The sequence below is a fragment of the Neovison vison genome, chromosome 5, assembly GCF_020171115.1.
Source record: "Neovison vison isolate M4711 chromosome 5, ASM_NN_V1, whole genome shotgun sequence".
Classification (NCBI taxonomy): domain Eukaryota; kingdom Metazoa; phylum Chordata; class Mammalia; order Carnivora; family Mustelidae; genus Neogale; species Neogale vison.
In genome coordinates, this window is record NC_058095.1 from 25,762,577 (window position 1) to 26,044,208 (window position 281,632).

General features: G+C 47.6%; 6 protein-coding genes, 1 long non-coding RNA gene and 1 pseudogene across 14 annotated transcripts; 6 read left to right on the forward strand and 2 right to left on the reverse strand.

Moving 5' to 3' along the window:
• The first annotated feature begins 316 nt into the window (after positions 1 to 316).
• Positions 317 to 45,337, forward strand: SLC43A2 (solute carrier family 43 member 2). 2 transcript variants are annotated; one of them, XM_044248180.1, is made up of 15 exons: positions 719 to 866; positions 1,251 to 1,460; positions 10,047 to 10,260; positions 11,417 to 11,472; positions 12,366 to 12,442; positions 28,873 to 28,965; positions 30,431 to 30,564; positions 30,650 to 30,852; positions 31,337 to 31,483; positions 33,508 to 33,519; positions 34,105 to 34,243; positions 35,598 to 35,727; positions 37,845 to 37,918; positions 39,240 to 39,363; positions 39,904 to 45,337. In XM_044248180.1, exons 2-15 carry the CDS (start codon positions 1,301 to 1,303, stop codon positions 40,063 to 40,065), a joined length of 1,725 nt encoding a protein of 574 aa, XP_044104115.1. In that variant the 5' UTR covers positions 719 to 866; positions 1,251 to 1,300; the 3' UTR covers positions 40,066 to 45,337. The 2 variants fall into 2 exon arrangements, with proteins under 2 accessions (XP_044104116.1, XP_044104115.1); XM_044248181.1 differs by lacking the exons at positions 719 to 866; positions 33,508 to 33,519 and adding an exon at positions 317 to 394.
• Positions 45,338 to 50,775: 5,438 nt separating this feature from the next.
• LOC122907655 lies at positions 50,776 to 51,788 on the reverse strand. The gene is made up of 3 exons (XR_006384736.1): positions 51,524 to 51,788; positions 51,275 to 51,370; positions 50,776 to 51,177 (listed from the first exon to the last, which is right to left on the reverse strand). It is a non-coding gene; the product is annotated as an uncharacterized LOC122907655 (long non-coding RNA).
• A 280-nt stretch (positions 51,789 to 52,068) lies between these two features.
• PITPNA (phosphatidylinositol transfer protein alpha) lies at positions 52,069 to 91,268 on the forward strand. Its single transcript, XM_044248182.1, has 12 exons — positions 52,069 to 52,163; positions 56,076 to 56,106; positions 61,404 to 61,549; positions 64,221 to 64,312; positions 69,279 to 69,286; positions 70,353 to 70,427; positions 72,314 to 72,397; positions 75,462 to 75,539; positions 75,676 to 75,786; positions 76,587 to 76,709; positions 87,539 to 87,607; positions 88,636 to 91,268. Exons 1-11 carry the CDS (start codon positions 52,144 to 52,146, stop codon positions 87,581 to 87,583), a joined length of 813 nt encoding a protein of 270 aa, XP_044104117.1. The 5' UTR covers positions 52,069 to 52,143; the 3' UTR covers positions 87,584 to 87,607; positions 88,636 to 91,268.
• A 1,029-nt stretch (positions 91,269 to 92,297) lies between these two features.
• On the forward strand, positions 92,298 to 111,384 carry INPP5K (inositol polyphosphate-5-phosphatase K). Of its 3 annotated transcripts, XM_044248183.1 has the most exons (12): positions 92,298 to 92,611; positions 94,637 to 94,744; positions 95,074 to 95,182; positions 98,939 to 99,055; positions 99,376 to 99,551; positions 100,121 to 100,232; positions 100,882 to 100,991; positions 108,094 to 108,280; positions 109,140 to 109,277; positions 109,546 to 109,629; positions 109,801 to 109,905; positions 110,093 to 111,384. In XM_044248183.1, exons 1-12 carry the CDS (start codon positions 92,559 to 92,561, stop codon positions 110,150 to 110,152), a joined length of 1,359 nt encoding a protein of 452 aa, XP_044104118.1. In that variant the 5' UTR covers positions 92,298 to 92,558; the 3' UTR covers positions 110,153 to 111,384. The 3 variants fall into 3 exon arrangements, with proteins under 3 accessions (XP_044104118.1, XP_044104119.1, XP_044104120.1); XM_044248184.1 differs by lacking the exon at positions 98,939 to 99,055; XM_044248185.1 differs by lacking the exon at positions 92,298 to 92,611 and having other exon boundaries at positions 94,661 to 94,744; positions 95,081 to 95,182.
• A 2,048-nt stretch (positions 111,385 to 113,432) lies between these two features.
• On the forward strand, positions 113,433 to 136,107 carry MYO1C (myosin IC). Of its 4 annotated transcripts, none has more exons than XM_044248186.1 (32): positions 113,433 to 113,655; positions 120,716 to 120,871; positions 121,006 to 121,121; positions 121,706 to 121,904; positions 121,981 to 122,061; positions 123,515 to 123,694; positions 123,782 to 123,880; positions 124,057 to 124,170; positions 124,259 to 124,330; positions 124,605 to 124,724; positions 124,816 to 124,898; positions 125,068 to 125,173; positions 125,291 to 125,371; positions 125,658 to 125,749; positions 127,288 to 127,382; positions 127,463 to 127,509; positions 127,626 to 127,706; positions 130,130 to 130,235; positions 130,340 to 130,457; positions 131,212 to 131,325; positions 131,404 to 131,480; positions 131,808 to 131,876; positions 131,978 to 132,062; positions 132,162 to 132,321; positions 132,616 to 132,699; positions 133,417 to 133,510; positions 133,608 to 133,663; positions 133,798 to 133,933; positions 134,018 to 134,088; positions 134,180 to 134,277; positions 134,352 to 134,451; positions 134,896 to 136,107. In XM_044248186.1, the coding sequence occupies exons 1-32, from the start codon at positions 113,581 to 113,583 to the stop codon at positions 134,920 to 134,922; spliced, it is 3,192 nt and encodes a 1,063-aa protein (XP_044104121.1). In that variant the 5' UTR covers positions 113,433 to 113,580; the 3' UTR covers positions 134,923 to 136,107. The 4 variants fall into 4 exon arrangements, with proteins under 4 accessions (XP_044104121.1, XP_044104125.1, XP_044104122.1 ...); XM_044248190.1 differs by lacking the exon at positions 113,433 to 113,655 and adding an exon at positions 114,576 to 114,646; XM_044248187.1 differs by lacking the exon at positions 113,433 to 113,655 and adding an exon at positions 119,283 to 119,370.
• Positions 136,108 to 141,845: 5,738 nt separating this feature from the next.
• CRK (CRK proto-oncogene, adaptor protein) lies at positions 141,846 to 185,597 on the forward strand. 2 transcript variants are annotated; one of them, XM_044248192.1, is made up of 3 exons: positions 141,846 to 142,165; positions 165,385 to 165,750; positions 182,019 to 182,111. In XM_044248192.1, exons 1-3 carry the CDS (start codon positions 141,925 to 141,927, stop codon positions 182,024 to 182,026), a joined length of 615 nt encoding a protein of 204 aa, XP_044104127.1. In that variant the 5' UTR covers positions 141,846 to 141,924; the 3' UTR covers positions 182,027 to 182,111. The 2 variants fall into 2 exon arrangements, with proteins under 2 accessions (XP_044104127.1, XP_044104126.1); XM_044248191.1 differs by having other exon boundaries at positions 141,847 to 142,165; positions 165,385 to 165,920; positions 182,019 to 185,597.
• Positions 185,598 to 199,978: 14,381 nt separating this feature from the next.
• On the reverse strand, positions 199,979 to 200,094 carry LOC122907973 (annotated as a pseudogene).
• A 20,197-nt stretch (positions 200,095 to 220,291) lies between these two features.
• YWHAE (tyrosine 3-monooxygenase/tryptophan 5-monooxygenase activation protein epsilon) lies at positions 220,292 to 277,951 on the forward strand. Its single transcript, XM_044248193.1, has 6 exons — positions 220,292 to 220,476; positions 265,490 to 265,689; positions 268,061 to 268,167; positions 269,198 to 269,404; positions 271,710 to 271,846; positions 276,995 to 277,951. Exons 1-6 carry the CDS (start codon positions 220,413 to 220,415, stop codon positions 277,045 to 277,047), a joined length of 768 nt encoding a protein of 255 aa, XP_044104128.1. The 5' UTR covers positions 220,292 to 220,412; the 3' UTR covers positions 277,048 to 277,951.
• Positions 277,952 to 281,632: the final 3,681 nt, after the last annotated feature.

Genomic DNA, 281,632 nt, shown 5'->3' on the forward strand with positions numbered 1-281,632 from the left:
GGCACGCAGTCCGGGGGTTACTGGATCATCGACCCGGGGAGCCTGACCCAGGTAGGGCTTCAGAGTGAGGTTCTGAGAGTCGCTGGGGCAATCAATACCCCTGGGGAGTCCCAGCCCGGCTGTGACTCCAGTTAAAAGCAGCAGAGGAAAGGCACGACCCGCGGCTGCCCCCGTCCCCCCCAGCTCTCTTGTTTGTCTCGGAGTCCGGCCGGAACCGGCTTCTGCTCGCCGCGGGGCGGGTAGGTGGCTGCTGATTGGTCAATGCTTGTTTCCAGCCCCGACTCAGCCAATCAGCGCGCGGCAGTGTTTTCATCTTGGGTTGGAATAAAAGCGCTGGAATAAAAGGAGACAGAAAAGGCGCCGGCCGGGCCCGATACACGCTGCTGGGAACCTGGTGAGCTGGATCTTGGGGATCTAGGTCCTGGGCATAGGTGCTAGGAGGACAGAAGGCGCTCGAAGGGGGGGGCGGTAGGGAGACAACATGTGACCGATGAGGAGCCGCCAGGGAAGAGATGACGAAAAGAGGAGGCAGCTAGGAGATGGAGAGATGGTGGTCCGCTTCCATGGGAACAGCCTTAATGCCGAGGAAACAGCCCTGGTTGGGGGTCGCGCAAGTGGCTCGCGCCGCCGGTTTGAACCGGCTTCGCCTTTCCCATGCGGGGTTCGCGTGGCCGCAGCGCCTAGCGACCTAGACAGCGGCCAATGGCGCCGCAGTTTCTAGCCGTCAGGCCAATGAGCGGGTCGGGGGCGGGCCGTTCCGGACGCTGTTCGCTGATCTTGTGGTTGAAGGAACGAGCTCTGAGGAAGGGTCTCCAGTGCGGGCGGGAGGGCTCCTGTCAGGGTCCCAGGGAGTGTCAGCCCCCCAGGTATGACCCTGCCCAGGTATCCGGACGTAAGGTGCCTCTCCTACAGGTCCCCAAGCTGTGTCAGACCTGCAGAGAGCCCGATTAATTCCACGCCCCTGAGCATGTCTTAGTCCCTCCTTGTTTCCCTGCCTCAGGTTACCTCGGAACCCGCCGAGGGAGGTCTCCCCGCCGGGCCGGGACCGCTGTCCCGGAGCTGAGGGCGGACGCACGAGCCAGCCGCGGACAGGCTGGCCCAGGACCCAGGCCGGGCTGGGGCTTCCTTCGCCGCGCGCCCCTACCGCCTGGGCCGCGGAGCGGTGACAAGCCCCGCGCGCTGCGGCAGCGGCCGGGGTTGGCCGCACAGGGTGGGCAGCGCCGGCCGCTGACGCCGAGGTCTGTGTGCAGGTGGCCGCCGAGCCGGAGCCGAAGCCGGAGCCGGGCCTCCGCGCCGCGCCATGGCGCCCACCCTGGCCACAGCCCATCGGCGCCGCTGGTGGATGGCCTGCACAGCAGTGCTGGAAAACCTCCTCTTCTCGGCAGTCCTCCTGGGCTGGGGCTCGCTGCTCATCATGCTCAAGTCGGAGGGCTTTTACTCGTACCTGTGTACTGAGCCAGGTGAGACGGGCGGCTCGGGCTGGGGGTGGTTCCCGGAGTGGGAGCTTTGGGAGAGGGCGAGACGGTAGTGAAAGATCTGCCAGCAGTACCCTCTCGGTGCGCAACACCTCCCGGTTTAGCAGAAGCCCCGTTTGATCCTCGCTCAGCCCTCTCTGCTGGATACGTGTTATTGGCTGTTTTGTGGATGAAGAAATCGAGGCCCAGGCCCATCTTCTGGCTTGCCCAAGGACTGCGGTAGAGCCAGAAGCCCCCTAAGTCCAGGGTGTTTTTCTTCCTGCCTTAAGGAACATTGCTGGACTCCTCTCCTTCCAGTGCATATAGCACATCACTTGCCTGCACTAAATATGTTGCTGCCTGACTGTGAGAAAGAGGAACTCCTGACTCAGTGGCCGGGGTGCAGAAAGAGAGAGGAAGTGGCTTGGCCTCCACCCCACTGAAGCTTCATCTGGAATCTAGATGTTTTAGTCAGGCCGTTATGGAGTCTCTTAAGGGCCTGTCAGCTACAATTTCTTGTCTATTTTTTGCTGCTTTGTGATTTTCCAAAGGACGTTTCCTCCCACAGGCTGTGAGAACATCCCAGTGGCCTTCTATCTGCCTGCCATTGAGGAGGGAGGCAAAGGGGGTATTTAGGGAAATAACACTTGTTCTGTTGTCTCTCTTTGCCACACCATTGGTTTTGCTGAATGCAGGTTGAGGATACTTGTCTATAAGAAATCTAACCCCCACTCCTACCTTCACACCCCCCTGACCCCATCCAAGGCTCCTAATTGTTGTAGATTAGTAGATTCAGCTGAACAGTGAGACCCAAGTGCCTCCCCACCTCTACCCTTCTACCCCTTTCCTAGGTAACCTTATAAGAAATGTTTCCCTCTGCCCTCTGCTATCCCCAGCAGTGGCTACCTAATAGCTGAACTCCATAATGTCTCTTGCATTGCCTTCGTCAGCCAGCTCCTGCACAAGTCCCCTTAGAGGGAGACAGCTAGAGTTTGACCCTCTGAATCACAGCACTGGCATGCCTTTTCTTGTTAGCGTTCTAAATTGGGGGGAAGAGAAAGCTTTGGACCAGTTCATGCTACCTATAACCCCATGTAGAGTCCTTGTTTCCCTTTCTTGGTAGTCCCAGGAGATTTCTGAGTGTTTCAGTTTCTTTTTTTTTTTTTAAGATTTTATTTATTTATTTGACAGAGAGAGATCATAAGTAGGTAGAGAGGCAGGCAGAGAGAGAGAGAGGAGGAAGCAGGCACCCTGCTGAGCAGAGAGCCCGATGCGGGACTCAATCCCTGGACGCGAGATCATGACCTGAGCCGAAGGCAGCGGCTTAACCCACTGAGCCACCCAGGTGCCCCTGAGTGTTTCAGTTTCTAGGGAAGCTTTGCTGGGCAGGTTAGGGGCAGGAGAAACGAAGGGGATGCAGAGGTCACCTGGGGGAGGGTAGAGAGTGTATAATTTATAACCTTTAGCCTTTAGCTACTCAGAAATATTTCCTAATAGCCTAAGGGTTCTTGGCAGACCTTTCCACACATCAGCAAGAAATCTAGGGAGATGGGAGGGTCACTCAGACCTTGTTCCTTGAACAAGCTTTCTGCTTGACCCAAGAGATGTTAGCAGATTAATGACTCTGGAAGGAGCAGGTTGAAGTGTTTGGCTCCTCCTCTCCCTCCCTCTCTCCTCTGTTTTAGATCATGACCCTTCCTGCCTCCCTCTTTGATGGATTCTTTCAGGCTGCATCGAGGGTCTTAAAAACAGAGAGAAACCTCATTTCCAGGTGAAGCTTTTAGCGTCTCATCCAGACTGAGGGACTGTTGTGGTTGATTTTTGGCGGGGGGGAATGTGGGAGGGAAAGGTTCCTACTGTAGAAGGCCAGATTCTAGGTTTCTTTTCTGAGCTTGTCCACTGACTTAATGTATTTTATGGTACTGGCAGCACTGGGGCTGGTCACTTCATTCCTGCCTCGACCTTGGCTTCTTCCTCCATTTAAAGTGGGAGGAGTTGCAGAGACTGCCAACACAATGCTGAGTTGGTGTTGAAGCCAGTGAGAGCCTCGACCCCGTCCCTCCTATAAACCAAAGTGAAGGTGAAGGGTCAGGGTGGCAGTTGAACATCAACTTCTTATCCTGTGCCTTTGCCCCTGCCTTTGATTTTGTTTTTTGTTTTTTTTCTGACTACCTGGAAAGCCTGCTGATCCAGCATCCTGGACCGGCAGCCCCGCTGATTCCACACAGCTTATCTCTCTGGCCTCCCTGCTCCTCGATTCTTGGAGTCCCAAGTAGCCTGTCGCCTTTTGGAGCCAGGAGTCTCCTCCAGGCCTTGCCTCCCTGGGAGTGCCTGGAGCATATAGGGTCAAGGTTTCTGCTTAGGCCTAATATGTTTAAACTTGGTGGATGGCTGACTTACCGAGAAGCAGTGGGGCCATTTATGGAGTTTATTGTGTTAGACTTGTGAAAAGCTGACTGGTCTGCCGCTGCTTGAGATGCCAATTTGTCAGCTTTTTGTCGCTTATAGGACCTTGGCTTTTGGGTTTTTCTCTCAAGAAAATTTGCCTAAACCTGTTGAAACGTTCTCAGAACTCATTCTCGGGACGCCAGCCCAAATCTGGCCCCGGACACATGGTGCTGGGTTGCAGTGTGGTGAGCTGGGAGGAGTGAGCCTGTTTCTCTGCTGCCTCTCAGCTCTTTTTGCCTTTTTCACCATATGAGATTGTTAAGGACCTGTGCCCAGCATTTGGGCTTTGCCTCCCCAGCCTCCCTGGTGTGGCTGGGCTGCTCTCTGGCTTCCTAGCCCAGGAAGTCCAGGGATTTCCCAGACCCGTGTCCTTTTGGCCTCAGGGTGACCGCCATACCTCCCCACTCTTGACCTCTTTCTTCATTTTCTCTGTCATCTGATGGCCCGCTGGACAGGGTCAGGTCAGGGGGCTGTTAATCTCCTCTTCATCTAACCCACATGTCCAGTAAGCATTGAGGTGTTGTGCTGGGGGGTGTAGAGCAGTCCTGGCCCTCAGGGAGTCCGTAGTCCACCAGCATCAAACCCACAGACCATATGCTTCCAAGTGGAGGTCCAGACTGCAGTGAGAGCAGGGGCCCAGGAAGGAGCACGGCAGTGGGGATCCAGTTCGACTTGGGTGGGAGGGCCTCTCTGAGGTTTAGGGGGAAGCGGGGAGGGCAATGAGGGGTGAGTCGGGAGAGGAGGGGGGCAAGAAGAGGTGGGAGGTGGCTAGGGCCCACATGGCCTAGGAGGCCACGTGGGGAAGTTGGATTATTTTATTCTCAAGGCAGGAAGAAGTGACGGGGCAGAGGAGGGCGACGATCAGATTCACCTGTTAGACTCTTAGGAATTGTTGCAGTATTGCCACAAACTGGGCATGGGGCGTGGGTGGGAGTTGCAGTCTCTGCCCAAGGAAGTCACGGTCTAGCTCATTTGTGGACACCAAGGCAGACCCGAGTTCTGTTCCCTTCATCACTGCAGTCTCGCTGCCCGTGGTGGCAGCGGAGCTGTACCCCTCATGAAACAAAGCAGGAAGCTGGTCCCCTGGGCCCTGAGAGGGCAGAGGGGCTGCCGTCCACCAGGGAAGCAGAGATGGGCCTGGGGCCCCACAGGTGGGCCAAGGTGGGAGAGGTTGGCAGGAGACCTTCCCTGCTGCTTGGAGGCTCTCTTTTAATGGTCTCCTCCTCGCGCAAAGGCTGCTGGCATTTTTTTTTTTTTTTTAAAGATTTTATTTATTTATTTGACAGACAGGGATCACAGGTAGGCAGAGAGGCAGGCAGAGAGAGGAGGAAGCAGGCTCCCTGCTGAGCAGAGAGCTTGATGCAGGGCTCGATCCCAGAACCCTGGGATCACGACCAGAGCCAGTCTGAGGCAACCCACTGAGCCACCCAGGAGCCCCTAGGCTGCTGGCTTTTAATAGCTTTTGAAAGTCCACCCTTTGACTTGTATTGCTATGAATGTGACTGTTTCCACTACCCCCCCGCTCCCCCTACTCCCTTTTCCACCCCCACTTTATTTGGGATTTAAAAAAACAAACATTCTGTAGCAATGGATGAGAAGGTCTGAATGCTGGTATCCATGGCCTCACAGTGTGTCAGAGAAAGGAGCTGGAGCCCTCAGCCTTTCCTCCCAACCCTGCCTTTCTTCGTCCCATTTCATGACCCACTTTCCCTCTCCCACATCCGTGGGCCCCACCTGTCTTCATGGTGTTGCCTTAAGATTCTGTCCAGCTTGGGCTGACTCTCAGGGAGGATCTTGGGGTCAGTCCCATTCATACTGGGTGTCCTTAAGGGCTACCTGGGGCTGTCTGTGCTGTCTCTGTCCCTTCAGCATATTCTCTTGGAAAGCCTTGGACCCAGGTAGTACAGCATCAGCACAGCCTAAAGGCTAAAACCAGAAACTCTGAGGGCCAGCAGCCTGGACTCAGATCCAGCTTCTTCATAAGGTGCTGTCTATGAGACGTCAGACAAGCACCATGGCTGCTCCAAAGCCTCCGGTGTCCTGTTGTGGAAGGTGGGCGGGGAGTGAAAGCACTAAGCGACATGGAACGAAGGCCACAGAATAAGTGGCCAGCACACACAGCCACAAGTAGAGGCTAGGCTCCGGCCTACCCAGGATGGCCCTCTGACTGTCTGTGTCCTGCCTTGTGTTTGCTCTGCGTCTGAGGCTGACCTCTCATCTACATCCCCCTGTTGGACTGAGATACTGCTTCCTGTTGCCGGATAGACTAAGGATTTAGGAAAGAGACAGGAGATCCTGGGGCAGGGACCATCATCAGGGAGGTCCAGGGGCCTGCATCCCGGGTGTGGGGGCAGGCAGTAAGCAGTCAGAAAAGGGGCCTGCTCAGGAATTCGAGGAGCCTCCAGCCCAGTGCCCCCTTGTTCCTTTAAGCATCATGCAGCCGTTCGTTCCCTTTGTTTCTCTGGGGTGGGGGGAACCCCCTCCTTGACCCAGGGATGCCAGGGGAGCCCAAGTGGGGTCATAGCACCCCCCTTTTGTCCCCTGCTTTCAGTGTACGGATTGTGTGTTAGTCTGCTGCAAGGAGGGCTGAACAGTGCAGGCATTGTTCTCTCTTCCCGGCCCCTCAGCAGCCTCACAGTGATTCGGCACACTCTGGCCACACCAATTCCTTGCCTGTCCTCTTAGTTCACCTTCCCCGGCCGGACTGGGCCAGGCCACTCTGGCCGCTCAATTGAGAGGCATCTGTTTGATAAACAGGTGCAGGTTAGGTGCGGGAACAGGCTAGGCTGGGAGCGGAGGGACACCCTGGGGCTTGACACTTCTTTGGTGCTTATCTGTTTGTGTCTCTTCTGGCCCACAGTGGCCCAGGTGGGAGCAGAGGGAGCGGAACAGCCTGGGTGTGGCTGTGTTTGGGCATCTGTCTGATCTCTGATTATTCATGTGGGCTGTTTACTGCCAACAAAGCGGGGCTCACCAAAGACTTAGTCTCCTCTGGGAGCAAGGGACTCTCTTGCATTGCTTCATGGGCAGACAAGAGAGGCCACTGGACTCCCTATCCTGGGCTTATCTGTTGCTGGACATCACTGCCTAGAGGCAGGAGTGCAAGGGTCAGGCAGCCCAGTTGGCAGGGATTTTTTTTTAAAGAGAGAGAGAGCTGGAGATGCCTGGGTGGCTCAGTCCGCTGAATGTCCGCCTTCATTTGGCTCAGGGTCCTGGGATCGAGTCCTGCTTAGGGCTTCTTGCTCATGGAGGGGTTGCTGGGAGTGGGGAACCTGTTTCTCCCTCTGTCTGCTGCTCCCCCTGCTTGTGCTCACCCTATCTGACAAATAAAATTTAAAAAAAAAAAAAAAAAAAAGAGTTAAAGCTGGTGGTCCAAAATGTGTAAGTCTCTTTTCCTGTGTGTAGTGGCTCCAGGATGAAAGATGGGGGGCAGGGGTGCCTGGGTGGCTCAGTAGGTTGAGCATTTGCCTTCGGCTCAGGTCATGATCCCAAGGCTTTGGGGTGGAGCCCTGCATTGGACTCCCTGCTCAGTGGGGAGCCTGCTTCTGCCTCTGCTGCTCCCCCTGCTTTTGCGCTCTCTCTTTCTGTCTGTCAAATAAATAAATAAAGTCTTTAGGGGGAAAAAAAAGATGGGGACAGATACCCTTCCCTCCACTCCTGCCTCTCTCCTTAGGAGTGCCCCTGTCTAGTTCTTTCTAAATTCAAGATGTTTCCACCACCATCCCCACTTACAGCAAAGCAGGGAGACTGCCTTGAGTACATTGCCTTGGGATTTATCTTCTCTCTTGTGGCAAGTACAGTCTTGGGTTTATGGGTCCAGCTCTGGGAAAACCGGGGGCAGGCACCCTGGGGCCTCTACTCAGAGACAGTGCTTCCTGGCTCCGTTGGCTACCTGTCTAGCTCCAGCTGTCTCTGCTTGCAGCCGCGGACCCAGAGTCCTCCAAGCCCTGAGTTCTCCTGTGTTCTTTAGTGTGGTCCCAGACCCCGAGCGGCCACAGTCAGGGTTCGCAAGCCAGTGATCCCAGACCCCGAGGCGCCTTCTCCACCCGTTGTTCCCTCTGTGACGGCTGTATGCTGCTTTGCTCGTATCTGCACACCAACTGGGAAATGGCTGTTGCGGTGTGGAGACCCTGTCCTCCCACTTCACATGCAGTTCCTGTTGCTGCTGGCTGCGAGCGGTCCACTGAAACCAGCGCCGGCCTCGGAGGGAGCGCCGCCTTTGCAGAAGCTATGCCTCCGCGGACGTGCGGCTCCGGCCCCGGCTAGGGCAATGCATGCGGGGCTTCTGACCTGGATGCTCATGGACTCCGACGATCCTGCTGGTCATGTGTTTGTGCTGTCAGCGTAGTGGGGCCTCTCTGAGGAGACGGAGGGGCAGGGTTTGGCGGTGGGGAGAGAATCTGGCTTGTTAGGTTTCATTTCTGTGGTTTCAGAAGGTTGACCTTGTGCTTTTCATCTCCTTAAATCCCCTCTGTCTTCTCCTTGGTTTCATACTTCCTATTTCCTTTCTTTTGTCTGTATCCTCTTGGCCGCAGTGATCCGACTGCAGATCCGACTGCAGTACTCCCATCGTTTTCATTCATTTGGTAAACACCTGCTGCACCCCAGGACCTGGGTGAAGTGCTGGAGACGTGGGCAGCCAGCCCAATGGGAGATGAGACACAAAGTCATGGTACACACACACCGTTGTGGGAGCCCGCGCCCAGTGCCTTTGTCCAGCTCCTCTGCTGGCCAGTTACACCATCCCAGGCCTCCCATAATAGTGATAATAATAGCAGCTCATAGCTGTTGTTTATCGAGCACTTTCTATGTCCGTGTAAGCTCTAGAGTGTTGTTCGGAGTTCCTCATGTATCTCCCCACCCCTCCCCCCAACTCTAAGAGGTAGATACAACTACCGTATTGTACCATTTTGCAAATAAAGAAACAGGTAGAATGATATTAAGTCATTTTTCCAAGGTTATCCAAGTAGGAAGTAGAGGTACCAAAACTGAAACCCAGAGCCCAGATTCTGGCTCCTCCCCCTCAATCGATGTGCCCCCAGCAGGGGCTGTAGGTGAGAGGCTGGCATACATAGCATGATTCATCCTAAGTGCATCCTTCTCCATGACCTTGGGGCAGCCCTGGGAGGCCTGGGCAGGCCTTTGCCGACCTCAGCTTTACGGCCCTGGCGCCAGAGGGCCGCAATCGGGAAGGGGGCAGTTATCAGTAGAGAGGTGTTTCCTCGCCTCTCCCAGTGTGACCTCGCATCTAATCAGAGGCTGCTCCTCTCTGGAAGGATTAGTCAGCATCTTTAACTAGCTGGGCCCCTGAGAGGAGAGGCTTCCCCTGCCGCCTTCAGGCCTGTGCTCCACCCTCCCGCCTGCAGCTGCCGCAGCACTTCTTCCTCCCTATGGGGCTGGGTGGACTTTGGAGGGGTGATTAGGGCCGAGACTGCAGGTAGCACAGGTGTGGCCTCAGGGGACAGCAAAACATGACCCCAGCAGGGAAAGTATGAAAGGTGGACCTTAACAAGTGAAAGCTAATGACTTAGGACTATTAATTTAAAAAAAAAAAAAAAAAAAAAACTTCTCCAAGGGGTTCTGCTCTTCCCCTTGGTTGACCGAGGAGAACCAGGGCATTGCAGTGACCCCAGCAGCTTGTCCCGCTCAGGTGGTCTAGGGTGGAGCCCTGGTAGACTGGCCGAAGCCTGTTTCCACGGACAGAGCTGCTGAGATTTCCAGCCGGCCTGTGGCCCCACAGCCTAGGCAGGGTCCTAAGTCCTAGTCTTCTCTGATGTAGGTTACTCTCAAATGGGAATCTCAAGCTGGGGCTCATGTGTGCCTCAAGGGACACGGGAACCCCCTGAAACTGTGGGCAAGCCTTTGTGTGCATTTTCGGAGGAGGAAGAGCATAGATTCCTTTATTGGAGTCTCCAGAAGGTTTGCGACCTCTACAAAAGATAAGAGCCTCTGTGTTACTGCTCCAAGGGGCTGGGGCCAGATGCACAGTCAGTCAAGCCTGCCTGGGATAGCCAGAGCCAGCCCGGGGTAGCCAGAGCCAGACCTAACATTTCCAGTGGGGTCTGAATGTGCAGCTGCCCCTCTGATCTTTGGGAATCCCTGCCTCAACCCTGTGATCAAGTTTCCCTCCCTCTACACATACAGATATTGTCACCAACGGCACAGTGGGGAGCACAGCAGAGCCGGAGCAGGAATCCGAGGATATCAGCTGGATGAATGGCTGGCTTAGCTGCCAGGCCCAGGATGAGATGCTCAACTTGGCGTTCACCGTAGGCTCCTTCCTGCTCAGTGCCATCACCCTGCCTCTAGGCATCGTCATGGACAAATATGGCCCAAGGAAGCTCAGGCTGCTGGGCAGGTCAGTGCAGGGGCTGGGGTTGGGCAGGTGGGGCTCCTGGGCTGAGATCCCCACTGTGGAGAATCCTGGTCCCTGCTGTCAGCTGCACTGTCAGCTCCCTAAATGCCCACCCAGAGTGGGGTTTCTCTCCATTCTGCCACCAAATCAGTAGGTCCTGTGGTCCTTGCTGTGTGCTAGTATTGCTTAAGAAAGGCTTGGGGCCCTGGGGCCTGCTTGGGAAGGCTCGTGGTTGCTTGTCATTAAGAACGCTGGTTTGCACTTCCTGAGGTGCATGCCCTTGGCCTATAAAGCTCCAGTCTGCCAGACTCAGGGTTAGTCCGCCAAGCAGTGGGTCCTCTCAGCCCGCAGCCCTCCCATAACCAGTGCCGCTGGAAATGATCATCTGCAGGGCTGTAGTTTGCAGTGGGTGAGCTCTGTGACCCCGAAGGGAACGGGTGGAGGATCAGTCTCATTCATTCTTTGGAGCATAAGAGGCCTTGGTCCCCAGGTTGGAGCTAAGCAGACAGGATTCAGAAGCTGCCGCTCAGCTCCCTCATGCTTAGTGGGGTACTGCCACTCCTCTGCAGAGTGGGCGTAGGAACCTGGGGAATGGGTCGTGCCCACTCACTTCCAAACCCTGGCCTCCAGTCTGAGGATGGGAGGGGATAGTGTAGTGTGGTGTTCATCAGATCTGCCTTTGGACCCTGAATTCTAGCTTAGACAGCTGCTGGCTATGAGACTTTGTGAGAATGTGTGGCTTTTTCTTTCTTTCTTTCTTTTTTAAAGATTTTATTTATTTATTTATTTATTTGTCAGAGAGAGAGAGAGAGAGAACACAAGCAGGCAGAGCGGCAGGCAGAGGCAGAGAGAGAATCAGGCTCCCTGCTGAGCAAGGAGCCTGATGTGGGACTTGATCCCAGGATCCTGGGATCATGACCTGAGCCGAAGGCAGTGGCTCAACCAACCGAGCCACCCAGGCATCCCTGGTTTTTTCTTTCTTTGTTTTATTTTCTTCATCAGTAAAATGGAGCCGACTGTACTCCTTAGAACTGTTAAATTAAACGAGAGAATGTATGTGAATTCTCTGGAAGCATCTGACCCATAGTAAGTACTTCCTAAGAACACCATTAATAACAACAGTAATAATAAATAATGTACTGTTTCTCCTTGTTTTTAGTGCCTGCTTTGCTGTCTCCTGCTTGCTGATTGCCTATGGAGCAAGTAACCCGAACTGTGAGTATGCTTTTCCTCTACCCTTTGGGCAGGGACTGGGGAGAGAGTGCCCAGAGGTGCTCTCAGACCCGCTTGCTCTAGCCATGCCAGGCCTGGGGCTCACTGCTCAAGTCAGAGGGGATGCCTGTTAGCCTTCACCCTGTCACTTGTCTTAAGTGGGGGACTGAGTAAGACAGTGGTCACTCCAGACAGACGTCTGAGAGAAGCTCCTGGGGTGTGCAATACTCCCATCCCATCACCACGCTAGGCCAGGCCCCGATGCCCTCCCTGATGCCAACCTGAGTTCTAGAACCAGGCCAGCTGAGGGATGTGTGCATAACTTGGGAGCTGAGTCCCCTGAGGCAGCCCAGGCCAGCACTATAAGGATGGATTAGAAGTTGGGGCACCTGGCTGGCTCAGTTGAAAGAGCATGCAACCCTTGATCTCAGGTCATGAGTTCGAGCCCCACGTTGGGCGTAGTGCTTACTTAAAAAGAAAAAAATGATGGCTTCGAATCCAGCTGGTCCCCAGCCCTGTTCAGGTAGAGCCATTGCTTCAAGGACTTTCAGAACAAACACCAAAATAGCACTTGAGGTTTGCCAAAATCTTGGCTAATTTTTGAGCACCTGTATTTTTGTTTTTGGAGAAAGCAGCTTCTTTAGGCGTGTGGCTTGCTGCTAAGGTTAGTGGAGAAGGGGGATGGGGCTACACCTTCCACAGGAACCCAGGCTCTGTAAAATAGGCAACAGGAGGGTGGCGAGGAAGAGGCTGTTCCAGCTCCCCAGGTGTCCATCACTAACCCCAGATGGCTTGTCATCCATTCCGCTTGCTCCCTGCAAGGCAGTGGGCCAGGCCCTCGCCTTCCGGAAGCTCAGCTGTGGTTCCCCGATGATGAGCTTTCCATTTCCTTACAGCCCTCTCTGTGCTCATCTTCGTTTCCCTGGCTCTGAATGGCTTTGGTGGGATGTGCATGACTTTCACTTCATTAACAGTAAGTATTGATTTTTTAAAGATATCTCGTTCAGTCCTTGCTCTGTGAATTTGAGACAGCTTTTGTTGGCTTCAGTTTCCTTACGTTGCATCTGCCTATTATGCCTGGACATCCCAAGCAGGAGAGGACTGCTGGGGATGAAGTGGCCTGGCAGCAAAGCCAGTCATGGCCTCCTACGCTGGGGACGTTCTCTAGGTAGGCCTGAAGGCAGCAGAACTCAGCTCTTGGAGCAGGCCCATCCCTTGCCTGCTGACCTTGGCTTACATACTGAGGAAGCCAGCTCACTAACCACGTGCTCAGAGAAGACAGGAGTAGAGAGAAAAAAGCTGCCACCCACTTTCTTTTCTCTCATTTCCCATGGCGGCTCTGGTTAACAGTGCCACCTAAAAACAACCCTCCCTTGAAATCTCCCCACCCTGAACCATTGCCTTTGTCCAGAATGGAATGAAAAATTCAGGGGTGTACATGGCTGCCACTTGTCGTGGTTTACTGAATGCCAGGGTACAGAGAGCTGCCACCCTGGGGAGAGAGGTGTTTTCTTGGGATGCTTGAGTGCCCCCCGTCTTTTTCTTTTTCTTTTTTTTAAAGATTTTACTTATTTGACAGAGAGAGACAGCAAGAGAGGGAACACAAGGGGCAACTGGGTGGCTCAGTGGGTTAATGCCTCTGCCTTCAGCCCAGTTCATGGTCTCAGGGTCCTGGGATCGAGCCCCGCGTTGGGCTTTCTGCTCTGCGGGGAGCCTGCTTCCTCCCTCTCTCCCTCCCTGCCTCTGCCTACTTGTGGTCTCTGTATGTCAAATAAATAAATAAAATCTTTAAAAAAGAGAGAGAGAGAGAGAGGGAACACAAGGAAGTGGAGTGGGAGAGGGAGAAGCAGGCTTCCCGTAGAGCAAGGAGCCAGATGTGGGACTCGATCCCAGACCTGAGATGAAGGCAGCCGCTTAACAACTGAGCCACCCAGGCACCCCAGTGTGCCACCTTATCTGTAGCAGCAGCATACCACAGAACGTGCTTCTTTGTGAGGTGGGAGAGGTTGTTAGAAGAAAGTCAGTCAAAGAAGGCCAAACATGTCTTCCCTAGGAGGAAGAAGGGAGCTCTCTACAGGCTGGCCCTTCCGAGCTGGCCAGTGGGAAATAAGTGAGAATACTATGCTCTTCAGAGAGATTTCTGTCCGACAGGAAAGTCTGGCTTGCCTCAGGTTCTCTGTGACAAACATTTTTATGACATGGTATCTGCCATTCCGATTTGCAGGGGCCTCTGGTTTCTGATGACCCCTTCCACTAAGGGTCAGGAGTCCTGCTGTTGAGGGGCGTTTGTTTGGCTTTGAGGGAGCCCTGGGGATGCCGGTCTTCTTGGAAGGAGCTCAGAGAGGTGCTGGCATCTGTGTGACCCCTTGCCTGCAGCCTGTAAGCCTGAGCCTGAGGCCAGGCCCAGGCAGGCCCAGTGCCTCTTCTTTTGCCCCTTCGTGTGCTTTGCCTGGTTAACTTTGTCCCGGTGGGAAGGGATGACTGTCTGGTGGGAGCCCACGGAAATGGAAAGTTCAGAGAACTCTGTGTTAGGTGTGAAAGGCACAGGGGGGCTGTGTATGTGGTATACTTTGTACGTAGGTGACACGCAGGTGTGGGAGACACAGGGCTGTGAGTGACAAGTGCATCTCTGGGAACTCTGGCGGCCTTGCCCTCTATGATATGAGGGAGATTGACTTTGTACTCTTTTGTGTGTTACTTCTATTTTCTTAACCAGGTAGATTTCTTTTTTAAATGGATGTATCCCCCTCCTTCTCAAATTCCTGGGGGAAAACAGATGTCGAAACAGTAAGAAATATTTCCGAACTATCCAAAGTACACAAATCCCACTAAGTTGGGTAAATTGTGAAACAAAAGTCATGGTTCTGTTTGTTCTTTGACAGCATGAAAATGACCAGCTCTTTCATCAAGATGAAAATTAAAAACCTGGCACCATTCCTATTATTTTGGTCATGCTGTGCCTATGTTATGGCAGAATTTAGGGATAAAATTAGGGATAAAAAAGAGACGGGCCTTGAATGTCAGGAGTTTATGCTCTGAGATGAAGAAAGATGTTTTACTGTAATAAAGTAGAAGACAAGTGGGTTAAAACCACCACACTATGAATCACCTTTAAGAAAGCCTTTGGCATGGGGCACCTGGGTGGCTCAGTGGGTTAAGCCGCTGCCTTCCGGCTCAGGTCATGATCCCAGGGTCCTGGGATTGAGTCCCACATCGGGCTCTCTGCTCAGCGGGGAGCCTGCTTCCCTCTCTCTCTCTCTCTGCCTGCCTCTCTGGCTACTTGTGATCTCTCTCTGTAAAATAAATAAATAAAATCTTTAAAAAAAAAAAAAGAAAGAAAGAAAGCCTTTGGCAGGGGGCATCTGGGTGGCTCAGTCTGTTGAGTGTCTGGCTCTTGATTTTGGCTCAGGTCATGATCTCAGGGTCCTGGGATCGAACTCTATGTCAGTCTCCACACTCAGCCTAGAATCCGTTTGTCCCCCTTCCCCCTTCCCCTCCCCCTCTTGCTTATGACTCTTGATCTCCTGTTTGTGCGTTCAAGCCCCACGTTGGGTATGGAGACTACTAATAAAAGAAAAAAAGAAAAAAAAGAACGAGCTTATAATTTTCAAGGAACATTTAGAGGAGGCTAGTAGGCCTATAACAATTAGATTTCTGGATTCCTTTTTTATGATCATAGACAAAAATGTTTTTATTTTCAGAAGTCAGTATTTTAGGAATAGAAAGTATAGGCTGTAAAATTCTATAAGCACACCTTCAGCAATTTAGAATGTAAATCTGCATATACCAATGTTGTTCTTTTTTTAAAAAACAGGCTGTTATCAGTTTGCCTTTTTCATTTAGTTCTTTTCACATGTTTTTCTGCCAGTACCTAGAAATCTACCTTATTATTTTAAACTCTAGAGCTCCGCCTCATTATGAAACAGTTCTGTGTTATTCTATAATATAGATATACCATAATTTACTCAACCAGTTTCCTGCTCATGAACATTTGAGTTGGTTTCTAGTCTTCCCAATTTATGGTGTTACTGGAGGGAACACCCCTGTACATACCTTCCCGTAAAATAAATTCCTGGAAGTGGGATTGCTGGCCTTCCCCACAGGTTCCATCCTAATACTATTGTATCAGCATGGATAAGAGGGGCCCTTTCTCCACACCCTTTCCCCAGACCTTGTTATTAGCCTTTTAAATATTAGCCAGTCTGATCTGGTGAAAATGGTATAACCGTGATTTTTAAAAATTTTTCTATGTTTGTGAGACAGAGCATCTTTCCACCTCTTTTTTTGTGGTCATTTATATTCTGTGAATTGTTTCTTTGTGTGATTTGTCTGTTTTTTTTTTTTTAAGTGTTTTGTAAGAAATCTTTGATCTATAAAAACAAATTTGCTATCTTTCTGGGTGAGCAAGGGATCTTACCCTAAGGTTTTTAGGCCTCTGGGTGATCATGAATAAGCTTAAGGTAGGCTGTACTTCCCTTGAGATTGTATGCAAGCAAACTGTGTACGTGCTGGTGCATTTTTTTTGTGGCTCTGTTGCTTTCATCAGCCTCTCATAGGTCTGTGTGAAGGTCAAAAGCACTGCGTAGGAACACTTGCATTAGCTCCTCACTGTCCCACCGGGAGTCAAAGGTACACAAGATACACAGTGAGATCATCTGATTGTTAACCTGAAGGGTTTGGTTAGCAGAGATCTGCTTAAGGGAGCCTGGTGGCTTGTCTCCTAAGGCTTGTCTCCATTCTTGGGTCTAGAGCAGGGGTGAGCAAACTGCTGCCCCCAGGCCAAATCCAGACCACTGGTAGGTGTGGGGTGACCCAGCTGGGTGGAAGGACTGGCGGTGGAAGAATTCACCCAAGGCAGGGGCGCCTGGGTGGCTCAGTGGGTTAAAGAATTCACCCAAGGCAGAAGAACAAAGGAGATAGAAGTTTATTGAACACACCGCAGGGGAGCAGCAGGCAGGACAGCAGGACAGGGAGGCAGAGACTGTCTGCCAGGAGGCAGTGCTGGGGGCTGTGGTTCAGGTGGGGAGTGAGAGGTATGGGAATGTGTGGAATTTTCCTTTTTTGGTACCCTGTGCCCAGTTTTAAGTCGCCCTTTGGTCAGCTAGGGCTTGCGGCTGTTTCTGAGGTGGGTCTGCAGATGGGTCTGTTTGCGCTTGGCCCCGGGGGTCCCTGTGGGCCCTTCTACCCCACTCGGCTTCCAGTACTCACGCATGCTGCTTAAAAGCTGCCAACTGTGGTTGGTGGGGGGAGGATTATAAACAAAGTTTTGGTTTTTTGTGTGTTTTTCAAAGATTTTATCCATTTATTTGAAAGAGAGAGAGCACACACACACGTGGGAACAGGAACAGGGTTGGGGGGCAGAGGGAGAGGGAGAAGCAGGCTCCCTGCTGAGCCGGGAGCCCTAGGGCTCGATCCTAGGACCCTGAGATCCTGATCTGAGCCGAAGGCAGATGCTTAACCCACTGAGCCACCCAGGCGCCCCTGTGAACAAAGTTTCATTGGAACACAGCTATGCCTACTATTTACTATTGTCTGTGGCTGCCTTTGTGCTGCAGGGCAGAGTGAGGTAGTTCTGCAGAGACTATCTGGCCTGCAAAAACCTAAAATATATGTTATCTGATGCTTCACACCCTTTGGTCTAGAGGCGCCAAGAAGCTGCTCAATTCCTGTCCCCTGTCAGGAAAGCAGGGGCTGACACCCACTCCCTCAACCCACCTCCTGCTGACCACCCCCCTTCTGTGTACATGGGCCTGCTCCCTCAGCACTTTTTTTTTTTTTTTTTAAAGATTTTATTTATTTATTTGACAGAGAGAGATCACAAGCAGGCTGAGAGGCAGGCAGAGAGAGAGGAGGAAGCAGGCTCCCTGCTGAGCAGAGAGCCCAACGTGGGCCTCGATCCCAGGACCCCGAGATCACGACCCGAGCCGAAGGCAGCGGCCCAACCCACTGAGCCACCCAGGCGCCCCCCTCAGCACTTTTTAAGTCATGTTCCCCCTCCACTGCTGTCCCGGCCTGGGGGATCTCAGTGGGTGTTCTCCTGTCTAACAGGGTCTCAGAGGAGGGCTCTCATGGCTCTCCTTTCCAGAATAGACCCCAAAAGGGGAATGAGAAGCAGGTCAGCGAGGACAGAGCTGGAGCTCTTGGGCAGTGTTTTAGGGCTGGCCAAGACTTCTGCTGAGCAGAGCCCGATCTCGTTCTGATTCAGCCCAGGCCTTTATTTTTTTTTATTTTTTTTTAAAGATTTTATTTATTTATTTGACAGAGAGCGATCACAAGTAGGCAGAGAGGCAGGCAGAGAGAGAGAGAGAGAGGAAGAGGAAGCAGGCTCCCTGCTGAGCAGAGAGCCCGATGCGGGACTCGATCCCAGGACCCTGAGATCATGACCTGAGCCGAAGGCAGCGGCTTAACCCACTGAGCCACCCAGGCGCCCCAGCCCAGGCCTTTAAAAAGCAGAACTGTCAGGATTGGCTCCCAAAGACGCCAGGCCAGCCGCACAATGGCACTTTGTGTTTGTGTCTCCCACCCATGTTCTAATTTGGGGGACAAAGGAGTCTTCAGGGTCACCTTTAGGAGCTCCCTAAATCATATCTCCTACAACTTCTTTGGGGTGTTGGATAATCACTATGTGATAACCTGGGAATCTGGGGGAATGTGTTGCCATGGAAACCTTAATTTGGGGACTTTCTGAGTTCTAAGGAGGTTTGTGTTGCATGAGCTGTGGTATAAATAAAGTGACCAGGGGCTGTGAGCTATCACCCCATTGGTGGAGGGGGGCCCCTGGGTTGGCAGAATGCCTTTTCCCCCCACAGACTGGGGCGAGATAGCCAGTGGAGCCTGAGAGGTCTGTACTCGTGAGTGATCCTTGCCCCTAGAGGGGAGGCTCAGAGGGGCAAGACTGGCTTCCATGCCAGATGGGCTGCATGCCAGTCGGGGGCCTTTCCCAGGTGCCCACAGCAGAGGGTCTGAGCTGGGCCTTGAGACAGCCTCGGAGGAGGGTGATACTCCATGGGAACAGAGCACTCCCTGGGGCAGAGAGCCTCAGCTTCCCCGCTGGACATCTGGACAGCACACTTTGGTCTGTTTGCCCAATGTCTAACGTTTGTACAACCCTTTAACTCGCTTCATTGGCTGGAGTGCAAACACCGGCCGGCGGCTGAGGCGGTGTCTTTGGGCCGCCACCCTGCAATCCACAGCCTGGGGTTGCTTGGAGATGGGAGCAGATGCAGCCAACATTGTGGACGCATCTTTTCCACTTCATTATTCGCCACCCCCCCATCCCAGCCCCTGTCCATGTGGGTGGGACAGGGAGTTCTGAGCTGGAAACCTCCTGGAGAAGCGGTTACAAAATGTTGTCAGGGTCCTCAATGAAAAATTTCTCTGTGGACTTTTCCTATTTGACTCACTCAAATCTGACTTTCAATCTGAGGAAGAAATGATCCCGTGGGATTTGGGACCAGAGTTTGATGAAAACAAAATAAACAGCCTTCTTCAAATACTGAGAAGAGATGAAGAAAAGGCATCAGGGTACAGCAAGGAAGCACATGCGCCCTGGTGGGGGGTGGGGTGGGGGGTGGGAGTTTGGTATTTCTGCTTGGCCGACCCATTTCCACAATCAGGAGACAATCCCCACAGCACCCCAGCCAGCCCTCTGGGAGCCTGTGTGAGAGGCGAACACAATTCCCCATGCCTGGAATCATTTCTGCCTTTTGGTTTCTATCCTGTGCCTTAAGAACCCAAAATAGCCAGCTGATCACCATTGACCTGGGAAAAATTCACCCATCAGAAGGTGTTTTCCCTTGTGAGTTTGCTTCACCATGTGACACGTCCAGCGTCTGGGGGTGAGCAGAAAGTGTAGTGGAGGCATCAGCAGGGCTGGACCCTGCTGGGAAGGCGAACGCGGTAGTTTCGGGAGTGGAGTCCCTCCTCCCCACCCCTTGCAGCAGTGGAGCGGAAAGGTGACCACAAGGACCTTTTCCTGGCAATGTGCACTTGGAGCTGCCCGGTTGTTTGGGGTTGGGAAATAGCCCAGCTCTGCTGAGTCTGCTTGTCCAGACTGGTACGTGGATCCCAGCCTATACAGGTTGTACAGAGCTCTGGGTGTGTCCACCAGCCACCTCTGGACAAGGCTCACCTCTGGAAGGGGCCTTGTGGCTGTTCCCTGAGACCCGGGGCCTGTCCCCAGCTGATGGGCTTGGGAGACCGTGGATTTGCAAAGTCAGTGTGAGGGGAAACACGGTGGCCCTTCTGTCCCTGCCTGCCAGCCAAGGCCTGTCGTGGGGGCCCCTGAGTAGAGAGGCATCTTAGAGAGGGTCCTCCAAGGAGGCCAACCTGTCGTCACCATCCTGGAGCCCAGGCCTCTGGGTCTTCTTGTCCAGGAACCCTGTTCCGTGGCCAGGACTCAGGGCCGGGGTTGGGGGGGCAGGCGGGTGCTGCCTGCAGCTGCTGTTTTCCCCTCTGGGAAGGTCACACAGCCAGAGCCTGTTTACAGGGCGGCTGAGGGGCTGAGAATGAGTCACCACTGTATCCCCGAGCAAGCAAGGCGGGCTTGGAGAGGCCGGGTTCTGCCCTGCAAGCCTGTTCCAGCCCCGGCCCTTGCAGAAGCAGCTGAAGTGGCTACGGGAAGCACCCAGAGCCTGGGGAGGGGGCCTGTGTTCCCCACCTGTGAGTGCAGTCGTGAAGCCAGAATCAGGAAGCTGCCTGTCCTGAGTGTTTTCCCCTGTCATCTGTCACTGTAGCAATGGGTCTGGCTTCCTACTTGGCAGCACAGCTGGTTCTTCCCCTCCACCCAGCCCTCTAGGTCCACAGTAGGGCACTCTGCTCCGTGCTCAGCCATCACTCCCATCACCAGGGCTTCAGAGTAGCTGCTCTGTGCAGAGCAGGTTTTTTGGAGGCAGGAGGACGGGGAGGGTGGGAGGGAGGAGGAGACAGATGTGAGGATGAAAGAGAAGAAAGTCCACAGCAAATGCAAGTCCATTTGAAGGTGCAGCCCGGGACCATTGGCAGGTCCCAAAGGAGCATCAGAAGGGATGTGGAAAACCTCTAGTGGGAGAGCAGACTGAAAGCTTAATCAGGAACAAATAGAAGGTGAGAGGTGAGGGTAATTGCCTTGGAGACCAAACTGAGGTTTCCAAGAGGAGAGTAGCCCAGTACTGCCCAATGCAGAAACCTGACCCGCTTTGAATCCCAGATTTGATCCTGACTGGTCTGGGGGAGTCCCTTGACGCTTTTAATCCTTGAGTTTTATACCCAATAAGGGTAAGAAATTACACCTACCTTATACGGTTGTTTTGAGTGTTTTAAAGATAATTCCTGTAGTAGGCACTAAAAATTTATTATGACAGTGCTATTATTATTATTATATGTTATACTAATATAATTATGCTGTTATTATATATTATTATTTAATAATAAGGAAAATTCTCTAATCAAGCTGCTCCTAGGCACAGCAAATAAGGGAAATCTCCTGGCAGGCATGGCAGCTTTTGGAGGAAGGGAAGGAAGCAGCTTAAAGGATAAAACGCAATTAGTATTAACATTTAAAAAATAATTAATGTCCTTAGGGAGATCCTCTCCTTCTGCGATTGCTACCACACACTGACTATAGCTGGGATGTTTGTACTTTGGATTTCACTGGCCAAAGTCACCCTTGATGTTCTTTTCAGAGATTTCATCTGAAATGCTAGGTAGACCCTAAAAGCTGACACACACTTTGACTTCCTATTTAAATACTTGTATTGGTCAAAAACAGAAAACAGGGCGCCTGGGTGGCTCAGTGGGTTAAGCTGCTGCCTTCGGCTCAGGTCATGATCTCAGGGTCCTGGGATCGAGTCCCGCATCGGGCTCTCTGCTCAGCAGGGAGCCTGCTTCCCTCTCTCTGCCTGTCTTTCCGTCTACTTGTGATTTCTCTCTGTCAAATAAATAAATAAAATCTTTAAAAAAAAATAAAAAATTTAAAAACAAACAAACAAACAAACAAAAATAACAGAAAACAAACCCACCAAGAACTAAGAGGAAGTTAAAGGACAAACTAGGAAAACATACCTGCAGTTCATGGATGAACTATGACTCTTTAATATATGAAAAGCCTGTATAAAATCCTTATGGAAAAACTTAATATCCTCACAGGAAAAAGGACAAATGAGGAATATAAATGACTGGTATTTTTTAAAGATATTTATTTATTTATTTATCAGAGAGAGAGGAGAAGCAGGGGGAGCAGCAGGTAGAGGGAGAAGCAGGCTCCCTGCTGAGCGGAGTCCCATGCAGGGCTTGATCCCAAGACCCTGATGAGATCATGACCTGAGCCGATGGCAGCCACTTAACCGACTGAGCCACCCAGGCTTCCCTCAATGACTGATTTTAAAAATTGTAGAAAGTGTTCAAAGTCATTAGTAATCAATAAATATAAATTTTTTAAATTTATTTTTTTAAATCATGGAATAACGGGCGCCTGGGTGGCTCAGTGGGTTGGAGCCTCTGCCTTCGGCTCAGGTCATGATCTCAGGGTCCTGGGATCAGGCCCCACATCGGGCTCTCTGCGCAGCGGGGAGCCTGCTTCCCTTCCTCTCTCTGCCTGCAACTCTGTCTACTTGTGATCTCTGTCTGTCAAATAAATAAATAAAATTCTTTAAAAAAAATCATGGAATAAGTTCTATATATGTGGTATTAGAGAGAATAGTATAATGATTTCTGTGTACCCATCTTACAACTTGAACAGTTATCAGCTCATAACCAGCCTTGCTTTGTTACTGTTTCCACCCACCACCCAGACTGTTTTGAAGCAAATATCAATCATTGATTCACTTCATTTATATACACAAAGAAGTGAATTTTAAAAGAAGGGTGTTGGGTGCTTGGGTGGCTCAGTCAGTTAAGCATCTCCCTTAGGCTTGGGTCATTATCCTAGAGTCCTGGGATCAAGTCCTGCTTGGGCTCCCAGCTCAGTGGGGAGTCTGCTTCTCCCTCTCCCTCTGTCCTGTGCTCATGATTGATCTGTATCTCATACACTCTCTCCCTCTCAAATGAATAAAATGTTAAAATAAATAAATAAATAAAGATAAATAAAACAAGGATGTTGGTAAAGTGGCAAATATTAAAAATAATGATAACACACAGTGCTGGAGTGGATACCATGAAATAGACACTCTACTATGTTGCTGGTGGGAATTACCATTTGGTATAAGTTTTCTGGAAGGCAGTTTGGCATGGAATATCACAGAAACTTAAAAGTGTGTATTCCCTTTTGCCTAATGATTCTACTTTTGGGAATTTACCTTAAGGGAATAATAGCTATGTACACATATGTTTATCATTAAGAATGTTAATTAAAAAGGACCTCAGTTCCAACATCAGAGAAATGGTTGCATAAATTACAGACCATCCAGATAAGGAAATACCAGACCGTCATTACAAGTTATGTTGAAGGTGAATACTAAGAAAACATTTTCAGGGGTACCTGGCTGGCTCAGTTAGTGGAGCATGAGACTCTTGACCTTGGGGTCATGAGTTTGAGCCCCATGCTGGGTGTAGAGATTACTTAAAAATAAAAGATAATAAAAACGGGCACCTGGGTGGCTCAGTCAGTTGAACAGCTGACTCTTGATTTTGGCTCAGGTCATGATCTCAGGGTTGTGGATTGAGCCCTACGTGGGGCTCTACAGTCAGCACAGTCTGCTTGTCCCTCTCCCTCTGCTCCTTCCCTTGCTAGCATGTACATGCTGTCTCTCAAATAAATAAAGTCTTTTAAAAATTTATTTGTATTTAATTTTTTAAAAAGATTTTATTTATTTGACAGAGAGAGAGAGATAGTGGGAGAGAGCATAAGCAGGGGGAGCAGCAAGCAGAGGGAGAGGGAGAAGCAGGCTCCTTGCTGAGCAGGGAGCCTAATGTGGGACTTGAGCCCAGGACTGAGCCACTCAGGCACCCCTAAATAAAGAAAATCTTTAAAAAATAAAAATAAGGGGGCACCTGGGTGGCTCAGTGGGTTAAAGCCTCTGCCTTCAGCTTAGGTCATAATGCCGGGGTCCTGGGATCGAGCCCTGCATCGGGCTGTCTTTTCAGTGGGGAGCCTGCCTCCTCCTCTCTCTCTGTCTTCCTCTCTGCCTATATGTGGTCTCTGTCTGTCAAATAAATAAATAAAATCTTTAAAAAAAAATAAAAATAAGGGTGGCTGGGTGGCTCAGTTGGTTAAGTGACTACCTTCAGCTCAGGTAATGATTCTGCAGTCTGCTTCTCCCTCTGACCCTCCCCCTTCTTGTGCTCTCTCTCATTCTCTCTCTCAAATACATAAATAAAATATTTTTTAAAAATAAAATTAAAAATAATAAAAAAATTAAAAATCTTAAATAATTTTTTAAAATATTTTATTTATGTATTTGAGAGAGAGAGAGAGTGAGTAAAAGAGAGCATGAGAGGGTAGAAGGTCATAGGGAGAAGCAGACCTCCCTGCAGAGCTGGGAGCCCCATGTGGGACTATATCCCAGAACTCCAGGATCATGTCCTGAGCTGAAGGCAGTCACTTAACCAACTGAGCCACCCAGGTGCCCTTAAATAATTTTTTAAAGAAAGAAAAAAGAAAACATATCAAGTAAAAGGAAAAAAATTTGTAAAACAATATGTAGCATATGATCCCAGTTTTATTTAAAAGTTATAGGTATTTGTAGGAAACTGATTAAAGGTAAATATATCAAAATAGTAACATTGACTATATCAGGGTGATTTTTATGTTATTCTTTCTTTTTTTTTTTTTTTTTAAAGATTTATTTATTTATTTATTTGACAGACAGAGATTACAAGTAGGCAGAGAGGCAGGCAGAGAGAGGAGGAAGCAGGCTCCCTGCTGAGCAGAGAGCCTGATGTGGGGCTCGATCCCAGGGCCCTGGGATCATGACCTGAGCCGAAGGCAGCGGCTTAACCCACTGAGCCACCCAAGCACCCCTATGTTATTCTTTCTTTATGTATACTTTGTTTCAGATGTTTTACAATGAACATAACTCACTTAAAAAAAAAAAAGATTGTATTTATTTGTGAGAGAGAGAGAGTACGCACACAAGCACGGGGAGTGGGAAGCAGAGAAGCAGACTCCCCAGTGAACAGGGAGCCCAATGCAGGATTTGATCCCAGAACCCTGAGATCGTGAACTGAGCCAAAGGCAGCTGCTTAACTGATTGAGCCACCCAGGCATGCCCATAAATTGCTTTTCTACTCAGGAAAAACAGTCCTAATTTAAATACAAGATGTAGGTGTCGGCTCGAAGGCTGTGTAGTAGTATGGTTTGACCTGAGGCTCTACGACCCCTAGGAATCCCCCTGTTGACCAAAATAACATATTGGGGAGAATTTTCTTGGTGTTGCTAAGACACTTCTTGGTGTTATAGGGAGGGAGAGGCCAAGCAGCAAGAGGGCAGCTGAAAGGTTCCGGTCCTTGTCTAGGTATGAAGGCAAGGACCTCATCAGTGGGCCAATGGGAAATCAGTGTCCTTTCCCAGCTTCCTGTTCTTCCCTGTCCTGGATCTCAGGCACCCCTAAATAAAGAAACAACCCATGGTGTTTGCTAGCCCCAAGTCCATTGTTCTCTTGGCCTCTGTCCTAGGTTAGGGTTAAGGCAATTGTGAGCTTAAGAAGGTAGAAGGAAAAGGGCTAGCTAGCTAGCAAGCTGTCTGCCTTTTTAGAGTATTCCCAGACCTGTGAAATGTTGGAGACATTCTTTTTTTTTTTTTTTTAAAGATTTTATTTATTTATTTGACAGAGAGAAATTACAAGTAGATGGAGAGGCAGGCAGAGAGAGAGAGAGAGGGAAGCAGGCTCCCTGCTTAGCAGAGAGCCCGATGCGGGACTCGATCCCAGGACCCTGAGATCATGACCTGAGCCGAAGGCAGCGGCTTAACCCACTGAGCCACCCAGGCGCCCCTGTTGGAGACATTCTTTGTGCCCAAAGGTGCCTGCAGCACCAAGAGCGTTTTTCTGGCTTGACTTTGTACCAAGTAGCCTTTCCTATACCAGGCACTTGGCCTCTATCTGCTCTTCTGGTTGGGTTCCAAGCCCGTTTGACCCCTTTCTGCCTTCATTTCCTGTGACTGGAGTGGTATCCCCAATGGAAATGGTTCCCTCCTTCCATATAAGCAAAACAAATCTTTGGATTCTCCCTGAGGTGGAATGCCTCCCAGAAGTGACTCCCCTACAAGGCTGCCTTACTGGATCAACCAGCACAGGGCAGCCCAAATATATGAACTCAGGAACCAAGGCAGTCCTCTGAACCACAGCGTACCTGGGAAGTGGATGTGCAGAGTGAGACTGGCACCTTTCTGTTTTACCTCAGGGTTCCCCGGGCACAGAGGAACATGTCACATTTCCTCCGTTTCCTGCTGGAGGGAATTTCTCTATGCTCTTTCTCCCCCTTAGACCCTGTCTGAGAAGGCTGAGTGGACAGAGGGTCCACTCTACGTGAGGGCTGGAAGAAGAGCTCTTTGTGTGCTAGGAATTTGGGGGAAGCCTGGATGGTCACCCTGGCCCCATGCCATAAAATGGTTTATTGGCCATATACTATAAATTTATTCATGTTCCTATTTAATCCCAGGATGCCAAAACATCTTAACATATCTTACTCATGTATTTTTTAACAGCAAATTGAGACAAATTGACGTACCATACAATTCACCTGAAATATACAGTTCTGTGGTTTTTAGTATATTCAGAGTTGTGCAGTCATCACCATAATCAGTTACATCACCCAAATAGAATCTCTGTACCCATTAGCATTTCCTCCCTATTTACTCTCAGCTTCCTCTACAGCCCTGGGCAACCACTCATCTATTCTCTATCTTTATGGAGTTGCCCATTTCAGACGTTTCATATAAATGGCATCACACAATATGTGGTCTTTTGCGACTTCTTTCACCTATCCTAATGTTTTCAAGGTTCATCCGTGTTGCAGCATGTGTCAGTGCTTTGTTTCTGTTTGTGCCTGAATACCATTCCATTGTGGAGATAGACCACATTTTGTTTCTCCATTCACTCACAGATGGGCATTGGGGTTGTTTGCCCTTTTTTTTTTTTAAAGATTTTATTTTATTTATTTGACAGAGAGAGATCACAAGTAGGCAGAGAGACAGGCAGAGAGAGAGAGGGAAGCAGGCTCCCTGCTGAGCAGAGAGCCCGATGCGGGACTCGATCCCAGGACCCTGAGATCATGACCTGAGCCGAAGGCAGCGGCTTAACCCACTGAGCCACCCAGGCGCCCTGCCCTTTTTTGATATTGTGAAGAATGCTGCCATAAACATTCATGGACAAGTTTTTGTGAGTCCATACGTTTTTCATTTCTCTTGGGTACAAACCTAGGAGTGAAATATCTAAGTCATATGATTAACTCTTGTGTTTAACTGTTTGAGGAACAGCCAGACTCTCATCCAAAGTGGCCAGGTACCATCTTAAAATCCCATCAGCAGCAGATGGGGTTTCTGATTCCTGTGCAATCTCATTAGTGTGTGTTAGTATCTGATTTTTTTATTATAGCCACCCTAGTGGGAATGAAGCGGTATCTCATTGTGGTTTCTTTTTTTTTTTTTTTTAAAGATTTTATTTATTTATTTGACAGAGAGAGATCACAAGCAGGCAGAGAGGCAGGCAGAGAGAGAGGAGGAAGCAGGCTCCCTGCTGAGCAGAGAGCCCGATGCAGGACTCGATCCCAGGACCCTGAGATCATGACCAGAGCCGAAGGCAGCTGCTTAACCCACTGAGCCACCCAGGCGCCCCTCATTGTGGTTTTGATTTGCATTTCCGTATGATTAATGATACCGAGTATATTTTGGCCATTTGTATATCTTCTTTGGAAAAATGTCTGTTGACATATTTTGCCCATTTAAAAAAAATAGCTTACCTTATTATTGAGTTGCAGGAGTTCTTTATCTATAGACATAGCATCTAGACACACATCCCATATCAGATGTATGATTTGCAGAAATTTCCTCTTTTTTGTGTATTGTCTTTTCATTTGGTTGGTGGTATCCCTTGAAGCACAAAAGCGTTTCATTTTGGTGATGTCCCTTACTCATTTCTTTTTTTTTTTTCCCCCTTTAGATTTTATTTATTTGTTTGCAGAGAGAGAGAGACACAGCGAGAGAGGGAACACAAGCAGGGGGAGTGGGAGAGGGAGAAGCAGGCTTCTTGCCAAGCAGGGAGCCCGATGCAGGGCTCGATCCCAGCACCTTGGGATCACGAACCTGAGCCAAAGGCAAAGACCTGACGACTGAGTCAACCAGGCGCCCTGTGTCCCTTCCTCGTTTTTTACTGTGGGCCAAACAGGCAGAAATGGCAAGTTTCTGTTCCCTGTCAAGGGGCAGGAATAGTCAAGTTCAGACTGCCTCCATTCAGCAATAGTGGATGCCCTTGCGCAGGCAGCAGTGCTCCATGAGTAAGAAAACCAGTATGATTCTGGGGAAATGGGAGAGCCTAGATGAAGTCCATATGAACAGCAGGTTGGCACTGCTACACAGAGAGGGATCCCCAATGGTCAGGACACCGAGGGCCTGAGATGGGAGAGACGCCCAACATGGCGGTGCAGTCTCTCTGGAGGCCAGAGAGACAGCTATGAACTGGGTGTTGGGGAGGATATACTTTGCCCAATGTCTGAATCCGTGATACATTGTCGAGTGTACCATGCCTCGGTTGGTGTGGAGTCATGGGGTGGGAGGGGCAGGCTGGGTGTTAGCTTTGAAGTTGTATCAGGCCGTTAGTGAGCTGATGTGAGGTGTGATGGGGACCTCGCTGGGAAGACAGAGTCTTTCCTTGCCATCGGTCTTCTCAGGTGCCCATCACCTGGAGAGGGAGAGCCTTCCTTGCACTTAGAAATTCAGAAGCAGGAATCCCAGGCTAGCCCCATTGTCAGCCCTGAGGGAACTGTAGATTTCTGATGGGCACCTTCCAGAAGCCTGCTGTCTCAGAACCGAAAGCAGCTTTTGCTGACATCTGGTCCTTCTGGGACGCTGATACTTTTATTTATACAGTGACACTCTCATCCCCAAATAGATTCTTATTTTTAACAGGCTTGCTCCCTTTGAGGGATGCCTGAGGCTCCCAGCTTTGCTCGCTGCTAGCTCAGTGTAAACCCTGCAAAGACAGGAAGGTCTCTGGTTTGTGCCTGAAGAGAGGAGGGACAGTCACCAGCCAGGAAGTCTAACAGCTCTGTCTTTATATCCGGAGTCGGAGCTCAGCATTCATCTGGCCTCCCTTATCAAGCTCAGTTCCAAAGGAAAAGCTTCCAATGAGGCGTAATTACTGCCCCTCAGTGACCCAGGGAGGAGAGCAGATAAGAAATGGAGGCTGAAGAGACCCTGATTCCCTCCCCCACTGCCCCCTACCAGTCTACTGCCCATTCTTTAAGCGGGACCCCTTCCTTCTTGTCTTTCAGCTACCCAACATGTTTGGCGACCTTCGGTCCACGTTTATTGCCTTGATGATTGGATCCTATGCCTCATCCGCAGTCACCTTCCCTGGAATCAAGGTGAGGATGTGGCCAGCCTCCCCCTCTGGCCCTGGTGTCTGAGCTGAGGCCCGTCCTGAGGCTCCTTCAACCTTCTCTGAAGAGGGCAGTAACTGTGGGAGCTGGGGTTGCCCCTCCCGCACCACACACATACCTGGGAGGATGCACCTGGGCACTTCGGGGGTGAGGAAGGAAACCACCAGGCTGTGGGGAGGGAAGATTCAAGCATATGGTGCAGGGCGTTACCGCAGGCCGCCTTTGCATTTCTGCCGTCTCTGGGCTGCGGTAGAGAAAAGGCTGAGTTAGTCTGTCTCCAGTCAGCCACACACCCCAAACCTCCACCCAGCCCCTCTGTTGTTACTGGGCTATTACTCCCCATTGGCCGGAGCAGGGCTCTTGGCTAAGTTGGTTCAGCTGTTTCCCTCCCAGGCAGAATTCTGAGCCCATGGAAGTCACAGCAGGGTCAGGAGGAAGCAAACACCTCACAGTCCATCAGTTCCCAGTTTCCACCCCAAATACTGTTGCTCTTGTCGGGCTTCAGGAGCGGTTTCTCCCACCTCTGGCTTCAACACAAAGCAAATCCCCTTTCCTGCAGTGCAGGGCAGGGAGGCCATAGATGAGGAGAAGGAGTCACGATGTGGGTTGGCCACCAAGGAATCCAAGCACTTGAAGGGGGTGGGGCCGGCCATCCTGTAGCCTTCTAGGGATTCTCACACTTCTGGAGTGTGGAGAAGCCTCCAAGTTCCGCCTCCACCTCTTCTTGCTGTCTTACTGCCTCTGCCCTGCCCTGCTCCCCTACTCCTCTCGCCAGGAGTGGGGGCTGGGCAGCAGTCTGCCAGGACACTGCGGACCGTCCTTTGGAAATAAATGGTGGCAGTGGCCACAACAGCTAACAGCTACCACGCTCAACCTCAGTAGGCTTTCCAACTGCCAGGCCCTGTCCCTCTGAGCGTCCCACCTGCCAGCCCCCACCACAGCACCAGGAGGGCACATGCCAGTGTTCCGCTCCCTTCACAGAGGAGCAAAGGGAGACATCATCTGTTCATTCCTGAAATATTTTTTGGCATCTGCCATGGACACTCTTCAAGGCCCGTCAGTGGACGAGGCTAGCAGGTTCCTGTTTTCAGGGAGCAGACTAATAAGGGACAAGGAAAGGAATCAAGAAGTCCATAATCTCAGCCAGGGCTGTTCCCTGGCAACTAGTGATGTGACAGTGACGGGGGAAGTCAGGGAAGGCCTTCCCTAGGATGTGGCATTTGGCCTGAGTTGGAGAGACAGAGGGTTAATAAAGTGCCAGGGCAAGCTGGGATTATGGAATGCAGGGTATCTGATGACTGGCCCCCCAGGCTGGCAGGGCTGTGCCTTCTCACGCAGCTCAGTGCGGAGAGAGGAGGGCTGCAAAATGCCCCCCGCCCTCCCGCCTGCCTTAGCTTCCCTCTGCTAACTCTGCCCCATGGCCCTATGCCCACCCCATTGTGCCTGTCAGGTCATCTATGACTTCGGTGTCTCCTTCATCATCATCCTTGTGGTCTGGGCAAGCTGCTCTGGATTGGTTTTCCTCAACTGCTTCTTTAACTGGCCCCTGGAGCCCTTCCCAGGGCCGGAGGACATGGACTATTCGTAAGTGGACACAGTGTCTGCCCCTTACCTCTTCCCTGGCCGGGGTCCCGGGGGGCACCTGTGGACACTGTTCTGTGGCCTCCAGGGTGAAGATCAAGTTCAGCTGGCTGGGCTTTGACCACAAAATCACAGGGAAGCAGTTCTATAAGCAGGTGACCACGGTGGGGCGCCGTCTCAGCGTGGGCAGCTCCATGAGGAACAGCAAGGAGCAGGCAGCACTGCAGGAGGGCCATAAGCTGTGCCTGTCCACCATCGACCTGGAGGTCAAGTGCAAGCCAGACGCTGCAGGTACCCACCTCACCACCCTCACCTTCAAGTCCTGCCTAGGATGTCACCGGGGCGGGGGGCGGGGTGGGTCCGCGCCCATACCCGCACCTCAGCGCTGGGGAGGAGGCAGCCAGCCGGACCAGGAAGCCCCAGTCCCCTTCACTGGGGCCAGCAGCCACCGAGGGCTCTGTGGGTGCTGTACCAGGCAATTGCCACTGCGTCCCCAGAGGGCAGGTGGCTCCCTGCACCTGGGTTTACAGATGAGCACACTGAGGCCCCGAATGGGTGAGGAACTCATCCAGCTCAGCTCCCACACCCGGGTGGCCCAAGTCCAGGGCCCACGCATTGCACTTCACGCAGGCCCATCCCTGCATCCAGCACGAGGCGATCTGGGAGGCCAACCAGGCCTCCCCATACAGCCCTCTGAGCCCCTGGACCGTGGGTGGGCTGTGGCCCCAGGGCTGCAGGCTGCGGCTCCCCTGAGCACCGCCACTCTCCCCCACAGCAGCGCCCTCCTTCATGCACAGCGTGTTCAGCCCCATCCTGCTGCTCAGCCTCCTCACCATGTGCATCACACAGCTGCGGCTCATCTTCTACATGGGCGCCATGAACAACATCCTCAAGTTCCTGGTCAGCGGTGACCAGGACGTAGGTAGGCGGCCCCGGTCCCCAGTGCACGGTCCCCCAAGAGGGCACCTGGCGAGCGGTGGGGACCCTCTCTCGCCAGAGGGGAGGCCCACCTCCTGTGAGGTGCTAGGCCGGGCTGGACCGGAAACAGCGGGCTGAGAAGGCTTTTCCACGGCCAGCCCTACTGCTTCTCTCCCGTTGCCATTAGAATGTCCTGGTTTGGGCAGGGAGTAGGGAGGGAGACGGAAATAACACATGTGCGCATGTTTTCCATTTCCTCAGGGGCACCAGTGACTTGCGTGTTCACCAATGGAAACAGTGTGCGGGATGGGGGGTACTTCAGCTGACGGGCAGGCTGACCCAAAGCCCAGCACCTCCCCGCCTGGGGAACCCGGAGGCCAGGCTTTCGGAGAGGCCATGTGCCCAGGGTCAGCCCCCCCCACCCCGCCCCCAGACCTGCCCCCTGAACTGGGAGGGCAGGGCTGGGCCGGAGGCTTCCAGGTGTGGGTGATACCGTCTAGGCTTGTTAAATTTGGTAAACAGAGATGATACTGCATGGCCACTTTTCTAAAACAGTACACAAGGTCTCCAGCTGATTAGAGGTTTGGATTCCACAAAGAGAATCAGTACTTCCTCAGGGCCTGAGCTGAGTCAGCTTTAGTCATCCCCAAGCGGGACAAACAGTCAGTAAATCCCTTTTTATTGGCAGCCCTGTTGGTGTGCAACTGTTTGTTGGTTTAATTGTTTTCCCCTAGGGGAAGTTACACTAGGCATTGCAAGGAGTCAAATACAGTTTTTAAAGGGGGCAAGAAATCGAGCTTTAACAAAAGGGAAGGATGATGAAGGGACCCAGACAGCATCGGTTCCACTGTGGAAAGGGGCGTCCCGCGACCAAGCAAAGTGGAGAAGCACGGGCTGTCACGTGCCTTTGGAAAATGTCATAATGAGCTCTGACACAGTAAAGGCCCTAAGACAGCCCCAGAGGAAAGAGTGAGCTCTTTAGTTTTGTCTGATGATGTGTCCCCAAATTTCTACCACAGAATATTTTTACTGTGTAACACTCATTAAACTCTGTGGGCCGTGCTTTGGGGAAAGTTGATGGATCATGTCTACACAGCCTCTGTTACAAAGTCAGGCCCAGAGACACGAAGCCCCTGGAGTGTGCAGGGAAGGGCCTGCCCCGGCTTGGGGAAGGCAGATCTCCCTGCCACTGAGTCTCGGCCTTTTACTCCAGCTCTCTAAGAAACCTTTGCTGCCGAAGAGGGATTTTTTTCCAACTGTTTCCCACATTCAGAAAGTCAGTTAAAAAAAAAAAAAAAGTCAATTTCAAGAAGTAGAGAAGGTTGGGCCAGGAAATTCAATCTGTAGCTGATAGGGCGTTGGTTTTCCCCGTTCTGCTTCTGTGAGCTTCTGCCCCCGACTCCCCCCAGCCGGCTGTTCCCTGGAGGGACTGCCTTAGGACCAGGGAGCTGGTGGAATGCAGGGTCTCTGAGGGAGGCCTGTGGTGTCAGACATTGGTGGGGTCAGGGCGGATGCATTGCCCCTCCCTAGCCCTCCCTTCCCTCTCTGAGAGCCCAGCCAGTAGGAGGGAACTGACAGAGCAGGGTTCCTGAGGGGCCGGGTTTGCTGAGCCTTTGGCTCGCACACCACTTCCCCATCCTGCTGCTCCATGGGTACCAGGGGCCTGATTCACCAGCCTGCCTGTGACCAGGCCCGGGCTGCACGTGACTGAGGCCTCAGCAGACAGGAAGCCCCCAGCTGATGCCTGTGCTGGGGCTTACCCACCTCCATTCCCAGAAGCCTGGCTCAAGCTCGGCTTCCCTCCCCACACCGCTCCCCACCCCCACCCCTCCCCCACCCTGCTCCCCCCTTCACCGCCCTGCCCCAGGCGCTCTGAGAGTCAGATCTTGGTGGGAAGTGGCCTGTGTGCTAGGCCCAGAGCTAGCCTGCTTCCACCCTCACCCCTAACATTTCCCTATAACAACCTTTGAGATTTCTGCTCCTAACCTCTCTCCTTTCTGCTTTTTTACTTTTGCTTTCTTGATGCAGTGATGGCCACTGGTAAGCAGCGGGATTGTCAGAGAACACTGCAACATCTCCTCCAGAGACAGTCTTTGTTTTACCAAAAAACATCCCTCTTGGCCAGGACTGTGGGTGGGGGAAGGGGCAGTCAACTCAACTTCTGTTTGCCTGAAAAAAAAATCCCCGTCATAATTTGAAGGCTCTTTGAAGATTGGAGCCCTTACATCAGAGCTCCAGTGAGCGAGCCTTCCCGGTATATTTCTAGAGGCAGAAAACTAACAGCTAGTGACACATGAAGCCTCAGTCCCAAGCATTGGTAATTTTGTGGTTCCCAAGTCATAGACGCTTCTTGGAGCTTCTCGGGGAAGTCATTGTGACACACTGGATTTCATTAGCCATTTCTTGGAAATAAGCAGATGTGGAGAAGGGAATGGGGTGCCGGCCTCTTGCTCCAGCTTTGATTTCAGAGTTTCAAGTGTCTAGGCTCTCCTCAAGGCCCACAGTGACCCAGGGGGTGGTCTGTGGAAGACCCCAGGAGGATCTGTGACGTCTCAGACTCTGCTTGGTCCCTGCTCTGGGCTTCGTGGGGTCCCCCCCATTGACACAGCCCATTTTCCTCCCCAGTTGGCCTCTACACGTCCATCTTCGGTGTCCTCCAGCTGCTCTGCTTGCTGACGGCCCCGGTCATTGGCTACATCATGGACTGGAGGCTGAAGGAGTGTGAGGATGCCTCAGAGGAGCCTGAGGAGAAAGACACCAACCAGTGCGTAAACAGGGTCTGGGCGCCAGCTCCTGCCCCCCACCCCCCCCAGTCTGCTGTGAGGCAGGGACAGGGTTGGGCGGCTTAGCTTTTGAAGTAAGTAGGAGAGGCCAGAGTGGGCCGTGCTCAGAGCTTCTCGTCAGGGCTTTAAGGCAGTCTCACTCTTGGGGCTCAGCCCGCATTTAAGTGTATCACTTCGTTATGAAGATTCTTTGGTCCTCAAAAGTTAGGAGGTCCCTGGGCTGGATGAAAGAAGGGGAGGAAGCGGAGGAAGGTCTGTGTGCAGACATTGGGTGTCCGGCCATTCTGCTCTCTCCGATGAGCGGCACGAAGGCCAAGCGATGCCAACGCGGTCGAGGTCGGCTCCCTCCGTGGGAGGGGTACGTTGCTCTACCCGCAGTGCGTGTTCCTGGATCTGTGCATCATTGTCAGGGTTCAGCAAGGTACTGGAGCCCCGCTTTTGTAAGGGTTGGGCTCCAAGATCAGAGAATGAGTTAAGTGCCGTCTTCCATGACTCCACCTTAACATAATAAGCAGCTGTTGATTGCTGTAGGCCCTGGGCCAAACGCTTAACACAGCATCTCAGTTAAGCCTCACAACACCTCTATGAGGTGTGTGTTAAGGTTATACCCATTTTACAAATGTGGGAACTGAAGTGAGGAGTTTGCTGGGGGTCACACAGTGAGGAAGCGGTGGGCCTGGGACGCTCCGTAGGTCTCCAGCACTAGGCATTCATCCTTGGATGTTGAACAGTTGTCCGTGGGGTATCTGTGTGGGCGGTGGGCCTGGAAACGGTAATGGTGAATTCACAAGGAAATAATTACAGAGAATGCTCTCTTATCTAGGTCAGGTCCTAGAGCCAAGAGACTGTTTGTGCCCATTCCGGTTCCATCTGCTGCATATTTGTTTCTCCTTCACCCCCTCCTGCCCCCAAAGGGGAAATCCACTCCCTCCCTTATTTGACTTATTATCTGGCTTATCATGAGCTTCCTGCAGGATTTGGGTGAAGTTGGAGCCAGTTCATGTGGATGAAATGAGGCTTTGCCACATCCTGACTTGGGCACACTCTGCTCTTTGCCTCGCCATCATTCATGCTCGGCCTTCCCTGAGGCAGTGTGGTGTGTTGGTAGCTACGTTCTCGTAGTTGACCTCTCCACGGAGGTTCACACTCAGTCAAGAGTGTGCAATGGGAGTGTTCCGAGTGCCGGTCTAACCCTGGCAGTCCTTCAGACATGCTTGAATTAGTCTCGGAGTCTTGCGTTGTGCACAGACCGTGGCTCCTGAAGCCTGACTTCCTAGGAGAGCCCACCCTCCCCCAGGGATCCCTCAGCTCCAGCATGTGCTCTTGTCTCCACAGAGGCGAGACAAAGAAGAAACGAGACCGGCAGATCCAAAAAGTCACCAATGCCATGCGGGCCTTCGCCTTCACAAACCTGCTGCTTGTGGGCTTTGGGGTGACCTGTCTCATTCCCAACCTGCCTCTACAGGTGGGTGTGGGCAAAGGAGAGGGCAGGTGGGGTATTGGACGGTGAGACTTAAAGGTACATGATGAGTCATGGAAGCCATCCACAAAGACAGTGGTGACTTTCATTCATTTAATTCAACCAAGCAATCAACCAGCCCACTGTTAGTTACCAAGGGTTTCTTACCTGCCGGGCTCTGTGCTTGATGCTGGGGGTGAGCTCTAAGTGAAACCGGGATTGCCTTTCACTGAAAACTCTTTTCTATGAGGGCATATCATGCTTCATGGCCTTTTGGGATCTTGCATACCATGAACACCACCATCATACTATTCCCTGGAACTACATGGGGCATTCGTATGGCTGCTTGGTTTTGCATGTGTCCAAAGAGGTCTGGCCAATCTGTGGCCTTGGTGGGGCCATCTGCTTCTCTGGTATAAGAGTGTCTGCAGGGTGTTGGTGTTGTAGAGAGTGGGAAAGACAGTGATGATCACTTGGCATCCGGGTTCAAAAGCTTAATTCCTTTCTGTAAGATTTCTGGTGCTTTTGAAACCGGGCTTTTGGCAGAGATTGGGAGCAAAGTAGATATTTGTCACCTGCCCAGCTCTACCCTTGGATTCGTGAAAGTGTTCTAGAGCCAATCCCCAAGTTTATGAACTTCGAAGGGTCATAAGTGACGGTGTTGCTGCCACATGGGTTAACCCAGTTTAGATAGTATCTTGGGCCAGGTCCAGAAGGAAAGTGAGAGTCTTTTCTTTTTGACAAGGGGCCATGTGCCCTTGTCAAAGGTGCATTGAACACCCAGGTGTCCACCACCCGTGGGTGTTCTGTGATACAAGTCCGTATCCATGCCGACACTGTGCAGACCACAGTAAACCATCGGAGGTTTGGGAGAGTGTCCTTGCGTCCCTGGTGCCCTCCCAGCTTCCTGGTAGAGAGCTGCCCTCTCTGCTGGCCGGTCAGGGGGCCATGCCCAGTAGAGTTAGTCACCTGCTTTTTGTTTTACTTAGTTCTCGTTGAAAGAGAAGTTCTGAAGAGGCAATCAGACATTTGAAGTGGGAAGGGGGAGCCTTCGCAAGCGTGCGCATGCACAGTCAGGCACAGCCCTCTTTCAACACTGTAGAGAGCGGTGCCCCCTCCACCTCCCACATTTGGGGAACAGGTCCTGGCTGCTAAGCAGGATGGCAGGACTATGTGCAAAGGACAAACAAAGGGTCCTGGTGGCAAAATGGCCAGCTCGCATGATTCTTGGGAATCCTCTACAAGTGCTTCTCAGACCTTTGCTCAACCTGCCAGTGGTGGCCTTTTGGAGAAGCTGAGCTTTCCTCAGGAGGGGAGAAGGAAAACTAGCTGCCTATGGGCCCTGGGTTACCAGGCACAGAGATCTCTGGGCACAGGCCTCAGGTCAGCAAAGCAGGAGATCAAGTCACGATTAATGACCTCCTATGTAGTGCTGTGCCTATAACATATAGAACAACTGGGTGCCTGGGTGGCTCAGTGGGTTAAGCCGCTGCCTTCGGCTCAGGTCATGATCTCAGGGTCCTGGGATCGAGTCCTGCATCGGGCTCTCTGCTCAGCAGGGAGCCTGCTTCCCTCTCTCTCTGCCTCCCTCTCCATCTACTTGTGATTTCTCTCTGTCAAAATAAATAAATAAAATCTTAAAAAAAAAAAACAAACCATATAGAACAACTGATTCTCGGTGGAGGCGGGAGGGGCCTTTACTCAGTGTTTGCCAATTTCCATGGTGTAAATGCTTCCATCATGGCTGATTTCAGCCAGCATGAAGTCACTGATCATGGAGGAATGGGACAGAGATTATAGGGACATGCCATCATGCAGTACTCCCGTCAATACTGTAGGAGAAGTAAAAAGCTCCCGAGCACAGATAATAGTAAAATGTAGTGAAGTAATCAAGGAACGATGAGTTTTGAATATCTGTTAAGAATGTAACTTAATTGTAATTTTAAGTTTACAAATTTAATTTTTAGTCATGACTGTCTTTAATAGCTGGCTCACAAAATTCCTGAAAATTCAGGAATGGGCCCTAGAGATCTGGTGTGAGCCCACACTGGGTTGCCAGTGCTCCTGCTGCTCAGGACCCCAGGAACTCTGAGGACCCTCACACTCTGCTCTCCCTCCCGCAGATCCTCTCCTTTATCCTACACACGATTGTGCGAGGATTCATCCACTCTGCTGTTGGGGGCCTGTATGCTGCCGTGTAAGTGCCGGGTGGTATGGGTGGCCTGGCGCCGAGGGTAGGGGAATGGCCTAGGGGGAGGTTCATGGTGGGATGGAGGTCCTGAAGGGGCCAGGCTGCCATCTTGTATCAGGGATGGGCACCAGATTTTTGTTGGCTGTGTCAAGGGACCGTCACACCTGGTGGGAGGTGGGTCAGCGGGCAGAGACAGCTGGGTGCCCACAAGCCTTGGCATCTAGCACGAAGTCAGTTCCTCAAGCCAGGGTCAGTGCTCATTATTGCCTCCGGGCTGCCACTCGGCCGCATCCTGGGACTGCCCCTGGCTGCTCACAGGAAGGGCAGGTGTGGGCTCTGGCTGCCCAGAGCTGAGCATTGATGTTCCAATGACGCCCAGCAGGGGCAGTGACTCGGGTAACTGAGCCCACAGTGTGTTAGACTGCTCTCACCCTGAGTCTGAAAGGGCCTGGTTCTGCCCACAGCCTTCTCAGTCCTGGGCTAAAATGAAACCTGCCTCCTTTTCCAAGAGGCCACATGTGCAGAGGGAACCACCACAGCCATCCTTCCCCCTTCGGCTGGGGTTTGTCTCAAAAGTGGAACTCGGGGTAGCGCCTGGCTGGCTCAGTCGGTGGAGCATGCAACTCTTGACCTCAGGGTTGAGTTCGAGCCCCACATTGGGTGCGGAGATTATTTAAAAGTAAAATCTTAAAAGAAAAAAAAATGGAACCCAAGCACCATGTGTCTCTGCTTGAAGACCCGTTGGTTCCTCGCTGGGAATCCCTTTCCTCCTCTGGGGCTGCAAAGCCTGATGTCTGCTGAGATTTTGTCAGAATTCGGCATCCCACGGGGGTCATTCCAGGTCTGCACCCAGTGCCAGGAGGAAGTTGCCACTGCCCAGGCAGAATGTGCAAGTCCACCAAGAGTGTGATGCCGAGTTTCCGTGATTACACAACTCTCCTCTAGATGAGGGCGTAGCCGAGCCAGGGCCAGCCTCCGATCTGCTCCCTCGGCCCAGTTTCCAAGCTGCAGACTCCTTCTGGCACCACTCGTCCCCCTCAGCTTGTCCAGCCCCACTGTGGACCTGGGGCATACATGGGTTGGTGGGATCCTCCAGAATCTGGGCCCTCACTGGTCTGAAAGAGAAATTGACAGTCGCAGATCTGCTTAGCAGAAACAAATCGCAAGCAGGCACCCCAGCGTTCTCTCAGGTGGCTCCCGCCTCTGCTCTGGCACCTGACATGCTGCCTGGAGGCCCCAGGACACCTGGGGCCAGTCTGGGACTGAGGGGCATTTGGAAAGCCTGAGAGTGGCACCTGTGGTGACAGGTCCTCTGTTGTCCCGGCAGGTACCCCTCCACCCAGTTCGGCAGCCTCACAGGACTGCAGTCGCTGGTCAGTGCACTCTTCGCCCTCCTGCAGCAGCCCCTGTTTCTGGCCATGATGGGTCCCCTCCAAGGAGACCCTCTCTGGGTAAGAAGGGTCTGGGGCAGTGGGGTGTGGCATCAGCCCCACTCTGCAGACTCAGAGCTAGGAGGCATCCCTTAGCAGCTTTTGGAGCCCTAGCAGTAGACAGGTTGGAGCTTTGGTTAGGATTGATTCAGGGTCCCCTGGAGACTGGGGGTTGGGCAGGAGGAGAAAAGTATCCTTTCTGGACCTGAGGTTGGGGTAGCCCTCCCGCTGAAGGTTGTAATTTCTAAATGGTACTGTGAGCCTGCCCCAGTCCTGGTCCCACCCCTGGATGTTCACATCAGTAGGTCAGAGGTGGGGGCCTGGGCCCTGAGGGCTTCCTAGCGGCTGTGGACACTGGGAAACTCGGACGCTGGAATGTGGAACGCCGGGCCCTTGGACCGCTTGAACCTTCCAGTTCAGTTTTTCCTTTCTTCTCCTGTGACCTCGCCTTTTCCAAACAGGAGTGTGGGGAAGGGTCTTGAGCCAGGCTCCGCAAAAGACCGCAGCTCCTGCCCAGTCCCCCACCTCGTGTGATGGCAGCTCTCATTTCTGCTTCTCTAGGTGAATGTGGGGCTGCTTGTCCTGAGCATGCTGGGGTTCTGCCTCCCCCTCTACCTCATCTGCTACCGGCGCCAGCTGGAGAGGCAGTTACAGCAGAAGAGGGAGGATGACAAGCTTTTCCTCAAGCTGAACGGCTCCTCCAACCGGGAGGCTTTCGTGTAGTGCCCACGACCTCAGAACTATGGTCTCCTGCCCTTGCTTCAGTGACTCACCAGTGTCCTCCTCCCCATCCCAGAGGACCTCCGTGCACCCTCAGGATCCTTGCCTTCACATTTTGGAGTCCACGCTCCCTCCCAGGGCCCCAGTCCTGCCTTGGAGCTCTGCAGCGGAAGGACGGGAGAGGGCCCGGATGTGCAGTTTTCCTAGTGCCGGAAGCAAGGGCTGCTGTGGGCTTTGCTCTGCCATCCTAGAGGGGCCCTTGGGCTTTGAGGCTCAGTGGGGCCTGCAGGGGGAGCAAGAAGGAGCCCCAGCAGACAGGCTCTCTCCTTCATGTGTCTGGATTCTGCCTCTTGCCAAAGCATTGGGGTCTGCCATCTACTGCCTGCCACCTGCCTCTCGGCCGCATGCCCACTGGCCACACCTGCCCAAGGACAAAGGCTCTCATCGTCTGCACCCCCTCGCCTGCCCCTCGACCTCCTCCCTTGGCCAGTCAGAGGCTGCCTGAGGAAGGAAGGACCCGCTTCCTGTTGTTGGTGCTAACTCCTTTGTAATTCCAGCCCCCTGTGGCCTGTCCATGACCTGTCCTCCTGTTCCAGGCCTGTGGAGAAGCCCCCCCGCCGGCTGAAAGCCTGGGGAGGGAATGGAGGGCTGGATAGTCAGGCATCGCTCAGGAGCCAAGGACAAGGCTAATGAGCAGTCCCTCACCTCCTCCCTCAGGGCGAGGAGTGTTTCCGCTGCCACCCTCCATCCAGCCTGTGACCTGAAGGGAATTAAAACGGCACCAACAGGGCACCCCCGACACACACAGCTGTTTTTATGGGGGTGGAAGTCAGGCTGTTGCTGACAGACATGGAGGGCCAGGCCTGACTGGGGAGATGGGGTTGTGAAGGGCTTAGGCTTAGGGGTGTGTGTACTTGTGGGATGTGTGAGAGGTGTATATGTGGGGTGATTCTGAGGTGGGGGTTCTGGGTGTCTGCCCTTAACCTCCCAGAGCCGTGGGACAGGCAGCCCAGGCCTGCCATGGGCTCAGGGTCCCGAGGCTACCTTGCTCTGGGCCTGGAGCTTGTTGGAGGCCGTGGGGTTATACTGCCCCCTGCCGGCAGGCTCCACCAGGGCCCCATAGCTGTTTACTTGAGAGAGGTGGCTCTCTTCCAGGCTGGCCTGGCTCTCCAGCCACCCGCCTGAGTGCCCCCAGAAATGGGTCTGAGACTTCCTGGGAGTGCTCAGCAGGGTGGGTTGATTTTTAGGTTTATACCTTTGGGTCTTTTAAGTTTTACCAGACTCCTTTTTATAAAGCAATAAATCCCATATTTCCTCCTGGGAAGGGATGACCCTGCTAGCATTTTCAGTTAATGGCTACACGTGCCTGTTTTGAGCTTGAGAAGAAAAGGCAAGACAAGATTTTCTGCCGCAGACCAGCCCCAGTCCTACCCAGTCACTGCCCGTCTGTGGTGGGTGACTGCCGTCTTAGGAGCTGCACTAGTCAGGAAAAGACCTCACTGCCCCACCTCACCCCCAAACTGGGCTTGTGCAGATATCTTAAAAGTGGGGACCACCCCTCCTCTGCTGTCCAGCCCAGCCACACCACGAATCCTGACCCCTTGTATCCCCTACTCAGGTTTCCCACCCCTGACTCAACCACCCTGAGGGTTCCTCCTGAGCTCAGGTCACAGGGTGACACCAAGAGAGTCTCAGGTTCAAAGAGACAGAGGCAGAATGCAGTGAGGGGAACTTGGGGAGAACAGGAAGGGGCAGACCCAGGGCCAAGTCTGAGCTCTGCATGAACCGTTGAGCACCTCCTGTACACCTCATTTTCCTGGGCTTCCGTCCAGTCCACTCAAACACTGAAAAGCAAAAGAACATATGTTTAAAATAAATATTTTCTAAAAAGAGGGAACTAGATCAACATTTCCCAAGCCATTCCTCAGAACACTAGCTCTGTAAGATGCTAATTATTCTAATTTAAGAAATCACGGTCAGGGGCACCTGGCTGGGTCAGTCAGTAGAACATGTGACTCTGGATCTTGGAGTTGTGAGTTCAAGCCCACATTGGGCACAGGACTTGAGAGGAAAAAGAAAATGGTCAAATTTGGGAAAGGCAGAGTTAAAGTCAAGCACGTTTTCTTACAGCAACAGGCACTTTGTTGCACTTCTGTCATGTTCATGGACGTGTTGCTCCCCAGGACCAGGTGCGGCGTGCTGCAGAGGGAGCACTGGTTTTAGCAGTCAGAGCTGGCCTCCACGTGCAGCCCAGTGACCACTTGTTAGAGATGTGAATACTAGGTGTTGCCTCTGCCCTAGCTGGAACGGGCAGTCCATGTTTGGCTGAGTCCCACCTGGTGATTCTGGTGCCCCCCAAACGTTTGAGACCTCATTCTGCCCTGATCGTAGGGAGTTGGTGGGTTACATGTTTTCCTACCATCATCCTTGAATCGTGATAACAACCCAGGAACCAGACACTATCCCTATTTTATAATGGAAAACTTGAGGCCCAGGGGCTGTTTGCGGAGATGCTAATTAGCAAGAATTAGCAAAGGCCCTTCCCACTGAGAAAAGGAACGAAGGTTGTACAGTCAGGGCTCGTGCTGTCCCCAGGTGCGTCTAGGCCCAGTCAAAGGGAGCTGCTGCCTGTCTCTCCCACCCACCAGCTTGCAGCACATGAGCATTCTGTGGGAAGAAACAGGCCTTGAGAAACTAGAGTCCAGGAGGGGAGATATTCTAGGTCCAACAGCATGTGGAGCCATGCTGATGGGCCAGGTACCTGTTCCCTCACCTCCTTGTCAGGGGCCAGTCATTCTGCTCTGCCCATAGGGAGTTGGTGGGTTACATATTTTTCTATCATCATCCTTGAATCGTGATAACAACCCAAGGAGTTAGATACTATCCCTTTTTTGTAGCTGGAAAACTCGAGGCCCAGAGGGTATAGTCACTTGCTCAAGGTTAGACCTGGTACTTTTATGCTCCTAAAGTCATCAGAGAATCCAAGGCCCTCCAGACCAAGACATTCCATTCGGAGCTTCAGCTCCAGGGCCCACTGGGCCTCGGGAGCAGGGCAGCAACTGCCTGGGGAAGGGAAGTAAAAAGCCAGGCATGGTCTCCATTTTCCAGAGCCAAGAGCTTCCTCAGAGAGGGAGTTGAGCTCTACTTAATAAGAGTCATGTTGGCTGATGGGTACTTGACCAAGGGAGCAAATCTGCAGTCACCCCGACCCTGAGAGGAGTGCCATGGGAGGGGAAGGGACCATGAGCTATTCAGAGGCAATGGGCATCAAGGGGCCACAGACATCTGTCTCCACCTCCCCTCCCCCCATTCTTCAGGCTCCTGGCGGGAAGGAACAGGAAGTGATACCTGGCCACGCGCTTTTGGTCAGAGTGAGGAAGGGGACTGATTCTCCCTCAGGAACATTGCCGGGGGTCCCTCTCTTTCTAGTCTTTCTGGACTCTTGCCTTGGAATCTAGTCATTCCTTGGTGGTTGCCTCCTTCCAAACCCTTCTGGGGGAAGGCTCCTAGCCTCCAAAGGCCATGGGTATGGTTGCAGGCCCCTGTGGGTTCCCCTCCATTTTGTTCTTTCTCCTTTCCCACTTGTACCTGGAATTGGCCTGGTGAAAAGAATGTCTGCTCCATTCTTCCTTGTCCTGGCCCTGGGCTATGTAGTCTGAGCGGGAGTCATACTGCCCCGGGGCCCAAGGATGCTAAGATGGGGACCCACCTGGTATTGGGGGTACATAGGCAGCAGCACGAATATGTCCAGCCCAGTGGAGTTTTTGATGAGCTTGCATGTCAGCCTACGTGAGTTTGAATACTTAACGGGGCGGGGGGGCTCGTGCAGACAAACAGTGGGCACTCTACGGTGAGGTGCTCCTGTCACAGAACTCTGAGAGGTCCTCTCCACAGGACTGGGCTTCGGGGGCCATTTAAGCACTGGCTCCCCTCCCTCTGAAGGAGTATATAATGGCTTCTCACGGGCTCTTGCGGTGGTGAGATGCTTTATCTGTACCAATTACCAGGGCCCAACCCAAGGGACAGAGCCCATTTTCCCCAATACGGATGGTGACATTGTGAGGATTTGGGACCCAGGACCCCCAAAGTGAAGGAGTTGGCTTTCCCCAGGATTGGGGGTTGGTCAGGGTGAATAGGTGAGCTCTGTGAGCCTGTTTCCACCCGTGCCCTAACTCCCTGGGGTGAGGGTCCTGGGGTGGGGGTACAGCCTCGTCCACGGCCGGCCTGCCACAGGGAGGAGCTCTGTCAACAGGGAGCCACTACCTATGCCCCTGGGTCTCCGCAGATAGCACGCCCACCTTCGAAGTTAGTCATTCTCTGCCTCCTGGAGCGGATCTGAGACCGACCAGGGCCCCTGGCAGCTCCCAGCCTCATCCCTGCATGAGGCTCCATCTCCCCGTGTGCCAAGGAGGCAGTGAGAGAAGCAGAGCTTAGAGGCCCCACCACGAATACCATCTCAGTGCTGTTAGGCACATCTTGAGCCTCAGTTTCCTTATCCGTAAAATGGAGGTCATACCCTCACCGTGAGGTAGGGGAACACGGACACAAAGCCCCCACACAGTGGTCTACTTGGCACTTAGGAGGTACTTACCAAGCGACAGCATTATATTTGTGATTCAGGAGGCGTCCAGAGAGCCCAGGGAACAAAACTACCCCACTCCCCAAAACCCCATCCTATAATCGGACATCTACTCTGGGCACCTCGGACCAAAACAGGCCTGTGTTCACCCCTCTCTCTCTCTCTCTCTCTGAAACCCTCTCTATGCAAAAACCTTAAGAAGTTGTCCCCTTGTCCATTTTTCTTTTATGCCCCACATTTTAGTAAAGGATTTGGCCCCAAAGCCCCTCAAGGTAAGTGTTGAGATACCCTGACAGCTTACGCAAAGCAGGGTGACAGGTCACGGTGTGTAGGCAGCACCGCTGTACTTCCTCTTGTACAAGCACTTGGCTGTGCACAATGTGTTCACATGTTCAGGGCCCATCAGGTGTGAACACGTTTTGAGGAGTGTGTAGGAGCTTGTCCGTGTGCTGCTTCCCCAGCTGGAGAAGAGGGAGGGGATCTTGCCTCCCTGAATCCCTGCCCATTGCGGGAAAGTCCTGGGTCCCGGGTGGTACCTGAAGGGTTCATCAGTTCCCTGTGTTAACCAGGGTCAGTGGTGTCACCAGAGCTCAGTAACAGACCCTGACTTCCTGCTTCATTGCTGTCTCTGGCCCCCAACATACTTCCTGGCCCACAATAAGCACTCAATAAATGTATGCAGAGAATGACTAAGAACCTCTTCCTCCTCTGCTTCCGGTGTCTCTTCCTAAGTCACACGTATTTCTGCCCCTTGCCTTTTGCTCAGATTCTCTGTCACTTGTCTGACCCATGCTCCCTGACCCCTCCCACTCCCTCCTGCAGCACTCTTTATCCCCCAGCTTTACTGGCTTAGCTTTCCCCTCTGCCATTTGAAGAAGTGGGCAAGGGACAGAGTGAGGGGCATCTTGTGTGGAAAGACCAAGGCTCCTGGTGAATTCTGGTTCTAAAGGGAGCTCACTCTTGTCCCTTTTCTTTTTCCTAACATGGTGGTCATGGACATGACCTCCTGTAGATTGCCCAGCAAGCCAGCCATCCTCCTCCCAGAGCCCTGAGCAGTGGCAGCCACAGTGAGTGAGAGAGAGAGAGAGAGAGAGAGCACACGAGCGCCACTGGGTGTCTCCAAAGAATCCCCAAGGGGGTCCCTACCCCAGGGAAGGCAGGGGCAGCCTGGCTCCTGACCCTGCCAGGGTGGAGGGGGCTTGAGGCCCAGGGGAGAGACGTGGATGGCCTTGGGGGCCAGGGGCGGGTTGGAGCAGGAAGGAGAGAGAATACTACATGATATGTGACAGAGCTCCTGCTTGTCAGGATTGCAAACTCAAAACTGCCACATGCCTGCCACATTTCCTTTTCCATGGCCATGTGGGATTAAGCCTAGTGTTGTCAGATCTTCTGAGATTTTCCAAGAGAAGCTGAAAATCCAGGGTGCCTCGGTGCCTAGGTGGATGCCTAACGGACTGGCTCAGTCTGTTAGGCATCTGCCTTCAGCTCAGGTCATGATCTTGGGGTCCTAGGATTGAGTCCCACATCTGTCTCCCTTCTCAGCGGGGAGTCTGCTTCTCCCTCTGCTGCTCACACGCCACTCATGCCCGCGTGTGCGCGTGTGCGCGCGCTCTCTCTCTCCCAAATAAATAAATAAAATCTTTTTTTAAAAAGTTAAAAATGGGGCACCTGGGTGGCTCAGGTGGGTTAAGCTTCTGCCTTCGGCTCAGGTCATAGTCTCAGGGTCCTGGGATCGAGCCTCACATCGGGCTCTCTGCTCAGCGGGGAGCCTGCTTCCCTCTCTCTCTCTCTGCCTGCCTCTCTGCCTACTTGTGATCTCTGTCGAATAAATAAATAAAATCTTTTAAAAAAAATAAATAAATAAAAAGTTAAAAAAGAGAGAGAAGCTGAAAATCCTAAATTTTATTATTTTTTTTTAAATCCCCATTTTCGGGGCGCCTGGGTGGCTCCGTGGGTTAAGCCTCTGCCTTCGGCTCAGGTCATGATCTCAGGGTCCTGGGATTGAGCCTCACATGGGGCTCTCTGCTCAGCAGGGAGCCTGCTTCCCCCTCTTTCTCTGCCTGCCTCTCTGCCTACTTGTGATCTTTCTCTCTGTCAAACAAATAAATAAAATCTTTTTTTTTAAAAAATCCCCATTTTAAGGGGCACCTGGGTGGCTCAGTTGATTAAGCTTCTCCCTTCGGCTCAGCTCATGATCCCCAGATGCTGGGATCCAGCCCTGCATCAGGCTCCTTGCTCAGCGGGGAGCCTGCTTCTCTCTCTCTCTCCTTCTCACTCTTGCTCTCTCTCCCTCTCTGTCACTGTCTCCCTCTCTCTCTCTCTCACAAATAAATAAATAAATAAAATCTTTTAAACAACAACAACAACAAACCTTCCATGCCTGCTCAAATAGCTTTCAACCGTGTGCAGGGCAAACACCGTCAGAGGCAGGGTGAGAGACGAGGACTAAATTGAAGGCCTCACTGCTTCTTTTGAGTGCCCAAAGCAACTCCTTGTCTGTTTCTTTGACTCCAGCAGGTGACACATTCATCTTCCATCAGACTGTGGCCCTACCTGCGCGGCAACCTTTTTTTCTTTACCTTTGTTGCCCCCCCCAGCCTGGGACCTAATGAATGCTGTTGAGTAAGCAAGTGGGCTAAACACTCCAGTCTGGTTTCTAGACTGACCTGGAGTCTCTATTTAGGGTCAGGTAATTGTCAGGCAAGGTGCTCGGTGGAAGCAGCAGCGCACAGGGGCACTTACTGGGAGAGTGCCTGCCCTTGGCCTTGACCTGCAGACAAGCTCCTGGGCCCCATGGCCCCTCCCAGCAGCCAGGGTCGCAGGTTTGTCTGTGCGTTTGTTTGTTTGTTTGTTTGTTCTTTTTTGGGTCTGGTGTCTGTCTCTCCACCAGAATGAATGTTCCCTGAAAGCTGGCACATTCTTTGCCTTGGTCACTGTGATGCTTCCAGTGCCTGGCAAGGAACAGCTGCTCAATCAATATTTGGAACATGAAACTTGAAAAGGGAGAGAGAGAGAGACAAAAATAAACAGAAAAGAGGCTGAACCTCGCTGAGAAGCTGGGGGAAGAGCATGCTCTTGCCCGCCAGGAAGGGACAGAGCAGAAGATGGAAACAGTGAAACACAGTCTCCCTGAGATACCCAGAGATGGGTTACAGGTGCGGCTGTGGCTGAGGCAGCAACAGGGCCTGCCAGCCAGGAGAACTTCGAGATGCATAGACATGAAGATGAAGGCAAGAGGAAGACCGAGACAGAGCTAAGAGTGCACAGATTGGGGAAGGAGACTGGTTTGAAGAGAAGAAGAAGAAACACTGGGCTGGAGGTCATCGCCCAGACAGAGCAGTGGGGCAGAGACAGAGACTACAGGGACGGGGAGAGAAGCAGAGAGGGATCCGGAGAGAACAGGAGGGAGGAGAGATGAACAGAGACTGAGAGAGGAAAGACAGAGACAGAGAGAACAGAAATATAGCTAGAGAGGGAGACAAAGGTACAGAGAGATATGGAGGAGAGATGGAGAAAGAGTTGGAGAGGGAACTAGACATGGAGAGAAGACAGAAAGGTGCAGCTAGAGATGGAGAGAGGGCAAGAAACAAAGAAACAGACATGAAAGGCAGAAGGTCACTGGGACACTTGAGATTTTAAGCCTGGAGCATGGAGAACTGGTCTTGAGGGGGCAGTGGTGTCCATCCCTCCTTCCTCACAGCACCCCTTCCCCAAGAACAGGGATGTGAAGACATCTGCCCCTCCCTCTGCTCATCCCCCAACCCCAGCTTGTGTGCTCTCTCTCAAATGAATAAAATAGATATTTTTAAAAGATTTTATTTATTTATTTGATAGACAGAGATCCCAAGTAGGCAGAGAGGGAAGCGGAGATAGAGAGGGGGAAGCAGGCCTGCCACCGAGCAGAGAGCCTGGGCAGGCGGGGCTCGATCCCAGGACCCTGGGATCACGACCTGAGCTGAAGGCAGAGGCTTTAACCCACTGAGCCACCCAGGCGCCCCAAATAAAATCTTGAAAAAAAAAGAAAGAAATTATTAATCCTGTGAAGTACAATAACGGCATTGTGGGTTTTTGAGAAAATATTCCCATTTCTAGAACGCACGCTGAAACACAGAGTGTGGTGGTACGATGTCTGAGATCTTCTTTAAAATGCTTCAGAAAAGGGGAGCCTGGGTGGCTCAGTGGGTTAAAGCCTCTGCCTTCGGCTCAGGTCATGGTCCCAGGGTCCTGGGATCTAGCCCCGCATCAGGCTCTCTGCTCTTCAGGGAAGCCTGCTTCCTCCTCTCCCTCTCTCTCTCTCTGCCTGCCTCTCTGCCTACTTGGGGTCTCTGTCTGTCAAATAAATAAATAAAATCTTAAAAAAAAATAAAAATAAAATAAAATGCTTCAGAAAAGAGATGTCGCAAGAGTGGCACCATCTTGCCAACAGCTGAATCTGGCTGACGAGGACTGGGCCCTCAGGGGCTGCTCCCTGCCACTGGAAGAGGTACAGTTCCCTAGCCTGGCACCAGTCCCACCTGTGTGGCCACACGTGAAGCGCTCACGTGCTAACCAGAGGCCCTTGTTGAATCCTGCCTCCAGGCCTTTGCGAGTAAGAAAGAGTCTCCCTCTGGAGATGCCAGCTCCTCTTCCAACCTGGCTCAAGTACCATTGTCCTGGCATGCTCCCCACACCGATGCAGCCCAGGAGGTCTCTGCTGGGACCTGCCTCAGCACTGTTTCAGTCCTGTAAAAGTGCAAGGGCTCCTCTCTCTGAGCGACTCGAGAGCAGAGTCTGTTTCCCATCTTTTTACTTTCTTCATTGCCCAGCACAGCCTCCAAGCTCCCTTGTCTCAGCTCTCATTAACTAAGAGTCACTCCAGCAATAATTCCTCTCATCAGGCAGGGCTCAGACAAAACATCACCTCTTTGAAGAGCCTTCCCTGACCACCCAGCTAACGTTGCCCTGTCCCGCCTCTCCATAACGTTTACCACTACTCGAGGCCATTTCTGTATTTGTTTATATTCTGCTCCCTGCCCCATCCTGCCACTGAACAAGGGAAAGACCTGGTTTTTCTAGGTCACCCCTGTATCCTGAGTGCCGAGAAAAAGGCCCAGGACGAGGCCAGGAGCTTAATCAATATTTATTGAGTGAATGAGTAAATGTAGTTGTCCCAACTAGACTGCAGGCTCCCAGGGGGCAGGGTTTGGTTACCTTCTGGAGAGAGCCAGCACATGGCAATTGTTAAATAACCGTTCATTGATACTATGTAGGGGTAACAGTTCCAGGGGTAATCTTGGACTTTGGATCATAATACCTCTTCTCGGAGCGCTTGGGTGGCTCAGTAGGTTAAGTGTCTGCCGTTGGCTCAGGTCATGATCCCCAGGGTCCTGGGATCAAGCCCCGTGTGGGGCTCCCTACTTAAGCCAGGAGCCTGCTTCTCCCTCTCCTCCATGCTCATGTTCTTTTTCTCTTTCAAATAAATAAATAAATAAAATCTTAAAAAAAAAAAAAAAAAAACCTCTTCTCTTGGCCTTCCTTCAAGGGACTTGGACTTGGATTTCTGAGGCAATCCATGCACCTACTTTAGGATTTGATAAACGAGAGGCCAACATGTGCAATACTCAGGGTTCCGCTGAGGTACCCGTCATGTATGGCTTGCCAGCAATATGTCACCTGCTCCATCCTCCCTTCCCAAATCCCCATCTTGGGCAGTCCACTCGCCATCACCTGGCTGTCCCTCAGATCCAACACTGGAGTCATTATTTTCCTCTGTGTACATCTATCTTTCCAGTATTCTCCTGAAGGCAGGACAGCCCACTCAGGCTCCCAGGTCAGAAATCTGGGTGGTGTTCTCCCTTTCTCCCTCTCAGCCAATTAGCCAACAAACCTTATGGATATTAACCTCTTGAGTTGCTTCCCTCCCCTGCCCTTTCCTATCACTGTCCTAGTCCCTCTTCTCCACACTTCTGCAGAAGCCTCCTAATTGGCTCCCTGCTTCTGGTCTGGCCCCTCCATGCCCTCTCCACCCACCCCTTAGAGTGAGCCTTCATACACCAAACCTGCTTAACCTTCTTTTTAAAAAGATTTATTTATTTGAGAGAGTGAGAGAGTACATGCCCATGGGTGGGGGGTGGAGTGGGGGGAAGGGAGAGAATCTTAAGCAAACTCCCAGCTGAGTATGGAGCCCATGCTAGGGGCTTGATGTCAAGACCCATGAGATCAAGACCTGGGCCGAAATGGACTAGGTTTCAAGCACCTGAAGTGCTTAAAACCTTTAAAGGGCCCCAGCCCTCTTAGGATGGACTCCAAACACCTTATCATTGCCATGAACTATATTATCTGCGTCCAACCCTCTCCCCACTCTATCTAGTTAATTCTGCCCTCCTAGCCCCCTGCAGATCTCAATTTAGAACCTCTTCTTGGATGGGGTGGAGGAATGGCACCTGGCTGGTTCAGTGGGTAGAGTATCATGCACTCGCCATCTCTGATGATGAGTTCAAGCTCCACGTTTGATCTCTGCGACAGGAATCTAAGCCCCATGTTGAGTGTGTAGATTACTTTAAAAAAACAAAAACAAAAACAAAACTTAAGAACAGAAAAGCACCCCCCCAAACCCACAAAAACAAAATAAAAACATCCCACCCCAAAACCTACCCCTCTTCTTCCAGGAAGCTTTTGCTGACCAGTATAATTCCACCAAGCCTGTGTTCCACCACTCACGGGCCTTTTCTCGAACCTGTCTTGTTTACTCTGTCAATGAAAGCACAGGTTTTGGGGACACCGCGCGTACTTTGCAAATACATATTGGATGAATGACATCACACTAAGACTGCTGGATGAAAATCTCCAGCACATGCTCATTAAGGACTTGAGCAAGTCTTTTAACTTCTGCCTCCTCCTCACCCGTAAAGGTGCACAGCAATGGTAATTTTTTCTGGTGGAGATGTCTTGAGGAGTCAAGCACTTAAAAGAGCATTTGCACGTAAATTTGGTTATCGTTAATGTTTTCTTGGCACAGCCCTTTCCTGGATCTCAGCCCACCACACCGAAGGGACGGTGCGTACAGGTACATAACACTCACACCTAGGTCCCCACCCGACACCTTGCTGTCTGCCCCGCTAACTGGCCGAGTCTGGAGCCTGCGGGGAGCCCACCTCCGACCCGCAGGCTGAAGCCACGGCCCATTAAAGGACGAGGAAGGGGCGGGCCCGAGAAGGCTCCTCCTTCGCGCTGAGGTCAGCGCGCAGCGCTGCGTGTGACGCTCTGGTTGCCGCAGAGACGCCCCGCCCCCGCGCGGCGCTGCGGAACCGGAGCTCCGGGCGGCGTCGGCAGCGGCGCGGGAGGCGGCAAGGCCAGGACAGCAGGAGCCGGCGCGGCGACCGCAGCGAGAGCGGCGGGGACGGAGCAGACCACGACGAAGGCGCACAGGCAGCCGGGCCGGGCCGGGCCACGGGGAGAGCGGCCGCCGGGAAGCGGGCAGGAGGCCGGGCGGGCAGCGGGCAGCTGCCGAGCTGCGGAGCGACATGGTGCTGCTCAAGGAGTAGTGAGTGTCCGGCGGGCCGTGCGGAAGCGGGGAGGAAGGGAGAGTCGGGGATGACGACCAGGGAGCTTGATGGCCTGGCGGAGGGGATGCAGTGGCCGGACGGGACGCGAGGGGATGGAGAGCAATGGATGGGCTGTTGGGCGGCCCAGCAGGGGCTGAGGGGACTGCGAGGGCCGGACAGGGCCTGAGGTGGGGCCAACGGGGATAGAGAGATACGGACAGCTCCTGCGGTGGGGCCAGAGGAACCGTGAAGGCCGAATAGGCCTGAGAGGAGAGGGCAAGGGGACAATGAGGGCTGCACAAGGCCTGAGATGGGGTCAAGGGGACAGTGAGAGCCAATAGGGCATGAAGAGGGGCATGAAGAGGGGCTGAGGGGATGGAGATGTGGGGCGGCCCTACGGTGGGGCTGAGGGATGGAGGGGCCCGCCAGAACTGCTGGAGTGGCTGAGGGGACTGGCGGGAGAAGGAGGAGTAGGCTTCAGGGACCAAGGAGCAGTTAGACAGCTTCAGGAATGGGGCTGAGATGATGGGGAGGAGTGTGAGGGGAACCTGGAGTATGAGGAGTGGCTGCCTTAGGCATCGGGGGAAGGATTGGATTTAGTGCACCTAGGAAAAGGAGCAGGGAGTTAGGGCCAGGCTTGGGTGACAGAGGAAGGGTCTAAAAAGACAGCAGAGGGGACTGGTGGCATGACGTGGTGCCCAGGTGGTAGGTGCAGAGGAGGAGGTACTTGGAAAGAAGCTTAGGATGTTTGCTTGGGACTTGGGGACACTTGGGTGAGGAATCCAGAAAATACCGGGGAGGAGCTGATTTGTGGGAGTTAGAGTGATGGAGAGGGCTGGGTTGTTAATAGGGTAGAGAGAATATGTTTGTGAATATATATAACAAATAAATATATAGGAATGGGGTGTGGGGGACAGGGGCAGCCTGCCTCTAGAGCATTCTTAGTCTTGGTGCAAAGAGATAGAGAAATTGCTTTGAGAATTGAGAAGGTTCCTATAAAACCATTAATTGATGAAAGACGGTGAAGGGTGAGGGAGTTTTTGAGTAGTGACTGGGCTGGGAAACTAGTGACTTCTGGTAGGTGTTGCAGGGAGATAGGCTTGCTCCTGAAATCTAGGGGATTAGATGACAGAGTGGGATGTTTAAATTGCTAAATCTTTCAAACACTAGCTGACGGATCACTGAAGCTCATGATTCCAATTAAACATTTCAAGATTTTTTTCCCCCCAAAGAGGAGAGATTGAGTGTGTATGTGCAGAATTTACAGTGAAGCTGCTTTGCTAGAGGGAGGGCATGTGGGCAGTATTGGGTCAGAAGCCCAGAAGTCCAGAAGTAGGAGATGTCACGGTAGAGAGCAACTGGTAGAACTCAGTTGGTACCCAGGCAGGTGTGCAGAGGGCACATTTGGTGTCCATTTCGTCGCTGAAGGCACTTTGCCCCATTCCATCTGGCTTGCTCCTTGGAGGTGTTTAGGACATTTAGGACACAGTGTGGAACTTTGGATAACAAAGGGAGCAGAGATCCAGGTGTCATCTGAGCTTGAGACTTCATCTGAACAGCATTATTTTGAAGCCCCTCCACTTCTAGTTCTTGACATCCAGGAGGATGTTGATGCAGAGCTTGGAGCTTTATATAGTGAGGAGGAAGAACCTTGGTATCCCAACAGGAGGAGGGAGTGGTACACTTTGGATTTTATTATTTATTTTTAAAGTATTTTTTATAAAAAGATATTATTTATTTATTTGAGAGAGAGAGAGAGAGAAATAGTGGCAGGGGTTGGGGGAGAGAGAGAGAAAATCTCAAGCAGACTCTATGCTGAGCACAGAGCCTGATGTGGGGCTCGATCTCAGGACTCCAAGATTATGACCTAAGCCCATATCAAGAGTTGGATGCTCAACTGACTGAGCTACCCAGCTGCCTCAGCACTTTGGATTTTAGTCTTGACCATCCAGACAACAGGCTTTTCCCATTCTCCTGATCTTTTGTTTCCTGTTCCCAAATGGATCCTAGAGTCTATAGAAACCTGTAGTTCTATGAAGTAGGTCAGTCAGGAAAGGGACCGTCAGAAGAGATCTGAGTGAGTCTTGAAGAAAGGTCCTTCCTTCCCATTCTTTGTTCTTCTACCCTTGAAGCCTGCCAGGGAACGGTCCAAGGTGCTAGGATCCAGAGCCTGCTCAGCATCTGCGTTTCCTTCCTGCCTGACTTGTGCTCTGTGTGTGCATCCTGGGGCAGGGGATGGGGAGGGGGGCATCCAAGCCACTTAGCCATGGCTGCAGCGCTGCAGCTCTGGGAAGGGTGGAAGTGAAGGTCACAGTGCAGTGAGCACAGCTCCAGTCTCAGCCCAGCACTGCCCCTGTGGCCCTATCCTTTGGAATTGCACTCTATTGCTGCTGAAGTGGTTTTGCTCCTGAGGAGCCAGGGACAAATGTCTGGGTGTGCGGCTGTCATGTAAGCAACCTCAGAGCGTCCTCTCAGGAATTGGCTGATGCTTGTCATTTTGCGGGGGGGAGGGGGGGGAAGACTTGGTGCCCACCAAGGGCCTGAAGTTTTCCCTGTTGGTTTTTCTGACACTTCCTCTAACAGGATTCTCCTTGATTTGATTTCTGCAAATTCTTGGATGTGATCCTTACTGCTGTTCTTGAAGATAAAAGGCGTATTGTTTTCTAGGAAGTTTCTTCTGAGGGTGCAGAAATGGTGGCCTCCCAGTTAAAAGTGTTTTTCTGCACTGTTGGCTTTTTCTAATGGGAGGAGGGCCTTCGTGGCAGCATCCAATAACCTGCAGGATTTGTGTTATTGGAATCATTCTGGTGGGGGGCGGTTAGCAGGCAGTAAGGACTCAAAGCCCATTTTGTTTTCCCTGTTACTTTTCTGCTCTGTGCCTTGCCTTTAGTGCAGTATTTTTCTCAGACCCCTGTGTGCTTCTTGCTACCTGGGGAGCTTCGTGGATTTAGAAAATACTGAGCAGAGTGTTTACCAGCCTGGAACATGGATCCGAGTTGTCGGAACCACTGCATAGGAAGGACAACATAGCAGCTCATGCTTCACCAACCGTGCAAGGTGCAGAAGGCTCCAGTGGGACTAAGGTTTGGGAACTGAGAAGCTAAGTTCGGGAGCTGGCATGATGTGTATGAATATGACCAAGTGGTTTTGACTCAACTTGGACTTCATGGCTTTCAACTGGGGCTTGACTTGCTCTGCCACCAGCCCTCATATGTCTGTGGAATTCCAGCTGGTGTGGGACCTTGCTGGCCATGGCTTTTCTGTTGGGTTCCTGGTGGTACCTCCACCAATGGGTGTTCATTGAAATGGAGAAGAAAAAGAAAGCAGTCAATTGGGGAGCCTTTGGACAGCCTCTGGAGGTCAGGACACAAGTTGAGTGTCCGCTCTTGGTGGCTTTGTGTCAGTAGCTTGTATTGCAATGCCCTGGCCCAGAGCAGAGACAGTTGGTGCATGCTCTTAGCGTGATTAAGCTTCGAAGGAGCATGACCCCGTACTAGCCTTCCACCTCGAGGGCTATTGTTAGGAGATGGGGCCCATAGAGATGAAATCCCCAGGGCCTGATTCTTCAGGTCTCTCTGACTTCTTATTGTGGCTTCAGAGTTTGCAGGGACAGGCCCTTTTGTTGCTGGGAAGGATGTTAGTGGGGGAGAGGGAGAAAAGGACAGCTTCAAATGTGAGTCAGAGGCCCAGGAAGTAGCTGGTAGAGGGACAGGTTTGCACTGAATCATAGGGACCTGAAGGGCATAGATGATCCTGCCTCAGAACACTCAGGGGGCCATTCTCTGCTGGGTTTTTGACAGTGAGTATATGTCACGTGTAACAAAACATTTAATAGTGTTCTAAGATGATGCTGTAAGAACCTTGGGCTACATACAGAGCCTGAAGTTGATACTGTTTTCCCTCTCTTGTAGTCGAGTCATCCTGCCTGTGTCTGTAGATGAGGTAAGTTCTTTTTCTTCCTTTTTATTCATAGTTGTATGTAATTGTTTGTGACCGTTGGCTAAGTTGGGTTCCAAGTGGCGCACACTCTTCGTGTGGTTTTCATGGTTGTTCTAACTTAGAGATAATCAGTACTTGATGAGAATTTTCCTGGTGCCACATTCTGTTGAAGGAAGGCACTTATTTATTTATTTTTTTATATCTGCAGCCTACCTTAAGCTGTTGGCCTTTGGGGACTTCGACCAGAGACCAAAGGAGCCCCTTTTACCTGCTAGGACTGTGCCCATTTGGGGACATTTTATTGAGGGCACTGAGTGTGTGAGGGGATTTCTGGGACCTCCATGACACAGCTGGGAAGTGTGCATGGCTCTCTCTGTTGTGCAATAAACTAGTAGGGCAGGAAATCTCCGAGGCCCTCCCTCGCCACATTCTAGCTGACTGCTGGGAAGACCAAGGCCCAGAATCCTTTTACAGAGGGCAGGGAATAGCAAATGGGCTTGGCTTGCCCTCTGTCCTTTTATAGTGCTAGGCCCCATGTTCCTGTGTATGGGGACCTGGAAGCATTTGCCACCAGAAGGTTCATAGGCCACACTGACTCAGAATAGTCTCTTGGACAGCAGAAAACTGTCATAGAGCCTCCCTCATCCCACCCTTTCTTTGAACTTCCTCCACTCTCCTCTCCTGGTGCAGCCTGTTCTTTGCGCACACACACACACACACACACACACACACATACACCCCAGCTTCCAGCCAGGCTCCAGTTTGGGTGAAGTTTTTCAGCCAGTGTGGTGACCTCAGTCATCGTCTTTCCTGTGGTGTCAGCATGAAGCTTCTGTGATAACTTACACTCTGTTCCAAATATGAAATGGACCTTTGAAAAATAAAATCAGGCCAACAGAGCCTGCAGCACACCTTAGATGAGACAAATATCTGAGCTTTCTAACCCCAAAAGGGGTGGGCAGGCACTGGATACCTGGAGGATTGCCTCCTGTGATGGGCTACACATCTGGTAAGAGCTGTGAAGATCTGGGGGAAGGAGCCTGAGGCAGGCCTTGAACACGCTCTGAGAGTTTTGGGTGAGGGTCATAAGGCAAATGAAACTGGGAATCTTGGGAAAGGGCCTGGAAAGGAGAGGTGTTGCTGTCCCTGGAGACACCTGACATGGACCTGGGCCCTGGGAACCGTGTGCTTAGGCTGACAGGTGTTGGTGGTGGGGGTGGGGTTTCCTGTTAACCCGCCTCCTTTGGAGGGGGCCTTGCTCTCTTTGGGAAAAATAAGAAGTGGTGATTTTTCAAACCATAGGAAGTGGTTTGGAAGCAGGAAGGCCCAGCATGGCCCTTGCCCTAAAACTCCCCTCTTGGGGGTCCAGTAACTCTCTCTCTGCTGTACAGGGTAATCCCACCCTCCAGGTCAGGAAGATGTCTCCCAAAACTCAGGAGTACCTCAGTGTGCATTTTGGGGTGAAATGGACATTTCACAGGGAGTATCTTGAGAGAACAAGGATGGAAGTGCTTCTGCAATGGGGGGCCAATCCAGGAGAGCTAGCAGTGTTCGGGAGCAGTATTGGCTGCTCTGCAGGAAGCCTGGAGATTACTTATGATGGGGCCAGGCATGGAGGAAAAGAAGAACTCACCTTGAGAGCATCTGCAATTGGCAGTTTGTTTGCAGTATTGAGGAAGTGATGGGGAGGGGTGAACAGAGCCTACAGGGTAAGCAGAAGCTTGGGAAGTAAGTGCTGGTTAGGATTAATTTTTCTGCCTGGGAATGGTCTACCTGTTCTCAGCTAGAAGTCACTGATGAGAAAACAAGTGCATGTCCTGGGTAGGGGGAAGTAGGGGCTGCTTTTCCAAGACTTTTTATTTTTAAGTAATCTCTACACCCACCTTGGGGCTTGAACTTAAAACCCTGAGATCAAGAGTTGCACGCTCCACTGATTGAGCCAGTTGGCACCCCGGAGCTGCTTTTCTGATGTCTTGAACCTTAGTTCCAGAAGATCAGAAAACCTTGAATGGGAAAGCCAAAGAAGAAACAAGTAATGTTTCTTTTTTTTCAGTCTTTATCAATAGCCCCTTCCTGACTCGTGGTTCCCATGGGAACAGCCCAGCATCAGTGACTGTGGGATTCACTTCCTAATCGAAGGCCTTGATTTGAGGCCCTCAAGGCTGGCTTTCTTGCTTGCTTTCCTTCCTTCCTTCCTTCCTTCCTTTTAACATCTATCTATTTATTTATTTATTTAACCTCACACCTAATTGTGGGTTTCAAAATCGTGACCTTGAGATTAAGAGTTGCATGCTTGGGGCACCTGGGTGGCTCAGTGGGTTGAGCCACTGCCTTCAGCTCAGGTCATGATCTCAGGGTCCTGGGATCGAGTCCTGCATCAGGCTCTCTGCTCAGCAGGGAGCCTGCTTCCCTCTCTCTCTCTGCCTGCCTCTCAGTCTACTTGTGATTTCTCTCTGTCAAATAAATAAATAAAATCTTTAAAAAAAAAAAAAAAAAAGAGTTGCATGCTTTTCCCACTGAGCCAGCCCAGTTCCCCTCCTCAGGGCTTTCTGAGGTAGGCTGGGAAAGAGAAGAAAGAGAAAAGAGAAGGCCATGGCTTTATAACCATCCTGATGGTCCGAGTCAATATTTTGGGGTGGAATTAGTTTCTGTCTGGCAGAAGCCTTTGGCCTAATAGGGCATAGGGCTTCTAGGCATTTGGCTGCAGAGCGAGAAAGTCGGGCTGTTTGACAAGGGTGTGTCCACCAGTGGTTCCTGGCTTATGTAGGCCCACCCTCTTCCATGTGCCCAGAGCTGATTTACTTCCCATTTCCAGAAACGTGTGGTACTATCCCCCTGTGTACCCTGTCCCGACAGGGTCACGTGAGTGGGACCAAGAGCTATGCTGTTTTTCGTGATGATGTTTTTTTGTTTTTTGTTTTTTGTTTTTTCCGTTTTGTTTTTTGCAAGGGTCTCAGGCCCACCTGCTACATCTTCTGGGCTCCCAATCCTAGTGATAGGGTCTCTTTTTTTCTTAGCTGAGTGTCTTAGTTCTTTGGGCAAGGGCAGGCATCATTGTCCTAGGCCTGAGGAGGCTTCAATCCCCATCTTGTCTCCTTAGGGCTCTTTATCTTATGTAATGTTCTGACCCCCAGCCCCATCTCAGTGTGGCTGCTTTCTGCTTTCCCAGGGTATGGAGCCCCTGTGCCAAAAGTGTCCTACACTTGGAGCTTAGGGAGGCCAGCCTTACTTAACCCCTTTGGATTAACAAAACTGCCTTCACTTGTCTCATTGGGATTAAAGGATCAGAATATCAAGAGAGATTAAAGGGGGAAGATGCCAGCCCAGCAGACTGATCCTCTTAGAGCTTGCCCTCTGATTCCTGCATCTGATGAGGAACCAAATGAAGGGGATTAGTCTCTGCCTGGGCGCACACACACACCCCACCCCAACTAAACAACAGCACCAGCCGACAACCCAGTCCCCTCCATTGAGCCCTTTCTTCAGCCTGCCCTCTAGGATTGCTGAGTCAGTGGTTAGGTGTTCTTATGACTCTTCTCTAAAACACAACTAACATTCCTTCTTAGGATGCCCTTGCTTAGCCAGACCCTGACCCACTTGTTAGGGGTTTTCGTCTCGCCTCAGCGCCACGGGCTGGACTTGGAAAGGCATAGAGACAGTTTGGTGTTCCCTGGGGACATCGAGGCAGCACTGATGTTGCTTAGAATTAGCAAGGTCAAGGTGACAGGCTCCCGCCCAGATGTTCCTCTCTATGGGATTAAGTGAGCCAGGATCCTTTGCCTGGGCCTTTCCTTGGCATTTTTTTTTTTTTTTTTTTTTTTTTAAAAGCGAAGGTCAAGCAAAGCTTTATTCCGCGCCAAGCATCAAGAATCAGACCAAACGTTCAGGGGGCCGCACCTCTTACAAGAGAGGGAGACCTTTCCTTGACCTTTTGTGCCGGGTGTTTACTTTGGAAGTTAGGGCTCCTTCAGTTTTATGGTGAAGAGTGAATTGTCCTGGCGAGTGCTGCGTCCCATTTTGGACTTTGCCCAGAAACTTCCCTGCAGTGCTTGTGAAGCTGCCCAGGAAAGCAGGCGTCCGAGTTTGAGGTGCAGCAGCCCCGGAAGCCGCCATGCCCTTTGCTCTTGCAGACAGTGGTGTCAGCGGTGCTGCCCAGAGATGCAGCCTCTCGGTTCCATCTCAAAAGGAGAAAAACCCTTGTCTGTCCCTCCCAGGAGTCCCAGGAATTTGGGGAGGATAATGTGGAGGGTGAGGAAAAACCTTTACACTCCCAATGTCATCCAGTCCCTTTTTTTCTCATACTCTCTAAACTTGTTCCTGGTGGCACTGGCGGTGACAGGGAAAATGCATCCTTTGGTGTAGATGTAGCTTCCTGCATTAACTGTCACTGTTCATTCTTTTTGTTTTGTTTTCTCCACCGAACAGCTTCCCTCCAAGAGCAGGGAGTAGAAGGACCTGCGCAGAGCTCAGGTCATGCATGGGTCCTAACGCTGAGTTGTCCTGAGGGGGTTAGAGGAGACCAGTAATCTTGACCGGTGACTTGCCAGGGTGGCCTATGACCCAAATAAAAGAAAACTAGATTCTTGCCATCTAGTAAGTGCCAACGCAAAGGGTGCGCTTGTCAAATTGGGATTAAAGGTACATACTGTGGGGTAGGAATCTGTGTTATCCATAATGGGAAATAGGGCACTTGCTTCAGCCCTGCCAGGATTCTGGAAAGCATCTGGAGGTTTGGTTGCCTGCAAGAATGTTCTTGGAGCTGCTGGCAGGGGGACGATCTGCACACACTGGAGAAAGAATAAGTCGATGAGCCAGTTTACAGCAGAGATTGTGGATTTCACAGAGCAACTTTCTTTAACAAAAGTCATGTGTTAGGATCTGTTTAAATGAATGGGATAAAGAGAATTCTAGCAGGCAACCCAGATCTGGTTTTAGGGTCTTAATACCATAGGCAGATTCAGGGGAAAAGCTACTTTGGACCCTATAATGTGTTCTCTGGATAGTGGTGTGAGGTTAAGTATACTCACCTGCCTCCTTAAGCCTTGATGGAGGATGTAAACATGGGAGGGAGGAAATTAAATGCATCTGATAGCTAAGGAGAGGCCAGGGAGCCATGTTCATAGTTGCTTTGGGTAGATCTGGGCAAGGTCCCACGTTGGAACTGCAGAACGAGGGGGGCGCATGGTGGTGGGAGGGTGGATCCCAGAGTGGTCCCATTGAACAGTTACTGGTAACTGGATTGTGTGCGCCTGGTGAGAATTCTGCCCTGACAGTAACTCCTGTGTCTCTGTGTCTTTTAGTATCAAGTAGGGCAGCTGTATTCTGTGGCTGAGGCCAGCAAAAATGAAACAGGGGGTGGAGAAGGCGTGGAGGTCCTGGTGAATGAGCCCTATGAGAAGGATGGTGAGAAAGGCCAGTACACACACAAGATCTACCACTTACAGAGGTATGTAACTGAGCAGCCAGGCCAGAAGGCAGCCAGGTATTGAGGTGGAGATCATGGATAATGGGGGGTGTTTCCGGGTTATTAGCTGATTGCTCAGGTTGCTGTGAGGGTGGGTGTGCGTGACACTTCTTTGCTCACTTAAAGGGTTTTTATTTGGGGTGCCTGGGTGGCTCAGTGGGTTAAGCCGCTGCCTTCGGCTCAGGTCATGATCTCAGGATCCTGGGATCGAGTCCCGCATCGGGCTCTCTGCTCAGCAGGGAGCCTGCTTCCTCCTCTCTCTCTCTCTGCCTGCCTCTCTGCCTACTTGTAATCTCTCTCTGTCAAATAAATAAATAAAATCTTTAAAAAAAAAAAGGGTTTTCATTTTTTACTTTATTATTATTATTTTTTAAGATTTTATTTATTTATTTGACAGATAAATATCACAAGTAGGCAGAGAGGCAGGCAGAGGGAGAGAGAGGGGGAAGTGCCCCCCCCACTTTTTTTTTTAACACCATTTTAAGTTCAGCGACTGTAAGTACATTCACAATGCTGTGAAACGTAAACCAGGATCTTAATTTCTAGTCACTGAACTGACTAGAAATGAAACAAATTTCATTTTCATTTGGGAAAATTCCTGATTTAGCGTCGTCTAGTGCCCTGGAGCTGTAGAAGTGCTCGGGGTAGAGGTCGTGGATTTTGTGAGAGCTGGAACCAGGAAGGGGGCAGCACCATGAAGTGGGGGGATGTCTCACCATGATCCCATTTCCTTGCCATTGTGCTCTTTGCCCTCCACGTCTCCCGTCCTCCTCCATCCCTCCTCTGCATTGACTGCCAGCCAGCCAGTCCTTACTGAGCCATTAGCAGCTGATTCGAATAAGGCTCAGGACATGCCTATCCCATAGTGCATTTGGGGTTTTTTTAAAGAGCACTTTGCAAACAGATAGTGAGGTTGGTAGAAGGGGCCAGTTGGTTCCTTACGAGTCAGGTGATCCAACCAAAGTGATCCAAAGTGTCCAAGAGGAGGTCTGTACATGTGGAGGGTGGGACTTGCCTTACCCTCTTCCTTTATTTTATTTAATTTTTTAAAAATATTTTATTTATTTGACGGAGAGCACAAGCAGGCAGAGAGGCAGGCAGAGAGAGAGAGGAGAAGCAGGCTCTTCGCTGAGCAGGGAGCCCGATGCAGGGCTCGATCCCAGGACCCGAGATCATGACCCGAGCCGAAGGCAGAGGCCCAACCCACTGAGCCACCCAGGCACCCCTACCCTCTTCCTTTAAAGAGAAGAGGTAGGGACGCCTGGGTGGCTCAGTTGGTTAAGCAGCTGCCTTCCTCATCCCTCACATCAAGTCCTTTTGATTCCAACTCTTTTGGTACCTCCAGCGCTTCCATTTCCTTCTATCCTCTCTTGCATGGATTACTACAGCAGCCTCCTGACTGCTCTCCCTGCTTTTCATTTCTCTGCACAACTTCGAGTGTTCTGTCCAAAGATAGATGTGGATGGTTTTCCTTGGGATCCCAAGTCCTTCACTTAATTTACAAGATCGTTTATGACCTAGCCTCTTCGTGTTCTCTTATATTCCCTGCCTCATAGCTTACACCAACTATTCCAGATTTATCTCCATTTCTCCCAGCTTTTCCCACCCCACTGCCATCCTTTTATTTAGCTCAGTCCTACTCATTCTCTACTCTGTGTGTTCATTTAATTCTTACTCTTCCTAAGGAGCCTCCCCATGTATCATACCGCCCACACCACGTTCTCCCCATGCTTTGCCCCCCAGAGCCCAGTGCTCACACACTTAAAATGGTGCTGGCCTCTGCCTGGCTGGTTAGACTCCCCACTAGAACGTAAGCTCCAGGAAGTCAGGAGCTATGTCTGTGTGATTTCTGTAGATCTCCTCATGCCTGGCACACAGGAAGACTTATTTTGAATGAGTGCGGCAATGAGTGAATGAATCTCAGAGGGCTGCCCTGAGAGTCTGGATTGGCTCTCTGCCGGGGCTTAGCTCTTTCATCTTAGGCCTCAGGCGCTTAAGCTGATGAGATTGTTGGAGCCTACTAAAGACTGTATAGATTATCAGTTAAGAACTAAGGAAGAGGAATAAATGCATCTTAAAAAAAAAAAAAAGGCTCATACTGTATGTGCTGTTCTGTAACCCCAGACAAAAAGAACTGAATGGAAGAAATATTTTGTCCTGGGAGAAAGATAGCCCTGAGACCCTCCTGACCTCCCAGAACTGATGACAGCAGATCAGATCATCTTGGTCCCATATTCTCCGTCCAATAGCCAGTCACTGTGGCCCATAAACCTAGCCAGGTCCACTCAAAGATATCCCATCCTTAGTAGCATGTAGTAGAAGGCCCTGGGCCCGGTGAGCTCGGGAAAAATGGGTCATGATAATGTAAGGACTGATAAACCACTGCAGGTAGCCAAGGGTCCCAGCTGCTGTCCTGTTCCCAGTGGGTGGTGAGATGCTGGGGTGAGTTGTGGGTGGATGTTAGTAGGCAGCTGAGCTGGGGTATCAGGCTCCAACAGGTAGCTTCTCATACAGGGGAGTAACCCGCTTATCTCGTGGAGACTTGCTTGCCAACCCCGCTGAAGAAGTGGGAGCTATGGCCTGAAGACTGTGATGTACCAGCCCATCATCTTTGTTTTCCATTTCTCTTTGTAACCGCCTTTTCTTACCACAGCAAAGTGCCCACGTTCGTTCGAATGCTAGCCCCAGAGGGAGCCCTGAATATACATGAAAAGGCGTGGAATGCCTACCCTTACTGCAGAACTGGTAAGTGCAGACCAGGTCGGAAGCTGGAGTAGGGGCTCCAAGCTAGATGGAGGGTGTGGTCAAGTAGGTCAAGTAAGGGTGGCCGTGAATTAGGGTTTTGTGTTCCACCTCCATTTTCCAGAGTAAGTCAATGAAAGGATGAGCTTGGGGACTCCCTCCCCCACCTCAGGCTGGTGGTGAGTGTCACTGTCCTCTAGTCAAGTGTGGCAGCCATCTGGGGGGGAACCGCCACGTAGTCACAGCTTGAGATGGCACAGAACCAGCCCCTCTTGGTTGGGTCAGTATAATAATGATGACTGTTTTCACTGTTTACAGAAGCAGTGTTCTCTGTTTAAACTGTAGAAAATACATACAAACAGAAGAAAATAATCACCCAGTCTGCTTCCAGTCAGTCTTGACATTTTGGTGTCTTTTTATCTAATCCTTTTTTTAATGCTTATGCGTTTATCTCCAGGCACATTTTGAAGGCAAATTTTAGATCAAATCATACTAATTCTTAAATTGCTCATTTTTTATTTAGAATCTTTTCCCTGTCACCATAGAATCTGCTATTTTTTAAGTTTGTAATGTCTGCATAGTGTTCCACCCTGTGAGAGCACTGTGATCTTTGTAAACCACTTACTTATTGTTAAATATTGAAATTTCCAGTTTAATGTACTATATCCGGGTTTGGCTTAGAAACCAGCTTTGAGGGCACCTGGGTGGCTCAGTGGGTTAAGCCTCTGCCTTCGGCTCAGGTCATGGTCCCAGGGTCCTGGGATCGAGCCCCACATTGGGCTCTCTGCTCAGCAGGGAGCCTGCTTCCCCCTCTCTCTCTCTGCCTGCCTCTCCGCCTACTTGTGATCTCTGTCTGTTAAATAAATTAAAAAAATTAAAAAGAAACCAGCTTTGAGACCAAGGAACTCTTTTTTTTTTTTTTTTAAGATTTTATTTATTTATTTGACAGAGATCACAAGTAGGCAGAGAGGCAGGCAAAGAGATAGAGAAGAGGAAGCAGGCTCCCTGCGGAGCAGACAGCCCGATGTGGGGCTCGATCCTGACCTGAGCTGAAGGCAGAGGCTTTAACCCACTGAGCCACCCAGGTGCCCCGAGACCAAGGAACTCTTGAAAGAGGCAGTCGTAGGAAAGGACCTATAGGGTGATTTTCTTGCCCTGGGAGAGTGCCAGGCCTGACACCAAGAAAACCTAGCAACGAAATCCTGATTTTTTTTTTTAAAGATGTTACTTATTTATTTGACAGACAGAGATCACAAGTAGGCACAGAGGCAGCCGGGAGCAGCAGGGGGGCAGGGTGCATGGGAAGCAGGCTCCCTGCTGAGCAGAGAGCCTGATGCGGGGCTCCATTCCAGGACCTGATCATGACCTGAGCAGAAGGCAGAGGCTTTAACCCACTGAGCCACGCAGGCATCCCCCAAATCTGATTTTGTTGGGAAAAAGTTGGAATAAGCCCAATTTTTTTATGACAAAGGATTTAGAAACAGTTCTCCCCTAAATATATAACACACAGAATATACATACCAGATTTGTGGGGTAGGAGACAAAGAGGAGGGAGTTCACTGCTAAGAGCCCTGAAATGATGGCTTATAAAAACAGCATATTCTATAATTTAAGGTGGGAGTAGAGGTGGAATTATTGTCTTAATCTTGGCTAGTCTCCTAACTAGAATTTTTGGAAAGGGAAGACTTGAAGGCAGAGAACTTTCTATTCTAGACCTTCTGGGATTCCCTTTGAGTAGTTCAGACTCTTAGCTTTTTAGGATTCCTAGGTCTTGAGGGCTAATACTGATCTATAACCTCAGAGGTCCCCTAGAACTTGACTGTGAGTTGAGTGACCTTTCCCCTAGACAGCCCACATTTGTCGGCATAGACAGTCTGGCTCTGAGGCCCTCCTGGCAGCCTCTACCTCCGTGTACTGTTACACTTGCCTTACTTGTCGGACTCCCCAGACTGTACCCGACGAGGGTGCTCCACCCATGTAGTCCTTATCCCGTGGACTTTGGGAACGACTAAAGTCTAGAGCAATAATCTCTCTCTCTAGTCCTCAGTGGCCCTGCAGAGGTTGAAGCACCTGGTGTCAGGAGATGTACAATCATGGATGGAACCGGGGATGTGTAACACTTAGAGTTTCACTGACGTAGCTGAAAACGCAAATGTCACTACTTCCTGGACATTGAGCCGGAAGTTGTTAAATTCTTGGAAAAGAGGCACATGCTTTCTTAAGACAGTATGCACTGTGGCTAGGTGTGTCTTGTCTAGGGCCAAAGGTGAATTTTCTTTATGTCCAGGAGAGTTGCCATGGAACATGCGTCATAAGAACCTTGAACAACTTGGCATAAGGGAGGCAAACCGACAGCTGAACTCCTCCATGCCTGGATCAGTGTTCTGCATAAAGAGCTTTTGCCGCCAGAGAGATGCTGGCACGCCTCTGTCCTCTGTATAATTCTGGGGAGAGCGTGCTACAGCCAACATGGGCATTTTTCTAGATGCCCAGTATTCCTTCACATATCGTCTTGATCCTTGGCCGAAAGAAAAAAAAGAAAAAGAAAAATATAATTTCTAAATATTCAGTGAAGAGGAGAGGAGGGAGTAGGGGAGGGAAGGTTGGTTTCCTCAAGTGGGTGCTGACCTCACAGTGAGAACCCTCCATCATAGAGAATGAGGATGTTAACTCTTAGATCTGCTTAGTTAGACATCGGTTGCTCTTTCAAAGTCAGAGATAGGAATAAGAAGGCTATTTTCCAGTTCCCTCTGGGGATTGGTGGGAGAAAGATCAGTAGTTCAGACCCCTTTGCATGGCAGAAGTAGATTAAAGTTTGAGGTGGGAATGGGTTAAGGAGCATAGGGTAAAAGTCCATGTGCCTTTTAGAAGGCTCTGCCCTCACTCTGAGTAGGACAAAAACAGATTTGTGATACTTTGTGCACTATCTGCTTTTTCTGTCCTCTTACTTCTTTCTGTTTCTTTCCTCCTGATGCTGATAGGTTAGAACAGGACAGAGGTGGTTAAGAGGAGGCAGGGCCTGTGAATGAAAGTAAGAAGAGGGAAATAAATGTTTCTCCTCCTGCCTCTCCCTCTAACCTTAACCCTGACCTGAGTACAGTCTCACAAAACATGTTTTTTTTTTTTTTTTAATAAAGATTTTTATTTATTTGACAGAGAGAGATCACAAGTAGGCAGAGAGGCAGGCAGAGAGAGAGGAAGGGAAGCAGGCTCCCTACTGAGCAGAGAGCCCAATGTGGGGCTCGATCCCAGGACTCTGGGATCATGACCCGAGCTGAAGGCAGAGGCTTAACCCACTGAGCCACCCAGGCGCCCCAACATGGTTTTAAAGTACCTTATTAGTCTTATTTGGAGAGCCCTATTTCCCAACTACAAAGGATTTCCTGAGACATCCCCCACCCCACCCCAGTGTACCTAGGCTTACAGTTTAAAGAAAAGAAAATGGTCTGAATGCTGAGGTGTTGGGAGGGACAGCAGGCAAGACTAAAGAAGACTGGGGGAGATTGGTCACCCAGGTTGGCATTAAAGGCCAGGGAGGGTCAGCACCCTCATAGGTTCAGAAACCTAGTTCATCAGAACTGAGTGGATCTTTTTCTCAAGGTCCAGGAAAGACTGATGTACAAAAACCCCAAATGCCAATATGTTAAGTTATATTAAAATACAGAATTACCAATGACACTGGGTAATCCTGTTTGACGATTAAGGATTAAGGTGTTCTTCCCTTGTGAGCTCTTCCCCTGGGGAAACTGGAGTAGAGTCAGAATGCCAACATGCAGTGGACATGCCTATTGGCTTAAATGATCAGACTCTCGTGTCCGTTGATGAGCATATTGCATCCCTACAGAGGCCAGACTAGAAGATTGCTTGGAAACATGGGTTCAGAGTCTGGTGGTTAGTTGGGGGAACCTTAATGGCTCGTGTCATCAAGCTGACCTCACAGTCTTCGTTCTAGAGATGGAGCTGCTTCTAGACGAGCCACATAGGCAGCCTGAGGCTCCGGCCATCAGTGCAGCACAGAAGAATTGCTGCCCACCTGGCCTCTGTGCCCTTCTACTCAATGAATATCATGCCCACCGTTTACTTTTTTTGTTAACTGATTTTCTCCAAGCTGATAATGGGGCAATTACTTGAGTAGGCCATGTGGTTATAATCCTAACCTGATGCTTTCTTGCAAGTACCTTTCACTGGATACAGGGAAATGACTAGTAGTTTCTTGGATTGTTTCTCCACAAGGTGGACCTTATCCCTTATATTTCACTCTTCCCTCCTCTTCATCTCAGCGGTAACCATAGTTTCAGCTTTGGAGTTACAGAGTTTGACCGTTAGCCCCATAAACTGTCCCATATGGCCATGTGACATCTGTCAGAGACTGAGATAACTCCTAAATTCAGAGGGTACAGAGTGCTTTAGGCTGTTGTTAGAGGAGAGCTGGGTTGTTCCCCAGTGACATTAGAGCTGTAGTCATTTTCTCTGATAAATAATTGAACCGTGGTTTCCGAGGGGTCTCATTACAATGAGCTGGAGCACAGAGGGCGCGAGGTTTGGTTACAGTGAGAGGAAGCGTGCAGCAGGCAGATGGATAGTGCCTGGCCGAAAGTGCCCTCTCTGGGCCCCGGGAGGCAGCGGGACCGCAGGTGATCCTCTGATGGCAGAGTTGGGGGTCCCAATGCTTCAGCGCGCCAGAGCCGGTCCCCTTTCCTCGCCCAGCTGTAGAGAATCTTGGGGACTGACACTGGCATCACTTTAATGATATTCCGGATTGGGTCTCTTGGCTTCTGTAGGAGGGAAACTTGAGGGTTGGTGCATTTGAGGGACCAAATGCCCCCACGGGGCTTGAAGGGTGGTTGTGGACAAGCCCTAGGGTGTGGAGAACTCCTTACTGCCATGGTGCCTGGGCTCAAGGGGCAGATACTCATTCAGCCTCATTAATCTTTTTCTTTCTTTTTTCCATATCCTTGCCTTGGAGCAGTTATTACGGTAAGAATTTGGGGGAGCTGGCAGGTGGGTGTCTGTGTGTTGGGGCGGGCATTGTAAATGATCTATAAGAAGAGAAGAAATAAAAATGTCACCACACTGGAGGTTCCTGGGTATTTGTGTCTGTCAGCAGACTGGTGCTGTTGAAGCTTCATCCTCTTGCTCCTACTGAGGAATCTGTTAATTTGCAAAATGGCCTCTTGCCTTAAGCTCCATTAGCATGTGGCTTTGTAGGTCTAGCACTCAGGACTGTGGGGCTCACATGTGCAGGATGATCCGAGACCTTCCCCTGCCCTTCCTGTGCCATACCTTCTCGGGGTTTCTGAAACCAGTTCAGCTGACCCAGTTGTGGCTTCCCCACGAGTGCAGCGGTGGACCCCAGGGAGCACTGTCCACTGGCAAAATAGAGAAGTCAGCAAGGTGTCTTTTCTACGTCCCCTGCCCCCCCGTGTCATTGCCCCTTCTCTCCACCTTTCTTGGCACCCTCATCCAGGTGCCTGTCCCTGCTGCTAAACAGAGGTGGCTTCTGCCAGCCTGATTCCGGCTGAGGAGTTCGGAGGTTCATGTGTGCCCCTTCAAGGAGCAGCACATTTTAAAAAGAACTAAGGGAGGAAGCACTGGGGCTTCAGTAACGAGAAGAGAACTTCAGGCCTCGGCCAAATGCTGGCTGGTGGATGGGGTGCTGGTGAACCATTCCTCCTCAGGTTAATCACTAGCTCTCTGGGAGAAAGGCAGGATGGTCGAGTGGTTAAACCCATGGATTTTAAAGTCAGACGAATCTGGTTTTGAGGCCCAGCTCTGTCATTGTCTCTGCGGCCTTGAACAAGTCACCTCCCACTTTTGAACTTCCCTTTCCTCATCTGTAAAATGAGGATAATATTACTAGACCTGTCACAGGCTGGGATGAGAATTGAACAAGAGAATGTGCCCCTGGTGTATTGTGGGCTCCTAGTCAAGTTAGCTGTTCCTGTAAGGGAGAGCCTGAAGTCTCTCAACCACCTGCCCTCAGTGATGTTAGATGGTTACTCTCCAACTTTGAGGCTGGTGACTGTGTTTTCCCCCCTTGCAGAATGAATACATGAAAGAAGATTTTCTGATTAAAATTGAAACCTGGCACAAACCAGATCTTGGCACCCAGGAGAATGTAAGTAGCGCTTCCAAGAGCCCAGGGACTTCCAGGCTGCGGGGTGGGGTCTTGAGGTTCTGCCCATGGGCTGCTTCTTCCCTGTCCCGGGGCCATCTCTGTGGTCCCATTTTAACAGCCTGTGCTTAGACCCTTCCTACCATCATGGGATTGCTCTGTCTCCAGTTTGCAAAACATGATCCCCAAAGATTCCTTCTGGGGCCTTCTCATAGAGCTAAGATTGGTCTAAAATACAACTCTTGGCACAGAGGAACTGTATTTTTTAAAATGTGAAGATTACAGCCTCTATAGAGCACAATGAGAACTCCTCAATTCTAACATGCACCTGTCCTTTTGACCTCAGCAATTCCATACCTAGGAATTTGTCATGTAGCTGTCCTTCCACAGGTGTGAAATAACTTAGCCACAAAGAGATTCATTGCAGCATTTTCCGTGTAGCCAAAGATGAAAAACAATGTAAGAGCCCATCAGTAGAACACAGTTAAACTGTGGCACCGCCATACGGTGGTATAGTATGTAGCCGTTAAAAAGAACCAGTAGAAAATAGTCTTCAAGATAAAGTGATGCAGAACCATGTGTGTGCTACCATTTGTTCGAAGAGAAAAATCTGTATATGCATGTCTGTGCATGGAATCCAGTAGCAGTGACGTTCCTTGGGAGGGGCCGAAAAGGTTTTTTTTTTTTCTTTAAGATTTATTTTATTTATTTATTTGACAGACAGAGATCAGAAGTTGGCGAGAGGCAGGCAGAGAGAGAGGAGGAAGCAGGCTTCCACAGAGCAGAGAGCCCGATACGGGGCTCGATCCCAGGACCCTGGGATCACGACCCGAGCCGAAGGCAGTGGCTTAATCCACTGAGCCACCCAGGTGCCCCTAGGTTTTTTTTTTCTTTTAAAGATTTTATTTATTTATTTGACAGAGAGAGGCACAGCAAGAGCAAGAGAGGGAACACAAGCAGGGGGAGTGGGAGACGGAGAAGCAGGCTTCCTGCAGAGCAGGGGGCCTGATGTGGGGCTCGATTCCAGGACCATGACCTGAGCCAAAGGCAGACACTTAACGACTAAGCCACCCAGGTGCCCCAAGAAAAAGTTTTTAAAAGCATCAAAGTGGGGGGTGCCTGGGTGGCTCAGTTAGTTTAAGAGTCCAACTCTTGATTTTAGCTCAGATCATGATCTCAGGGCCATGGGATCAAGCACTGCATTGGGCTCCAGGCTGAGCAGAGTCTGCTTGAGATTCTCTTTCCCTCTCCCTCTCCCCCACCCCCCGCTCACATGTATGCATGTGCGCACACCCTCTTTCTGTCTCTCTAAATAAATAATAAATAAATAAAATCTTTTTAAAAAATCAAAGTAAGCAGTCTGTGGCTAAACAGGCAGTATGTCCATGAGTGCTTGTAGTCAGTCTTTACAAAGGGGGAGCACCCAGAAATAACATAAGTGCTGTAGGCAGCCCTACGTGTTGGGGCCTGCTGAAAGCAGAGCGGTAGTTCTCACACATGTATCTACTTAAAACCCTCCTTCCATTCCTTTGGATAACTTTGCATGCAATTCTTTTTTTTTTTTTTTTTTTAAGGATTTTATTTATTTGTTTGACAGAGAGTTAGATCACAAGTAGGCAGAGAGGCAGGCAGAGAAAGAGGGGGAAGCAGGCTCCCTGCTGAGCAGAGAGCCCAATGTGAGGCTCGATCCCAGGACCCTGAAATCATGACCTGAGCTGAAGGCAGCGGCTTAACCCACTGAGCCACCCAGGCGCCCCTGCATGCAATTCTTTACTGGTGGGAATCTCACGTCTATGGCTACTGGAATAGCTGTTCCTGGGTCTTCATTCTGGATAAAGGGTGCTTTGTAGCTGACAAAAACTACACCATGGTCCTGCTTGTTCCTGCAGGTGCATAAACTGGAGCCTGAGGCGTGGAAACACGTGGAAGTCATATACATAGACATTGCTGATCGAAGCCAAGTCCTTAGCAAGGTAGGCACTATTTAATGAGGTTGGCGACCTTTGAGATGCAAAATGACTTCTAAGTGTCAGGGAAACCAGGGAACCATACCCAACTTGGCTCAAAGGGAAGTTCTCTCTTGGCTGTTGTTTTTTTTTTTTTTATCTTTTAAATTAGAATTAAAAATTCTCTTACCTTGATTTGGGGATTTCACCAAGAAGATGCTGGCCTGTTTGGCCTCTGGAAATATCACCAGACAGTGTAGGTGCTAAGGATAATTTGCTCAGCCGAAATGACACTTAACCTGAAACTAGTTCTCAAATTCATTTTTTCCAAACCAGTCATTAAAAAACATTCATTGCCTGCCTGTTATGTTTGGAAGACTGTGTTCTGTGGGTTCCGTTCCAGCAGAATATATGAGAAGTCGGATACCCTCCCCTCAAAAAGTTGGTGGTGGCTTCTCGAGTAACACACATGGCAGCACACGCCTAGAAAAGGACGGTCTCTGCTAGACCATGAACTTGGAGAGAGCAGGGACCAGGTCTGTCCTGCTCGGGGCTGAATTCCTAGGAAGTATTTCTTTAGGGAAGGAAAAGTTGAGTTCCTGCTCATTTAGTACTCTTCCTATTTGACAGAGGCCTGTTGGGATCAGGGCAGAGGAATTTGGCTCTCTGCCCATTGGTGGGGAGTAAGTGTTTGCTCTCCATGTCCCAGGGGTATGATACCTCTTTCCTGGAGTCACTCTCTGTGCTTAAAATATCTTGATTTGTGCATTTCCAAGAAGATATGAAAACTATCTTGTGTTTTCCTTGCCTATATCCTCACTTCCACCCTCAAAAGTGAGTGGGTTTTTCAAAAAACTTTTTATTTGAAGTATAGCAAAGTGAATATATCCCAATTGTGAGGCTGGATGAATTTTCTCAAATAGAACATATCCACATAGTTCTCAAGCAGAAATGCTAATGGAGAGTATGACTCTGTGTATTTTGTTAACTCTGGTTGTTTTGTGTGAGTAGAGAAAAGCAGAGGTGGGGAAGATCTAATTAATTTATTTGTTTCATTTGTTTAAGAATAGTCAACACAAAAGGTTGTTTTTTTTTAAGTACACATAAATCATCTTTTTATCTTTGGGAAATACTTGATGACTTATGTGTGTATGTGTGTGATTTGTTTTCTTCACTATTTTTTTAAGTAGTTATCAGTAAGTTTGCCTTCCCTGAGCCTGTATTAGCCCGTGCAGAAGAAAAACCAAAGATTAAACTTTCCTTGAGGCTGATTCACGTACAGCATTGGCTACATTGTACTAGGTGAAGTGAGGCTGACAGTAGTACGCAAGAGGATAGGTTCGATACATGGGACATTCCCAGTAATGATTTTATTAAACAAGTCAGTTAACTCTGACTTGTTTTATAGTCCGAGTTACATAAAACACTCTGGCTGTGTTTTATAGTCACCCGCAGAGGTTTAAAAAACAGACTATGCTTGGGGCGCCTGGGTGGCTCAGTGGTTTAAGCCTCTGCCTTCGGCTCAGGTCATGATCTCAGGGTCCTGGGATCGAGCCCCGCATCGGGCTCTCTGCTTAGCAGGGAGCCTGCTTCCCCCTCTCTCTCTGCCTGCCTCTCTGCCTACTTGTGATCTCTCTCTGTCTATCAAATAAATAAATAAAAATCTTAAAAAAAAAAAAAAAACAGACTATGCTTACCTGAAGATCCTGCAGATACTCTCTTTTTTTTTTTAAAATGAACATTGAAATTTAACCAAATAATATCTAACACTTTTGAGTATTTACACAATTATGAGATGATTCAGTGCTTTTCAAAAGGATCTGTTGTTTCTGGTTCTCTTAACAGCAGTCTTTGTATTGCTTTTATTTATTTATTTAAAAAAATTTTTTTAAGAGAATCTTTTTTTTTTTTTTTTTAAAGATTTTATTTATTTATTTGTCATAGAGAGAGAAGCGAGAGCAAGCATAGGCAGACAGAGTGGTAGGCAGAGGCAGAGGGAGAAGCAGGCTCCCTGCCAAGCAAGGAGCCCGATGTGGGACTCGATCCCAGAACGCTGGGATCATGACCTGAGCCGAAGGCAGCCGCTCAACCAACTGAGCCACCCAGGCGTCCCTATTTTTAAAAATTTTTTAATAAACATATAATGTATTTTTAGCCCCAGGGGTACAGGTCTGTGAATTGTCAGGTTTACACACTTCACAGCACTCACCATAGCACATACCCTCCTCAATGTCCATAACCCCACCACCCTCTCTCAACAACCCCCCCCCAGCAACTGTCAGTTTGTTTTGTGAGATTAAGAGTTTCTTATGGTTTGTCTCCCTCCTGATCCCATCTTGTTTCATTTATTCTTTTCCTACCCCCCCAAACTCCCCATGTTGCATCTCCACTTCCTCATATCAGGGAGATCATATGAGAGTTGTCTTTCTCCGATTGACTTATTTCACTAAGCATAATACCCTCTAGTTCCATCCACGTCATCACAAATGGCAAGATTTCATTTCTTTTGATGGCTTCGTGGTATTCCATTGTGTATATATATATATATATATATATATATATATATATATATATATATATATATACCACATCTTCTTTATCCATTCATCTGTTGATGGACATCTAGGTTCTTTCCATAGTTTGGCTATTGTAGACATTGCTACCTGCAGATATTCTTACTTGCTGGATTTTAGGTGGAGTGGCCCAGAAATCTGAATTTTGAAAAACTTTTCCTTAGTAATTTGGGTGCTTATCCCGGTTGAAAATCTCTGTCTTAAACAGTGGAAATATGTGCCTACTCAGACAGTCCTGTGACATGTTAATATGGGTAACATTGAAAACAAACCTTGGCAGAGAAGATCACAGCGCTTCTCTAAGGCAAATGTAAACCGTTATGTATCATGTTTATAATATTTTCTCTACACCAGCAGCTTCGAGACTGGTATGAAGTATACTCTCATGGAAAAATCTAATCTTTGTCTCCCTCCCTTTCCCTCCCTCCCCCTCCTTCTCCTTCCCTCTCCTTCCTACCCCCTCCTTCTCCCTTCCTCTTTCCCTTCCTCCCCAACTCCAATTTTACAACTTCTCTCAGGATTACAAGGCAGAGGAAGACCCAGCAAAATTTAAATCTATCAAAACAGGCCGAGGACCCTTGGGCCCAAATTGGAAGGTGCAGTTCACATCCTTACCACCAGGGGGCAGGGCGTTGCATGGGCAGACCTCTCCCCAGGGAGGGTGGGCTAGGGGAGAATCGGAGGTCGGCCCTCTTAGTTACCTGCCTGCCTGTATGTGTGTCTCTAATACAGCAAGAACTTGTAAATCAGAAAGACTGCCCGTACATGTGTGCATACAAACTGGTTACTGTCAAGTTCAAGTGGTGGGGCCTGCAGAACAAAGTGGAAAACTTTATACATAAGGTAAATGACCAGGGTGAGGCCTCCCCTGTGTGTGTGTATGTGTATGTTGGTGGGAGTGTATTTTGCCCAACAAGAGAAGATCATACAACCCACATGACTTGTGTCCAATGGTGGCTGACATCAGAATATTTCAGTTTGATTTCCCTGACCTCCACTTCCCCTTTCACTTATCTGTCCTACAGTTTAATGCCATCTATCCAGGGGCACCACATGTGACAGGGAAGGAAGCTGAAGTTTAAAAAAAAAAAAAAAAGGGAAACAGGAAGGGGCTTGCTATGACTGAACTGCAGATAAAACTCAAGTCTTTCTCTTTTTATGAAGCCAAAAGGCAAGAGGCTCTAGGAGCCAAATTCTCCAGTGCCCTGAATTCTTGAACCAGACAGACCTAAGGCATTTTTATAGCTTTTTCTCAACCCCTTTCATAGCTGCTGGCCAGTTTTAACCTGGCCTTGGGCTCTAGAGACAAGAGGGACCGTTGGCACAGTTGTTTCTGGGCCTTGGCTGACCCATGAGCTTGTAGGCTGCCTATCTTGGTAGCATTTTGGGCACAGGGCCTAGCTCTGAGGTAGGTACCTGTATCTCCAGGGGGCTTCCTCCTCCTTGAAGCAATACCTGTTGTCACATGAGGACAAAAGTCACTGACCTTTGGGACCTGTGGGCTCATTTGTGTAAGCCAACCAGGCACCTCTTCTCCTGACCTCTTCAAGAAAGTGGGCTTAGTAACACGGAGATCGTGGGAGGGGAGCTGCAGCAGTGGCCTCTACCTTCTGAGTTCTAACTAGGCCCCCTCCTTTTTGTAGCAAGAAAGGCGTCTGTTTACAAACTTCCACAGGCAGCTGTTCTGTTGGCTGGATAAGTGGGTTGACCTGACTATGGACGACATCCGAAGGATGGAAGAAGAGACAAAGAGACAGCTAGATGAGGTAAGTGGGCTCCTGGAGGAGACTGGGTTCCCGGCTCTGTAAATCCATGAAGGAGACTGCTCCGTGGGGCTGTTCCTGAGGGCACCGCCTGTGGCTCGAGGAACATATTCATGTCCGCAGGAGTAAGGTCTGGTGCCAGGTAGTTGAGAACCGCGAGGACGAGAACAGCTAGTGCTCTTGAACTGGCAATCTAGCCGAGGTCTTGGCATATCGAGAGAGACAAATACGGCAGTGTGTGCCGCATGCCAAGTGAGTAACTCTGCAGTGGTTCTTCAGAACTGGGGGGTTGGGGAAGTCCCGCTGGGCTGCAGTATTGGAGGTGACTGTGGGAGGAGGCAGGCTGGCCCGAGGCGTGAGGACCATCCATGCCCCCCACGGAGGACAGCAACAGCTCAGCCACAAATAACTACTCTGTAAGGTTGTTTTGAGCTCTTTTTAGAATTTGGACCCTTGGCTCTTTGTGGTGGGGGGGGAAGGGAGGGCTTGGCATGGAGCCAAGGAGGAGGGCTGTCTGCTCCATGGGAGCTGAAGGCCTAATGCTCCTGCCTCATTTGGGGATGCTTCTCTGCGAGGCTCACTCTGAGATCGTCAGTAAGGAAGGTTCATGTCCTTCCTGTGTGTGAGGGCACCATTCTAGGGCTTTTACCCACACCATCTCCTATGATCCTCGCCATACCTATGAGGAGACACCACTGTTCTTGCCTTCCTCCGATGAGGTAGTTAGAGGCTCTGAGAGTCCAGCTCCGTGCCCAAGGTCATACAGCCTGCAGGTGACACAGTCAGGGTAAGAGCCATAGCTCTCAATCACTTGGCTTTTCTTCCTCCCTTAAATGCCATCTGGGGCCCTCCTGCTCTCTCGGGGCTAAAAATAAGGCAGGAAGCTCTGTTTCATAATTGCCATCCATTTCTCCCTTCTTGCCCTGGGTGGGTTGGCCTGTAGCCAGAGGTCAGCAGGCATCGCTGTGCCCAGCCTTGCCCAGCTCCCCAGCATTGCCTTGGACAAGACCCAGGCCTGACTGCCCGGGGCGCCCCCATTTCATGGGGCTGGACTTGGGTGCAGACTTGGCCCAGCAGTTCTTCCTTTCTTAGCTCCTGTTGAAGGCAGATGTTCTGGTTATTCATCCAGCTACATTTGGCAGGGAAGTGGCAGGATTTTGAACACGAGTCCTGATTCTTCAGCTAAGGATCTTCAGGAAGTGGTAGGTGTTAATATCCAGGATGCTGAGGAGTCTGGCTATGTAAAAGAGGCCTGAGTGCTTTTGGTTACCTGAGTCCTGCCCAAAAAAAGGAAAAAAGTTACCAAACAGAGCTGTGTGGAGACTTTGGGGTTTAGCCTGGAGCCTTAGGCACCCACACCTGACAAAGGCCAGCCGAAAGTATGCAGGGGTTTGGGGAAGCATTTACGGATATCCTTTCACTCTTTGGGTAGAATTTGAATTCCTGGAGCTGGAAGAATTCTCCAGAGGAGCTACTGGATCTGCCTCCCTCAGATCCAAAGTTTGAAAGCCCTCACTATTAGGGAAGTCTTTTTGTGTGTTCCTCCCTTCCCTCTGTGTGTTCCTCCATTCTGTGGAGAATTGTGCAAAAAACCTAGAAGACCACTATCCTCCAGGATAACTGCGAATGCAGGAAACCCATTTTAGAATTGGAATTTTATTTTAATTTATTTTATTTTATTTATTTAAAGATTTTATTATTTTGAGAAAGAGAGCAAAAACTGGGGAGGGGGCAGAGGGAGAAGCAGACTCCCTGCTGAGCAAGGAGCCCAATACAGGACCTGATCCCAGAACTCTGGGATCATGATCCGAGCCGAAGGCAGACACTTAACCTATGGAGCCACCCCGGCGCCCCTAGAATTGGAATTTTAAATAGTTTGCAGTGGAAGAGAGCAAAACCAAGTCTGTGTCACTGGGGGACATCTTTTGACCCCATTAGCAACTGTACTGGACCTTTGTGTGCTAACATACCTCAGACTTGTTTTTTTTTTTTTTTTTTTTAAGATTTTTTAAATTTATTTGACAGAGATCACAAGTAGGCAGAGAGGTAGGCTTGGGGGTGGGGAGAGCAGGCTTCCCACCAAGCACAGAGCCTGATGCGGGGCTCGATCCCAGAACCCTGGGATCATGACCTGAGCTGAAGGCAGAGGCTTAACCCACTGAGCCACCCAGGCGCCCCTCAGACTTGGTGTTTTTTTTTGCTCTTTTTCCCCCCCTTCCTTCTAAAAATATTCTTATCAGCTTTATTTTTAGTTTCATTTCTTAATTTTTAAAAAATCCCACTTTATTGGGATATGACCGATATACAGAAAGCCGCACAGGGGTGCCTGGGTGTCTCAGTCAGTTAAGCGTCCGACTCTTGGTTTCAGCTCAGGTCATGATCTCTCTCTTGGGAGATGGAGCTCTGAGGGGAGTTCAGTTGGCTTCCCCTCTGCCTTCGCCACCCCCTCCTCCACCCTGCTCGTGCTCTCTCTTGCTCTCATAAGTAAATAAAATCTTTTAAAAAAAAAAAAGTTACACTTATTTATTTTAAAGATTTTATTTATTTATTTGACAGACAGAGATCACAAGTAGGCAGAGAGGCAGGCAGAGAGAGAGGAAGGGAAGCAGGCTCCCCACTGAGCAGAGAGCCCGATGCGGGGCTTGATCCCAGGACCCTGGGATCATGACCCGAGCCGAAGGCAGAGGCTTAACCCACTGAGCCACCCAGGTGCCCCAGTTACACTTATTTAAGAGAGAGTATTTGCATGAGCAGTTCAGGGAGTAGGCAGGAGCCGGAGAGGAAGGATCTTAAGCAGGCTCATGCTCAGTGAGGAACCCAATGCAGGGTTGGATCTAACTACTCTGAGATCATGATCTGAGCCGAAACCAAGAGTTGAATGCTTAACTGATGGAACCACCCAGACGCTCTGTGCACATATTTAATCTATCTATCTTGATGAGTTTCAGATAAGTATACACCTGGGAAACCACTACGACAACCATTGCCATAAACAAAAACATCACCTCCAGAAGTGTTTTCATGATTTTCAAACTCAGACAGTATTCCAGGTTTAGAAGGGAGAAGCTGTCCTCCTCTGCCCTGCACCTCAAATCCTGCTGCTGCCCCCACCCACCCCTGCTCAAGAAGCAAGCCCTTGCTGTTCTTTTGGTTGTTTCTCTTGTTAATTACACATGTATTTCCAAAGAATATACTTAGGCGCTTAATTCTTCATTTCTCAACTTTAGATATTAGTGGTTGACTTTTCCTATGGAAGATTTAATTCCTATACCCCACCCACCATTCACACCCTCTTTTCCTTCCTCTAGTGTCACAATTTGGAGTGAATTCATTATTCAGGGTTTATATTGTGACAACTTTGTCATTCTTCTCCCCAACTGAGCACTTTAGTCTGCTCCTGATATTTGTTCCTTTCTTGGAAAACTCTTGTTTTTTTGTTTTTAAGAAATTAGCCTGAAACTAATATTACAATGTATGTTAACTGGAATTAAAATAAAAACCTGAAAAAAGTAAGATAAGAAGTTAGTAATTGCTTCCCTCCCTTTTGCTAGCTTAGTTTTATGTATCTCTGTCATTAAGTTTTGTTTTTGAGTCCTTACAGGGTTGGTCTGGTCTGATTGGTATGTGATGCACACTGCGTAATAATTTGGATGATGTCAGTCCATCCTTATTGATTTTCCTCCCCCTCAGTTTTTGGGTTTGTTTTTTTTTTTTAAGATTTTATTTATGAAAGAGAGAGTGCATACGTGAGCGTGGAGGGGAGGAACAGAGAGGGAGGGACAAGCAGACTGTGTGCATTGAGCACAGAGCCTAATTCAGAATCCCTGAGATCATGACCTGAGCCAAATCCAGAGCCAGCCACTCAACTGACCGAACAACCCAGGTGCTCCAAGGTCTCTCCTCAGTTCTAGATGTTTTTATATTGTAATTTCTCTCTCTTTGTATCACAGTTTTCTCCCCTCTGTTTTCTTCCTGGAATTTTTATTACAAGTTAGAAGTCATGGGGCGCCTGGGTGGCTCGGTGGGTTAAAGCCTCTGCCTTCGGCTCAGGTCATGATCCCAGGGTCCTGGGATCGAGCCTCGCATTGGGCTCTCTGCTCAGCAGGGAGCTTGCTTCCTCCAATCTCTCTCTCTGCCTGCCTCTCTGCCTACTTGTGATCTCTGTCTGTCAAATAAATAAATAAAGATCTTAAAAAAAAAAAAAAGAAAAAAGTTAGAAGTCAGACCTCATGAATTGACCTAATTTTCTTACATTTTTCTCTCCCTTTTTGTTTGCTTTCTGGAAGATATTTTCCAATGTTAACTTCTCGCCTGTTGAATTTAAAAACATTATATTTTTAAAATAATTTTGTTTTTTGAGTGTGTTTTTTTTAAAGATTTCATTTATTTATTTGAGAGAAAGACCATGAGTGGGGGGAAGGGCAGAGGGAGAGGGAGAAGCAGGCTCCCTGCTAAGTGTGGAGCCTGACCTAGGCCTCCATCTAGGGACCCCAGGATCATGACCTGAGCCAAAGGCAGATGCTTTAACCAACTGAGCCACTCAGGCACCACTTAAAATATTATAAAGCACTTCTTGTGCTGTGTTCTTTTTCTTTCTTTCTTTCTTTCTTTTTTTTTACAATTTTTTTTTAAGATTTTATTTATTTATTTGACAGAGAGAGAGATCACAAGTAGGCAGAGAGGCAGGCAGGGACAGAAAGAGGGGGAAGCAGGCTCCCTGCTGATCCAAGAGCCCCATGTGGGTCTCCATCCCAGGACCCTGAGATCATGACCTGAGTCAAAGGCAGAGGCTTTAACCCACTGAGCCACCCAGGTGCCCCATGTGTTCTTTTTTTTAAGTACTTTTTCTGTTTTTCTTTGTGCATTATCTTCCTTTTCTAAAGCAAGTTTTTGTGTTTGGTTTTCGAGGTTTCTCTGTATGTTCTTCCCTGTATGTTCTTTGTTTCCTCTGAGAATTCAGGGAGGGAACACCAGGGCACACCAGAGCCAAATTGGTTTTTTTTTTCCTCACTTAGAAATAAGTCACCCGTTTTCAGCCCTACTTGCACTCCCACCCTGGAAGGTACTTGTGCTTCCAGTTCCTGAGCCTTTGGAGAACCTGCAGCACAAATAGTCTGTCCTTCTTGGGCACTTGGGTGTTAGTCATGCTGCTCTGGGAATTAGTGCTATTCATCCATCCATATTTCCTCTTCCAGAATGTTGCTGCCATCTCTTATCTGCTGTTCTTGTTGCCTTCATGGTTTTAAATCTTTTGTTTACTCTCATTGTAGTAGGGCTTGGGGAAGGAATAGCAATAAATGCATGTTTACAATCTGCCATGATTAACTATAAATTTGCAATAGGATTTATGACCCTTATTCTTTGATTAATACTCAGCAGCCTAGGATGGGTGGATTTTTTTGGTGAATTATGAGAGGTCACTATAAGGCCACAGTCACCATTACTGTGACTCTAGTCCCTGTGGGAGTCACATTCTTGGATGAAACTCAAGGATTTGAGAAGCAAGGGATGAAGAGATTAGTTCTTTGCCCTAAAAAGAAAAATGTCAGGAAACATGTGCCTGTAGGAGAGCAGTGTCTGTCCATCTGTCTATCTCCCTCCTTTCCTCTTTACCTCCCTTCTTCCCTCTCTTTTTCTCCCTCTCCCTTGCCTTTGCTCTCTTAAGAGACTCATAATCTCAAAATTGGAAGAAGTCACCTTAAAGGTCACTTAGTCCAATTACCTGTCCAGTGCTTGAGTCCTCTCTGCAGCTTCCCCACTGGCCTGAACTTGATCATCTTCTATATTGGGGAACTCACTATCTCTTGAACATGGTGGTAATAAAAATATTTTTATTACTAATAGAAGCTAATGTTTTATTGGGGGTCTTACTATATGCCTGTTGTGTGTGATTAGCATTCTCCATGAACGATGTCATCAAGTCATCATGTCAGCCTGTGCCAAAGTATTATTTTCCTTTTAGAGATAAGAGAAACTGAGGCTCAGAGAAGTTGAGGATACCTTCTTGTTCAGTGAACAAGTGCCCCCTGGGGCTTTGGCCACTAATTCTGTAGATAATGAACCTGGGAGAAGAGAACTTTGAAAAATTTTAAGAAAACTTGTTTCCTGATTGACCTCTATAACATTTGCTTAAAGCTGGCAGAGATACAGTGTGCCAGTTAGAGTGCCTGATTAAGAGTCTGCAGCATTTTCTTTCCCAGCCTTACGGGTGGGGCTTCCTTCCAAGTCCCTGTAGGCTCCATGATTCCTCTGGTCCCTCCAAAGCACATCTGTTTATGAATCTCGGAGCCTCCTTGTAGTCAGTCTCCCTGTCCACACACTTGCGTGTCAGTGTGCCTTTCCTTTCTAATCTCCTGCATCTTGATGTAGAGATCCCTTGCTCCACCCTGTGGCTTTCTGACATGGATGATGGATCACCATCATTTTTAGATTTTAAGTCTTAATCTCTGAACTGGTTGCCCAGGGACTGTGTAAATGTCCCTGTGCAGTGAAATGCGTGGCAGGACACTATACCCCCAGAGTTTCCAGTTTGTGATTAGGGTAGATAGAAGCTTGGAGAGTGAAGCTGATGGAGAGAAACCACTCAGTGCTGGGCCTCGGCTGAGTGGGGAGTGAGATTCCAGTAGCATGTGCACAGGGCAGGGCTAGCTCAGTGTCTTGAGGCTGAACGATCCCTGTATGTGGAGGATGTTACTGTTCTGTGGCTTCTTAATTCTCTCTCACCTGCCCAACAATGATTGACCCCAGAGCAGGCCACCTGGAACACCGGCCAGCATCTTGAAATATGGAAATAGTCTTTTCTTTTTAGGTACAGTCTCATTTTTCAATATTAAGGTAATACATACACATTAAACTTTTTTTTGGAAATAGTGAAAAGCAGAAAGAAATCACGTGTACTCTATATAAAGACAACCTCTAGGGGCACCTGGGTGGCTCAGTTGGTTAAGCATCTACTCTTGGTTTTGGCTCAGGTCATGATGTCAAGGTCATGGGAATGAGGGTCATGGGATTGAGTCCAGCTCCTCGCTCAACACAGAGTCTGCTTGAGATTCTCTCTCCTTCCTTCTGCTGCCCCCTCCCCACTCGCTGGCATGCATGTGTGCTCTCTCTCTCAAAATAAATAAATAAAATCTTTAAAGACAGCCTCTAAAACATTTTAAGTCTTTCTACACACTTATTTAGCTATGATTCATATTGCATGGGCCAAATGAGTATCCTCTTTTTTTCTGGGAACATTGTAACAAATACAAAGCATTATAACGAATACAAAGTTTCCCACGAAAAGAGTCTCTTCACATACATGTTTCTGACTGATCTCTGTTGGATTTTCATTTGTTTCCAGGTTCTCACTGCTACAAAAATTGCCATGATGAAAATTTTTGTGCACTCGGTTTTTTGGATTACTGTTTAGATCTGGATTATTCCTTAGAATAAATCCTACAAATGGAATTAGAGAATTTAAGGCTTTTATTATTTATTACCAAATTTCTTTTCCAAAGGGCTTTCTCAAGAGTTTCTAAAAACAATTCTGCATGTGCCTCACATGCAGAAGGAATGAGGCATTCCTTCAGGAATGCTTGGTCTGTGGTTGTTTTTCAGTGTCTTAAATGGATTTTTTTTGTTGTTTGCTAGTTTTTTTTTTTTTATTAAACTTTTTATTTTGAAATGATTATAAGATTCATATGCAGTTATAAGAACTAATACACAGAGATCTCTTTCTCCCAATCGCAACATGTTGCAAAACTATACCACAGGCATCACAACCAGGATATTGACGTTGATACTTCTACTAGTTTTTTGTGGGATGGTTTTTCCTTTTTGTTTTTTGTTTTTTGTGGTTTTTTTTGTAATCAAAGGAGTATTTCATACTTCGTAGTAAAAACAATTTTCAAAAGCTGTAGAAAAATAGAAGCATCTGACTGGCTTATTCAGAAGAGCATGCAACTCTTTGAGCTCGGGGTTCTGAGTTTGAGTTCCATGTTGGGTACAGAGATTTATCTATGTATCTCTCTATTTATTTACTTGATTTTAGTGATTTCCTTTAAAAAAGTAAAATCTTCCCCTAAAATCTAGAAAAATAAAAAATGAAGTCCCTGTAAATGAATAAAATAAATAGGTGAATAAAAGTTCCTTTGTTCCAACCCCTGGCCTTATTCCCTAGAGAAGATCAGTTAAAAACAAGCAAATCAAGATTGGAGTTTCTATTTTCATATTCCCTGACTGTATGTGTATACATAGCCTGCAACAGCTTGGTCTGAGGAACAAACACCAGATAAAATCTCACCGTGTCTTATAGGCCCCAGGAAACAGGAAAGAGCATTTTATTATAAGAATGAAATAATGTGTTTTTATTTCAGTGGCACCCTGTGAGGTGACCTTGTCTCTGAGAGTTGGGGAAGCTATCATGTTCCCTGATAGGAAGTTACATCTTAAGCAGTAGGAAAATCGGACATGGCTTTGCATTAGTAAATTAAAGCAAGGCAGTAAACTCTTAGGGTATACGTGGATCTGGTTGAGGCCCAAGGAGCTTTGCTCCCCTATATTAAATCTCAGCTTCTCTGAAATTGAAAATTTCTGTGGTCATTAGTAAGCATTTAATGAGCACATTTTTGCGTTTTTTTTTTTTTAAGATTTTATTTATTTATTTGAGAGAGAGAGACAGTGAGAGAGAGCACGAGCGAGGAGAAGGTCAGAGAGCGAAGCAGACTCCCCATGGAGCTGGGAGCCTGATGCGGGACTCGATCCCGGGACTCCGGGATCATGCCCTGAGCCAAAGGCAGTCGTCCAACCAACTGAGCCACCCAGGCGTCCCTATTTTTGTGTTTTTTTTTTTTAAATTATTTTGACCTGAGTTATGAAAATAATCTAAGTGTGCATGGATAGATGAATGGATAAAGAAGATGTGGGGGAGGTGTTTATAAATAGAATGGATGGAATATCAGCCCTAAAAAAGGAATGAAATCTTGCATTGTGACAGTATAGATAATGTCATACTAAAGAGTATGACATTAAGTGAAAGAGTCAGACAGAAAAAGACAAATACCATATAATATCACTTAGATGTGGAATCTAAAAAACAAAGCAAATGAACAAACAAGAAACAGAAGACTCATAAATACGAAGAAGAAACTGGTGGCTTCCAGAGGGGAGGGGGGAAACTAGGTGAAGGGGATTACAATGTACAGACTTCCAGTTATAAAATGAGTGAGTCATGGGATGAAAAGTACAGCACAGGGACGTCTGGGTGGCTCAATGGGTTAAAGCCTCTGCCTTTGGCTCAGGTCATGATCCCAGGTCCTGGGATCAAATGCCCATGGACTCACAGATGATAATAGAAGCAGGGAGTGTGAACAATGAACAGGAGTCTGAAATGTGGTGGGAAGAGTATTTGGAAAACATGTCCTAGTGGAGAACTACTGCTTCTGAGACAGAGTCTCTCCAAAATGCAGCCGTATTAAAGTTCTAGCGAATAAAACAGACCTCTGAGGGGGAAGGTAGTGTAGAAGTCCAAATTCTTCAGAGCATGTGGATGCACATTTGCTTTACTGCAGCATCCTTGCAGAAATAACATGGCTAACGTGGCCCGAGTGCATACCCCTGCTAGGTATTCTCCAAGAATATCTTCATTTAATTCTTAACAACCACCTGATGTGGGTGCTTTTATCATCTCTATTTTATTATTAGAGAGACTGAGTCTTAGAGTGCAGTGAAGTCACTCGCTCCAGGTCACACAGTAGGTCATGGCGCAGAATACAATCCAGGGAGTTTGATTCCAGAAGTCATTCTCTGAGGTGCTCAAAATTTGTTGAACGAAGAAAGAATGAAAGTCGAGCAGAAAACTCAAGGACAGTGAAGAAATATCTAATGGGAAGTTAAAATATGCATGTGCTATAGGCATTCTGCAAATAGAATGGAACTTTCAATTTGGAAAGGATTTGAGAGAGATCACCTCCACATTGTCCCCAGGAGAAGCTGTGTCCACTTCTGGGCTGTTCCTTCTGCCTGGACCACTCCCCCAACATGTCCTCCAAGGAGCCATAGGACTTTCCCCTAAGTGGACACAGGATTTTCCCCCTCACTTACTCCAGGTCTCTACTCAATGTCACTTACCAGAGAGGCCTTCCACAGCCCATTTCCCTATAGGCCTTCTCCATCCCAGCAGCTCCCCCCGCCCCAACATATATTAGTTTGTTCATTCTCCCCTACTTTGCCTCAGAATGTAAGCACTGGGAGGAGAGACTTGGTCTGTTTTGTTTCCCTGCCAAATCTTTAGGCCTGGGGCAGTTTTGTGTAGTTCCTAGCACAAAAGAGTTGCTTCATAGATACTGTTGAATGAATGAATGAAGAAAGAGAGGAGCTTAAGAGTTCCAGCACTAGGGGCGCCTGGATGGCTCAGTGGGTTAAGCCTCTGACTTCAGCTCAGGTCATGATCCCAGCGTCCTGGGATCGAATCCCGCATCGGGATCTCTGCTCAGCAGGGAACCTGTTTCCCTTCCTCTCTCTGCTTGCCTCTCTGCCTACCTGTGATCTCTGTCTGTCAAATAAATAAATAAAATCTTACAAAAAAAGAGTTCCAGCACTAGGATGCAGGGAGAGGAACAGGAATCATGGATGATGGGACCAGTGACATGGAGCTATAAATGGTGTGGCTTCAGCCGTAGGTATGCAGAATTCTACTCTGCTGATCTGCTTTGTGCACAAAAAAATGCTCCACCCTCTTCATTGGCAGGACTAAAGAGAAGGCAGAACATATTTGTATTGGAGTTCCATCAGCTGCAAGAGCCTTCAGTTTTTCCTGTTGTTGTTGTTTTTTTTTTTTTTTTCTGTTCCAGATGAGACAAAAGGACCCAGTGAAAGGAATGACCGCGGATGACTAAAGGCACCCCTCCCCCTTCTGCACTGTATGTACTGAATTTCTCCCTTTGCATCTCATCCACAGGAAAGTCAGTTTGGGTCCTCAGGGCCTCCTCAGCAGCTCACTAAGGAGTCAGGAGACTTGTTCATTCCTCGTCCTGTCCTCCATTAATAATGAAGACTGCCATGCTCAACAGCTCTCAGCCTTCCATTGACAGATGTTGTAGCTATTAGACCCTTTCAGGGACATGTGATCTTACAACGAACTGCCCACACAGACACATGAACCCACCTGGTAGTGAGAAGTGGGGCTGGGTTGGGGCGGTAGACACAGAACAAAGCTTATCTGCAGCTAATTCCTCTCCCTCTCATAGCAAGAGCCATTTCAAGTTGAAGCCAGCATGCAGGGTGTCCCTGGTACCCCTATGTCAGAGCCGTTCCTGGCTCCCCACTGCCGGCCTTCCCTGCCCCGCCCTTGGAAAATCTGCTGGCCAGACAGCTTTTCCTGGGGCTCATCGTTTGTCTGGTACTTCATTTCCTTCCTCTTTAAAGCCTCTGATCGCATACTCAGTAGCTGTTCTCATCAGAGGCAGCCTCTTTCAGATGCTTGGAGAGTTCTAGGAGCAGGGTGAGATGTCCCTGTTTCACACTGCCCCTCTTTCTCAAGCCCCATCCTTCTCTTAGCTCCCAGTACTCTGCACACCTCCAGATGTGTTGATGTTCCAGCAGCTCTCAGTGGGCTTGATCATGAAATTAAAAACCTGGCCCTGCTTCCCATTGGTCTCTGAGAGAAAGGTATTTTATCAAGTAAAATCTGGTTGTCCTCTAAGGCTGAGAAGCTGAGGAGGCCTAGGGGCTCACCAGCAGTAATGCGAACCTTGGCTCCCTCTCCCTGCCCATCGTGCTGGAGAACTTCTGGCAGATAAAACAGTGGGACTAAGTGGATCGTTGCCAGGCCAGCTGCTTGGACCCCCCAACTGGCATCTTTGCTCCTTTTGAAATTCCGCCATCCATGATTTACAGTGTATTTCTGTTTTCCTCTGTTGCTTCGTTAACAATTGTATTTCTCTTCTAGTTTTGCAAGACAGTGGTCAACAGGAAGGCCCAGCAGCTCCACCCTCCCGAGGGACAGGCCATCTTCGGACGCAGCCTTTCTGTGCCCATTCTTCAGGCAACTTACGATCCCTTACTGTAGCTAATTCTAGATGCCCTTTAATATTGTGAACAAATAGACCGTCTGGTATTATGAAGCCCATGTGTGCGGGAGCCTGCTCCTCTGAGATACATGGCGTGTAGGTTGCTGAATTTACAGCTCCTCCCTGTCCAGCCATTTTGTTCTCAACCCACTTCTGTGTGTTCCCTGCCCCCCCCGCCCTTAATTTCCAAGTGACATTTTTAGTCTTTCAAAATAGCTGCCTTTTGTGATGTGGTGATTTAAATGATTTAAGTTCGTTTGTTTCCAATCTTGGGATAAACTGAGGTGTTTTGCTTCCTGGGCAGATCTTGGCAATTGTGAGTGCTCACCTGGGGAGAGATGAGTTAGAAATACAGTTTTTTTCCCTCCAGTTCCACAGAACAGCAGTGTGGCTTCATAACTCTGATCTCTGCTCTCAGTAACCCATTGTTAATGTGCTGTAGGCACCAGGGAAGTACCCAGGGCCCAGCCAGTCTCTGTTTTAAAAACGTAACAAATACAGATAACCCCGACCCCAGAATTGCATCTCTGGTCACTAGTCTTAGAGACACCTGCGGCTTCTTGGCCCTCCTGTCGCTCACTCTGTCTGAACCTTGCAGCGCCCACAACATGCCCGAGTCGGTTCTCCACCTGGAGGGACCTGTCCAGTGTGGCCCTTAGAATTGATTTGGCCCCATATGTACTAATTAGTCTGTCCCCTGCCCCCCCATCCTCACCCCTGAGGAGCTCTGTACGTCCATGCTCCTCTTCCCTTTTGGGCTGGTGCTGCCACTCAGCAATAATCCTCTTTTCTCTGTGCTTTCTTAGATTCCTGTCCTCTGCCTCTGAGGCTGGTCAGGGCACAAGGGTCCTGACCTTTTCATGCTGCACAAAACGAGCATGCAAAAAGCTTTTCCCCAGCAGAACATGTTCCCTCTTGTCTCCAGTTACTGGAAAGGAATTTGGGGATCAGGAACTCAGCTCATCCCGCCCCAATGCTGAGTTCTGTCCTGGACAATCAAACGTAAAAAGCAAGTAGTGATCGTAGTATAGAACTCTACCAAAGGAGGCCGGTGAACAAGTCCAGACTCCAGGGGAGGTGGAAGCTGCCAAGTGCTCCATGGTTGTGTACAGCTTGGCGGAATCCAAGTATGCCTTCCCAGTGGGAGAGTCCGAGATAGCTGTGGTGTCACCCGACATTTCCCAAGCCTCGTGATGTATGTTGGCCAGGTGGGCTGTGATCTAAGCCCATGGTAGTCTGGGTGCAGTGGCTGATTAAGAGACCAAATCTGTGTTGGGGGAGCGAGAAGTAGGATGGGATCATTCAACCTTATGTTGTTGTCAGTTTGTTTTGCCTTACTGATTTCTAAGTGCAATAAGGGAGTGTTTCACAGGACTGCACCTGTGATATCCTGATGGCTGCTTCCCTGTGACCCTCTTGGGGCAACAGTGGACAGACTCAGACCCCTCAGTGTGGTTATCTCCCACCTTCATTGAGGCCTCTTTGGGACCAGGAAATGTCCTGTTACACCTTCCTTTCAGGCTCCTCACCTTGCGGGGTCTGTAGTAATGGATCTGGGGGAGTTGAGTTGGTTATTAGGATTCCCAACTGCTGGTAGCATCTATTTGGGAAAGTGAAGCATTCCTACTGGAGAAAAATGTAAATGTTTTCCTATAAGCTCTGTATTAGCTATAATGATATTTGCGCTTAAAGTTTTCCCTTCATTCATCAGCTAAATCCAGATGTGGGTTATCCTAGGAGAAACGAACCATGATGTTCTAAGTAGACAGTACCGTGGTTTGAGGGTCATCAGTTGTTAGTCTCCTTGCCTCAGCTCTCCTCTGAGATCCACACTACTCCAACTCTGGTGGGCCTTGCTCTGTATCTTGCTTTTCTCTGGCTCTTCCCATCTCTACCTGTTGCCCCAGTTTGAAAGCATCCACATGAACTGAGCTAGAATTTCCTGAGGTCAGCTGGATCTGGGGCTCTAGCCCACAGAAATATAAGGAGGGGTGTCCCTGGTCTATTCTATCCCCACGGATAGTGTTGCTGCTGGGCAACAGTGTTGGCTTTTAAGTGTCCCCCTTACTTTCTCACCCACCTCCTGACTAGCACTAGCACTCAGAGGGGTTTATGACGAAAGGCTCAGCTTCAGGGGTAGTACCTGAGGGTGTGCCGTGCCCCTTCAGACCAGCTGCTTCCATCAGATCTCCAGGCTCGGAGTCCAGGTTTAAAGCAGCAGGGCCTCCACAAGCGGGTGGTGCTGGACTCTGGCCTTCTCACAGAGAGAGGTCAGGGACAGGGTCAGTATTGTGGGCATGTGTATATCTCCTCAAGTTCTCTTACAGTCCCTGCTGGGACTCCCTGACTTATTTTGTTTGGTTCCTAGTGCTACTTCTTTTACAAAATACACTTTGTAGAACTGATTAGATTACCTTGTTTATTTAATGTGAGTTTGTGCCTTTTTGTCTCAATCTTCCAAAACAGGTATATTGGGGTGGGGGGAAGCAGTCTAATAAAATCCTAGACAGAGCTTTCTGGAGTCCAGCTTATTGGTGATGTCCTTATGTCCATTTTACAATGTAGATATCCTCAAACTCTTGCTGTTGTCCTCCATGTTACCAGGACTAGGAAAATGTACAAGATAGCTCCGGATTCTTGTTGCAGGTCGATTTCTGTAAATTAGAACATGTCCTTGTCATTTTACCTACATCACTTTACAGACATCACATATCTGAAAGTAATTTAGCCATTTTCTAGTGGCAGGATTTCCTTTTTACCTTTATGTCCCCTCCTCTTCATATCTCCCTCTTTTTTACTATCCTAGGAAGCATAACATTTATTTATAGTAGGAGTTCTTAACCTGGCTTCCCAGGTCTGTGGACCTCATAAAAAACTCGTTTGTGTCAAAGTGTGTCCATTTTTCTGGGGAGAGTCATGGCTCTCATCAGATCCCCAAAGGAATCCTACGCACTGCCCCTCTCACCCACCCCCCCACCAGCACAAGATGAACCAGTTATTTGAAGAACATCTTAATCTTGGGCAAATTTTTTCATTTTTATTTATCACATAGAGGTAGTGATTTATTTTTCATTCTTTGGCGGCTAATTTTCTAAGAGTCCAGGCACCCCCAACGTCCAATGTGTAACAGGTAACCTAATGAATGTGAAAAGCGAGAAAACACTTGAAAGTGGCAGTGGAGGAGAACTAAGGATGGAGGAGCTCCATGACCAGTACGAGAGTGATCACCTGTAGATGAGGGGCAAAGACACTGGTTCACAGGCAGGAGAGTGGCCGGGCTGCCACCCCACCCTCACCCTTGCCCTTTGGACTTGTGGACGTTGGGGAGGTGGAAGGGCACAGCGCACAGTTGGAGACGTCCTCTCCAAGCCTCGGCGAAACCCTGCGGGCCGCGGACGCCGCTGCGGCCGGGCGGCGGCTTCAGCCGGAACACCGCCCCTCCCGGCCGGCCTCGCGCGGGGCACCGTGGGAGCCGCGGGTTTGACAGTCGCGCGCGGTGGGGCGGGGCAGTGTTGCGTCGGCTTCTGCTGGCACCGAGACGCGCCTCTCTTGACGTCCCGGATACCCTGAGCCTCTTTCCTCCCAGCCTTTCACCGTTTCGCGCTCTTTGGCGAGTCCCGCCTGTTCCCCCAGGCCGCACCATCCAGAGCCCTCCGTGCCCTCAAGCCCCGCCTCGTACGGAAGCCGAGGCGGAGGGTCAGAATCCGGAAGGAAAACAATCCGGGGAGAGTAAGGTAGCCGGGACCTGCTGCCAGAGGGAGGTGGATCGGGCCAGGAGCGGCCGGGGCGCGGCGTGGGGACGATGGCCGCCGAGAGCCCACGGAAGACGACTGAACCGAGAAGCAAGACGCTCAGGTGAGGAAGGCGGCTGCGGGCAAGCCGACCTGTTCCGGGCGGGATCACCCTCTCCTATCCTTTCGGGGCTGCGGATCTGAGGTACAGCCAGACTGGGAGAGAAGGGACCGGGCCTGCAGGGCTGATTCTAGTTCAGAGACCCTCCCCGGTTCTCCCAAGGCAATATTGAGGGGGTTGCTTTGGGCGCAAGCTCCGCGCTCCTTCCAAACTCAGGCTGCCGAGCTCGTTCCTATTTAGGCTCCCCTCGCAGGTGTCTCGGTTGGCACCTGGCGGAGGCAGCAGTATGGGGCTGTTTGGGGTAAAGACATAACAAGGCATTCTCCTCTCAGCTCTAGAATAGAAATCTTGTTCTTTTGATCAACACATACATCACGGGGTCTGCTGATCCCTTTGTGACCTCCCGCAATCCGAAATCAGGTTTAGGTAAGATCCGTTAGCGCAGTGATAGAGCCCGGTCCCATGTTTGCTCTTTAACGAAGAACAAAGCTAATCACCAACTTAGTGCAAGTCACGATGCAAGGATTTGCGGCTAATCGTCGAATCTGAGACTGAGAGCGAGAAATCCCGACTTTTGCGCTCCATCCATTTAGAGCAGGTCCCTCGGAAAACAAAGAGCCTTGGACTGAAAGGGCTGCTTTCCTTAATCCTCTGTTGGACGGCAGGGGGAGATCGTAAACAAACGAAGTGCAGAATCTCTGGCCTAATGCCTGGGAAGGTAGTTTGTGTATTGTTTTGTTGATGTTCGTAGGGAGGGGCAGGAAGTTGTTTCAAGTCCGCCAAGAATTTCAAGTTGTGGTTTTAGAACATGGACCTCTAAGAACAGGATCTGGTGGAGAAGAGATGTTTTTGGACATCCAGCCCTTTTCTCCCACCTCTCTCCACCCGGTTTCTGTGCTCATTCTAGGTTTTCCTCTGCTGCAGGTCCTCCTCCTCATGGTGTACCTAGGACTCACCTAAGGCTTGGTGGCTGGACCTTGGTCTCTGCAGGTGTTGTAGCCCCTGACTGCTCTGTACTCAGCTGAGTCTGGGGCTTTCTTGGGAGTGTTGCTGTAACTATTCAGTTGAAGTGTCTCCTTCCCCTGAGCCTCTGATGGGATCCATTGTTATTGAGAGCTGCTGATCTAGTTCTCTTGCTTCCCTAAGGTGTATATGAAGCCAAGGTTGAGGATGTCCAGCTGATGAGTTTTCCCAAAAGAGGGTAGACTCTTTAAGATTTTATTTATTTGACAGACAGCAAGAGAGTAAACACGAGGAGGAGTGGGAGAGGGAGGAGCATACTTCCAACTGAGCAGGGAGCCTGATGCGGGACTCAATCCCAGGACCCCAGGATCCTGACCCGTGTTGAGCTGAAAATAGTCGCCTAATGACTATTAGGCCTAATGACTGAGCCACCCAGGCTCCCAAGAGGTTAGACTCTTGAGAGAGATGTTGAGAACTCTGTTATCTTCTGCTTTAGGCTCCCTGAAATGCTTGGCAGAATTGGGTTATGCTCCAGGGACTTGCTAGGAAGAAGGAAGGAAGGGCATGTGGTGGTGTTATCTTTGTTATTTTAGAAATGCTCCTATCTTAGAGTGCTGAGTCCTCTTACGAGGTAAAAACTGAATTTCTAGACTCTTTCTGGTGGTCTTAGGAGCCCTGAGGTGTGAATGGCTGGTGAAATGATTAAATTCCTAACTATGCACCCCATCCCCATCCCTCCCCTCGCCTGACCCTGAAACCTTTGTGCCCACTTTGGCAGCCTTTCTTAATGTCAGCAGCATGAGTGCTGCCAGCTGTGGGCAGCTGTGGGCCTGCATGGAGAAGCCAAAACAGGGTGGAAATTTCCTGCTTCAGGACAAAGTGAAGATGAAAGGCTTTTGTAGTTCAATGCCCCTGTTCCCCACTACCAGATACAGAAACTCCCGTTTCCCATTCTGGTTGCAGCAGATTGTGGTATAGCCATTAGCAGGCCCAGACCCCTGTCCGTCACCTGGAACAGGTCTTATCCTCCTCCCTCCACGACTTCCCTTTGCATCCCTTCCACAGCATACATGTTGTGACATGGAACGTGGCCTCTGCAGCACCTCCTCTGGACCTCAGTGATCTCTTGCAGCTGAACAAAGACAACCTGAATCTGGACATGTATGTCATTGGGTAGGTGTCTGCAGTGCCCCTTCCCCCATTCCATTGCTGAGACAGATAAACCCGACCAGCCCAAAGTGGTCCCCACGGGGTACTGCTATAATCTGTCCTCCCTCGCTGTGGAGTCTGAAGGCTAGGAGCTTTCAGCCTGCATCAGGACCAGTCAGTGTTTCTTGTCCTGCGTCAGTAATGGCAAGGGGTTGGTAGTCAATGGCCACGGGAGGGCGAGATCATGATCATGAGTACCCAAGATTTGAAAGTGCCAAGGGCAGTACTAAATGTCTGTGGCAGAAGTACTACCCTCCAGGCCAGGGGGACAGCCTCTGACCTGGGATGGGCAGTTTGCAGGAAATGAACTGTGGGATCATGAGCCTCCTTTCTGACACTGCCTTTGAAGACCCATGGAGCAGTTTCTTCATGGATGTGCTTTCCCCTCTGAGCTTCGTCAAGGTAACTTACAAGTTCATGGGCAGTTGGGAAGTGTGTCTCACCTCCCCTCACTAACCCCCAGTCCTGTGGTCTCCCACATAGACTTTCATGCTGTTTCCATTTATTTAAAGGCCTAAACCTCAGCTGCACCTGGCTTCCTGGGACTCCTGCCTGCTTTGTGTCTTTCCAGTGTAGCTGGAGCTGAGCTGGGACCCCAGGGGTTGGTTTAAAACCTGGACATTTTTCAGGTCGGGAGAATCCTGGGGGGAAGCTCAGCAGGGCTTATTAACACTTCACTGCCAGCCTGAAGTCCCTGCTCACATGCCAGGCCTGAAGTCCCTGAGTATAATAGTAACTGCTAACACTTACCGAATGCTTACTTGGTAGTAAGCATTATAAGTAAACTTTATGTATGTTACTGAGAGCTCTTAACTCCCTTGAAATGCGGGTATTGTACAGGTAAAACCAAGACTCAAAGGTCACAGGCTGTCTGGGATTTGAATCTAGATCTTTCAAATTTCATAATCCATGTTTTTTTTTTCTTTATTGTACTTAGCATGGAATTTATTTTTATTTTATTTATTTATTTATAGAGATTTTCCATTTATTCATTTCAGAGTGATAGAGCAGGGGGGAGGGACAGAGGGAGAGAGAGAAGCAGACTCCTTACTGAACAGGGCACCTGTGTGGAGCTCAATTCCAGGACCCCGGGACCATGACCTGAGCGGAAGGCAGATTTCTTAACTGACTGAGCTACCCAGGAGCCCCATAACCCATGTTCTTTGCTTGATCTTAGCCAAAAGGCCAAGAAGCAATAATAACCCATGTTCTTAACTATTACATTTTATTGCTGTGCTGGTGATCTGAGGCTGACAGGTATGCCATAGCTAACTGGTATCAGAGGGTGTCCTCTGATTGTGGAGACATGTACCTCAAATTCTCAGAGGCCCAGAGGTTTGGAGAGGGGAGAAAAATGGAGGGAAAATAGTTCTCAGTCTGAAGGGCCAGTATTCTTTGGGGAAAGCAGACCATAGGAGAATCCACAGGAAGGCTCTAGACTGCTGGGTCTTCACCTTTATGTCCTGCACAGCTGAGGCATGAAGCATTGTCCCATTCAAAGCACCCTATGCAGTGCTTCTTGGAAATATCAGAATTCATCTAGCCCCTTCCTGGGTGACTAATTTATTCAGAATTCATTCTTTTACCCCAGTTTGCTTAATGGTGCTGAGGCAAGAGCTGTGAGTCCTCTTAAGGGCTGAGCCAGGAGGAGGGAATACAAGCTTTGTCCTGCTGCTGAAGCTGGAAAAGGCCAGTTCCCAAGCCCTTGGCTTTCTCCAGGTGAAGCTCAGACCTCTTACTACAGAGGCACAGTTAGAGCCTCCAAGAAGGCAGAAACACCTCTCTCCCCACACACTCTCTTCCCAAGACCGGAGTCTTTCCTGCACCCTGGCTAACTGGCAAGGGATTGGTAGAATGGAATCAAGCCAAAGAAATTAGCTCAGCTTGTAGCAGGGACACAAGCCACTCTACCCATTTGGCCTCCTGCATTCGGGAGGCCTGCCTTAAGGCCTGGCACCCAAAGCAGATGGGTGACTCTCCTTCCCCTAGCCAAGAACTAGGTGAAGGGGTAAAGGAGTGAGTCCTGCTTTTGCAGCCTCTTCCTCTGATGGGAGTTTGGCATTTAGAGGTTGAGAAGCCTGGACCTGACTCCTTTTGTTGGCTCTAGGGCCCCAGCTCCCTCCCTTTAGCCCCTTCCTTAGCTCCTCCTACTTCACTTCCTCCAACAAAACTTCCCCTACAAGCCTCCCGCCTTTCCCCACAGCCCCACCCTTTCTCCCAGTCCCAGCCTTTCCTGCCTCCCACCCTCCTCCCCGTCCTTGCTCCTTCACAAAGCGGACTGGTGCTTTCTTTTGGGGTCCCATTAGTCCAGACCTGCTGCGTGGGTCAGGATTAAGCCTGAAAGCTCTTCCTGGATCTTTATCAGTTCCTTAGGAGTCAGTTCCATTGGTGTGCATGCTCGTGAATGGGAAGCCAAGACCGGGGCTAGAGGGTGCTGTTAGAAACACATTTGTAGTAACCTCTATCCAAAGCTAGGTTTTCATACCTCCTTCACTCAGTCTTGGGTTTGGGGTTCCCCCTGCTTTGACTCCTCTGCTGTGGCAGATCTCCTGGCCTGCGGGATCAAGTTTCATAATTCCTGGAAGGCCCCAGTACATGTTCCCCACCCGGGGATTTCCTCCTTGGCCTCTGCAACCTCAAGCTCCGGAAACAGCTACTCGGGTGGTAGGTATAGACAGGCTGAGGCTGAGAGAGAGGGTCACTGGCTACGGCCCTGTCCCACCCTGTCTCACAGAGAGCAGGAATTATACGGATCCCGGACCTCTAACATTGTTATCCGAGTAGTCGTCCTGGTTCCTTAATCTCCTTGAGCCTCGGCCTTCCATCTGCAGAACAGGGACAGCTCTTCCTTCCAAGGTTGGGGTGAAGATTAAATGCAGTGTGAAGGATCTCTGGAGACGGTGGCTGTTCTTCCCAGCCTGTAAACGCACGTCCACCATGCTTGCTCTCATTGCCCCTGCATCGCCTTCATGGAGATCTAGCTACCTACAGCGTGTAATTATTTGGGGGAGCATTTTCTTAATTTTTTTCCCACTGAGCATTATAATGTATACAGAAATTAGGTGTATTTTTGGTAGATTTTTATGTGTCTATGCTTCATTGTTACCACCAGTCAAGACAAGGTACAGAATCTTTCTTTTTTTTTTTAAGATTTTATTTATTTATCTGACAGAGATCACAAGTAGGCAGAAAGGCAGGCAGGGGGCGGGGGAGGCAGGCTCCCCGCTGGGCAGAGAGCACGATGCAGGGCTCGATCCCAGGACCCCAGGATTACAACCTGAGCTGAAGGCAGGGACTTTAATTCACTGAGCCACCCAGGAGCCCCCAGAATATTTCTAGCACCCTAGAAGCCTCTCATATTCTTTTCCTGAATTTACTTTTTTATTTTTTTAAGTAGTCTCCACATCCAACATGGGGCTTGAACTCTTGACCCTGAGATCAAGAATTGCAAGCCAGCCAGGTGCCCCTCCCTGCATTTACTTTTTAAAAATCTTTAAACCAGGGGTGTCTAGCTGGCTCAGAAGAGCATTAGACTCTTGATCTTGGAGTCATGAGTTTGAACCCCACATTGGTAATAGAGATTACTAAAAAAAAAAAAAAAAAAAAAAAAAATTTAAATCCTTAAACCAGCAAAGAATAGCTGCCAGTTAATCCTTCTGGCATCTATGAGATAGATGAGGTAGAGTCCTGATTTTTCAATGAGCAAATAGACTGAGACTGGGCCCAACAGCAAATACTAGGAGCCCAAGTGGGATCTGAACCCAGATCTGGCTAACTTCCAACAAAGCCAGTGCCCTTAGCCACTATCCTACATCGTGCCATCCCTCTCTGAGCCCCTGGTGCATGGGGATGGCAGCCTGGAGTGCCCTACGGACCCACAGAGCATGGTGAGAGGAGTCCCTAGGCTCCATGGTGCTGGGACTGGAAGGTCGATGCCCTCCTGATGGCAGGGTGCCCTGGCAGCCTTGTCTTCTCCGCCTCCCTTCTGCACCCCAAGCCCAGGAAGAGGCAGTGCGCTCGGCAGAATGCATCACTCGGCAGCTCTGGAGTAAATGCTGAGCCTGGAGCTGAGACACCGTCGACCTCAGGGCTAGCTAGGCAGGGACTTCCTTGGCCTGTGCAGGGGAATGAATGACCATTGTCCCCCCTCTGCTGTAGGTCTCCAGTGTCCGCATGCAGGGGCTCCTCTTACTGTTCTTTGCCAAGCATCAGCATTTGCCCTTTGTCCAGATCCTCTCTACTAAATCCACCCCCACGGGCCTCTTCGGGTACTGGGTAAGGATGGAGTTGTCTGAGTCTCAAACTGGGAGGCTTTCGCCGCTGGGCTGGGGAGGGCTGGACGCTTTAGGGGCGAGCAGATGGAAAAGGGGGTGATGCATATATGCTCTCCTAATTCTGGGAGCTCAGCACCCTTGAGACCTCAGGCTGGGTGAGCTGGGCTCTTGGATGGGGAGGTCACTCTGGGGAGCTGAGCGTCTGGCCCTTGGGAGATCTGGCAGCAGGCCAGATGATCTCCCCTCAGGCTGGAGATGGGAAAGGGGAGGTGGGTCTTACCCAGAGCCATTTCCCACCCTTGTGCCCACTTATCCTGTCAGGGGAACAAAGGGGGCGTCAACATCTGCCTGAAGCTCTATGGCTACTACATTAGCATCGTCAACTGCCACCTGCCCCCTCACATGGCCAACAATGACCAGCGGCTGGAGCACTTTGATCGGATCCTGGAGATGCAAAATTTTGAGGGACAGGATATCCCCAACATCCTGGACCATGAGTGAGTGTGTACTCATGGACTGCTGCCCCCTGTCCTCACCCCCACACCAGCCCAGGCTAGCATTACCCTCAGGCTGCCTCTGTTCCACTCCGGCCCTTTCCCAGCCTCCTCCCTGATGCTCTGGCTCTCTTGTCCAATTTTACCTGCCTGGGGCCTAGAACCCCTTCCCTTCCCCTGCTACCCTCCTCTCCGTGTCCTGCTTTAGAACTCTGGACACTTCCAAAGATCCCAGATCGATTACCCCAGAGTTCCTGAGTTCACCCATGGGGAATTGGTTCTCAGCCTTGCCTGGTGGCCCACTGAGGGAGGGGGAGGGAGGGCAAGAGCCTGCTCTATTTGCTGCTTGCCCCTGGGCGCTGGTGTCTTTGGCTAAAACAGCTGGGAAGCAGCCACGAGAACAGTTCATCAGGACTCATGCCAAATCATCCCTGGCATTGGCTCCTCCCAGCTTCCAGCGTCTCACCTGCCCCTCAAGCTCACCGCTGGAGGAGTGAGCAGACCTAAGGCCTGTTGCTCCTCCCTTCTCTTACCTTGTCACAACCCTCAGCTTCCTTCTTTTCTCTCTGCAGCCTCATTCTATGGTTTGGAGACATGAACTTCCGGATTGATGACTTTGGGCTGCATTTTGTCCGGGAATCCATAAAAAATCGGTGTTACAGTGACCTATGGGAGAAGGATCAGGTATCAAGTGAGGGAAAGGTCCAGAGGGGTGATCTGAGCCTATTGTGGAAGTCCAGCATCAAACGTGGGGGGCACCGCTCAGGTCCCTCAGCCGCCTATTCTCCGTTTCCAGGCCTCTGAAGTCTTTGTTCCCAGGTGGGGAGGAGTTTAACAGGGCTTTGCACCCGGGGCCTGGTCTTCCCCTGGAGGAGCTGCTGGGTGTGCATTAAGATAGGGAGCAAGGCCTTCGACTTACCATGGTCCTGCACTGGGCACCAGCTCTCTTGGGTCCCTGTTGTCTTTTCATCCCCAGGCTTGCTTGCCTCCTGGAGGATGAGATACCAGCCCTTTGGGGGGCTCTGATACAAGTTTACTAGTGACTCCCAGAGAGATGGAATTCAAAGCCAGGTTCCCATAATCCCAGGACTGGAAAATGGCAGGCAGCGGCCTCCCCTCGGACTCTGGAATAATGTTTGCTAAAGGATTCCGCTTTCCTGGGGATGGAGGTGGAGTGGGGACGGGCCGTTGAGGCTGTCACTAAGGCAGCGAGGAAGGGAAGTGGTGTTGACTGCTGGCCTACCTCGGCGGCATGTGTGATCCGTCAAATGGAGTGTATGCCAGGCTGCTGGGTCAGGACTACTAGGAGGTGGGACTCTGCCTTTCTCTCCAGCTCAGCATCGCCAAGAGACACGATCCACTGCTCCGGGAGTTCCAGGAGGGCCCCCTGCTCTTCCCACCCACCTACAAGTTCGATAAGAACTCCAACAACTATGACACCAGGTGAGGGGGCTCCCCCAGGAGAGGATCATCCTGCCACTGATTTGGAATTAGCCTGGGAGCAGGAAATGAGGGGCCAGGAGGCCTCAGAAGTCAGGTTGTGTTGGGCTCTGGTGGCAGAGGGAGCTGCCTCAGAATAGAAGTGTTAGGAAAGCAGGAATAGATCCAGCCATCACCTCAGGAGTGGCACCTCCCAGCCGCCTCATGAGGCGCTGACTGTGGTGTCCTCAGGGAGCAGGAAGGTGCTGGCAAGGATAGGGGTGGGAGGAGATGGGGGGAAGTGGCTGATTCCTCGCTTGGGAGAGACTGCATTTCAACATTGCTTCCACTCCCCCAGGCTTTCTGGGCCTTCCCAGACAGGGGAACAGAAATCTTGGCTCAACCAGTTACTGGCTCAGGTACCCCTGTCCCAGCTGGGAGTGGATCAGGTACTACATAGGAAGGTGAAGTCGTTGTTGTCAGTGGAGGAGTTTATGGGGAACAATGTAGGAACAGTGCATCTAGTAGTTAAAAATACTGTTCTGCCACTGATCAGCTGCGTGTCCTCGGATAAGATATTTAAACAATTTGATCATCTATAAAATGGGGATATTAGTATCCAGCTCATGGGGTTGAGGATTAAATGAGACCTCGCATGTGCTCAGCTCCAGTGCCTGGCACCTGGTAAGCACCGTGACAACTGCTGTGGTCAGATTCATGTCTTGGGGTAGTAGTTGTACTAAATACCTCTTTAAGAAGCTGAGAAGGGGCCAGGTAACCACCCAGACTTGCAGCTTAGGCAGAGGGTCAAGAGCAGCTCTGGCCTGAAGTTCCCGGCCCAATTTGGCAAGGATTCCAATCTTTTTGAAGACAGAGAAGAGCCCCGTCTGTGTCACAAGGTTTTTGTCTCACCTTCCTCTACTCCTCTTAGCCAGACTGTCTTATGAGGGAGGTGGGAAGTGCCTCCAGGGCAGAGCCTCTAGAATGTGGGGAATGAACAGGTGTCTCCCCAGCTGGGCCAGGCTGAGAAGTAGGACGGCCCTGTGCTGGCAGTGGTACAGCCAAGCCACGGCGTCCCCTCCAAGGAAGGGGTGGGGTGGGGGGGAGGCGTGTTGGGAGCATGGAGCAAGATGTGCTGGGGTCATGGCCTGGGCAGCACACACAAGAAGAGGCCATGAACCCTGGAAACAGAGCCTAGCCTGGGCCACAGAGCAGGCCAGAAACGAGGGAAGAGGGCAGGTTCCGGCTGGCCAGCTGGCCTGGGGCCACAGCTGCAGGGAGACTGCCAGTCTCCCCAGCCATCCATTGGAGATGAGACCTATCTTGGACGTTGTGAGGCCTCAGTGGGATGGGCCTGGACCTTGGCAGCTGGGATCTTCTACTGACGGATTTTCAATCCCCTCTTGCTAGCAGGGAGAGAGCTGCTGGCAGGCCATGTGGCCGGGGGACCCTTTGCTCCCACCCCCAGGTATCGTAGGGAAACCACCAGGAGACTAGAAGTCCTCACAGACAGCTGAGTGTTGGCTAGGCTGGGGTCAGCAGGTACTGAAATTGGTTACAGAGGCTCCGAGATGTTAAAGGACTTCCCCAGGAGACTCAACTAGTAATGGCGGAGCTGGAGCTGAGATCCGACTCTACTCTGTGGCCTCCAGTGCTTCAGTCTAGCCCACAGCACCTCCAGATTCACAGCCAGTCTTGCCAACAGCAGCAAAAGGGCGGGCAGGATGGGGACAGCGAAGTCTTGCAGAGAAGAAGGCAGGTACTTATTTCCACACAGTGGATACAGTCCACATTGTTATTGATATTGCTGGAGCACTAACCATGTGCCTGTGTAACCAGACTGTTCTTCATCCTTGAAAACTCAGCTCAGACATCATCGCTATTAGAAAGCCTTCCCTCACCCTTCCCCATCTCACTGAGCGTTTTCTCCTGCCCACACGCTGCCCAAAAGCATTACCCACACCATGCTTCTACTGCTGCTTTCAAGACACAGTGGGCTTTTCCTGTTGTATTACGAATGCCCAGAGAGACTGGATCTGATTTATGACCAACTCTGGTATGTAGCATAGCGCCTGGCATTTGTTTGAATCAGGAGCCCAGGAGGACAGAAGGAGAAGATAAGGTCTTTAAGGGGCAACCCCTCTATTAGAGGGATCCACCCATAGCAAGAAATCCAAGTAAGCACTATCAAGTCCAGGAGTTGGTCAGTAGAAGGTTCTAGAACTCTGGAAGTGTCGAAGGAGGTTGAGCGAATGGTAAAGAGGCGGGCAGCTGAAGCCAGGAGTTAATCAGAGCTGCTGTCAAGGAAACAGTGGAGTCCGGCAGAGAGAAGGGCAGGCATTCCGGTCAGTCAGCAGCACTGATGAGAGGCACCTTGAGAAGAGCCTCACCGGCTATACAAAGTGACCATGAGTGACTTGTGTGCACCGCATGGTACACATCAGCTTTGCCCAGCAACATCCCTGAGCCAAGATATCATGAGAAACGAGGTCAGCTCCATTACAGGGGAGGCTGAACAGGCTCAGAGTGGGAAATCCTGTTAAAGTCAGGGATTGCTGTAGGGTTTTGTTACGGTTGACATGAGCCTGGTCAGCCTCTCCACTGGGCAATGAGCAGAGGATCTTATGATCAATCTAGTCAAGACTCCTCTCCAGAGTTCAGTAAGACTTTTCCGAAGGGAAGAGTTCATTTCAGACTATTTCAGACCCAGAAATGGAACACATTTCTAGGGGTCAATAAATCGGCTCAATGTTCTAGGCTCTTAAAGAAATATTTGCAGAGCTAGTTGGTTTTGTCTAAAGTAAGGACACACTAATCTCCAGAAACAATTCTGGTACTCAGTCACAACCATTCAGCCAAAAATCCTAAGTGAGGTCTGGTTCTGGTAAGGCATTTGAGGAGACAGTTCACTGCTGGGAATTGGCCACGTTGGAGTGCAGTGGAAGGAGCACGGACTTCATAGACCTAGGCAAGCATCTGACTTCTGCCTGGACAGAGTGACCTCTGAACTTCAGTGTCTTGTAGTGGAGGGAGAATGTGACCTGTAACAGTCTTGCAGGGCCAAGAGGATCAGGACAGTCCATGTGACACTATCACAGGGTCGAATGAACAGAAGGATCCCATGTTTCACAATTATTATTAGAAATGGAGAACTGGGGGCGCCTGGGTGGCTCAGTGGTTAAAGCCTCTGCCTTCGGCTCGGGTCATGATCCCAGGGTCCTGGGATCGAGCCCCACATCGAGCTCTCTGCTCAGCGGAGAGTCTGCTCCCTCCTCTCTCTCTGCCTGCCTCTCTGCCTACTTGTGATCTCTGTCTGTCAAATAAAATCTTTAAAAAAAAAAAAAAAAAAAAGAAATGGAGAACTGGATGTGGGAGGGCCTATGGGGGGATGTAGTTGGATAAGCATCCAACTCTTGGTTTTGGTTCAGGCCATGATCTCAGGGTTCTGGGATCAAGCCCCAAGTCGGGGCTTGAGTATGCTTGAATTTCTTTCTCCCTCTGACCCCTCCCCGCTGCACTCTCTCTCCCTCTCTCTAAAATAAATAAATAAATTTTGAAAAAGATTTTTATTTATTTATTTGACAGAGAGATACAGAGAGCACAAATAGAGCAACAGGCCCTCCACTGAGCAGGGAGCCCAATGTGGGGCTGGAGCCCAATTCGGGGCTCAATCCCAGGATCCTGAGATCATGACCCAAGCCGAAGGCAGACCCATAACTGACTAAACCACCCCTTTTAAGAAAGAAGTGAAGAACTGGGGGAATATATGTAATATTTAATTCGTACATGCACATGTATTTATTTATTTTTAAGTATGTTCCACGCCCAACATGAGGCCTGAACTCAGGACCCTGAGATTGAAAGGCATAGGCTCTACCAACTGAGCCAGCCAGGCAGCTCAATTTGTACACATTTTACTTGTTTCTTGTCTTTTTTTTTTTTTTTTTAAATTTTTGCCAGACAAGCTCCTCGAGGACCTTGTCAGTCCCGTTTTTCAGATCCCCAGTTGCCCAGCATATAATAAGCTAGTCACCGGAATAGGGAAGTTAGGGAGGGAGAATGCTTTGAAAGGGAAAGTGGTCCATTTGTGTGGATCACTCCCAAGTTTAAGTATGGCTAGGTACTGAATGTCCAAGGTGGGTTCGGAGATTCCGTGTCTGTCATCTCTGGAGTGGAAATAGCATATTCTGATGTGCTCTGAGCACTCCTCAGAAGAGTAGAAGGTTGAGACAACCCCGGGAGCCCTAAACAGATGTGGCCGAGCCGGTTAGCACCTCTTAACCCCTCCCTTAACACACCTTAACTTGTTTAATCCTCACTACGACTCTTTGAAGCAAAGTACTGCTGTCACCCCCATCTGAGAGCTGAAGCTGAGGCTGGGAGAAGTGAAGTCACTTGCCCAGGGGCACATAGCTTTCTCTCTCTCTCTATCAAACTAGATTACCAGTTAATTATAAAATGATATAATTCAGGAACAGGCAGAGGGAAGAGAGGCCCAGGGCCAGGTGTGGAGAGAGGGCAAGGAGCCTCTCTCCAAGTCACATGTTCACCAGCCAGAACCACAGAGTTCTTCGTTAACAGGGCAGGACCTCCCCCCAGATCCTGGTGTCTGATCCTGGAATCAGACTTCACCAGCGAGACAGCATTCTGCCTCTCTGTTGCTAGAAGACTATATTGCTGTTGAATTGACAATAGTACGTCAGAAATGTTAACTTAAAATAGTAAGTGGAGGGGCATCTGGGTGGCTCAGTGGGTTAAAGCCTCTGCCTTCAGCTCAGGTCATGATCTCAGGGTCCTGGGATTGAGCCCCACATTGGGCTCTCTGCTCAGCAGGGAGCCTGCTTCCCCCGTCCCTCTGCCTGCTGCTCTGCCCACTTGTGATCTCTCTCCTTCTATCAAATAAATAAATAAAATATTTTTAAAAAATAAAATAGTAGGGGCACCTGGGTGGCTCAGTGGGTTAAAGCCTCTGCCTCCAGCTCAGGTCACGATCCTGGGAGCCTGGGATCAAGCCCGGAGTCAGGCTCTCTGCTCGGCAGGGAGCCTGCTTACCTCTCTCTCTGCCTACTTGTGATCTCTGTCAAATAAATAAAATCTTTAAGAAAATAAAAAATTAAAATAAAATAAAATAGTAAGTGGAGGCACCTGGATGGCTCAGGTCATGATCCCAGGGTCCTCAGATTCAGCCCTGCATCAGACTCCCTGCTCAGCGGGGAGCCTACTTCTCCCTCTCCCTCTGCTGCTCCCCCTGCTTGCACGCGCTGTCTGTCAAATAAATAAAATCTTTAAATAAAATAAAATAGTAAGTGAATCAAACAGAAGACAAAAAGTAGACTTGCAACCTGGTTATCAGCATCTTAAAGTGTGTATGTTAGGATTAGATGGGCATTTCTTTTTTTTTTTTTTTTTTTAAAGATTTTATTTATTTATTTGACAGAGAGAGATCACAAGTAGATGGAGAGGCAGGCAGAGAGAGAGAGAGAGGGAAGCAGGCTCCCCACCGAGCAGAGAGCCCGATGCGGGGCTCGATCCCAGGACCCTGAGATCATGACCCGAGCCGAAGGCAGCGGCTTAACCCACTGAGCCACCCAGGCGCCCCTAGATGGGCATTTCTAAGGAGAGAGGTCGAGCTTGGGGTTTTCCTGAGTTTAGGTTCCATGAGCAGTCAGGCTGGCTAAGTGCCGGCTCTGTACTAAGGCTGAGGCTGCGCAGGACATCTCGAGAGCCAGTGCTTGCCTTCCAGGCTCACACACAGACCAGTATGCCAACTGAAAACGACAGCACTGCATAACATAATAGGGAAAACACTGGTGCAAAATGCTTTGGAAGCAGAAAATAGAGCTCAAAGACGGCTTTCTGACAAAGGCAGCATTGCCACTGGGCCTCTCTCTGTGAAGATGGGTGTTCCAGGCAGCACAGACTGCAAGAGTAAAGGTCCGGAGGCCAGAGAGTCCCTGGTAGGCGGGTCTGGGACAATGGTGGGAGACAGTGTAGGACAGGGGTGTCAGGCTCCTGGAAAACCGTGCTTGGGGACTTGAGCTTTATTCTGGAGGCAGTGAAAACTCCTGAAGGGTTTTAGAGCAGGAACCATCTGACTAGGCTTTACTATTCTGGGTTCTTTTAAAATCAAGGGGGAAGAACCCAGAGCAGCAACTGCCCACACCCCCATTCCAGGACTTGGGCTCCACCCCATCCTTGGAGGGCAAGGCCTGGTCTTAGAGAACTGCCGATCTTTCAGAACAGCCCTGTAGCTCCCTTGGGCCGGTTGTCTCAGTTACCTAGGGAAGGAAATCACTCCTATCTCCCAGGGCTGTACAGCCTCAGGGCTCCGCAGAGAAGCCAGTAAGCAAAGAACAGGCCAGAGGGGTCTCAGTTGACTCTTGCGAACAAAGAGTCACAATAGCCAGTGATTACAGAGAGCTTATTTTGCACCAGGCACGGTGCTAAAGATTTTGTGTGCTTTATCTTATTTAATCGTGTCAGCAGACCTGTAAGGTAACTATTATTACCTTCATTTTACGGATGAGGAAGTGGAGGCCGAGAGGGGGTGGCCTGGTCATGAAGAGCTTGTGCCATCTGGTCATGCCGCCTGGCCTTGAATCCTGACTTCACCACCCAGTCACTGTGTGACTTCGGGAAAGTTCCTTCCCTACTGAGTCTTGATTTCTCCACCTGAGAGAGGGGACAGGCAGTATTGACAGTGGACACACAGGGAGCATCCCCAAGTACTTCTCTTTCCTTTTCTAAGGTTCCACCAGTAGTGAGAGGGAAGCCAAATTCCAGCTTACCTCTAACTCCAAAATCCAAACCTCAGCTTCTCTCTGGTCTGCTGTTTTTGTTCTAGAAGTTAAAAAAGCTTTGGAGTGGAATGTTTCTGAATCACAGTTGGATTCATAAAAATATAGACTAGACTGAAGGTCCTTGGCAGAGTCTGACAAAGACCAGTCGGCTTCTGGTTCTCTCAGGCCCCCTTCTGCCGGCTGCCATGCCACACTCCCACTGTGGCCCAGAGGTCTCATGGCCACTGAGAGACCCTGGTGTTGGGGGCTCCAGCAGGCCTGCTGGGGTACCTTCTTGCTCTCCTGCCAACCCTTCTTTCCGCATTCTTTCTCCCCTCCACCCCCAGTGAGAAAAAACGCAAGCCTGCTTGGACCGACCGTATCCTGTGGAGGTTGAAGCGGCAGCCCCAGGCCAACCCCCAAACCCAGAGGCCGCCAGCCCCCCACTTCTTCCTGTCTCTGAGGAGCTATGTCAGCCACATGATGTACTGTGTCAGTGACCATAAGCCTGTGACCAGCACCTTTGACTTGGAGGTGAATTTCTAGGCTGCCCGGCCCTTGACAGAGCACCCGCTGGGCCGCCTCTCAAACCCCCCAGCCTTGGATTCTAATGTCAGCATGTCTCCCAGGGGAGGCCTCTAGGTAGGAGGACACCACTGCCACTCCTCCCAGGTCAGGTATCCCAGCTCTTAGAAGCTGTTGAGGGCTCTGTCAAAAACAGGCTCAGACCCTTTGTGAATGGGTTTCCATTTCCTCTTGGTACTGTCCCTTGGGGCTAGTGGGTTCCATTATGCTTATTACCTCCTGTGTGAAGTAGGACTTCCTTCTATTTGTCCTAAATCTACCTGGATCAGGTTGCAAAGGGAGCTACCTCCATCCTTGGATCTTGCCATCAAATGACCACGGCACTGTTGACCTCCTCTGAGACCTACAGGGTGTTGGGTGTTGTCCTCCCAACTTTCTCATATGGCTGGTTTGTCTGTCTGTATACCATTGTGGCCCTCCACATGCCCTCATGCTCTCCCCAGAACTACTGCCCTACTTTGGGTCAGGAACCCTGGAGGCCTGACTTCCTTTTTAAACCTGTAAGCAACTCCCCCCTTCTCCCCTACCCTCTCCCCTCAGTACTTGGCTCTCTGCTTGGTTACCCACTGGGCCCCTAGCCCCATCCTCCCTGGCAGGGCCAGCCTCCCCCAGCAAGCCTTTGGCCCTTTCTCCTCCCAGTGGGCCAAAGTCTAATACTTTCTTTGGGCTGCCTAGTGGAGTTCTGTGCCCATCCCCATGTGTGCCCCTCTTCCCCCTCACTGCAAGTTCACATTTCACAGCCAGAACATTAGCCTCAGAGAAAAGAATGATGCTGTGGGATTTCAACCCCTTTCCCACCTCTATGTAGCTGAAGCCTTTGGTGTCTACCCCACCGATCACCCTGATGCCTGAGGGGCTGTGGACCATGGAGAACGTCATGTTGATCAGCTACTCCTTGACCCCAGACTTTCCCAGCAGCCCCTGGGACTGGATTGGACTATACAAGGTGACGTGGTGGGCAAGATATGCTATCAGCCATTCCCCCCCTGGTTTATCCCTCCTGGGGGCTCACGGGAGCTGAAGAGCTCAGTCTCACGGAGACTGAAGAGCTCATGCCCATCTCCCACAGGGGTCCTTGCCCACCTAGAGGCTGGTGGTGAAGAAGGGTGGGGCATGTACAGTACAATTGCCAGGCTGAAGCATCTTCTGCTTGACACTTGTCACAGATGCTGTGTCCTCCCAGACCACTGACTGCCCAATCCCCTCTCCCACAGGTGGGGCTGCGCCACATTAATGACTATGTGTCCTATGTCTGGGTCAGGGACAACCAGGTCTCCTTCAGCGACGGGCTGAGCCAGGTACCTGCCTGCTTCCCTGAGATAGGTATACCACGTCTCCCAACATGAGGGCTTGCCTGGGCGCTTCTCTGTCTTTTGGAAGGAACGGAGGGTGGGATAACTTGTAAGTGAGAGCTGGGTGGGGCCCTGGGCCAGGGAGCTGACCCCATTCCTCTCCGTCCTCCCCACCAGGTTTACTTCAATATCAGTGACATCCCTGAGACCGAGGGCCAGTTTCTCCTCTGTTACTATAGCAACAATCTGCATTCTGTGGTGGGAATAAGCAAACCCTTCAAGGTATGTTGTTGGTGTGGGGAAGGCACTTGAGCCCCTGCTCGGTTCTTCATTGCCATGGGCCTGGGAATCCACTTGGGCCGTGGAGCTGCCTGGACTGGAGAAGGGGAGTGATGGAAAGACACAGGGCAAAATCTGCTCTTCTCCCTCGCCTCCCCCCATTCTAATCACTGCTGTTTTCTCCCTGCAGATCCAGCGTGGCTCCTTCTTGGCGGAGGACCCACTGGGTGAATCCCAACCACACATCTGAGCCTGGATAAGAGTGGTTCCAGGGCGGAGGCCAGAGCTGGCAGCCAGCTCTGCCCACCACTGCCAGGAGCACCAGGGGCCAGGCCCAGCCCCCAGAGGAGGTAGCAGGTATCCTCCACCTCCCAGGGGGAGCTCTAGCCACACTCCTTGGCTCTCTCTGGTCCAGATCTCTAGAATTGGCCCCTTAAATACAGGTTTTTGTTGCTGAGATATGAGTGAAACCAACTAGTTTGTCAACACGGAAGACCTGGGACAGAGCCCTGGATGTGGGAAGGACCCTCCAGCCTATATTTCGTTTCTCGATTTTCCCCACACACACTTCCAGTCCTGCCCAAGCAGGCCTGCCAGGCACATGCCCCATCTGGCACAGGCCTGCATTCTTGTCACGGCATCCTGGGCCTCAGACTGCCTGGGAGGGGGAGATGCTCACATTTGCACAGGCCCCATAGACTGCTTAGCACAAGCAGCCTGGGTTCTGGGAGTCTTGGCATCTCGTTGCCCATCCCCCTGCAGGATGGGCAGAGGGTGTGGGATCCCTGCTTTTGACAAAAGCAATTAGACTAAGTGGGCAGGATGAAGGGCCCCTCCACCCAAGCTCTTAGTAAGTGTTGTGGGTAGGAGCCTGACCCATGGAGTCTGATGCAGAAGTTCACTGTCTGAGCAAAGGATTGGCCCCAGATTGGCTTGTGCTGGTGGGTCAGGTTCCATGCCCTAACCTGCCCTCCTGTGAAAGGGTTGGCAGGTGATAGAGGAGCTGTGGCCACAGACTTTTCCAGGGGCTTTCTTGCCCAGTCGAGCTCATCTGCTCCTTCCCACCCTCACCTGCAGTGACTGGCCAGGAACCCGCCCTCTCTCTAGACTGCCCTAGCACCTGAAGCGGAGGCAGGCAGAGAAGGGAGCCAGGATCCAGTCATTTTGGAGAATCCGGCCTTGAGGGTCTTCTGAGAGCATTCTCTGGGTGCTGTGTGGGCACTCAGTCCCACTCCCGCCACTTGCCTCCAGCCACTGGTGATTCAATGGCCCTTCTCCCAGGAGAAGACACCTCAGGGAACCTGCTCTGTGACGGTCACATCCATCCTCTGACCTGAGACTGAGGGACACTCCTCACTCTGTGATCCATACTCCACCCTGGGAGCCGTGTGTACCATCAAGAACTGTCCCCCTGGCTTCTAGTGGCCCATGGCTGTGTTCTATGTCTGTTGTATTGGGGGATCATTAGAAACATGACTTTTACACTTGTGTGTGGCTCCGTGATTGGGGGGGTGGTGATGGTCTGACTCCATACCCTTGCTAAGCTCTAGGACGAGGGCCCTGTAGATCTAGACTAGAGTTCTGTGTCTGAGAGTGACAGATGTTGCCTGGATGGGAATGGGTTGGGGTCCCAGGATGGCGGCCCTCTGGATCCCTGGCACAGTTGGAGCAAGCCTCCTATGCTATCAGGCACTTCATTTACCTTGCTGTGAACCAGAATGGGTTTCTGGGAACTGCTGACTTTCAGAAAAGGTGCTCAGTGTTCACTGGTTCATCCCTCCTCACTGACATTCCTTCACCTTAGCCCTGAGCCTTGGTCCCAGCTAGAGCTATTAAAAAATGTCACCATCTTTTTTGTCCCCTTGAGCCTCCTACATCAAGGTCTCCAACGGTAATCTCTGTCTCCACCCCAACACACACACACACACCAGAAGACCCGTGACCGCTCACACTTGCCCGTCTCTCACCTCACATGCACAAGCCTCGTGGGTACTGCCACGCGGCACCTGTCATTTGGCAGACGGCAGCCACAGCTCAGAGTGGTGGCGTGGTCCATCCCAAGTTACACAGGCAGCTGTGGTGTCATGCAGGACCAGAAACACAGGGATGAGATCAAGACCTGGACTTGAATCCGAGCTACACTTCTCCCCACGTAGGAATCCTGGTTGTCTGTAAAATACAAAGAGTGTATGCATTTCCAAGATCATTGTGAGAGAACAGTTGGAAGAACAACAGAAGCAACAACATACCTATCTCCTTATTCTGATCCATGTAGCCCCGGCGCTCCATCTCAGGGACCACTGCCTCCACCTGCTGCTCGTGGAACTTGCTTGTCTGTGTGCCCATCTTTGCCCTTCCTCCTTAAGTCTTCACACACCCGTACCCCTGCCTCCTGAAGGGGGGGACCCTCTGAGCCTGGGAGGGGCGAGTCCAGCAGTGATTGAGAGGCCGGGAAGGGGAAGGGGGAGTGTTTTGCCTCCTCTTGGCCCCAGTCAGGATATGGCCCCTCTGGGCCCAGCCCTGACCCGCTGGGTGGAAACAGGAAATGTGTGAGACTTGGTGTGCACTGGGTCTCTGCGCCTGACTCCACAGCTGATAAGGGCCATTGTGTGGCCACCGGGGATGAGCCTGCCCTAGATAGATGTGCTTCTTAGAGGAAGGAAGGAAGCTTTGCTGGCCTTTCCTGGGCGGGGGGACGCTGTAGGGAGGGAAGGAAAGGGTGCCCCAGGGGAAGGTGCTTGACCAGGGGGCTGTCAGGACTGGCACTGGCCCACTGCACCCCACCTCCACCCCCTGCAGGCCAGTGTCTCCCTCTGGAGAGGTCACTTTTCCTTATCCTCTTCCCCTTTTTACTTCCTGTAAGGAATGGCTGAAGATCTGAGGCCTCAGTCCCAGGCCAGGAAAGTGTCAGCCGTGATTTAGCAACAGTAAGGGTAGGAAACAGGAACATTCAGGATGAGGGACCCCTGAGGGTACTGTGAAAAAGTAAGAAGCCAACAGGGCTTAAGGCCGCCTAGAGCTGGGGAGTCCGGTCCTCCTGAGTGTTAAAGGCTCCAGGGGGAAGCTGGGACAGGGACCTCCCCACAGTGCCTTCCTGCCTCTCCAGCTAAATTCTGCCCAACATAGCCAACCCCAGCAGCTCTGTGGGGCTCACCTGCTGCTGTGGGAAGAAGGAGGCCAGCTGGGGAGACAGGCCTGAAGGACAGTGGCTACTGACGGATCTTGTTGGCTTTCGGGTAGGATGTGTCTTTTGGTTGGGGGATCACTGGGCTCCACCTGATACCAGTGAGTGGGCAGCAGGAGAGGCCTGGCCACAGAGCTGTTGGGCAGAAAGACCTCCTACCCTTTGACCTGGAGGCCAGGGTCCCTCACGAGTGGCTGTATCAGCCTCTCTGGTTACCTGGGACAACAGGCATTTCCTCAGTCCCTCAGCCCCTCCTCTTCCTGCCCCAATCCGCTGGGCCAAGAGGCCTCCCAATCAGACCTGGGCTGCTCCAGCTGTGTCCTGAGGAGCTGGACCAGACACCTCCCCTGGGGCTGGAGTTGAAGCTGAACCAAGTGGCCATCCCAGTGTGAGACCAGATTCCTGGCTCAGGGAGCAGCCCGAGCCAGTTGGCGGGCAGGTCGTTGCTCCGCGGCCCCATCGCTCAGCGCGCACCGTGGCTTTCCACCGGCAGGATGGCACTGCAAGTGGAGCTGATCCCCACTGGGGAGATCATCCGCGTGGTTCACCCCCACAGGCCCTGCAAGCTTGTAAGCTGGGATGCTCTGGGCGGGGAGAAAGGGTGGCAATATCTTCCCAGGGCCCAGCAGCTCCCTCAAGCAGACCCCTCAGGAAAGTGGTTAGCAGTGGGGAGGGGTTCTGATCCTAGGGACAGGAACAGACTGGACAAGAAGGGATAAATGGAAGGAAGGGGGAAGAGTTTAAGTGCCTCGAAGAGCAGGATTTTTCAAAGGAGGGATCTGGGTTTTAATCCTTCCTCCTCCGTCTCCCTGGTCCTCCCAACGCTGGGCTATGAACTGTGCATAACTCCTAGGTGACAGGACTGCTCTGAGGCCAAAGGACTGGTGGTGTATGTAATGCTCCAGCCGCATGGTACACGCTCGGTGCCTGCCTCCAGTCTCTTCTGGCCCGAAGAGCTAGGACTGGCCAGCTCAGAGCGGTAGCTTGAGCAGGGAAGGAGAGGCGAGGGAGACAGTCACAAATGGGGAAGAACTGACCTGGCCTGGCAAAAGTGGGGCGAGTTAGCGGGGGCGGGGAGAGCGTTCGGTTTGCTCTGAGGCTTCAAAGGGGCCCTAAGATGAGGAGACGCACCCTTCCACCCAGCGCTGCAGCTACGGGGGCCGGGTGTGGAGGAGCGAGGAAGGGAGGAAGGGAGTGTGTGTGTGTGTGTGTGTGTTTTTCTGTGCGTGTGGGAAGGAGGGAGTGTGTGTGTGCGTGTCTGCGAGTGTCTGCGTGTGTGTGACCGTGACGCGCCCCGTCCGGGGAGCTGGTTGCACAGTGAGCGGCACCAAGTCTCCGCGGACTCGGGCGGAGGGCCGCGGCCAGGGTTGGCCGGGGCGGGGCCGGGGTGTTGGCGCGCGCGCGCGCGCGCCGGGGTCTGGGCCCTGCTGGGTATGACGACAGGCAGCGGCCCGGCCCCGGGCGGGCCCTGGGCGGGGAGAGCGTGCCGGGGCCGCGGACTCCGGCGCCGGCCACGCCGCCCAACCTGGCCCCCGCCTGCGCACCCGAAGAGCCGAGCCGGTGGGTACGCGGGGCGCCGGCGCTGGGCGGGCAGAAGCCGCGTGGTCTCGGGAGGGCTCCGCTGGCGGGTGGGAAGGGGAAGAGGGCAGGCGGCCGGGCGCCAAGCCAGACCTGGAGCTGCCGTGCGGGAGGCGGGGGTCGCCGGTCCGGAGATCGCTAGGGCCGAGGCTCGGCCCCGGCTTAGCTTATGCGGGGTCCCAGAATTCGGCCTCGTGAAGACTTAGATTACTTGCGGGTAACCTGAGTGGGGGAGGGACGGCTGGGGTCGCAGGACCCAGGCACTCTGGGCGCCCTTCGGGCCCCTCCAAGAGCCAGACTCTGCCTCTGGGTTCCGGAGAGGCCGCCTGCGCCCCGCCCCTTCCCGTACTCCGCCCTCCCACCCCCTGTACCGGGCCCTGCAGCGCCAGTTTCCCCGCGCTTCTGGGAGCCTGTGAGTGCGGCGGCCAGGGTCTCCGAGATGAATGAGAGAATGAATGGTTGGCCCACGGCCTTGTTCAACTCCTGGCACGCTCTGGGCTCTGTGATTCATTCATTCGTACAGGCATCCACGAGGGATTCCCGAGCCCCTACTGTGTGCCGGGCTGGGTGTACGCCCTGGCAGGAGCTGTCTCCTGGGAGAAACTGATGAGAAAACCGCCAATTAGAGCGTGATGCGATAAGGAGGGGGTTATGCATTGGGGGAGGCAGGAAGGGGTTCTGGAGGAGGTGAAACCTGAGCTGAGTGTTCAAGTATGACTAAGAGTCAGTCAAGTGGGGAGAGAAGGGTGCGCAGGACCAAGAAAGGTGCAGGTGCAAAGGCAAGAAGCTTAGGGAGAGAGCCACGTGTGACAGGGGTGGGAGCAGAACCTTCTTGCTGTGCGTGGTGCTGAGAGACGCTTGGGGAGAGAAGGGACTGGAGAGGGCCACACCTGGGGTCACACAAGAACACAGGCACACTGGGGTAAACTGAGGACACAGGGGACTGCTGGAGTCTTTATGCAGGCACCTGGCAAGAAGCATTGGGTGTGAAGAACGGGCTTGGCACACGAAAAGGTGCCCTATAAACTTACACCCTATTAACATAAGATGTTAATTGATCAGATATGCATTTGTAAATACTATACGCTGTCGTGGGAAAACGGACTGGAGGAAAGAAAGCAGGGAGGGCAGTTTGGAGGTCGCTGCCTGATCCAGGAGCAGAAGTTGAAGGAGGGGAGCAGAGGGAAGGTTCTAGCAGGTGGTGACTCCTTGGTGTGAGCAATGGTGAGAGGGGAAGAGGCTTTTTGATGCCAGATGGTGATGACTATCTGGAGGTGCCCCCCCTCCTTTCTACGTATAGGATATTGAATGAAGAGGAGAGGTGAGGGGCAAGGTGCCCTGTTTACTTCTGCTGGACCCCCAGGCCAAAGTGTCTGGCAGCCCAAAGGCTCATGGTTCTGGAGCTAGAGTGGATAGCCCTTGACTAGGGCCCTGTGAATAATCAGGTAGAGAGCAGGGAAGGTCCCCACCTTTCACCTCCACTGCTCCTCGCAACAGTTCCCTAGAGTCTGAAACAGCCCCTATTGGGGCAGCCTGGGCCCAGACCTAAGAAAAGATATTCTTGGTAAATATAAATTGAGCACCTGTTCTGTGCCCAGTACTATGCTGCGGGGGAGATAGGCTCTGGTTCTTTCTGCTTCTCCAATAGGCCATGAAGCTGCCTCAGTAGAGATCAGCTTTTAGAAAAATCTGATGGTCCTCAGAATGCTTCAGACCCCCATGGTGCTTTGAGGACCTTTGAACATTTGAGGCTGCCCACTGCCTTCCCGACTCCTCCAGATGTCAGGCCAGAGGGCACCTGGCTCACACTAGGTAAAGGGCACTGGACGACCAGGTCAGCTGGTCCTGCCTTTACAGGAAACAACAAGGGTGGGAGGAGACCCAGAGGTACTCTTGGGAAATAAGTCCTGGTTCACTCACGTGGCCATGGCTTCTCCCCAGCCTGCCGCCAGCCCGTAGGTGCAAAGTCATGCTGGGAGCCCCCAAACAGTGCCCACTTCCTAGCTGCTACTCCTAAGGCCTACATGTCAATAGTCACACAACACCGACAGGGTTTAATACTGGGCACTGCAGTCACGGGGTTACTGAGGAAGGTCCCAGCCTGGCAGGGTAGCGACTTAACCTTTACCGAGAAGCGGAAGCCTAGAAATCCACCAGCCTCTTTCTCCGGTGGGGCAACTCTACGGAAGCAGTGAGTGCTGGCGTTCCCGGTTCCAATCCCACCCCTCCTTCTACTAGTTCTGGGATTGTGAGCAAGTCATGCCCTTGCTCAGCCTCAGTCTCCCCATCTGTAGGAGGAGGGTAATAGCACAGAGCTCGTGGTTTGGCTTCAGGGCATTGAAGGGAATACCGTAAAACAGCGCAGAGAATGCAGGAAGCGCCGGGCGCTGCAGCCTGGGTCGCAGTGTCTTTCACACCCGCGACTCCCCGCCCCCCGCCCCCCGCCCCCCTCCCCGGGGCTGGCGCTCCAGGCCAGAAAGGCGGAGCGGGCGCGGGCCGGAGCCGGGGCTAGGGCCGCCCCTCCGGCCAGCCCCGCTGCAGAGACGCCCCCTCCTTCCGCCGCTGGGCGGCGGCTGTGGGGGAGCCAGCGGGCATCCCGGGAATGCGGCGGCGCGGCTCGGGGTGTGTGGGGGGGTGGCCGGCAGGACCCCTCCGCACGCGGATTCCCCTCATTCCAGACGCTTGACGAGGCAGCGGGCGGGGCGGCCTCTGCGGTCGCGAAGCCCCGCCCGTTCTCAGCTCCTCCCCTCTCGCCCGCTAGCGGCCGCAAGGCCATCCCGGTGCCCCCTCCTCACTGCAGGGAGCTGTGCTGTGGTGGGGGCTCGCTCGACCTCGTTTCCCCCAGCCCCCTAAGGCACTCCCCACCCTGGGTGGGCTGCAGGCAGAGTCCCCCTCTCCGCTCCCTTCTATATTTTAAAACTGGGGGCACAGCGGAGGGTGTCCCCTTCCTCCCTGAGCCCACCTCCGTGGGTGGCGTTTCATACCACCGCCTTCCTCTCCCACCCATCTCCCAGCTGCGCACCCAGTCCCCTCGCCCCTGCAGAATGCCCCATCTCCCAGCTGGTGCCCTTCCCACCCCCCCCACCCCACCCCCCGCGGAGTCCCCCGAGCCCTGGCTCCGGCAGGGCTGTTGTTCTCGAGGTAATGAGCCTCCCCACGAGGCTGCAGCCCGCACCTGCCACAGCCTCACTCCCCTCTCGGGGGAGGCCTGGATAGGAGGGAGGGGCGCGCTGGAGCTTTGGGTCCCGACTCTGCCTCCCCCCACCCTCCACCCCGCGCTAGGACAAGTTAGTGTCCGCCGTACTGCGCCTCAGGTTCCTTTTCTGTCGGGTGGGGCAACAGGTGAAGTTCTCTAGAGCTCTTTGTAACTGGCAGACACGCCTGAGGGGCTTTCCCCACTAGATAAGAAGTGTGTCCGGTCTGGCCCGGGGCCTGGCTCTTAGTAGGTCTGTCCCAAACGCGTGTGGGATGAGTATCAGGCCAAGAGAGGGAAGTGCTTACTGAGAGACGGGGAAGTGCCTTAGCGCTTTTATCTCAGCCTTCTCAACCATCCTTTTAGGTAGATATTAGCCACATTTTAAGGATGAAGAGGAGGTTCTAAGAAGTCGAATGACTTGCTCCCCGTCATACTGCTTGTAAGAAATAGCCCAGTCTTTTGCAAGCATCAAAGGCTTTTAGCCATCACCACCTCCACTAGAGGTGGGATCTAAGCTGGAGTTCGCTCCTTAAGCGCCTCCAAGATCCCAGTGAGGGTGCGGCTGCTCGGGGCTGGTATGGGAGAAGGAGGGTGTCCTGGGGGATCCAGAAGGACCAGAGAGGGAGGCTCCCTCCAAAGGAGAAAGAGAGTTGAGGAGCCCCTGAGGCACAGAGGCCTTAGTTGGGATGTATGGGATAGGGGAGAAGGGTATAGGCCCCAAATGCTGGAAGTCGGACGTACATTTTCCAGATGGGAATGAGACTTCCATAGGGGCAGGACATAGACCGCGTTCGGCAAAGACTCCCTGTGGCCGTCCCTGTCTCTTGGGTGTTCGCTCCGTACTGATTCGGAAACCTAGAGAGATTTTCTTGGGGCTTAAAGACACAGGGCCACCCCCCAGAGAGTATATAGGGGTGGACAGTGTCCCTCACCGAGGCTCCGCCCGCCTGGGCGCGCCTGCCGTATTTGGACATTTCGATCTATTTTTAACTTTCCCGGGACTCGAGATTGGGGTGAGGGGGGAGGGAAATACTGCTTCCTCCAGGATCCACGGGACTCAACCCTCGTTGCGCGCCTGGCCTGATGCGTAGTGTAGACACGGCCCGGAAGTGAGTTCCGGGTCCGTATAGACGCGGCCGCCGCGCGGGTTCCGGGCCCCACCCTGGAACCAACGACGTCCCTCCTGGAAAACCTGACTCAGGCGGAGCCCCTGCCTGGAGGGGAGCCCCGCCCCCCTCCGCCCCCGCTTCGAGATCCCCCCCCTAGTTCCTGCCCCACCCCCACCAGCTGGACTGGGACCCTCGAGTCCGAGTCCGAACTCCGAGGGAGGCGGGGTCCGCTGGGGAGTCCCGCGCTCCTGAGGCTCGCCGAGGGGGCGGCGCGGGGGGCGGGCCGGCCCCTCCCTCCCTGACGCCGCCGCCGCCGCCGCCGCCGCGGAGCCGGGGAAGAAGAGCACGGGCAGCGGAGCAGGGCGCCAGGCCGGCGTGGCAGGATGCGCTACCGGGCGTCGGTGAGCGGAGGTGGCGGGCAGGGCGGGGGGTCCCGGGCGTCCCTCTGTGCCTCGCGGCGCCGCCTGGGCCCCGCCAGGAAGCGGGCGCGGCCCAGGAATTTCGGGTGGAAAAACGTCCCGGAAAGTTGCAGGGGAAAGAGGCAGGAGCAGGGAGGGCCGCGGGGCGCTCGGACCCAGGGCCCAGCCAGGAGCCCTCGGGGAAGGCTGAGAGCACGGAGACCCGTCACTCAGAGGGCAAGGGGGCGGGAGCTTCGGCCAGATTTGGCAGCAGCTTCGGAACAGGATGGGGGGGGGGGGAGACGGGGAGGGATAAGCCTGGGAGAGGCAGGCCAGACCCAGAGGGGTGCCCCAAACCGGAGATCTGGGTGCTCTGTGGTTGGAGGAGAATTGGTGGCCTCTGTGGGATCTTCGTCCCTTCCCACCACTGCCACCTTGTTTTTCTCCAACCCTTGACACTCTTCGTGTCGATTTCCTAGAGTCCCCCTTCCCCCACCACCCCCGTTTGAAGAGTGTGGCGTGGTTCGAGGGCCTACTTGAGCCTGTATGCTCTGGAGGCAGCTGGGCTTTCCGTGGTAAAACCCCCACCCCCTTGAGGCTTCTGGGGCTCTCAGGAGGAAAGTGTCTGGGGAGTCTGGCAGCTGGAGAGGGTGTGGCCCAGCTATGAGAAGGAGCCCCCCCCCAAGCTTCTGGGGTGAGTGCCCATCCCAGCTGGGATGGGAGGCCCCCTAGGGGGGAATCCCCCTCATGTGGTCTGGGGGTGGCCTCTTGCTTGGTTCCTAAACTCTCTGCCCCTGGAGATTTTGCTGGGCGCGGGTGGCAGAGGTGGCCCCACCCTGCCTGCAGAATTCACTCTGAGCCATTTGTCCTCCAGAGCACCTGTCACACGTGGTCCGGAGCGAAGGGACCTGAGGTCACCTGGTCTAACTCAACTCCTCCTTCTTGAGGAGGAAGCAAGCCAGAGGGAGAAGGGGATTTGTCCAAGGTCAACAGAGCATTCTTCTGATTATTCCAGGGATTTCTCCTCATGACCCCTTTTTCTCTGCACAAAAGCAGAGCCTGCCTGGATTCAGTGGCCTTGCTTCACATGTCCTCTGGATCTTCTGTGCCCCAGGGTCCTTTGTCCGGGTCCCATGTGTCCCACCTGGTCTCTGTTCTGTGTGACCCATGTCCTCAACATTCCATGTGCCTTCCACAGGGTTCCACAGCTTGCTGTGACCCAGCCCCACTGTACCCAGCACGGTCTGTCTCTTGGGTGTTCTCTGCATCCCACAGGCTGAGGTGGAGGAGAAGCAGCCTTGCCTTATCCTGCTGGCTCTGACCCTCTCCCGTGGTGTGTTCCCCATAGGCCCTGGGCAGTGACGGGGTGCGGGTAACCATGGAGAGTGCCCTGACGGCCCGCGACCGGGTGGGTGTACAGGATTTCGTGCTTCTGGAGAACTTCACCAGTGAGGCTGCCTTCATCGAGAACCTGCGGCGACGGTTCCGGGAGAATCTCATTTATGTGAGGCCCGCGTGGGAAGAGGCGGGGCCGGGGGGTAGTGGTACTGGGGGGTGGGCACAGACACAGGGCAGAGGGGGAAAGAGATCTCAGGAGCCTCTTGGAGAGACTTCTGACCCTCCTCCTCCAACCCCCAGACCTATATTGGCCCCGTCCTGGTCTCTGTCAACCCCTACCGGGACCTACAGATCTATAGCCGACAGCACATGGAGCGTTACCGGGGTGTCAGCTTCTACGAGGTGCCGCCCCACCTGTGAGTGACCCCCAACCTCTCCAGGAGTGACCGCCCATCTCCACTTAAGATGACCCCACACAACCCTCGCTCTAGAATACCCCTGACCTCCCACATGTCCCTCGCTCTAGAATATCTCTAACCTCCCATGTGGGATGAACCATTATTTACATGTGTGACGGGTCCCATAATCCCTCACCCTAGAGTGACCCTGATCCCCACTTAAGATCAGTTTCTCAGCACCATTGGGGTGGGACCTCCCCAGCCCCCACCCCAGCTCCCACCCCTAACTCCTTCCTCACCCAGCTCTACCTAGGCATGGCCCCCCAACCTTAATGACTCTCTGACCCCCACCTCTGAGGAACCTCCCAACCCCAACCTCTACCTAAATGACCTTTAGGACCCCCACCCCTAAGTGATCTCCGTCCTCCATCTGAGAGTGCTAGTGATCCCCATCTTCAACTGGGAAGGACCTCCCTTGACCCATGCCCTTGAGGGTCCCCCCCAAACCCCACCCATAGGTGACTCCAATCAGATACGGGAATCCACCTCCCCTTCCTATCTTGTCTCCCCACTGGAGCTCCTGTAACAAGCCTCTGCCCCAGGTTCGCGGTGGCTGACACTGTGTACCGGGCACTGCGCACAGAGCGCCGGGACCAGGCGGTGATGATCTCCGGGGAGAGCGGGGCAGGCAAGACAGAGGCCACCAAGCGGCTGCTACAGTTCTACGCCGAGACCTGCCCAGCCCCGGAGAGGGGTGGTGCTGTGCGTGACCGGCTGCTGCAGAGCAACCCTGTGCTGGAGGTGAGGGGACAGCAAGGGTCTGCGGGGCGGGAGGGGCAATGCCAAACATCCCTCATACCTGCTTCTCCGCTCCTAGGCCTTTGGAAATGCCAAGACCCTCCGGAACGATAACTCCAGCAGGTTTGGGAAGTACATGGATGTGCAGTTTGACTTCAAGGTACCCGTGGATGTGTCAGGGCAGGGGGCATGGGGAGTGGGAGTCCCATTTGGTAGGTGCCTACTTGCCAGGCCTTTGGTACCAGCAAATCTTTATTGAGTGCCTACTGTGTGCTAGGTGCTATTCCAAGTGCTGGTGGTACAGCAGTGAAACGAAACAGACAAAAATCCTGCCTCCAGAGACATAGGCATTAAACAGAAAAATGTAATTTAGGACAAGTGCCATGGCAAAAAATAAAATGAGATAAGGGGTGGGGGCAGTTGCTATTTTTAAATAAGGCAGGTAGGGGAGACCTCACTGAGACTCACTGAGAAGGTGGTAGTTTGGGAAAAGCCTGATTGGGGGTGGGGGGAAGCCTGATGGAGGCAGGGGAGCAAGCTGGCAGATAACCTGGGAGAGAGAGTCCAGTCAGAGGGACTTGTCAGCACAAGTTGGGGTTGGGGGTGTTTGGTGTGTTAAAGGACAGCAGGGAGGCCAGTGAGCAAGGCACCAAGGAACAGGAGAGAAGGCCGGATAGTACAGGCACTTCTGGATCTTTATAAGAATTTGTTTTAGAAGCTCTGAGTAGAGGGCACTTGGCTGGCTTATTTAAGCGCCCGACTCTTGATTTCAGCTCAGGTCATGATCTCAGGGTAATGAGAGTGAGCCCCGCAACGGGCTCCAGGTTCAGCGGGGAGTCTGCTTGAGATTTTCTCTTTCCCTCTCCCTCTCTCTCAAAAAAGCCAACCAGCCAAACAACAACAACCACCACCCCACAAAAACAAAACTCTGAGTAGATGTTAATGAACTTGAATTTAAATAAAAACTTGAAATTAAGAAATAAACAAAAAACTCTGAGTAGGAGGGAAACCACTGGAGGGTTTGGAACAGAAGCGTGTTATGATGTGGCTTTTCTCTCAGACAGATCCCTGTGGTGCTTTGTTGAGAGTAGATGGTATAGGAGAAGCAGGCCAAGCAGGGAAACCAGTTAGGAAGCTGACGATTATTACGTCAAGGTGACGGACTGAGACTGAGTGTGGCAGGATTGTAGGCTCTGGGTGTTTTGAGGGTGACGGCAACAGGATGAGCTGTGTGACTAGACATGAAGTTAGGGAGAACTGAGGCTTCCCAGAGGACAGCAAACTTCTTGGCCCACAGACCTAGAGGGGCAGAGTGGCCAGAAGGCAAGAGGGGAAGCGAGGAGCTAGTCTGAGGAGGGGGACACCAGGAGTTCAGTTCCAGGCCCGTCGGTGTGAGCTGCCCATTGGACAGCCAAGGGGAGAGGTCTGGTCAGTGGGGCTACCTGCCCCCATTTCTTAGATGAGAACACTGAGGCCAGAGTGGGGTGACTCACCTGAGTCCATGCAGCCAGCGGCCGCGCTGGAATCAGAGGCCAGTAGTGCCGAGGCAGGAGGGGAAGCTGGGGCCCACCCCCAGGTGCCCTGAACAGTCGCCACATCCTGCCTGCCCACAGGGTGCGCCTGTGGGCGGCCATATCCTTAGTTACCTCCTGGAGAAGTCCCGGGTGGTGCACCAGAACCATGGCGAGAGGAACTTCCACGTCTTCTACCAGCTGCTGGAAGGCGGCGAGGAGGACATGCTGCGCAGGCTGGGCTTGGACCGGAACCCCCAGAGCTACCTGTACCTAGTGAAGGTGCGGAGCAGGCAGGCAGGGCGGACGGCCCCCTAGGTGCACAGCTCCACAGCCGGTAACCCGGCTCCGCCCTCCCTGCCCCCACAGGGCCAGTGTGCCAAAGTCTCCTCCATCAATGACAAGAGTGACTGGAAGGTGGTCAGGAAGGCTCTGACAGTCATCGACTTCACTGAGGAGGAGGTTGAGGTGAGACTGGTGCTGGGGACCTTCCCTTTCCTTCCTTGACGCCCTGAAAATCTTCTGTAGCCCACTGCTTCTCTCAGGCACTGGATCCCCCTGCCCACAGTCCATCAGTGGCCCTCATGGGCTCTCTGCCCCTCCTGTGACTCCCCCGGCACGTGCCCCCCACCCTCTTCACCCAGGACCTGCTCAGTATTGTGGCCAGTGTCCTACATTTGGGCAACATCCACTTTGCCGCGGATGAGGAGAGCAATGCCCAGGTCACCACCGAGAACCAGCTCAAGTACCTGACCCGGGTGAGCGAGCGGGCTGAGGAAAGGGGGAGGGCAGGGCAGCGGGGGCCAGGAGGCGTGTACGCTCACTGTGCCCACCCCCTCCCCGCAGCTGCTCGGCGTGGACGGCCCCACATTGCGGGAAGCCCTGACGCACAGAAAGATTATTGCCAAGGGAGAGGAGGTGAGACCGGGCCTCTGTTTCAGGGCTGCAGGGTGGTGGGTGCTCCCAGGTCTCTCCAAGACTCCTGCCTCCGGGAACGAGGCCTCTGGTCCCTAAGACATCTTCCCTCTGATGGGGCCACCATGGCCTCCCCTGGTGTCCCCCACCCGTAAGGCTCACCAGGGGCGGGGAGGACAGAGGGGTTGCAGGTTTCTGGTGTTGAGGCTGAGTGCGTAGAAGAGGGGGATGGAAAGGGGTCCACGGCATTCCTCTCCCCTCTCCCCTTGGCCGGCAGCTCCTGAGCCCACTAAACCTGGAACAGGCTGCATATGCGCGAGACGCCCTTGCCAAGGCTGTGTACAGTCGCACTTTCACCTGGCTGGTCAGGAAGATCAACAGGTCGCTGGCCTCCAAGGTGAGGGCTTGGCCCGGGGTGGCTTCCGAAGCAGCAGGGAGGCCTGGGGCTGGGAGCCGTCAAATACGGGGACCCACACTCTTGGCCCTAGGACGCTGAGAGCCCCAGCTGGCGAAGCACCACAGTCCTTGGGCTCCTGGACATTTATGGCTTTGAAGTGTTTCAGCACAACAGGTCAGTACCCCCTTTCCCCTGCCTCTCTCTCCTCCCCTCTTCCCCGCCTCATGTTCCCCAGCCACCTCGGGTCCTCCCTTAGCTGCTCAGAGGCCTCATCCAGTCTGCCTGCTGCTCCTGGTCCTGTGTCCCCCTCAACCTACCGTGAGCTCTTCTATTTCCCTCGCAGCTTTGAGCAGTTCTGCATCAATTACTGCAACGAGAAGCTGCAGCAGCTGTTCATCGAGCTCACCCTCAAGTCGGAGCAGGAGGAATATGAGGCAGAGGGCATCGCGGTGGGTGCGAGCCTGCAGCTGTCCCTGGGGACACCCCGTAGGAAGCCAGGCACTGGGGTCTCCTGGAAGAGGTCCTAGGACCCCAGGATGATGCCTTCCTTCCCTTTTGCCCCTCAGTGGGAGCCTGTCCAATATTTCAACAATAAGATCATCTGTGACCTGGTGGAGGAGAAGTTCAAGGGCATCATCTCCATTTTGGTGAGTCCTCTGCTCCTCCAAGGCCTCATGTCGAAGGCTGGGTGGGAGGCTGCTGCTCCCTGCCCCATTTTCTTAGGCATGTCCACAGCGGGCCCAAGCTCAGTGTTGAGCCGGGACAGGGCAGGGCTGTGCGTGGAGGGTGAAGTGAGGGGCCAGCCTGGTCTATAAGCCTCCGCACAAGCTGCCCGGGCCTCTGCATCCATGCTTCCTGGCTCATTGCTCCTGAGCCTCCTGTGCTCTCCAGCTCCTTCCCTGATACATCCCTCGCCCTCTGCCACACCCCCAGGATGAAGAATGTCTGCGCCCAGGGGAGGCCACGGATCTGACCTTCCTGGAGAAGCTGGAGGACACAATCAAGCACCATCCGCACTTCCTGACGTAAGCGTAAGCAGGGTGGTAAAGCAGCTTAGGGACAAGGGCCCCCTGGGGGCAGAGCCTGTGAAGCGTGAGACCCCCACCCAGGGTCCTAAACCACTGGCCACAAGGAGATGACTGGGGGAGGTGTAAGTTGAGGACGGACATGCAAAGCCACAGCCAGGGCATCCACAAAGTGAGAAGCTAAGAGGAGCGTGGCTCCCTCTTGATTCCTGTTTAAGAAGGAAACTTGCTACAGATTTTTTAGTTTCCTTATTTGGAAGTTGTTTTTTTCTTTAAGGAATCCCCTCAAGTCGAAAGGGGAAGAAGAGAAGCAAGCACACCTGTGTCCCAGCTCTGTTACGCTGCTTCTCTTCCGCTCACCTCCTCTAACCCCACGCAACCCTGGAAGGGCTAACTTGGGGTGCTCTCTCCACTTTCCTGAGGCTCCAAGAGGTGAAGCCGTTTGCCCAAGGTTCTCCCGTGCTCAGTAAGCCACAAAGCTCGGACTCAGGCCTGGAGCGGTGGACTGCCAAAGCCCAGAGCATTTTTTGCTTAATCGTATCTGAAAAACCTTTTCAGATGGTAAACATAATGTTGCTCATTAGAGAAAAGTTGGAATGTGTGCGAAAGCTACTAGTTATCCTGTCACCCAGAGGTCATCGCTCTTAATCTGAGGCATTTCCTTCCTGCCTTTTTCTATTTGGCATTTTTTTTTTTTCTTTATAGCTGAGAACTTATTGTGTCTTAGGTTCAGGATCATGTTATATCCTGACTATCTTCCTGTATCATCGAACCGAAAAATTTCCTCAAAACACTTCCTCCAGTGGCCCTAACTCATGAGGGACCCTGGCCAGCCTCCAGGTTTCTGCTGGGTAACAAGGCTGCCACAGACATCTTTGTGCCTTAAATCTCTGCCTGTATCTCTCTGGTTAGTTGCTTGGAATAGTCCTTAAAAGTAGACAATGGTGGGGGGGCGCCTGGGTGGCTCAGTGGGTTAAAGCCTCTGCCTTTGGCTCAGGTCGTGATCCCAGGGTTCTGGGATTGAGCCCTGCATCTGGCTCTCTGCTCAGCAGGGAGCCTGCTTCCTCCTCTTTCTCTGCCTGCCCCTCTACCTACTTGCGATCTCTGTCTAATTAAAAAAAAAAAAAAGTAGACAATGGGTTAAAGGATAGAAACATGCTTAAGGTTTAAGTGATCTTTGGGGGTGGATTTCATTCTTAAAATGTAGTGGGCAGTGCTCAACCCTCTGAGCAGAGTCATGCAACAGCCCCAGGCAATGAAAGCAGCCCTCTGGCCAGCGAGCACCAGGAGTGTGGAGGCTTAGGGCCTGGTCCTGGCATTGTGGGACCCTGGGTAAGGGTATAGGCCTCCCCAAGCCTCCGGGACAGCCTCTGTGCCGGCAGGCTAATGGCTCACCCTGTCTCCCGCCTGGTGGTGAGGGCTATGGCTTGGCCCCAGGCGTACCTGCTCCTTCCTGGATGCCTCATTTCTCTCAAGCCTCTTCAGCAGATGGGGGCATGGCTCAGGCCAGCAATCTGTAGCTTCCTCTCCTTCCCCAGGCACAAGCTGGCTGACCAGCGGACCCGGAAATCTCTGGAACGTGGGGAGTTCCGCCTTCTGCACTATGCTGGAGAGGTGACCTACAGCGTGACCGGTGAGGATTCTTGAGCTGGGTCCCTCCAGTGGGCAGGGAGAGAAGCTCTCCCTCATTTTGTGTCTGCTCCCCTGTCCCAGGGTTTCTGGATAAAAACAATGACCTTCTCTTCCGGAACCTGAAGGAGGTGAGGAAGACTGGGGAGAGGGATTAGGGTCCGGGCACGACTGACCCCACCCCAGGAATCTGTCCTGCCTGCCCCACGCCCTGACCACCCCCCACCACCATGCTCTGCCCTCACAGACCATGTGCAGCTCTGAAAATCCCATCATGAGCCAATGCTTCGACCGGAGTGAGCTCAGCGACAAGAAGCGGCCAGAGACGGTGTGGAGGCTGTGGGACCTGAGGGGCACGTGTGTGTGTATGCACGTGTGTTTGTGGATGTGTGGATGTGTGCCTGCATGAGCCAGGAGCTGGCGGTGTGCACGGGCACTGTGTGTTCACTGGTACACCTCTGTCTGCGTCTTGGCGGCTGCCCGGGGGGGCACGTCTGTGTGTGCTGCTTTGAGCGTGCCTGGCCCTAACCGTGGACCCACGTGGGCACACCTGAGTCCTTGCGGAAACTTGTCTGTGCGTGGACACTGGTGTCCATCCACCCACTCAGCAGACGTTTGGATCAGATGTTACAAGGCACTTAGGATGCCAAGATGAATAGGTGCTTTCATAGCAATACACACAGGTGCTTTGGAAACAGAATAGGGAACAGCAAATTGCCTGGTTGGAGGGGGGAAGGTTGTGGATTGGCGGTCAGGGAAGGCTTCCTAGAAAAGGACGCATCTGAGATAACTTGGGACAGAGTAGGTGCTTGTCAGAGGGACCTGTGGGAGGGCACTATAGGCATCGAGGGGCCCAGCACAGACCAACAGAGCCCCGAAAAGACTAGGAGACAGGGGAGTGACCTCATCGAGGAAAGCGGCTGGGAAGGGCAGGTGTGGCCCATGGTGCGTGATGCTGGGAGAGCTGCAGTGAGCCTGGGGCAGAGGTGTGGCTGTGGGGTATGGCAGGAGGAGGGCCCAGATGCTGTGTCAGAGGTGGAAGCCGTGGAAGCTTGCAGGCCCAGACAAGCCAGCAGGGAAGGTGTGGAGACCGTGGGTGGCCAGCGTCTGACCCCCAGGCTTCTGCTCTTTGCTGTGTACCCCGCATCCTCCCGCGGTGGGAGGACACAGGCAGCACTGTCCGGGCCTCTCCAGCGGCTGCGGGTTCGTGTTATGTCCTGATCTCCAGCAGCTCCCTGGCAAGCTGGACTCCACTGGTCTAAAATGGGCCCTTGATGGCACAGTGCCATGGGCCTGTTCTTTCTGTGTCCCTAACTCAAGACAAGGATCACCCTCCACCCAGTGCCACATGCCAGATACCTGGGCAACCTCTGTGACTCTTCAGTCACCTCCGTCTCCCTCATCTAGATCGCTGCTGGCTCTTGGCAGTTTCTGCTGCCTGAGTACTCCTCAACTCCTTCTCGGCCCCTCCCCTTAACCCCTGAGCCAGCTACCATCCTCCCTGCCCTCCTGGCTTCCTAGCTGCCCTTGCCACCCACACTTCACAGATGCCCTTAGAGATAGTTCAGAATGCAGATCTGTGCCTGCTCTTCCCTCACTACAGATTCCTCACTGGCTCCCTTTTTTCCCTCAGGATAAGTCAGTGTCCTTAATGTGACTCTCCAGCCCTGTCATGATACTGGCCTCTGCCTGCCTCTCTAATCCTATCTGGTTGACTCCCCACCTTGGTCCTTGCACTGCTTTTAGCTCCCTGGGTTCATAGAACATTTGCGGAGGTTGTCCCTCTGCCCGAATACCTTTTTGTCCTCTCTTCTTCTGGCTATTTCCTACTTATCCTTTAAATCTCAGTCCAAGGGTCATGTCTAGACAGGCCTTTCTGATGTCCCCTGCCCCACAGACTGGATTAGTTGCCCCTTCTCGATGCTTCTGGTACCCCGAGACATACATCGCTGTCATTAGTGGGATTGCAGATCTCTTGATAGGTCTGCTGCTCTCACAGTTCTAAGACCCTTGGAGGTCCTGCCAAGCAGTGTGCAGAGATAAAGGTTGGCTGCCTAGGAGCAAGGTGCTTTGTTAAGGAATGTGGCCTTGAAATTCTAGAAAGAGCAAGAGCAGGCATCAAAGGGAAATGTAGAATTAGGGTTGTGGGGAGAGCTGAGCAGGGTTTTTAATGATTTTTTTTAAAGATTTTTTTTTTTTTTTTAAAGTAATCTCTACACCCAACGTGGGGCTGGAACCCGCAACCCCGAGATCAAGAGTCCTGTGCTCCACCAAGTGAGCCAACCAGGCACCCCCGAGCAGGGTTTTATTTTTATTTTTTTTAAAGATTTTATTTATTTATTTGACAGACAGAGATCACAAGTAGGCAGAGAGGCAGGCAGAGAGAGGAGGAAGCAGGCTCCCCGCGGAGTGGAGAGCCCGATGCAGGGCTCGATTCCAGGACCCTGGGATCACGACCTGAGCCAAAGGCAGAGGCTTTAACCCACTGAGCCACCCAGGCGCCCCATGAGCAGGGCTTTTAGATGGGAGTGAGGTTCCCAAGTTGAAGTCTTTAGCGCAGTCTGGCCCCTTTCTCTACTGGGATGGAGGGCCGGCAGAAGGAAGAAAGAAGCAGGGCGCAGGGTGGCTGTGGGAATTGGCACTGCTGTGCTCCAGGAAGGGGCCTCTGCACGGTTCAGCGGTTCGCCCAGTGAGGGGCAGCTGCAGGGATCCGAGGCCTTGGCCAACCTCTCCTTCACCTTGGCGGGCCAGGTTGCCACCCAGTTCAAGATGAGCCTCCTGCAGCTGGTGGAGATCCTCAAGTCCAAGGAGCCCGCCTATGTCCGCTGCATCAAGCCCAACGACGCCAAACAGCCCGGTAGGCCCCGCCCACCCCGGAGACCAAGAGCCGGGTCTCCCCTGCAGAGGCGATGGGCCATCCATCTGTGAGGGTCCGCTGACCCCCTGTCACCCCTCCCCCAGGCCGCTTTGATGAAGTGCTGATCCGGCACCAGGTGAAGTACCTAGGGTTGATGGAGAACCTGCGCGTGCGCAGAGCCGGCTTTGCCTATCGCCGCAAATATGAAGCTTTCCTGCAGAGGTAGGGGCACGGCCTGGCTCAGCGTGTGGGAAAGGGAGTAGGAGGCTAGGAGCTTTCTAGATCCTGAGAGCGGGACAGGGATTGTCAGCCCCATTTCGGAGACTAGGACACTGAGCTGCTGAGCCGCTGTGGGACGCATGCCAGGGGCCCCTCCCTTCTGCAAGCCTGCTATCAAACTAGGTGGACAGAACATCAGCTTCCTTCCCCCAACCCCGACTCCTTCCAGCCCTGCTCTCACAGAGCACCTGGTTGGGGATCCACAGGCAGGCATCCACATGCTTGTCCCCAGAGGAGATGAAGCCTATGAAGAGGACAGGGTTTCTTTCTTTTTTCTTTTTTTTCTTTTTTGTTTATTTGACAGACAGAGAGGCAGGCAGAGAGAGAGAGGAAAACAGGCTCCCTGCTGAGCAGGGAGCCCGATGCGGGGCTCGATCCCAGGACTCTGAGATCATGACCTGAGCTGAAGGCAGCGGCTTAACCAACTGAGCCACCCAGGCGCCCGAGGACAGGGTTTCTAATGATCTCAGAAAGGATACAGGAGCATTGTGGTTCGTCTGAGCTAGGGACTGGGGAGTCAGTCAGGTGTGAATTCCATCGCTGACACTTTCTAGCCCTGTGGCCTCAGTTTTGTCCTCTTTTAAATGGGTGTGGTGACAGAGCGAACTCCCTGGCTTTCCATGGCTGCGGTGGGATTACCCAGCAGGTGCGCACTGATTGGGAGAGGGGTGTATCTCTCTGCCCCTCCTGTCCCCAGATACAAGTCACTGTGCCCGGAGACATGGCCCACATGGGCAGGACGGCCCCAGGATGGGGTGGCTGTGCTGGTCAGGCACCTGGGCTACAAGCCAGAGGAGTACAAGATGGGCAGGTGAGTGGTGCCTGCCTGTCCCCAGTGTTTGGGGGATCCGGGGGTAGCAGGCAGGGGCTGATCTCTGCTGCCTTTCAGGACCAAGATCTTCATCCGCTTCCCCAAGACCCTGTTTGCCACAGAGGACGCCCTGGAAGTCCGGCGGCAGAGCCTGGGTGAGAGAGAGGCCCCACCGTTCCTGTCCCAGTGGGGTCTGTTCTGGGGAACAGGAGAGTATTCTCTGCATTGGGGCCCTGCCTCATCCACATTCAGCTTCCCTCCTCCTCACCAGCTCCAGCCCTGCCCCAGGACGCAGACTCAGCAGTACTCATTCCTTTGCTCCCTCCTTCTCTCCTTCACATTCTCTCTTTGCTTAATATCCTTTTGATCAGTTGCTCTTTGGGCCACTCCCTCATTCATGCCCCTCGGTGAGCTGGGGCAACCCAAGACCCCCAGCTGATGCCCTAGGGCTCTGGCCAATGGACTTTCTTTCCCAACCACAGCCACGAAGATCCAGGCCACCTGGAGGGGCTTTCACTGGCGACAGAAATTCCTGCGGGTGAAGCGATCAGGTTCGGGGGGACCCAAGGGTTTGCAGGAGGGGCAGGGTCTGGGGCTAGGGTGGGCCACTGAGGCGAGGAGGTCAGGGTCAGCCATCCTGTGGTTTCCACAGCCATCTGCATCCAGTCCTGGTGGCGGGGAACGCTGGGCCGGAGGAAGGCAGCCAAGAGAAAGTGGGCTGCACAGACGATCAGGCGGTGAGCTTGGGGGCAGGCCCAGGGGGTGGTGCAGAGCAGGGAGAGGGGAGGAGGTCTCCAGGCTTCTCACCACTGCTCCTTTGGGGCCCCCACCCCCAGGCTCATCCGCGGGTTCATCCTGCGCCATGCACCCCGTTGCCCAGAGAATGCCTTCTTCTTGGACCACGTGCGCACCTCTTTTTTGCTCAACCTGCGGCGGCAACTGCCCCGGAATGTCTTGGACACTTCCTGGCCCACGCCACCGGCTGCCCTGCGTGAGGTCGGTGGCCTTCCCTGCTGACCTTGGGACCACAAAGGCGCTCAGCATGGGGCGGGGGCACCCCAATAATCTTGTGGCCAGAGAAGGATCTGGAGGACTCCCCAGGGGAGGGGAACTGGAGCTGGGCCATGGAGAACGAGCTCTTTTGAGAGAAAGAACTCAGGAATGAGAGGGTTGTCCAGGTGGCGGGGGTGTCGCTTCAGCAGTGGCCCCCATTGCAGGCATCTGCCAGGTATCTTCAGAGGGAAGGAAGCCAGGGCGTCCAGTTGCCCTGACCTCATTTGTGCCCCTCAGGCCTCGGAGCTCCTACGGGAGCTGTGCATGAAGAACATGGTGTGGAAGTACTGCCGGAGTATCAGCCCCGAGTGGAAGCATCAGGTGCGCAGAGCAGGGAGCGGGGTGTGGACCGGCCGGGGGTCAGGGAGGATGTGGGCACCCCTCGGAGAGTGCTGGCCAGGAAGGAGCACTTTAGTCCCGGGGGGCAGCATGGCCTCAGATGGGTCCTGGGCCCTGTTTGGCCTCGTGTATGAAACCAAGGTTGGAATGGATTTTGGGTGGCAGATAAGATTGGTTTTCTCAGCCAGCACCACTGGACTGGTAGGGGCTCCCCAGAGCCCTGGGTTGAAAAGACCGCGGGTTCAGTCTGATCAGTGGTAATACCTGCTGTGATACCAGAGATGGACATCGGTGACTGCTGTGCCTATATTTGGCAATTCAGTGTGGGGTCTTGTTAAAGGACCCGTCAGCCTAGATGACCTGTGCTAGTTTTGCAATCGGCCAGCTTCAAGATGCTAAGCTAGGGCTGAATATTGGGGGCCTAGGAGCCTGGTATGATGGACACTTAGCCCTGAAGTCGAGCCTGGCCCCTGACAGTGCTGTCATGCCCTTCTGGGAAGCCCTCTGCCTTGTCATTGGGGATGGGGTCAAAGCACACGAGGGGTCAACAGGAGTGTGGGCGGCATGGCTTGGCCTCTGGTGCTGGGGCCAGAGAGAGGGCAAGAGGCTTGCTCAGTTCCTGAGGCTGGCCTGCCCCTTCTGGCCCCCATGAGGGTTCCCATCCCTTCTAATACCTCCCCCTGCCTCTCCCCTTCTCAGCTGCAGCAGAAAGCCGTGGCTAGTGAGATCTTCAGGGGCAAGAAGGACAATTACCCCCAGAGTGTCCCCAGGCTCTTCATCAGCACGCGGCTTGGTGAGCCCCTGACTTCCAGTGCTCCGACCCTCCAGCACCATCCGGCTTGGTCCCCTCTCCCCTCCTCTTACTTCCTGCCCCCCTCTCTGAGTTGCAGGTGCGGACGAGATCAGCCCCAAAGTGCTGCAGGCCCTCGGCTCTGAGCCCATTCAGGTGAGACTCCAGTTCTGCAGCCTGAGGCCTGTGGTGGGGAGGTGGGGATGCTTAGGCCCTGGACAGAGAACAGCGGGTGGCCCTGGAGCCCCCCTTAGCCCCTCCCCTGACTCCCCCCTTCCCACTGCCCACAGTATGCTGTCCCAGTGGTGAAGTACGACCGCAAGGGCTACAAAGCCCGCTCCCGGCAGCTGCTGCTGACACCCAGTGCCGTGGTCATTGTTGAGGATGCCAAAGTCAAGCAGAGGATCGACTATGCCAACCTGACCGGTGAGTTGGAGCCCAGGGTGGCTCAGGGACGGCCTGAGCTCCTACCCTTGACCCTTAACCCCTAACCTCTGCCCTCCCCCTCAGGGATCTCCGTCAGCAGCCTGAGTGACAGTCTCTTCGTGCTGCACGTGCAGCGGGAGGACAACAAGCAGAAGGTATGTCTTTGGAGCCTGGGAGGCAGGGCAGCGGTGTGCGCCTTAACTCTGGGCGGCCCAGTTCCTCTTCTGACCCCACCCGACCTCCCAGGGGGATGTGGTGCTGCAGAGTGACCACGTGATTGAGACACTGACCAAGACCGCGATCAGCGCTGACCGCGTGAACAACATTAACATCAACCAGGGCAGGTGAGGCAGTTGGGGGTGGGGAGGGGCCCATGCATGCACCTGCAGGTGGCCCTCACACATCCCCTTCCTTCCAGCATCACCTTTGCTGGGGGCCCCGGCAGGGATGGCACCATCGACTTCACACCTGGCTCAGAACTACTCATCACCAAGGCCAAGAACGGACACCTGGCTGTGGTGAGTGGCACCAGCAGGTGACAGCCTGCCTCCCAACTAGTAGTCTCAGGGCTAGGGTGAGCTTCGAATGGCCACGCTTCCTTGGCAGCTTGGCAGAGCCTGGGCACCCCATCCATGGGTCTTTGTCCCTGGGGCGGGGGGCACCAAACTACCTCTTTCATCCTATTACACATTAGACTCAGAGAACAGGGCCCTTTGAGCCCCTACAGTGCCAATGGTTACAAAGATGGCAGCATGGGGATGTGGGGAAGACCTAAGGGTGTTCAGGGGTTGCTGGAGTCAAGGCCCACTTGGGCAAGACGGGGAGTCCTATGTGAGTAGGATCAGTCTCCAGGACTGAGGTCACCAGGCACCCACCCCTCAGACCACCACTGTACGTATGTACCCAGAGCTCCTCTGTCTGCTTCCTACTCACTACTTGAGTATCTCTTCCTGCGCTCATAGGTGGCCCCACGGCTGAACTCTCGGTGATGAAGGCGCCATTGGACCCTTTTCCACTTCCCAACGCTTTGCTTCTCCCCCCTCCCCTTCCCACTTACCAAAGACTCGAGCTTCTAGACAGGGACCCAGAGACACCTTGAAGCCCACCTACAAACTCCTGCCTTTTGCTCAGCCCTCTCTTGAGGGAGCAGCGGGGGCCAGGGAGCTGCCCCAGATGTGGGCCAGGCCGGGCCACAGCAATAGGAAAGCCGGGGCCAGAGGCAGCCATGCCAGCCCCAAGGCTGATGCCAAATATTTGAGAGAAGGGAACTTTTGCTGAGGTTTTCTCTGAGATTTTTTGATGCTTTATAAGAAACTATTTTTTAGAAAAGCCATTTGCCCATCCCCAAGACACACTGGATGTGTTTTCCCTGACTCTAGCAGGGCAGGGAATATAGCCAAGAGGTTGGGCGGTCTGGGCCCTGGTGCCCTCTTTCCTGCCCAGGCCACCCTCTTCTCCTCATTCCCTTGGCACCTTTCTGTCTGTCCACCTGTCTGCCCACCTATACCCTTCGCCACCCACTCCGACATCCCGCTGGGGGCTGAGACCACCTTTGCCTGTGCCCCCCTTCTTCCTGCCTTAAAATACCCTTTCAGAATCCTCACCCCAGCCTGAGGATGTCCTGGAGTGGAGGAAGGAGTTTTAGACCACAGAATTTGCCAAACACAGAAATCATGCAATCTAGCTTCCTGGTGGGACAGAGCAGGAGACAGAGGCCCACAAGAAGAAGTGACTTGCCCCTCATCTAGCAGGTTGGGGCAAAACGGGACTGCAGCCCTGTCTTCAGCACACCTCACTGCCTCTCCCAGGGACAGGCTCGTATTTTAAGGGTGCATGGGGCTCCCTAACCAGCAATCACCCTTGGGGGCCAACAGGTGGGAGAAGCACTCCTGCCCCAGTCTATGCCTTAGGATGACAAACATCTTGTCTATATACTTTGGCCCTAGTTCAAGGATATCGGGCCTTTCCTGGCCCAGACCCCCTCCCCATCCTGGGAGCCCAGGGAGGAGGCTGGCTTTGGGAAGAGGCATCACCTCTTTCTGCTGCTTCCCCCCACCTCCCTAGAGGGCCTGGGAGCTGCCCAACTGCCTCTGCCCTCCTGGGGCAGGTCTCAGCCCACTGCTGACACTTCTGCAATCCAGAGAAACACTAAATAAAGCAATATGTGTTTGCCAGTGCTGATCTGCTCACGAATGTTAGGAGAGGGAGAGGACCCCTGAAAGGTAGCCCCTGGTCCTGTATTAGAATTAGGATGGATTAGAATGTTTGCCTTGTCCACAGAAGGAAGAAGGCAGGGCTTCTTCCCTGAGGGAAAGCGGAAGTATCCAGTAGCTGCAACATGGACTTTCTTACTTTTTTTTTTAAAAGATTTTATTTATTGGAGGAGAACAAGCATGCATGGGGTGGGGGGCAGAGGGTCGGTGGGGGGAGAGAGCATAAAATGGGGGAGGGGGAGAGGGAGAGGGAGAAGCAGAAGCAGACTCCCCACTGAGCAGGGAGCCCCCATGTGGGACTCAATCCCAGGATCCTGAGATCATGACCTGAGCTGAAGGCAGATGCTTAACGACTGAGCCTCCCCTGGTCTTGCTCTCCCATTGACGATCTCCGGCAGGGCTGCTCAGCCTGGCCAGGGCTGTGGGCCAGGGGAAGACATCCAGCTGCTGCCTGGCCTGCCACGGGGCACGCCAACTAGTGACTGGCTCAAGTCAGGGAGAAGGGTCACAAACCCTTCACAGAGAAGATGACTTGGGGCACGGGTCCCAAAGGACAGGCTCCAGATGCTGTTGCAAGTGGCAACTATCTCCTAAATTGGCTTGGGCAGAAAAGACTTCATTAGCATCAGTGACCTAACAACAGTCCTAGGGTAGGGCTGCTTCTAGGCACACGAATGACACTGTCAGGAAACGTGTCCGGAGCCATCTCTTGGCTCAGCCTTGCTCAGAGGGCTCCGCTGTCAGGCAGTCTTTCTGCTCGTGGCAAGGCAGCCACGGCCACCAGCGGCTGTGGCTGTTCATTCTGCTGCATTGGTGTAGGAGGCAGAGAAAAAGCATCTTTTCTAGTCAGCTGAAAGTCTCAGCACCAACTCACAGTGGATCAGCTTGAAGGAAGTGCTGTCCTCTGACCCAATCATTGTAGTTCGAGAGAAGAACATCTGACACGTGCCTGCCAGGCCCAGGTCCTGTGCCCGAGCCCTAACCCCAACCCCAGGGCAGAAACAGCACGAACCACACCTGCCTCGTGGCCTAAGAGTGGGGAGCCGAGGGTTTCCTGAAAGATCAGCAGTGTTGCCTCCGGAAGAAAGGGAATGAGTGTTGCAGGCTGCCTCCATGGAACCCTCTGCAGATGGCTAAGAGATTTCCCAAGTGGGAGAGGCGTTGTGAGCAGAAGGAATGGCAAGTGAAGGCTTTATTTTTATTTTATTTCATTTTAGTTTTTAAGATTTTTTATTTATTTATTTGACAGAGAGAGCACAAGCAGGCAAAGGGTCAGGCAGAGGGTGAGGAAGAAGCAGGCTCTCTTCTAAGCAGGGAACCTCATGCGGGGACTCGATCCCAGGACCCTGAAATCATAACCTGAGCTGAAGGCAGCCGCTCAACCAATGGAGCCATCCAGGTGCCCCTCTGCGAAGGCATTAAAGTCCAGAAGAAATTTAATTTGAGGTCAGGATACCTGCGGAGGCATTTAGATTCAGCATCTGGAGCAGAAGTTTCTGATGAATGTGTGACTCTCTTGGTCTTGACGCAGTCCTGTGCACACAACTAGATTTGACACTCCTCCAAGCCCCCCCCCCCCCCCGCCCCAGGCAACCAATTACAGAAAAATAAAAGCATCACGATAATTTGTCCTCTCTATCTGTAGCAACAGTGGCTACAAGAAGCCGACAGATAAGATAAGCATTGTGCTGAGTGCAATTACTAGCTCTACGACTGCCCCACACTCCTTTCTCTGGCCAATTAGAATGTGTTGCCAGTGACGTCACAGACATAACCCACATGGACTTGCGGACCCCTGTCCTTCGAGAAGTAATGGAGAATGGTTTGCACCCCCAGCTCACATCTTACAGGAAGTCCAGGGCCCCCTGGGGAGATAGATGCCTGCCAATCATAGGAGGCTAATTCAGGCTCTGGAGGAGAGCATCCCGGCCCCACCCCTCCCCAGACTCTCCATTCTTTCATTCCACTGGGATTTCCTTACTGTCTATCATGTGCCAGGCTCTCTGCCAGGCACTTGGGATATTGCAAGAAAAAAACCCATCAAATCCCTGCTTTTATGGAGCTTATGTTCTAGGGGTGATGGGAGGAAAATAAAGCAGAGAAGGGGGTGGCAGGGGTGGGGGTGTGCAGTTTACAGTTCCAAAGGCACAGACAAGGGAAGGTTTCCCTGAGTGGCCACAGGGGTAGAGATATAAAGTAGGTGGGGGAGTGACCATGGGGAGCTCTCAGGGGGAAGGGCAAGTGCAAAGTGTGGAGGCTTGTCAGAGGACGAGGAAGAATAAACAGCGGAGCCAGAGGGGGGTGAGCTGGGGGAGGTGGGGGCACACATGCATCTTAACCTTCTTCAGATGCTCTTGACTTTCTCAGCTCTGAGAGGACAGAGGTGAGGAAGCTGACACCTTCTCTTGGGTGCCTTCCCGCAAGGGTGTCTGTGTGAGCAGTGTTCCTAAAGGATGCGGCAGTGAGCCGCATACACCTCACAGCAAAGCAGACAACCCATTCTTCGCAGGCCTATAGCATGTCATCCATGGGAACATCTTGCTGACTTTTCTGGGAAGGTCCAGCCTCCTGCCTTGGTTCCCAGCATGCTCTCCTCCCCAAGACCCTTCTTGGAGTCCGAGTCATTTCACATTTCTCCAGAGCTTTCCCCTAGTGTCTGCCTCTGCACAGTTTTTGTTTTGTTTTGTTTTAAAGTAGGCTCTATGTCGGGTGCCTGGGTGGCTCAGTTGTTAAGCATCTTCCTTCAGCTCAGGTCTTGATCCCAGGGTCCTATAATTGAGCCCTGCATGGGGCTCTCCTGCTCCCCCTGCTTGTGTTCCCCATCTCGCTGTCAAATACATAAGTAAAATCCTAAAATAAAGAAAGAAAGAAAGAAAGAAAAAGAAAGTAGGGGGAGCCTGAATGACTCAGTGGGTTAAGTCTCTGCCTTTGGCTCAGGTCATAATCTCAGGGTCCTGGGATCAAGCCCCACATCGGGCTCTCTGCTCAGCAGGGAGCCTGCTTCCCCTTCTCTCTCTGCCTGCCTCTCTGCCTACTTGTGATCTCTGTCCGTGACAAACAAATAAATAAAGTGTTTAAAAAAGGAAAAAAGAAAAAAAAAGGCTCCACTCCCAGTGTGAGCCCAATTTAGGACTTGAATTCACGACCCTGAGATCAAGACCTGAGCTGAGATCAAGAGTCAGACGCTTGGGGCACCCAGGTGGCTTAGTCAGTTAAGCATCTGCTTTCAGGTAGGGTCATGATCTCAGGGCCCTACAATCAAGTCCCACGTTTGGCCCCCCACTCAGCAGGGAGCCTGCTTCCTCCTCTCTCTCTGTCAGTCCCCCGCTTGTGCTCTCTGGCTCTCTCTCTCTCTCTGTCAAATAAATAAATAAATAAATAAATAAATAAAATTAAAAAAAAGAAAAAGACTCTGAACTAGCTGAGCCATCCAGGCACCCCAAGAAGGTCACATTCTTTGTAGGGTTGATCACAAGTTGATCAGGGGGCAAAAGCCACCATTATAGCTGCAAATCCTGAATGTAAGAAGGGGAGAAGAGAAGACAAAGGAGGGAGGGGCAGGGCGGGTTTGTCTTCTCTTTGCCCCTAGGCCACTCCTGTTCCTACCACGTTGTTCTCTCTATGCTCCAAGAAACAACACCTGTGATTATCCCTTGGGTCTAGATCTCCCCTCCTTGCCAATCTCCTTCTTATGATCCAGCTTATTTATGATGTTTCCTCCCTCCCTTCTTTTCCTTCTTTCCTTTTTTCTTTCCCTTTTCTTCTTTTAAAGTACATTTTCTATCAGAACCCACAAGCAGTCTCTGAGTGAGGCCCAACCTCAAAGCTCCTCCAACCTGGAGAAGGGAAGAACAGGAACTTCTCTTACCCAGAAGGCCAGAATTCACACTGGGGTGGCTTCTGCTGCTGGCTTGTGGTAACACACTGTGACTAAGCCAGGGTCACAATGAGTCACAGCGGGGAAGGTGCCTTTGCTCCCCTTCCCTTCCCAGAGCAGGCCCAGGGGTGTGTGAATATGCCTCCAAAAGAGGCATATTATTCATGTAAGATCAAAACCCAGGGCTGACTGATATATATTTTTTCTTGATGTCTATTTCTACCATCTTCCCCCATCCTCCTGTCCCCCTCCATGCCTATTCCAGAAGTCTGAGGATATAATGCAGTGACCACAGCATTCTGTTCCTTCCAGGATTTGAATGCCAGCCCCCCACTCAGCAGCTGTGTGTCTCTGGATCAATAACTTAACCTCTCTGAACTTCACCTATAAAACGGGGATAGCTGTAAAATACAACCTATAAGGTTGTTAAGAGGATTCAATGAGATGATCCATATAAAGGCAGCTAGTGCTATGCCTAGCAGGGAGTATTCCCTGAATAAATGTTAGCCATCCTCATAAAAGATTTATGTAGTGCCTCCTACACTGGATCCTTGGCCTTTGAGAAGCTCTATCGTGGAACACAGACCTGTAAAATGAAAGATTATAGGACAATGGGTAGGAACTGTGATGGAAATAATATGGACACAGTCCTGTGCATGCAGAGAGGAAGATGGTTGGTCAAAAAGGGGAGACATTTGAATCTGAGATCCGGAAAAAAGCTTTCCATAAAGAAGAAACACACAGTTTATGTAGGAGCAGCTAAGAGGAGACTGTGGCCCCATTTTATGCTGTGAGCTAAACTGGGAATTTTAACATCTGGAGACTGTTAAAAGTTGTGCACAGGGTAGCAACAGACTTAGAGTTGTAATTTAGAAAGCCCACACTGGCAGATGTGTGCAATGCACTACAGAGAACCGGTGAGCAAGCTGTTTACAGGAATACAGCTGTAGATATAGAATAGAGATGGAGATCATGATAGCAGGGAGAGCAGAGGATACGTGTAGCCACAGCGAAGGTTTAGAAGAATCTGGACAAATGACCTGAGAGACTCAATAGAGAGAACTCTATACTTCTACCAGGGTTGGCACATTCGGCTCCTTTTGTCTTGAATGCTCTTTCCCCACTTGCCATTTCAACATTGAGTTAAAGCCACCTCCCTTTAATGACTGGTTTGGGGGCCCTGCTCTGTGTTCCTAGAGCCCCTTTGTTGGGTCCCTACATAGCAGTCAGCATTCCTTTGTCATTGCTTCCTGGTTCCTCCCACTGGTCTGTAAATTCTGTGATGTCAGAGCCCAGCCTTGATCACCTTTGCACCCACGCGGCAAATGTGGTGTCAACTGTTTGCTGAATGAATCAGTGCAAACAGAAAACTTTAGCCAGTCTACAGAGAAGCTGGAGGAACCACCAGAAAAAGACCGATGTCTCCAGAAGCCCAGGCCCTGAGGCCACATCCATCTTCTGTACTCGAAGTCGCTGCTTAGAAATCTTGGGCCTTCCGGTAACTTGAAGCCTGGTGCAGCGACGGGCCGCGTGGCTAAAAGCGCAAATACAAACCTCCAACCGACTGCTGGCTAAGCCCCTATCCCCTTACCCCAGGCTTCGCCTCTCCATCCCATGCAGTTCCGATCCCTACCAGGCGGCGACGCACGTGAGAACGCGTGCGCAGTGAGCGCTCGAGGCGTCCTTTGCCCTTCTCCCAATGGCGGGTTGCGGTCCCCTTCCCGGCATCCTCGCGGGGGCACGGTGAGCGTCATTTCCGGTGGGGAAGGCCCGCGGCCGCCGCCGCCATTTCGGACACCGCTGTGAGGCTGAGACCGGAGCCGGTCCGCTGGGCGGCGGGCGCCGGGGCAGGAGGGGCGCGCGCGGCGGCGGCGGCCCAGCGTGTAGGCGCGGAGTCGGCCATGGCGGGCAACTTTGACTCGGAGGAGAGGAGTAGCTGGTACTGGGGGCGGTTGAGCCGGCAGGAGGCGGTGGCGCTGTTGCAGGGCCAGCGGCACGGGGTATTTCTGGTGCGGGACTCGAGCACCAGCCCCGGGGACTATGTGCTCAGCGTCTCCGAGAACTCGCGCGTCTCCCACTACATCATCAACAGCAGCGGCCCGCGCCCGTCTGTGCCACCGTCGCCCGCCCAGCCTCCGCCCGGTGAGGACGGACGGGACGGGAGGCCCCGGGCGGGGTGAGGGCCGCGGAACTCCCCAGCCTAGCCGGCTCCTCTCCGAGAGCTGACCTCCACGAGGAACGTGGGCAGAGGGCCGGAGTGACCATGGCAGGGGGTAGCCTGGTGCTTTGGGGTCGTTCACACCACGAGCGGGTGTGTGTGGGGGAAGGAGTCGCACTGACCCAGGCCTCTGGGTGTGACTTGGGAGGACAGCCCAGGGGAAGGGGAACTGCTTCGGCCCCAGGGTGGGGCTAGCGCCCGGGCCAGGCACAAGGGCAGGGCCGGGCAACGTGGGGACAAAGAGCTGAGGGGGATGTTGGCACTGCGGGGGCATCACTTGGCAGCGGTTCCCAGAATGAATTCGATAATCCTACAAGTGGCTTTTTAGACTTGAAACATTTCCTGTAGTGTTAGAGAGCCGGGCTTGGTTTGGAGAGCTATTCTCCCCTGCTGGCCTTTGGTAGGAAGTCACCACATACTAGCCCGGAGGGATGGAGACACCCTCAGGAAACCGGTCAGCTTTTTCCTTTCTTGGGCATTTTTCCAAAATACTTTTACTGTCCTCTTCCCCCGCAGAGGACGAAGGTGGTGAGCTAAGTGTCTTGGGGATAGAAGTAAGCCCTCTGTGATCAGCCCAGAACAAGTTGATATCCAGCTGATGGTGTCCAAGAGATCTTAAAGTCCAGAGACAGTTTCTACAATTAGGGGGTTCTAGTTTTCAGGGTATTTTGTGGAGGGCAGATTTTTTTTTTCCCCAGGAAATAAGCTAGTGGAAACAGTCCCTTCCTTGAAAGTGGACGGAACTTCCAGTTTTATTCAACTTGAACATTGTCAGTGCTATATGTCAGGGCCTCTTGTTGCTCAGTAAGTTGGGGCTGTGACCTAGGTCTTTCTTACCAAGGATCACTGAGATGTGACTATCTTACTTATTCCTTGAGAGTTGTTTGGAGAATTTTAAGGAGATTTATGCACTTAGTGCCTGAGGTTTGTGAAGTATAGAGGAATTCTGAGGTTGTCATCTTGTGTAGCAGCATCAAGAGTCTTAGTCTTTCTCATTGTTCCCAAGTTGAAGCATTTTTCTTCTGACCAGCTGAGCCTAGCTCCAGGCCAGTATCTTTCCCTTTTGGGATAGTCCTAATTTAGATTTATTCACTCTGGCCAGAAATGGAGAGGTGGGATAGTCAGTCTCTTTGTTGGTAACAAATACCAATTATAAAAAAAAGAGTATGGAATCTTTAAGTCCACAAATTATCCTAGGTCTTCTCAGTCTGGTTAGTTTAATAGCATAACGTGAGACAAGAATATTGATGTAACATAACTTTGCCCCAAACCAGGTAAATTCTACCTTTTTTTTTTTATTATTTTTTTTTATTTTTTAAGACTTTTTTTTTTTTTTTTAAAGATTTTATTTATTTATTTGACAGAGAGAGATCACAAGTAGGCAGAGAGGCAGGCAGAGAGAGAGGAAGGGAAGCAGGCTCCCCGCTGAGCAGAGAGCCCGATGTGGGACTCGATCCCAGGACCCTGAGATCATGACCTGAGCCGAAGGCAGCGGCTTAACACACTGAGCCACCCAGGCACCCCCTACCTTTTTTTTTTTTTTAAAAGATTTTATTTATTTATTTGACAGACAGAGATCACAAGTAGGCAGAGAGGCAGATAGAGAGAGAGGGGGAAGCAGGCTCTCCGCTGAGCAGAGAGCCCGATATGGGGCTCGATCCCAGAACCCTGGGATCATGACCTGAGCTGAAGGCAGAGGCTTTAACCCACTGAGCCACCCAGGCACCCCAATTCTACCTTTTCTTAATGTATTTTTTTTCTTAAGATTTATTTGTTTATTTGATGGGAGAGAGAGCACAAGTAGACAGAGCAGCAGATAGAAGGAGAGGGAGGAGCCGACTTCCCGCAGAGCAGGGAGCCTAATGTCCCTTAGGATCCCAGGACCTGGGATCATGACCTGAGCCAAGGGTAAACGCTTAAGGACTGAGCTACCCAAGCACCCCTAAATTCGACTTTTTACCACTTTCTTGGTATCGAGGGTTTTACATTACAGTGCAGTAATATGATGGCAAACGGTCACTGAAACTCAATTTTGACCCTCTTCCCCCCAATTTTCAACCTTTTGTGTATACATTTTGTGAAATTTGGAGATGGCAGCAAGCAGGTTTGCTAGTTTGAGCTTTCTCCACACCTTGGTGTTAGGACTTTATATCTCTGCACTTACCTTGATACCGAGCTCCACCTTTTCATAACAGATACGAGTTCAGATCCTTGGCCCAAAAGAGAAGGTGAAGATTGCCAGAGTTTGTGGATGGGGTGTAGAAAGTTCATGGGCATTGTGGTAATTCTTGTTTCTGGTAATGTGCCCAATTTTCCACACACAGCAGTCGATTGAGTTGCTGTCTTTATAATTAAGATTACTTAATCTTTGTTTCCCCTCCTCTCCCGTCAAGCTCTTTTTCTTTTGAAACTACACAGAGAAATTTCTTAAATTTTAGAAAAGCATGTAGAATATTAATAGCTAACATTTATCGACTGGTTATTCTATGCCAAGTACTTTGCCGAGTACTTTCTGTACTTTATCTCATTTTCTGCCCATAACAATCTGGTGAGAAGTACTGTGATCTCAATTAATTGAAATATTTTCATTTTATAGGTGAGGAAACTGAGAGTCAGAGATTCAGTAACTTGCTCAAGGTCACACAGCTGGTAAATGATTGAGCCAGATTTTGAACCTCAGAATTCTGACTAGAGAGCTGACACTTATGTTGTACTTCTTTTTCTTTCTTTTGAGATCTGAACAATGCACATAGAAGATTCAATACTTTTGTTTTTGTCATGAGGTCCTAGGTTCTGTTTAAAGATGAAAGAATGACAAGAAGAAACTAATTTAATATTTGGACAATACTTGTCTGTTATCGAAAAGTCTAATGATGATGAGGCTTTTACAGTTCTCATTTGGCAAATTGAACGTGAAAAGAGCTTTTTACTTAGGACTTTATAACGTATTTTGTGGACATAATTTTTTTTTTTTTTTAAAGATTTTATTTATTTATTTGACAGAGAGAGAGATCACAAGTAGGCAGAGAGTCAGGCAGAGATAGAAGGGGAAGCAGGCTCCCTGCTGAGCAGAGAGCCCGATGCGGGGCTCGATCCCAGGACACTGGGATCATGACCTGAGCCGAAGGCAGCGGCTTAATCCACTGAGCCACCCAGGCGCCCCTGGACATATATTTTTGTATGGAATGGCTTATTCCTTTAGAGGAATATGGGTAGGATGGATTAGGTATTTTTAAGCTTTTCTGGTGAGTATATTTTTAACTTAGTTGTTCAGCTTCCACAGGCTGCCATAGTCTGGGAAGCACCCTGGTTGTGCCTCAGGGCCATAAGGCAGGGTTTGGTCAAGTCTACTGGGCATACCTTGTCAGGTTGGACTTCAAGGTGGACCTCATGGGAAGGCTTTGCAATCATTGATTCACTCACATGTTTTTTTGAACAATGAGGTATTACTAGACCTTAGCCAGTAGATAGTTGAATAAGTGCGAGCTGGGAGAGTAGTTTCAAGTCTGAACTCTGGAGCTTGGGTTTGAGACATTCTTCCTGGCCACTTACTACTTATGTAACTTTGGGCACATTCTTTAACTTGCCTCTGCCTCAATTTCCCCATCTGTAAAAGAAAGGAAATGGTGAGTGCTCGCTTCGGCAGCACATATACTAAAGAAAGGAAATGGTGATATTGACCACATAGGGTTCTTATGAGGATTAAATGAGTTTTAATGTATTAAATGCTTAAGAATGGGGCTAACATATAGTAAGTACTTGATAAGCATTAGCTGTATTAGTCTTATGAACATAAGTATGAGGTTGGGAGAGCAGTAGTTGAAGCAAAGTGGAAGACTTCTCAGCATTGAGGGGCTCACAGGCAGGCATGATGTGGGTTGGTGAGCACTGGTAATAGGATAGCATGTGTAAGGGAGTAAGTGCTGGGGTGGAGCATGATGGAGTGCATCGAGAAGTGTGAAAGGACCTTGGATCCGTGACATAGAAATATGATGGCACCTGGTGTTACCTGCTTAACCCAGAGCCTTCTACCTATTGTTCTTGTGGGCGAGGGAAGCATAAAAGCTTGCCTCATTTTGGGGCAGGGAGGAGCAAAAGTTGGGGTGGTTATTGTTTACGCTGCCTCTTCAAGGTGGTGCTGGACCAAGCCATTCTCTAGAAATCTTGTGGGACTGTCCATTACCTACTGCTTTTATACCTCCCCCATCTGTGTTTCATTTGTTTACCTCATCTTTGCAGTTCTCAAACCTGGTCTTCATGTTTTATTCATCAGTTACAGAGTATCCCTCCATCCAGTGGTTCTGGAGAAGTTCTTCAGTGAGTTACTTCTAGGTTTACATCCAAAAAAGGATGTCTCGGTAAAAGGAAGTAGGTTTATTTATTGCAGGACTTCTCAGCCATTTGCTGTGCTCATGTGAAATTATGACCCTCCCAAGAGAGGCAGGTTTTTGACCACAAGACATTTTGAGAAGTGTCCTGAGATTCTGTAGAATCTTTTCTGGGAAACAATGCAGTGGACTTGGATTTGGGGATTATTTGAAAATTTCTAAAGGAATAAAGAGGTTTGGGCAGGGTACAGTGTACCAACTGCTTTTAGGAGCTTTTATTACATAGGTGTTTGACACCAGGAGAAGTTAAATAAGAGTTCATATAGCTAGTAAATGGCAGAACCAGAATTCATTAAACCTAGTCAGTCTGAATCTGTGAAATACCATGCTGATACCCACCATTTTTAGAAAGTTCTGTTTGCTTAGGAGGACAGATATTTGATACCTCTTTAGGAGACCTCAGATGAAAGTCAGCAGCCTTTTTAGCCCTTTGTCTTGGACAGGTGGTGGGGTGTGTTTAAGCATTTTCTATTAATACCATAGGCAGAAGAGGAGGAAAGAAGTGGAATTAAGGAAAGAGGAAGGGAAAACGGAAGTTCTTCGAATTCAGGGAGAGGCCGATGATGGAGCTGCTGTGGTGGTACCCATGCCAGACTGACCTGACCAGACTGACCTATTGAAGCCCATGGAGCTCTTGGTTGTTCTTCATAAAACCTTCAGGGAATGGTGTTGTAAAAATTGATGTAACCTGAGGGCTAAAATGCTTAAGAATTAATGAGTTGAGCATGTACAGAAACCAAAAGAATATGAAGTGCTTGCATTGATTTTGATTTCTTAATGTGTTTGTTCATAACTCATACTCAGAATACCAGCACAGGTTTATGTAAAACAAGTCAGTGACGTTTTCCAAGTCCCAGCAATGAGAACCTGGTCTTTGGTTCATTTCTCTAGACTGACTGACTATATCTCCTTCCTTTCCTGTCCTCCTGTTTCCTGCCCTTGGATGTTTGTGGTTGGAAGGCGATGACGTAGGGAAGAGGAGCTGGAACATATAGCTGTGATGAGGTTTGGGCTTATCTGAGACTTACGTTCTTTTCTCCCCCTTTTCCTTCTGGAGTTTGGTTGATGGTCCATGTTTTTGACTGCTTCAGCAGTACACAGAAACAGGCACTCCTCTGGTGGAATTACAGTGTCAGTAAAATAGGAAAAAATTTGTAGGTAAAATCAAAGGGGTGCCTGGCTGACTCAGTGGATAGAGCATACAACTCTTGATCTTAGGGTTGTGAGTTCAAGTTCCGCATTGGGTGTAGAGATTACTTAAAAATAAATCTTTTTTTTTTAAGAGTATCAAAGATTTTCCTTGGTGTTTTGCTTGTATTTCTCTGACTGCTGGGATTGCCAAGCCAAGCCAAAGAAGAGAAGTCATTGTGGGTCCAGTTCACACCATGCAGCATTTGAGCAAGAAATGAATTGAACCAATTTCCTACCTTTATATTTATGGCAGAGGAGCTGCCATTTTTTCTTTTCATAATTTTCTTTACAAGGGTCTTAGCCTTGTGGTCTTATTTGATCTTCTAAACTATCACCCCCCCCAATCAAACACAAAACACATTTTACTTCAGCTAGTACAGTAATGGAGGAACCATAACAATGGATGACAGGAGTGGTTACCTTCCTTTTTAGAGTGAAAAGAATGCCTTGGAAATGTTCAGTATGGTCAGGGCTGTTCTTTCATGGTGATTTTTGTTGCTACTGTTTTTTTGTAAGAATACATCTCCAGTTGAAAGTGAAAGTCAGGGGGGGAAATAATGTCTTCCTGAGACCTCCTGCCTCATTCTTGGCTTACCAACCACACTGTGTGTACCTTTATATCCGCAACTGTGCTATGAGCTTCTTAAAACTGGAAACAGACTTTTTAACTTCCTTCCCTCATTTCAGAATTTTGTTCATTAAGAATAATGTTAACATTTACTGAGTACTGTCTTCCAACCACTGTCCCAAAAAGGCAACTAGTGAAAACCATTTTTGGCTTTTGCACCTTGGCATGTAGTTGGGTAAACTCTAGCAAGGGAGCTTTTCTCCCTTTGTGTCATTAGGACCATTTTCTTTTTTTTTTTTTTTTAAAGATTTTATTTATTTATTTGTCAGAGACAGAGGGAGAGAGCGAGTGAGCACAGGCAGACAGAGAGGCAGGCAGAGTCAGAGGGAGAAGCAGGCTCCCTGCCGAGCAAGGAGCCTGATGTGGGACTCGATCCCAGGACCCTGGGATCATGACCTGAGCCGAAGGCAGCTGCTTAACCAACTGAGCCACCCAGGCGTCCCATTAGGACCCTTTTCTAAGCCATGGTTACTCTGCTGGTGTGCGGGTCCTCCCTAACACTCTACCCAGGAGGCTTTCTGGACCAGACAGTGCTGAGTAGGTCTCCTTGGAGCTCACATTGACCCAATCCTTCACATAGTTCAGCAGGCCTAAAGGATCACTGAATTAACCTAGTGGTGATAAGCAGAATGACCATGTATCTCATTGCCTCCAAGACTTGAATGGGAACAATCCCCCTTCAGTAGTCCGTTCGAGTGAAGGCAAACTCCAGAGTATAGCACCACCATGCTCTGGTATATTCCTAACCAAAGTTCTCCAGTTCAGCTCTTGAAACTACTGGGGTTGTGTCCTGCAGGTGCCTGATGGTGTTTGCTGTAGATATGTAGTCCTGGGTCTGGGCATCTAATTAAGCTTTTTTTTTTTCCCAAGAGATTTTATTTATTTATTTGACAGTGAGAGAGGGAACATAGCAGAGGGAGTGGGAGAGGGAGAAGCAGGCTTCCCGCTGAGCAGAGAGCCCTACTCAGGGCTCGATCCCAGCATGCTGGGATCATGATCTGAGCCGAAGGCAGAGGCCTAATGACTGAGCCACCCAGGCACCCCTCTATTTCAGCATCTTGAGTTGGGGAGCCAGCCAGATTTACTGAGTGTGGGCTATTAACTTGTTTTAGCTTATAGCCATGAATTCCACAGATGGACTTGTGTGATACAAGAAATGTGCAACTGTCCTTTAAATTGTGTCTTGGTGTCTCGTGCGTTCATTTGTGAAGGCACTTATCAGTACTCATTCAGTATTGAGGATTTCTGGTTAACTTCTGTAGTTTATCTTTTCACTTCTTTCCACCACTGAATTTCAAAGGTACTTTTTCTGGTCATTCTGGAAGAAGTGATTTCTAATACTGAACAAAATAATTGGGTCTCATTTCTTTTTTTTTTTTAATCTTTTGGGTCTCATTTCTTTTGGAGTGCAAATTGATTTAAACATCCATCTTGGGCTATCACAATATTCCTATTTCACCACATTAATCACAGGCTTTCTTTTTTTTTTTAAGATTTTATTTATTTATTTGACAGAGATCACAAGTAGGCAGAGAGGCAGGTGGGGATGGGGGGTGATGTGAAGCAGGCTCCTTGCTGAGCAGAGAGCCCTATGCGGGGCTCGAGCCCAGGACCCTGAGATCATGACCTGAGCCGAAGGCAGAGGCTTAATCCACTGAGCCACCCAGGCGCCCCTCACTGTGGCTTTTTTTTTTTTTTAAGATTTTATTTATTTATTTGAGAGAGAGAGAGATCACAAGTAGGCAGAGAAGCAGGCAGAGAGAGAGGGGGAAGCAGGCTCCCTGCTGAGCAGACAGCCCGATGCGGGGCTCGATCCTAGGACCCTGAGATCATGACCTGAGCCAAAGGCAGAGGCTTAACCCACTGAGCCACCCAGGCGCCCCTCACTGTGGCTTTTAAAGATTTATTTGTTTATTTGAGAGAGAGACCGCAAGCGGGGGTGGGAAGAAAAAAAGGGAAAGAATCTCAAGCTGACTCTCCATTGAGCGTGGTGCCCGACTTGGGGCTCAATCCCATGACCCTGAGATCATGACCTGAGTCGTATCACTATGGCTTTTAGATAGTGGACCAGTGTTCTTGGAGTGAAGAACATAAATTGGGCATTTTCCCTTAACAGAGGACTTGAACAAGTAACCCTCCCAAAAGAAGTACAAATAGTAATCTTGAAATATACCAAACAGTCAAAGATGATATTTAAAAAGAAATAGCATTTCTCATTAAATTGTCATTGAGGGGCGCCTGGGTGGCTCAGTTGGTTAAGTGTCTGCCTTTGGCTCAGGTCATGATCTCAGGTCATGATCTCTGGGATCAAGTCCTGCATCAGGCTCCCTGCTCAGCAGGAAGCCTGCTTCTCTCTCTCCTTCCTGCTTATGCTCTCTCAAATACATAAAATCTTAAAAATAAATAGTCAATGAGAGAGAGCCTATGAGCCGGGAGAGGGGTGGTGGGAGAGGGAGAAACAGACTCCCTGATGAGCAGGGAGCCCGATGTTGGATCAGATCCTAGGACACTGAGATCATGACCTGAGCTGAAGGCGTACACATAATGGAGTGAGCCACACAGGCATCCCAAATTGTCAGTGATCATCCTTTCTTTCTTTCTTTTTTTTTTTAAAGAATTTGTCAGGGCGCCTGGGTGCCTCAGTGGGTTAGGCTGCTGCCTTCGGCTCAGGTTGTGGTCTCAGGGTCCTGGGATGGAGACCCGAATCGGGTTCTCTGCTCAGTGGGCAGCCTGCTTCCCTTTCTCTCTCTGCTGCCTCTCTGCCTGCTTGTGATCTCGCTCTGTCAAATGAATAAATAAAATCTTTAAAAAAAATTTTTTTTGACAGAACAAGCAGTGGGGATGGCTGGCAGAGGGAGAAGCGGGCTCCCCACTAAAGAAGGAGCCCAATATGGGACTCAATCCCAGGACCCTGGGTTTATGACCTGAGCCAAAGGCAGATGCTTAACCAACTAGCTGCCCAGGTGTCCTTTGCAGTGCTTTTTAAAATGCTGTTTTGGCAAGGATATGGAGAAAGTGGGAACTCCTAGATCAGTGGTGGCAGTGGAAAATCTTAACAGATCTTTTGGAGGACTATTTGGCAACATAAACCATAAACCTTAATGTTCTTACCCTTTGATCCAGCAGGTGCATTTCAAGGAATTTATTCTAATGAAATAAAAAACCTCTTTAATAGATAAGAACAAAAATGCTCATAATAGTATTTTCACTAGTGAAAAGTTAGGAATACTTTATAGCTATTAAAAGTCATATTCATGGGGCACCTGGGTGGTTCAGTGGGTTAAGCCTCTGCCTTTGGCTCAAGTCATGATCTCAGAGTCTTGGGATCAAGCCCCGCATCAGGCTCTCTGCTCAGCAGAGACCCTGCTTCCCTCTCTCTCTCTGCCTACTTGTAATCTCTCTTTCAAATAAATAAAATCTTAAAAAAAAAAGTCATGTTCATGAAGAGATGAGAAATTTTTTATTATATAAAAATCTTTTTATAAGAAAAAAAGGCAAGATAAAAAATTTATATTACCTATCTGTTAGGGTCCGTGATCAAAGGAACGAGACTGATACAAAGCGAAGGTCAAGCAAAGCTTTATTTCGCGCCAAGCATCATGAATCGCACTGACCGGTCAGGGCTTTCTTTTATAAAAGATGACAACTTTGACCCCGGCGAGCCTACTCCCAATGAGGTTGCTGACATCTAGGTCGTTTCTCACTGTGTCACTGCTGAGGGTCCTGGAGTGCGGGGCAGGGCCGCTGGCACCGCAGGCGTCGAGGGACCGCTGACAACTGGACCGCAGATGTCTCAGGACCGCAGGCGTCGAGGGACCGCTGACAACTGGACCGCAGATGTCTCAGGACCGCAGGCGTCGAGGGACCGCTGACAACTGGACCGCAGACATCGAGGGACCGCTGACAACTGGACCGCAGACATCGAGGGACCGCTGACAACTGGACCGCAGATGTCTCAGGACCGCAGGCGTCGAGGGACCGCTGACAACTGGACCGCAGACGTCTCAGGACCGCAGGCGTCGAGGGAACGCTGACAACTGGACCGCAGACGTCTCAGGACCGCAGGCGTCGAGGGACCGCTGACAACTGGACCGCAGATGTCTCAGGACCGCAGGCGTCGAGGGACCGCTGACAACTGGACCGCAGATGTCTCAGGACCGCAGGCGTCGAGGGACCGCTGACAACTGGACCGCAGACATCGAGGGACCGCTGACAACTGGACCGCAGACATCGAGGGACCGCTGACAACTGGACCGCAGATGTCTCAGGACCGCAGGCGTCGAGGGACCGCTGACAACTGGACCGCAGACGTCTCAGGACCGCAGGCGTCGAGGGACCGCTGACAACTGGACCGCAGATGTCTCAGGACCGCAGGCGTCGAGGGACCGCTGACAACTGGACCGCAGACGTCTCAGGACCGCAGGCGTCGAGGGACCGCTGACAACTGGACCGCAGATGTCTCAGGACCGCAGGCGTCGAGGGACCGCTGACAACTGGACCACAGACGACTGGACTGCTGGGCCGCCGGAGGCTGCAGGCTGCAGGCGATGGCTCGGGGCCGCCGCCGGAGGCTAGAAGCTGCAGGCGGCGGTGCTCGGGGCCGCCGCCGGAGGCTGGAAGCTGCAGGCGGCGGCGCTCGAGGCCGGAGGCTGGAAGCTGCAGGCGACGGCGCTCGGGGCCGGAGGCTGGAAGCTGCAGGCGACGGCGCTCGGGGCCGGAGGCTGGAAGCTGCAGGCGACGGTGCTCGGGGCCGCCGCCGGAGGGTGCAGGCGGCGGCGCTCGGGGCCGCCGCCGGAGGGTGCAGGCGGCGGCGCTCGGGGCCGCCGCCGGAGGCTGCAGGCGGCGGCGCTCGGGGCCGCCGCCGGAGGGTGCAGGCGGCGGCGCTCGGGGCCGCCGCCGGAGGCTGCAGGCGGCGGCGCTCGGGGCCGCCGCCGGAGGGTGCAGGCGGCGGCGCTCGGGGCCGCCGCCGGAGGGTGCAGGCGGCGGCGCTCGGGGCCGCCGCCGGAGGCTGCAGGCGGCGGCGCTCGGGGCCGCCGCCGGAGGGTGCAGGCGGCGGCGCTCGGGGCCGCCGCCGGAGGCTGCAGGCGGCGGCGCTCGGGGCCGCCGCCGGAGGCTGCAGGCGGCGGCGCTCGGGGCCGCCGCCGGAGGGTGCAGGCGGCGGCGCTCGGGGCCGCCGCCGGAGGCTGCAGGCGGCGGCGCTCGGGGCCGCCGCCGGAGGCTGCAGGCGGCGGCGCTCGGGGCCGCCGCCGGAGGCTGCAGGCGGCGGCGCTCGGGGCCGCCGCCGGAGGCTGCAGGCGGCGGCGCTCGGGGCCGCCGCCGGAGGCTGCAGGCGGCGGCGCTCGGGGCCGCCGCCGGAGGCTGCAGGCGGCGGCGCTCGGGGCCGCCGCCGGAGGGTGCAGGCGGCGGCGCTCGGGGCCGCCGCCGGAGGCTGCAGGCGGCGGCGCTCGGGGCCGCCGCCGGAGGCTGCAGGCGGCGGCGCTCGGGGCCGCCGCCGGAGGCTGCAGGCGGCGGCGCTCGGGGCCGCCGCCGGAGGCTGCAGGCGGCGGCGCTCGGGGCCGCCGCCGGAGGCTGCAGGCGGCGGCGCTCGGGGCCGCCGCCGGAGGCTGCAGGCGGCGGCGCTCGGGGCCGCCGCCGGAGGGTGCAGGCGGCGGCGCTCGGGGCCGCCGCCGGAGGCTGCAGGCGGCGGCGCTCGGGGCCGCCGCCGGAGGCTGCAGGCGGCGGCGCTCGGGGCCGCCGCCGGAGGCTGCAGGCGGCGGCGCTCGGGGCCGCCGCCGGAGGGTGCAGGCGGCGGCGCTCGGGGCCGCCGCCGGAGGCTGCAGGCGGCGGCGCTCGGGGCCGCCGCCGGAGGGTGGACCGCCAAACGCGGTTATAGCTCTTACAAGAGCTGTTACAGCTCTACTATACACCGTTGACTCCCCTGCTCTTCTGCGACTTCCACCGCTCTCCGCTCCACTTCACCGCTCTCCGCCGACTTCACCGCTCTCCGCCGACTTCACCGCTCTCCGCCGACTTCACCGCTCTCCGCCGACTTCACCGCTCTCCGCCGACTTCACCGCTCTCCGCCGACTTCACCGCTCTCCGCCGACTTCACCGCTCTCCGCCGACTTCACCGCTCTCCGCCGACTTCACCGCTCTCCGCCGACTTCATCCCTCCTGTAGCAGCCGCTGCTCTCCTGCAGGAGCCCCCGGCTCTCCTGCAGCAGCCCCCCGCGGCAGCCTGGCAGAGCAACCTTTATGGGGGTGGTTGAGCCCCGCCCCTACACAGGTGGCCAATTGAATTTCAACCTTCCCAGCGGATATACCTACGGCCTACTGATTGGATGACTCCACTCAGTCTGCCCCACCCTTACATTCCCCCCTTTTCTTTGGAGATTAGTCAAATCCTTGACTTTTCAGATGGTTCTACCTTATATTGAACATATAAGACTAACATTTTATCGCCCCAATTTTCTTTAGTATAGCAACAATACACTCACAGTTTCTTTAGTCTTAGTTTCAGTCCATGGTCAGCAGGGTCCTTTGGCTGCATTTCCCATCTCTGGAGGGCATCCTTACTCTCAGCTCGTTTGACATGACCCGCATGAACCCAGGCCCTGATGCCTTCCACTTTTACTGCTGTGGGGGTGGTTAGGATAACAGTAAATGGTCCCTTCCAACGAGGCTCCAAATTCCCCACTTGATAGCGACGTATCCAAACCAAGTCCCCGGGTTGGTAAGGATGTGGTTCCACCGTCTCTGTTCCAGTGTGGGCAACTCGGATTCCTGTATGGGCTTTTTTTAAGACAGATTGTAATGCCTGCAGTGACTGGAGTACAGACTGATCCGTCATTTCTGCTAGGGCAACCTCCTGTAGCCGAGGACAGAGTGGGGGGGGTCTCCCAAACAATATTTCAAATGGGGTCACCTTGCTTAAATAAGGTGTACATCGGGCTCTAAGGAGGGCAAAAGGAAGGAGATCTACCCATCCACCGCCAGTTTCCAGAATTAGTTTTGTCAAGGTCTCTTTAAGAGTCCGATTCATTCTTTCTACTTGCCCCGAACTCTGGGGCCTGTATGCACAATGTAATTTCCAATTTGTGCCCACAGCCTTGGCCAATGCCTGTGAGACTGAACTTACGAATGCAGGGCCATTGTCTGACCCAATTGCAAGAGGCAGCCCGAACCTAGGAATTATTTCTTCTAGTATCTTTTTTGCTACTACCCCTGCGGTCTCATGCTTGGCAGGAAAAGCCTCCACCCAGCCTGAAAAGGTATCCACAAAAACCAACATATACTTGTGCCCATATTTTCCAGGTTTCATTTCTGTAAAATCTATTTCCCAATAAATTCCTGGTTCCTTACCTCTTTCTCTTTTCCCTCTTCCCATTTTAGTTCTTCCTACATTAACTGCCTGGCATTGGGCACATCTATCAACTACATCCTGAACCATACGACCTAATTTAGAAACCTGGAACTGCTTGCCTATAAGCTCCTTGAGTTTTCGTGTCCCCAAATGAGTACCCTGATGTATCTGGCCTACTAACTTCTTACCTAGTCTTCGAGGAAGAATTATTTTTCCTATTTTTGTCTTGGCCCAGTCCCCTTCATAGTCTAATTCAACCCATTTCTGTAAATACTTTAAATCCTCTTCTGAATAGTTTGGTTTTTCTGGTAGTGCTGGAGCCGGGAGTGCAACTAGTTCTTGCACTTTTTCTCGAGCTGCTTGCTTTGCGGCTTGATCTGCTAAGTAGTTTCCTTTTGAAATCAGATCAGTCCCCTTTTGATGTCCTGGGCAATGCATAACAGCCACCTTTTTCGGGTCCCAAATAGCCTGGAGGAGAGCTAATATTTCTCTTCTGTTTTTAATTCCTTTTCCTTCTGCTGTTAATAGGCCCCTTTCTTTATAAATAGCCCCATGTATGTGCAGTGTAGCAAAGGCATACCTGCTGTCCGTATAGATGTTGGTGGTTTTTCCTTTGGCCATCTGCAGTGCCTTCGTGAGTGCAATTAGTTCTGCTCTCTGTGCCGAAGTTCCATGTGGCAGGGCTGCTGTCCAGAGTCTCTGCTCAGGAGAAACCACCGCGGCCCCTGCATACCTCTTTCCATTGACTATGTAGCTGCTCCCATCTGTGAACAGAGTCATCTCGGCATCTGGGAGGGGAATGTCTCTGAGATCCGGCCTTATTCCTGTGACTTGGGTTAAGACCTCCCCACAATCATGTGGATGGTCAGCTAGCTCTTCTGGCAGCAGTGTGGCTGGATTTAGCACTGCTGGGGGTCGGAAGGCCACTTTTGGTTCATTGAGGAGAAGGGCCTGATACCCCGTTACTCGGGCGTTCGTCATCCATCGGTCTGGTGGAGTCCGGAGAAGGCCCTCAATCGCGTGTGTGGTGGTTATAACAAGATTTTGGCCTAAAGTTAATTTGCTCGCATCCTTAACCAGGAGGGCTGTTGCGGCAATTATGCGGAGGCAAGGAGGGAACCCAGCTGCTACTGGGTCTAGTTTCTTACTAAGGTAGGCCACTGGTCTTCGCCAAGGTCCCAGAGTCTGAGTTAAAACTCCTTTGGCCACTCCCGATTTTTCATCCACGTATAATTGGAAGGGTTTGGTTACATCTGGGATGGCCAATGCTGGGGCACTCAGCAAGGCTGTCTGTAATTCCCGAAATGCTCCCTCTGCTTCAGCTGTCCACTCAATCCTAGTGAGCCCTCCTTTTGTCAGTTCATAGAGCGGTCGGGCAATCTCTGCAAACCGTGGTATCCATAGCCTACAGTAGCCCACTGTTCCAAGAAACTCCCTTACTTGTCGGGACGTGGTGGGACGGGGGTATCGGGTAATCACCTGTTTCCTGGATTCAGACAGTGAACGTACTCCCTCATGGAGGTCAAAGCCTAGATAAGTGGCATAGCTCTGACAGAGCTGTGCTTTCTTTGCTGACACCCGATACCCTTTTGTCTGCAGAGCCTGTAAGAGAGCTCTCGTCCCCCACAAACACGACTCATAGTCCTCGGCGGCTACTAGCAAGTCATCAACGTATTGTAACAGAGTGACTCCTGGATTAGAAATTCTGTACTCACGCAAATCCTCATGCAGGGCCTCATCAAAAATGGTGGGCGAATTCTTGAATCCTTGGGGAAGTCTTGTCCAGGTGAGCTGGCCTTGAAACCCCTCCTGTGGGTCAGACCACTCAAAAGCAAAAAGGGGCTGAGATTCCCTTGCTATAGGTATACAGAAAAATGCATCCTTTAAATCTAAGACAGTATATACAGTTCTTTTGGGGCCCAGGAGGGAGAGTAGGGTATAGGGGTTAGGCACTGTTGGGTGTATATCTTCAACCCGTTTGTTAACTTCCCGCAAGTCCTGAACTGGTCGGTATTCCCCAGTCTCGGCCTTTTTAACGGGGAGCAAAGGAGTGTTCCATGAAGATTTACAAGGAACTAAAATCCCGTCTCCCCGGAGGCGGTTAATGTGTTTCCTGATCCCTTCCTTTGCTTCCTGGGAAAGAGGATATTGCCGGACGCGTATAGCCGTAGCTGTCGCCTTTAATTGTACCACCACTGGAGGTTGTTCTTTAGCCAAGCCAGGGGGCTTCCCTTCTGCCCAGACCTCAGGAAACTCGTTCTGTAGGATTTGGAGGAGGCTTTCCCCCTTTGTCTTCTTTGGTTTTGAGACTGGTTCGTAAAGGCGGTATTCATCCACTGCTGCCATAAGCACCTGTACAGTGGGTTGTCTCAATGTTACAGTCATATCTCCTTCTGAAAACTGAATGCCAGCTCTTAACTTGTGGAGGAGATCTCTTCCCATCAAATTATATGGGGCATTAGGGAGGACCAAAAATCGATGTTTAACTAATCCCGAGGCTAAATTTAAAGTCCTTTCTGTTGTCCATTTATGTCTCTCTGTGCCATTTGCTCCTTGTACCCAAACTTCCTCTCCAGATAGTTTTCCCATAGGTTTAAGTAACGATGAAAATTGGGCCCCTGTGTCTACCAAAAAATCAACTGATTTCCCCTCCACTTCAATTTTTACCCGAGGTTCGGGGAGGGGTTCCGAACCATGGCCCCTTCAATCTCTGGTGGCAAGCATTGCCGTCTTCCTTTTAGGGCACTCCCTGGCCCAATGTCCTTTTTCTTTACAGTAAGCACACTGATTGGAATCTAAGTCTTCCCGCCTGCCTTCTCTCTGCTTAGGTTTTTCCTTCCATTTACTATCCCCTAGCCGTCTCCTCCCTGCCTCATGTAATGTCAAAACCTTAACCAATTTTTTTGTCTCTTTTTCATCCTCTTGTGCATCCCTGTTGTTAAATACCTTTTCTGCTATTCCCACTAACTCAGTCAGATTTTTTCCTTCAAATCCTTCGATTTTCTGAAGTTTTCTCCTTATATCTGGGGCTGACTGACTTGCAAAAGCAAGATTCATTGCCCTCTGATTTTCAGGTGCCTCAGGATTGATCGGGCTATACATTTTATAGGCTTCAATTAGCCTTTCTAGGAAGGCTCCTGGAGACTCATTCTTACCTTGAGTCACTGTACTAATTTTGGATAAATTTATGGGTCTCCTTGCTGCTGCACGGAGGCCTCCCAATAGAGCCTGGCGGTAGAAACGTAAGCTCTCCTTACCTTCATCAGAGTTTGGATCCCAGTCGGGAGATTCCCTCGGGCAGTAGTCCTCCATCCGGCGGGGATCGAGGTCCCTGCCAAGTCTCTCGCTTATCACCTTATGGGTTTCTCGCATGATGCGATCCCGTTCCTCCCCATTAAAGAGAGCCATAAGGAGCTGTTGAACATCTACCCAGGTGGGTTGGTGAGTAAGAAAAACAGTTTCCAAGAGGCTAATTAAATCCTGAGGGTGATCAGAAAAGGATTTGTGTTGGGTTTTCCAGTTATAGATGTCAGAAGAGGAGAAAGGGATATAGCTTAAGTAAGGCCGCCCTCTCCCCTCTGGTAGAGCAACCTCACGAAGGGGCAGCATCGGCGCAGACCGTACCAGTGAGGTAGAGGAAGGCTGAGGAGGATAGGGGAAAGGGGAAGGATCAGGGCAGTCTCGCCGCATGGTGATCCCATAGGTGGATCCCGACCGTGTATGAGGTGGACTTGTAAAGACATTTTGGGACCGAGAGTCAGATTTAGAAGACAAATAAAGGGGGGCGAATTCCGCATCCTCCATATCTGATGGAGGTAGAACGGTCTTCTTCCCTGAATCCCCCTTATCTGCTTGTTCTGGTTTTGGTGCTCCAACCTGCCTTAGAGGGAGAGAAATAATTTCATTAGCAGGTGGAAGATGGGACTTGAGCCATGACGGTGGCTCTTCTATCAGGTATCGCCAGGCCACAATATATGGTACTTGGTCTCGATGTAGATCCAAGACCTCACTCAGGGTAGAATATATCTGAGCCAAGGCAAACGTTCCTTCCGGTGGCCACCCTGTGGAGAAATTGGGCCATTCTAATTGACAGAGTGTTTTTAGTTTTCCCGGATAAACCGTATCACCTGAATGAGTGGCTTTACCTTGAAAATCTTTGAAATGTTCAAGAACAAGACCTAGGGGTGTCACAGGCCCCTTATTCTCTGTTTGTCCCATTTCTCCAAATACAACAAACAGCACAACAGACAACAACAAAAGAACAAGACAAAAACAAACGTAGACCCAGTGATCCTTATCCAGAGCCTGCTGCTGGGGGGGGCTTTTTTGGTCCACAAAACACCACACAATAGATAACAAAAGAACCAGACAAAGACAACTGCAGACCCAGCGATTCTTACCCAAAATTTGCCACTTATGGCGGCTATTTTCATCTTCCAACCGCCTAAGGGGACTCGAACCCCTCGACCGCCCAGGGGGACTCGAACCCCCCAACCGCCCAGGGGGACTCGAACCCCCCGACCGCGCAGGGGGACTCGAACCCCCCGACCGCCCAAGGGGACTCGAACCCCCTGTCGATCTATCAGCAGAGGGATGGGGCGTCCCCGCATCCACTCCAGCCCTGGGGAGCATGGCTGCGTCCAGCTTCTCCCCGGTGGGCTATACCCTGGAGCTCCAACCAGACAGACGGATAGGATCCCAATACCTCGGAACCCAATACTTCGAAACCTAATACCTCCAAACCCAATACCTCCAAACCCAATACCTCCAAACCCAATACCTCCGGAGGCTTTTCTTAAAAATTCTGATGCTGGCTCAGTTCTCGTCGTTTGATCCCGGACGAGCCCCCAAATGTTAGGGTCCGTGATCAAAGGAACGAGACTGATACAAAGCGAAGGTCAAGCAAAGCTTTATTTCGCGCCAAGCATCATGAATCGCACTGACCGGTCAGGGCTTTCTTTTATAAAAGATGACAACTTTGACCCCGGCGAGCCTACTCCCAATGAGGTTGCTGACATCTAGGTCGTTTCTCACTGTGTCACTGCTGAGGGTCCTGGAGTGCGGGGCAGGGCCGCTGGCACCGCAGGCGTCGAGGGACCGCTGACAACTGGACCGCAGATGTCTCAGGACCGCAGGCGTCGAGGGACCGCTGACAACTGGACCGCAGATGTCTCAGGACCGCAGGCGTCGAGGGACCGCTGACAACTGGACCGCAGACATCGAGGGACCGCTGACAACTGGACCGCAGACATCGAGGGACCGCTGACAACTGGACCGCAGATGTCTCAGGACCGCAGGCGTCGAGGGACCGCTGACAACTGGACCGCAGACGTCTCAGGACCGCAGGCGTCGAGGGAACGCTGACAACTGGACCGCAGACGTCTCAGGACCGCAGGCGTCGAGGGACCGCTGACAACTGGACCGCAGATGTCTCAGGACCGCAGGCGTCGAGGGACCGCTGACAACTGGACCGCAGATGTCTCAGGACCGCAGGCGTCGAGGGACCGCTGACAACTGGACCGCAGACATCGAGGGACCGCTGACAACTGGACCGCAGACATCGAGGGACCGCTGACAACTGGACCGCAGATGTCTCAGGACCGCAGGCGTCGAGGGACCGCTGACAACTGGACCGCAGACGTCTCAGGACCGCAGGCGTCGAGGGACCGCTGACAACTGGACCGCAGATGTCTCAGGACCGCAGGCGTCGAGGGACCGCTGACAACTGGACCGCAGACGTCTCAGGACCGCAGGCGTCGAGGGACCGCTGACAACTGGACCGCAGATGTCTCAGGACCGCAGGCGTCGAGGGACCGCTGACAACTGGACCACAGACGACTGGACTGCTGGGCCGCCGGAGGCTGCAGGCTGCAGGCGATGGCTCGGGGCCGCCGCCGGAGGCTAGAAGCTGCAGGCGGCGGTGCTCGGGGCCGCCGCCGGAGGCTGGAAGCTGCAGGCGGCGGCGCTCGAGGCCGGAGGCTGGAAGCTGCAGGCGACGGCGCTCGGGGCCGGAGGCTGGAAGCTGCAGGCGACGGCGCTCGGGGCCGGAGGCTGGAAGCTGCAGGCGACGGTGCTCGGGGCCGCCGCCGGAGGGTGCAGGCGGCGGCGCTCGGGGCCGCCGCCGGAGGGTGCAGGCGGCGGCGCTCGGGGCCGCCGCCGGAGGCTGCAGGCGGCGGCGCTCGGGGCCGCCGCCGGAGGGTGCAGGCGGCGGCGCTCGGGGCCGCCGCCGGAGGCTGCAGGCGGCGGCGCTCGGGGCCGCCGCCGGAGGGTGCAGGCGGCGGCGCTCGGGGCCGCCGCCGGAGGGTGCAGGCGGCGGCGCTCGGGGCCGCCGCCGGAGGCTGCAGGCGGCGGCGCTCGGGGCCGCCGCCGGAGGGTGCAGGCGGCGGCGCTCGGGGCCGCCGCCGGAGGCTGCAGGCGGCGGCGCTCGGGGCCGCCGCCGGAGGCTGCAGGCGGCGGCGCTCGGGGCCGCCGCCGGAGGGTGCAGGCGGCGGCGCTCGGGGCCGCCGCCGGAGGCTGCAGGCGGCGGCGCTCGGGGCCGCCGCCGGAGGCTGCAGGCGGCGGCGCTCGGGGCCGCCGCCGGAGGCTGCAGGCGGCGGCGCTCGGGGCCGCCGCCGGAGGCTGCAGGCGGCGGCGCTCGGGGCCGCCGCCGGAGGCTGCAGGCGGCGGCGCTCGGGGCCGCCGCCGGAGGCTGCAGGCGGCGGCGCTCGGGGCCGCCGCCGGAGGGTGCAGGCGGCGGCGCTCGGGGCCGCCGCCGGAGGCTGCAGGCGGCGGCGCTCGGGGCCGCCGCCGGAGGCTGCAGGCGGCGGCGCTCGGGGCCGCCGCCGGAGGCTGCAGGCGGCGGCGCTCGGGGCCGCCGCCGGAGGCTGCAGGCGGCGGCGCTCGGGGCCGCCGCCGGAGGCTGCAGGCGGCGGCGCTCGGGGCCGCCGCCGGAGGCTGCAGGCGGCGGCGCTCGGGGCCGCCGCCGGAGGGTGCAGGCGGCGGCGCTCGGGGCCGCCGCCGGAGGCTGCAGGCGGCGGCGCTCGGGGCCGCCGCCGGAGGGTGGGCCGCCAAACGCGGTTATAGCTCTTACAAGAGCTGTTACAGCTCTACTATACACCGTTGACTCCCCTGCTCTTCTGCGACTTCCACCGCTCTCCGCTCCACTTCACCGCTCTCCGCCGACTTCACCGCTCTCCGCCGACTTCACCGCTCTCCGCCGACTTCACCGCTCTCCGCCGACTTCACCGCTCTCCGCCGACTTCACCGCTCTCCGCCGACTTCACCGCTCTCCGCCGACTTCACCGCTCTCCGCCGACTTCACCGCTCTCCGCCGACTTCACCGCTCTCCGCCGACTTCATCCCTCCTGTAGCAGCCGCTGCTCTCCTGCAGGAGCCCCCGGCTCTCCTGCAGCAGCCCCCCGCGGCAGCCTGGCAGAGCAACCTTTATGGGGGTGGTTGAGCCCCGCCCCTACACAGGTGGCCAATTGAATTTCAACCTTCCCAGCGGATATACCTACGGCCTACTGATTGGATGACTCCACTCAGTCTGCCCCACCCTTACACTATCGAGTCCCACATCAGGCTCCCAGCTCCATGGGGAGTCTGCTTCGCTCTCTGACCTTCTCCTCGCTCATTCTCTCTCTCACTGTCTCTCTCTCTCTCAAATAAATAAAATAAAATCTTAAAAAAAAAATTTATATTACCTAACTATAAAACACTTGTATATATTTATGACATACTTGTACACACACACACACATATTTAGATTTGGGAGGTTGTAACTTAATGTTGAATTGTAGATTAAGGGTGGTTAAAAAAACAAAAAACAAACTCTGCAAAAAACAGTTTTCTGTTTTATTTTATTACTTTACCAGGAAACCAAAAGGTAAAAAAAATCCAATAAAGATGATTTGATATTTTGATGCTTAGCAGAGTGTGTGTTAAAGGGTATATTCCTGGGGATCCTGGGTGGCTCAGTGGGTTAAGCCTCTGCCTTCAGCTCAGGTCATGATCTCAGGGTCCTGGGATCGAGCCCCACATTGGGCTCTCTGCTCAGCAGGGAGCCTACTCCCCCCCCCCCCGCCTCTCTGCCTACTTTTGATCTCTCTGTCAAATAAATAAATAAAAATCTTAAAAAAAAAAAAAAAAGGTGGGGATGCCTGGGTGGCTCAGTTGGTTGGGCGGCTGCCTTCAGCTCAGGTCATGATCCCAGCGTCCTGGGATCAAGTCCCACATCGGGCTCCTTGCTTGGCGGGGAGCCTGCTTCTCCCTCTGCCTCTGCCTGCCACTCTGTCTGCCTGTGCTCACTCTTGCTCCTCTCTCTCTGACAAATAAATAAAATCTTAAAAAAAAAAAAAGTGTATTCTTCACTAGAAACTTTTTCATTTGAACTGATGCATGTTAATTTATTATCTTTGACTTCTAGACTTTTGGGATAGAGCGGGAATATATTCTGCAGTCAGATGCTCAGTGCCTGAGCTATACCCTCTGAGGGAACACATTTGGAAGCATGTGTGCTCCCAGAGGTTGAGAATTTTTTTTTTTTTTTAAAGATTTTATTTATTTATTTGACAGAGAGAAATCACAAGTAGATGGAGAGGCAGGCAGAGAGAGAGAGGGAAGCAGGCTCCCTGCCAAACAGAGAGCCCGATGCGGGACTCGATCCCAGGACCCTGAGATCATGACCTGAGCCGAAGGCAGCCGAAGGCAGCGGCTTAAGCCACTGAGCCACCCAGGCACCCCCCGAGGTTGAGAATTTTAACACTTTTTATTTTTTCAGGCATCCTTATTTACTGTTTTTTTGTGACCTGAAGGAGCGATATGGTTTACATGTTTTATTTCAGTGCAGACCTTAGGAATTGATTGTTAAGCAGTTAGCTTCCTGGTTTCTCTTTTTAGACTCCTTGGTTCTTTTGCCTAATTAAGGTTTTTTGTTTGCTTGCTTGTTTGTTTGTTTTGGTAGCTGTCGGAAATGAAATTGAGGGTGCCTGGCTGGCCTAGTTACTAGAGCATGGAACCCTTGATCTCAGGGTTGTGAGTTTAAGCCCCACACTGGGCATAGAACTCACTTCCAAAAAAAACAACAAAAACATCTTTTTTTTTTGTTAGAAATTGTACATTCTAGATGTGAAGAGAAGGAATGTATGAGCCTGGTGTAGATAGATGGCAAGTTCTCCCCACCTCTTCTTGGAAAAGCTGCTGGGACCTATGAAAAAGGAGAGTTGCTACATTTCCTGAGGTTGAAAAGAAGATTACAACAAAACCTTGAACCTTATGCTACTCTGTAAATGGGATAGCACGGAACATTTTGGGAGAATGAACAAAAAAGTCTCCATGTTGCTTTGTCTTTGATCCAGTATGAAAGCATGCCCTGACCGGCCTGGTCTGTGAAGGCCTTCTGTTCCATCTCTGCTGTAGGTGGTGATGGGCATCTTTTTAGGGTATGTTTTAACTACAGAGTATGATTTTCAGTATACCATAAGGAGAAGGGTTATCTTTTCTAGATTTTTTTTCTGATTAAGTATTGAGTAAATGTGTTTAGGAAATGGTTAAAATCTGCATTTTATCTCCTTTGTAATATGTCTTTAAATAATAGCCTGCTCTGTTTTTTTCCAGGGGTGAGCCCCTCCAGACTCCGAATAGGAGATCAAGAGTTTGATTCATTGCCTGCTTTACTGGAATTCTACAAAATACATTATTTGGACACTACAACATTGATAGAACCAGTTTCCAGATCCAGGCAGGGTAGTGGAGTGATTCTCAGGCAGGAGGAGGCAGAGTATGTGCGAGCCCTCTTTGACTTTAATGGGAATGATGAAGAAGATCTTCCCTTTAAGAAAGGAGACATCCTGAGAATCCGGGATAAGCCTGAAGAGCAGTGGTGGAATGCAGAGGACAGCGAAGGCAAGAGGGGGATGATTCCAGTCCCTTACGTCGAGAAGTATAGACCTGCCTCCGCCTCAGTATCGGCTCTGATTGGAGGTAACCAGGAGGGTTCCCACCCACAGCCACTGGGTGGGCCGGAGCCTGGGCCCTATGCCCAACCCAGCGTCAACACTCCGCTCCCTAACCTCCAGAATGGGCCCATTTATGCCAGGGTAATCCAGAAGCGAGTCCCTAATGCCTACGACAAGACAGCCTTGGCTTTGGAGGTACATAATGTGCAAAATGTAGAAAGAAGAGATCTGCTACAGGGTCTCCCTTTCACACCTCTTAGAGCTTTGTAGGAATGCTGAATACAAACACCAGCATTGTGATATTGTAGATGTTGAACCATTAAGTACTGATTTTGGCATTAATGTTAGGTTTTCTCTTTTTTTGTAGAAAACCTATTTTGGAATAAGTAAGCTTAAAATTGTATAACTGAATGTTTTGATTGATCTACTAAACTACTTTGATTTCTTTGATAACACCACCTGAATTCACAGGAATTAACTTAAAATATTTTTTTCTCATCTATCTTCTACTCTGATTCTTTCTTTCTGTTTATCAATGTCTAAAATAAGGTGGGCTTTCCCACAAAAAAACATGTTTCTTCTTTAGGGGGCATAGAGTTCTTACCATTGACTGCTTTTGTTTATCAAGTAAGAATTCAGGAGGAACAGTAAAGCATAGAACAGGTGAGAAAAGATCCATACCCAAAACTGTGTGTTCCAAGGAACAGCAGGTTTACTTGGTTTTTGTTGTTTGGTGCATTTTACAGCGAGGAAGCCCGTTCCTCCTGAGGAGTAAATTTCTGCCTTTTACGGCGAATGGTTATGCTTGGTAGTCTGTCTCCTTTGGTCAACTATTGCATTGGGTCTATTCCTTTATTCCTCTCTTTAACATTCACAGCTTTGTCTCTTCTCTCCTCCCTCTCTCCCTCCCTCCCTGAGATACACAGAGCTAGTGGTTCAGAGTAAAAGCTTGTACAAAAGTGGCATGCCATCTTTCAGAACCTACTGATAGAACTTGAATGTAAGTAAGTAGCTAACTTTCATAAGTACAGGCTGAAGTTATGGAAGCTCAGACTAGCAGAGAAGGAGCAAAAGTATATTTTTATAAACTGAGATCTCTAAGTGCTGTTTCCTTTGGGTCGTGTTCACACAGTGGGAGTAAAGCTGCCTTCTGCCTAAGTAGAAGTGTTAGCCTACAGAATAAACTGGGATTTATTTGAGCCAGTCTCTGATATTATTGGATTTGAAAATTTTCTTTTACATTCTGGATAGTGGCTGCAAAGAAGGCTAGTTGAGTCTTAGAGGTTTGACTGAAAAATGTGTCTTTTTTTTTTTTTTTTTTTAAGATTTTATTTATTTATTTATTTGTCAGAGAGAGAGAGAGTGCGAGCGAGAGCGAGCACAGGCAGACAGAGTGGAAGGCAGAGGCAGAGGGAGAAGCAGGCTCCCTGCCGAGCAAGGAGCCCCATGTGGGACTCGATCCCAGGACGCTGGAATCATGACCTGAGCCGAAGGCAGCTGCTTAACCAACTGAGCCACCCAGGCGTCAAATATAAAAAATGTATTTTTTGGTGCTTATTTTTTGAGATTGCGTTGTGACTTAAAAGTAGCATGTCTCTGCTTTGATAAGAAACGAAATTACAGGTCACACCATTATTTCCACCACTCTGAGTTTGCAGGATAATGAAAACAAGTTTCTTGCCTTGTGTTTTCATTTAAGTTCAGATGATGTCAACATCCAACATGGTGCTGTGCATATGGCAGATGGGATTCCTGACATTTTTTGCAGACCTTGTTAGCACTGGGCTGGAGTATGAAAACTAGCAGTCATGAAACAAGCCAGCTAACAGCCAGGAAACAATAGTCATGACGTTAATTTTGTTTCCATTTGCATTCCCTTCCCCCGCTTCCTTCTTTCCTTCTTCCTTTATTAAAAGATTCATCTATTTTTTAAAAAAGATTTTATTTATTATTGTAGAGAGAGAGAGAGAGAGCACATGAGCAAGGGAAAGAAGAAGCAGACTTCCCACTGAGCGCAGGGAGCCTGACGCAGGATTTGATCCCAGGATGCTGGGATCATGACCTGAGCTGATGGCAGACCCTTAACCGGCTGAACCACCCAGGCACTCCAGAGATACATATGTTTATTAGAGAGCTCATGTGCATGAATATGAGGGGGAGGGGAGAGAGAGAGAAGCAGACTCTTCCAGGCCCCGTGCCTGATGTAGGGCTCATTCCCAGGACCCTGAGATCATGACCTGAGCCGAAATCAAAAGTTGGATGCTAACCATGAGAGACTATGGACTCTGAAAAACAATCTGAGGGGTGTGAAGTGGCGGGGGGGTGGGAGGTTGGGGTACCAGGTGGTGGGTATTATAGAGGGCACGGCTTGCATGGAGCACTGGGTGTGGTGAAAAAATAATGAATACTGTTTTTCTGAAAATAAATAAATTGGGAAAAAAAAAAAAAGTTCGATGCTAACTGATGGAGCCACCCAGGTGCCCTCCCTTTTTACTTTTTTATTTTTATTTTTCCTAAGTAAGATCAATGTGGGGCTCAAACTCACAACTCTAGATCAAAACCTGAGCTTAGATCAAGAGTTGGACACAAGCAGTTGAGCCACCCGGGTGCCCCTTCATTTTTTTCTTTTTTTTTTTTTTTAAATAAGGATTTTATTTGAGAGAGGTGGGGAGCATGAGCAGGGGGAGGGGCAGAGGGAGAGGGACAAGCAAGCAAACTCCCTGCAGAGTGAGAGTTGCAACTCGGCTCCATCCCAGGACCCCAAGACCATGACCTGAGCCAGAGTCCAGTGCATAACCAACTGAGCCACCCAGGAGTCCCTAAGATTTTATTTTTAAGTAATTGCTACATCCAGGGCGGGGTTAAATTAACCCAACCCCAAGACAAGAGTTACATGGTCTACCAACTGAGACAGCTGGGTGCCCCTGCATTTTCTTTCTTTTTTTTTTAAGATTTTACTTAGGGGCTCCTGGATGGCTCAGTTGTTAACCATCTGCCTTCGGCTTGGGTCATGATCCCAGGGTCCTGGGATTGAGCCCCCCATCGGGCTCCCCTGCTTGGCGGGAAGCCGCCTTCTTCCTCTCTCACTCCCCCTGCTTGTGTTCTCTCTCTTGCTATCTGTCTCTCTGTCAAATAAATAAATAAAATCTTTTAAAAAAAAAAAGATTTTACTTATTTATTTTTTTTTATTTTTTTTTTTAAAGATTTTATTTATTTATTTGACAGAGATATTACAAGCAGGCAGAGAGTCAGGCAGATTGAGAGAGAGAGAGGAGGAAGCAGGCTCCCTGCTGAGCAGAGAGCCCGATGCGGGACTCGATCCCAGGACCCTGAGATCATGAGAGGCAGAGACAGGGAGAAACAGGCTCCCTGTGGACCAGGGAGCCCAATGCAGTACTCGAGCCCAGGACTTGGGATCACAGTCTGAGTCGAAGACCACACTTAACCAACTGAGCCACCCAGCTGCTCTGCATTTCTTTCTTAAAGAGAGCTGGGTTTTTTTGTTTGTTTTGTTTTGTTTTTAAGATTTTATTTATTTATTTTATAGAGAAATCACAAGTAGGCGGGGGGGGGGGACGCAAGCGCCCCACCAAGCAGAGTCCCAGGACCCTGAGATCATGACCTGAGTGAGCCAAAGGCTCGCTTAACCCACTGAGCCACCCAGGCGCCCCTGTTTTGTTTATATATATATATATATATATATTTTTTTTTTTATTTTTTGAGAGAGAGCACAAGCAGAGGGAGAAGCAGTCTCCCCGCTGAGCAAGGAGCCCCATATGGGACTCGATCCCAGAACCCTGGGATCACAGCCCCAGCTGAAGGCAGCTACTTAACCAACCGAGCCACCTGGGCGCCCAGAGGGAACTGTGTTTTTAATGATGCCTGCCTTGATTAGAGGCTGCAGTGCTTAGGAATGTTTGAGCTGCTCTCCCTGCTGTGAAACATAAATCTTGTGAAATAGGTGATTTCAGTAAGTTTTGTTTTTTGGTTAGATACTGTTTTGTTTTGTTTTGTTTTAAAGATTTTTATTTATTTGACAGACAGAGATCACAAGTAGGCAGAGAGGCAAACAGAGAGAGAGAGGAGGAAGCAGGCTCCCCGCTGAGCAGAGAGCCTGATGCGGGGCTCGATCCCAGGGTCCTGGGATCATGACCTGAGCTGAAGGCAGAGGCTTTAACCCACTGAGCCACCCAGGCGCCCCTAGATACTGGTTTTGAGCCACATATGTTGATTGCTAAAGATGGCTTCCTTCAGGTTAAAACATATACCCCAAAGTAATAGCTTTATAATACCTTACGTACTTAAAAATGTGTCAGTTTAGCATCATAGAATTTTAGAGCAGGAAAGAACCTTCGGTATCTTTATTTATTATGTAAAAAGAACTGATGTTTAGACAGATTGGACTGTTTAATCTATTTGGAGGTAGAGACAGGATGAACCCAAATCCACTGTGGCGCCTTCTCTACCATGCTCGGTTCTGTCTGTGACTCTTACTGCTTTATAACCGTGCTGCTGCCCTTCTCAGTATAGGTTTTGTGTGGCTTCACTGGGAGTATATCCGCAGTTGGACTGTGTGTGAGGACAGTTGTGCAGTCAGTACAATACAGCTGTACAGGACACAGTTGTCTACAGCTCTTCTTCCCTATCTCTGGGTTTTTATAAGAGCTGATGCCTTGTCCCTATTGAGGTGACACTGGGAGATAAGAGTAGGAGGCTGTGGTGTTCTGGTCTGACCATTCTGGTTAAACAAAACATTCATGGTTATGAATGACCTAGTTTACATTTTACACTACATTTTAGTGGAATTTTACACTTAACTTGAAGTTGATAAATTAGAATCATTGCATTTTAGAATTGGGTAGGGCTCTGGAGATACTGTGTTAGACCAGCAGTCTTCAGACTGCTTCTCAGTATCCCTCAAGAGAGGGGGGACACCAAGGGTGCAAGGCTCTGTGTTCCCTCTCTTGCTTCAACCAAAGCAGTTCTATTTTTAACTGTTTTACATATTTGGATCTCTCTAAGATTTTGTTTGAAGAAAGGATTTCTGTACTTAAAAAATAAATCTTAGGGGCGCCTGGGTGGCTCAGTGGGTTAAGCCGCTGCCTTCGGCTCAGGTCATGATCTCAGGATCCTGGGATCGAGTCCCGCATCGGGCTCTCTGCTCAGCAGGGAGCCTGCTTCCTCCTCTCTCTCTCTGCCTGCCTCTCTGCCTACTTGTAATCTCTCTCTGTCAAATAAATAAATAAAATCTTTAAAAATAATAATAATAATAAAAATAAATAAATAAATCTTAAAAAATGGGGTTCAAGAACCACCTGCCCTCACCTTAAAGATGAAATTTTTCTGCATTGGTACATTTGCTATTACCACAGTCCCCCAGTTGAAAATAAGTTATTAGATATTTCCTTTTGTCTGCACATCAGATTCCTGTAGTAGAGATGAAGGCTGTAGAAAGTAGGGATTGATTCCAGCTAACCAAAGGAGGGGTATTCCTCTGCCCACTAGAGTTCTGTGGGTCAGTCAGTCATTTCTGGGGGAGTATAACGGAATCAGATACCATCTGTTCCATTCTGGAGTTTCCAAGATTTTAAACATGCAGATATGCTGTATGTTTTAAATAAGAGATACTGGAAATAACACTAGAATAGTGCAGAGGCAGCTTTCATTTTTTGTTTAATGGCTCCTTAAAAGCTGGAATAGTACAAATCTTGTGAACTGCAGGTGTTAAACTTTTTTAATGCCTCTGTAGACTGTCCAGAACAATCACATTACTTTTAAATGCACTGATCAGATAACTTACATTCTTTGATTAAAGCTGGCATTTTGCCTTTGATAGACTATAAGACTTTAGAGTCATCATGGAGCTACTCAGGTGTTCTTAGGCTTGGGCCTGTTCCTCAACACAGATGGGAAAGGTTGTAAAGTGCTTTAGGTCCCTGATTATATGCGTTAGTGGCTACATCAACTCTATATCTTCTCATGTGGTGCTCTATAAAACCCAAGTTGGTTAGGCCTTTTGACCTATGCATAGGCATTTGGAGTAAAGATCCCACTTTTCCCTTTGTTAGGAAAAAAAAAATGAGAATGGAAAGTGTAAGAACACAAGTGGCAAGTTCTTCCTGTGTCAATTTGTCTTTTTCTGGAATTGTAGCTAAAGATTTCTGTATCGTTCATTGAGAGAGATATCTGCTTTTCCATCCTTGGACATTACCTTTATTTCAGCTCATAGAATCTCAGTTGGAAAGTACGTTGGACGTAAACTGGCCTAGACTCTAGTTAAAGGCAGGCCTTCTGGTATCTTCACAGATAATTTTTTTTTTTAAGATTTTTATTTACTTATTTGACAGATAGATAGAGAGCCCAAGTAAGCAGAGCAGCAGGCAGAGGGGGAGAGAGAAGCAGGCTCTCTGCTGAGCAGGGAACCCAAAGCAGGGCTCAATCCCAGAATCCTGGAATCATGACCTGAGCCGAAGGCAGCCACTTAACCAACTGAGCCACCCAGGCATCCCTTCACGGATGATTTTTAAGCATTTATTTGGATATCTCTGCTTTTGGAGAACTTGCTGTCAACACAGGAGTATAGTCCAGAGGTTCCAAACTTTCTTGATTCATAACCTTTAGTATCTCAGTAATATTTCAGTGTCCTAGGCCAAAAGAAATTGTTAGCATTTGCGTTGATTAGGTAGATAGGTATACAGATAAACAAATTAAGTATTTATATCCTGATAACTTGGGACTCCATGTAGAAATCTCATTTAGAAATTGTCAACTGCCTGGAGTTAGTGGTTCACAGGGCATGATATATGTCAAGTATTACTGTTTCCCTCAAAATTTTAAAGATTTCGTGGCATCATCTGAATTTGCTGCAGTGCAGGGGCGCCTGGGTGGCTCAGTGGGTTAGGGCCCCTGCCTTCGGCTCAGGTCATGGTCCCAGAGTCCTGGGATCGAGCCCCGCATCAGGCTCTCTGCTCAGTGGGGAGCCTGCTTCCTCCTCTCTGCCTGTTTCTCTGCCTACTTGTGATCTCCATCTGTCAAATAAATAAATAAAGTCTTAAAAAAAAAAATTTGAATTTGCTGCAGTGCCTCTGACACTGCAGTTTGGGAACCTTAGGTCAGGTTCATTGGAACCTGGAAATGTACCTGGTATATGTAGTTATCTCCCAACTTGCACCAAGGGGATAGGGAACTTAGTTGTAAGCATTATCAGCTGTTGAGCTAAAGAAGATCTTTTCTTACCTGGACTAGAACTAGAGTGAGACCTCTTTTCCAAGATTTATTGGGATGCTTTTTCTCTTCACCTGGAAGCCTACCAGGTAAATCTTAGACCTGCCACTTTCTACCGATACAGCCCATGCTTGTTTCAGTCTATTTCTGAGGCAAGTGAGTCATTAAAGCTGAATTGTTCTCATTTGTTTCCATTCATTTGAAAGGCTATAGATGCACCCTAAATATTACCTATTCCTTAGATCATGGATCTGCAGACTTTTTCAGTAAAGGACTTTATAGGCCATATAGTTTTTGTCACAACCACTCAACTGTCCTTGTAACAAAACAGCCATAGACAAATAACAGATGAGCTTGTTGTGTTCTAATAGAACTGTTTACAAAAACAGACAGCCAGCTGGATTTGGCTCATGGGCCATAGTTTGTTGACCCTCTGTTTTAGATTGCTGTCATCTTCTTAACTTTTACTGTCCTTCAGCCAAATCTTGAAATATTAACTAAATGTGTTCTTGGTGTGTTTGAAAATGTTTCAGGGTAAGGTCTCTGTATCCATCTCTCTGTGTGTGTTTTTCCTTGCTCTATTTTTTTTTTTTAAAGATTTTATTTATTTATTTGACAGAGAGAGATTACAAATAGGCAGAGAGGCAGGCAGAGAGAGAGAGAGGAGGAAGCAGGCTCCCTGCAGAGCAGAGAGCCCGATGCGGGACTCGATCCCAGGACCCTGAGATCATGACCTGAGCCGAAGGCAGCGGCTTAACCCACTGAGCCACCCAGGCGCCCTTTCCTTGCTCTATTTTTACGAATTTGTTTATGTTTCCTGTCCTGAGCTCGTTGGAATCCTGCAGCAAGTCAGGATCAGAGGAACACTGGCAACTCTTAGATGGTAGGGACAGAAACTAGAGGGTAGTCACCTAGGGTTACACCAGCAAAGGAGGTCACACAGATCTCTAATGTCTCCTGTTTAATGACTACCAAAAATGAATGCTGTTTGGGTTCTCATTTCATTCTCGCTATCATGGGACCTTACTGGTGAATATCAATTGAGTAATCTTTGGCTCCTGAACCAGCTGTAGATTTGATTACCCGTGTACCAAGATTGTGATTTATTCTGGGAACTACTCAGAGCTAGGGAAGAAGCCAGTTTTCGTCAAGTTCCCTAGGAGTGAAAAAACAGAAGTACCAACATTCAGTCCTCTTTAGAGATGATGCCATGATTGACTTGCAGACTTGCTCCTAAGGGTGTAATACAGGATCAGGAAGTGAGAAACTGACAGGATAATATCATAGTACCTCAGTGAAAGGGTCCTCACTGTCTCTTCTCTACAAGGTGGTAGTAGGGCCTGCCTCATAAAAAGAAAGTTTAACTGCCTTGTGCTTCAAATCCTTAATAAGGTCTTTCTTGTTCATTGATAGACAAATTAGGGGTTTTTTCCATCTATAACTTGAATTTTGAAATCCGTAGTGTTAGAATTACAGTTACTACTACACTCACTGCAGTACATTTGTTTGTATCTTGAGATTATAGCATTTCTGGGGCAGATACTCCATTTTTCTTTCTTCATCTTTGAAATAGTTTGCCAAGCTTCAAACCCATATATGTCCCCCTTCATCCACCCTGGTCTGGCCTTGGGAATTCTGTGTTAATGGGTTGTTGTCTATCTGGAGGAGGAGTATGAATTCTCGCTTTGTTTCTGACTTGGAGAAAGAATTGCCCTGAGTGTAGTACTGTGTTTTCAGACTGCCCTGTCCCCTCCTGCACTTCCCCACTAGTACCTGACAGGCTTGACAGCCATTTATTCTTCCAAACTGTGGAAGCACTTGGGCCTCATGTAATCCAATAATACTCATGTTGCCTTTGGGATTTGTCTTTTCTTTTCCTTTTTTTTTTTTTTAAATAAATTTCCTTTATTCATTTGACAGACAGCGATCACAAGTAGGCAGAGAGGCAGGCAGAGAGAGAGGAGGAAGCAGGCTCCCCACTGAGCAGAGAGCACAACATGGGGCTTGGTCCCAGGACCCTGGGATCATGACCTGAGCCAAATGCAGAGGCTTTAACCCACTGAGCCACCCAGGTGCCCCTGGAATTTGTCTTTTCTTGACTCCATGAGTCCCCATGTGCTTTTGAGTCTTTCAAGAGAAAGACTCCAAAGGATACAAAGGGTTCTTTAATTTTTAATAATAAGGTCTTCCTCGAAGTATTTGTACTTTAAGGCCACTTTGGATAGGTTAATTAGCCCAGTTGACAGCTTACATTTAAAAATCAGAATTTAGGGACGCCTGGGTGGCTCAGTTGGTTAAGCAGCTGCCTTCGGCTCAGGTCATGATCCCAGCGTCCTGGGATCGAGTCCCATATCGGGCTCCTTGCTCCACGGGGAGCCTGCTTCTCCCTCTGACTCTGCCTGCCTCTCTGTCTGCCTGTGCTCGCTCTCGCTCGCGCTCTCTCTCTGACAAATAAATAAATAAATAAAATCTTTTAAAAAAAAATAAAAAATCAGAATTTAAAAAAAGTTAGAATCATTTCAGAGTTATGGCATAGCTTTTGTTCTCACCCCCTGATGTTTGGGCCTCTCTGCCAAGAACCTAATCAACTGTAAAAAAAGATTTTGGGGGTGGCTGGGTGGCTCAGTGGGTTAAAGCCTCTGCCTTCTACTCAGGTCATGATCCTAGGGTCCTGGGATCGAGCCCCGCATCCGGCTCTCTGCTCTGCAGGGAGCCTGCTTCCTCCCCTCTCTCTCTGCCTGCCTCTCTGCCTACTTGTGATCTCTGTCAGTTAAATAAATAAATAAAATCTTTAAAAAAAAAAAAAAAGATTTAGGATTTCAGAATATGGTGTCGTGTTCCTGAGCCTCTGTAGAGTAGAACCAAGAGACCATGTACATTAGAGATGGCTCTGATGTTATCCAAAGGTCTAATCTGTACAAAATCACCCCCTTCCCCGCCAGTGACCTCTTGTAGGAACCCCTATTGTTTCTCCCTTTGAACCTGGAAAGAAGAAGCAGGAGCAAGTCTGAAGGCAAATCAGCAGGTTCCATCATACTTGTGGAGAAGCCTGGTGTGGTTCATCTTTGGCAATAGCAAGAGGCTAATCTAGTCCACATTTCAGCCTACCCTTCACTTCTTAGAGCTCTCTAGGATGCAATTTGAGAGCATTTTAAATGCTTAAGAATAAAGATAATACAGCATTGAGAGAAAAGAAGTGTTTAAACATTTACCCGAATTTGGTATCAAGTAGAATGGTGGGCTTAAGGATATATCCTAAAGAACCATCTTTTTTTTTTTTTTTTTAAAGATTTATTTATTTATTTTAGGGAGAGCCCATGTGCATACATGTGAGCAGGGGGAGGGGTAGAGGGAGAAGGAAAGAATCTCCAGTAGACTCCCTGCTGAGCTTGGAGCCACACATGGGGTCAGTCCCACAACTCTGGTATCATGACCTGATCTGAAATCAAGAGTTGGATGCTTTTGGGGTACCTGGGTGGCTCCGTGGGTTAAAGCCTCTGCTTTCAGCTCAGGTCATGATCTCAGCGTACTGGGATCGAGTTCCGCATCGGGATCTCTGCTTGGCAGGGAGCCTGCTTCCTCCTCTCTCTGCCTACTTATGATCTCTATCTGTCAAATAAATAAATAAAATCTTTAAAAAAAAAAAAAAAAGAGTTGGACGCTTAACTGACTAAGCCACCCAGGTGCCCCCTGAAGAATCAGCTTCTAAAAAACACCTAGAAAATCTAGCTAAAATACAACCAATTTTTTTCATCTTTTCAGTTTTTTAATTTTTATAATTTTTTATTTTTTAAAGATTTTATTTATTTACTTACAGACAGAGATCACAAGTAGGCAGAGAGGCAGGCAGAGAGAGAAGGGGAAGCAGGCTCCCTGCTGAGCAGAGAGCCCGACATGGGGCTCGATTCCAGGACCCTGAGATCATGACCCAAGCCGAAGGCAGAGGCTTTAACCTACTGAGCCACCCAGGCACCCCTTTTCAGTTTTTTTTTTTTTTTTTTTAAAGATTTTATTTATTTATTTGACAGAGAGAAATCACAAGTAAACGGAGAGGCAGGCAGAGAGAGGGAAGCAGGCTCCCTGCTGAGCAGAGAGCCCGATGTGGGACTCGATCCCAGGACCCTGAGATCATGACCCGAGCCGAAGGCAGCGGCTTAACCCACTGAGCCACCCAGGCGCCCCCCTTTTCAGTTTTTTTAAAAAAGATTATTTATTTACTTATTCTGGAGAGAGCAAGAGGGAGAAACAGACTCCCCACTGGGCAGGGAGCCTGATACAGACTTGCTCCCAAGACCCTGGGATCATGACCTGATTCCAATGCAGACACTTACCCCACTGAACCACCCGGGTGCCCCATCTTTTCATTTCTTTCTTTCTTTCTTTCTTCTTTAGATTTTATTTATTTGACAGAGAGAGGGAGCCCGATGTGGGGCTTGATCTCAGGACCCTGAGATCATGACCTGAGCTGAAGGCAGAGGCTTAACCCACTGAGCCACCCAAGCATCCCCCATTTTTTCATTTAGATATGAAATCAATCTTTTGGTAAAAAGTACTGATCCTGAGTATATATAGCTTGGAGTTTATATGTGTATGTACCTATGGTATAACTATCCAGATGAAAGTATAGGACATTTCCAGCATTCCAGAATGTTCCCTCATGTACCTTTTGTGTGTCTTTAATATCAATAAAATGATGGATTTATATATGGCAGCTGTTAGGGATGTTAGCTGGGATCTTGTCAAACTAGCGTCACCCCCTCATCTCCAGACCGAAATAAGCTCTACACCCAGTGTAGGGCTTAAACTCACTACCCCAAGATCAAGAGTCACATGCTCTACTGACTGAACCAGTCAGGTGCCCTGTCAAACCAACTTCTTTTTATTTTTTTATTTTTATTTATCTATTTATTTTAAAGATTTTATTTATTTGACAGAAACACAGCGAGAGAGAGCACACAAGCAGGGGGAGTGGGAGAGGAAGAAGCAGGAAGTGGGGCTCAAACCCAGGACCCTGGGATCATGACCTGAGCCAAAGGCAGATGCTTAACGACTGAGCCACCCAGGCGCCCCCTATTTTTTTATTTTTTTAATTTATTTTTATTTTTATTTTTTTTTAAGATTTTATTTATTTATTTGACACAGATTACAGGCAGGCAGAGAGGCAGGCAGAGAGAGAGAGGAGGAAGCAGGCTCCCTGCTGAGCAGAGAGCCCGACGTGGGACTCGATCCCAGGACCCTGAGATCATGACCTGAGCCGAAGATTTTGTTTATTTATTTGACAGAGATCACAAGTAGGCAGAGAGGCAGGCAGAGAGAGGGGGAAGCAGGCTCCCTGCTGAGCAGAGAGCCCAATGTGGGACTCCATTCCAGGACACTGAGACCATGATCCGTGCCAAAAGCAGAGGCTAAACCCACTGAGCCACCCAGGCACCCCTCAAACCAGCTTCTTAAATTGGCCCCTTTGTCCATGTCTGGAGAGGAACCTAACATGAGTGGCATTTTAAATTTTTGACATGAGTATGTGAGCATACACATCCCCCATCCCCTTTCTTAAGGTCAGGGACTTAATTCTGGGTCCAGCTTTCAGAATAGCACTTAGCGTGACGTAAGTGTTTTAACGGAAAGTACAGGGATGCCTGCGTGGCTCAGTTGGTTAAGTGTCTGATTCTTGGTTTCAGCTCAGGTCATGGTCTCAGGGTTTTGAGATCAAGCTCTGCTTTGTGCTCCGAGCTCAGCAAGGAGTCTCTGCTTGAGAATCTTTCCCTCTCTTCCCCCCTGCCTCTCCCCTTTGGGCACTCTCTTGCTCACTGTCTCTCTCTCAGAAAAATATGTAAAAATATAAATATTAGCACAAATAAGTCTTTTTTAAAAAACAAAATACAAATAAATACTAAAATGGGGAAAAGAAGTACTGCACTTCATACGATTGACCTTAACATAGGAAGGGGCTAACAGCATGGTGACATTAATTTTACCTAGGGTGTGGGGGGTGTGAGGGGTGTGGGGGTGGGGAGACAGTCAAGGATAGTTGACAGGTTAGAAACAAGGAAAATGCACTACAGAGTAGCCAGATGTTAACAGGTCGATGTTGTTCCTAGTACAACACTGCAAGAGTTCTTTAAAAAAGGGGGCACCTGGGTGGCTCAGTGGGTTAAGCCTCTACCTTCAGCTCAGGTCATGGTCTCAGGGTCCTGGGATCAAGCCCCACAGTGGGCTCTGCTCCGCTGGGAGCGTGCTTCCCCATCTCTCTCTGCCTACTTGAGATCGCTCTCTTAGTCAAATAAACAAAATATTAAAAAAAAAAAAAAAAGCTGGTAAAATGAAGTCAGAACTCATGGGGTGCCTGACTGGCCCAGTACGTTGGTAGAGCTTAACACTTGTGCTTGGGGGTGTGAGTTTGAGCCCCACATTGGGCATAGAGTTTACTTTAAAAAAAAAAAAAAAAGAAGTCTGAGAACGAGAATTGGGGGTATAAGGCGAACTTTCAGATTGTTTTTACTAGCTAGGATATTTTTGCTTAGAGGTCCTGGTCTTCCTCTCCCCAAAAGACTAGGAAGATCTTGACTTGTCATGGTTGACTTGGTTAGGTTTCAGGAACTTTGAATTAGAGGATTGCTGATAATAAAGAACCCTGGAGCTAGCAGCCTATAGGGACTGGATGGGAGTGCAGTATCATCCTTTCTTCTCCCCTTACCATATCAGCCTTAATCTTCACAACATCAGCAGACTGAGCTGCTGCCTTTTCTCACTTTTCTTATCCCTTTTATGTAAGATATTTTCTAGGTTTTTTTTTTTGTTTTTTTTTGTCTTCCTTTTCTCAGCATCCTGTGACACCCACAACCACCTTAGGCTTCTGTGGTTTTCAGATGGTTCCTTAGGAAATTATAGACAGGTGTGTAGGCAAGCTGTTTGTCCTCTGAGTGATATCAAGCTAGTTTTTACAGAAGGCCCTGGTCCTAGACTGGAGTTGACTTTGGCCAGTAGTTGAAAGTTATTGCTATGATAGAACATAAATTATAAATTGGCATTGGAGCTGATACTTCTGAGCTCAAATTCCAGCCCTGCTAGTGGCTGTGTGACCTCAGCTATGTCTAATTTCTCTGAACCTCGGTCTTTTCATCTATAAAATGAAAAAATTCATGTCTTACAAGGATATTATAATGACTACAAAATAATTTATATAAAATATTCTGTACAGTAGGGGTACCTTACTGGCTTAATCAGTAAAGCATGCAATACTTGGTCTCTTGAGTTCTAGCCACACGTTGGACATGGAGCCTACTTTAAAAAAAAAAAAAAATCCTTTACAGTCCTTAGTGCAAGTTCAGTAAGTAGTAGTTACTAACTTAATGAAACCAAATGAGTAATTTTGCTTAGAAAGCTCTTGTAGGGGCGCCTGGGTGGCTCAGTTGTTACAGGTCTGGTCTGTCTTCGGCTCAGGTCATGATCCCAGGGTCCTAGGATCGAGCCCCACATCAGGCTCCCTGTTTCTCCCTCTCCTACTCCCCCTGCTTGTGCCAGTATCCTGTTAGAGGACTCTGAAATTCTCTCACAGTATCTCTCCCTATCAAATAAATAAATAAAATCTTTTTTTTTTTTTAAAGATTTTATTTATTTATTTGACAGACAGAGATCACAAGTAGGCAGAGAGGCAGGCAGAGAGGAGGAAGCAGGCTCCCCGCAGAGCAGAGAGCCCGATGTGGGGCTCGATCCCAGGACCCTGAGATCATGACCTGAGCCGAAGGCAGCAGCTTAACCCACTGAGCCACCCAGGCGCCCCAAATAAAATCTTTTCTGGGTGGCTCAGTTGGTTGGACGACTGCCTTCGGCTCAGGTCGTGATCCTGGAGTCCCGGGATCAAGTCCCACATCAGGCTCCCAGCTCCATGGGGAGTCTGTTTCGCTCTCTGACCTTCTCCTCGCTCATGCTCTCTCTCACTGTCTCTCTCTCTCAAATAAATAAATAAAATCTTTAAAAAAAAAAAAAAAAGCTCTTGTAGCCTCAGAACTCAGATGTTGATGATCAAAGGATAAAGTTATTTAGTCCAGTATCTCACCACTTATCTCACCATTGTTCAGTATTTTGCCACAAGATTCATCAGACTGATTTTGTCTTAAGTTTATAAGATAGAGGTATATCCTAGATTGTCAAAACTTTATAGTTGATCCCAGGGTCCTGGGATCGAGCCCTGCATCAGGCAGGGAGCCTGCTTCCTCCTCTCTCTCTGCCTGCCTCTCTGCCTACTTGTGATCTCTGTCTGTCAAATAAATAAAATATTTTTAAAAAAAACAAAAAACTTTATAGTTGATGTTGCAAAGAAAAGCTTTTCATATATAAGCAAAAACATGATATCTCCTTATTGTTAATGAATATGTACCAAGTGGCATTGAGGAAGCAACAAGGTCTGTTAGTACATGGTAGGGTGGGGGTGGGGAGCTGGCAGACAGTGGCCTGCCAAGTAGAGTTTGATGAAGAAAGTGGGGGCTTTTGGAGTTTTAGCCTGTACCTGCCCAGGTGGGAAAAGCTTTGCTTTGGTAGGAAGGTGAAAGGAACACTTCATTTTCTGAGACCAAGTGAAGTTGCATTCCATGATTATCATCTGTCTGCAAGCAGTAGCAGGCAGTGATACATGTACACAGGTGGTTGGGGGATTGTGCTGCTGTCCTATGTCAGTGAGGGTAAGGGGACCTCTTCTCCTGGGCCACAGGCTGTGGGACAAACAGGAACCTAAGGGTAGTGGGTACCAAGAAAAGGAATACTGGGTCATTCTTGTTGGGATTTCTCATCCAAAGATGATTAACATTTCCAAAAAAGTGTCATTTTCTAGGATCATTTCTATTTCCTGTACTCTCTGTTCTTCTGCACTGCTGAAATCCCTTCTTCCTTATGCCTGCACTAACCACAAGTAATCAGTCTGGTGGCTGGGGCTTGGGAGGCAACAAATAGCCATTTCTGTAATGTCAGCCCTAGAGCAATCACGTGGACAGGGTATGCCTAACCAGAGAATGGAGTTTTTCAGCTTGCATTCATAACTGGAAATAAAGTGCTTTCCTTATTCTCCTCCTGCAGGTCGGTGAGCTGGTAAAGGTTACGAAGATTAATGTGAGTGGTCAGTGGGAAGGGGAGTGTAATGGCAAACGAGGTCACTTCCCATTCACACATGTCCGTCTGCTGGATCAACAGAATCCTGATGAGGACTTCAGCTGAGTATAGCTCAACTAACAGTTTTGCTGACAGATGGGAACAATCTTTTTTTTTTTTTTTTTCGATTGTCATCTATATAATTTTCTTACAGATGTCAAAGCAGTCTAGTTTGTATAAGCATTCTGTTACCTGTGATCTTTTTTAGACTGAACTACATCTCTAGTCTCATTTACCATTTCAGGGTACGAAACTGGAGGGCTCGTGTGTTAACTTCTGAATTGGCAATTTTAGGTGGTAGCAGCCATGCCTGAGTGTATCAGAAGGGAGGGATATTTTGTCTCCTTTCCCTCAGGTAGTGCAAATCAGCCTGTGGAATACTGATTAACAGGAGAGGAATATAGCACACCGCTTACCCTGACTTATTCAGTGGTTTTGTTTTCACTTTGAAATGATGCTACCAAATGGCAATAGACTGTTCCCTTCCATCCCCATGAAGTAATCTTGCACCAGGTGAATAGTAAGTACCCAGTGGGATTGCTTTTTCATTTATAGAACATGACCACTGTATGACTCATTCTGACAGTTCAAATCCTGAGATTTCTGAGGACACTACTAGAGGCATTTGTCTTCCTTTCTAGTCAATGCTTCGTACATTTGGGATTCTTTAAATCCTTGTCATTCTTTTCCCCCAAACCTACCAGTAGGTTCATTCTCAAGAAAAGTGTTTCTTTCCCATCCGGATGACAAGCAGATGTGCAGAGCACTTTATTCAGTGCATAGCTTTAAGCCAGTATTGGATTCACTGAGTGGACACCCAAACTCCCAGCTTTCCGCCTTCCCTCAAGGGGTCATAGTAGGTTCACACTGTTACCACAACTAAACAGACTCCTGGCTAATGGGATCCAGCAGGGCCATTTCTCCCGAGTGCCAGTATCCTGTTAGAGGACTCTGAAATTCTTAGCTTCTACTTGCTTAGAGTGGAAGGACCAATCACTTAGACTATTCCATAGATGGTTGTAGGGCCAAATTCTGCCCTTTGCTTTATATACAACTTGTATAAAATAAAAGTCAATTTAAAATTACATGAGTTTGAAGTAGGGTTAGTGCTTTGAAAAACATTTGAACCAATCATGAATTACTTACGTATTATTCATTTTACATGGCCAGAATAGTGCTTGAAGTGCATTTCATTATCAACTGCCTTCATTTTTGGCTCTTTTTCATTGTGTTCCAGTTCAGTTTACAAATCCTTTTAAGTATGGAATGGTGTATGTGGGGTCAGGTGCTCCCAAGAACAGACTTCTGAGACCAGAAATGATCTAGGCTATTTAGACTACAGTGTGAAACCTTCAGAGTTAGTTCTCAGTCTAGGAAGGCACTCACTGGTCTCTGGTGTGATATGACCCATGGAAACACCTTATATTTTGCTTCGGGCCTCATGTTAGAAAAGTAATGTATCTTTCTAATTGTTTTTACATAGGTTAATGATTAATAATATGCATTCTTTGAACATATACCAAATCATGGTATCCCAGTGACCAGCACAGTGCTTGGCATAGTCGGTGTGCAGGTGTTTGTATGAGTGAATGAGGGGTATGCAGAAGCTCTTTATATGGCACAGGGAAGCCAGCTGACACAGGATTACATACCACAAGCAAACTAATGAGTTGACGCTAATTTAATGTATTTTTACCTCACACTAAGGTAATGCTTGATAAAGACATTAATATTCAACTTTTAAAAGTTAGCACAGTGCAGTGCACATAGTGGGTGCTCAATAATATTAAATGAAAAGATTTGCAATACTAGACTTAATTCTCTCTGACTACTCTTAAATTTTCAGATAGGGCATAGATACTGTAAAATCCAAGTCCAAATACACATTAAAAATCTCCTTTTCCTGGAAGTATGACATCTAAAGTACTTGTAGAAAAATGTCATCATAAACTGATTTGAATGTTTGTATTTTCTTTTGCCTTTGACTTTGATATTGGCTTGTAATGTCTCTTTTTATCATATGTAATATTAGTGGAACTTCAACTCTACCCAAATCATAAGAATTTTTCAATGTTCAGTTGTCCGAAGCCATTATATGAACTGTTGGGTTGGATTTGGCTGGGTGTAGCTGTTGTTGGACCTTAAGATCAAAGGACTTCTAATAAGTATCTTCCAAAAGCAAATGCTGGAATCCTATTCAAGTGCATATGTACATTGTCACAGAGCAAAGTAAACTGTAATTGGCTGCTATATTTTATATAATCATTTCTGCAAAACCCCAGTTTTTGGATACTAATATTTGACATGGTTAATTCTTATTAATTTGTTGGACTTGTTTATTGTTAATATTGCAAATAGATAATTTTTAATTATCCTTAAGTAACATTTCACTATTAATGGAATGAAATGGATGGTAAGCAGACCAATTTGAAATAAAATATGAACATGTGCCATTGTATTATAACACTATACACTTTCTTGACAGTTAAATTTAAAAAAAAAAAGTTTTTTTGTAGCATGTATTGTATATGTTTATAGTATATGTAGTAAATAAAAATATGGCCAAATGTTTGGCTTGGTGATCTTTGGAAAAAGTGATCTTTGAATATTTTTCACAAAAGAGCTAAATCTTTTATGCTTAGGGAATAAGAGGTGTGTGCATTCAACAGCCTGCACACAGTCATATATTCAGATAAAGAAGCAATTATACATAATCTGTAGGTACTCCTTAAAGATGAGGTTAATCTTTGGTGATATTTTGAAGGGTCTCCAGAAGTCATGAAGTAAATTGATTTGAGATGAATATAAGAATGATTATGTAATGATCAAAAAGCTGAAATAATGTGGACACAGAACATCAAATTTGTCCAGAAATGGTTATATGTAGTTGTAAAGAAAATAAGGTTATGGTAGGGGGCTTTATAAAGCAAGTGAGAAATTTAGATGTTATATAATAGGTTTTCAGAATGTCATTGCAGATAATACAGTGTAATTTCTCCTTTTTTATATAAGTAGCACATTTTCAGAATAGATAATTTAGTAAATAAAACTTAAACATTATGTTCTTCGCATCGTTTCTCAAAGCATGTAGATATACACACATTGTGACACTATATGTACCTAAAAGGTTGACATATTCTAGTTTTGTGTCCTACGGGTGGTGAAGTTTTAAAATGAAAAGGATAGGGGAGCCTGGCTGGCTCAGTCAAACCATGCAATTCTTGACCGTGGGGTCTTGAGTTCAAACCCTACCTTGGGCATAGATAATTACTTTTAAAAAATGAAATGAAAAGAACAAGCTTTGCCAGTTACTTATACAGTATTCTGCTTTGGCCCCAAAATAAAACAGCTCATTACTGCTGTAGTCATAGAAGATTGTCAACCCAGAGTTAAAGGAATCTCCTCCAAATAGAGCCAACTTTGGCATACACAAGCTTAACAGCAAGGTGATTTAAGTATGTTTCAACTTTTTATCGATAAAAATAAAGTGTTAAAATCTTGTTTTAATATGTTGAGTGTTGGGGTTCCTTCACATAACTTTGAATAATCATACTGACTCTTGTATTTATGACCCTGATTTTCAGATTAAATTCTATTCCTCTTACAGATATGAAGAGAGAAGCCCCTTCCATAGAAGAAAACGTGAAAGTAGGCCTCTTAAGTTTGGCAGGAGGAGGCTAAGTATTTGGACCTCTATTGCCTTGCATACCCTGAAGATCAAAAGAAATGGGTAGAGGGCAAACGAGAACTAACCATCAAGAAGTGAGGTTCAAGGGCACTTGAGTGGTTCAGTGGGTTAAACCTCTGCCTTCGGCTCAGGTCATAATCTTAGTGTCCTGGGATTGAGCCCCGCATCAGGCTTTCTGTTCAGGGAGCCTGCTCTCCTCCCCGTCCCCCCCCCTGCCCCCCCGCCTTACTTGTGATCTCTCTCTCAAATAAATAAATAAAATCTTAAAAAAAAAAAAAAGGTTCAGGAGCACCTGGGTGGCTCAATCAGCTGAGCGTCTGACTCATAGTTTTGGCTTGGGTCATGATGTTGGAGTTGTGGGATTGAGCCCCACATCAGGCTCAGCACTCAGTGAGGAGTCTGCTTGAGATTCTTTCCCTCTCCCTCTATCCCCCCCTCAAATAAATAAGTCTTGAAAAAAAAAAAGTGGGGCACCTGGGAGGGTCAGTCCGTTGTGTCTGCCTTTGGCTTAGGTCATGGTCTTAGGGTCCTGGGATAGAGCCCTACATCGAGCTTCCTGCTCAGCAGGGGATCTGCTGCTTTCTGTTTATCTATCCCCCTCTGCTCCTTCCCACCGCTTGTGTTCTCTCTCTCTCTCTCAAATAAATAAAATCTTTAAATAAAAAATGAAATTCATATAAAGAGCCATGCTTGAGGGTCCTCTAGGGATAGAGGATGAAAACAAACAAAAATGAGCACTTAGGCTGGCTTTAGTCAAGGGGACACTCCCAGTATTTCTGTGGTTGTCCTGATTTTCTTAGATTTGAGATCTGCATTAATCCTAGAAAAGTGAGCTCTGGAATATTGACTACATGGTCAAAAGTAAACTGACTTGGACAGTTCTCCTGTCTTCCCACTTCAAATGGGGAAGACTTTGGACATTTAGCTTTCTGGGAATGGGAGGAAGAATAGTTGTGTATCAGACATGTGGAGGTTGACTTGTTCAAAGCCTCTGTTTACTTGGGAAAATTTTACGGAGTTTCTAGCTTCATTTCAAGCTTGTGACCCAGGTGGGCTTCTCCAAGGTTCTTGGAGTACCTGCAAAGAAACTAGGAAAGTAGAACCCTGAGTTGAGATGTAAGATGGGCTTCTCCTCTCTTAAGCCAGGAAAGTCTGAGTGAAAATGGATTTGGTACTATATAAGGGTATAATACTGTTGGATACCTTTGGGCTGCCCTAGTGTTCTCCATGATGCAGGATCGAGCTTCCTGGAGTTGCTGTGCTACTTGTGTAGGTTTACATGCTCAGTGCTACCTCCTTCTTGCCCTGCCTCCTTAACAGTTGGAAGCCCTAACACAAAGTCTTGGCTGCCTTGGCTGGTGTTGCTACAGGGTCTAAAGATCACCTACCGTAGGGTGACAGCCATCTTGCCCTTACTCATCTTTTTGAAATTCTTTGTTTTGAAAGAGTATCACATGAACCCAAGGGTACCTCTACTGCCAGAGAAAGGGGCTATTCTAAATATGAAGTATTTTAATAAGTATGTATTCATCTGTCCTCACCAAAGGGAGAAATTGACCCCATATATTGCAGCTATTTATGGCTGACTGGGTGCTTCTGTGACTAGTTTGATCAAGTTATGCAGTTCTAAGAGTGGTAGCTCCTACAGAATAGATCCTTGCCCTCGTGAATCTTATATTCTAGGAGTAGCAGGACAAAAGCCACATCTTGTAACCCCCATGGGGGCCCCTGGTGACTCTGAAAGTAAGTGTTCTGTCCAGGTCTTCAGACACACAGCTTGGTGGGCAGCAGCTTTTGTGAGTAACCATTTGGAAAAAGCACCCCTTCTATCTGGATGGGCTCATGGCTTGGCAAGTGCCAGTGAGAGAGTGATTCGGGTTACAACCCCTCTTGCCTACTACATGACAGTAAATAGCTTTGATTATTCTGTTCAAGGTTCCAGTTGCTTGCCCACTTACAGATGTGTCTCTCCCCTACATCCCCACCATTACCAAATTCTGTCAGCTCTGCCTTCAAAATACTCCCTTTGTGCCTCTTTTACAGTGACACAAGCAGCCATCTTTCGTGTGGACCACTGTGACAAACTCCCTCCTGGCCATTCACTTTCCCTTATCTGTGCATTAGAGAGCAACCTGGATGGTCTTCCTTGGCAGACTTGATCATGGCATTCCCTTGCTTTAAAAATCCTTTAGTGGTTCCTCTTAATCATAAAATACAATCTGCATTCCATAGAAGGGCCTACATGGAAGTGCTCACCTTCCTCAGCCTTTCTTTTTCTCTGCTCCTGGCAGGCTTTCCTTTCAGCTTTTCAGATGGGGGGCACCTGGCTGGTTATGCATGCAACTCTTGATATTAGGGTCGTGAGTTCGATCCCCATGTTGGGCAAGTGGTTACTAGAGGGGAGCAAATAAGTTCAGGTGAAAAAGCCCCTGCCCATTCTAGGACCTCCCTCTCCCCAACTTTGATCTACTGTCTTGGTTCCAGCTTAACTGTCACTTCCTCAGAGATGTCTTCTGAATCCCTCAATCTCATAATCAGTCACATCATTTATCTTCATGGTGCTCATCTCATATTGTGATTATGTATTTCTGTGGTAATTTCATTCCATCTCTGTTAGACTGTTAGACTTATTAGTCTCCAGCAGGGCAGGAGCTACATGTGATTTGTTCATTCTCTCTTGAGCCCAACACAGAGCCTGGCTCACAGCAGACAGTACACATTTATTGAATGAAGAATGTTCCCTCAGATTTTGTAGTCCTGGGGAACAGGGACCCAGATGATTACCTCTCAGCTGCTGTCTTTGGTTTTCCTGGTCTTGTGTATGCTCCAAGACTGTAGATTCATTTTAATATGAGAGTAAAATCCATTTAGGGATGTCCTTCTGTTGCAGAAACATGAAATGCTTGTCAAAGCCTAGTCTTAAGGGTTTGGGTCCTTCTCTATGGCCATGTTCCTTTCCTTTTGCATAGGAGAGGTGACTGGATCACTTAGAGGGGACCTATGTTCATAAATGAAGATTTTTCACTGGTTGTATCTTTTTAATTTTAATTCCAGTGTAAACAGTGCTGTATGAGTTTCAGGTGTATGATATAGTGTCCAACAGATCTGTACATTATTCAGTGCTCATCAAGACAAGTGCACTTTTGGGGTGCCTGGCTGTCTCAGTCTGGAGAGCATTTGACTCTTGATCTCAGGATTGTAAGTTCAAGCCCCACATTGAGTATAGAAATTACTTAAAAAAAAAAAAAAAGTGCACTCTTAACCCCACCCCCTTACCCATTTTTACCTGGCATTATACTCTCCAGTTCCATCCATGTTGTTGGGAATGGCAAGATTTCTTTCTTTTTTTTAAGCATGCAGACTTTTTTTTTTGAGAGAGTGAGCGAGCATGGGATTGGAGAGGCAGAAAGAATCTGAAGCAGACTCCACACTGAGTGCATAACCCGATGCCGGGTTCAGTCTCACAACTGTGAGATCATGACCTGATTCAAAACCAAGAGTTGAATGGAAAACAAAAAAAGAAAGAGGTGTGCCTGGGTGGCTCAGTGGGTTAAGCCTCTGCCTTTGGCTCAGGTTATGATCTCGGTCCTGGGATCGAGTTCTGCATCGGGCTCTCTGTTCAGTGGGGAGCCTGCTTCCCCCTCTCTCTCTGCCGGCCTCTCTGCCTACTTGTGATCTCTGTCTGTCGAATAAATAAAGAAAAATCTTAAAAAAAAAAAAAAAGTCGAACGGTTAACCCAGTGAGCCAACCAGGCATCCCCTCTTTTTTCAAGTGAAGATTTCATTTATTTTGTTTTATTTAAGATTTATTTATTTGGCAGACAGAGATCACAAGTAGGCAGAGAGGCAGGCAGAGAGAGGAGGAAGCAGGCTCCATGCTGAGCAGAAAGCCCAATGCGGGGGCCCAATCCCAGGACCCCAGGATCATGACCTGAGCCAAAGGCAGAGGCTTTAACCCACTAAGACACCCAGGCGCCCCGATTTCATTTTTTTTTAATGACTGAATGATATTCCAGTGTGTGGATGTGTGCACACACACTATATCTCACATCTTTATTCATTCATCAATCAATAGATACTTGCTTGGGCTACTTCCGTAGTTTGGCTATTGTAAGTAATGCTGCAGTAAACCTAGGGGTGCATATATCTCTTCATATTAGTGTTTTTTTATTCTTTGAGTAAATACCCAGTAGTGTAATTACTGGATCATAGGGTAGTGCCACTTTAACTCTCTGAGGATCTTCCATAAGGTTTTCCACAGTGGCTGCACCAGTTTACATTCCCACCTACAGTACACAAGGATTCTTCACTAGTTGTATCTTATTTTTTTTTTAAGATTTTATTTATTTAGTTGACAGACAGAGATCACAAGTAGGCAGAGAGAGAGGAGAGAGAGGAGGAAGCAGGCTCCCTGCTGAGCAGAGAGCCCGACGCGGGGCTCGATCCCAGGACCCCAGGACCATGACCCGAGCTGAAGGCAGAGGCTTTAACCCACTGAGCCACCCAGGTGCCCCAGTTGTATCTTATTTTTAATTTCTAGTTTTAGGAATCTTTTTCCTTTTTTCGAAGATTTTATTTATTTATTAGAGAGAGAGAGCGAAGCAGGCAAAGTGGCAGGCAGAGGGGAGGGAGAAGTAGGCTCCCTGCCAAGCAGGGACGCTGATGTGGGGCTAGATCCCAGGGTCCTGGGATCATGACCTAACCTGAAGGCAGACGCTTAACCTACTGAGCCACACAGGCTTCTTTGGCAATACTTTAAAAAAGACCGAATTCCATTACCAGCAATGCCAGGATTACGTCCAAATTATTTTGTCCTAAAATGCCAATTGTAATGTAAGTAGCTTAATATATCCTGAACACTAATCAAAATAATTACTTCTTATCTTGCCATTTGGGTCTCAGTAACTCAGAGGCAGCAAGTCAAGAATGCAGCTAACAGGGGCAAGGTCTTTGTGAATTCTTTCTGTAAATTATAGTAAAGAGTTGGAAGTAAAGAGAAAATTGAACTGAGTTTGGGGCCTAAATCCTTTTAGGAGCCTTGTGATATAACAAGAAAGAAGGAGAAAGCCAGATCCCATCCCCAAAAAAGAGTGTAACAAGAGGAAGTGGTTTATTTAAATTCTTTGGCCACATCTTTTCTCCCAGTAGAATCAAGTTCTTCCTCTACTTTCACTTTTTCTTTTGAATAAAAAATTGCCCCAGTTTCTTATTTCCCATGTTAGGCATGCCTGTGGGATTAGGTTTATGTTTGAACCAGTGAGTTGCTTCTTGTTTCTTAGCAAGCTCTGCCATATGATCAAGGGCAGTCTTCTTGTTGTCATGACAACCGACATTTATATAAGCAAGAACTGGGGGAGAACATTGTTGTTTGGGGTGATTTGTGGTAAATTTCATCATAATGGAAAGATAAAGCACCGACTTGGCAGGCTACCCGCTAGAACTGAAACAACAGAGCAGACTTCTGTTCCTTTTGGTGAACAGAAGAGATCTATTTGGTAGGTACCACTTTTGGCTATCATAAGTACTGTCATACCTGGAAAAAAAGGAAAGAATATGATCATCTTTAGTCATATTTTCAGTAGCAATCAGGATGTTGTGTGCTTGTGGGAGGGGGGAGAGTGGCGTTCTTCTAAAGCAAAGGTTATTGATCCAGAATCTTGACCCCTAGGGGGCCCAGTGATAGACCCCATAAGGGGTATGGCAGAGATTACTCAATCAAATCCCTGTTCTCTTCTGTGCACATTGCCTAACTACATTAACTAGGCTCCCTTGCTGTTATATACAACCATGTGATTGAGTTCAGCCAATGGATTGTGTGTAGAAGTGCCTGCGTCCCTTTCTGGCCTGACTTATAGAAACCTCCCGCAGGGTCTCCTCCATGTTCTCTGTTTCCATCAGGCGGGAATGGAGCTGACACCGGGGCAGAGATTTCACCCACCTGACCCATCTCCAGCTTAATTACCAGCTAGGTAGCAAGACATAAACTTCTGTTCAACTGTTATTTGGGGGTACCTGGTTGGCTCAGTGGGTGGAGCACATGACATTTAATCTCAGGGTTGTAAGTCTGAGCCCTATGTTGCCTGTGTTGGGAGTAGTGATTACTTAAAATCTTTAAAAATGTTTTAAATAAATGTTAAAAATCTTTTTAAAAAAACCCATTATATGTTTTAAGGTCAAATAGTTGCAGCAGTTAACCTACTCTAATACAAAGAAGTTGAATTGGATAGGCAAGAGGATACCTAAAGTCTTTGCAAAGGGATAGAGAGCCATTGTCTGTTCCACTTCCTGCTTCTCTCTCCAGCCTTAGCTTCCTTTGCTTTCCCTCCTGTACTCTGGGCTCTAGCCACACTGAATTTCTTGACCTTTCTTTACCGGACCCACCTACTTGCGCCTCTATCTGACTCACCTTCTCTCTCACCTTCAATTACCAATCTTACCTGACACTCTGATTGGGTGAGGTGTCAGTCCCATGTTCTCTGTTGGCTGTATGGGCTTACTGTTGTAACATCACACTGAACTGAAATTACCTGTGCATGCCTGTCACCAGACCAACATTGCTCACTGCTATATTTCCAATACCCAGCTCTGCTTGAACATACAGGAGATACCCAGGGTATATATTTTTGACAAAAGAAAAACAGAAGATAGGCTAGAGGTCATCAAAAGCCAAGTGGGAGATGTGGGTAGTAATAACCCTAGAGACATAAGAAAGTTACTGTGTCGGGGCACCTGGCTGGCTCAGTTGGAAGAGTATGTGACTTGATGGCCGGGTCATGCGTTTGAACCCCATGTTGGGCATAAAGATTTTTTTTTAAAGTTATTTATTTACTTATTTATTAGAGATCACAAGCAGGCAGAGAGGCAGACAGAGAGAGAGGGGAAGGCAGGCTCCCCACTGTGAAGAGAGCCTGATTCAGGGCTCGATCCCAGGACCCCGAGACCATGACCCAAGCCAAAGGCGAGGCTTAACCCCCCGAGCCACCCAGGTGCCCTCAAAGCTGCTTTTTAAAAGATTTTATTCATTTATTAGAGAGAGCATGAGAGAGGAGAAGGTCAGAGGGAGAAGCAGACTCCCTGTGGAGCTGGGAGCCTGATGTGGGACTCAGTCCTGGTACTCGAGGATCATGATCTAAACCAAAGGCAGTTGCTTAACCAACTGAGCCACCCAGGCACCCTGGTCTACCTAGCTTCTAATCGTGGGCTGGCTGGTCTTGGATGGCCCAGCTGACACAGTTTATCTCTGCTTCATGTGATCTCCCATCCTCTAGCAGAGTAGCCTGGACTGGTTTTCATGGCTATTGACAGAGTTCCAAAACAGGGAGAATCACACAGAGCCTCTTAAGGCCTGGCATTAGAGTTGACACAATGTTGGGGCACCTGGGTGGCTCAGTGGGTTAAGCCTCTGCCTACGGCTCTAGTCATGATCTCAGTGTCCTGGGATCGAGCCCCACATCGGACTCTCTGCTCCGCAGGGAGCCTCCTTCCCCCCCTTTCTCTGCCTGCCTCTGCCTACTTGTGATCTCTCTCTCTGTCAAATAGATAAATAAAATCTTTAAAAAAAAGAGAACTGACACAATGTCAATTCCAGTGCATTCTTTTGATCAAAGTGAGTCTCATGGCCAGCCAGGATTCAAGGACTGAGGAAACAGCCTCCACCTCTTGATCGAATGAGCTATAGAGTCGTATTGCAAAGGGGAGCGGATACAGGAGGAGTGAGGATTTTGGCAATTTTTGCAATCTACAGAAGATAGCCCATAAAATAAACTATTTGACTAAAATGTTGAAGCACAAATTAGTAGGAAGCATCATCACTAAACAAGTCAATACCCCAATATTTGTAGTTTTTCTTTTTCTTTTTTATTCTTTTTAAGTAGGCTCCAAGTGCAAGATGGGGTTTGAACTCATGACCCTGAGATCAAGAGTCGCATGTTCTACAAGACTGAGCCAGCCAGACACCCTATAGTTTTTTCTTTATTTTATAACTTGAATATTTTGCATGTGCAAGCATGATTTTTAAGTTATTTTATTTTTTAAAGTAATTTCTGCACCCAACTTGGGGCTTGAACTCATGACCCAGAGACGAAGAGTCGCATGCTCTACCCACCAAGCCAGCCTGGCGCCCCAAGCATGATTTTCAGCACCTGCCAAAGTAGGTGTTTGGAGCGGGGACTTGCAGACTGTTTGAGAAGAAAGGCACATGGGAAGAGATGACTGAGAATGAAAAGACTGACAGCAAGCTTCTTCAGCTCAGAGTTGTGTCCCGTTTATTCACTTTTATCTGCAGCACCTTCCTTGATGACCACATGGAAAACACTCAGCAAATATTTGTTAATGACTAATAGTAAACCTCTATTTACTACCATAAAGGAGAATTGAATGTCTAGTCTTACTGCTCTGCTGCTGCGTGTGGATATGCAGGTTATTATGCCCTCCCCAAGGACGCCTGGGGCACGGAGGGGTGGAGTTGAAACCCAGCCTGTGTTCTGCTAGCCAGGACTCAGGCCTGGTTTCTGGCTTTACCTGCCTGCAGGGAGCATAGTTTTAAATCCAAACAGAGCCCCGTTTTGCTTGCTAAGCCGCCAGTCTCTAAGACTGTGTGTTGGAGGGGCACCTATTTTATAAAGCTCAGGGCAGTTCCCTTTGGGCTGGCAGGGCCCTGATAATCTATGGGAGCGCAGAACTGCTTGCTGGGGAATGCAGGATGGCCCAAGATACACAAGGCAAGAAAATTTAGCATAAAACTAGAGACACTGTTCTTAAAAGTTGATCAACATAAATGAGTGAGGGATTGAGAGAAATAGGAGCAAGGAAAATGAAAAAAGGTAGTGCAGTTATATGCCCGAATCCAGAGGAGAAACCAGCTGAGAGTTAGCAGAGAGACCAAAACAGTGGAGCACACAAAACACGATTTGTTTCTATAAAAAGCAAATCTATGAGACAGAAAATAGATTAATGGCTGCCTTGGCTGGGAGTAGAAATGGGGACTGACTGTAAATGGGCTCAAAGTCTCATTTTAGTGTGAGGGGAATGTTCTAAAATTAGATGGTGCCAATGGGTATATAACTGAAATATACTAAAATTCATTGAATTTTAGACTTAAAACAGGTGGATTTATGGTGGGTAAATTATATCTATCTCAATAAAGTTATTTAAAATATTTGTCTTCAAAAAAATAAAAAATAATAAACATATTTGTCTCGGCAAGAAATAACAAACGTTGGGGTGCCTGACTGGCTCAGTTGGTAGAGCACGAGATTCTTGACCTTGGGATTGTGAGTTTAGGTCACGAGCCCCACGTTGAGTGTAGAGATTACTTAAAAAAAAAAAAAAAGAAATTAAGAAAAAAAGAAATAAGTGTTGGTGAAGATGTGAAAGAAAGGAACCCTCGTGCACTCTTGGTGGGAATGTGGAATACAGTATACTGTTTATACTGTGTATATACAGTATACACTGTGGAATACAGTATGGCGTTTCCTCAAAATAATTAAAAATAGAACTACCATATGATCCAGAAATTCCATTACTAATTACCCTCAAAATGAAAACACTAATTTGAAAAGATATATACCCCTATGTTTATTGCAGCATTGTTTACAATAGCCAAGATACAGAAACAATCCAAGTGTTCATCAGTAGATGAATGGGTAGGGGTGTCTGGGTGGCTCAGTCGATTAAGCGTCAGCCTTTGGCTCAGGTCATGGTTCTGGGATTGAGTCCCACATTGGGCTCCCTGCTCAGGGGGACCCTACTTCTCCCTTGCTTGCTCCCCCTGCTTGTGCTCTCTCTCGCTCTCTGTCAAAGAAATAAAATCTTCTTTTAAAATAGATGAATGAATAGATGAATAAAAATCTTCTAAAATAGATGAATAGGCGCCTGGGTGGCTCAGTGGGATAAGCCTCTACCTTCGGCTCAGGTCATGGTCTTGGGGTCCTGGGATCAAGCCCCATATCAGGCTCTGTGCTCGGCGGGGAGCCTGCTTCCCCCCATCTCTTTGCCTGCCTCTCTGCCTACTTGTGCTTTCTCTCTTTCTGTCAAATAAGTAAATAGTCTCTCAAAAAAATAGATGAATGGATAAAGATACATATGTAAATATATATATAGTGGAATTTACCCAGCCATAAAAGAATGAAATCTTCCCATTTGTGACATGGATGGACCTAAAGAGTATTATGCTAAGGGAAATAAGTCAGACAGAGAAGGACAAATAGCATATGACTTTACTCATCTATGAAATCTAAGAAACAAATTTAAAAAACCAGACTTTTTAAAAAAAAAGAATTAGTTGTTGTCTTTTTAAGATTTTAATTATTTATTTGACAGAGACACAGCGAGAGAAGGAATACAACCAGGGGAGTAAGAAAGAGAGAAGCAGGCTTCCTGCTAAGCAGGGAGCCCGATGCGGTGCTCAATCCCAAGACCCTGAGATCATGACCTGAGCTGAAGGCAGACGCTTAATGACTGAGCCACCCAGGTGCCCCAAAAACCAGACTCTTAAATACAGAAAACTGGTAGCTGCCAACAGAGATAGGTGGGGACAAAATAGGTGAAGGGGACTAAGAGATACAAATTTCCAGTAATAAAAGAAGTAAGTCATCACGGCTTGCATGGAGCACTGGGTGTGGTGAAAAAATAATGAATACTGTTTTTCTGAAAATAAATAAATTGGAAAAAAAAAAGAAGTAAGTCATGATAATGAAAAGCACAGCATAGGGTATGTAGTAAATAGTAAATAATGTGATTAACACTGTGGTGACAGATGGTGACCACACTACCGTGGTGAGCAATGAATGATGTCTTGCCAAATCACTATGTTGTATACCTGAAACGAATATAACATCATATATTGCATAATAATTATATTTCAATGTACAGAAAATTTTTAAAAAACATTGTTCTGAGTATAATAAAATTATTATTTGTCTTTTGTCAGTGTTAGCCACACTAAAAGTGAACAAGACATTGTGTGTCTCTGATGGATAGAATAGGAAGCTCACAGCAAGCACCACCTCTGAGGCATTCAAATAAAACAGAAATTGAACCTGACTCTGATTCAGCTATCGGTTTACAGGAAATGTGAGGAATACAGGAACAAGTCAAATAACACCATAAGGAAGTGAAGAAACAAATCCAGGATGTGAGATATTCTACAAGACAAATGGCCCAGTTTCTTCTCAAAGAAATGGTAAGAAAAAGAAAAGGGACAGGAAGGGTGAATTGCTATGGATAAAAAGAGACTTAAGAGCTCTATCAAGTGATATATTTTGTGAATTTAGTTTGTATCCTGATTCAGGTAAACCAACTGGGAAGGAAAAACCCATTTGAAACAACCATGGGAAATTGAACATGGGCTGAATATTAGATGATGTTAGAAAATAGGGGCACTTAGGTGGCTCAGTCAGTTGAGTGTCCAACTCTTGCTTTCAGCTCAGGTCATGATCTCGGGGTCGTGGGACTGAGTCCCATGTTGGGCTCTGCACTTGGCAGGGAGTTTGCTTGAGATTCTCTCTCCCTCTGCCCTCTCCCCTGCTCATGCTCTCTCTTTCTCTCTCAAATAAGTCTTTTTTTTTTTTTTTAGATTTTTATTTATTTATTTATTTGACAGAGAGAGATCACAAGTGGGCAGAGAGGCAGGCAGAGAGAGAGAGAGAGAGAGAGAGAGAGGAGGAAGCAGGCTCCCTGCTGAGCAGAGAGCCCAATGTGGGGCTCGATCCCAGAACCCTGGGATCGTGACCTGACCCAAAGGCAGAGGCTTTAACCTACTGAGCCACCCAGGCGCCCCTCAAATAAGTCTTTATAAACGAGTGAATGAGTGAATGTGGGGCACCTGGCTGGCTTTGTCAGTAGGGCATTTGACTCTTGATCTCAGGGTGGTGAGTTCAACCCCCACATTGGGTGTACAGATCACTTTAAAAAAATATTTAAAAAGGAATGAATGAAGGTCACCTGGGTGGCTCAGTTGGTTAAGCTTCTAGTTTGGCTCAGGTCAAGATCCCAGGATTCTGGGATTGAGCTTTGCTTCGGGCTCCCTGCTCAGCAGGAAGCCTGCTTTCCTCCTCCTTCAGGCCCTTGCCCCTGTTTGTGTTCGCTCTTTCTCTCTCTCTCAAATAAGTAAATAAAATCTTTTTAAAAACGAGTGAATGATGGGCGCCTGGGTGGCTCAGTGGGTTAAGCCGCTGCCTTCAGCTCAGGTCATGATCTCAGGGTCCTGGGATTGAGGCCCGCATCGGGCTCTCTGCTCAGCAGGGAACCTGCTTCCTCCTCTCTCTCTCTGCCTGCCTCTCTGCCTGCTTGTGATCTCTCTCTGTCAAATAAATAAATAAAATCTTTAAAAAAAAATTTTTTAAAAATGAGTGAATGAATAAATGTTAATCTTGGATGTAATAATGATTTTGTGGTTATATTAACAAAGTCTGTTAGTGATACTGTGCAAAACAAGGTAATGGTCCCCCAATGATGTCCACATCTTAATCCCTAGAACCTGTGAATATGTTACTTTACATGGCACAAGGGATTTTTGCAGTTGTGAAAAAGGATCTTGACATGGAAGACTATTCTGGATTACCTGGTAGTTCCACTGCAGTCACAAGTGTCTTTGTAAGAGGGATGAAGGACAAGTCAGAGTCAGAAAAGGAAATATGACAATGGAACCAGAGGTTCCAATGAGGTGCCTTAAAGATGGAAGAAGGGGCAATAAGCCCAATAAGGCAAGATGACTCTAGAAGTTGAGGGCGCCTGGGTGGCTCAGTGGGTTGAGCCGCTGCCTTCGGCTCAGGTCATGATCCCAGAGTCCTGGGATCGAGTCCCGCATCGGGCTCTCTGCTCAGCAGGGAGCCTGCTTCTCTCTCTCTCTCTGCCTGCCTCTCTGCCTACTTGTGATTTCTCTCTGTCAAATAAATAAATAAAATCTTTAAAAAAAAAAAAAAAGATGACTCTAGAAGTTGAAAATGTCAAGGACATAGATTTACTGCTAGAGGCACCAGAAGAAACACAACCGTGATGACATCTGGATTTAGGACTTCTTTATCACCCAGAACTTTAAGATAATATATTTGTGTTGCTTTAAGTCACAAAATCTGTTGTAATTTCTTACAGTAGTAATAGGAAAACATTACAAGTATCTTCATGAATACAGCCTTTGGTTCAACTGAATTATTTTTAGCAATGATTTCCAGGAGTAGGATTACTGGGTCATGGCTATCACATTTGAATATTTTGCTTTCCAAAGGGTGTTTATCCATTGTCCGCACTGCCAACAGAGTAAACTGGAAAGCATGAAACACCATTATATTTTTTCTTTTCATCATTACACTAAAAAAAAATTATATAGTAAATTTAAAAGTATATCTTGGGACACCTAGCTATCTCAGTCCATAGAACATGTGACTCTTGATCTTGGGGTTGTGAGTTCAAGTCCCACATTAGGTATAGAGATTCCTTTAAAAAAAAATCTTAGGGTTGCCTGAGTGGCTCAGTTGGTTAGATGTCTGACTCTTGACTTCATCTCAGGTCATGATCTCAGGGTCATGAAGACGAACCCTGCATTGGGCTTCACACTCAGTGTAGAATCTGTCCCTCTCCCTCCCCCTCTACCCTTCTACCTACTCTCACAAACGTTCTTTCTCTCTCAAATAAATTAATTAATTAAAAAATTTAAAAACAACTACAATCAAATCTTAAAAAATGGTTAAGATGGCTCAACTACAATAAAAAAATTTTAATAAAAAATTAAACAAAATTCTAAAAACAAAAAAGGTTAAGATGATAAATTTGTTGTGTATTTTATAATAGTTAAAATTTTTTTAAAGATTTTATTTATCTATTTGACAGAGCGAGAGAGGACAAGCAGAGAGAGTAGTAGAGGGAGAAGGAGAGGCAGGATTCCCACTGAGCAGGGAGCCCGATGAGGGGCTCTACCCCAGGATCCTGGGACCATGACCTGAGCTGAAGGCAGATGCCCAACCATCTGAGCCAACCAGGCACCCTTACCATAGTTAAATTTCTTTTTAATTTTAATTTAAAAATTAATTGTTCAAAAAGTATATCTCAGGTACTTTATTTGTATATTTTTATTACCAGTGAGAACAAATAGATTTCCACTTACCTACCCTTTGAATTTTCTCATGTATGAATTAACAGGTTATACCTTTTTTTTTTTTTTTTGGTTATACCCTTTTCTTATTTTACTTATTGAATTTACTACCTTTTTTTAAATTTTTAAATTATTTATTTATTTATACTTTGGGTTTACTATTTAATTAGCAATAATCACGCCTCGGATAAACCTCATTGGCTACGATACTGCCACTGCGCAAAGCTTGGGTTTACTATTTAAAGATTTATTTATTTAAGAGGGAGAGAGAGAGTTTAAGCTTTGGGGGGAGGGCCAGAGGGAGAGGGAAAGATGGTTTCCTAAGCCAGCTCCATGTTCAGCACTGAGCCCCCATGCAGGGCTTGATCCCATAATCCTGAAATCACAACCTGAGCTAAAACCTAGAGTCGGACACGTAACTACCTGTGCCAGGATTTACTATTTATTCAAATAGTCAAGTCTTAATTTCAATGCTAAAAAACCTTCTTCCAGAGTTCGGAAGATCTTTGATCTTATTTTATACTGGTATTTCTGTAAGTTGATTCTTTTTTTTTAATATTTTATTTAATTATTTGACAGAGAGCACAAGCGGAGGAAGAAGTACATAGAGGAAGAGGGAGAAGTCCCAATGTGGGGCTCCATGTGGGGCTCAATCCCAGGACCCTGGGATCATGATGGGAGCTGAAGGCAGATGCTTAAGGACTGAACCACCCAGGTGCCCACTTTACTTCATTAAATTTGAAAACTAACTGGCAAGTAGCGTAAAGCGTAGACCTAACATCTCTCTAATTTAGTATTGTCCTCAAGCCACTTATTAGTTAATCTTCCCTTCTTCCTAAGTCATCGAAACTTGAGAGGTTTGTAACTGATGGTTTGATGGTTTGTTGGTTTTTGTTTTTTGTTTTAAGATTTTATTTATTTGAAAGGGAAAGTTAGGGAGAAAGAGAAGGAGCAGGGAGAGGAGCAGAGGGAGAAGCAGACTCCCTGCTGAGCAGGGAGCCTGATACAGGGCTCTATCCCAGGACTCTGGGATCCTGACCTGAGTCGAAGGCAGACAGTCAATGGACTGAGCCACCCAGGTGCCCCTGGAAGTGATGGGTTTTACTAGTGATTTGGAGAATAGCAGAATCTTGTTTGGAATCAGCCACAGAAGTAGAAGGAAGTGGATGTGGTGGATTGCTCATGTGCCCAAGCCTCTCCTTGGCGCTTGACAGGAGGACTGAAGAGAGATGGTGGGATGGGGAAGAGGGGCCAGGGGAGCCATCTGTACTCCCATCTTTTGGCACAATATAAATATGGGTATTTTCCTGTAGGTCAAATGGACAAGACAGTAACTTGCTGGGCTGAACCCACTTGCCTATAACCTACCAAGGGGGGAAGCCCTTCAGAGCCCTCCCAACAAATTTACACAGGGGTCCCCAAGCAAGCTAGTCACTGGCAGGCTGCCATATATATATAACTAAGGAGATGTTATCCCCCCAAATATAAGTATGAGTCCATATTAGAAGTTCTATTAATATAATTAACCATATTTACTCATTAAAGAAAAATAATTCATGGGGCACCTGGGTGGCTCAGTGGGTTAAAGCCTCTGCTTTCACCTCAGGACATGATCTCCGGGTCCTGGGATCGAGCCCCACATCGGGCTCTCTGCTCAGCGGGGAGCCTGCTTCCTCCTCTCTCTCTGCCTGCCTCTCTGCCTGCTTGTGATCTCTCTCTGTCAAATGAATAAATAAAATCTTTAAAAAAAAAAGAAAAAAAAAGAAAAAGAATTCATAAAAATAGAGCCCCAAAAGCATCCAGTAAAAAGTCAACACCCTTAAAAAAAAATTCCTTAATCTCTACACCCAACGTGAGGCTCAAACTCACAACCCCAAGCTCAAGAGCCACAGGCTCTACTCACTGAGCCAGCCAGGTGCCCCAACACTCAATTTTTTAAACTCATTTTTTTCTCCACATACACAGCTCATTTATTAGCACTGGTGCTGCCAGATAATGATTTCCGGTGAAGATGCTGAGCTGCGTGGAGGTGGCAGAACAAGGTGAGGCTCAGATGGGTGAGTGGCAGGCTCCTGTTTCTTCCACTCATTGTTGTCATCCCACTCGGCTAAGAAGCCCTGCATCGGGCTGACCTTCAGGACGAGCTTCCTCTTGGTGTGCTTGGCCACCCACTCCTCTTCAAAGGTGTGCGGGCACACCTAGTACTTCCCCAAAATCAGAATGAGAGCGGTGAAGTCCATGACAAACATGGCAGTGCCCACAACCATCTTGCCTTTGTTCATGCTCCTGTTCCTTTCAGCAAAGCTCTTGTGGAACTGGATGTAGTACAACTTAACTTTCTCATTGGTGAAGAGGCTGCTCCAGGGAGCCTTCTCCTTCTCTTTCAAGGTCTTCTGGCTGGCTCAGTCGGTTAAGCGACATACGCTTGATCTCAACTCAGGTCTTGAACTCAGGGTCGTGAGTTCAAGAAAAAACAAAACAAAAACAACTATTTCTCAGAAAATAATAGAAAATATTACTCTTAATGGGGAAATGTTAGACATTTCCACTAAAATGTGGAATTTAACAATAAAGGCCTATTTTGATCTCTCTTTTTTTTTAAAGATTTTATTTATTTATTTGACAGAGAGAAATCACAAGTAGATGGAGAGGCAGGCAGAGAGAGAGAGAGAAGCAGGCTCCCTGCTGAGCAGAGAGCCCGATGTGGGACTCGATCCCAGGACCCTGAGATCATGACCTGAGCCGAAGGCAGCGGCTTAACCCACTGAGCCACCCAGGCGCCCCTATTTTGATCTCTTATTCAGTATTTCTCTGAAGCTCCATAGACACGGAGAAATGAGAAGTAAATAGAAGATATATATATACAAATACATTATAAAGGTAGAGACAAAATTTTCAGCAGTGCACTCTGGAAAGCCAAGCCAGTTAACTGAAAAACTATTAGAATTGGAGCCCCTGGGTTGCTCAGTTGGTTAAGTGACTGACTCGATTTTCGCTCAGGTCATGATCTCAGGGTTTTGAGATAGAGTCCCTCATTGGGACCAAGCTCAGCGGGGAGTCTGCTGGATATTCTCTCTCCCTCTCCCTCTGCCCCCCCCACCCCGTGCTCTCTTTCTCGCTCTCAAATAAATAAATAAATAGAAAACTGTAAGAATAAAGTCCAACGAGGCAGATGGATATAAGGTAACTATTCAAAAATCCTTAATTCTCATATATATTAGCAATGAGGATCAGAAACAAAAAGCAGAAGGAAATCCCATTTATAATGTCAATAGCCTCCTAAGTACTTGGGAAAAAAATTAACTGGAAATACATAAGATCTCTAGAAATCTGGGGCACCTGGGTGGCTCAGTTGGTTAAAGCCTCTGCCTTCGGCTCGGGTCATGATCCCAGGGTCCTGGGATTGAGCCCCACATCGGGCTCTCTGCTCAGTAGGGAGCCTGCTTCCTCCTCTCTCTCTCTCTCTGCCTGCCTCTCTGCCTACTTGTGATCTCTGTCTGTAAAATAAATAAATAAAAATCTAAAAAAAAAAAAAAACTCTAGAAATCTAACTATACAAAATAATTAAGATCATATGAAAGAGACTTGAAGAAAATTAGAGAAATGTGTTCCTAAATGGGAAGATTTATTTTTTAAAAGACTCCCAATTTTCCCCTAATCAATCAATAATCAATCTATAAATTCAGGGCAACTCGATCAAAATAAAATGGATCTTGAGGGGCACCTGGGTGGCTCAGGCAGTTGGGCAGCTGCCTTCAGCTCAGGTCATGATCACAGGGTCCTGGGATCTAGTCCGGCCTTGGGCTCCCTGCTCAGTGGGCAGCCTGCTTCTCCCTCTGCCTGCTGCTTCCCCTCCTTGTGCTCTCTCTGTCTCTGACAGATAAATAAATCTTTAAAACCATGATTTTAACTTTTTTTTAATGCATTTTTTATTGTTTTCTACGTATAATTGTATTTTTAACAATGCAATAATACTGAACATGTGATTTTATTTCTTGGCTTTTATACTTAATCACACATTGTGAGAATTTTTCATGTGTATCTTCATACATACATCTATATTGTAAAGGTAATACATATATTTTAAAAATTTAAACAAATTCATAAGATTTAAAATAAAATAATTAGCTTATTTTTACAAATAAAAACACAATGACAACTTAACAACACACTAAAACACTAAACTGCCAGCTCCTGGAGGCAATGACTCATCGTATTTTTTTATGCCCTATTTCCTTCTTGTAGTGCTTAGTGCACTACCATGTATGGATACTGTACTCACGACAGGTCAAGTGAGGTCTTGTTTCCATTAAAGGAAGTTTTTCAGTAAAGTTGGGAGAGTCCTAAGTAAGGGTGTGATTTAATGACCTGGTGATTGCTTTAAGGAAATTTCAATGGAACAGGAAGTACTCACAGAAGCTGTGAGAAGAGCAGTACCGGACTGTGAGAGGCATCTCAATACCCGTCAGCACGATTTTCTTTTTTAAGTAATCTCTCCACCCAACATGGGGATCAAACTCATGACCCTGAGATCAAAAGTCACAAGTCCTACGGACTGAGCCAGCCAGCGCCCTGTGCACCATGATTTTTTACATCTGTTTATAGCTCCAGATGCTATACCAAAAATGCTTCTGGTTTTTTATTCAACATAGTACTGGAAGTCCTAGCCATAGAAATCAAACAAGAAAAAGAAAAAGAAATGAAAGGGCTCCCAATTGGTCAAGAAAAAATAAAACTTTCACTATATTTTTAACAGATGTAAACTACTTATTGACCGTTTGCCAGCGAATATTTTTAAATACATTATCTTGCAGCATATCACTTTCAAAGATTATTTATTTATTTATTTATTTTTAAGATTTCATTTATTTATTTGTCAGAGAGAGAGTGTGCACAAGTGGGGGAGTAGCAGGCAGAGGGAAGAGCAGGCTCCCTGCTGGGCAAGGAGCCCAATGTGAGACTTGATCCCAGGACCCTGAGATCATGACCTGAGCCGAAGGCAGATGCTTAACCAGTTGAGCCACTCAAGCAACCCAGCATATGACTTTCAAGTTAAAATGTCAAATGAACACCAGTGTTTACAGTTCTTTTAAGGAATGTTATGTAATGACACATTAAGGCATAAATTCTTTTGGTTTCTAATTCTTAAAAGAATAAAAACACTAAAAGTGATGCAAAATCTTCAGTGTGAGATTATGACTAAGCTACATTTTACAAAAATATCATATAAAATGGCGATAATCCAGGGCATCTGGGTGGCTCAGTTGGTTAAGCATCTGCCTTCAGCTTGGGTCATGATCCCGGGGTCCTGGGACCAAGCCTGCTTCTCCCTCTCCCTCTGCCTGCCCCTCCCCCTTCTTGTGCACGCTTTCTCTCTCTCTCTCTCTCTCTCTCTCTCTCTCTGTCAAATAAATAAATAAACAAAATGAAATAAAATGGCAATAATCCCATTCAACATCCTGGATTAGATGCTTTTGGAGGGACTGATAATTTATACAATCAAACTTTAAAATTTACAGATAAAGACAGTTCAGTATTACCACTGAGAAGTACATCTCTTAGCCTACAGAACTTTCAGGCCACAGCTTTAAGATCTGAAGTATCAAGTTGGTTTGATGAATTAAACAGTTGGCAATCATGAACACATTTATTGCCTCGCCTCTTTCTTTCCTTTTTTCTTTTTTAAAGGATTTTATTTATTTATTTCAAGAGAGAGAACGAGTAAGAGAGAGCATGAGAGAGGAGAAGGTCAAAGGGAGAAGCAGACTCCCTGTGGAGCAGGGAGCCCAATGTGGGACTCCATTCCAGGACCCCAGGATCATGACCTAAGCCAAGAGCAGGGGCTTAACAAACTGAGCCACCCAGGCACCCTGTCCTCTATTCTTTTATCACAAAAAGGAAAAGAAATACTGCAGTAGAGGAAGATTATTCTGAATTTTAGCACGGCATTTTCTACTGTAGTTGCCTTTTCAACGAGGATGGCAATGGAAGAGATGAAGAATGAAGCTTAGACCAATTCCATGGTTTCTATGCTTCTCTGTGCACTCATGTGTCCTATATTTAATGAGCTAGAATGATGAAACCAATTCTTGGTTTCAGCTCGGGTCATGGTTTCCGGATCGTGGGATCAAGCTCCACTTCGGACTTTGTGTTCAGTGTGAAGAAGTGTGCTTGAGACTCTTTCCCTCTCCCTCTGCCCCTCCTCCCACCAAATAACTAAATAAATAAATAACCTTTTAAAAAACCTTTATTTACAGAAGACATGATACTATTTATAGAAAATCCTAAAGACTCCAAGACACTAAGGAGTACTAGAATTGATAGGTGAATTCAGTAAAGTCACAGGATGCAAAATCAATGTACAGAAATCCATTGCAGGGCCACCTGGTTGGCTCAGTCATTAAGCGTCTGCCTTCCACTCAGGTCATGATCCCAGGGTCCAAGCCTGCTTCACCCCCTACCACTCCCCCTGCCTGATCTCCTCTCTCGCTGTCTCTTTCTCTGTCAAACAAATAAATAAAATCTTAAAAAAAATTGCATTTCTACATGCTAATAATAAAGTAGTAGAAAGAGAAATTAAGAAAAAAATTCCATGTATAATTGCACCAAAAATAATAAAATACCTAGGAATAAACTCAACCAAGGAGATGAAAAACCTATACTTTGGAAACTATAAAACACTGATGAAAGAAATGAAGACAACACAAAGAAATGGAAAGACATTCCATGCTCATAGATTGGAAGAACAAATATTGTTAAAATGTCCATACTACCCAAAGCAATCTAGGGATTTAGTGCAATCCCTATCAAAATACCAACAATATTTTTTACAGAACTAGAATAATCCTAGAATGAAATTTTTAAATTTTTAAAAAGATTTTATTTATTTATTTTACAGACAGAGATCAAAAGTAGGCAGAGAGGCAGGCAGAGAGAAAAAGAGAGGGAAACAGGCTCCCTGCTGAGCAGGGAGCCCGATGCGGGGCTCGATCCCAGGACCCTGGGATCATGACCTGAGCCAAAGGCAGAGGCTTTAACCCATTGAGCTACCCAGGTACCTCTGAAATTTTAAAAAATATTTTATTTATTAGTCAGAGAGAACACAAGCAGGGGGAGTGGCAGGTGGAGGCAGAAGCAGGCTCCCCCCTGAGCAGGGAGCCCCATGTGGGACTTGATCCTAGGACTCTGGGATCATGACCTGAGCTGAAGGCAGATGCTTAACTCACTGAGCCACCCAGGCATCCCAGAACTAGAATAATCCTAAAGTTTGTATGGAACCACAAAAGACTCTAAATATCCAAAGCAGTCTTGAAAAAGAGAAACAGGGACGCCTGGGTGGCTCAGTTGGTTAAGCAGCTGCCTTCGGCTCAGGTCATGATCCCAGCGTCCTGGGATCGAGTCCCACATCGGGCTCCTTGCTTGGCGGGGAGCCTGCTTCTCCCTCTGCCTCTGCCTGCCATTCTGTCCACCTGTGCTCACTCTCTCTCCCTCTCTCTCTGACAAATAAATAAATAAATAAATAATAAAATCTTAAAAAAAAAAAAAAGAAAAAGAGAAACAAAGCTGTGAGTATCACAATCCCAGATTTCAAGACACACTACAAAGCTGTAGTAATCAAAACAGTATGGTGGGGGCATAAAAATAGACACATAGATCAATGGAACAGAATAGAGAGCCCAGTAATAAACCCACAATTATATGGTCAATTAATCTTTGACAAAGGAGGCAAGAATATACAATGGGAAAAAGACAGTCTTCTCAACAAATGGTGTGGGGGAAACTGGAGCAACATGCAAAAGAATGAAACTGGATCACTTTTTTATACCACGCACAAAAATAAATCCAAAAATGGGGGCACCCAACCGGCTCAGTCACAGCAGTGTGTGACTCTTGATGTTGGGGTTGTGAGTTTTAAGCCTGACATTGGGTGTAATGATTACTTAAATAAATAAAACTTGAAAAAAAATAAAAAAATGAGGCACCTGGGTGTCTCAGTCGTTAACCATCTGCCCTTGGCTCAGGTCATGATCCCAGGGTCCTGGGATCAAGCCCCGCATCGGGCTCCGTGCTCAGCGGGGAGCCTGCCTCTCCCTCTCACACCCTCCTAACTCTGTTTCCTTTCTCGCCCTCTCTTTGTCAAATAAATAAATAAAATCTTTAAGAAAAAAATCCAGGGGTGCTTGGGTGGCTCAGTGGGTTAAGCCTCTGCCTTCGGCTCAGGTCATGATCTCAGGGTCCTTGGATCGAGCCCCGCATCGGTCTCTCTGCTCAGCGGGGAGCCTGCTTCCTCCCTCTCTCTCTGCCTGCCTCTCTGTCTACTTGTGATCTCTGTCAAATAAATAAATAAATAAATAAATCTGTAAAAAAAAAATCCAAAGTGGATAAAGGAACTAAATGTGGGACCTAAAATCAGAAAAGTCCTAGTAAGAGAGCATACGTGGTAATTTATCTGACATCGGCCATAGCATCAATGTTCTAGATATGTCTACTGAGGCAAGGGAAATAAAAGCAAAAATAAACTATTGAGACTACGTCAAAATGAAAAGCTTGTGCACAACTACCAACCGTCAAAATGAAAAAACAATCTACTGAATGGGAGAAGATATTTGCAAATGACATATCAAATAAAGGCTTAGTATCCAAAATATATAAATAACTTATGCAACCCAACACCAAAAAACCCCCCAAAAAATCCAATTAAAAAATGGGCACAAGACATGAATAGACATTTCTCCAAGGAAGACAGATGGCCAACAGATACATGACAAGATGTTCAACATCACTCATCATAGAAATTCAGATCAAAACCACAATGAAATATCACCTCACAACTGTGAGAATGCCCAAAATCAAAAACACAAGAAACAACGAGTGTTGGCAAGGATGTGGAGAAAAAGGAACCCTCTTACACTTTTGGTACTGCAAACTGGTGCAGCCACTGTGAAAAACGGTATGGATCCTCCTCAAAAAACCTAAAATTAGGGGCACCTGGGTGGCTCAGTGGGTTAAAGCCTCTGCCTTCGGCTCAGGTCATGATCTCAGGGTCCTGGGATCAAGTCCTGCATCGGCCTCCCTGCTTCCCCCTCTCTCTCTGTCTGCTGCTCTGCCTACTTGTGCTCTCTCTCTGTCAAATAAATAAATAAAATCTTAAAAAAAAAAAAGAAAGAAAGAAACGAAACAAGTAAGGGTGCCTGGGTGGCTTAGTCAATTAAAGATCCGATTCTTGATTTTGGCTCGGGTCATGATCTCAGGATCATGAGATGGAGACCTGTATTGGGCTCCACATTGCACTGGGAGCCATCTTAAGATTCTCTCTCTCCCTCTGCTTCCGACACACCCAGCCCCCCAACCTGATCACGTATGCAATCTCTCTCTCTCTTAAAAATAAAGCAAAATGAGGGCGCCTGGGTGGCTCAGTTGGTTGGGCGACTGCCTTCGGCTCAGGTCATGATCCCGGAGTCCCGGAATTGAATCCCACCTAGGGCTCCCTGCTTGGCGGGGAGTCTGCTTCTCCCTCTGACCATCTCCCTTCTCATGTTCTCTGTCTCTCTCAAGTGAATAGAGGAAATCTTTTAAAAACAACAACAACAACAAAAACTGAAAGCTCCTTTTTTTTTTCTTTTTTACATAGGCTCTTAAAAAAAAAAAAACAAAAAAACCAACTCTGTGAGTTTTTTGAAACTCGCAGCCCTGAGACCAAGCCCTGAGCTGAGATAAGAGCTGGATGGGTGGCTCCAAAACACTCTTCTCACTGTAGAGAACAAACTGAGGGTTAGCAGAGGGGAGGTGGAGGGAGTGGACTAGGTGATGGGGATTAAGGGTTAACTTACCACAATGAGCACTGAGTAATGCATAGAGTTGTCAAATCACCATATCGCACACCGGAAAATAAGGTAATACCATGTGTTAACTATATGGAGATTAAAGACATTTTTAAAAATAATTTATTTATTTGACAGAAAGAGACACAGTGAGAATGGGAACAGAAGCAGGGGGAGTAGGGAAGGGAGAAGCGGGTCGCCTGCTGAGCAGGGAGCCTGATGCAGTCCTTGATCCCAGGACCCCGGGATCATGACCTGAGCTGAAGGCAAACGCTTAGCCACCCAGGCGCCCCCCGGGGGGGTATTAAAATTTTTAAAAATGTTTCTGTTTATATTTTTGTTGCCCTATCAGTTATTTCTGTCCCTCGTGTTCTGTTTGTTGAGAGGACAGGCAGTACAGTCAAAGAATCAATCTCGGTTTAAGATTTCTGCCTTCTCAGCAGTTTCTTGGGAAGAGAGGCACCTTCAGTCAGACCTCCGCCGGTCTCAGGAGACACTGTTCAGGAGAGAATACCAAGTGGTTGAAAGGAGGTCACCTCAAATCTCTGCATGTCCATGGCAGCCCTGTCATCATCATGGCAGCAAAGCTGGCTTTGGAGGCTGAGGTACGTTTTATGAAAACATGGGCCAGTTTGGCCACCCATGTTGGCCACTCATTTCTCTGAAATGACCATCTCTACCTCGTCACTGCTTTTCTTCTCAAGAGAACTCCATACTTACCGTTCCCACTTCCTTGCCTCCTTTGCACTTCAGTCAAAGACAGTCTGGCCTCCAGCATCCCTTCAAAACTGCTCTTGAAGGATGCTCATGACCTAATTGCTATTTCCAATGGCTTTTCATCATGGCTTATCTCGATGTCTCTGCAGAATTTAATATGGCTGACAACCTCCTAGTTTTTGAACTCTTCTCATTGGTTTTTAATTTTCATTTATTTTTATTTAGGTTTTGTTGTTGTTGTTGACAGAGAGAGGGAGAGAGAGAGAGAGTGCACAAGGAGGGGGAGCAGCAGGCAGAGGGAGAGGGAGAAGCAGGCTCCCTGCTGCACGGGGAGCCTGATGTGGGGCTCGATCCCAGGACCCTGAGATCATGACCTGAGCCAAAGGCAGATGCTTAACCTACTGAGCCACCTAGGCACCCCTCATTCATTTTTTTTATGACACTAACTTCTGATCCTCGCTCAAGCTTGAACCATAGAGACATTAATAAATGTAGCTAACCGGGGCGCCTGGGTGGCTCAGTGGGTTAAGCCGCTGCCTTTGGCTCGGGTCATGATCTCAGGGTCCTGGGATCGAGTCCCGCATCCGGCTCTCTGCTCAGCAGGGAGCCTGCTACCTCCTCTCTCTCTCTCTGCCTGCCTCTCTGTGTACTTGTGATCTCTCTGTCAAATAAATAAATAAAATCTTAAAAAAAAAATAAATGTAGCTAACCTTCATTCACTGAGTATCAGGTTCTTTTCGTAGAATCTCCCTTTCAAGTCTCATTTGTATGAGGAAAATATCATTCCCATTTTATAGATAAGAAAACAGAGGCTTAAAGAAGTTGAGTAATTTGCTTTCCTTGCACGGGTTATAGGAGCCATGGAACCCAAGCAGTCTGAGAACAGAACCCGTGACCTTAAATGTTGTATTGTTTTTGATTGAGCTGGAAGGGATTTCTAGAGGTCAGCAAATTCAGCCACTTTACTTCATTTCCGGGGTGGGGGGGAGCCTTGGGATTTTGGTAGGGATTGCATCAAATCTGTAGTGTTGTTATCTTAGCAATCTTGAATCTTCCAGAGTACCTGGCTATTCATCTGAATTGTTTTGTACTGTCCATTCACTACTATACAAAAATACAACTGATTTTTTGTCTTAATACTCTGTATTGAGGGGCGCCTGGGTGGCTCAGTGGGTTAAGCCGCTGCCTTCGGCTCAGGTCATGATCTCAGGGTCCTGGGATCGAGTCCCGCATCGGGCTCTCTGCTCAGCAGGGAGCCTGCTTCCCTCTCTCTCTCTGCCTGCCTCTCCATCTACTTGTGATTTCTCTCTGTCAAATAAATACATAAAATCTTTAAAAAAATACTCTTTATTGAACTCTAATACATTGTCAGGAAAAAATCCAAGAACTGGGTAAATTAGAGATTCAGTGGGCGTCACACAAAGCGCCATTGTCATTCTCAGGAATTGAAAATGAGAAAGAAGCATCCTTGAAGGTACAGACATTAAAAGAAACTAGAAAAATAGTTTGTTGTAACTGTTAGTTTTTTTTTTTCATTATAATAATAACATATGCGGGGCGCCTGGGTGGCTCAGTGGGTTAAAGCCTCTGCCTTCGGCTCAGGTCTTGATCCCAGGGTCCTGGGATTGAGCCCCACATCAGGCTCTCTGCTCAGTGGGGAGCCTGCTCCCCCCCCACCCCCACCTGTCTCTGTAGAAGTATATAAAAAATTAAAAATTTGGGTGTTTGGCAAGCTCAGTTGGCAGGGCATGTGACTCTTGATCTCAGGTTTGTAAGTTCAAGACCCACGTTGGCTGTGGAGCTTAAAAACAATTTTTTAAATTAAAAAATTTGAAAGTTTCTAATTAAAAGTCATTAAAAAATACAGCTGATTTTGTGTGTTAATTTTGTATCCTTCAACTTTACTGAGTTAGTTTAGGGTGGCTTAGTCGTTAGGCATTTGCCTTCAGCTCAGGTCATGATCCCAGGGTCCTGAGATTGAGTCCCTCACTGGGCTTCCTGCTCAGTGGGGAGCCTGCTTCTCCCTCTCCCACTCCCCCTGTTTGTGTTCCCTTTCTCACTGTGTTTCTCTCTGTCAAATAAATAAATAAAATCTTAAAAAAAAAAAGTTCAAACAGGGATGGCTGGGTGGCTCAGTTGGTTGAGTGTCTGTCTTCAACTCAGGTCATGATCCCAGAGTCATAGATTTGAGTTCCGCATTGGCCTGTTTTTTTGTTTTTTTTTTTTTTAATATTTTATTTATTTATTTGTCAGAGAGAGAGAGAGAGAGAGCGCGCACAAGCAGGGGGAGAGCAGGCAGAACAGGCAGAAGCAGGCTTTCTGCTGAGCAAGGAGCCCGATGTGGGACTCATTCCAGGACTCTGGGATCATGACAGAGCCGAAGGCAGTCGCTTAACTGACTGAGCCACCCAGGCATCCCAGTTTTTTGTTTTTTAAAATACTTTATTTATTTATTTATTTATTTGAGATTGAGAGAGAGAGAGCGCACACATGTAGGGGAGGGGCAGAGGGAGAGAGAGAAGCAGACTGCCCAAGGAGCAGGCAGTCCCATGCAGAGCTTGATCGCAGGATACCGGATCATGACCCGAGCTAAAGTCAGCTGCTCAACCAACTGAGCCACCGAGGCATCCCTAGGCTCTCTGTTCAGTGGAAAGCCCGTTTCTCTTCTCCCTCTGCCTGCCACTCTCTGGGTTTGTGCTCTCTCTCTCTCTCTCCCCCTTTTCCCTCTGCCAAATAAATAAAAATCTTTTTTTTTTTTTAAGATTTTTAAATTTATTTGACAGACAGATTACCAGTAGGCAGAGAGGCAGGCAGAGAGAGAGGAGGAAGCAGGCTCCCTGCTGATCAGAGAGCCCGATGTGGGGCTCGATCCCAGGACCCTGGAATCATGACCCGAGTGGAAGGCAGAGGCTTTAACCCACTAAGCCACCCAGGCGCCCCTCTGCCAAATAAATAAAATCTTAAAAAAAATTCTAGCAGTTTTTATTTTGTTTTGTTTTGTTGAAACCTTTAGGGTTTTCTACTTTTAAGGCCAAGTCTGCAAACAGAAATTATTTTACTTCTTCCTTTAATCTGAGTGCCTTTTAAATCTTTGTATTTCCCGTGCTCGCTTCGGCAGCACATATACTAAATCTTTGTATTTCCTAAATTCTCTGGCCAGATCTTCCAGTACTATACTGAGTCGCTGGGGAAAGGGAGGACTTTATCTCGTTCATGGTCTTTCACCACTGAGTATGCTGTTAGCTGTGGGTTTTTCATATATGGCCTTTTTTATGTTGAGGAAGTTCCCTCCTATTCCTAGTTTATTACCATGAAAGGTCATTGTTTTTAAAGATTTTATTTTATTTTGGGGGGTTCCTGGGTGGCTCAGTGGGTTAAAGCCTCTGCCTTAAGCTCAGGTCATGATCCCAGGGTCCTGGGATAGAGCCCCACATTGGGCTCTCTGCTCAACAGGGAGCCTCTTCCTCCTCTCCCTCTGCCTGCCTCTCTGCCTACTTGTGATCTCTGTCTGTCAAATAAATAACTAAAATATTTTTTAAAAAAAGATTTTATTTTATTTTTTAAAGTAATCTCTATACCAAGCTTGGGGCTCAAACTTATGAACCTGAGATGAAGAGTCACATGTTGTACCAACTGAGTCAGCCAGGCACCCTGTTAAGTACTTTTTTTGATATCAGTAGAGCTGATCATGTTATTTTTACCCCTTCATTCTATTAATGTAAGATATTAATTACATTGATTTTCTTTCTTTTTTTTTTTTCAAAGATTTTATTTATTTATTTGACAGACGGAGATCACAAGTAGGCAGAGAGAGGAGGAAGCAGACTCCTGCTGAGCAGAAAGCCCGATGCGGGGCTCGATCCCAGGACTCCGGGATCATGACCTGAGCCGAAAGCAGAGGCTTTAACCCACTGAGCCACCCAGGTGCCCCTACATTGATTTTCTTAAAACATCTTTGCATTCCTGGTTAACTTCCACTTGGTCAGGTTATATAATATTTTTACTATGTTACTGAATTTATTGATTTATTTGAAGATTTTACTTTTTAAATAGATTTTAATTATTTATTCAGCGAACCAACAGGGGGACTGGCGGAGGGAGAGGGAGAGAGAGAATCCCACATAGACTCCTTACTGGGCACGGAGGCCAGAGGCAGGGCTTGATCTCAACACACTGAGATCATGACCAGAGCCAAAATCAAGATTCAGATGCTCACCCCATTGAGCCACCCAGGTGCTCCTCTATGTTGCTGTATTTAGTTTGCTATTATTTTGATGAAGATTTTTTTTTAAGATTTTATTTATTGAGAGAGAATGAGTGAGAGAGAGCATGAGAAAGGAGAAGGTCAGAGGGAGAAGCAGACTCCCCAAGGACCTGGGAGCCCGATGCGGGACTCCATCTCGGAAATCCGGGATCATGACCCGAGCTGAAGGCAAGTAGCTCAACCAACTGAGCCACCCAGGCACCCAATTTTGATGAAGATTTTTGCATCTATTCATAAAAGATATTGACCCGCAGTTTTCTTGTCATGTCTTTGTCCAGCTTTGGTATTAGAGGGCCAGGTAAAGCTGATGTAACAAAATGAGGTAGGATGTGTTCTCTCAGCTGTTTTTTGGAAGAGTTTAAGAAGGTTTGGTGTTAATTCTTCTACTGCTTTTTTAAAAAAAATTTATTTTTTAGTAATCTCTACATCCAGTGTGGGCCTCAAAATCACAACCCTGAGATCAAGAGCCTCATGCTCCTCTGACTGAGCCAGCCAGGAATGCAGGTATTCATTCTTTTTTTTTTTTCCTTTTAATTTTTAAAAATATTTATTTATTGGGACGCCTGGGTGGCTCAGTTGGTTAAGCAGCTGCCTTCGGCTCAGGTCATGATCCCAGCGTCCTGGGATCGAGTCCCACATCAGGCTCCTTGCTTGGCAGGGAGCCTGCTTCTCCCTCTGCCTCTGCCTGCCACTCTGTCTGCCTGTGCTTGCTCTCGCTTCTCTCTCTATGACAAATAAAATAAAAAAATCTTAAAAAAAAATATTTATTTATTTATTTGACAGAGAAAAACAGCCAGAGAGGGAACACAAGCAGGGGAAGTGGGAGAGGAGAAAAAAAGCAGGCTCCCCACTGAGCAGGGAGGATGTAGGACTCTATCCCAGGACCATGGACCTGAGCTGAAGGCAGACCCTTAACGACTGAGACACCCAGGTGCTCTATTTTAATTTTTTTGAAAATTTTTACTAATTTATTTGAGAGAGACGAAGATAGCAATAGAGAGCATGAGTTACCACAAGCAGGGGAGAGGGAGAAGCTGACTCCCTGGTAAGCAGGGAGCCTAACACTGGGCTCTATCCCAGACTCTGGGATCATGACCTGAGCCAAAGGCAGATGCCTTTTTTTTTTTTTTTAAAGATTTTATTTATTTATTTGAGAGATAGACAGTGAGAGAGAGCATGAGAAAGGAGAAGGTCAGAGGGAGAAGCAGACTCCCTACAGAGCTAGGAGCCCAATGCGGGACTTGATCCTGGGATTCTGGGATCATGACCAGAGCCGAAGGCAGTTGCCCAACCAACTGAGCCACCCAGGCACCCCAAAGGCAGATGCTTAATTGACTGAGCCACCCAAGTGTCCCCAGATTTTCTATTTCTTGAGTGAGTTTTGATTGTTTACTTGTGTTATGATCTATTTTTACACACAGCACTTCCTTAAGATTTTATTTATTTGACAGACAGAGGTCACAAGTAGGCAGAGGCAGGCAGGCAGAGAGAAAGAGGGGGAAGTAGGCTCCCTGCTGAGCAGAGAGCCTTATGTGGGGTTCGATCCCAGGACCCTGAGATCATGTCCTGAGCCGAAGGCAGAGGCTTTAACCCACAGAGCCAGTGCTGTGCTACACACAGCACTTCTGATACCAAATGCATGGGGTTCCCACACCAATCTTCCAGTTATCTATGGATGCCAACTGGATATCCTGCAGTGTAATTCAATTCTGGTACTACCCAGAGTTAGTACAGACCCATGAGACTGACGTTAAGGTCTCAGTTCCCCAAGACTTTTCCATACTTCAGAAGAGCCAATTACAAATAGTGGGTCTCCAGGTTATCTACACTTCTTTCCAACTTGGCTACAAATTGTGAATTATCATGATTTTTCAGGTTTAATAGTTTGCTCTGGTAGTTTACAGAATTCAGGGAAATGCTTTACTTATCTTACTGGTTTATTATAAAGAATACAAACAACCAGATGAAGAAGCACATAAAATAAATTTTGGAAGGGTCCCAAGCACAGGAGTGTCTGAGCCTCTGTGGTTTAGGGTATGCCACCTACCTCCTGGCATGTGGCTATAGTCACCAACGTGGAATCTCTCTAAGCCCCATTGCTTGGGGGGGAGCGCCTGGGTGGCTCAGTCAGTTGAGAATCCAACTCTTGACTTTGGTTCAGGTCATGAACTCATGATTTGGCTCAGGTCACAATGGGCATGGAGCCTCCTTAAGATTCTCACCCTTTCCTATGACCCTCCCCTTGCTCTCTCCTCAAAAGAAAAAAAAAAAAAAAAAAAAGAAGTGGGGAGGTGCTCCTGGCTGGTTTGGTGGGTTAAATGTCTGTCTTTGGCTGAGATCATGATTCTGAGATTTTGGGATCGAGCCCCATGTCAGGCTCCTCCTTTAAATTTTAAAAAAGAAAAAAAAAAGACATTTTTTTATGGCGTTTCCATTATTTAGGCATGATTAAATCATTGGCCACTGGTGATTAACTCCCTTTCCAGCCTCTCCCCTCCCTAGAGATCAGGAGTAGTGTGGGTAGGGTTAAAAATTACATCTTCCAGATGCTTGGGTGGCTTAGTTGGTTAAGTGTCCCACTCTTGATTTCAGCTCAGGTTATGATCCCAGCATCCTGGGATCTCAAAAGTAGGTATTCTTCTTTTTTTTTTTTTTTTTAAAGATTTTATTTATTTATTTGACAGACAGAGATCACAAGTAGGCAGAGAGGCAGGCAGAGAGAGAGATGAGGAAGCAGGCTCCCCGCTGAGCAGAGAGCCTGATGTGGGGCTTAATCCCAGGACCCTGAGATCATGACCTGAGCTGAAGGCAGAGGCTTTAACCCACTGAGCCACCTAGGCGCCCAAAAGTAGGTATTCTTCAAGGTCTGTTTGGTCTTCTACCTGCACACATTCTCCAGCTGCTTCCATGGCAGCCTCCTTTCAGTTTGGAATGCCAGTCGCCTTTTCAAATTCCAAGTTTCTATGATCTGTGAGAACCTTAGAACTAAAACGTGCTAAAAGGAATTCATATCTTTCTGTGGCATCCATCAGTAACTTTCCCCACGAATCTTGTTTTTTGTTAATGGTACTACCACTCATTATCCCAGGAACTCAAGGTGGGAAGATGGAAAGTCAATTTTAATTTTTGTTCCTCCTCACAAAATCTACATATCTCATCAGCTATAAGCTCTTTTCCTCCAAATCTTATTTACTATGTTTCATGATTTTTTATTTTTTTTTAAGAATTTTTATTTATTTATTTGACAGAAAGAGATACAGCGAGAGCGGGAACACAAGCAGAGGGACTAGGAGGGGGAAAGCAGGCTTCCCGCTGAGCAGGGGGCCCGATGTGGGGCTCGATCCCACGACGCTGGGATCATGACCTGAGCCGAAGGCAGTTGCTTAAAGACCGAGCCACCCAGATGCCCCTGTTTCATGATTTTTTAAAAAGATTTATTTGACACAGAGCAAGCAAGAGAGAGAGAGAAAGAGAGCGAGCAAGCACAAGCAGGGGGAACTGCAGCCAGAGGGAGAAGCAGGCTCCCTGCTGAGCAAGGAGCCCAATGCGGGGCTCAATCCCAGGACCCTGGGATCATGACCTGAGCTGAAGGCAGACGCTTAACTGACTGAGCCACCCAGGCGCCCCAAGTATTTTTTTTTTTTTTAAGATGTTAATTTTTAAGTAATCTCTACACCCAGAATGGGACTCAAACTCACAACCCTGAGATCAAAAGCTGCATGCTCTACCAACTGAGCCAGCCAGGTGCCCCAGCTACAAACTATTTCAGCTTTTCTCTGCAATACTATTCCTATTTGTCCTTTCCTTCCCATTTTCACCACAACCATGTATTACCTTTTACCTGCATTATAGCCTGATAATTTAATCTCTTCTTTAATCATGACTGTATGATCTTTTTCGTATAGTTTTTATTTTATAATCATAAACGTAACTCTGCAATCCAGCTAGACTTGGAGGGGAGTAAAGAAAATATGTAATCTATAGAACTGCAATGAGAGCACAAAGATAGGATATTTCAACCAGATGGGTGTGGAAGAGGTGCTCTCCTGAGCTACAGAAGGAATGTTGTGGTAGTCAAAACACAAGTCAAATTTGTTAGATTTGTCTACAGTCAGCAATGGTGATCATCTTGCTGATCTTGCCATTTCTGTACCCAAGGCTCTCCATGGCTTCCACAATAACCTTGCCAAAGAGCACATGCTTGCCATCCTTCCAATCTCTCAATCTTGGCAGTGCAGATGAAAAACTTTGTGTTGGGTCCTGCATTTGCCACACACAGATGCTAGAATCCATATGCTTCAGGATGAAATTTTCACCATCACTTTTTTTACCCATAGATGGCCTTGCCACCATTGCCATTGATGGTGTGTGAAATCATCACATTGACGCATACAATCCCGTGAAAGCAGAAATCTTCATAACCAAATCCTTTCTCCCCAGTGCTCAGAGCACGAAAGTTTTCTGCTGTCTTTGGAACTTTGACTGCAAACAATTTGAAGGAGGAGGGCCCAAGGGCTCCCCGTCTAGAGCCTTGACAGAGGGCACGGTATCATTATCCTTTGCTGGGCAGCACAGATGGCTCTGGGGCAGCAGCTCTGCAAGGCCTGCTGTGCAATCTTTATTGATCTTTTCAGTCCATCTATGATGGCAACCTCCATGCAAAATCATAGAAACATAACTCCCTTGTGCCCATGGAATAAGGTGCATCTAAGGCCCTTCATAATTTGGTTCCAACCTGTTTTTTGTTTTTGTTTTTGTTTTTTTTTCCTGGTGGTGGTGGTGTTTTTTAAAAAACAGTTTCCACGCCCAATGTGGGACTTGAACTCAGGACTCGGGATTGAGAGTTGCGTGCTCTAAAGACTAAGCCAACCAGAAGCCTCCAACCTCGTTTTTATTCCACATCTATTGCACATGGTTTGTATTTTAACCTCAGCTCCAGCCTTGCAACCAATACTTTATTGAGTACAAGCTGCTGGGGATCCACTGGGAAGCAAACCAGGCCGGGTTCTTTCCCACTTCTGCCTCTTCAATCTCGATTGAACTTGCAACTCTTTCACAACTTGCAGTCCAGACTTCTTGTTCCTATCCATGGAGGACCTAGGGTGAAAAGGAAGGCTAAAAGGGAGAAGACAGACTGCAAAATCTTTATGTGAGTTGAGGAGCGAAAACTGCGAGGCCCTTTCCCTTACCATTTATAGCAGACCCCTACTCTTTACCCCGTGTCAAAAGGGTGTGAAAAAGGCCCAGGACTGGGCTTGGCTGAGAAAACGGGTAAGGTAGAGCAGCTGGTTTCAGTGAGGAAGGCCTGCCATTACAAAAACCGTTAGAGCTTTCTCTGCCCTCAGGTCTAGGCGTGCGCCCTCCGCACAGCTCAGCATCCCTCGCTCACTCTTTTCAGAACTGGTCCAGGCAGCTCCCCCCACCCCCACTCTGTCTCCGGGCTGCTCTCCCTCCCAGCCGTCGCAGTTCCCGCCTCAGCCCTCCAACGCCCTCAGAGTCCACGGAGGAGGGACGGCTAGCTGGTTCTAACCTCTTCCAGCTCTGAGCTCCCGGACCCGCCCCCCGCGCCAGTTGCCAGGGAGCGGTTGCCATAGAGCTGAGCAGTTGTCCGCGTGCGCAGGCGGAAGTCCCGGATTGAGGCGCCGCCATTTTTGCTGCCCGGACACGGAGCGAGAGGCTGAGAGAGTCGGAGACGCTATCCGCTTCCATCCGTCGCGCAGACCCTGCCGGAGCCGCTGCCGCTATGGATGATCGGGAGGATCTGGTGTACCAGGCGAAGCTGGCCGAGCAGGCTGAGCGATACGACGGTGAGTTGGGGGGGCAATAGGGGGCTGGAATTCTCGGACCCTCTGCCGCCGCCCACAGAGGCCGGGAGCCGGAGACAAAATGGCGGCACCGTCTCCGAGCTTGGCCGGGGACGTGGATTCGGAAAGTGGGAAATGCCCTGTGGGCTCCCGGAGCGGCGGGAGGCCCCAGACCCGGGAATTTGACCCCTTTGGCGTCTTCGCTACACACACTCGCGGGCCGGGAGGCCGAGGGGAAAGGGTGGAGGAGTTGGTTGTAAAATGGCGGCTGGGGGGAGGGCGAGTCCCGGGGCGGAGGAGGGGGAGGAGATGGCGGGTGCTATCTCCGGGCGAGCGAGCCCCAAGGGAGTATCTGGGCCATCTTTGGATGTGGAGAACAATTGGGTGGGGTGATGGGGGGAAAAAACACCCGCCACATTAGGGAGAGTAGCACCAGGAGCTGCCGCACGGGCGCCTTTCACAGAAATATGGCGGGTGGGGGCGGTGGCTTGTCCCCGGAGGCCCAGTGTGGGGCGGCGGCTGTGGAGTCTCACAAAGGAGAATCCTTGCGAGCGGAGGGCTGCTTTGGGTTTGTGGTGGAGGGCAGTCTTGGGTGAGGTTTGGGGAAGGACAGAGTGGGAATCACTGCAGTTCATCCTTGAGCGGAGGCCAGCTGAGATGCTGCGATCGGATTTCCTTTCTGTAGGCCGACACAGCTTGTGTTGAGGGTTTTTTAGGCTTTCCGTTCAAACTCGCCTTCTTCTGGGGAGGTCTAGGAAAACCTTACGGTCCCTTTCCTGGCCTTATCCTGGAGAGCTTGAAGTTCTTGTAATCATTTTCTGGCACCGTTAGCTGGAGGTTCTGGCAGATAGAGCTTTGAACAGGGAACAAGGAGACCATGACTCTGAATCCCACAAATGCCCGTGTCTCAGTTTACCAGTGTGTAAAAAATGTTGATTTTCCTATTTACACGAACCATCATGATAAATGGAAAGACCTGTGGGAAAATAAAGTTATTTCAAATAAGGTTTAGTAATTGTATCTTGGTCACTCCCTGGGATTGGAATGCGTGTTTGTTGTACTTCGCTGGGGATCTTAATTAACCTATCCCAGGCTCTCACCCGAGGCTTAGGTTTTTGGATTTTGAACATAGGGCATCCCGGCAGATCCTATTTTCTTTTTTTCTCTTTTAAATAAATGGCTCTGTGTACGGTTTTGAACAGTTCTTTGTTCATTGCTTTTTTGCTCCTCTAGGTTCTTTAGTCATTTTTTTAGAACTTGATCGAAATGTCCATTGTGTCCGTTTTAGTGATTCTCAGGCTGCTTTTTAAAATTACCCCCCCACCACCTTTAGTTTGGACCTAGGTACTTGAATTACCCCCATATCTGTTAAACTGTAGTATTGTAAAAACAACAATTCTTAAATGTGGCTTCTGTGCTTCAGAGGCTCTCCAGGGTGAGACAAGGTTGGAATCCAGTGCCATCGATGTTCAGATTTTTTCGTAATTACTGATGCCACTTACTTTTCAAAATGTTTTGTAGGGCCCTTGCTTTCCTTGAATGCCTGGTTGGTCATGTGTAGTCCCAGTGTATCAAGACATTAGGATTCAGGAATTTGAAAATTAGGCCAGGAACTCAAATTGAAGAAAGGTGTAGTGCACTAAAATTTGTTTTTTAAATCCTTAAATGTCTCTTTGTATTATTGAACAAGATTCTTTGGGGGGGGGGAGGAAAATAAGATGGGGGAGTACAGCTCAAGGTCGGATTTGTCTTTATTTCAGTGTTTAAAAGTGAAACAATGTAGGTGTGCTGGTAGTGAAAGTTCTTTTTTTTTCCCCCTTATGCCCCCAGTGGGTTCCTCTCTTAATCTGTTAGTCTCCTTGGGAGGAAACCTGAAATTATATTTGAATGCTTTCTGGTCTGTGAGAATTTAGGTTTTGAGTCAACTTGCTATGATAACCAAAAAGGATGTGGAGGAAGGGTTTTCGTTGTTGTTGTTTCTTCTTCTTTTTTAATTTGTTTTAAAAACTGAATTGGAAGCTCATGGTTGTAGCTTCCAAGTGAATGACGGTTTAGTAGTAATATTTTGGATTTGGGTGTTGAGGAATTTTAATGAAACCGTTACTAGTTATTCAGCATAGCACTATCTAGAGAGAGCCACATCGTTAATTGTATCTTCTTCAGGATAGAAAGTGGGAGGGAAATAGTATCTATCCGGTGGGGAGGAACTCCACTGTCTGTTGGGCACAAGATAGGAATTTTTTGGAAGGGAAGAAAAGAAAGGCAGTCATCAGGAATCAGCCTCTACCTGTGTCCATTCTTTCATTGGGTACAACAGTTCAGTTTTGTTTGTGGTAACTAAAATTTCCCATAGTTTTAGTCACCGAACAGTATGTGGTGTGGGAGTGGAAGATAGGAAAAGTGAGTTTGAATGATTTGGTTTTGGGTACTTGGATGTAAATATCAGCTTTTCTTGTTTCCTGCAGTATCTTTTATTTTGCATACTCTGTTGAACTTAATACTTACTTGTAACATTATTTAGTTATGTCCTGGGGAATTGGAATCAATTTTATATGGATCATTTAATGGTACTAGAGGAAGAGCTAAGCTTTGTTCAGGAAAAGGATGCTCGTAGGTTCCAGATAGGCTAGGACTGTTCACCTTGAAGATTAAATCTAGCTTCTCATCACTTAATAAGTCTGAAGTCTAAGGGATAGTTTTTACAACATTTGTAGTTGTATGAGTCAAATCTATTACCTTTTAGCATTCCTTAACCAAGTCTTACCCTCTCATTCATATATATATATATATATATATATATATATATATATATGTAAAGAAAAGAGAAGATTTCACGTTTTTCAAATTAGAGGGGGTCAGCATAAAGTACGTTTGGGTTTGTGAGGTAGTTGCTGGCTTTGTCCTTTCCTTACCTTTTCCCTGTGATGATTGCTCCATGTGGGGCAAGAGTAAAGTTTTGATGGTTGCTGTTGATCATTCATTCTCTCTCTGAATGCATCGATACTAGGAAGGCATTTATTTTGAGTCTACTTACTTGAGAGCTGTCCTTTTAAAACACCAGAGCCTTATCTCTAGCTTATTTTGGTAGTCAGTGAAAGGTGGGGAAATGTTTTAAAATAACTCCTGAACACGTTATGGGAAAAATGGGTAAATATTAAATTAACTTTATAGATTTATTTGTTTTAGAGAGGGAGGGAGCGAGAGCAAGATGTGATCAGAGGGAGGGGTACAGGGAGAGGGGGAAGAGAGACTCCTAAGCAGGTTCCACAGCCATCTAGAAGCCTGGTGCAGGGCTTGATCTCAGAACCCTGAGCCGAAACCAAGATCCCTATGCTAAACCGCAATTGAACCACCCAGGCACTCCAGCAAATTAACTTTAGTAATGAGTTTAAAACAGGTTGCTCTCAATTCTTTACTTAGGTAAGTAATTTTTATTACTGCTTTTTCAGTTAATGGAGTTAACTTGATTGAATATATTTTTTCTGTTGTCTAAACATAAGCTGAATTGGATACTCCGCTCATTAAAGCAAATGCTTTGTTGTGTTTAGAGGTTTTTTTTTTAAGCACTTCAAAGAATTTTTAAGTAAACTACATCACATGTGGAGCTTGAACTCCCCCCAAGATCAAGAGTCACATGGTCCACCACCTGAGCCAGCTGGGCACCCCTACTTTAGACTTTCATACAATATTGTGTGTAATGAGCAAATTTCAGTTCATCTTGTTGGCTTCCCAAACTATGGAATATAATGAAATTGTAATCTGAGATGATGGGAGTAAATTCTTACTACTGTGCACATACCTAGGCATCCTTTTCACCTTTATGTGAAAAGGTCTCAACTTGAATTATATGAGGTAGAACACATTGAGCAAAATTTGGATTAAGTATAAGAAAACACACTGAAAGTTTATACCAAGCAGGCTTATAATAATTGTCTAATAGCTCGGTCAAGGGAATATGAAATATTGGAAAAGTTTCCTGACTTTCACTGGTATAGCAAGTGAATTTTCAGTCTGGTAACTTAATGTACTGAATTTACAAATGAGTTACCAAGACTTTAAGAAGTTGAAAGCATGATTAAAAAAAAGGCCTGTAGGCTGATTTTTCAGCAGATTTTCTTTTTACCTTACATTTGTGTATTTAAGCAGTAATGACAGGAGTAGGGTAAAGTTTAAATTTTTAAACTGTTTAATGCCGCATTTATATAGAACTTCACTCATGAACCACTTTCACAGACATTTTTACCTGTTTCAGGTATCAATGAACTAGATAATGTTACTTCCATTTAATGGTTCAGAAACGTGAATTTGAGATGTCGTGATTTTTTTTTTTCTCTGCCACATGACTGGTAGGCTAGTGGCTAGTAAATGGCAAAGCCAGAACTTGTCTGCTGACCTTTAGCCGAGTACTCTTTTTCCTAAGCCACTGACAAAAGACCTATGTGTAACTAACTAAATAAGGTAGTACCTTCGGAGTGTGCCTATTTCTTTAGCAGTTACTTCAAATAATATGTCTTGGTGTTTATGACTGGTAGTTATCATAAATAGTAGATAAAATATCTTCATGCTTTTCTGAAGAAACCTTGTACTTCCAAAACAATCCCACCTTGGGGCACCTGGCTAGCTGAGAAGAGCATGTGACTCTTGATCTTGGGGTCCTGAGTTCCAGCCCCAGGATGAGTGTAGCCATTACTAAAAAAATAATAAGCTTAAAAAAAAAAAATTCCCATCTTAAGGCACAGTGAATGAAGTTAGAATGAGGGATTTTAGGGGCGCCTGGGTGGCTCAGTGGGTTAAGCCGCTGCCTTTGGCTCAGGTCATGATCTCAGGGTCCTGGGATCGAGGCCCGCATCGGGCTCTCTGCTCAGCAGGGAGCCTGCTTTCCTCCTCTCTCTCTGCCTGCCTCTCTGCCTGCTTGTGATCTCTCTCTGTCAAATAAATAAATAAAATCTTTAAAAAAAAAAAAGAATGAGGGATTTTAGGTAATCTCAAAATGGGTGTTTGCATACTGTTTTCTTGGTTTGTCCTGGTGTCTGCTGGGGTATGGCTAATGCGTGCATTCCTGCAAATTGCTTTTTTAAAAGCAATCCCCTCCCCCCACCATTGTCTTGATGGATGCAGCCTTTTAGTTAATGGTACAGTCATAACACTTTCAGGAGGGGGAAATGTTGGCAAATAATTTGCAGAGGTTCCAAATACTAGATAGCTGTCAAACAATCTGTTAAGGAGTAGTGAGGAACAGCAACAAAAAGTTTTGTCTGTTTATGAAATGGTCAAGTAACAATTTGGTACAGTTAAACACTGATATACCCTAGTTGACAAATTGGTTTGCTAACATAATTGTATGGTTTGAGCTCATTAACTAAATTAAAACTAAAACATGTTAATGAGGTTACATCATAATAACTGGGTCGTAATAACTGCCATAATAATTAAAGTGTCATCAAGATTTATCATTCGAATCAGGATGCCTTGAAACGAAGGGGTACCAGTTCATAATAGTGCTGGGATAGCAAGTGTAAACTAGGATTGTCCTGAGCTGCAAACTTGCCTTCTGGTTATCATACTTAGAACCATTTGTTCTACTCATCTCATTTGGGTTCATACAAAAATTCTTTTTTTTTTTTAATTAAAAGATATTTATTTATTTGAGAGAGAGAGAGAGACGAGAGGAAATACAAGCAGGGGGAGTGGGAGAGGGAGAGGCAGGCCTCTTGCCGAGCAGGGAGCCTCATACTGGGCTCAGTCTCAGGAAAGACCCTAGGATAGTGACCTGAGCCGAAGGCAGACGCTTAACGACTGAGCCACCTAGGCGCCCCTAGATTGATAACAAAAGTTCTTAAGCTTTGTCCATCCCCTCTACCACAGAAGTATCTTAGATTCAAGTCCCCTTTCTGAAATGAAGTTAACGTTTGGCAGAACATAAGAGAAATCAAAGGCAAAGTAAAAGATTTCCTCCTCCTCTCTCCCCCATTGGGGAACTTGAAAAGTCCAGGATAGTTGCTGAAAATAGAGCTTGCTGGCATACCAACTAGTCAACCTGACTGATAGTGTCCAGGCCAAGTATGTTGGTTTTATGTATGTCTACCTTGAGCTAGATCAGTGTTTAAAAATACTTAGAAGCAGTGTTTGTCCCTAAGCTCAGAACTTTATCCCAGATACGTGTTTATAGTCTCACCCATATCTTGTTAGGACTTTTTTGTTTAGAACACTGAATTCTGTTTTAGAAACATGGCCATGATCCTGGTTTATCTTGTTTGAAATTTAATCTTGAATTTATTGCCCCTCTTCTAGTGATCTAACTTAATAGTTGGGCAGATCTGTCATTGGTAGGCTTGTAATCAGGTTAGGATTTTATCCAGCTAAAGTGATAAGAAATATTTTTTTATATATAAAATTTGAAGGAGACACTTTATACTAAGTGTTATGGCTATTTCATACTTTGGCAGATGCAGTAGTGCAGAGGCCTTGGAATCGTCTGGATTCTCTATCTTATAAAACGGTGATTCCGATAACTTGTGTTGCCTGCTGATTTACAGGGTTGTAATGAAATTAAAGGGTTTAGTAAAGGGCAGAGTATAATACTTGCCAGGTAATATTACTTATTGTGAAAAACTCCTTCTTTCCAGTGTGAAAGATGGAAGTATATGTTTTTGCAACTGATACACTATGGTTGTATTAGAAGATGACCTACCCCCCCCCTTTTTTAAGATTCTATTTATTTATTTGACAGATTGAGAGAGAGAGAGATCACAAGTAGGCAGAGAGACAGGCTGAGAGAGGGATGGGGGAGGAGGCTCCCTGCTGAGCAGAGAGCCCTGTGCTGAGGCCATGACCCAAGCCAAAGGTAGAGGCTTAATCCACTGAGCCACCCAGGTGCCCGATGACCTACGTTTTTTGAGTTATTCCTAGCAAGCATTCTCTTGTCATTTTAGTACCCAAGTTATATTTGCATAAAGAAAAGTTCTCAAAATAAAATCTTTAATTGTAATTCATATATGAAAATTTGCATATCCTGAAAGTGAATGTGGCTAAATTTAAATCGAAGCAAGATAATCTATAATTTGGCCATGTTGAGCTGCTATATAGTATTTTTGATACTAATTTCAGGTTAATACTCAGGAGAATATTCCTGTGTCTCTGGCAGATACAACACTTGTTACATGTGGATTTGGAATGAAAGGTTCCATAGAATAAAAATATAAAGTAATTCAGGGTTAAAATATTTTTGTTAGCGGTCTCAGATTACAGACTAGGAACCTAGAACCAATTTTGTGAATTGTGATTCTAAAGATGTATGGTAAGCCTTGGGTAGTGAGTGGGTTCTGATTAATTAAATGTTACCAGTTAATACTACTTAATCCTTGGTGGTTAGTCATTTGAGGTCTTTGGAAAAGTTATTGTGAACACCTTTGTTTTGTAGAAATGTGTTCTGCTTAAGTTTGTGTGATTAATTGATTCTTTTTCATTAGTTGATTTAAAAAAAAAATTTATTCAAAAGGGAGGGGAAGGGCAGAGGGACTGGGAGACTCCCCACTGAGGAAGTAGCTGGATCCTGAGATCATGATCTGGGCTGAAGTCAGATGCTTAACTTACAGCCACCCAGGCATCCCTTAATTGATTTTGTTGTTGTTAATAGGTTAAATTTTATGTTATATAGTAAAATTTTATGAAAGTACTACCATGAAAATTTCAAAACATCTTGTGCTCTTTGACAAGAAAATATCCCTGACAGTTATGATACTATTTTTAGATTTTCCAAAAGGAATTTATCAATGAAATTTCTTTCTGTGCAGTATAGACTTCTTCCTCACAATTTTAAAACTGTTGAAATTTTGATGAGGTTCTTTTTGTCTGTTCAGAGACTTAGGAAAAGTCAAATTGGTAATAAATCTGAATAAATAGTATAACTTCCCTCTTAAAAGTGTATCATCAGTACAAGGGTTATTTCTGTTCATTCCCCTCTCCCCATATATTTCAAAACAAAATGTTAATGTTTCTTTTTTGTGTCTTCTAATTCTATAGAAATTATGAGAAGAAATTTAGACCTTGAGCTCTTTTTCTTTTTCCCCCAATATATCAGTGTCTTAGGGGACCAATAACTTACCTGGCCAATCTTTTACTTTCTACCGCTATTCTCTTTGCACCTCATCTTTAAAAAAACTTTTTTTTTTTTTTAACTTTTAAGATTTTATTTGTTTATTTGACAGGCAGAGATCAAGTAGGCAGAGAGGCAGGCAGAGAGATGGAGGAAGCAGGCTCCCTGCTGAGCAGAGAGCCTGATGCATTGCTTGATCCCAAGATCATGACCCTGTGACCCTGACCCAAGCCCAAGGCAGAGGCTCAACCCACTGAGCCACCCAGGCGCCCCACACCTCATCTTTTTGGTTCTATCACAGCTAAACATGTCGACTGCATGAGGGAATATAGTCTTAAACTCTAAAAGGAGAAATCTCCTGTTTTGATGGAGTAAGAGGGAATTCTGCACCTCCCCCAATATTGAGACTGATGGGAGAGGTACATTTTTGCAGTCAGAATTATAGAATCTGGGTAGAAGGTTGTTTTGTTTTTTACCTAACAGGATAATTGGAAGTTCTTTAGAAGGCTTAAATTTTTTTCCTGTTTCTAGGGAAGATGGGAGTTAATTTTACAGTGAGAGGAGTTCTGTTTAGGGTGGTACCAGAAGAAAAAAATAGTATGTGCTTGAATGTCGAGATTATTGTGTTTTGAAAAGTTTTAGTATTCGGAGTATTAAAAGTAAGTTCCAAAGGCATTTGACAAGTACATATTGAGATCCAACTATGTACCAGGCATTGTTCCAGACACTTGGGATTCATCGTTAAACAAAATTAAATTAAACAAAGGGTCTCTTCAAGGAGCTTACATTGTAGTGAATGTTTAAATACTTTTAGAATTATTCTTCTGTTAGTATGTAATAGAGTGAATTAGTAACAACAGTGGTATTGGACATAATGCACTATATATACCTAATGCAGGTCACTGTCCCATATCAAAGACTGTAGAAGACTTATAAGTGTGCTTGTTTTTTCTTTCTCTTTCTCACTTTTTCTTTCCTTCTCTTCTCTTTTCTCTTCTCTTCCTTTCATAGGCTCCACGCCTAGCATGGGGCTTGAACTCAAGACCTGAGCAGAGATCAAGAGTTGGATGCTTAGGGGTGCCTGGGTGGCTCAGTTGTTACGTGTCTGCCTTAGGCTCAGGTCATGATCCTGGGGTCCTGGGATTGAGCCCCACATGAGGCTCCCCACTTGGTGGGAAGCCTGCCTCTCCTCTCCCACTCCCTCTATTTGTATTCCCTCTCCAGCTGTATCTGTCTCTCTTTCTGTCAAATAAAATCTAAAAAAAGAAGAGTTAGGGGCACCTGGGTGGCTAAGTGGGTTAAGCCTCTGCCTCTGCCTTCAGTTCAGAATCTCAGGGTCCTGGGATTGAGCCCCACATCAGCTCTCTGCTCTGCGGGGAGCCTGCTTTACCCTCTGTCTCTGCCTGCCTCTCTGCCTACTTGTGATCTCTCTGTGTCTCTGCTCGGCGGGGACCCTGCTTCTCCCCCTCTCTCTCTGCCTGCCTTCTGCCTACTTGTGATCTCTATCAAATAAATAAATTAAAAAAAATAAATCTTTGGGGGAAAAAAAAGGAATTGGATGCATTTGAGGCATGCAGATGTCCCTTAAATGTGCCTTTTTTTTTTTTTTAAATAAATAGAGTACTGACAAACTAAAAAATTAACAAATTAAAAAGGTTTTAAAATTTTTTCATGGACTGGGGCGCCTAGGTGGCTCAGTGGGTTAAAGCCTCTGCCTTCTGCTCAGGTCATGATCTCAGGGTCCTGGGATGGAGCCCCATATCGGGCTCTCTGCTCAGCAGGGAGCCTGCTTCCTCCTCTTTCTGTCTGCCTTTCTGCCTACTTGTGATCTCTGTCAAATAAATAAAATCTTTAAAAAAAAGTTAAAAAATTTTTTCATGGACTTTATGATTATAAAACTCTATAATTACTGCTAACAACTATATGCCAGGTGCTTATTATTTCTCTGAATCCTCAAAAAAACCAAAAAACAAAACCCTGCATAGTAAATAACAACACCCATTTTACAGGTAAGGATTAAGAATTTTAGGAAAGGTGACAGGTAATAGGTAACATCACTGGGATGCATCCGTTTTACTCCCAGGCTGATAAGACTTCCATACTTGTGTAAACATTAGTCTAAACTACTTTTGAAGCTCTATTTCTGTTCCTTAGATTTTAATTTAATTTATTTAATTTAATTTTTAAAAAGATTTTATTTATTTATTTGTTAGAGATAGAGTGAGAAACAATACAAGCAGGAGGAGTGGGAGAGGGGGAAGGAGGGTTCCTGCTGGGCGGGAAGCCCAATTCTGAGCTTGATCCAGGACCCTGGAATGACCTGAGCCAAAGGCAGCTGCTTAACGATTGAGCCACCCAGGTGCCCCTAGATTTTAATTTTATAACTTAAAAGTTGCCTCAAATGGTCTTTCTTTTTTTTTTTTTTTTAAAGATTTTATTTATTTATTTGGCAGAGAGAGATCACAAGTAGGCAGAGAGGCAGGCAGAGAGAGAGAGAGGAGGAAGCAGGCTCCCCGCTGAGCAGAGAGCCCGATGCGGGACTCGATTCCAGGACCCTGAGATCATGACCTGAGCCGAAGGCAGCGGCTTAACCCACTGAGCCACCCAGGTGCCCCTCAAATGGTCTTTCTACTTCATGTCTCTTTGTAACATTTTCTTTCATATGAAGGAGACAGAAGGGTGTGTAGGTTGAGTATATTTTCCAGTGAACAGCCAAAAAGAGATGGTAGAACAAACACTGGACCAGAAGTAATTAAATTTAGGGAAGGTCTGTCCCGTCCAGATTTTTTTTGACAGAGATCACAAGTAGGCAGAGAGGCAGTATTGGGGGGGAGGGAAGCAGTCTTCCTGGAGGGAGCCTGATGTGGGGCTTGATCCCAGGATTATGATCTGGGCCAAAGACAGAGGCTTAACCCATTGAGCTACCCAGGTGCCTCTCATGTCCAGATTTTATCTCAATTATTCTCCGTTTAGATATGTTACTTTCAGGGCTTGTTTTTCCCATCTGTATATTAAGAAATTTCTGAAAGTTATTTTATGAATTTGCAGGCGGATTTAAAAAAAAAATTTGCCTTGTGAGTAGTGGATGGAGAGCTGTGAAATCTAAATTCAGCTCTGGGATTAGATCTACGCAGCTTTGATTCTACTCCAGCTAATTTAGCTACTGGTTTGTTGAATAGAAAACTTGCGTTCACCAAATTTGCATTTATATTTCTACTTGTGTTGAATGAATTATAAAGTTGAACAATATGAAATTGCCAGTTTCCATCATTTTTTTAGTCGAAATGTAGTTAACATATGATGTACAGGTGTACAATGTAGTGATTCAATAATTCTGTACATTGTGCAGTGCCCAGCACACATGTGTAGTTAACTGTCTCTAACCATACTAAGTTATTACAGTATATTTGACTATATTCCCTACGCTGTATGTACTTTTTATCATGGTGACTTTTTTATAACTGGAAGTTACCTCAGTTTCAGTCATTTTTGACCTACAAAAATGATCATTTTCTGTGGTACAACCTAAGTTAAGTAGTGGTTGGAAGTTCTGGAAGGTGAGGCCTCAATATACCCCAAAAGGCATTAAGGTTTTAAGGAAGTACCAGGGTTATTGAGGTACTGTACATGAATATTTGCTGAGGTTGGTTTTGCTTTTTTGTAATTGTGTATTTTTTTTTTTGTTGTTATTTTGTAATTTTTTTCTGTGTTGGCTGGATTATTTATTTTTGGTAATTGATTTTAACCTATTTTGTTTTCTAGGTCTGTCTTTTTTTTCTTTCTCAGGATAATAGATTAAATTTGTCCTGTTTGCAGGGTTTTTGTTTCTTTTGTTTTTGTTTTTTGAGATTTTATTTATTTGACAGAATTAAGAGAGAGAACAGGGGAAGGGGAGAGCCAGAGGGAGAAGCAGACTCCCCACTGAGCAGGGAGCCTGATGCTAGGCTCCATCCTGGGACTCCTGGTTCATGACCTGAGTTGAAGGCAGTTTTTTGGTTTTTGGGTTTTTTTTTTTTTTTTAAGATTTTATTTATTTATTTGGCAGACAGAGATCACAAGTAGACAGAGAGGCAGTCAGAGAGAGAGGAGGAAGCAGGCTCCCTGCAGAGCAGAGAGCCCGATTCGGGGCTCGATCCCAGGACCTTGGGATCATGACCTGAGCTGAAGGCAGAGGCTTTAACCCACTGAGCCATTTAGGCACCCTGAAGGCAGTTTTTTTTTTTTTTTTCTGAAGGCAGTTTTTTAACTGAGCATCCCAGCTACCTGGGTTTTTTCCCCCTAAATATTTATTTATTTGAGAAGGAGAAGGAGTGTATGTGAGTGGGGATGGGGCAGAGGGAGGGAGGGGGCTAAAGGGGAGGGAGAGAGAGAGAGAGAGAATCCCAAGCAAACTCACCACTGAGCATGGAGTCCCATCTCACGACCAGTGAGACCACAGCCTGAGCTGAAATCATGAGTTGGACACTTAACTATCTGAGCCACCCAGGCGCTCCTGTTTGCAGTTCTTTTTTTTTTTTTTTTTTTTTTTTTTTTAAGATTTTACTAATTTTTTGAGAGAGAGAGAAAGGGCACAAAGGGAGAGTGAGAGGGAGCAGCAGACTCCCTGCTGAGCAGAGAGCCTGATCCAGAACTGGATCCTAGGACCTTGAGATGGTGAGCTGAGCTGAAGGTAGATGCTTAATTGATCAAGCCATCCAGGTGCCCCTACAGTTAATTAATATTAAAATATAATTTGTTCTTTCAGGAGTACAGGCTTGAGATTCTTCAATTTTATACAACACACAGTGCTCACCACAGCGCATATCCTCCCCAGTGCCTATCACCCAGCCACCCTATTCCCCTACTCTCCTCCCATTCAGAAACCCTCAGTTTGTTTCCTGAGATTAAGTGTCTTATGCTTTGACTCCCTTTCTGGTTATATCTTGCTTCCTTTTTTCCTCTCTTCTCCTTGATCCTCTCTTTTCTCAGATTACTCATATATCAGTGAGATCATGTGATAATTGTCTATCTTTGATTGACATATTTGCTTAGCATAATACCCTCTAGTTCCATCCACATTGTTGTAATTGGCAAGATTTCCATTTTTTTGATGGCTGCATGATACTCCATGGGATATGTATATGTATACATATGTATGTACATATGTATATATATACACATACACACCACATCTTCCTCATCCATTCATCTGTTGATGGACATTTAGGCTCTTTCCATAGTTTGGCTATTGTGGACATTGCTGCTATAAACGTTGGGGTGCACATGACCCTTTGGATCACTACATTGGTATCTTTGTGATAAATAATCCAGTAGTGCGATTGCTGGGTTGCCCCTACAGTTCTTTTGATGAATCACTTTTAGGGTCACTGTGTAGTTCAACTTCTGGAGCTATGTAACAGGTACTGCAGATACATTTTGAAAATTTTGGAGAAAAGGTGGCACATAAAATTTTTCCCCTCAAAATGAATTTTTTTAAGAAAAAATTTTTTTAAAGATTTTATTTATTTATTTGACAGAGAGAGAGATCACAAGTAGGCAGAGGCAGGCGGGGGGTGGGGGTGGGGGGGTGGGGCGGGAAAGAAGCAGGCTCCCCGCTGAGCAGAGAGCTGGATGTGGGGCTTGATCCCAGGACCCTGAGATCATGACTTGAGCCGGAGACAGTGGCCACTGAGCCACCTAGGCGCACCAAGAAAAAGATTTTTTTTAAAGATTTTATTTATTTGACAGAGACACAGTGAGAGCGGGAACACAAGCATGGGGAGTGAAAGAGGGAGAAGCAGACTCCCTGCTGAGCAGGGAGCCAATGCAGGGCTCAATCGCAGGACCCTGGGATCATGACCTGAGCTGAAGGCAGACGCTTAACGACTGAGCCAGCTGGTTGCCCCAAAATATTTTTTTATTTATTTAGATTATTTGAGAAATAGTACACAAGTTGGGTTAGGGGCAGAGGGAGACAGGGAGGGTAGCAGATTCCCTTCTAAGCAGGGAGCCTGACTTGGGCCTGATCTCACAACCCTGAGACGATCTGAGCCGAAATCAAGAGTTGGATGCTGAACCAACTGACCCACCCAGGTGCCTGTAAAGGTTTTAGTTTTAAGTAGTCCCTGAACCTAAGAAGAGACTAGAGCTCTCAACTCTGAGATCAAGAGTTGCACGCTCCACCATCTGAGCCAGCTGGGCAGCCCAGAATTTATCCTTTTTGGCTAGTTGTCAGAATAAAGAGAATGGAAAAGACCATGGTGCTCACTTACTTTCTTTTTTTTTTTTTTTTTAAAGATTTTTATTTATTTATTTGATAGAGAGAGAGAGGGGGAAGCAGGCTCCCTGCTGAGCAGAGAGCCCGATGTGGGGCTCGATCCCAGGACCCTGAGATCATGACCTGAGCTGAAGGCAGAGGCTTAAACCACTGAGCCACCCAGGCGCCCCTCTTTTTTTTTTTTTTTTTTTTAAGATTTTATTTATTTATTTGACAGAGATCCCAAGCTGGCAGAGAGGCAGGCAGAGAGAGAGGAAGGGAAGCAGGAGCCCCCCCGCCCCCCAGCAGAGATTCCCGATGTGGGGCTCGATCCCAGAACCCTGGGATCTTGACCTGAGCCCGAGGCAGAGGCTTTAACCCACTAAGCTACCCAGGCTCCCCTGGTGCTCACTTTCAGAAGAAAATTGGTCTTAGCGATATATTTCGCACTTGGTAAACTGCAATTGTAAAAAGATGTTTGGATTTATTAGATTATGTAGTAGTAATATGCTTCCTTGACTGTAACCAGTAGAATCTCATTTATAAGTTTGGAAGTTCTCTTACTATTTTATTTATTTATTTTTAAAAGATTTTATTTATTGGAGGGGGGGAGAGTATACAAGCAGGGGGAGGGGCAGAGGGAGAAGGAGAAGCAGGCTCCCCATCTTGAGCAGGGAGCCTGATGTGGGCCTCCATCCCAGGAGCCTGAGACCATGATCTGAGCCAAAGGTAGCCGCTCAACCAACTGAGCCACCCAGGAGCCCCCACCTTTAAATAACTGGTGTTCTCCCTCTTTCCCCTCCCCCATTGTGAGATTCTTTGTTTCTAGCTTTGAAATCTTAGAAATCCTTGACATGTTTCTTAGCCTTCTAGCTTTCAACATGGTCATTTAATATGTTCAAATGTTAGTGAATCAAGGCATAGAGAAATTAAAATGTCGAGTATAAGAAAAAAAACCACTGCTTGTAACTTTTTAATATCCAAGACAAAAGCTTTATAAAGGGCTGGCTAGGAAAGTAGTTCTGGGAAGTTAATGATCCAGCAGTATGGCCCTCTGTTTTTTTTTTTTTTTCTTTTTACTTTTTCTTTTTTTAAGTTTTATTTATTTAAGTAATCTCTACCCAAAGCAGGGCTTGGAACCCCCAGATCAAGAGCCAAGTGTTTTGACTGAACCAGCTGGACGCTTCTGGCCCTCTACCTTCTCTTTATGTACCTTTTCAGTGTGACCGTTTTTTTTTTTTTTTTTTTAAGATTTTATTTACTTGAGAGAGAGAGAGCGAGCACGCGCACGCCCGCACAAGCAGAGGGAGTGGCATGGAGAGGGAGAAGCAGGTTTTCCACTGAACAGGGATCCCAGTGTAGGGGTCTGTCCCAGGACCCTGGAATTATGACCTGAGCTGAAGGCAGACGTTTAACTGACTTAGCCTTCTAGGCACCCCCCGTATGTGACTTTTAAAGTATGTAATTTGGGGGTGCTGGGGAATGGTCAACGAGGACCTTGGTTTTTTACTAGACTAGATGCTGTTAAGTCTGTTTTTCCTCTTCCAGCAATTGACAGATAATACACCATTAACATCGTTATACCTTTATCTTTTAGACATCTTTGCTGCAGCTTGCTTAGAAATTTGTTGATTTTAGCCTTCCTCATTTCAGAGTGCTGTTTGCCAACATTTTTTTTCTTATTAAGATTTTTATTTATTTGACAAACAGTGAGAGAGGTAACATAAGCAGGGGAAGTGGGAGAGGGAGAAGCAGGCTTCCTGCTGAGCAGGGAGCCTGATGTGGGGCTTGATCACAGGGCCCCTGGACCACGACCTGAGCCGAAGGTAGATGCTTAACTACTGAGCTACACAGGTGCCCCTCGCCAATATTTCTTTAGTCATTTCAAATTTACCTTTTATTCTTTTTTTTTTTTTTTAAAGGTTTTATTTATTTAACACAGAGAGAGATCATAAGTAGGCAGAGAGGCAGGTGGAGAGAGGTGGGGGAAGCAGGCTCCCTGCTGAGCAGAGAGCCCATGCAGGGCTCGATCCTAGGACCCTGGGATCATGACCTGAGCTGAAGGCAGAGGCTTTAACCCACTGAGCCACCCAGGTGCACCAAAAAGAATTTGTTATTTTAGAGAGCACGAGCAAGCTGAGTGCTCATGTAAGAGGGGAGAGGTGGAGAGAGAGGGAGAGAATCTCAGGTAGACTCCTAGCTGAGTGCTGAGCCCAGTGTGGGACTCAGTCTTAGAGTGACCTTAGCTGAAATCAAGAGCTGGACACTTAACCGACTGAACCACCCAGGAGTCCCTATTTGTAAATGTTTTTTATTGGCTATGGATCTATCCACTAAAAAACTACTGTAAGTTTTTGGTTAGTATATTGCTAGTGACAACTGCAATGAAATACTTCTATCCAAAATAGATTTTTCTGTAATTTGGGCTATTTGCTCAGGAGAGATTCTGAGGAGTGGAATTTATTCATCAAAGTAAATAAACCTGTAGCTTTTGGCTTCTTTGCTTTCACTGTTCTCTGAAAGGATTTTTTCATTTTACAGTACCACCAATTTATGAAGGTGCAGTGCATAATTTTCTCACTACAAAACTTCATGTATTGAAGTATTTTAAATGTTATTTAAAATGTGAAATGAATACTTTAAATTTTTGAATTACAAAATCTAAAATAAAATGTAAGAAAGTTAGGGTGCTTGGATGGCTCACTTGGTTGGGCGACTGCCTTCAGCTGAGGTGATGATCCCAGGATCCTGGGGTCCAGCCCTGTGTCCGGCTCCCTGCTCAGCAGGGAGCCTGCGGGAGCCTGCTTCCCCTTCTCTCTCTGACTGTCTCTCTGCCTGCTTGTGATCTCTGTCTGTCAAATAAATAAAATCTTTAAAAAAAAAAAAAAGTTCTTTGGGGGCAACTGGGTGGCTCAGTTGGTTAAGCATCTGATTTTTTATTTTGGCTCAGGCCATGATCCCAGGGTTGTGAGATCCACTCTCGGCATGGAGTCTGCTTAAGATTCTCTTTACCCTTCCCCCCTCTTAAAAAAAAAAAAAATCTTTAAAAACCAGTTGGATGGTTTTAGCCAGACAACATGAAGGTTAAGGTCAATCTAATCTCTAAAAAAGAAAAACTTCTTAAGGAATTTTTGTGTGCAGCTGGGGTTGAGAACAACTGGAATCAATCGTTTCTCATATGCCTCATTGAGTGTGCTTATTAAAAGTTTAAGCATTTGGTCTGTACTCTAAATTTAATGTGTGTCCTGGTTATACAGCTGGGTTTGACTAGATGACCTTGTAATGTTCCCTGCTGCAGACTATCCTGTCTCAGCTGTTTTTTCAGCAGTTAAGTAATTGCCAGGGATTGAGTTTTAGAATATTGGAAGCTGTGTAGCAGTACTGCATAGCTTCTTGTCTAATTTTTGTCTGTTAAACTTTTAACAGACAGTGGTTAATGGTTATGGATATGGTTGCCCAAGTGCAGTATTAAGAGTTAGTTGCTGCCTTGCAAATGATAGAATGAATATTTAACATAACTCTAGCTTTACTTTTATTTTTATTTATTTATTTATTTATTTAAAGATTTTACTTATTTATTTGACAGGGATCATAAGTAGGCAGAGAGGCAGGCAGAGAGAAAGGAGGAAGCAGGCTCCCCACTAAGCAGAGAGTCCGACACAGGGCTCGATCCCAGTACCCTGGGATCATGACCCGCACCAAAGGCAGAGGCTTTAACCTACTGAGCCACCCAGGAACCTCTCAAAATAACTTTATTTTTAAAATAGGCTCTATGCTTAGTGTGGGATTTGAACTTACAACCTTGGGATTGAGAGTTGGGTGCTCTACTGAATGAGCCAGCCAAGCAACTCCATATATGTTAAGGTTGAAGTTCAGCTATAAATGCTAATCAGATTTAACCTGACTTAAAAAATAGTATTTATCTTGTTTTGTGGTTGCACTGCATGCCTTATAGTCTAATTAATGTTTTTTCCCTTCATTTTACTCTACATAGTTGATTTTTGTCATTTTTTTCCCCGTGTTGGCTTCTGTATTTTTTTCTTTAAGATTTTTATTTTATTTATTTAATTGACAGAGACTGCAGGAGAGGGAACATAAGCAGGGGGAATGGGAGAGGGAGAAGCAGGCTTCCCATTGAGCAAGGAGCCTGATGCGGGACTTGATCCCAGAATCCTGGTATCAGGACCCAAGCCGAAGGCAGACGCTTTAAGGACTGAGCCACCCACGCACCCTTACTTCTGTATTTTTTTTTTTTTTTAAGATTTTTACTTATTTTAGCAAGTGGGAGAGTTGGTGCCTGTGCGAACAAGTTGGGGGAGGAGCTGAGGGAGAAGAACAGACAGACTCCTTGCTGAGTGTAGAGTGAGTGGGATGTGGGACCTGAGCGGCAATCAAAAGTTGGGTGCTCACCTGACTGAGCCAATAAGGTGCCCCCAGTCTTGGGCTTTTTAATCAATAGGTATTTGGGTGAGTTTTGGGAGTTTCCCCTTATGAATGATAAAAGAATTTATTATACCTCATGCAGAAGAGCTTACAGTCTAGTTTAAGGAAAACTGTGTATAAAAACAATGAGGGACACTTCAGTGGCTCAGTTGGTTAAGCTTCTGCCTTTGGCTCAGGACATGATCACAGAGTCCTGGGGTCAAGTGCCTTGTGGGGCTACCTGCTGGGTGGGGAATCTGCTGCTGCTTCTCTGTCTCTCCCCCCTGCTCGTGTCCTCTGTGTCTCTCTCAGATAAAGAAAATTTTTTTTTTAAGATTTTATTTATTCATTTGATGGGCAGAGATCACAAGTAGGCAGAGAGGCAGGCAGAGAGAGAGGAAGGGAAGCAGGCTCCCTGTTGAGCAGACAGCCCGATGCGGGGCTCGATCCTAGGACCCTGAGATCATGACCTGAGCCAAAGGCAGAGGCTTAACCCACTGAGCCACCCAGGCGCCCCCCCCCCCCCGATAAAGAAAATCTTAAAAAAAAAAATGATTATTGCTAAGTTTTTGATACAGGAATTTCAGAAAAGGGAAACTGAAGACATTACAGGCTCTGGTTATTAGGGAAAGCTTTGAGTAATAGAATTGAATAGATAGAATGAATTCATTGGGGTGGGTCAGATTTGGGTAGTGGGAGGAGGAGGTTCTTTCAGATAGAGCATCAAAAGTACAGTATTGAAATTAAGCATATGAGGCTTAAGAATGGAGTTTCCAGGGGTGCCTGGGTGGCTCAGTCAGTTAAGCGGCTGCCTTCAGCTCAGGTCATGATCCCAGGGTCCTGGGGTCGAGCCTCGCATCGGGCTGCCCCCTCAGCAGAGAGCCTGCTTCTTCCCTCTTCCTTTGCTTGCTCCTATTTCTCCTTGTGTTCTCTCCCGCATCTCTCTGTTAAATAAATAAATAAAATCTTACAAAAGGAAAGAATGGAGTATCTGGCCTAGAAAGAAGAAATGGAGTCAGATTATGCAAAAGGTTGTCTTGGGTTTTAGATTCTAAACTCTATTCTTTATGTAGCTCATTACTGCATCAAGCACATTGTTAACATTCCTCTAAAGGGCTTACATCCTCCTGGATTCCTCCTCCTCCTCCTTTTTTTTAAATCTTGGAAGATAGACAAGCAAAGAAAAGCATTTTAACATATTGTCAAGTTCTCTTATGTGCCAGAAGATTTGCCTATGCACTCTTCATTTTAACTCTAAGAACCCAGTGAGAGATGGGTATCTCTTAAGTCGTAGATGAGGAAATAGGAAACAGTCTAATAGAGGTTATGTGACATAGGTCAGATAGCATGTATGTAATACCTAAGCCAGAATGAAAGTCTCATCTAAATCTTTCTGGTTGTAAAGGTGGTGTTTCATAGCATGCTGTGTTTCTCACAGTGTGTGTGTCTTTTGGTTCACCTAATAAGAAAGAGTTGAAGTGGTACACATATTTGACAAGAACAGTGAAGCATACTAGAGTAGGACCTCTTTTAGAGAGGCTTCCCAGTCCTCCTCTTTTCTGTTTCAGAAATCTTGTTTCATGGTACTCAACACAAAGTGTGCTTCTTTTTTATATTTAATGTCTTTATTTTATTTTTTAAAAGATTTTATTTATTCATTTTACAGACAGAAATCACAAGTAGGCAGAGAGGCAGGCAGAGAGAGAGGAAGGGAAGCAGGCTCCCTGCTGAGCAGAGAGCCAGACGTGGGGCTCGATCCCAGGATCCCAAGATCACGACTGGAGCCAAAGGCAGAGGCCTTAACCCACTGAGCCACCCAGATGCCCTAAAGTTAGAGAGAGCACTTTGGCCGTGGAGGGGGAGTGGCATAGGGAGAGGAAGAGAGAAACCCAAGCTGACTATGAGCTGAGTGCAGAGCCGAACGTGGGGCTTGATTCCATGACCCTGAGCTGAAAGGGTGAGTTTCCTAACTGACTGGGCCACCCTGGTGCCCCCCCAACAAAGTGTACTTCTGAATCAGTTTGTAGTCTGTCCACCTTAAGCCATGTAAACATTTGCTTAGCAGGGCACCTGGGTGGCTCAGTCAGTTGGGTGTCTGCCTTGGTTTCAGGTCATGATCCCGGGGCTTGGGCGGGAGCCCAGTGTGGGATTCCCTGCTCAGCGGGAAGCACAATTTCTCCCTCTGCCTGCAGCTCTCCCTGCTTGTGCTTGCTTGCTTGCTCACTCACTCTCTCAGACAAATAAATACATTTTTTAAAAATTTGCTTAAAGAAAAATCCCAGGAGCGGTTTCCAAGCCTTGCCGAATTGTTCACTTCATTATAACTCTTCTTTTTCTTCCTTCTTAAGGTAGTTTATACAAATCCAGTGTGGGGCTCGCACTTGCGACCCTAAGATCAGGAATCCTTTACTTTAGTAAGCCAGCCAGGCTTTGTAATTTTTTGTTTTGTTTATAAAGGTTTTATTTACTTATTTGACACAGAGAGATCACAAGTAGGCAGAGAGGCAGGCGGGGCAGGGGGGGAAGCAAGCTTCCTGAGCAGAGAGCCCAATGCGGGGCTCTGTCCCTGGACCCCGAGATCACCACCACAGCGGAAGGCAGAGGCTTAACCCACTGAGTCACCCAGGCACCCCAGGTTAATTCTTTTTTTTTTTTTTAAAGATTTTATTTATTTATCAGAGAGAGAGGGCGAGAGAGCAAGCACAGGCAGACAGAATGGCAGGCAGAGGCAGAAGGAGAAGCAGGCTCCCTGCCGAGCAAGGAGCCCGATGCGGGACTCGATCCCAGGACGCTGGGATCATGACCTGAGCCGAAGGCAGCTCCTTAACCGACTGAGCCACCCAGGCGTCCCTCCCCAGGTTAAGTCTTAACCGACTCTTAGATACATATGCTGGGGTGCCTGGCTTGCTCAGTTGGTAGAGCATGTGACTCGATTTCAGGTTGGGGGTAGAGCCTACTTAAAATGCATACATACAGGGGTGCCTGGGTGGCTCAGTGGGTTAAGCCTCTGCCTTCAGCTCAGGTCATGATCCCAGGGTCCTGGGATAGAGCCCCACATCGGGCTCTGCTCAGCAGGGAGCCTGCTTCCTCCTCTCTCTGCCTTCCTCTCTGCCTACTTGTGATCTCTGTCAAATAAATAAATAAAATCTTAAAAAAAAAAAAGCTGGTATTTCTGGGAAAAAAAACGCATACATACATACATATTATCCTAATATTTTGCGGATTTTAACTAAACATGTGTGATTATTACAATAGCATTTTATCTTCCCAGGAAAATATAAGTGATACAAGACCCCAAAAAGCTTACCTCAGGTTTTTATTGTAATCTTAGATCCTTTCTACATTATTTGCTATTTTCGGGGGGGGTGTGTTGCCTGGGTGGCCTTGTTGGTTAGTCGACCAGCCCTTGATTTCACATTAGGTCACGATCTTGGGGTCCTGGGATCAAGCCCTACATTGGACTCTACTCAGTGGGGAGTCTACTTGAGAATTCTCTCTCCCCCTCTCCCTCTGTACCCTGCATCCCCAAGCTTGCTCTTTCAATCTTTTTTTTTAATTTTAAGATTTTATTTTTTCATTTGACAGAGGTCACAAGTTAGGCAGAGGCACAGGCAGAGAGAGAGGAAGGGAAGCAGGCTCCCTGCTGAGCAGAGAGCCCAACGCGGGGTTCCATTCCAGGACCCTGAGATCCAAAGGTAGAGGCTTTAACCCACTGAGCCACCCAGGCGCCCCAACAAATTTTATTTTATTTTTTTAAAGATTTTGTTTATGGGGCACCTGGGTGGCTCAGTGGGTTAAGCCGCTGCCTTCAGCTCAGGTCATGATCTCAGGGTTCTGGGATCGAGTTCCGCATCGGGCTCTCTGCTCAGCAGGGAGCCTGCTTCCTCCTCTCTCTCTCTCTGCCTGCCTCTCTGCCTACTTGTGATCTCTCTCTGTCAAATAAATAAATAAAATCTTTAAAAAAAAAAAAGATTTTGTTTATTTATTTGACAGAGAGATCACAAGTAGGCAGAGAGGCAGGCAGAAGCAGGCTCTCCACTGAGCACATAGCCGGATGTGGGGCTCGATCCCAGGATCCCAGGACCCTGAGATCATGACCTGAGCTGAAGGCAGAGTCTTAACCCACAGAGCCACCCAGGTGCCACCAAATTTTTTTTTAAGTGTTTTTTTTTTTTAATAGATTATAGTTTTGAGTAATGTAAAATTTCAGTCTGTGTTTTAGCATCCCATAGAGCTCTTAAGTGATTTGGAAGCACACTCATACCAGTGCAAATAGCCTTTAAAATGATGGTACCGCCACCTTTGAATGTACCTGAGCAGACAAATTATTTATTAAAAATGTATTTGAGAGAGGGAGATTGAGACTGTGAGCAGGGGAGGGGTGGGGGAGAGAATCCCAAGCAGACTCTGCTGAGTATGGAGCCTAAGTTGGGGCGCAGTCTCACGACCCTGAGATCACCACCTGAGCCAAGAGTCAGATGCTTAACTGGGGTGCCTAGGTGGCTTAGTCAGTTTAAGCGTCTGACTTTTTTTTTTTTTACTTTTTTAAAGATTTTATTTATTTATTTGACAGAGATCACAAGTGTGCAGAGAGAGAGGGGGGAGGCAGGTTCCCTGCTGAGCAGAGAGTCCGATGTGGTGCTCAATTCCAGGACCCTGAGACCATGACCTGAGCTGAAGGCAGAGACTTAACCCACTGAGCCACGCAGGTTCCCCCCTACTATTCTCTTTTTAAGTAAAGATTCAGATGGTAAGTTCCTTTTACATCCCCCCCAGAAAATTTGCATACTTTTTGATAAAAATCAATTTAACGTCAGAATTTTTTTTTTTTAACAAATTTCATTTATTTTAGAAAAAGAGGGGCGCCTGGGTGGCTCAGCGGGTTAAGCCGCTGCCTTCGGCTCAGGTCATGATCTCAGGGTCCTGGGATCGAGCCCCGCATCGGGCTCTCTGCTCAGCAGGGAGCCTGCTTCCCTCTCTCTCTCTCTGCCTGCCTCTCCGTCTACTTGTGATTTCTCTCTGTCAAATAAATAAATAAAATCTTTAAAAAAAAAAAAAAAAAGAAAGAAAAAGGAGCACAGGCAAGGGGGGAGGGGCAGAGGGATAAGCAGTCTCCCCCCTGAGCAGAGAACAGGGTATGGGGCTGGAACCCAGGACCCTGAGATCATGACCTGAACCAAAGTCAGACACTTAATTGACTAAGCCACCTAGGCGCCCCATAACTTCTGAAGTTTAAAGTTTTTTTTTTTTTTTTAAGATTTTATTTATTTATTTGAAAGACAGAGATCACAAGCAGTCAGAGAGGCAGGCAGAGAGAGAGAGAGGGGGAAGCAGGCTCCCTGCTGAGCAGAGAGCCCGATGCGGGACTCGATCCCAGGACCCGGAGATCATGACCTGAGCCGAAGGCAGCGGCTTAACCCACTGAGCCACCCAGGCGCCCTTAAAGTTTCTTTAGTTGCTGTTAACCATATACAAAATTTGTGGACTTAATTGCTTATAATTCCCATGTTTATCTAACTAATGTTTGATTTGACAGCCCCATTTTTCTTTTTTTTTTTTTTAAGATTTTATTTATTTATTTGACAGAGAGAGATTACAAGTAGGCATTTTTCTTTTTAAGATTTTTTTAAAATAAAGATTTTTTTTCATCTATGATTGAGAGATAGCAAGAGAAGGAACACAGTCAGAGGGAGCTGGAGAGGGAGTAGCAGGCTCCCCGCTGATCAGGGAGCCCGATATGGGGATGCTGGCATCATGACCTGAGCCTAAGGTAGATGCTTAACGACTGAGCCACTCAGGCTATTCGAGAGCAAGAGGGAGCACTAGCAGGAGGGACCGAGGGAGAGGGGGAGAGTCTCACGCTGATTCCACACCTGGTACAGTGCCCAACTCAGGGCTCAGTCTCACAACCCAGAAGTCACTAGCCAAGCTGAAACCAAGAGTTGCCGCTCAACTGGCTGTGCCACCCAGGCACCCTGACTTGACGTGACAGCCTTTTTTTTTTTTTTTTTTTTTTTTTTTTTAAGTGTGGTTTCATTGGCTTTTCTTTATTTTTTCTTTTGACACACTGCAGTGCTCCCTCCCCTCTTTTCCCAATTTCCGTACTTAGGTGGAAGGGCCACGTGAGCCATTCTCATCAGTGAAACTTAAGCAGAACTTTTAGTAACTATAGAGGCCTTGAAAACCCTTCCTCATTATTTTGTTTTTCCTTCTGCTTTGTTGAGGAATCCTCAAACACCAAAAGGCATAGATCCTTACTTAAGAAACCTTTGTTGTGTGAAGTCTCTGAAATTTGGGGAGTAATTTGGTTCTCAGGCATTCATATCCTATCCTTTCAGAATACAGAATTAGTAGTCACAGTTTAAGGTTATATTCCCCTTCCCCCAGGTTTATCAGTTCTTTAGAAAGGTGTAAAAAATGTTTACAGCCTGTTTTGTGTTTTCAGTTTTGAGATGCTAAATAGATTACATTCAGGCTATTTTGCTTTCCAGAATCTTAGGGGATTGTTTAAAATTATGTGTTAGCTTCTTTGAAGATGAAAATCATCCTTTGACTTAGGTTAAATATGTGCATGCTATATGAAGGATACTTTACTTCCATGGCAACCTCAGAACATGAATGAATCATAAAGGGGCATGACACTTAACCTCTCTGTATAGAGTAAGTCTCTAGTGGAGTTCCTTCTTTTTATTCCTTAATTTCCAAACTGCATCCCTTTAGAACTATGTACTGAGATTTAAAGAGACAGCACATTGAAGTTCTCTGGCCAGCCAGAACTCTTTTAAAAGACTCTTAGGTCTTTTAGTTCTCCGAATTTATTTGCTGGCACAGGTCTGGGTTAATGTTTTTTATTCATTTGGGACTCCCCCACGCAGACATCAGGTTTTCCCTTGCTACTGTACTTACTCCCTTTTTAGTGCAGAAGACATAATTTCTACATAAGGTGCAAGAGACATTCATCTTCATGCAGGTATCTCTCCTCTCATTGTTAATAGTATCTTTGATAATCATAAGACCGGAGCATTACTGAATTTAGGTATTGACACTCTTCCTCCTAAGTTCAACTGTTTTTTTATCATCAGAGGCTAAAGTGTCTTTTTGCTGCAGCTGGGAAAATGCTGGAAAGATGTTTTTTCTCTTCCTTCTTGCTGTTTTCTTCTAGTGCAAATGACTCTGTGATGGTAAGTCCTCTCTATTATATTTGTTCTTGTTTTTAGGTTTTTAGTTACTTGTGAAGGGTCTGTGTGGTGATTAATAATCCTCACATGATAAACTCAAGATGGTGGCATTTTATTGGAATGTACAGGTCTTTAACTGCCACTTAAAATTGTATAGTAGATTTTCCCTTTTTTGTAGAACTGCTTTTCATAGAAATATTTAATTATACCAAGGTGAATTTTACAGTTCTATAATTTACAGAGGTAGCTTGTTTTTTTCTCCATCCCTCCATGGTAGTTCTGCCTCATCCCTGAGATAGCTTTGCATTCTTTCCATTTGACATAGTGATTTGGGAAACTTGCCCTCATGCAAGCCAGTCTTTGGAGAAGTTTCTTTTCAACAATTTTCTAGTCAACTGAAGATTGCACTGTCGTCATCATCATGTCCGTCATCCAAGTTACTTTTCATTGAGAAGGGAACTAGAGTTTGGGACATAGCTGTGTAATTCATCTTAGTTTATCTTTTTAATTTGTGTTAAAATACACAACAAAATTTAACTTTTTTTTTTTTTTAAGATTTTATTTATTTTATACAGAGAGAGACAGTGAGAGAGGGAACACAAGTAGGAGGAGAGGGAGAAGCAGGGTTCTAGCTGAGCAGGGAGCCCAGTGTGGTGCTGATGTGGTGCTCTGATCCCACGACCCTGGGATCATGACCAGAGCCAAAGGCAGCCGCTTAACCAACTGAGCCACCCAGACACCCCAATTTTTACTTTTTTTTTTTTAAAGGTCTTATTTATTTCTTTTAAAGATAGATTGATTGATTTAGGAGGGTGAGTGAGCAGGGTGGGAGGGGCAGAGGGAGAGAGAGAGAATCCCAAGCAGGGCTCCCCCTCTCCCCCGCAGAGGATATAGCCTGACCCCAGGACCCTGGGACAGTGACGTGAGCTGAAACCAGGATTCAGATGGCTTAACTGACTGAACAACAAAGACCCCCCCCCATCCCGCTGCCCCAATATTTTATTTATTTGAGAGAAAGCAAACAGTTGCGTGCTGGGGGAGGAGGGGCAGATGGAGAGAGAGAGAGAGAGAAAATTCCAAACAGACTTCAAGCCAAGCGCAGAGCTGATGTGGAGCTTGATCCCAGGACCCCAAGATCATGATCTGAGCCAAAAATCAGAGTCTGATGATGAATTGACTGAGCCACCCAGGTATCTCTGTCTTAAACAGTTTTTTTTTTTTTTTCTTTAAGATTTTATTTATTTGATAGAGACACAGCAAGAGAGGGAACACAAGCAGGGGAATGAGAGAGGGAGAAGCAGGCTTCCTGCCAAGCAGGGAGCCTGATGGGGGGCTGGATCCCAGGACCCTGGTATCAGGACCTGAACTGAAGGCAGATACTTAACAACTGAGCCACCTGTCTTAACCATTTTTATTTTTATTTTTTTTTAAAGATTTTATTTATTTATTTGACAGAGAGAAATCACAAGTAGATGGAGAGGCAGGCAGAGAGAGAGAGGGAAGCAGTCTCCCCGCCGAGCAGAGAGCCTAATGCGGGACTCGATCCCAGGACCCTGAGATCATGACCTGAGCCGAAGGCAGCAGCCCAACCCACTGAGCCACCCAGGCACCCCTGTCTTAACCATTTTTAAAAATACAGCTCAGTGGTATTAAATCCATCATATTTCTGTGTAGTCATTACCACCATCCATCCTATCTCTTTTCATCTTTTCAAACTGAAACTATATACCCATAAAATAATAACTCCCCGTTGTCCCTCCCCTCCAACTTCTGTTAATATCTGACTTTATGATTCTGACTAAGTACCTCATATAAGAAGAGTCATACAGTATTTGTCTTTGTGATTGGTTTCTTTCACTTGGCATAATGTCAAGGTTCATCCACGTTGTAGCATATTTCAGAGTTTCCTTTTTTAAAGGATGAATAATATTTTATTGTGTGTATTTATTACATTTTGATTATCCATTTATCCAGAGATAGATACTTGGTTTGTTTCCATGTTTTAGCTATTACAGATAATGCTGCTATAAACAGGGTGCAGGTATCCCTTTGAATTGTTATTTCTATATTCTTTGGGTAGCTATCTACTAGTGTGATTGCTGGATTGGAGGATAGTTATATTTTTAAAACTATTTTTAGACTTTTTTTTTTTTAAGATTTTATTTATTTATTCGAGAGAGACAATGAGAGAGAGCATGAGCGAGGAGAAGGTCAGAGGGAGAAGCAGACTCCCCAAGGAGCTGGAAGCCCGATGCAGGACTCAGTCCTGGGACTGAAAGGCAGTCATCCAACCAACTGAGCCACCCAGGCATCCCTAGACCGTTTTGGTTTTTTTTTTTCCTTTTTTTTTTTAAGATTTTATTTATTTGACACAGAGAGATCACAAGTAGGCAGAGAGGCAGGCAGAGAGAGAGAGGGGGAAGCAGGCTTCCTGCTGAGTAGAGAGTCCAGTGTGGGGTTTGATCCCAGGACTCTGGGATCATGACCTGAGCTTTGAAGGCAGAGGCTTTAACCCACTGAGCCAGCCAGGAGCCCCTACTGCACAATTCTTAAAGGCATCATTCACATGGTGGTTTAAATATGTGGATTCTGAAACCAAACTGCCAGAGTTCAAATGCAGGAAGTCTCAAAGGTCGGAAGACCTTGGGCATGTTGCTTTATCTTCAGTGTATCTTAGTTTCCTCATTTATGAAATGGCAATAGTAATAGTAATGTACCTCATAATAAAGATGTTGGGCCACCCAAGTGCCCCTTAAGTGTCTGACTCTTGATCTCAGCTCAGGTTTTGATCTTAGGGTTGTTAGAGCTCTGTGTGGTGGAGGCTACAGTTAGAAAACCAAACCAAACACGCAAAAAAAAACCCCAAAAACCAGTGCCCTCACTGGTTTCATGAGACCAGAAATATCAAAGTGAAAACTGCTTCTTACATAAATCTAATCAAACATTTTCTATTCTTCTTTTTTTTTTTTTAAGGTTTTTTTTTTTTAAATTTATTTGACAGAGATCACAAGTAGGCAGAGAAGCAGGCAGAGAGAGAGGGGGAGGCAGGCTCCTTGCTGAGCAGAGAGCCTGATGCGGGGCTCGATCCCAGGACCCTGAGACCATGACCTGAGCTGAAGGCAGAGGCTTAACCCACTGAGCCACCCAGGCACGCCCCATTTTTAGACCTTTTTAAAAAATATTTTATGTATTTGAGAGAGCGTGAGTGAGAGTACAAGCAGGGGGAATAGCAGAGGGAGGGGGAGAAGCAGACTCCCCGCCGAGCAGGGAGCCCAAGTGGGGCTCTGTTCCAGGACCCTGAGATCACGACCTTAACTGAGGCAGCTGCTCAACTGAGCCACCCAGGCACCCCTGTTTTTAACTTTTTTTGAGGAACCTCCATACTGTCTTCCACAGTGGGTGCCCCAGTATGCATTCTTAGTCATTTATTTGTTTTAAAGATTTTAAAACAAGAGAGGGAACACAAGCAGTGGGAGAGGGAGAAGCAGGCCTCCCGCAGAGCAGGGAGCCCAACGTAGGACTTCACCTGAGGACCCCAGGAGCACTACCTGAGCAGAAGGCAGATACTTAAGGACTGAGCTACCCAGGCTCCCCCTTTGTCTATTAAAGAAAGAGCTAGGATTTTTTTCTTCATTCTCTTGGTCTAAATGAGGCTCTTGATTGGGAAAAGTGGCATTTTTTCAACCCTCTGTTATAGATAGCTTTGATGGGCTTATTTTCCCACCCACCCTCCTTTTTTACACCCACCAGTCACTTTCCTGTATAAAAGACAAGTTGCTGTCCTATTCTTCTGCCTTCTATTTTCTTATTCCTTCCATAGCAGAGGAATTGGTAAGGCTTCTGGACCAGGTTTCTGGAATATCCTTAAATGCTTGGACTCCTGTAAATTACGAAGTGGTATTGGTTCTCCTTTAGTCATTTGGTGTATAGGATTCAAGGTCAAATCTCTGTATATAGTTTAGTCTTGTTAATTTTTTTTTAAACAGTGAGGGATGGGGGAGGCAGAGGGAGACGAGAGAGAATCTCAGGGTCAGTGCCCAGGGCGCTGTTCCACGATCCTGAGACCATGACCTGATCTGAAATCAAGTCAGATGGTTAACTGACTGAACCACCCTGGTGCCCTGTTAATTGGGGATATTATTTGACTGTATAGGCACCTTACCAAAGTGTGTTAACATAGGACACTATTAAATTTCCCTTTATATATTTAATGGACAGGCCTCAGGTCTTCTTGGGTTTCAGGGGACTTCTTTAGGGACAAATATAACTAAATTTTCTGCTAAATTATGCTGGGTGCAGTAAAAACAGGTGTGTTGGAACTGCTGAGAAAGGGCTTTAGACTCTTTGGTCTTACCTAGAGAGGAATCCTTAAAGATTCATTTACCTCTGACCTGTTCACTCAGCCCCACCAGAATATATTTGTCAGTCTTTTATTTAACATAATTTGTCGTAACCATCTTTATTCTTTCATCAAATGTTTATGTGGCTTTTGTGGCATTGGATACTGTGCTCTTTTAGGAATATACAGATGAAGACACCATTTATGCCCTTATAGATAATTTTTTTTAGGAAGGTAATATTTGATGGGGAGAAAAGCATTGATCCTCAATACAGAGAAATGTGAACACGGATTGGAAGGCACAGGAAGGCTTTACAGAAAAGATGTTTGAGTTTGATTCAGAGAGATGCAGAGGAAGGGTCATTGGCCAACTGATTGACCTTTACATAAAGCAAACCAAAGATCCCTCCAGAACTTTGAGTGATAGAACCTTTTAAAATCAGTGTTTGGGGGTGCCTGGGTGGCTCAGTGGGTTAAGCCACTGCCTTCGGCTCAGGTCATGATCTCAGGGTCCTGGGATCGAGTCCCGCATCGGGCTCTCTGCTCAGCAGGGAGCCTGCTTCCTCCTCTCTCTCTCTCTGCCTACTTGTAATCTCTCTCTGTCAAATAAATAAATAAAATCTTTTAAAAAAAAAAAATCAGTGTTTGGTGCTCTGACCCTTTTCTTTTTTTCTCTCGGGGCGATTACTCTCAGTGTCCTTGGACTTAAGGATTTGTTTCTGTGAGCACTTGGAAAGTTAGTTGAATGTGTAGTGGTTAAGAGTTCAGCCCCTTAAGTTAGATTGTCTGGGTTTGAACGGTTTTACCACTTACTAACTACGTGGCTTGAGGCAAGTTTTTCAGCCTTAATTTTTTTCTTTTTGTCTTTAAAGTCAGGATTACAATTTGTAACAGCAATATTTTTTTTGTGTTGGATGTAATTACGGTTACAACCCTGTATGCTTCTTGAGTACAAGGTACATTAATTCTGTCAGCCAGTACTTTGCCTGCTCATTTTCCCAAGACTGATTCTGAACAGTTTGCTTCCATCCTGACTCTGGGTCTCATTAGGAACTGTAGAATTAGGCTTTGTGGTAACTTAAAGTCAGTCTAATAGGTGGAAACACACCCTGTGTAGATTTGTACTTTGTCTTTATAATATTGTAAGAGTATTGAATCTAAGCAGAGATTTGCTTTACCAGCTGTCAGAGACCGTTTTGGGAGAAGGCTGTTTACTGGGATGTTGATGTGGAAATACTATTGGCATGGGAGTGTCTGCTCTAGTAGGCGTTGGCGTTAAGCTTTTTGGAGATCATTGTTGAGGGTTAACTTGGTGGAAAAGATGTGTTTTAAATGGGACTAAACCACGTTTTAATGTGCTAAGCTTGTGTCTCTTGTCATTGCAAGCATTTATTGCATCTGTTCTTAGAAAAGCAAAGGGTCCTGGGGCGCCTGGGTGGGTGTCCCAGTTGGCTGAGTGTCCGACTCTTGGTTGACTCTTGGTTTCGCCTCAGGTCCTATCTCAAGGTCCTGAGATGGAGCCCTATGGCAGGTACCTCACTCAGTGGGCAGTCTGCACGAGGTCCTCTTCCTCTGCTCCTCCCCCTGCTTGCATCTGTGCCCCCTCTCATTTTCTAAAAATAAATAAATAAATAAATCTTTAAAAAGTAAAAGCAAAGGATCCTGTCAGTTACACTTTTAATTAAAAAAAAAAAAAAGATCCCCCATTTAGAGGAATTCAGATACTCTGATTTGAGGTAATGTGATTAAATCAGAGTACAGCTCTGGAGTCAGATTGTCTGGGTTTGTAATCTACTGAATTTGTGATTTTTGAACAAGTTTAATTTTCATATTCCTCAGTTTCCTCATAAAATGGGGATAATACTGCTACCTACTTCAAAGGTTCATTGAGAAGAGTAAATGTGTTAATACATGCCAAGTGTTTGGAACAGTGCCCTAACTCATTCAATGAGTTTATTGAATGAATGTATTTACGCAAATGCTTCAAAGAGGAAAACCAAGAACCAAAGCTAAATTAAGGTCAGGATGAAAAACAATGGGACTCTCCTTCTGGCAGGATAGTGCAGTAATGAATAGAGGCAAGCTGGTTTAATGTAATGGATGTCTAACTAGGGCTGTTACACAGTGAAGGGGAAATGACCTGGAACTAAACAGGCTTACTAGTATGTTTGATTAAGATGTCTTTTCAGTTGTGGATATTATAAATTTCACAATTCTTGTAACTGGTGATTTTCAGCCAGCCACCGATTGTCTCCAAACTGATTGGAAGTCCCCTGTGAAATTTTATTGCACAGACTTTATGTAACAAACGGCCTGTGCATCCACCTGTAGCCTTTGACTCTCCATTCTCTGGGTCATCTAAGTTGTGATCATACCTGTTGGGAAACAGATTTGACGGCCATCCTCCATCCCAGAAATGCTTAGGTTACATTGATAAAATAGTTGTTGCAGAGATTTTACAAGGGGTGCCTGGATGGCTCAGTCAGTTAAGCGTCTGAGTTTGGCTCATGTCATGATCCCCTGGGGTCCTGGGATCGAGCCCTGGTTTGGGCTTCTTAGTGGGGAGCCTGTTTCTCTCTCTGCCTGCTGCTCCCCCTGATTGTCTCTCTTGTCAAATAAATAAAATCTTTTAAAAAATATTTTATGAAATACTAGTTACGTTGAGAATTTTATGTGAATATAATTGTATTACTCCTCTGCTGATGGTGGTTTTGAGGGTGTGGCCAGTTTTGGGTAAATCTGAGCTTTCATATAAAGTTTTGGGATAAGTTATAGTTAGAATCATGTTTCTGTTGCTGGTGTTAAAAGGGTACTAAGGAGGACACCAGAGCTTTCATAAGAGTTTCATTATAGTTGTAATTTGTGCAAATTGGTATAGAATTCCTAGGGGATTGTAGAAAGTGCTTTCCTTTTCTGACTTACGCTACTCTTCTCCTTTAATCTACCACCCTTAGGAATGGAGAAATTCCTGAAGATGAGGGACTAAGAGGAGGAGTAGTTAGGGTTTTAAAAGGGTTTAAAAGTAAGTAACTCCTGAAGCCCTTGGATGGCTCAGTTGGATAAGCACTGGACTCTTGATTTTGATCACAGGTCATGATCTCAGGCTCCACGCTGGGAGTAGAGTCTGCCTAAGATTCTCTCCCCTCCTCTTTCTACACCTCCCTTCATAAATAAATAAATAAATAGATAGATAAATGTAAATAATTTCTACAACTCAGTAATAAAAAGGCTAAAAAGCCAATTAAAAGGTTGGCAAAGCAGGGTGCCTGGTGACTCTTGGTTTTGGCTCAGGTCATGAACTCGGTCCTGGGATGATCCCACATCCGGGTCCTTGGATGGTCCCACATCCAATTTCCTGAGGAGTCTGCTTGTAATTCTCTCTCCTCTGTCCCTCCCCCGTGTGTATGCACACACTCACTCACTCTCAAATAAATATTGTTTAAAAAGGTAGAATGTCTGAGTATTTTCCAAAGAACACACACAAATGGCCAGTACACTGCACGTGAAAAGATAATCGACGTCATTAGCCATCAAAGAAATCAAAATAATGACATCTACAACTTTACATGCACTAAGGTGGTTATTTATTTTTTTTTATTTTATTTTTAAAGATTTTATTTATTTATTTGACAGAGAGAGATCACAAGCAGGCAGAGAGGCAGGCAGAGAGAGAGGAGGAAGCACGCTCCCTGCTGAGCAGAGAGCCCGATGCGGGGCTCGATCCCAGGACCCCGAGATCATGACCCGAGCCGAAGGCAGCGGCTTAACCCACTGAGCCACCCAGGCGCCCCTAAGGTGGTTTTTTAAAAAAGATTTCATTCATTCATTGATTTAGTTATTTAGTTATTTATTTATTAGAACATGAGAGAACACAAGCAGGGGGAGCCAGGAGAGGGGGAGGGAAAAGCAGGCTCCCTGCTGAGCAGGAACCTGATGCGGGGCTCCATCCTAGGACCCTGAGGTATGACCTGAGCCTGAGGCAGACACTTAACCACTGTGCCACCCAGGCCACCAGGTGCGGCCCCCCCCCCACCTTTTTAAAGAAACTAACAAATGTTGGTGAGAGTATAGAGAAACTAGAATGTTCCTGTATTGCTGGTAGGAATGTAAAAATAGCGCATGCCTTGTGAAAAAGAATTTGGCAGTTCCTTCTTCAAAAAGTTACTGTGATGACCCCGCAGTTCCACTCCTACGTATATACCAAGAGACCTCAACGTGTACTTGCATAAATTTACATTCATAGCAGTATTATTCATAATAGCCAAAGAGTGAAAATTCAATTCAAATATCCAGTAGCTGGAAAATGTATAAATAAAATGTGGTATATCCATGTAGAATGTGAAGTATATTGTTAGGTGCTACACTCTGGGTGAACATGGAGACATGCTAAGGGGAAAGAAGCCAGTTATAAAGGACAACATATTACAGGCATACTTGGAGATATTGAGGGTTTGGTTTCAGACTATTGCAATAAAGTGAACATAGCAATAAAGCAAGTCATGAATTTTTTGGTTTGCCAGTGCCTATAAAAGTTACCTTTACAATATACTGTAGTCTGTTAAGTATGCAATAGCATCATGTCTAAAAAAATTTACATACCTTCATTAAAAATACTTTATTGCTTAAAAAATGCTAACCATATCTGAGTTTTCAGTGAGTTTTCATCAGAGTTTTGCTGATGGAAGGTCTTCCCTCTGTGTTCATGTGTGCTGACTGATCAGGGTGGTGGTTGCTGCAGGTTAGGGCACGTGTGCCAGCAATGAAGTTTTTTCTGCATCGATTGACTTCCTTTCGGGAGCTGTTTCTGTGTAGTACGGGATGCTGTTTGTTGGCATTTTACACAGGGTAGAAGTCCTCTCAAAGTTGGGAGCCAGGCTTCTTAAATCCTGCCGCTGCTTTATTAACCAAGTCTAAGTAAATTCATCTCAAGAAAACATTTTCTTTGCTCTATTCATAAGAAGCAACCTAACTTCTTGTTTGTTAGTTTTATCATGAGGTCAGCCTTCAGGCCCACTTAATTTTGTTATTTGGCTTGGTTGGTAGGGCATCTGCCTTCAGCTCAGGTCATGATTTCAGGGTCCCACATTGGGCTCCTTGCTCAGTGGAGAGCCTGCTTCTCTCTCTGTCTACTATTCTTCCTGACTAATAGATAAATATTACCAAAAAAAAAAAAAAAAAAAGATTTTCTTTGAGAGCAAGAGAGCATGCATGTGAGCTCGAGAGTGTTCACACAGTTGGGGAGGGGCAGAGGGGGAGAGAGAAGCAGACCAGCTGAGCAGGGAGCCAGATGTGGGGCTTGATCCACCTGAGCCAAAGCAGATGCTTAACCAGCTGAGCCACCCAGGTACCCCACCATACAACACTATCACAGCACCACTGACTATATATTCCCTGTGCTGTAGCGTTCATCCATGTGACTTAACCCATTCCAAAATTGGAAGCCCATACCTCCCATTCCCCTTCACTTTTTTGCCCATCCATCAACGTCCCTTTCCTCTGAAAACCACCAGTTTGTTCTCCGTATTTATGGGTCTGTTTCTGCTTTTTGTTCATTTGTTTTTTGGATTGCATGTATCGGTGAAACCATATAATATTTGTCTTTGTCTTACTTCATTTAGGACAATACCCTCTGTGTTCATTCATGTTGTTGCAGATGACAAGATCTCATTCTTTTTTATGGCTGTAATTTTCCATTGTAAGGGTTTAGGGTTGTATGTGTGTACATTTGTACACATATATTTTCTTTATCCATCTGTAGATGGACATTTCGTTGCTTCTCTGTCTTGGCTGTTGTAATAATGCAGTAAACGGGTAATAATGCAATAAACGGGTGCATGTGTCTTTTCAAATTAGTGTTTTCATTTTCTTTAAGTAAATGCTCAGTAGTGGAATAACTGAATCATGGTATTTCAGTTTTTAATGTTTAGGAATCTCCATACTGTTTTCCACAGTGGCTGCACCAGTTTACCTTGCCACCAAAGGTGCATTAGTGTTCCTTTCTTGCCACATGCTTACCAACACTTGTTATTTCTTGTTCTTTTTTTGTTTGTTTTTGATACTAGCCATTCTGACAGGTGGTATATCTTGTTTTGGTTTTGATTAGGTCCACTTTTTAAAGTATATTTATTTATGGGGCGCCTGGGTGGCTCAGTGGGTTAAAGCCTCTGCCTTCAGCTCAGGTCATGATCCCAGGGTCCCGGGATCCAGCCCCACATCAGGCTCTCTGCTCAGCGGGGAGCCTGCTTCCTCCTCTCTCTCTGCCTGCCTCTCTGCCTACTTGTGATCTCTGTCAAATAAATAAATAAAATCTTTTAAAAAAAGTATATTTATTTAAGTAATGTCTATATCCCACATGGGTCTTGAACTTAGGACCCCGAGATCAAGAGCCTCATGCTGTACTGACTGAGCTAGTCAGGTGCCGCAGGTTAGGTCCACTTTTAATTCTAGTTCTTTTGCTGTTTCTATCACATCTGCAGTGAACTTCCTCCACTGAAGTCTTGAAGCCCTCAAAGTCATCCAGGAGGGTTGGAATCATCATCTTCCAAACTCCTGCTAATGCTGATATACTGACCTCCTTCCATCAGTCATGTTCTTAATGGCATCTCGAATTATGATTCCAGAAGTTTTTCAGTTTATTTTACCTGGATCTGTCAGAGGAATGACTGACTATGGCAGCTGTAGCCTTACAAAATTAATTCCTCCCTTACTCTCTTCCTTCCTCAGTAATTTCTACACCCAGCATGGGGCTTGAACTCCTGACCCCAAGATCAAGAGTGGCATGTTCTGCTGACTGAGCCAGCCATGCACCTCTCAAGTGTATTTTTTAAATAACAACATTTTAAAGTCATAATTACTCCTTGATCTTCGGGATGCAGACTGGATGTTGTGTTAGCAGGCATGTGAAAACATTACTCTTGTCTATTTTTATCAGAGTTCTTGGGTGACCAGGTGCATTGTCATTGAGAAGTAATATTTTGAAAGGGAAAAAAAAATTTTTTTTTTTTTTCTCCTGAGCATTATGTCTCAACAGTGGGCTTAAAAAAAATACTCGGTAAACTGGTGTGCCTGGGTTGGCTTCGTTGGTTAAGTCGACTGACTCTTGGTTTTGTCTCTGGTTGTGATCTCATGGTTATGGGATTGAGCCCCATGTTGGGCTCCTCACTTGGGAGGGAGTCTGCTTGGGATTCCCTCTCTTCCTTTCCCCCTTACCCCCCAAAATAAATAGATTTTTAAAAAATACTTAGTAAACCATGTTGTAAACAGATGCACTGTCATCCAGGCTTTGTTCCCTTAAACAGCACAGGTAGAGTAGATTTAGTCTTATTCGTTTTTTTCTTTTTTAAAGATTGTGTTTATAAATAATTGCTACATCCAGTGTGGGGCTTGAACTCAGAACCCTGAGATCAAGGGTTGCAAACTCTACGGACTGAGCCAGCCAGACACCTGGATTTAGCATAATTCTTAAGGGCCTAGGGTTTTCAGAATGGTCAGTAAGCATTGGCTTCAACTTAAATTCACCAACTGCATTAGCTCCTACCTAACAAGAGAGTCAGCCTGTCCTTTGAAAAAAAAATTTTTTTTTAAGATTTTATTTATTTATTTGACAGATCACATGTAGGCAGAGGCAGGCAGAGAGAAGGCGGGCGGGTGGGGGGGGAAGGCAGGGGGAAGCAGGCTCCCTCCTGAGCAGAGAACCTGATATGGGGCCCAATCCCAGAACCCTGGGATCATGACCTGAGCTGAAGTCAGAGGCTTTAACCCACTGAGCCATCAGGCGCCCTGTCCTTTGAAATTTTGAAGACAGTCGTTGGCTTTTCTTCCGCTCTGAAAGTCTTAGATAAGGCTGTTTCTATTACAATGAGAATCTGTTAATGTAACCACCTTCATTAATGATGTTAACTAGATTTTCTGAATAACTTGTTGCAGCTTCTACATCAGCACTTGCTGCTTCCACTTGTTAGGGAGATGACTTCTTCCCTTGAACCTCAGGAATCAACCTCTGCTGTCCTGACCTTTTCTCCTGCAGCTTCCTCACTTCTCTTAGCCTTCATATAATAAAGTTAGGGCCTTGCTCTGGATTAGGTTTTGTCTTAAAGGAATGTTGTGGCTGGTGTGATCTTCTATCCAGACCACTAAAACTTTCTCCCTATTAATGATAGGGCTGTTTGCTTCTATTCCTGTGTTAACTGGTGAAGTACTTTTCATTTCCTTTAAGAACTTTTACTTTGTATTCATAACTTGGAGGATTGTTGGCATAAGAGGCCTAGCTTTTGGCTTGTCTCAGCTTTCAGCACACCTTCCTTACCTTAAGCTTAATCATTGCTAGCTTTTGATTTATCGTGAGAGATCTGTGAAACTTCCTTTCACTTGACTTAGGGGCCATTTCAGTGTTACTAATTGAGCTAATTTCACTATTATAGTGTCTCAGAATAGGGAGACCCGAGGGAAGAGAGGGAGAGGACAGTGGAGGGTGGGGGAGATATGACATGGCACTGAATGGCAGGCAGGTCAGTGGAACAGTTAGAACACATTTATATTACTGAAATTTGACACAGAAACATGAAATGAACAAATGGTATTGGAAATAAGATGCCAATAGACTTCCTTCACATAGGGTTGCCACAGATGTTCAGTTTGTAAAAAACACAATTCTGTGAAGCGTAATAAAACAAGGAATGCCTGCATATAGTTCTATTTATATGGAATGTCCAGAATGGACATAAATCCATAGAATGAAAGTAGGTGGGTACCTAGGGTTGATGAAGTTGGGGATAGAAGGGGAGTGACTGCTAATGGATATGGAGTATTTCTTTTTCAAGTGATAAAAATATTCTAAAATTGGTTGTGGTAATAGTTGCACAAATTTGTGAATATACTGAAACTATCACTACATTTTAAATGGATGAATTGTATATGTGAATTGCAGATCAGTAAAGCTGTTATTTACTAAAACTGGACAACTGCTGCTTCTGTAGTTGTACCATAGTCTTTTTTGCCTTGGTTTTGGCTTTCTTTTTTTTTTTTCTTTTTCTTTTTCTTTTTTTTAGATTTATTTATTTATTTGACAGAGATCAAAAGTAGGCAGAGAGAGAGAGGGAAGCAGGCTCCCCGCTGAGCAGAGAGCCCGATGTGTGTGGCTCGATCCCAGGACCCTGAGATCATGACCTTGAGCCGAAGGCAGAGACTTTAACACACTGAGTCACCCAGGCGCCTCTGTTTTTGGCTTTCTTTCTTTCTTTTTTTTTTAAAGGTTTTATTTATTTGACAGAGAGGGAAGCAGGCTCCCTGCCGAGCAGAGAGCCCGATGCGGGACTCGATCCCAGGACCCTGAGATCATGACCTGAGCTGAAGGCAGCGGCTTAACCCACGAGCCACCCAGGTGCCCCGTGTTTCTAAATGAAGAGAATACTGAATTTAATCTGGGATAGAGTAATTATTGAGTGCTTTAAATATATTTCTCCTCTTCCTCCATATTGTAAAAATATTGTTGGAATGTTGAAAATTTTGGGGGTGCCTGGGTAGCTCAGTTGGTAAGTATCTGCCTTTGGCTCAGGTCGTGATCCCAGTGTCCTGGGATCAAGCTCCACTTTGGGCTACCTCCTCTGCGTGGGGTGGGGTGGGGGTGGCCTGCTTCTTCCTCTCCCTCTGCCCGCCATTTCCCCTGCTTGTGCTTGCTGTCAAACAAACAAACAAAAATCTCTTTAAAAAAGAAATGTTGAAAAAATTTTTTTAAAAGATTTTATTTATTTATTTGTCAGAGAGAGAGAGAGAGCGCGCGAGCGAGCACAGGCAGGCAGAGTTGCAGGCAGAGGGAGAAGCAGGCTAGGCTCCCTGCAGAACAAGGAGCCCGATGTGGGACTCGATCCCAGGACGCTGGGATTATGACCTGAGCTGAAGGCAGCCGCCCAACCAACTGAGCCACCCAGGCATCCCCAGAAATGTTGAAAAAATTTTAAAGCACAGAGAAGTGAAGGAAATGTAAATTATCCGGAATAGTACCCAGAGTCATACTGTTAAATTTTTGGTGGTATTAGATACTTGTGTATAGTTTTTTCATATATAATGTTGCAGAGTCTTACAGTTTAAAAGGATTAATGGTGTAGCTAGGTTACTTTCTAAATTACTTTGTTAGGGCCAGTTTAGAAAAGTTTACTGGTTCACTTCTTTTTTTTTTTTTTTTTTTTTTAAGATTTTATTTATTTATTTGACAGAGAGAGATCACAAGTAGGCAGAGAGGCAGGCAGAGAGAGAGAGAGAGGAGGAAGCAGGCTCCCTGCTGAGCAGAGAGCCCGATGCGGGACTCGATCCCAGGACACTGAGATCATGACCTGAGCCAAAGGCAGCGGCTTAACCCACTGAGCCACCCAGGCGCCCCTTACTGGTTCACTTCTGAGGAATGTTTAATTTGTTAGTTTTTGAAAATACAAACTAGTATGGAAGTGAGCTTGAAATTACCTTCCAACTTCACTGCCCCTGAATTTAGACTTTCTTTTCATGACTATTTAAAAAAAAAAAGGAACGCTTTCAGGCTTCCACAAATGAATTAATGGTCTTACTACTGTACTTCCTAATATTTCTTTTATTTTTTTTTTTTTAAGATTTTATTTATTTATTTGACAACAGTGAGAGAGGAAACACAAGCCAGGGGGAGGGAGAGAAGCAGGCTTCTGGGTGGGGAGGGAGTATAGTGTGGGTCTCCATTCCAGGACCTTCGGATCATGGCCTGAACTGTAGGCAGATGCTTAATGACTGAGCCATCCAGGTGCCCCCAATATGTCTTTCCTTAATGTTCCAGAACTACATTAAAAAATCTGGGGGCACCTAGGTGGCTCAGTGGGTTGAAGCCTCTGCCTTCGGCTCAGGTCATGATCCCAGGGTTCTGCCCCGCATTGGGCTCTCTGCTTGGCAGGGAGCCTGCTTCCTCCTCTCTATTTCTCTCTGCCTGCTTCTCTGCCTACTTGTGATCTCTGTCTGTCAGATAAATAAATAAAATCTTTTAAAAAAAAAATCTGTCTGCTTTATTGGGGCGCCTGGTGGCTCAGTCAAATAAGCATCTGCCTTTGGCTCAGGTCATGGTCCCAGAGTCCTGGGATCCAGTCCTATGTCAGGGTCCCTGCTCAACAGAGAGCCTGCTTCTCCCTCTCACTCTGCTGCTCTGCCTGCCTGTGCGCGCTCGCTCTCTCTCTCTCTTTCTCTCTGTCAAATAAATAAATAAAATCTTAAAAATCCACCTTATTAAAGTATTTGTATGTGATCTCTTTTACATGTATAGTTGACTCTTGATGAACAACATGGGTTTGAACTGTGTGGGTCCACTTAAATACAGATTTTTTTTTTTTTTTCCAGTGAATATCGTGAACATTTTTTCTCTTAGGATTTTCTAACAATTTCTTTCTCCTAGTTTGCTTTATTGTGGAATACAGTATATAATACAAATACAAATGACATAAAAAATAGGTGTTAATTATCAGCAAGGCTTCTGGTCAGCAGTAGATCATTAGTAAAGTTTTGACGGGGGTGAGTCAAAAGGTATGCTTGGATTTCTGACTGCTTGGTGGGTCTGCTCCCTCTGTTTTCCTGTGTTATTCAAGGTTTAGGTTATTCAAGGTTCTTTGGTTTTTAAACCAAAATTCAGTGTTTGATTAATCTGTTCAGTTGTAGAACCACTGCAGTAGAGCAGTTCTGTTATTTGCACATTTTCTTTGCACACAAGCTCCCCTCACTTCACCTCCATACCTTGGTAATCACTTACTTGCTGTGTTTATAGTTTTCCATTTTCTATAACTTAAAGTGAATCAGTGTTTTTTGGCCTGACTTTTTTCAGTTAGCATGATTTTACAACTCATCCATGTTACTTGAATCCTTGGTTTATTTTTTGTTCTTGAGTAGTAATTCCATTGTATACATGGACTTTTGGGTTGTCATCTTAGCTGTCTTGAATAAAGTTTCTGTGAACATTTGTGTAAAAAGTCTTTGTGAAGATGTATTTTCTTTTCTTTTGGGTAATGCCCAGTAGTGGAATTGCTGAGTCTTAGGGTGTTCTAACAGTATAGGAACTACCAAACTATTTGCCAAAGACCTTACCATTTTAACGTTTCTCTTAGTTTCCTGATATTCCCAAAAGGATGATGTTTTTTAAACATATTTCCTTGGGATTACACATAATTTAACTAGTAAGCAGTGTGTCATACAGTTACCATCTGCATCATACCTTAAGGTATTGATTATGTTTAGAGTGTTAATGTATGCTAAGGGTGCTTATTAAAATGCAGATCCTTGGGTCTTAGTACTAAAGATTCTGAATCAGTAAAGTTGGAGAACCATATGGTAATATAGCACTTAGTTTTTTCTAAAAGCATAGTTTTCATTAATAGGTTAGTGTTCATTGAGCTGTTTTTGGTTCTTCCTCTGCATTCACATGCATTGTTTTTATATTTTTTTAAGTTTTTAAAGCAGATGTATTTATTTATTAGAGAAGGAGAGATCGTGCACACATACATAGCTGAAATCAGGAGTCAGATGCTTAACTGACTGAGCCACCTGTTTTAAGTGGGCCCCATGTCCAGTGTGGGGCTTGAACTCATGGCCCTGAAATCAAGACCTGAGCTGAGATCAAGAGTCAGATGCCTTTTTGTTTTGTTTTGGTTTAAGATTCTATTTATTTATTTGACAGCTAGAGAGGGAACACAAGCAGGGGGAGTGGGAGAGAGGGAGAAGCAGGCTTCCCGCAAGCTGAGTGCGAGATGTGGGGCTTGATCCCAGGACCCTGGAATCATGACCTGAGCCTAAGGCAGACGCATAAGGACTGAGCCACTCACTTTATTTATTTATTTATTTTTAATATTTTATTTATTTATTTGACAGAGTGATCACAAGTAGGCAGAGAGGCAGGCAGAGAGAGGAAGGAAAGCAGGCTCCCTGCTGAGTAGAGACCCCGATGCCGGGCTCGATCCCAGGATCCTGAGATCACGACCTGAGCTGAAGGCAGAGGCTTTAACCCACTGAGCCACCCACGCGCCCCAGCCACTCACTTTAATTGTGTTACCTGTTTTTTCCTTTACTTGGGGATCGGCTAAGATTTATCTGCTCCCCTTTCTTTGGTTGCCACCTAGTGGTAACAGATAGGAACCATCAGAATGTTTGCTGATGAATTGAATTCGTAGGAGGTGGACAGTGCCCTTCTAAAGAAGGAAGGATGGAAACCAAAGATAAGTTTGGTTTGTGTTTGTGACTAACCAGACGCCCAAATGTGTATGCTTCCTATATGAATGCTCTTTACTCCCAGGACTTCGAACTACAGTTTATTTGTATTTACTTGGGAAATTATTTGTAAGAAAATATTTTTCTTAAAAATTACTGTAACTTTGTAACAGGGCCTGTAACTTTTTTTTTTTTTTTTAAGATTTATTTATTTTAGAGAGAGTGATTTTGGCGGGGATGAGGGGCAGAAGGAGAGGAATGAGAAACACAAGCAGACTCCCTTCTGAGCACGGGGCTTTAGTCTTAACCACCCTGAGGTCACAACCTGAACTGAAAGCAGGAGTCAGACACTCAAATGACTGCGCCACCCAGGTGCCCCTAGAGCCTGTAACTTTTTAATCTTTGTCTAAACTGCCAACTCAATTATTTGTACTAGGAAATGGGCAGGTGTCTTCCTAGTTCTCTTATTTTTTAAAAGATTTTTTTTTTTTTAAAAGATTTTGTTTATTGTCAGAGGGAGAAAGAGCAAGTACAAGCAGGCAGAGTGGCAGACGGAGGCAGAGAGAGAGAGAAGCAGGCTCCCTGCCGAGCAAGGAACCTGATGTGGGACTCGATCCCAGGATCCTGGGACCATGACATGATATGACAGGAGCCAAAGACAGCGGCTTAACTATCTGAGCCACCCAAGTGTCCCTAAAGATTTTTGTTTATGTGTTCGACAGAGCAAGAGAGCACAAGCAGGGGGAGCAATAGAAGGAGAGGGAGAAGCAGGCTCCCCGCCAAGCAGGGAGTCCTATGCAAGGCTTAATCCCAGGACCTTGGAATCATGACCTGAACCAAAGGTAGATGCTTAACCATGTGAACCCACCAGGTGCCCCCCCAATTCCCTTATTTATTTATTTATTTTAAAAAGATTTTTATTTATTTATTTGACAGAAATCACAAGTAGGCAGAGAGGCAGGCAGAGAGAGAGGAAGGGAAGCAGGCTCCCTGCTGAGCAGAGAGCCTGATGCGGGGCTCAATCCCAGGACCACGGGATCATGACCCGAGCTGAAGGCAGAGGCTGAACCCACTGAGCCACCCAGGCGCCCCCCTAATTCCCTTATTTAATGAGATAAATCTTTCCAAACCGTACTGTGGATTACAGTTTTGAAGTATATGAAGTTTTGATTCCATAGATCTTTTATTATCGATTCTCTTGTTCTAGGCTTTTAGTTTGTTTTCTTTGACATGTTTTTTAGTTTTTTATTAACTCGTGTTTTAAAGATTTCATTATTTGTTTGAGAGAAGGGGCGGAGGAGAAGAGGAGAGCCCCCAGTGCGGGACTTTCTCACAGGATCATAACCTGAGCCAAAGGCAGGTGCCCAACTGAGTCACCTAGGCACCCCTACTCATATTAGTTTCAATGATTGTTAAGATTTGTTAATGATTTGTTAAGATTCTTTACATTTTACGCTAGCTTGACAGGAAAAAAAAGATGTATTGTGAAGGGATATTGTATAATAAAACTTACTTGTGTAAGATCTGATTTTACTTTTCTCTTACAGAAATGGTGGAATCAATGAAGAAAGTAGCAGGGATGGATGTGGAGTTGACAGTTGAAGAAAGAAACCTCCTATCTGTTGCATATAAAAATGTGATTGGAGCTAGAAGAGCTTCCTGGAGAATAATCAGCAGCATTGAACAGAAAGAAGAAAACAAGGGAGGAGAAGACAAACTAAAAATGATTCGGGAATATCGGCAAATGGTAAGATCATCATATCCTGGGCATCTTTAAAGAAAGATGCTTTCTTGGCATCTGGTTTTGGATATTTTATTTTAAAGTTTTATTTATTTAATCTCTGCACCCAGTGTGGGACTTGAACTCATGACTCCTAGATAGGAGTCACATGTTCTTTCTGACTAAGCCAGCCAAGTGCTCCAGGTTTTGGACATCTTTTTAAAGATTTATTTATTTATTTGAGAGTCAGAGTGCATGAGTCAGGTGAGGGGCAGAGAGGAAGGGAGAGGCTGGCTCACCACTGATCAGAGACTGTGACATGGGACTCCATCTCAGGATCCTAGGATCATGACCTGAGCTGAAGGCAGATGCTTAACTGACTGAACCACCCAGCCACCCCGGTTTTGGACATTTTGGATCACAGCCCAGGGCACATGTGGTGCATACATGTGTAATAACATTTTTCTATTTTAATGAATTTTCATTTTAACTTCTCTGGGTTATGGTAGGCCATACAATATTTCAGGAAAGAGGTGTGAAGAATTTTCCTCTGGAAGCTGTAGAGGGTGTTTAGTTTTCAACACCACACAAGTAGAGAACTATTTTTTTTTAAAAAGATTTTATTTATTTATTTATTTATTTGACAAAGATCATAAGTAGGCAGAGACAGGCGGGCGCGGGGGAGCAGGTTCCCTGCTGAGCAGAAACTCCATTTATTAATTATCTCTACCTCTGTTGGACACTGTTTTAAGTGGAGAGATATTTATTAGTACATGTAATTGTGCAAGGTAGGGTATTTATTTAAAAGACCCTGTAAAGACTAGGTTATTGTTCTACTTTATAGATGGGAAAACTACAGTTCTGAGTGATTGATTAACATAATGGGTCGCATAGAAGGTTATCAGTGTGTCCGTTAAAGCTCAGATATGTTGGAACAAGAATATGGATTGTAAATAGAAAAGTTTGGTGTCTCAGCAGGAATGGGATTTGGACTAAGTAGGAAAGGAAGCAGGAAATAAAGAGAGGGACTGATAAATTGGGGGAAGATGAAAGATTCAAGTGGCTGGGTGTCTTGATGTGTCCCTAAGTAGGAATAACAGGAATAAAAGAAATAAAAAGGAAGTTACAGTCCAGCGGTGAAATAATTTCAGACTTCCTGGATAAAGCAACACAGTTAGGGATATTGACAAAAAAGGGCATGTAGTTGAGGTCAAGGAACTCTTTTGAAAGGAACATGGGTGTGATACCTTGGTGTGATACTAGGAATTGGTGAGGTAGGCTGTGAATATGGATGAAAGGCATATAGAGATCCACTGATGACAGAGGCTTAGAAATTGGAATGTAGAGGATGAGCTTCCAAGGGGGAGCCATTTGGAGTAATAGCAGCCAGTCATAGTGGGGAGCTAGGAGAATTCAGAAGGTGTCTTAGTCCTACAGTAATTGCCACTTGAAAAGACACGGGGAGGTAGTTAATTCAGGAAAGAGCTAGTTTAACCTAGCACCAGAATGAGATTAGGAGGAGAGAGAGTGGGGGAATTCTTTACAATGGAAAGAAAGTTCCAGAGGGCATAAGAAGAACTTGGAAAGGTTCAGCAGTGTTACTGTGTATTAATGGAAAATAGAGAACAAGATGTGTATGTGTGTTGGGTGATGGTATGCGTTTTAAGTGTGATAAATTTTAGGTAAGTAGCAATATTTACTTTAGTATACAGATTTTTGGTGCCATAACTGTTGTGGATCTCAGCCACTAAAGTGATTGCCTATTGAGCATAGTAGTGGTTAGGAATGTGAACATTGGCGGCAGACTGCCTGGATTTGAATTTTTGTTCCATCCCTTAAAAAATGTGACCTTAGGCTCTATAGTATGTCTGGGTTCAAATCCTACTCTCCCTCTTGAAGGTCTTTAAATTGGTGATTTTTGGCCAAATATCATAATCTTTGTTTCCTCATGTACATGATAGTTTATACCTTATATGCTAATTAATAGAAGTGTGCAGCTCTCAATAAGTAGTAATTAGTGTTACTTTCAGGTCTGTAGCTGAATCATGAGGTTGTTGGTGTGGGTTTTGTTTTTAGGGTTTTAATTTTAAGTAATCTCTACACTCAACGTGAGGTCAAGAGTCAACGTGCTCCACCAGCTGAGCCAGCCACGTGCCCTGTATGGTGGTGGTGGTGGGTTGGTTGGTTGTTTTAAAGCACTAAACTAACAGCATGCAGAAGGAGGATAATTTCTGTAGCCTGGAGACAACTTTACTCTGCTTTTTAAAATCAAGAGTGGGAAAGAAGGTTTCATAAAGAAATGTATTGTGTTTACTGTGACTCCCTAAAAACTAGAGGGAGAATATGTCATAGTTTATGCAGTTTCTTAGACATAAACAATTTTTGACTTTTTTTTCAGGTTGAGACTGAACTAAAGTTAATCTGTTGTGACATTCTGGATGTACTGGACAAACACCTCATTCCAGCAGCTAACACTGGCGAGTCCAAGGTTTTCTATTATAAAATGTAGGTTCTATACTAGAAGGGAAAATGTCAGATTAAATGTTGGCCCCCTTAGAATTACTACTTCTTCTGTGTTAGGTGTTCAACTTTTATTTAAGAATAGTTGTTTAATGTTAGGATAGTTACATGGGAGGGATGATTTTAAACTTAATTTTTGAGTGCTCGGTTGCATATTCACTGCTAATGAACAATTATTGTTGCACTTAAGACTGTTTAGTGTAAGAGTACTAGATTTTATCTATTTGCATTTTTAAAAATTTGTCAGAGAGAGAGGGAGTAGCAGAGAGAGCAGCAGGCAGAGCAGGCTCCTTGTTGAGCAAGTTCCGAAGAGGGACTCGATCCCAGAACCCTGGGATCATGACCCAAGCTGAAGGCAGCCACTTAACCAACTGAGCCACCTAGGTGTCCCTCTGTGCATTTGTTTTTTGTGTGGAGTTACCCGCCAGCTGTAGCAATGTATTAGAGAGTTTAGTTTTACCATTTATGTCGAAGTTTTATTTCAAAATTAAGAAACTGCCATGCCATTTTTTTCTGGAACCACTTTTTTGTGTTTAATTTTAGCCAGTGAAAAATATACTGATTTTTTTTTTTTTTTTTTTTTAAGAGAGGGAGAGAGAGCGAGCACAGGCAGACAGAATGACAGGCAGAGGCAGAGGGGGAAGCAGGCTCCCCGCTGAGCAAGGAGCCTGATGTGGGACTCGATCCCAGGACCCCGGGACCATGACCTGAGCCGAAGGCAGCCGCTTAACCAACGGAGCCACCCAGGCGTCCCAAAAATATACTGATTTTTGAAGCTTTGCAGTTAATTTCGCTAGGTTTTTGCTTATATTTGGTATTCTGAACTCTGAGGTGGAAAACTGAATAGACTAGTCAGTCTTTGTTGAAAGAGACTTGGGAAATTATTGAAGTATCCGTGTTAATTATGAAATATATTTCTGTCATGTTTCACTTTACAGACTACAAAATTTTAAGTTTACTTTCATTTAAAAAGTATTTTTCCTAATTGTGTTTGTTTTATTTTGTTTTGTTTTAGGAAAGGGGACTACCACAGGTATCTGGCTGAATTTGCCACGGGAAATGACAGGAAGGAGGCTGCAGAGAACAGCCTAGTGGCTTATAAAGCTGCTAGTGATATTGCAATGACAGAACTTCCACCAACGCATCCAATTCGCTTAGGTCTTGCTCTCAACTTTTCCGTATTCTACTATGAAATTCTTAATTCCCCCGACCGTGCCTGCAGGTAAGTCATGGAAGAAAACAAAAGCTCTCACTGTGAAAGTGAAAAAAGTTACAAAAGAGAATTGTCTTGTTTCCTGGGATTGCCTTTGCAGCGTTGGCCATGTAACAGAGAATTCTTTTAGCTCTTAATGAAACTGCTTTGGATGATTTTAAGACCAACCCTGTCTCAGTTCACTAGGATAGCAGTTTTGGATTATGTTGACAGGGAAAAGTTTTGTTGGTAGGTTGAATTTTAAACTTGTTATGGGAGAGTGGAATTACAGTAGACTTTTTTTTAATATTCGCTTTTAGTCTTTGTAGGCATGTTCATATAGTTAGGCTCTTAGTGTACGTATTTTATGTTTTCTATTTTAATATGAGCAGTTCTCCATCTTTGTATGCTGATTCCCCCATTTATATTTTAGGTTATTCCCAATTTTTTGGATACAGTTAGAAATTTTAAAGGATAGCTTTATGTACATAGCTTTTTACTTGAAAAAAAATTACTGTAAACTATGAGGTTTATCATTCTGACCATTTCTAAAAAGGATTTATTATAGAATGAGTAAATGGAGGGGACAGAGGGAGGGAATCTAGCAGACTCCCTGCTGAGCATAGAGCTAGACGTGGGACTTGATCCCAAGACCCTGATCATGACCTGAGCTGAAATAAAAAATCGGCTCAGTTGACAGAACTTGGGCTTAACTGAGCCACCCAGGCACCCCTCATTCTAACCATTTTTAAGTTGTACAGTTGAATGGCATTGAATATACCCACAATATTGTGTAATTGCCACCATGAAGGTATTTCTAAAACTTTGTCATCACCTGAAACAAACTAACCACTACCGAGTAATTCTCTAGATCTCCCAACCCCTGCCCCCACCAATCTTGACTTTCTTTGTGAATTTGCCTATTTTAGTTTCCTCATATAATTGGAATAATGTATATAGTCTTCTTGAGTATATAGGAGCCAGATACTCCATGAAAGAGATTCTCCTGATACGAGGTGGATTCATTTGAATGCAAACCGTTATTTATTCATCTAAAAACATTGTAAATTCCTAGTTGAGTTTGTCCAAAGAGGTACAGTTCTTAACTGAAGAAGTTACAGCTATCTGTTCGGCTAATAGTATTGATTGGATCTTTCATTGTCATTCTCCAGTGTAGCTCTCCATCACTTTGATTTAAGTCTTCTCCATGCCTTTGCTCTTAAGCATTTGCTTAACTTACTAATTTTTTTAAAGAAGATTTTTATTTATTTATTTGACAGAACATAAAGCAGGGTGAGCAGTAGAGGGAGAGGGAGAAGCAGGGTCCTCACTGAGCAGGGAGCCCAATGGGGGGATCGATCCCAAGACCCTGGGATCATGACCTGAGCCAAAGGCAGATGCTTTAACCAACTGAGCCATCCAGGCGCCCCTGTGCATTTACTTCAGTTTTTAGCATTCCATTCATGCTCTTCTCCTTCCCTTTTGGATGAGTTCATATTTGACTTCTGATTTGCTCATTCTCTAGGGTTTCTTAAGTACTTTCTCCAGAGTAGCACTTCATACTTGTTTTATAATAGTTTTGTGTATCAGTCAGTCCTCTATTCCTAGATGTTCATTGTGGACTGAGAGTGTTTCTTTCCTTTCTCTAGTGTCCTGCATCACTTGGTGTACATCATGTACCATACCCAGTAAATGTTGATTTTGTTTCTTTTAAATTTAGTAAAATGGCTTATATACCACATTTCTGTGGGTTCTATACCCCCCCCTTTTTGCTTCTTTAGCATTAAAGTCTTTGGAATTAAACTGAGCTGTTCAACGTTTTGTCTTTTTACCTTAAAATTTTATTAAATAAGTGAGCTGTTGACTAGAACTTGGTAATACTTTTATTATGCATATATTTTAGTGGTGCTTCAGGATAGAATTTGGTCTGTGTATTCTGTTTACTGACAGGCTTGTCAAAAGCCTGGTAAGAAATGGTGCTCTAGGGTGCTTGGTTGGGTCAGTTGGTAGAGTATGCAGCTCTTGATCTTGAGGTCGTGAGGTTGAGCTCCACACTGGGACTGGGTTTGTTTGTTTGTTTGTTTGTTTGTTTTTTCTTTAAAAGGTAGTAGTAGTGCTCCAAAAATTTTATTGCCTCCAAATTTGCTAGATTACAAAATTAAATAGTTTTCATAAGTTGTATCTGTTTTTCCTTTATTTCAGTATTTAAATCCAAGATATTCAGTGTCACTATTAACATACTACAGGATAACTTAAGAAAAAGATTGATTTCTAACATGTCATTTCTGTTTTTAAAGGGCTTATTTTTGTAATATATTTATGTAAATACTTTTAGGTTGGCAAAAGCAGCTTTTGATGATGCAATTGCAGAACTGGATACGCTGAGTGAAGAAAGCTATAAGGACTCTACACTTATCATGCAGTTGTTACGTGATAATCTGACACTATGGACTTCAGACATGCAGGGTGATGGTAAGGAAACTTGGACGTTAAATGCATCTCTTTCAGTTGTTGGGTCTTTTTACTTTTAGGATTTCCTTGGTATTTCTTCACATTAAGCTATAGTTTAGACTCAGCCTACCCTCCAGACTATCAAATTTTAATACTGCCTTTACAGCAGATGATCTCAAAGTACAGTTATCTCTTTGGGGCTGTACGATGATAATGTAAAAGACTTGTTTGGTAAGGGGACTCTTTTTAATATTTGAAGATTTAAAAAATTTTTGTCTCTAATGTTTGCTTCTCTCACTGTTTTGGAATTTGGAGGCAGGAACCATCTCATTTTATCTTTCTCAGATTAAATTTTAGGGATCTGTGTAATTGCATGTCATGATCACTGCTTTGGGTGACTGACTTATCCTCAGGTTAAAACTAGATAATGTCAGTAAATATTTATGAATCAGCTTCTCTGTGGGAATCTTTTTTTTTTTTTTTTAAGGTTTTATTTATTTATTTGACAGAGATCACAAGTAGGCAGAGAGGTAGGTAGAGAGAGAGGAGGAAGCAGGCTTCCTGCTGAGCAGAGAGCTCGATGCAGGGCTCGATCCCAGGACCCTGAGATCATGACCTGAGCCGAAGGCAGAGGCTTAACCCAATGAGTCACCCAGGCGCCGCTGTGGGAATCTTTAAAGGAAATTTTTTTTGTCTGGATTTTATAGAGCAAATGGAATGTCCTGCTCTTAGTCCTTATTTAAGAGGTCTGGTATAGGCCCTGTTGTTGTTGTTGTTTATTTTTAAATATAAGTAGTATTTTATAAAACTTAGTCTTGTGATGGGGGTTAATAATTATTTTAAATGCCCAAATTTGTCATAATTGTTCTTGTTGTTTTTTTTTTGAAGATTTTATTTATTTGACAAAGAGAGATCACGAGTAGGCAGAGAGGCAGGCAGAGAGAGAGGGGGAAGCAGGCTCCCCGCTGAAAAGAGAGCCAGATTCAGGGCTGGATCCCAGGATCCTGAGATCATGACCCGAGCCGAAGGCAGAGGCTTAACCCACTGAGCCACCCAGGTGCCCCCATAATTGTTGATTTTTTAAAGGAGATTTTATTCTGCTTATTCCAGAGAATCCTTTTTATCCATGATAGATCATTGAAGAGTGAGTAACATGACCATTTTATGAGCTGGCTTTACAGTTGTTGGTGGTGGTATGGGAAGTGGAAACAAAAAGTTTGTCAATTTTAGTTGCAGATCCTTTGAGTGTTTTTTTTTTTTTAAGATTTTATTTATTTATTTGACAGAGATCACAAGTAGGCAGAGAGGCAGGCAGAGAGAAAGAGGAAGGGAAGCAGGCTCCCTGCTGAGCAGAGAGCCCAATGTGGGGCTTGATCCCAGGACCCCGAGACCATGACCTGAGCCGAAGGCAGAGACTTAACCCACTGAGCTACCCAGGCGCCCCGGAAGCATTATATTTCTTAAATGTACATCTGAAAATGGGTTTTCTGGGCATGTATATTTTAAGTTTCCTCACTCTGGAAGGATAGAGACAGATTTTAGACTTCCTTAGGTACTGAAGTGAGAATTAGGTGACTGAGCTTTAAATCTAACTAGCTTTATGAAGTATTTAGATACTTGACTAGGGTTGGCTTAAAATATGTAGCATATAAGATCTACTTGCACACTTACTGAACAAAGCCAGATGGAGCCACAGATTACTTTCCAACACAGCACTTCAGGCAACCACTGCCAGTCTGTGTGACTGAAAACCAATTTACTATCTCTGAACTAATGACTTGAGGTTCCTTCCAGCTTTAACATTCTGTTGTATTCTAAACAATAACTACTCAGAAGAATGGCCAAACAGCTATGGACTCTTCATAGTCACCCTCAGCTCAGAGAAGAATAATATCTCTGTGCCTGTTTGAGGGAATAAAAGGAAAACATGTGGAGAGTTTGGTAAGCGGTATTGACCTAAAGTAAGGTATATACTTCTCTGACCTCTGGGGGCATTTTCTGAGGGTGAAATAACAAAAATGATGATCTGGGTTGCAACCCTGTTTTTTTGGGGGGGGTGGGGAACAGTTCATTCCAACTTTTATAACTAAACTTGCTAGATAGTAAAATTAAATGGAAATATATTTTTTTATATTTTCTAATGCTATTCTTATCACTGGTAACCAGTAAACTATATGTCATTTTGTTTTTACATAGAGCCAAAGATAATTCTTTTTTTTTTTTGGTTATCAAACATTTTATGAAATAGATTGCCTTCTGCAATAGGATATTTTCTTGAAACTACTTTACATAGTTGCAAAGGTTCTTTGTACCAGAAATGTTTTATTACATAGATTTTTCTTTAATCCTAAGACAGGTTCATTTAAATCTAGTAAAATCCACTTGCTTCAGTTCTTACCACTGTAATGGACCGTTTATTAAATTTGGTTGAAACAGACTAATTTTCATTTAAGTGCTTTGGCGATAAAATATCACCAAAAATAGTGAAATAAAAATAGTGAAATAGTGAAACAAGTTTAACAGTGAAAAATTCAAGTAGTCTTTGAACATTTTAGTAAAATTAACAAATCTGAATTTACAAATTGTTGTGGGTACTAGTCATTTATTCGCCATTTTCCCTAAGAAGTATAGTATTACATGTTTTATTAACTTTGGTTTTGTGACTTAGAATCTGTGCAAAATTGCAGTCATGGAATTGGCAGTTTCCCAGGATATTGGATATAGTTGAGCATTTAGATAGTTTTCTCGTTTTTAAATTTTATTATGGAAAATGGTGTTTAAAAAAAACACTTGAATTAAGGGTTTCTAAAGGAAGAAATGTGTATGCGATTCCCGAGCTTTTACTGAGATGTTTTCATTTTTTTTTTTTTAAACTGCAGAATATGTTCACTTCTGTCTGTGTTGGAACATCTTTATAAACATTACCACTTTTTCTCATCAAGTGATTTCAGTCCTTTTCTCTTAACCTGTTTTCAGAGGACTATTTCATAAACAAGTCCATAGGAAATGTGTTCTCTTCCTGTCCTCTTCTTCCCCCCAAATCAGGAAACAGTGGGCAAAGAAATATCTGTCCAAAGAAACGGCCCCCCTTCTGTTTACCTTTTAAGAGGATATTATTTTATCCTTTTAAAGGTGAAAGAAACAGATACTTTGTAGAGTGAAGTGTATACAAAGTAAAAAGACCCAAATCTTACTCTCCTAAATCATTGATGTTTTCTTTCGTCCTGCTCTCTCGGTTTGTTTTTCTTGTAATGTTGCTTTCATATGATTGTTCTCCCTCCCTTTTTCCTTGCAATATAGATTCCTAAAGGATAATCCAACTCTTCTTTTCCTAAAAACTCTACTTTGTAAGTCATTATCATGGCACAGTGAATTCTGCTTTTTCGTTTTGGTTCTTCACTAATCATGCCTGCATATACCATCATCCTTTTGCTTACAAAACTGCCTGTTCTACATTCTAGGATGTGAAACCTTCCAAGACATTTATGATCTGCTACCTCTGTCTACCTCTGGTTGGGTGTGACTCATCTGACAGTATTCTATGCCAAAGTTACTTGGAACTTTTGGCAAATATAATGGTTGCTTATAAGTGAATTAGAGTGTGCTCTGTTGTTGTTTCTTAATCATATTTTGGCAGTGTATTGCTGTTAAAAATGAGTGTGAATGTTCCTATCATTTCCTGAGTTTGAATACATTATTTTGGGAATCATTGGGTGGTGCATCATTTCTTTCCTCTGTAAATGGTTTTTTTGGTCTGTCTTTGCATGTCTTTTTCTATATATATGAGTCAAAACTCTTTATGTGCCTTAAGAACTTTTCTTTTTTTAAAAAATACTTTATTTATTTATTTGACACAGATCACAAGTAGGCCGACAGGCGGCGGGGGGTGGGGGAAGCAGGCTCCCTGCTGAGCAGAGACCCTGAGATCATGACCTGAGCCAAAGGCAGAGGCCTAACCCACTGAGCCACCCAGGCACCCCACCTTAAGAACTTTTTAAAAAGAGTCACATTTCACTATCAAATATTTTGGTCAGAGAAGAAAATTTCAAGTGTCTAAAAATACGCTTACCTAATCCTTGTTGCCGTAACAGCATTGTTTTATCATATCAAGGTCTTTCAGACTGCTTAAAAAGCACTCCTCAGGTTAAACGCTTTATGTTGGTAGGCACCCAGTCTTAGTGTCATTTGTCCATCCTAATTAATAAGCAATATCAATGGATGGATTGTCTGAACCGAAATGATTGTTGGATTAGTTAACTATTTATTTATTTTGATTCAAACTGTTAACTACATAGGAATTGTAGTGATCTGTTAAAGCACAAAAGAATGTAACTTTAACCTCTTTTGTTATTTTTTAGCAAAAGCCTGCATGCTTTTTTTTTTTTATTATGGCTGACTTATTTAATGCTTTTTAATAGGTAGATGATTCTCCAGTGAATAGGCTGGCTTTCTGTTGCATGTCATAGTGCAGTTCAAATTCCTCAGCCCAATCATCATGTTTTAAGGGAAAAGAAAAACCGGCATGAGAGAACTGGTCCAAATGCCCTTCTTTAATAACCTCAGCGGTCTGGTTTACTTTGAGCATGCTGTTTCACTCTGGAGTAAGAAACTTGGTTTATGGTTTGGTGTGACTGGCTAAGATACAAAATGTAAACTCACTTAAAAAAGCAGAACCCTCCCTCTAAAATTGAAGAATTTCTTTGGAGCATCTTACTGCTCATTTCTCTACTGAAGCATTTCACATGGAGCTTGTGGGTAGATTTTACCAAAAAAAAAACCCTAATAAGTACCCTTGATTCTTAAAGAGGTGAGGTTATTGAGAAAGAGTATTTTGACCCAAGATATACATGAAAGCTTGAAAATCATTTTAACAATATGGTTACCTTGGCTGTCTACTTTTAAGAGCTTATTTAGCATAAAAATAGTTTTACTGTGCATTGGTTTTTTTTCTTTTTCATCCTGACTATTGACCATTCAGGACCTTGATCCAGCAGCACTTCTTGGCTTAGGCATTTCAGGTGTCAAGGATGGTATAAGTCCTTTGGCTGTCTGTGTTTAATATCAGTTGTAGCAAATGTAAGGCGTCTGTGCTTGGAATGATACCTTTCTTTGTTACTACAACAGTCTAATTTAGTCAGTGTAAAATAATTAATTTGTTCTTCTTTGCAGGTGAAGAGCAGAATAAAGAAGCGCTGCAGGATGTGGAAGATGAAAATCAGTGAGACATAAAAGCCAACAAGAGAAACCATCTCTGACTACCCCATTCCTTCCCATCCCACTCCCATTGGAAATTCCCCCATTGTCACTGAGAACCACCAAATCTGACTTTTACATTTGGTCTCAGAATTTAGGTTCCTGCCCTGTTGTTTTTTTTTTTTTTTTTTTTTTTAAATTTTAAAAAACAGTTTTCAAAAGTTCTTAAAGGCAAGAGTGAATTTCTGTGGATTTTACTGGTCCCAGCTTTTAGGTTCTTTAAGACACTAACAGGACTGCATAGAGGCTTTTTCAGCATTACTGTATTGTCTCCTGCCAGATGTGGCAAGATCACCATTAGAAATGGAAATTACATTCGAAATCCATTAGACTTCTAGGTGATGCAAGCATCTAAGAGAGAGGTTAATCACACTATAGAGGCATTGTGGTATCATTTTTCCTTTTTCTAATTGTTTAAATTGAATTTTATACCAATGTTTAAAATTAATTGGGTGTTAGCTTGAAGTGGTTAAAGATTGTTTGGAGAGTTGTAATGGTTTTGCTGTAAAGTGTTTTCAAACTCTGCTGAAATGTTGCTGAAAAGCATGGTGCTGGTAACAGTTCAACAATCCGTGGCTGCTCATTCTTGCCTACTTATACTCTCCCTCTAAAGCAGGTTAGCATTGAAGGTGGTATGGAAAAGCCTGCATGCGTGTTCAATTCTTTGTTTCTTCTCCTTCCCTTTCCCTTTGGCCCCTGGCCCCCCTTCGCTCGCTCAACCTCTTTTGTTCAGTATGTGTAACTTGAAGCTAATTTGTACTACTGGATATCTGACTGGAGCCACAGATACAGAATCTGTATTGTTCTTACTGAAACACAGCATGGAATTAACATTAAACTTAAATAAAACAAACCTAAATTAAAAATGCCAAATATTATTGCGCCTCCATCCTTTATCTTTCTAAAATAAACTCTAGTCCAAACACATTGACAGTATTGTTTGCCTAAATGTGGAAAATTCCCCCCTCTTCTTCCACAAATCACTTATATTTCCCAAAGATGATATGTATTTTTAGAAAAAAACTTCTTTGCCGGTAACCTGGTTGTTGAAAACACTGAGTAAGAACACTCAAGTCAATTCATTCCCAGTCCTATCTTCTTAACCAGGTAACAACACGATATTTATTTTAATCATTAAAGTACAAACTCCTACTCACACCAGGCGTACTTATGTATCATTTTTTAGCATGGAATTTGGGTTGTACAATCAAATAAGGCTGAATGTGTCAGAATAATCTTCCTTAGGCTCAAGTAAAATTAACCCCCACTACCACTTCTAAAGGTCAGTGGCAGGAACAGAAAATAATTACATCCATTCTCAGTAGTACATGTACACATGGTAGAACTATGTAGCCACCCCCCTTACTAGAGACACTCATTGTTAAATAGTTTCTTCGAGAAATAGTCTACATCAGTATGTATAGGTGTTTAGTCACCATAGACCATCCTGTATCAGGCATTTAGATCTAATTTGAGTGACTAATATGGATGGACTCCTGGTTTTTCTTTTTTATTTTTAACCAGTTGACGCCTTTTGGACAGATTATTTCCAGACTTGCTATTATAAATTATGGTGCTGCATTAAACACCTTTGTAACTGTCTCCACTTAATTATTTGCATTTCTAGATGTCCTGTGGGAGAGAACATACTTTTCAACTGATAAATACTGCCCATTTCCTTCCAAAGGGGTGGTTCCACTTTTAGAGTGCCCCCCAGTCCCTTCAGCAGTGTCTAAGAGTATCTGCTCTATCACCACACTTGACTCCATTGCTAAATGAGATGTTGACACCAAAAATATACCCTGGCTTAATTCTCAGTAGTGAAGACTTAGGAAATTAGCAGAAGAGTGATGTGTCCTAGTAATTTTTATTTTTTTTTCCCTAGTAGTTTTTATTTTATTAAAGTATATATATGTCCATAATTAGGATAAACAAGATTTTTTTGTATTGCTATTCCATTAGTTAGTTGTGGAGATGTGGAGCTATGTCCAAGAGGTTTTCAGGTTGATTGGTTCTTTTTCCAGCAGTCCGGTGGCCAAAAGTGTGCTGCATCAAGGTCCAAAACTGAAGGAATTCTTAAAATTCGATCAGATTTTTAAAGATAAGGGGACTTAGTGTTTTGCAGTCTGTTCCCATAATGAACACAAATGCACAGGTGCCTGGACTTAGAGTCAAACACGTTGGTAATGTTTTTACAGAACAGTCTGGCCTGTGGAGATGATTTCTGTCAAGTTATGTTGTTACAGGCATGTGTTTAGTGAAAGGGGTCTCTAGTTGGCTCTGTGGATGGGCTTGTATTCAGCAAACTCAGGATCCCATGAGCATGCTCAAGAATGTGGCAGTCTTGGAGAGAGAAGAACTTGCCATCCAAAGAAGCCATTAAAGGCACTTGGGGGAGTATTGTGGTGACTGGTACAGGTCTTCAGATCCCTGTAAAGTATGGAAGACAGGCAACCAGGAAGACTGCAGAAAGGTGACAGCCCTGTAAGAAATTTTCTCTGTCTGTGGTCTGAAAAGGTGAAGTTGTTTCAGCTCAGTTTAGTGCTTGAGGATCAGTTGGTTTCAGTAATTTGAATGCAATGTGTGTTTCAGTTATAATAGTGCTTGCTTTGAAAAAAAAAAAATGTTTTAAACCCAAAGGTTTTTTAAAATGCTGGAAGCACCAATAAATGTATGTGTGACTCGCCTGGGTTCTAGAACCGGTGGCTGGAAAAACATATCCAAAGTTAGGTTTTGCTTCTTCAAGGAAGATGAGAATGAACTTTAGGTTAGGTTATTTTTAAGGGGAATTTGATGGAATAAATGTGAACGTCTAACTTGGCTTCTGCCTCGGACAAATGCCCCTTGAGAGTTTAGTAAGATCCCAAATCAGCTGCTTTGCTGTTAATCCTAGGACCATAGGAGAGAGAGCATGCTGAGATGGCATTTTGAAGATGAATCTTGCTTTGTTTTGAATATTGTAACAAGTAATAGGGGTCACTGGTGAACTTCTAGGATGGGTCATTAAAGGAATTGTGAGCTTTTAGAGGAAGTGATTCTGGATCCAATTGGCTAAGCAAAATTAAACCTTGTTTTATTTTTCAGTTGAGTTACTAATCCAGTAGTTGATAGAAGAACTAATATTTAGCAAACATTCAGTATTGGCTGTGTACCAGGCACTGTGCTTATTTTTTTAGTTTTAAAGATTGTTACTAGAGAGTACAAGCATGTGGGGGGAAGGGGCAGAGGGGCAGGGGACAAGCAGACTCCCCACTGAGCATGGAGCCAGAAATGGGGCTCCATTCCAGGATCCTGAGACCATGACCTGAGCCATAGTCAGGGGCTTAACTAGCTGCGCCACCCAAGTGCCCCAGCACTGTGCTCGTTATTAAGCAGTGTCAGTAAACTAGCACATAAATATTCAATAGTTTGATGAGTTGTCATCTGCATTTTGCAAATAGGGAAACTGAAAAGTTAACTTGGCCAAAGCCACACAGCTAGTTCAAACAGTTCAAAGTAGTTCAAACAGGATTCAGAGTTGGGTTTGTAGGACTACAGAGCCCATGTTCTTAACCATTAAGCCATTCTTTTTGCTCTTTATCAAAACGAATGTTTCATTGAAATGTTTCCTCTAAAGTGACTGTTTAAAAAATACATTTCTGAGATCATCTTAAAATTGATACAACTGTACATTGATAAATTCATTTCAAAAGCTGTAATATGCATGTTAAGAAATGGGCCCTGTGCTATCTCAGTTATACCACTTAGGGGAAACACTAGGTTGGCATTCTGTTATGTGTAAGGGAGGGCTGAAATGGTTTTTCTTAAAGAGTGCATTGCTTTTTGGACATTTACTTCTTTCATAATTGAAGTAAGTGTGTCCTTGCACAACCTGGGCAGTATGAATCCTATCCAGGGGCTACTTCTAAAGCTACAACTGACCAATCTTCCTGTTAACGCTGAAGCTCCTGGTACTTGTGCTTCCATTGTATATTGCTTGTTTCTAGGTCTTCCCCCAGACACTTTCCTTTCTGTTTTAATTCCGGTGGCTCTAGGTTTGGGATAGGGCTTATTACAGCACCTAAGCCTTCTTTCCTATTAATAGCACATTTGTAGCCATGATATCAGGCCACCATAACTGCAGAGTTCCCTCAGAATTTGCTTTTAATGGAATTCTAGGAACTAAAGAGCATTTTCCCCCCACTAAGCCTCGTTCCTCATTAAGATATAAGCCAGAACATTTAGGAGATATTAATTTTGCCTAGGTAAATATTACAATTGTTAATTGGCAGAGATAAGATTTATAGAATAATCTGTTGTGAGGATGTAGAGAAACATTGTCACTTTTGGCATTCCTTTAAGTTTTATATTCAACTATAAAGAAAATACTTGAGAAGCATACAGCTTAGTAAATTTCCACGAAGGGAATACACTGTTTAAGCATCACGCACATCAAGATCTAGAACAAGACCAGCATCCTAGAAGACTCTCATGCCTCCTTCTCAGTCTGTAATTAATTACTCCCTTATTCCTGCAACTGATCATTGCCATCAGTTAGTTTGCCTGTTTTTGAAC

Coding starts and splice junctions, on each gene's coding strand:
- SLC43A2 (XM_044248180.1), top strand. CDS start 1,301: ATGGCGCCCACCCTGGCCACAGCCCATCGGCGCCGCTGGTGGATGGCC. Junction 28,966..30,430: donor TCACCTTCCCTGGAATCAAG/GTGAGGATGTGG, acceptor TGTGCCTGTCAG/GTCATCTATGACTTCGGTGT. Junction 35,728..37,844: donor TTCCCAACCTGCCTCTACAG/GTGGGTGTGGGC, acceptor TCCCTCCCGCAG/ATCCTCTCCTTTATCCTACA.
- PITPNA (XM_044248182.1), top strand. CDS start 52,144: ATGGTGCTGCTCAAGGAGTA. Junction 61,550..64,220: donor AAGATCTACCACTTACAGAG/GTATGTAACTGA, acceptor TTCTTACCACAG/CAAAGTGCCCACGTTCGTTC. Junction 72,398..75,461: donor GAAGCCAAGTCCTTAGCAAG/GTAGGCACTATT, acceptor AACTTCTCTCAG/GATTACAAGGCAGAGGAAGA.
- INPP5K (XM_044248183.1), top strand. CDS start 92,559: ATGGCCGCCGAGAGCCCACGGAAGACGACTGAACCGAGAAGCAAGACG. Junction 100,233..100,881: donor ACCTATGGGAGAAGGATCAG/GTATCAAGTGAG, acceptor CTTTCTCTCCAG/CTCAGCATCGCCAAGAGACA. Junction 100,992..108,093: donor TCCAACAACTATGACACCAG/GTGAGGGGGCTC, acceptor CTCCACCCCCAG/TGAGAAAAAACGCAAGCCTG.
- MYO1C (XM_044248186.1), top strand. CDS start 113,581: ATGGCACTGCAAGTGGAGCTGATCCCCACTGGGGAGATCATCCGCGTG. Junction 127,707..130,129: donor ACAAGAAGCGGCCAGAGACG/GTGTGGAGGCTG, acceptor TTGGCGGGCCAG/GTTGCCACCCAGTTCAAGAT. Junction 130,458..131,211: donor TATGAAGCTTTCCTGCAGAG/GTAGGGGCACGG, acceptor TCCTGTCCCCAG/ATACAAGTCACTGTGCCCGG.
- CRK (XM_044248191.1), top strand. CDS start 141,925: ATGGCGGGCAACTTTGACTCGGAGGAGAGGAGTAGCTGGTACTGGGGG. Junction 142,166..165,384: donor GCCCGCCCAGCCTCCGCCCG/GTGAGGACGGAC, acceptor GTTTTTTTCCAG/GGGTGAGCCCCTCCAGACTC. Junction 165,921..182,018: donor AGACAGCCTTGGCTTTGGAG/GTACATAATGTG, acceptor CTCCTCCTGCAG/GTCGGTGAGCTGGTAAAGGT.
- YWHAE (XM_044248193.1), top strand. CDS start 220,413: ATGGATGATCGGGAGGATCTGGTGTACCAGGCGAAGCTGGCCGAGCAG. Junction 268,168..269,197: donor AAGGTTTTCTATTATAAAAT/GTAGGTTCTATA, acceptor GTTTTGTTTTAG/GAAAGGGGACTACCACAGGT. Junction 271,847..276,994: donor TTCAGACATGCAGGGTGATG/GTAAGGAAACTT, acceptor TCTTCTTTGCAG/GTGAAGAGCAGAATAAAGAA.